Here is a 257605-nt window from a genome sequence, read left to right as displayed (position 1 = left end):
CGATTTTGAGCTTGTTTATTGAAGAAAAAACATAGAAGTTGCACTAAACCGAATTTTTTGCCGTAATTTTCAATACTGTATACTCAACTCGAAAAATTTTTTCGCATCAAAAATTGAAAATTTTCACAAAATTTTCAATTTTTTTTTGCTAAAAAAATGCAAAAAAAAATAAAATGTGAAATTTTAAGTAATTTTGTTTATTGTTCGAATCGTCTTCGAATTTCGAACTGCGGAATGCTAGAAAATTTTCGAAATTCGAAAAAATGAAGGAGTTACAGCGTTTTTGAGGTTGGAAACGACCTTGAATTTTTACGCCCAAAAAGTATTGGTTTTTGCGATGTTTTTCACAGAAAACTTTACAGTATTGCTTCATGTAGCACCACTACGGAAAGAGATTTTCCTCACGAATCCAACGGTGTCCTCAGAATTTTGAAATTCGCAAAACTAAATATGTTACAGCAATTTCAAACTCACATTGATTTTTTTTGCATTTTTCGGATATTAATTATGCGATTTTGAGCTTGTTTATTGAAGAAAAAACATAGGAGTTGCACTGAACCGAATTTTTTGCCGTAATTTTCAATACTGTATACTCAACTCGAAAAATTTTTTCGCATCAAAAATTGAAAATTTTCACAAGGGGTTGTTAGCCTTTGCTAAAAAAATGCAAAAAAAATAAAATGTGAAATTTTAAGTAATTTTGTTTATTGTTCGAATCGTCTTCGAATTTCGAACTGCGGAATGCTAGAAAATTTTCGAAATTCGAAAAAATGAAGGAGTTACAGCGTTTTTGAGGTTGGAAACGACCTTGAATTTTTACGCCCAAAAAGTATTGGTTTTTGCGATGTTTTTCAACTAAATATGTTACAGCAATTTCAAACTCACATTGATTTTTTTTGCATTTTTCGGATATTAATTATGCGATTTTGAGCTTGTTTATTGAAGAAAAAACATAGGAGTTGCACTAAACCGAATTTTTTGCAGTAATTTTCAATAATGTATACTCAATGGAAAAATTTTTTCGCATCAAAAATTGAAAATTTTCACAAGGGGTTAGCCTTTGCTAAAAAAATGCAAAAAAATAAAATGTGAAATTTTAAGTAATTTTGTTTATTGTTCGAATCGTCTTCGAATTTCGAACTGCGGAATGCTAGAAAATTTTCGAAATTCGAAAAAATGAAGGAGTTACAGCGTTTTTGAGGTTGGAAACGACCTTGAATTTTTACGCCCAAAAAATATTGGTTTTTGCGATGTTTTTCACAGAAAACTTTACAGTATTGCTTCATGTAGCATCACTACGGAAAGAGATTTTCCTCACGAATCCAACGGTGTCCTCAGAATTTTGAAATTCGCAAAACTAAATATGTTACAGCAATTTCAAACTCACATTGATTTTTTTTGCATTTTTCGGATATTAATTATGCGATTTTGAGCTTGTTTATTGAAGAAAAAACATAGGAGTTGCACTAAACCGAATTTTTTGCAGTAATTTTCAATACTGTATACTCAACTGGAAAAATTTTTTCGCATCAAAAATTGAAAATTTTCACAAGGGGTTAGCCTTTGCTAAAAAAATGCAAAAAAAATAAAATGTGAAATTTTAAGTAATTTTGTTTATTGTTCGAATCGTCTTCGAATTTCGAACTGCGGAATGCTAGAAAATTTTCGAAATTCGAAAAAATGAAGGAGTTACAGCGTTTTTGAGGTTGGAAACGACCTTGAATTTTTACGCCCAAAAAATATTGGTTTTTGCGATGTTTTTCACAGAAAACTTTACAGTATTGCTTCATGTAGCACCACTACGGAAAGAGATTTTCCTCACGAATCCAACGGTGTCCTCAGAATTTTGAAATTCGCAAAACTAAATATGTTACAGCAATTTCAAACTCACATTGATTTTTTTTGCATTTTTCGGATATTAATTATGCGATTTTGAGCTTGTTTATTGAAGAAAAAACATAGAAGTTGCACTAAACCGAATTTTTTGTCGTAATTTTCAATACTGTATACTCAACTCGAAAAATTTTTTCGCATCAAAAATTGAACATTTTCACAAGGGGTTGTTAGCCTTTGCTAAAAAAATGCAAAAAAAATAAAATGTGAAATTTTAAGTAATTTTGTTTATTGTTCGAATCGTCTTCGAATTTCGAACTGCGGAATGCTAGAAAATTTTCGAAATTCGAAAAAATGAAGGAGTTACAGCGTTTTTGAGGTTGGAAACGACCTTGAATTTTTACGCCCAAAAAATATTGGTTTTTGCGATGTTTTTCACAGAAAACTTTACAGTATTGCTTCATGTAGCACCACTACGGAAAGAGATTTTCCTCACGAATCCAACGGTGTCCTCAGAATTTTGAAATTCGCAAAACTAAATATGTTACAGCAATTTCAAACTCACATTGATTTTTTTTGCATTTTTCGGATATTAATTATGCGATTTTGAGCTTGTTTATTGAAGAAAAAACATAGAAGTTGCACTAAACCGAATTTTTTGTCGTAATTTTCAATACTGTATACTCAACTCGAAAAATTTTTTCGCATCAAAAATTGAACATTTTCACAAGGGGTTGTTAGCCTTTGCTAAAAAAATGCAAAAAAAATAAAATGTGAAATTTTAAGTAATTTTGTTTATTGTTCGAATCGTCTTCGAATTTCGAACTGCGGAATGCTAGAAAATTTTCGAAATTCGAAAAAATGAAGGAGTTACAGCGTTTTTGAGGTTGGAAACGACCTTGAATTTTTACGCCCAAAAAATATTGGTTTTTGCGATGTTTTTCACAGAAAACTTTACAGTATTGCTTCATGTAGCACCACTACGGAAAGAGATTTTCCTCACGAATCCAACGGTGTCCTCAGAATTTTGAAATTCGCAAAACTAAATATGTTACAGCAATTTCAAACTCACATTGATTTTTTTTGCATTTTTCGGATATTAATTATGCGATTTTGAGCTTGTTTATTGAAGAAAAAACATAGAAGTTGCACTAAACCGAATTTTTTGCCGTAATTTTCAATACTGTATACTCAACTCGAAAAATTTTTTCGCATCAAAAATTGAAAATTTTCACAAAATTTTCAATTTTTTTTTGCTAAAAAAATGCAAAAAAAAATAAAATGTGAAATTTTAAGTAATTTTGTTTATTGTTCGAATCGTCTTCGAATTTCGAACTGCGGAATGCTAGAAAATTTTCGAAATTCGAAAAAATGAAGGAGTTACAGCGTTTTTGAGGTTGGAAACGACCTTGAATTTTTACGCCCAAAAAGTATTGGTTTTTGCGATGTTTTTCACAGAAAACTTTACAGTATTGCTTCATGTAGCACCACTACGGAAAGAGATTTTCCTCACGAATCCAACGGTGTCCTCAGAATTTTGAAATTCGCAAAACTAAATATGTTACAGCAATTTCAAACTCACATTGATTTTTTTTGCATTTTTCGGATATTAATTATGCGATTTTGAGCTTGTTTATTGAAGAAAAAACATAGGAGTTGCACTGAACCGAATTTTTTGCCGTAATTTTCAATACTGTATACTCAACTCGAAAAATTTTTTCGCATCAAAAATTGAAAATTTTCACAAGGGGTTGTTAGCCTTTGCTAAAAAAATGCAAAAAAAATAAAATGTGAAATTTTAAGTAATTTTGTTTATTGTTCGAATCGTCTTCGAATTTCGAACTGCGGAATGCTAGAAAATTTTCGAAATTCGAAAAAATGAAGGAGTTACAGCGTTTTTGAGGTTGGAAACGACCTTGAATTTTTACGCCCAAAAAGTATTAGTTTTTGCGATGTTTTTCACAGAAAACTTTACAGTATTGCTTCATGTAGCATAACTACGGAAAGAGATTTTCCTCACGAATCCAACGGTGTCCTCAGAATTTTGAAATTCGCAAAACTAAATATGTTACAGCAATTTCAAACTCACATTGATTTTTTTTGCATTTTTCGGATATTAATTATGCGATTTTGAGCTTGTTTATTGAAGAAAAAACATAGGAGTTGCACTAAACCGAATTTTTTGCAGTAATTTTCAATAATGTATACTCAATGGAAAATTTTTTTCGCATCAAAAATTGAAAATTTTCACAAGGGGTTAGCCTTTGCTAAAAAAATGCAAAAAAATAAAATGTGAAATTTTAAGTAATTTTGTTTATTGTTCGAATCGTCTTCGAATTTCGAACTGCGGAATGCTAGAAAATTTTCGAAATTCGAAAAAATGAAGGAGTTACAGCGTTTTTGAGGTTGGAAACGACCTTGAATTTTTACGCCCAAAAAGTATTGGTTTTTGCGATGTTTTTCACAGAAAACTTTACAGTATTGCTTCATGTAGCATCACTACGGAAAGAGATTTTCCTCACGAATCCAACGGTGTCCTCAGAATTTTGAAATTCGCAAAACTAAATATGTTACAGCAATTTCAAACTCACATTGATTTTTTTTGCATTTTTCGGATATTAATTATGCGATTTTGAGCTTGTTTATTGAAGAAAAAACATAGGAGTTGCACTAAACCGAATTTTTTGCAGTAATTTTCAATACTGTATACTCAACTGGAAAAATTTTTTCGCATCAAAAATTGAAAATTTTCACAAGGGGTTAGCCTTTGCTAAAAAAATGCAAAAAAAATAAAATGTGAAATTTTAAGTAATTTTGTTTATTGTTCGAATCGTCTTCGAATTTCGAACTGCGGAATGCTAGAAAATTTTCGAAATTCGAAAAAATGAAGGAGTTACAGCGTTTTTGAGGTTGGAAACGACCTTGAATTTTTACGCCCAAAAAATATTGGTTTTTGCGATGTTTTTCACAGAAAACTTTACAGTATTGCTTCATGTAGCACCACTACGGAAAGAGATTTTCCTCACGAATCCAACGGTGTCCTCAGAATTTTGAAATTCGCAAAACTAAATATGTTACAGCAATTTCAAACTCACATTGATTTTTTTTGCATTTTTCGGATATTAATTATGCGATTTTGAGCTTGTTTATTGAAGAAAAAACATAGAAGTTGCACTAAACCGAATTTTTTGTCGTAATTTTCAATACTGTATACTCAACTCGAAAAATTTTTTCGCATCAAAAATTGAAAATTTTCACAAGGGGTTAGCCTTTGCTAAAAAAATGGAAAAAAATAAAATGTGAAATTTTAAGTAATTTTGTTTATTGTTCGAATCGTCTTCGAATTTCGAACTGCGGAATGCTAGAAAATTTTCGAAATTCGAAAAAATGAAGGAGATACAGCGTTTTTGAGGTTGGAAACGACCTTGAATTTTTTCGCCCAAAAAATATTGGTTTTTGCGATGTTTTTCACAGAAAACTTTACAGTATTGCTTCATGTAGCACCACTACAGAAAGAGATTTTCCTCACGAATCCAACGGTGTCCTCAGAATTTTGAAATTCGCTAAACTAAATATGTTACAGCAATTTCAAACTCACATTGATTTTTTTTGCATTTTTCGGATATTAATTATGCGATTTTGAGCTTGTTTATTGAAGAAAAAACATAGAAGTTGAAGGAGTTACAGCGTTTTTGAGGTTGGAAACGACCTTGAATTTTTACGCCCAAAAAGTATTGGTTTTTGCGATGTTTTTCACAGAAAACTTTACAGTATTGCTTCATGTAGCACCACTACGGAAAGAGATTTTCCTCACGAATCCAACGGTGTCCTCAGAATTTTGAAATTCGCAAAACTAAATATGTTACAGCAATTTCAAACTCACATTGATTTTTTTTGCATTTTTCGGATATTAATTATGCGATTTTGAGCTTGTTTATTGAAGAAAAAACATAGGAGTTGCACTAAACCGAATTTTTTGCAGTAATTTTCAATACTGTATACTCAACTGGAAAAATTTTTTCGCATCAAAAATTGAAAATTTTCACAAGGGGTTAGCCTTTGCTAAAAAAATGCAAAAAAATAAAATTTGAAATTTTAAGTAATTTTGTTTATTGTTCGAATCGTCTTCGAATTTCGAACTGCGGAATGCTAGAAAATTTTCGAAATTCGAAAAAATGAAGGAGTTACAGCGTTTTTGAGGTTGGAAACGACCTTGAATTTTTACGCCCAAAAAGTATTGGTTTTTGCGATGTTTTTAACAGAAAACTTTACAGTATTGCTTCATGTAGCACCACTGCGAAAGAGATTTTCCTCACGAATCCAACGGTGTCCTCAGAATTTTGAAATTCGCAAAACTAAATATGTTACAGCAATTTCAAACTCACATTGATTTGTTTTGCATTTTTCGGATATTAATTATGCGATTTTGAGCTTGTTTATTGAAGAAAAAACATAGGAGTTGCACTAAACCGAATTTTTTGCAGTAATTTTCAATACTGTATACTCAACTGGAAAAATTTTTTCGCATCAAAAATTGAAAATTTTCACAAGGGGTTAGCCTTTGCTAAAAAAATGCAAAAAAAATAAAATGTGAAATTTTAAGTAATTTTGTTGATTGTTCGAATCGTCTTCGAATTTCGTACTGCGGAATGCTAAAAAAATGCAAAAAAAATTCGAATCGTCTTCGAATTTCGAACTGCGGAATGCTAGAAAATTTTCGAAATTCGAAAAAATGAAGGAGTTACAGCGTTTTTGAGGTTGGAAACGACCTTGAATTTTTACGCCCAAAAAGTATTGGTTTTTGCGATGTTTTTCACAGAAAACTTTACAGTATTGCTTCATGTAGCACCACTACGGAAAGAGATTTTCCTCACGAATCCAACGGTGTCCTCAGAATTTTAAAATTCGCAAAACTAAATATGTTACAGCAATTTCAAACTCACATTGATTTGTTTTGCATTTTTCGGATATTAATTATGCGATTTTGAGCTTGTTTATTGAAGAAAAAACATAGGAGTTGCACTAAACCGAATTTTTTGCAGTAATTTTCAATACTGTATACTCAACTGGAAAAATTTTTTCGCATCAAAAATTGAAAATTTTCACAAGGGGTTAGCCTTTGCTAAAAAAATGCAAAAAAAATAAAATGTGAAATTTTAAGTAATTTTGTTTATTGTTCGAATCGTCTTCGAATTTCGAACTGCGGAATGCTAGAAAATTTTCGAAATTCGAAATGTAGGAGTTACAGCGTTTTTGAGGTTGGAAACGACTTTGAATTTTACGCCCAAAAAGTATTGGGTTTTGCGATGTTTTTAACAGAAAACTTTACAGTATTGCTTCATGTAGCACCACTACGGAAAGAGATTTTCCTCACGAATCCAATCCGTAATTTTCAATACTGTATACTCAACTCGAAAAATTTTTTCGCATCATACTTGAAAATTTTCACAAGGGGTTAGCCTTGCTAAAAAAATGCAAAAAAAATAAAATGTGAAATTTTAAGTAATTTTGTTTATTGTTTGATTGAATTTTGAAATTCGCAAAACTAAATATGTTACAGCAATTTCAAACTCACATTGATTTTTTTTGCATTTTTCGGATATTAATTATGCGATTTTGAGCTTGTTTATTGAAGAAAAAACATAGGAGTTGCACTAAACCGAATTTTTTGCAGTAATTTTCAATACTGTATACTCAACTGGAAAAATTTTTTCGCATCAAAAATTTAAAATTTTCACAAGGGGTTAGCCTTTGCTAAAAAAATGCAAAAAAAATAAAATGTGAAATTTTAAGTAATTTTGTTTATTGTTCGAATCGTCTTCGAATTTCGAACTGCGGAATGCTAGAAAATTTTCGAAATTCGAAAAAATGAAGGAGTTACAGCGTTTTTGAGGTTGGAAACGACCTTGAATTTTTGCGCCCAAAAAGTATTGGTTTTTGCGATGTTTTTCACAGAAAACTTTACAGTATTGCTTCATGTAGCACCACTACGGAAAGAGATTTTCCTCACGAATCCAACGGTGTCCTCAGAATTTTGAAATTCGCTAAACTAAATATGTTACAGCAATTTCAAACTCACATTGATTTTTTTTGCATTTTTCGGATATTAATTATGCGATTTTGAGCTTGTTTATTGAAGAAAAAACATAGGAGTTGCACTAAACCGAATTTTTTGCAGTAATTTTCAATACTGTATACTCAACTGGAAAAATTTTTTCGCATCAAAAATTGAAAATTTTCACAAGGGGTTAGCCTTTGCTAAAAAAATGCAAAAAAAATAAAATGTGAAATTTTAAGTAATTTTGTTTATTGTTCGAATCGTCTTCGAATTTCGAACTGCGGAATGCTAGAAAATTTTCGAAATTCGAAAAAATGAAGGAGTTACAGCGTTTTTGAGGTTGGAAACGACCTTGAATTTTTACGCCCAAAAAGTATTGGTTTTTGCGATGTTTTTCACAGAAAACTTTACAGTATTGCTTCATGTAGCACAACTACGGAAAGAGATTTTCCTCACGAATCCAACGGTGTCCTCAGAATTTTGAAATTCGCAAAACTAAATATGTTACAGCAATTTCAAACTCACATTGATTTTTTTTGCATTTTTCGGATATTAATTATGCGATTTTGAGCTTGTTTATTGAAGAAAAAACATAGGAGTTGCACTAAACCGAATTTTTTGCAGTAATTTTCAATACTGTATACTCAACTGGAAAAATTTTTTCGCATCAAAAATTGAAAATTTTCACAAGGGGTTAGCCTTTGCTAAAAAAATGGAAAAAAAAATAAAATGTGAAATTTTAAGTAATTTTTTTTATTGTTCGAATCGTCTTCGAATTTCGAACTGCGGAATGCTAGAAAATTTTCGAAATTCGAAAAAATGAAGGAGATACAGCGTTTTTGAGGTTGGAAACGACCTTGAATTTTTACGCCCAAAAAGTATTGGTTTTTGCGATGTTTTTCACAGAAAACTTTACAGTATTGCTTCATGTAGCACCACTACGGAAAGAGATTTTCCTCACGAATCCAACGGTGTCCTCAGAATTTTGAAATTCGCAAAACTAAATATGTTACAGCAATTTCAAACTCACATTGATTTTTTTTGCATTTTTCGGATATTAATTATGCGATTTTGAGCTTGTTTATTGAAGAAAAAACATAGGAGTTGCACTAAACCGAATTTTTTGCAGTAATTTTCAATACTGTATACTCAACTGGAAAAATTTTTTCGCATCAAAAATTGAAAATTTTCACAAGGGGTTAGCCTTTGCTAAAAAAATGCAAAAAAATAAAATTTGAAATTTTAAGTAATTTTGTTTATTGTTCGAATCGTCTTCGAATTTCGAACTGCGGAATGCTAGAAAATTTTCGAAATTCGAAAAAATGAAGGAGTTACAGCGTTTTTGAGGTTGGAAACGACCTTGAATTTTTACGCCCAAAAAGTATTGGTTTTTGCGATGTTTTTCACAGAAAACTTTACAGTATTGCTTCATGTAGCACCACTACGGAAAGAGATTTTCCTCACAAATCCAACGGTGTCCTCAGAATTTTGAAATTCGCAAAACTAAATATGTTACAGCAATTTCAAACTAACATTGATTTTTTTTTGCATTTTTCGTATATTAATTATGCGATTTTGAGCTTGTTTATTGAAGAAAAAACATAGGAGTTGCACTAAACCGAATTTTTTGCCGTAATTTTCAATACTGTATACTCAACTCGAACAATTTTTTCGCATCAAAAATTGAAAATTTTCACAAGGGGTTAGCCTTTGCTAAAAAAATGCAAAAAAAATAAAATGTGAAATTTTAAGTAATTTTGTTTATTGTTCGAATCGTCTTCGAATTTCGAACTGCGGAATGCTAGAAAATTTTCGAAATTCGAAAAAATGAAGGAGTTACAGCGTTTTTGAGGTTGGAAACGACCTTGAATTTTTATGCCCAAAAAGTATTGGTTTTTGCGATGTTTTTCACAGAAAACTTTACAGTATTGCTTCATGTAGCACCACTACGGAAAGAGATTTTCCTCACGAATCCAACGGTGTCCTCAGAATTTTGAAATTCGCAAAACTAAATATGTTACAGCAATTTCAAACTCACATTGATTTTTTTTGCATTTTTCGGATATTAATTATGCGATTTTGAGCTTGTTTATTGAAGAAAAAACATAGAAGTTGCACTAAACCGAATTTTTTGTCGTAATTTTCAATACTGTATACTCAACTCGAAAAATTTTTTCGCATCAAAAATTGAAAATTTTCACAAGGGGTTAGCCTTTGCTAAAAAAATGCAAAAAAAAATAAAATGTGAAATTTTAAGTAATTTTGTTTATTGTTCGAATCGTCTTCGAATTTCGAACTGCGGAATGCTAGAAAATTTTCGAAATTCGAAAAAATGAAGGAGTTACAGCGTTTTTGAGGTTGGAAACGACCTTGAATTTTTACGCCCAAAAAGTATTGGTTTTTGCGATGTTTTTAACAGAAAACTTTACAGTATTGCTTCATGTAGCACCACTACGGAAAGAGATTTTCCTCACGAATCCAACGGTGTCCTCAGAATTTTGAAATTCGCAAAACTAAATATGTTACAGCAATTTCAAACTCACATTGATTTTTTTTGCATTTTTCGGATATTAATTATGCGATTTTGAGCTTGTTTATTGAAGAAAAAACATAGAAGTTGCACTAAACCGAATTTTTTGTCGTAATTTTCAATACTGTATACTCAACTCGAACAATTTTTTCGCATCAAAAATTGAAAATTTTCACAAGGGGTTAGCCTTTGCTAAAAAAATGCAAAAAAAAATAAAATGTGAAATTTTAAGTAATTTTGTTTATTGTTCGAATCGTCTTCGAATTTCGAACTGCGGAATGCTAGAAAATTTTCGAAATTCGAAAAAATGAAGGAGTTACAGCGTTTTTGAGGTTGGAAACGACCTTGAATTTTTACGCCCAAAAAGTATTGGTTTTTGCGATGTTTTTCACAGAAAACTTTACAGTATTGCTTCATGTAGCACCACTACGGAAAGAGATTTTCCTCACGAATCCAACGGTGTCCTCAGAATTTTGAAATTCGCAAAACTAAATATGTTACAGCAATTTCAAACTAACATTGATTTTTTTTTGCATTTTTCGTATATTAATTATGCGATTTTGAGCTTGTTTATTGAAGAAAAAACATAGGAGTTGCACTAAACCGAATTTTTTGCCGTAATTTTCAATACTGTATACTCAACTCGAACAATTTTTTCGCATCAAAAATTGAAAATTTTCACAAGGGGTTAGCCTTTGCTAAAAAAATGCAAAAAAAATAAAATGTGAAATTTTAAGTAATTTTGTTTATTGTTCGAATCGTCTTCGAATTTCGAACTGCGGAATGCTAGAAAATTTTCGAAATTCGAAAAAATGAAGGAGTTACAGCGTTTTTGAGGTTGGAAACGACCTTGAATTTTTACGCCCAAAAAATATTGGTTTTTGCGATGTTTTTCACAGAAAACTTTACAGTATTGCTTCATGTAGCACCACTACGGAAAGAGATTTTCCTCACGAATCCAACGGTGTCCTCAGAATTTTGAAATTCGCAAAACTAAATATGTTACAGCAATTTCAAACTCACATTGATTTTTTTTGCATTTTTCGTATATTAATTATGCGATTTTGAGCTTGTTTATTGAAGAAAAAACATAGGAGTTGCACTAAACCGAATTTTTTGCCGTAATTTTCAATACTGTATACTCAACTCGAACAATTTTTTCGCATCAAAAATTGAAAATTTTCACAAGGGGTTAGCCTTTGCTAAAAAAATGCAAAAAAAATAAAATGTGAAATTTTAAGTAATTTTGTTTATTGTTCGAATCGTCTTCGAATTTCGAACTGCGGAATGCTAGAAAATTTTCGAAATTCGAAAAAATGAAGGAGTTACAGCGTTTTTGAGGTTGGAAACGACCTTGAATTTTTACGCCCAAAAAATATTGGTTTTTGCGATGTTTTTCACAGAAAACTTTACAGTATTGCTTCATGTAGCACCACTACGGAAAGAGATTTTCCTCACGAATCCAACGGTGTCCTCAGAATTTTGAAATTCGCAAAACTAAATATGTTACAGCAATTTCAAACTCACATTGATTTTTTTTGCATTTTTCGGATATTAATTATGCGATTTTGAGCTTGTTTATTGAAGAAAAAACATAGGAGTTGCACTAAACCGAATTTTTTGCAGTAATTTTCAATACTGTATACACAACTGGAAAAATTTTTTCGCATCAAAAATTGAAAATTTTCACAAGGGGTTAGCCTTTGCTAAAAAAATGGAAAAAAATAAAATGTGAAATTTTAAGTAATTTTGTTTATTGTTCGAATCGTCTTCGAATTTCGAACTGCGGAATGCTAGAAAATTTTCGAAATTCGAAAAAATGTAGGAGTTACAGCGTTTTTGAGGTTGGAAACGACCTTGAATTTTACGCCCAAAAAGTATTGGGTTTTGCGATGTTTTTAACAGAAAACTTTACACTATTGCTTCATGTAGCACCACTACGGAAAGAGATTTTCCTCACGAATCCAACGGTGTCCTCAGAATTTTGAAATTCGCAAAACTAAATATGTTACAGCAATTTCAAACTCACATTGATTTTTTTTGCATTTTTCGGATATTAATTATGCGATTTTGAGCTTGTTTATTGAAGAAAAAACATAGAAGTTGCACTAAACCGAATTTTTTGCAGTAATTTTCAATACTGTATACTCAACTCGAAAAATTTTTTCGCATCATACTTGAAAATTTTCACAAGGGGTTAGCCTTTGCTAAAAAAATGGAAAAAAATAAAATGTGAAATTTTAAGTAATTTTGTTTATTGTTCGAATCGTCTTCGAATTTCGAACTGCGGAATGCTAGAAAATTTTCGAAATTCGAAAAAATGTAGGAGTTACAGCGTTTTTGAGGTTGGAAACGACCTTGAATTTTACGCCCAAAAAGTATTGGGTTTTGCGATGTTTTTAACAGAAAACTTTACAGTATTGCTTCATGTAGCACCACTACGGAAAGAGATTTTCCTCACGAATCCAATCCGTAATTTTCAATACTGTATACTCAACTCGAAAAATTTTTTCGCATCATACTTGAAAATTTTCACAAGGGGTTAGCCTTGCTAAAAAAATGCAAAAAAAATAAAATGTGAAATTTTAAGTAATTTTGTTTATTGTTCGATTGAATTTTGAAATTCGCAAAACTAAATATGTTACAGCAATTTCAAACTCACATTGATTTTTTTTGCATTTTTCGGATATTAATTATGCGATTTTGAGCTTGTTTATTGAAGAAAAAACATAGGAGTTGCACTAAACCGAATTTTTTGCCGTAATTTTCAATACTGTATACTCAACTCGAAAAATTTTTTCGCATCAAAAATTGAAAATTTTCACAAGGGGTTAGCCTTGCTAAAAAAATGCAAAAAAAATAAAATGTGAAATTTTAAGTAATTTTGTTTATTGTTCGAATCGTCTTCGAATTTCGAACTGCGGAATGCTAGAAAATTTTCGAAATTCGAAAAAATGAAGGAGTTACAGCGTTTTTGAGGTTGGAAACGACCTTGAATTTTTACGCCCAAAAAGTATTGGGTTTTGCGATGTTTTTAACAGAAAACTTTACAGTATTGCTTCATGTAGCACCACTACGGAAAGAGATTTTCCTCACGAATCCAACGGTGTCCTCAGAATTTTGAAATTCGCAAAACTAAATATGTTACAGCAATTTCAAACTCACATTGATTTTTTTTGCATTTTTCGGATATTAATTATGCGATTTTGAGCTTGTTTATTGAAGAAAAAACATAGGAGTTGCACTAAACCGAATTTTTTGCAGTAATTTTCAATACTGTATACACAACTGGAAAAATTTTTTCGCATCAAAAATTGAAAATTTTCACAAGGGGTTAGCCTTTGCTAAAAAAATGGAAAAAAATAAAATGTGAAATTTTAAGTAATTTTGTTTATTGTTCGAATCGTCTTCGAATTTCGAACTGCGGAATGCTAGAAAATTTTCGAAATTCGAAAAAATGTAGGAGTTACAGCGTTTTTGAGGTTGGAAACGACCTTGAATTTTACGCCCAAAAAGTATTGGGTTTTGCGATGTTTTTAACAGAAAACTTTACACTATTGCTTCATGTAGCACCACTACGGAAAGAGATTTTCCTCACGAATCCAACGGTGTCCTCAGAATTTTGAAATTCGCAAAACTAAATATGTTACAGCAATTTCAAACTCACATTGATTTTTTTTGCATTTTTCGGATATTAATTATGCGATTTTGAGCTTGTTTATTGAAGAAAAAACATAGGAGTTGCACTAAACCGAATTTTTTGCCGTAATTTTCAATACTGTATACTCAACTCGAAAAATTTTTTCGCATCAAAAATTGAAAATTTTCACAAGGGGTTAGCCTTTGCTAAAAAAATGCAAAAAAAAAATAAAATGTGAAATTTTAAGTAATTTTGTTTATTGTTCGAATCGTCTTCGAATTTTGAACTGCAGAATGCTAGAAAATTTTCGAAATTCGAAAAAATGAAGGAGTTACAGCGTTTTTGAGGTTGGAAACGACCTTAAATTTTTACGCCCAAAAAGTATTGGTTTTTGCGATGTTTTTCACAGAAAACTTTACAGTATTGCTTCATGTAGCACCACTGCGGAATCCAACGGTGTGCTCACGAATCCAACGGTGTCCTCAGAATTTTGAAATTCGCAAAACTAAATATGTTACAGCAATTTCAAACTCACATTGATTTTTTTTGCATTTTTCGGATATTAATTATGCGATTTTGAGCTTGTTTATTGAAGAAAAAACATAGGAGTTGCACTAAACCGAATTTTTTGCCGTAATTTTCAATACTGTATACTCAACTCGAAAAATTTTTTCGCATCAAAAATTGAAAATTTTCGAATTTCGAACTGCGGAATGCTAGAAAATTTTCGAAATTCGAAAAAATGAAGGAGTTACAGCGTTTTTGAGCTTCGAAACGACCTTGAATTTTTACGCCCAAAAAATATTGGTTTTTGCGATGTTTTTCACAGAAAACTTTACAGTATTGCTTCATGTAGCACCACTACGGAAAGAGATTTTCTACGCGAATCCAAAGGTGTCTGAAAAATTGTGAAGTTCGCAAAACTTTGGAAGTTACAACATTTCAAACTCACGTTGATTTTTTTAAATTTTTTGGATATGAATTATGCGAGAGTATTGCTTCGCCCAGCACCATTACGGAAAGAGATTTTCTTCGCGAATTCAACGGTGTCTTCAGAATTTTTAAATTCGCAAAACTAAAGATGTTACAGTAATTGCGAACTCACCTTGATTTTTTTTAGCATTTTTCGAATAGTAAATATGAGATTTTGAGCTCGTTTATTGAAAAAAAAAAACATAGGAATTGCACTAAACCGAATTTTTTTTCCTATAATCTTCAATACTGAATACTCAACTAGAAAAATTTTTTCCCATCAAAAATTGTAAATTTTCGTAAGGGCCTTTGCTAAAAAAAATGCAAAAAAATAAAATGTGAAATACTGCGGAATACTAGAAAATTGTCGAAATTTCAAGCCTTGAAAACAATCTTGAATTTGTATGTCCCAAAATTGGTTTTTGCAATGTTTTTCATAGAAAATTTTACAGGATTCATTTATCCAGCACCACTACGGATATATATTTTCTTCACAAATCCAACGGTGTCGGAAAAATTTGGAAGTTCGCAAAACTACGAGAGTTATAGCAATTTTAAACTCACTTGGACTTCTTTTTGCATTTTTTGAATATCAATTATTCGATTTTAAGCTAGTTTTTTTTTAAAGAAAAAATATAGGAGTTGCACTAAACCGAATTTTTTGTCAATATCTTCAATACTGTATACACAACATGAAAAATTTTTTTTAATCAAAAATTTTAAATTTAAATGTTGCTTAAAAAATTAAAAAAAAAATAAGGCCGGGAGCCTCAACACTCATGTGGGTATGAGCAAAGCGATGGTAATGAACAAGAAAATCCAGCCACCTTTTGAAATGGAACGTATACCAGTGGTTGCTATGTCTATGTCCAGAGATCTCTTGATCAGGCAATTTCTTTTCAGTAACTTTTCAACTATCAAATCTTTTTGCTTAACAACATTAAGCTCGACTCCACTTTGGAGAAAAAAAAAAACAACTAAAGTAATCATATATATAAATAAGGGGCCAGTAATAGGGTTACATAAATTATAAATGATATCAAATATGCGATTTTGATATGATATGAGTTGCACTTAACCGAATTTTTTGCCATAATCTTCAATACTGTATACTCAACTCGGTTTAAATTGAAAATTTTCATTAGGGGGTAGCCTTTGCTTCAATAACTTCCGATTTCTCATGCAGTCAGCCGCATAGTGTGAAAACCACAAAATCTTCACACACTTGTAACACTTTGTGGAAGATGGTCTTTGTGGCGCGATCCAGCAGGCCGAAATCTGGGTCACGGAATGTGTGAGATGGTACAGTGCCAATACGAATCATTCGTTGAACATCTTACGGCAGTCATTGCCAATTTAGGCAATATCAACCACGAACGGCTTGTGAGCCCAGTTGGTGCGATTTGACGCTGTTAGACTATTTCCTGTGGGGCTACGTCAAGCCTATGATCTATGCAAGATATATTAATTTACAGGTAGTGGCAGTTGCCCAACACAAAATATTGTGTACACTATCTGCCAAAATGTGTGATTAGTGCAACTCTGATTTTGTGTATGATACTAGTTCGCGCTAATTTTTGTTGATTACGTGTTATGGTTCAGAAACTAAAATATAATACACACACACAACCAAAACTCGTTGACAGATAGTGCACCTCGCGATATAAAATTGTACTCAGCTGATTACGATACACGATCATGGATCTATGCATGACTATGCATAATTCACTGTGTGTGTTTGTGTGAAGTGTGCGTGTATTATAGTTAAGAACCATAACACACACAAACAACAAAAATGGCGCGAACTATAGTAATATATACAAAATCAGAGTTGCACTAATCAACTCAATATTTTATTGTTGGGCAACTACCTTCCAACAAGCAAGCGACAATTGATGAATAAAGAATTTCATTGACATCCACCGTTTTTGTTTTATCAAAAATAAACGTTTGTAGCACTGGATATATTATATCCTTTCTGGCCTCCCACATCATAGCGCAGTTGTAAGCATGTCGGCCTATGACGCTGATTGCGTGGGTTCGAATCCTGGCGAGAACTTCAGAAAAAATTTTCAGCGATGGTAAATGTCTGGAACATTTTGCAGTACTCAGATTAAAAGTTAAAAAGCTGTCGTCTTTTCCCCCTTTGTATAGGTTTTCGACCACTGTGCTGCATTTGACACTCTTATCAAAACGGATTTCTATAAGTTGCTGATCCCTATCTATCTTTTCTATGAAGTCAAAAAATCCTAGCACAAAACACTGTGCCTTGCTCTTTACAATTTATTTATTTAATGACACCATTTAGGAATTACTGTCAACTGCCGCCAAACCAAAATGTTGACAAAATGCAGCCTGCAAGGTGGCTGGCAAGGCGTTCATTCCTATGTAATTATGTCTGTGTGTGTGTGTGTGTTTGTGTTGGGGTCTGCTAGAGCAATTTCTTTCCTCAGCTTGGGATTTGGTGGTGGTGACAAAGAAAAATGCATTCATATTTCTGCCAGGCAAGCTAGCCGACTTTCGATTCGATCGATGGCTACGTAAAGTGGTGGCACTGACACCACTTAGGAAAACGACACTTTAAGAACACATGAGGTACATTGCTCTATAAAAACCGTCATTCTTAACAATTCCTTGCATTAATCTCATCGCACAGCAGCAAATCATTTATGAGTTTTCCCTTTTTTTGACACTTTGATGGTCACTACCGTCTTTGGGGGTCAAATGTGCAAAATATGTTTTCTGTGGTCTTTGTGGGCATTGCCCTCGTACTCACCATGCTTTGTGCTCCACTGTGCAGTTGTAGATAACAACTTGGTGTGTCGTTGAGAGATGATCCATCCATGTCATCATCACCACCATTTAACCCCAATGGTGAGGTTCCTTCGACAACTGCTTTCAATTGTTTTATATACATGGTGGCCAAACGTAGCGTGTCCAATTTGGATAATTTCGTATCAGAAGGAATATTGGGCAGTTTGGTTTTGAGACGTCCAAATGCACTTGAAAGAACCCTCATGCGCGCCCTTTCTCTGGCATTGGCAGCATTGCGTTGTATGGGAGGATTTTCATTACGAGAACCTTAAAAGTAAAAATAAAAGATAAAATAAAACAAGTAAAAATGTGCAAAATTCGGTCGGGCTGAATCTTGGGAACTCTTCACCGGGACTCTGGAAAAAATATCCACAAATGAAAGTACCAAGTTTGTGAAAATCAGGTGCAAATTGAAGTTTCTAGGGGCCGTAGAAGACTAATCGAGTGATCGGTTGACATGGGAGCTATATCAGGTTATAGACCGATTTGGACCGTCCTTGGCACAGTTGTTTAAAATCATAAAAAAACACACGGTGCAAAATTTCAGCCAAATCGGATAACAATTGCGGCTTGCAGTGGCTCAAGAAGTCAAATCAGGAGATCGGTTTATATGAGAGCTATATCAGGTGATAGACCGGTTTGATTCGTACTTAGCACAGTTGTTGAAAGTCATAAAAAAACACACCGTACAAATTTTCAGCCAAATTGAATGCAAATTGCATCTTGCAGAGGCTCAAGAAGTCAAATCAGGAGATCGGTTTATAAGGGAGCTATATCCAAATCTGAACCGATATGGCCCATTTGCAATCCTCAACCACCTACATCAATAAGAAGTCGATATGCAATTTGAAGCGGGTATTTTTATTTGTTCGACCGCTATCGTGATTTCGACAGAAGGAGGAACGTACGGACGGACATGACCGATTTCGACGGTACTTGGCAAATTTCGGCGGATCGATTTATATTGGAGCTATATCAGGATATAGAACGATTTAATCCGTACTTAGCACAGTTGTAGAAAGTCATAACAGAATAACTATCTGCAAAATTTCAGCCAAATCGGATGAAAATTGAGGCTTCCAGGGGCTCAAGAAGTCAAATCGGGAGATCGGTTTATAAGGGAGCTACAACAATATTAAGAATATGTGCAAAATTTCAAGCGGCTAGCTTTACGCGTTCGACCGCTGTCGTGATTTCGACTACATCGACTCAGGATGCCGAGACGATCAAGAATATAAGTACTTTATTGGGTCTTAGATCAATATTTCGAGGTATTACAAACGGACTGTCTAGGTTAGTATACCCCCCATCGAAATTTTGCATGCGGTGTTTTGTAACGACTTCCAACAACTGTGCCATGAACGGTCCAAATCAGTCTATAATCAGATATAGCTCCCATATAAACCGGTCTCTCGATTATCCTTGTTCTGTTCCTAGAAGCTTTCATTTTTGCTGGTTTAAAAGAAGTTTCAGCTAAATTTATTTTGTATAAATTTTTAGTAGAATCCATAGTGGTGGGTTCCCAAGATTCGGCCCGACCGAACCTACCACACGTTTACTTGTTTAAAAGAAGTTTAGGTGGTTTCAATGGGCATAATATCAGGTTATAGACCAGTTTAAATCTTGTCATGAATGTTGGGAATCATAACAATACACTACTTGCTAAACTTCAGCCATATCGATTTATAATTTCACTTTCTAGAGGTATTATAATTCAAATGGCGAGAACGGTTCTAATAAGATATTGCATTCTTTTGAAATCAGTTCCATAAGTACTGAAGTGCTGAATGTGGTCTTCCTGTGAAGATGGAAATAGTCCTGTTTAAACAGAAAATAATGATACATGAATGAGGACTAGATCAGCCAAAATTCTTTGTAAACCGTTCTATCCCAGATCATCCAAAATTCTTTTTAAACCTAGAGCCAAGTGTTTATGTCGCTATTAACTCGTGCAAAAAGATCAAAGTCAATAGGTGTCTACAACTTCAGTTTAAGTACTGACTTTACTCAGCGCTGGTAGATAAGGTTATATTGAAGGACACGCTTCTATCAGTTGCTATTGTTAGCTATTTCATTCGGGGATCTTAGGTCCATAGTGTTTGCCCTAGGATATTAATATTGTAACATAGTGAAGAAACCAATACATGCAACAAACTCTGAGGGCCAATAGGATTCCCCCTGAGCTGTTAGAAAAAGGACGGTACATTGCCAATACCGGCTTATATTATTTTATTCGCTTTATTTTAAATTTTTTAATACCATTTAGTATCAATTTAATACCAGACATAGAAGGCTAATAAGAATTAATGGCGTCACATATGTATTGTTGTCATCGCGACAAAAGTGTTGTTAAGCTCTGTACTTAAAATATTGACGCCATTTTAAAATAAAATAATTTTAATGTAATAAAATGTTTTAATACGATTTGTGTGCGTACACCCTGAGAAAATTTAATACCAAACGTGCTCATTTCAGTACCATGCGGTATTGATAGTAAAGCAGCAGCGCATGGGAATAAAGCAATACCGCATGGTATGGATGAACCAATCCCATGGCAGCCGGTTGTACGTACCGGATTGACCCGATGAAGTTCTTTATCGGCAAGGGCTGCCGCCTCGGTGTATAATACTGCTACAACAACAACAACATAAAATGATTAATACCGTTTGGTACTAGCCCCATTACCGAACTGGTATTGGTTTTAGCACCAGACCGTTATTGGTTTTTGTACCAAACCGTTATTGATTACTCCACCCCCTAATGAACTCAAAAAAAAACCAATAAAACTAATTTTAATCAAATTTTATTTCGATCATTATGTTAATTATTACAAAAAGGTAATGTATTCAGCAATTGATTCCATATCTATTGATTCCCAGAAGTGGTTTTATATATACCAACACAGCATCCTTTTCCACACAATGGACTATCGTGTTTTTGATGTATAATGTCCTAAGAGTTTGTACAATTTCCATTTTCACTACTTTTGAGAATTTGAGCAGGAATACAGACAAGATAAAAAATGCCTCCTTATTATTCTATGTCTGCTTTTCGACATTGTGGGGCAGGCCGATGTCAACCTATTCAATTTCTCTTCAAATTGCAAATATTGCCCATGAACATTCTACTTAGGAACAACAGCAAACTTCTCACATATCAATGAGTGCAGTCCGAGTCAAGTTTAAGCTCAATGATAAAGGGCCTCCTTTTTATAGTCGAGTCCGAACGGCGTGCCGCAGTGCGACACCTCTTTGGAGAGAAGTTAAACATGGTATACTACCTCACAAATAATGCCAGCATTAGAAGGGAAAAACTAGCGCTGACATTTTTTTCTGATGGTCTCGCCAGGCGTTCAGCGTCATAGGCGGACATGCTAACCTCTGCGCTACGGTGGCCTCCTCCTTGTCCTTCAATTTCTCTTCACCCCTACAAAATCCACCCATTCTCTTAGGAACTCCCTTAGGCACTAGAATTAGTTCTGATATTGAATCAACTACGTACACTGACCTGAGCTTCAAGAATAAGTTATGATGATCAACCGAGTCGAAGGCCTTTGATGATCTAGTAGGACGAGAAAAGTAACATTGCCAAAAGTTTCATTCAATTCATTTATATCACCGTGGTAATTAGAAATTGCCTTGGATTTTCCAATCCCGATATCGTTTATAACCCTCCACATGCCTTTCGTGTCTAACGCCGAATAATATTCGGATGATTAATATCATAACGTTTCCACCTGAAGTAGGCTAGGTCCCTGTAACGAATAAAATTCCTAATAATGGAATTAAAACAAGGCTTAGTATCCGATTTCTTCATCTTAGTCTGAATGGGGACTGTTGCATCATAGATACGTCCAATGTTATCTTGAAGAAAGCTACATTTCTCATTGATTGATATAGGATCATATATCCCATTCCAATAGACTTCCTGAATCCTTTCATCTAAGGCAGAATAGTCAAAATTTTTGAAGCCGCGGTACGAAAACTTCTCCATTGTCTTTGACATAGTGAAATTGTCCAATCATGTCTTGAGAAACAAGAAGCAGATATTCGGTCGTAGAGCGAAATATTGGATGTATTTTTCACAAAGAACATATCCAAAAGGGTATTAACAGTTGACGAAAAATGAGTGGGGTTTCTAGAATTGGTAGGGGAGAGACCCAGTGCTAACAAATTGTCCGTCAATTTGGAATCTATAAAAATATTGGAATTAAAGTCCACAGCTATAATAACATCATTATATCCCAATGTTAAGGTGCCTAAGACATTATGAATATGATTCAAATCTATTGCATTGTTTGGCCGGTAGATACAACCAATCAAGATTTTTTCAAGTTAGATAAAAGCTCCATGAATATATATTCCGTTTGATCCTCAGGATTAGATTTTAATCGGAATTTGGCTTTTAACGAGTTCCTGGTATTGCAGTGTGTAATATAGAAGTTTGAAGACATGTTTAATAGACTCTTCCACGCTATAAAGAAGAACTTTTCCTGCAAATAGGAAAACGCATACCCTACCCACGTAAAACTTTGACTGTAGCCTGCGTCTCAATTGTGGCTATAATGGAGTGTACGGTTTGATTTGGAAATTTTTTCCTGATTCAGCTTAGACATGTTCGACTCTCCGCATATTCTTTTCCTTTATTGGGTTAGGTTAGTTTGAAAAGAGGGTGCGGATATTATGGACATACATCTAACCTCGAACAAGTAAGAGCATGCTAAGTTCGGCCGGGTCGAATCTTATATACCCTCCGCTATGGATCGCATTTGTCGAGTTCTCTTTTTAGGTAAACAAAGACTAATGAATAAGAACTGTTATGCTATTGGAGCAATATCAAGTTATTGTCCGATACGGACCATAAATGAATCGTGATTATTGTAGAACTCATTGCGTAATATTTCAGTTCATTCGGATAAGAATTGCGCCTTGTAGGGGCTCAAGAAGCATAATCGGGAGATAGGTTTATATGGGAGCTGTATCAAGCTATTGATCGATTCAGACCATATTGGACACGTATGTTGAAGGTCATGAGAGAAGCCGTTGTACAAAATTTCTGAGAATTGCGCCCTCTGGAGCCTCAAGAAGTCAAGATCCCAGATCGGTTTATATGGCAGCTATATCAGGTTATGTACCGATTTGAATCATACTTAACACAGTGTTTGGAAGTTATACCAAAACACTACGTACAAAATTTCTGTCAAATCATCCTATGGTGGAGGGTATAAAAAGAAACCCAAAGTCAGCAATCCGTTTGTTTGTCTGGCATTCTTTTGTAAGATGATCAATATGAGTTTTGGTAGAAATCGGTTTGCCGGAAATTCGTTAAAGAATGTGGTTACAAAACTTTTTGAACCACCCTATACAAATTAGTAATAAGGTTTCCCTAATGTCGATCAAATTTTATAACTTGGTGGAAATATGTACTGATAGTCCATCTAGTGGTAGCGCAACTTTTTGTGGATCACACAATGTTCAGTAAATAAAGTTAGGGCTCCATAGTCTATCTGCTTATAAGTTTTTGAAGCTCACCTTGAGAACTGGCATCCTCGTCAAAATCGTCATCCATTAACTCAAAAGGACTTGCTGAACGCTTTTTTCGTGGCATGGTTTTAAAATTTTATATTAAATTGGTTTGCTTAGATCAAATTTGAACGTATTGACTATTATTTTAATAATTGTTGTATTAAATATTTATATATATACACTGCCCAATTAATTTAACAAAAAAAAAATTTTTTTTATCTGTGATTTTTAATAACACAAAATCACTTTTATTTATTTATTATTATTTTATAATTTTTTTAAAAATAATTATTCGTAATTATTATTTTTCTATTTTTCTCAATTTTTTTTTTTTTTTTGAAACTCTGAAAGCTTATTTTCGCTTTTGTTCTCTAAATCACTGTTTAGCCAACAACCTCGTGGGAAACCGTTTAATAAGGAACTAAAGTCATCACTTGCAGATCATCGATATTTACACTCTCCGAGTGATGCAAAGTGATCATCATTTTGCCTAATATTACATGCAGATGCGCTCGCAGACAAGCATAATATGTTTATTTTTCTTTTCCCTAAGGCAAAGAGAAAAGGAGAGTAATTATTTCTCTAGGACTCTATTTTTAGACCATAATCTTGTCCAACAATGTGGGTGGAGACACACTCAGTCCGACGAGTGGCTGTAGTTGAAAAAAAAATTGTAGAGGAACCACAAAAATTCGGCAATCCGTTTTTCTATTGGGCACAAGGGAAAAAGCAATGGCTGCCACCATCATCCAACCTCTTCCGCTAACGGAAGGAGATGCTAAAAGACGTTCTCTCACCATCTGGCATTGATTGTTTGTATAAGTGGAATGGTAAAATGTTATTACAAGAAAAGAGATCACTTTTGGAAACTGAGAGTCTCTCAATGAGGAGGGAGTGGGTGGGTGTTTTTCAGTTTCTAGGGAGAGCCAATCTCCGTACATATTGGCCCATTTGGTATTTGGGCCTATTGGCTACTATAGCCTGGCGCTGGGAGTAGCAAACACTTTGAATTTCGGTTGTTTATTGGAATAACAAATTGTAGTGATTGCAAACATTTGTTGTTTTGACACCCAATGTAAATATTTGATATGATTTATAGAAAATTCCCTTACACATCGTGGGCATAGAACCAAGAAGAGTTTTTCATACCGACAAAGCAAGAGGGTATTAAGTGGGTGTAAGTTTAGTAGATAGTTTCATATTTTGGAGATGTTTTATTGTAACTTTACCAAAAACCAGGAAAATAAAACAAATTTTATAATAAAAACCAGTAAGGAAAGGCAAAAGTCAGGTGGCGCCGACTATGTAATACGCTACACCTACCCTACAAATATAAATTCGGGCAATGTAAATACAAATATAAATGGGGGCATGGGTAGCTCCTATATATATATATATTTATATATATATATATATATATATATATATATATAAATATATTTCATCGATTTCGATGAAATTTTCCAGATATCTTAAGATCAGTAACAAAACCATTCGTGCCAAATTTTGTGCAGATCGATTGAAAATTGTACTTACTACGGCCATTTAAGTGCAAGTCGGGCGATACATATATGTGGGAGCTATATCGAAATCTGAACCCATTTTTATGAAATTTTGAAGAAGAGCACGCGGATAAATATCGTGCTTGAAGATCGCGAAGTGTTTCATTTGAACTTCGTTCTTTGAAATCAAATCGCTATTAACATACACAACCGCCGATCGGAAGCAATATGGAAGAAAAACCAATACGTCTTTACCATACTATGAAGCTATTTTTCATGCATACCGTATGCAATAGATTAGTGCACAAAAGTATGTTAAACCCACATTCTCTTCAAATTTTTTTTTGGAGGAATATTACTTTACAATATATTATAGTTTCATGCATACTTATTTAGCATTCCAAATGCGCATTAGTATGCTAGGATATTTTCGTATTGCTTCAAAGGCAGGTAAAATTTTTTGCTGGGTCCTCTAGCGGCTCAATAAGTAAAGATTCAAGATAGGTTTGTATGGCAGCTATACCAGATTATGGGGCGATTTCGACCATACTTAGCACAAATGATACCAAAACACCAAGTGCAAAATTACAGCCAAATCTGATAAGAATTGCGCCTTCGAAAACCTCAAGAAGTCAAGAACCAAGATCGGTTTATATGATAGCTATATCAAAACATTTGAACCATACTTAGCACAGTTATTGGAAGTGATATCAAACCACTACATGCAAAATTTCAGTCAAATCGGACGGGAATTGCGCCGTCTAGAGGCTCAAGAAGTCAAGACCCAAGATCGGTTTATATGGCAGCTATATCAAAACATGGAATAAAACGAAGGATAATATTGGTTAACAGATGCATCTTTGGATTGAGCAAGCAGCTGAGGAACAAAGGCACCTCCCGACAAGCGAAAATTCCACTATACACTGATACTACCTGCACTGTTGTATGGCTCCGAAGCATGGGTACTTGCGAAAGCAAATGAGTAAGTACTTAGAGTGTTTCAGAGAAAAATCCTTTGTAAAATATATGGACCAGTTTGGCGTAATGGAGAATATATGAGTCATATGAACCACGAGCTGTATAACGACGATAACTTAGTTTTAACGGTTGCGTTAGCTAGGTCATGTTGTCCAAACGGATGAAGAAGCCCCAGCAAAGAAGTTTTTTGAAGGTGATCACGGTGGTATACGCAAACCGGGGCGACCAAAAACAGACAGGCAGGCATCGGAACAGACATGCCTTAATCGAACTTTTTAGCGTCTTAGAAAAATATTTCGATGAATAACAAAACAGAAAGACGAAGTTAGAACCTCTTGGCCTTACAAAAATTACGAACTTTTAACATTGTCCAGTTCTACGAACTATTTGTCTAGTTCTAGTGTTATATTCAAATCCCTGTAGGTGCACTTTTGCTGGTTTGTGTCAATGTAATACTGGGACAGTATAGCGAAGTTTGCCTAGTGGAAATTTGCACCGCCATTCTAGCAGAATTGTGTCGTTGATTTGTATACCCTACATCACAACTTTGGTGCATGGTATTATAACTAATTGCATTTGTTTGTAACACTCAGAAAGAAGAGAGATAGTACACGGAACGACTCGAAACCACTTACTGATTCTATTTAGCTAAGTCCGTCTGGCTGTCCATATTAATTTGTGTATAAAGTGCAGGTCACAAATTTCATCCGATCGTATTTCAATGTGCCACAAGCATCTATTTTTTGGCTAAGACGAAGCTTATTAAAACTGGAAAATTCGGTTCAGATTGGGACATATATGTATCTCCGGATTTTCACTCTTCGGGCTCTTGTAAGCGCATTTATCCATCGATCAACTCAAAATTTAGCTAAGCAATTTCTTCAAAGACTCCCACAATATGTGCGGATATTGGTACAGACCATTCCAAATTTAAAAAAAATTTTAATTTCGACGTCTTAGCCTGCATACCCAATGTGGTGTAGGGTATCAAAAGGTGGGCTTTGCGGGATCTTTAGCCCATCCTTACTTGTTTGTTGTTGGCCTAGTGACTAGTGAATTTCTCAAATTCACCCATGAACATTCCATTATGGAACAGGGACAAACTTCCCACTTGTCAATGAGTGCTGTCCGATTCAAGTTTAAGATCAATGATGAAGAACCTCCTTTTCATCGTGGCCTAGTGACTTTACCTTATATAAATCTACTAAGATTAGTATGTAAACGAAAAAAAACGAACCTTAAATTCTAAGCCTATCTGTTTAAAAAGTTAAAAAGAAAACTTGTAATGCTTGGCCCAAAAATTTTGTTACACAAACATTTTTTTAGCGAATATATGGAAGTGTTGTTATGTTGGGTCAAGTGAAAATTCCGATTATAATATTTTTGATAATGGATTCGTATAAGAAATTAGAAATGGTTTCTTATCTTTAAAGGGTGATTTTTTTGAGGTTAGGATTTTCATGCATTAGTATTTGACAGATCACGTGGGATTTCAGACATGGTGTCAAAGAGAAAGATGCTCAGTATGCTTTGACATTTCATCATGAATAGACTTACTAACGAGCAACGCTTGCAAATCATTGAATTTTATTACCAAAATCAGTGTTCGGTTCGAAATGTGTTCATTCACCGTTCAGCGATGAGGCTCATTTCTGGTTGAATGGCTACGTAAATAAGCAAAATTGCCGCATTTGGAGTGAAGAGCAACCAGAAGCCGTTCAAGAACTGCCCATGCATCCCGAAAAATGCACTGTTTGGTGTGGTTTGTACGCTGGTGGAATCATTGGACCGTATTTTTTCAAAGATGCTGTTGGACGCAACGTTACGGTGAATGAACACATTTCGAACCGAACACTGATTTTGGTAATAAAATTCAATGATTTGCAAGCGTTGCTCGTTAGTAAGTCTATTCATGATGAAATGTCAAAGCATACTGAGCATCTTTCTCTTTGACACCATGTCTGAAATCCCACGTGATCTGTCAAATACTAATGCATGAAAATCCTAACCTCAAAAAAATCACCCTTTATAAGTGTGCTCACAAGTCATAACAACATATCGCTGTATGTTTTTATATAGATGGTCAAAACTTTCGATTAGCTGTTCAATTCGATATGACAAATGGCTTATAAAAGCTATTTGTTTTTGCTCCAAAAAATATTTCTCAATATACCTTGGGTGTATTTAAAAGAGCAGAAATATGACAGGAAAGAACCATGATTTTTGAAATGGCTCTTCCTTATCATGTTTCCTCTCTTTCTCTCTTAAATTACCAATTTGAATCTGTAATCATAACTATTGGGTTGCCCAAAAAGTAATTGCGGATTTTTCATATAGTCGGCGTTGACAAATTTTTTCACAGCTTGTGACTCTGTAATTGCATTCTTTCTTCTGTCAGTTATCAGCTGTGACTTTTAGCTTGCTTTAGAAAAAAAAGTGTAAAAAAAGTATATTTGATACAAGTTCATTCTAAGTTTTATTAAAAATGCATTTACTTTCTTTTAAAAAATCCGCAATTACTTTTTGCGCAACCCAATATATTCATAGGAAAAACGTGTAGTGCGGCCTATCTATCTACGAGTTGTGCGAACCATGTCTTATCGCGGTAAATGACCCCATTGGGTCATACAATAAAAATCAACAGTCTCACATTTCTAAAGCGCTCAGTCCGTTTCGTGTAGTCGTAGTGATCGTTTAAAAAAATCAATTCCTAAATGTGGAGAATAAGTCAGAAACTTGTTAATCGTGGAGGTCTAGCCGTAAAATCGGCTCCTCTGGCAGTAACAACGCGTTATAACTCCTCTGCATCAGCGCCACAAATACCCAATTCAGCAGATGTGGTGGTTATTGGAGGTGGCTCTGCCGGTTGTCACACCCTCTACCATTTGGCTAAGCGAGGTATCAAGGCCGTGCTATTGGAACGTGCTAAATTGACGGCCGGCACCACTTGGCATACAGCCGGCTTGGTATGGCGCCTCCGTCCCAATGATGTTGATATTCAATTGTTGGCGAATTCGCGCAATATGCTGATGCAATTGGAGAAGGAAACTGGACTGGATCCCGGCTGGATACAAAATGGTGGCGTATTTATAGCTCATTCTGATGTAGGTCATGTCGGTGTTAATATTTGTTTGCCAAATGAATGAAAGATAATTTCATTATAAGAGAGAGCGAGAGAGCTCTACTACTTTGTATTTTCAAGAGATAAGAATGGGGTGTTTTTTTCATTGTCAAAATTGACAAGTGAAAGTCATAAGTATTGAGTGAGGTATTGTTAGGGTTAAAAACCGCTTAATTGGTTATTGTGTTTGGAAAGTTGTTGATTTGATTGAATGTCGTAATTTGTTATGCAAATTTTTGATACTAATGCTAAAAAATGTTGAAAAAAAATAACAAAAATAGACCAACTATTAATTATTCTATTTCTAAAACACTAGCTGGTCAGGGCCCGCTCCGCTGCGCCTTATTTCACTCTCTTATTTTATCTGAGCCCTATACTGGCACGGTCAGGAAAAAAGTTCTGTTTGAGGATGCTGGCAAGGCCTTTCAGATATTTCGTCCCAATGTGGATATCATATTGGTACTCTACTACCAAATTTCTTTCATTTGAGTCCTATGTTGCTATGGTCGGTAAATATATCCGGTATGGGGGGGTTTTTGGGGGTGAGGTGGCACCCCATGTATCATTTTCGTGCTCTAGTCTCAAATACCTTTCATTTGAGACTAATAATGTCATTATTGGTTTACATTTCCATTTGGCAGGCTTTGGGGATGGGGCGGCCACCCTAGATATCCCACCTTGAATAAGTACTTCAAATTTCTGTTTTTGAGTTATTATAAACGTACTAAATTTGTCGTAAATAGTCCCATCCATCTCCGTGATCTGGCGCTTTATACCTTACCCCAAAAACACTAAATTGGTATAAAATTTTTACGTCAAATAACCTGGGGAGACGCCCCATCCCGAAACCCACCCGGACGGACATATTTACCGATTGGAACAATATGGGTATCAAATGAAAGGTATTTAAGAGAAGAGTAGGAAGTTGGTATACAAATTTCACCCAAAGTGTTTTGGGAGGTCCCTCGGGACACCATGCAATATATTTTTATGTCAGATTTGTATTCTACTTTTAAATGCCTTTCATTTGATAGCCATGTTTCCCAAAGCGATGAAAGAGTCCTGTTTGGAGGCTTTTTTTTTTGGGGGGGGGGTGGGGGACCTCCCCAAACACTTTGGGTGACATTTGTGTACCAACTTCCTACTCTATTCCTAAATACATTCATTTGATACCTATATTGTCCCAATCGGTAAACATGTCCGTCCGGGTGGGTTTTGGGATGGGGCGTGCCCCCCAGGATATTTGACCTAATAATTTTATACCAATTTCGTATTTCGTACCATAAGGTGGAATACAAAATTTCGGTTAAATCGATGCACGCATCTCCGAATTCTGGCGTTTTTGAAAATTGGGGTATGGGGGAGGGTCCGCCCCCCTTCGGATATCAAAAAAAAATGTAGTACCCTATTTTTTCCGGGGGCCAAAACTCTACCATCTGTGAAAATTTCATGAAAATCGGTTCGGCTGAATCTATACGGAACAGACAAATAAACTAACAAACAAAGCCCAACAATTTCATTTTTATATAATATTGTAGATTTTTAAGAAAAAAATATTTAATTAAAGTTATTTTAGAAATTCAGAAGAAATTTTCAATAATAAAAAAAATTTGGATGCATTTTTTAATGAAAATTAAATTTAAAATTTTTTTTTATAAAACCAAATTAGTAGATTTTTTTTACAAAAACTTTATCGAAACCAAATTTTAAATTTTTTATGAAACTAAAAAAATTGAGTAAAATCAAATTAAGACAACATTTTTTATGAAAAACAAAAATTCTAACAAATTTTCTCTGAAAAGCAAAATATAATTGAGACGTAAATCATGCATCTCCTCCCAAATAAACGTCCAACATTAGCAAATTTCAACAAAAATTTTCAAGAAAGTCAAGCAGCAATTAAATTTTCTCTAATAAAAAAATTTTGACAACATTTTTAATCAAGGCAGCAAATTTTTTGTACCTTTTAATGTGAAATTTTAGGCTGCGCTGAATCAGCCTTAGAGTACTTTATATGAAATGACAACTTATCTCTTAATAATTTATGGCAATATCCTTTATAAAACTCTTCTTTCTCCCCCACCAACAACAGACACGTTTAGATGAATACAGACGTTTGGCCACTGTGGGCAATGCCTTAGGTATTGAGAACCACATTCTATCGCCCGAGGAAACCCAAAAAGTCTTTCCCCTCTTGGATCCCAAAGCTTTTATAGGAGCCCTCTACTCACCCGGCGATGGTGTAGTGGACCCCGCCATGTTGTGTACCGCCTTGACCAGAGCGGCAACTAAAAATGGCGCCCGAGTTATTGAGAATTGCCCTGTGAATGAACTTGTAGTGGAGCAACAGGCCAGAGGTAAAAAGTTGGTGGGTGTAAAAACTCCCTATGGCACAATTAAGACTGAAAATGTTGTAAATGCCACCGGTGTTTGGGGTAGGGATTTGATAGAAAGACATGGCTCTTTTTTGCCTCTGATCCCCATGAAACATGCCTACATTGTATCGGAATCCATACCCGGTGTACGAGGATTGCCCAACATACGAGATCATGATTATTCCACCTACTTTAGAATACAGGGTGATGCCATCTGCATGGGTGGTTATGAGCCCAACCCCATACTTTTGGATCCCGTGGCCAAGGATTTCCATTTCGGTTTGTATGACTTGGATTGGTCTGTATTCGATACGCATTTAAGTGGGGCCGTCAAGCTATGTCCCACCTATGCCAATTACGGTGTTAAGAGTACTGTGTGTGGCCCCGAATCCTTTACGCCCGATCACAAACCCCTTATGGGTCCTGATACCGTGATTCAGGGTCTAGTCCATAACTGTGGCTTCAACTCGGCTGGCATGATGTTCGGTGGTGGTTGTGGCGAACAAACCGCTCTATGGATACTCAATGGAAAACCCGATTTGCCCATGTTCGGTTTTGATTTGCGCCGTTTTACGGACAAACAAAATCGGGCCGACCAATGGATCAGCGAAAAATCCCATGAAAGTTATGCCAAGAACTACAGCATGGTCTTTAAGTATGATCAGCCTTTGGCGGGGCGTGATTTCCAAAAAGACCCCTTGCACGAAGATATGTTGGCCCATAATGCCTTTATGGAGGAGAAACAGGGCTGGGAACGTCCAGGATTCTTTTTGCAAATGCCCGCCCCTGTACAGAGCTACGATTGGTATGGTAGCTATGGCAATGAGCGTCACAAGGATTGTCCTTATGAAGGTGTGCTGGAGGGTGACCTCAAATATGGCAGTTTCTCGGATCACCATGATTTGGTAAGTCAGTCCTAAGGGGTTACGGCAAATATTTTCTACTTTTTATGTTACTTTTTTTCTTCTTTCATGTGCCTGTGATCTTTGGCGTTTTGGTGGTACGTGCCACGCTTATTTCTCATCGAACGCACGTTTGTTATTTTTGTGCGAAATTTGGTGCGATATTTGATGATGGTGATGGTTGGTTGGTTGGTTTGTTAAATGCCTGAACGCGGATGTTTTTCTTGGATTGTTTGTTGTTCACTGATATAACACAACTGTTTGATGCCCACATGCCATGTGCCCATGTGCCTTGTGATGTACGATACCTCTCTCTGCCCCTTATTGCCTTTGCCGTTTTGTTTGATTTAACATTTGCATCGTTATCTGTATCCGCTGCCGGCACTCGGATCTCATTCAGATTGGTTCAGAAGCAATGGCCTGTCGCAATAATGCCGTTGTCTTCAATATGAGCTACTTCTGTAAATTATTTTTGGAAGGACCTGATGCCCAGAAAGCAGCCGACTGGATTTTCACCGGAAACACAAATCGTGATGCAAAAAAGTAAGTCTATGGTAATTAAATGAAATGTGACTTTTTTCAATTTCTTCGGGTGCATTTCATAGATATTTCGTCTAAATGTAATTTTCATTGAAATTTTCGTCAACATAAGATTTTTGTGGAATAGATTGCTAAATTTAAGAGTTAACATTTTTTTTCGGAAATTAGAATTTTATAGAAAATTTCGTTAAATTAAATTTTCGTGAAAAATACTAGTAAAAATTGATTAAAAACTTGTTAAAATTTTACTTTCATAAAAAATTTTGTGAAATTTACTTTTCATAGAAAATTTCATCAAAATTTGTTTATATAGAACCATCTAAAAATTTCATTTTATTTCGGAATTTTATTTTTGTATAAAAACTCGTCGAAATGATTTGAATTTTCATTGAAACCTTTGTTAAAATATCATTTTACAATTTTTGTTTGTTTCTCTTTCGAGACGAGCTCAATAGTCGGAGATGCAAATGGAAAAGGAAAGCCAAAGATAACAACACACACACCAACCACTATGGGACGCGTTTCGTCAAAAATCATGTGTAGTACGGAAGAAGTGTAATTTGTCACAGAAAGAATGTCTGTCATTAAACAAAAATACATGCATTGGGAAAAGTACAGCTAATAGACAGGGTTGTCGAGTGTGGTTAATGTGGTAATTGTATCATGGATGCGTTTTCGCACGGCCCGTGGAGCCATCACACCTAATATGGTTGACGAAATGCGTCCCATAGTGCAATGACGAAATGCATCCCATAGTGGTTGTTGTGTGTGTGTTGCTATCTTTGGTTTTCCTTTTCCATTTGCATCTCCGATCATTGAGCTCGTCTCGAAAGAGAAACATACAAAAATTGTAAAATTTAATGATCTTCCCCCAAAGGGCAAAAAACTTAAAAAATTAAAATATATAATTTTCATAAAAAAAATCTTGAAATTGGATTTACATTAAAATTTTCAAAAAGGACATTGAAATTTGATTTCTATAAGAAAAAATTGTCAATACTTGATGAATCTTATAGAAAAACTCGTCGAAATAAAATTTCCAGAAAAAAATCGTCCACATTTTATTTAGTAAATTTTTGATTTTCATGGAATATTTCCTTAAAATTTTAATTTTTATAAAAAATTTCGTCAAAATTTGATTTCCACAGAAAAACTTGCTAATGCTGATTTTTATTGAAATGTTAGTCGAAATTGGTCTTCATTGAAAAACTCGTAGAAATTTGTTTTTATAGAAAAACTTGTTTTTATAGAAAAATTTGGTTAACATTAAAAAAATTTCAAAAAACTCATCGAAATATTATTTTTATACAAATTTGTCAAGACCTGATTTGTATAGAAAAACTCATCATAATGTGATTCTTAAGGAAAAACCGCCAAAATTTGAGCTTAAAGAAAACTTGTCCACATTTTCATAGAAAATAATTTGGCATAATTTGTTTTACATATAAATGTTTGTCGGTAATTAATTTTCCAAGAAAAACTCGTCGAAATTTAAACTTTGAAGATTTTGAATTTTTATTTTTACAGAAAAACGCATCAAAATAAGATTTTATAGAAAAACTCGTCAAAAATTTATTTTCATTGAAAAAATTTTCAAAATTTATTATTTATATAAAAAATTCTCGAAAATAGATTTTCATGAAAAAACACGTCCAAATTTGATTTTAATAGAAAATAGTGGCATAATGTGATTTGTGGCATGTGTGATTCGGATTTTCATAGAAAATTTTGTTAAATTTAATATTTTATCGCAAATTTCGGAAAAATATGATTTTCGTAGAAAACGTCGTCGAAAGTTGATTTTTAGGACAAATTCGTCGAAATTTGAAATTTGATCATATAAATAAAACTCTTCGAAAAACTTGCAGAAAGTTGATTTTTAAAACAAACTCGTCGCAATTTGATTTTTAGTAAAAAAAACTCATCGAATTTTAATTTTCTTATCAACATTTGATTTTCATAGAAAACTATTCAAAATTTGATCTTAATAGAAAATTCGTCGAAAGTTTTCTGAAAAAACTCGTTGAAATTTGAAGAGAATATTGTGATATAATTTGATTTACATAAAAATTATTGTTCAGATTTGATTTTCAAAGAAAATCTCGTCGAAATATGTTTTCATAGAAAACACATTTTAGAAAATTTATAGAAAATTTCGGAAAAATATGATTTTTGCAGAAAAACTCGTTGAAATTAGATTTTTATAGAAAAGCTTGTCGAAGTTTGATTTTCAGAACAAACTCGTCGAAATTTGATTTTTTTTCAAAGAAAATCTAGTTGAAATATGATTTTCATGGAAAATTTTGTTAAATTTAAATTTTTATAGAAAATTTCGGAAGAATATGATTTTCGCAGAAAAACTCGTCGAAATTTGATTTTTATAGAAAAATTTGTCGAAAGTTGATTTTCATGGAAAAACTGATCGAAGTTTTAAAAGGGAAATTGTATCAAAATGTTATTTACATAAAAATTATTGTTTAAATTTTTTTTTCATAGAAAAATCCTCGGAATTTGATTTTTAAAGAAGAGTTTGTCAAAATTAGTTTTTTTTATCAAAATTAGATTTTAATAGGAAAACACTTCGAAATTTGATTGTCATAGAAAAACTCTTAGTAATTTGATTTTTATAATTTTTATAGAAAATCTCGTAAAAATCAAATTTTCACGGAAAAATTCGTCAAAATTTGATATTTGTAGAAAACTTTGTCGAAATTTTGATTTCACCGATCATATTTTGTCGCAATTTTCTATGAAAATCAAATTTTGAAAAATTTTCTTTGAAAATTTTGTTAGGTTATGTTGTTGGTTCATATCTGTTTTTGTCCCTACCTAAGTGCCGGTGTCTGTTAGCCACGAAAGCTGGGCAATGACATAGGAAATACTCCAATGTAGGAAATGCGACACGTGCTATCACTTGCCGCACCCATTTTGCATAAGTGAGCTCGTAGTCCTATGTGTCCCGTGAACTAAGAGATCACTTATGGAAAATATCTTTAAATTTTCTTCGGCAAAGTATGATTTTGACTGAAACACTCATCGAATTTCTCTGAAACATTCGTCGAAATTTATTTTTTATAAAAAAAATCGTTAAATTAGATTTTTTAAAAAATTTCGTTGAAGAACTCGTCAAAATTCCTCGGGACCTGCTCAAGTGCACACCCATCAATTTGTCAAGGGCATTTTTAATGAATTTTCAAATAAAGAAACCCACTGAGTCCACTTTGTTCCAAATTAAGATTTAAGATTTGTACTCTACTCCCAATTTTCTATGTTTTGGTTGTGGGCGTCTCACTTTCGACACTTGATGCCAGATTTCCTTATCAGATGCGTACTATTCTTCTCAAAGGTTTTTATTTGAGTAAAAAACAATAGTTTTAGTCGGTATAAATACTAATTTGGGAGGTTTTGGGTGTGGATACAGTCATGTAACACCTTGATGTAGATGTCAGATTCGTTGTTCTACTACCACAAGCCCCTAATTGTCCTAAACGGTAAATATCTAAACGAGTTGAAGTACGCGTACACACCACCATGGGGAATTGAGAATGATGGCATGATTAGATCCCGAATTTGGAAGTCAAATTCCGACTTTACTCCCAAAAAACCTTTATTTACCACAAGCCCGCTCGTGGGATATGAGAATGTGAGCCGCCTTTAAAAATCTTTCTTTGAGCTGCATGTTGTGGATAACACGCCCGCTTGACACAGTCACCTAACCTCTTGACCCTAATATGGATGTTAGATTCGTTCTCTACTCCCAAATTAATTACTATTAATGTTCATGTCGATTGGGATTGTAAATGGATTGAATAGGTCAATTTTTTGATATAGCTCCCATTAAACTGATATCCTGATTATACTTCTTGAGCCTCTAGAAGGCGTACTTATTATCCGATTGGGCTGAAAATTTGTATAATGACTTTTCTCATGACATCCAACATATGAGTCCATTATGGCTTGAATCGGTCTAAAACCTGATATGACACCGATCCCCCTATTATACATCTTGAGCCTCTGAAAATTTGCACATGAGGACATCATTATGACCTCAAACATATGTGCCAATTATGGCCTGAATCGGTTGTAAACCTGCTATAGCTCCCATATAAAAAGATTTTCCGATTAGCTTTCTCGATCCCCTAGAGGCCGGAATTCTTGTTTGATTTGGCGGTACAACGACTTCTGCTATGACATTCAACATACGTGTCATATATGTCCACTAGAGAGCGCAGTTCTTGTTTGATTTGGCTGCACAACGACTTCTACTATGACATTCAACATACGTGTCATATATGGTATCAATCGGTCTAAAATCTGATATAGCTCCCATATACACTGATTTCCCAATTTTACTTCTTATCCGATATGGCTAAAATTTGGAATAATGACATCTACAATGGTCTCCCACCTCCAAGCCAATTAAGACTCTAATCGGTACATAACCTGATATAGCTCCAATAGCATAGTTTGCCTATAAAGAGATACCAAGCAAGGAACTTGACACCCTCCACCATGGACTGCATCATGGTGAAGGGTCTATAAGATTCGGCCCGGCCGAACTTACCATGCTTTTACTTATTTTCCTTTAGTCAATAGAAAATTGTTTTAAAAAAAAATTCCAATTTTGTTTAAAATTTTGTTTTATTTTTGTCTTTTTTTCAGAACTGTCTACACTTGTGCCCTTAACAAAGATGGTGGGGTTGAAGCTGATGTCACTATATCCCGTCTAAATTCCGGCTCTGGGGCGGTGCATGATCCCAAATTCGAAGGTCAAGGCCATTACATAGTCGCCGGTGGTGCTTCGGCCTACTACACCTACACCATGATGGTGGATGAGATACGCCGCCAGGGATTCAATGCCAATGTTCGAGATGTTACCGCCGATTTGGGTGTAATCTCTATACAGGGTCCCAAGTCCAGGGAGATTCTTCAACGCATGGTACAATGCGAATTGAGTGATGAAAACATTCCTCCCAACAGTACAGTTCTGACCAATTGCAAAGACGCCTCTGGCAAAGAATATGGTGTGCGACTATTGCGTGTGAGTTTTGTGGGAGAATTGGGCTATGAATTGCATGTGCCCAAAGAGTATTGCTCCACAGTTTACAAATCCCTGATGAAGGCGGGAGAGAAAAATAATTTGCGCAATGCTGGCTATAGGGCATTGTACTCGCTGAGTAGTGAGAAAGGCTATCATTTATGGAGTTTCGATTTGCGTCCCGATGATACTCCCCTTGAAGCTGGCCTGGGCTTCACCTGTCGCAAGGAGGGTAGTTACAAAGGCAAGGAAGCCATTGATAAGCAACGCAAAGAGGGTATTAAAAAACGTTTGGTCTATCTGACGCTGGATGAGCAAGTGCCCATTTGGGGCTTGGAGGGAGTCTATCGCAATGGAGAACCAGTGGGTTTCCTCAGAAGAGCAGAATATGCCTATTATTTGGGAAAACCTTTGGGCCAGACTTATATACAGAAACCAGATGGATCTACCATCAATGTGGATTACATCAAATCGGGAGAATATGAAATTGACATCATGGGAAAACGCTATAAGGCCCAATGCCATTTGAGAAGTCCCTTCGATGTGGAGGGAAAAAGGGTTTTGGGTCAATACTAGGAGGACAACAATGGAATGGAAATGAAAATAAGACAGATTTTTTGTAATTGTAATAAAAAACTAATTTTAACTTTTATTAAATATAAATTTAACGTTTTTGGAATGTAAACAGGATTTTTGTCCAGGATGTCCGCAGACTTTTTAACGGAGCACATTGTTAAAGTGAAAGTTTATTGGAATGTGTGTTAAGTCACCCGGACCTGATGAAATATTTCCGGCGTTGCTACAGAAGGAGGCTGACTATCTGGAGATATTCGGCCTCCTTCTGGTGTGTATTTTCACAGCGTGCCTAGGACTTGCAAATATTCCGAACGCCTGGCAGGAGGCAAGGGTGGTATTTATACCCAAGCCCGGCAAGGCAATCAAAATCCGTGGTCTGTTAAGAAAGTTCATCGTGCGCTTTTTCCATTTTATGGAAGCTCATTTTTGGCTCAATGGGTACGTAAATAAGCAGAATTGTCAATTTTGGAGTGAAGATCGTCAGCCAGAAGCATTGCAAGAGCTACCAATGCATCCAAAAAAAGTGACAGTTTGGTGCGGTTTATGGGCTGGTGGCATTATTGGACCGTACTTCTACAAAGATTATGCGAATGGTAACGTAACTGCGAAAGGTAAGCGCTACCGTAAGATGATATCCAACTTTATTTGCCCAAATCGCAGGAGCATGACTTGCTTAACATGCGGTTTCAACGCAGCACGCGTGACTTATTGAAAGACGAGTTCGGCATTTTATTTCACGTTCAAGACCGGTCAATTGGCCTCCTAGATCGTGCGATTTAACGCCTTTAGACTATTTTTTGTGGGGTTATGTAAAAGCTTATGTCTATACAGACAAGCCCACTTGCTAAGGTGGATAGATGGATAAACTGTGGATCCCATGACATAAATATAAGGGAGAAAATAGCACAGCGCACGCCACAGGGTGACCACACTTATGGGTGACCACCATAAATAACCTTTTACGGATGCTGAATGGGGCAGAATTTGAATCAGGCTGCTACGCAGACGATACAAAAATACTTCTAAGGGGTAAGGATCTGAATCAGCTATGCAAAAGGGCGAAAGGGTCTTGCAGATGGCATACCACTGGGCTAGATCTAGATCATTGATACCCCAATGTAAACCCAGAGAAGACTGAAACAAGCCTGTCCACGAGGAAGACGAAGGTGGGCCAATTTAACGCACCACGTTTCCTCAATAGAACGATTTCGATATATTACAAGATCAAATACTTAGGAGTGATCTTGGACAGGAAACTGAAATGGAAGTGTCGTATTCAGGAACTTACAGAAAAGACTTGTGCACTATGTAGACGGGCCGACTATAGAAAGGAGGCCCCCTATCATTGAGCTTAAAAAAACTTCAATCGGACAGCACTCATTGATATGTGAAAAATTTGCCCCCGTTTCTTAATGGAATGTTCATGAGCAAATTTGCATTTGCAGTTTGGTGGACTACTATGGAGAAAAAGGTTTAGAGAACATATTGTCTTGGCATAGGCGGAGCGATGAGGACCACGCCCACTAGGGCACTGGAGGCTATTCTGGATATCCGACCCTTTGACATATTCTGGATATCCGACCTTTGACCACTAGGGCACTGGAGGCTATTCTGGATATCCGACCCTTTGACATAACAGAATAAGTGTGAGGCGACCACTGCGGCTATGAGACTTAAGGCGGTGAGTTAATGGATTGAGGATAGAAGCAGCTCATACCATCTCGGTATAATCGAGGCGACCTGGAAGGAAGGGAATAGGTTTCCGAGCGGATATCTGAGATGAACCTTGAGGTCGAGTGTGAGGCACTGCTGTCAGCGGTACAGTCATGTATTGCCATCTGGAAGATCATGTTACACGGTTGGATCAAAGCTAGAGAACAGAGTTGGCCTGGGGTCTACTTTGAGAACCCAGGGACTAAGATCTGTATTAGACTGCCTGAACATAAAACGATCCAGCAGGTGGAGATCCGGGCGATCACGGAATGCGTGAGGTGGTGCGGTGCTACCGCGAGGACGTCGAATGTAAATATCTTTACGGACAGTAAACTGGCCTTAAGGGCAATAACAACCAGGACGATAAATCACTAACAGTCTTAGAGTGTAAGAAGGAGACTAAAGCCTTCTGTGATGATGGCACGATCCGCAGTTCATGCCATCGCGGTACAATCGAGGCGACGATAGGAAACCTCCAAGGAAGGGAAGAGGTTTCCGATCGGATGCCTGTGATGAACCTTGAAGTCGAGTGCGAGACACTGCTGCCAGCGGCATAATCTTGGATTGACGAAACCCTAGTATTGCCATATGGAAGATCATGTTACACGGATGGATCGAAGCTAGAGAACATAGTGGGCTTGGGGGTCTACATTGAGAACCCAGTGACTGAGATCTGTTTTAGACTGCCTGACTATAAAAGGATCCAGCAGGCGGAGATCCGGGCGATCACGGAATGCGTGAGGTGGTGCGGTGCTAACGCGAGGACGTCGAATGTAAATATCTTTACGGACAGTAAACTGGCCTTAAGGGCAATAACAACCAGGACGATAAATCACTAACAGTCTTAGAGTGTAAGAAGGAGACTAAAGCCTTCTGTGATGATGGCACGATCCGCAGTTCATGCCATCGCGGTACAATCGAGGCGACGATAGGAAACCTCCAAGGAAGGGAAGAGGTTTCCGATCGGATGCCTGTGATGAACCTTGAAGTCGAGTGCGAGACACTGCTGCCAGCGGCATAATCTTGGATTGACGAAACCCTAGTATTGCCATATGGAAGATCACGTTACACGGATGGATCGAAGCTAGAGAACAGAGTGGGCCTGGGGGTCTACATTGAGAACCCAGGGACTGAGATCTGTTTTAGACTGTCTGACCATAAAACGATCCAGCAGGCGGAGATCCGGGCGATCACGGAATGCGTGAAGTGGTGTGGTGCTAACGCGAGGACGTCAAGTGTAAACATCTTTACGGACAGTAAACAGGCCATAAGGGCAATAACAACCAGGGCGATAAATCACTAACAGCCTTAGAGTGTAAGAAGGAGATTAAAGCCTTCTGTGAGGATGGCACGATCCGCATTGTTTGGCTGACGGGCCAAAGCAGAGTAAGGGGGAATGAAAGAGCAGACGATTTGCCAATAAACTTGGTTAACCCGAACCTTTCGACTCCACACGTTCCGAATTAAGGGCGTGGGCGACGAATGCACATGGAACACTGCAGAACAGCGAAACAGTTGGTAGAACGACGAATATCCTATGGGAAGATTTGGATCGTGAGGAGACGAGGCTATTACTAAAAGGAAGTAAGAAGATGGTCAGTGTGCCTTTCGGTATCCTAACGGGACACATAGGACTACGAGCTCACTTATGCAAAATCTGTACGGCAAGTGATACCATGTGTAGAGCATGTGGGAAAGATGACTAGTCGTTGGAACATATCCTATGTCGTTGCCCGGCTTTCGCGTCTAACAGATACTGGCACTTAGGTGACACAATACCAGACATGAACCAACTTAGGAGAGTGGTGAGAAAACAATAGGGATTTTGTAAGTAGTACGGTATTCCTGACTTAGATTTCTTCTTCTAGGTTACTTTTTAGTATTAAGAGGCCACAATTAGCCGATTACTAACTTAGTTGTATGTGTATAGTGACACGGGTCGGATTAATATACGCAACCTCTTTTTAACCTAACCTGCAAATTGCAAATAAGCCTATGAATATTCCATAAAAAACAGGGGCAAACTTCTTGCCAGGATTCGAATTCAGGCGTTCAGCGCCAAAGGCGAATATGCAAATGTCTGCGGTACGGTGGCCTCCCTAACCTAACCTAATTAATTACCCATGAACTGGATCACAAACAACTCTGTTTCTGTTTTGTTATGTGTCGTTGTATGACTTTTGTTTGTGTGATGTCGCCCAATAATATGTGACATATTTCGCAATCAATTTATAGACAATTTTCGTGCAAATGGACTTATTGCTATACTAGACTTAAGATATTTTTATTTGTCCCTATTTACACCAGCAAATTTAAGATGAGACAATTCCTAGTTTGTGGGTAAGAGAAATTTTTCTTGCCTATATTTTTTCACTCTCTCTCTCTCCTACGAATTACGCATTGCCGAATATAAAATTGCAAAGTCCGAATAGGGCATTGTTACTTCATTTGGTAGAGACTTGCCCTAAATCGTACATACTATGTTACTGTTAGTTCCATTTTTCGTACCAAAGCCTCTGTCATTTGAGAAGTTGTTTTGATCACCACAGCCACACTTTCAATGAAATATTATGATTTTTCATAATTTTTTATGGAGTCCTGGAAAATAGACCTATCAACAACATCACACTTAATGCTCAGTCTCTGAGTTCTAGGAAGGTCTTCTCTAACCACAAAAACTGAAGTAGTAATAACACCAAAGAGGTAGACCAAAGTGTTAAGTGTCATGGCAATTAATAATCACAATGGGTAGAGTGTCCTTCGCCCTAGGAAGCCACAACATGTGGTCTTTAGAAAACAACAACAACAATAAGAAAGGGGAAATATTAACAAACTCACACTCACTAACGAAATGGCAGGCAAACGTGCCCAGACATTATGTCTGGTTTTTTGTGGCTTCTTTGGCCAGTCTGTGTTCCCTACTCTTTTAGTCTAGGGTCGGTCCTTATATTAATTGGTTAATTAATAACACCAAGACCCTTCAGAGATGTTGTGATGTCTTTGTCAGCGTCTCTTTATTTTCTTCTAAGAAATGAGGTTTCTTATTGCATAGCCAGACATTAAGTCGCCTTTTTCTCAGTGCCAGGACGAAGTGTAATAAGTGCTGTGATTATTCTAATGGAGATTTTATTGAAGATATACCTAACAATAAATAGAACAAAAAAGACTAATATGTTTTTTTTTATCTAAAAAGTTAATTGTCTTAAATAAACAAAAAAAATAAGTATAAGTACAAAAAAGTAAAAACGTGCTAAGTTCGGCCGGGCTGAATCTTATATACCCTCCACCATGGATCGCATTTGTCAAGTTCTTTGGCCGATATCTCTTGTAGGCGAACAAAGGATAATTGATAAGAATTGTAATGCTATTTGACCTATACCAAAATATTACCGATTGGAGTCATAATAGAAGTCATGGGATGTTGGGGACCATAGTAGAAGTCATTGTACAAAATGTCAGCCAAATCTTTAAATCTCAAGAAATAATATCTGGAGATTGGTTTATATAAGAGCTATATCAGATTATAGACCGATTCAGACCATATTTGACACGCATGTTGAAGGTCATAGGAGAAGTCGTTGTACAAACTTTCAGCCAAATCGGTTCTGAATTGCGCCCTCTATAGGCTCAAGAAGCATACTCGGGAAATCGGTTTATATTGGAACTATATCAGGTTGTGAACCGATTTTTACCATACTTGGCTCAGTTGTTGAAAGTCAAAACAAAAGACTTCATACAAAATTTTAGCCAAATCGGTTAATAATTGCGCCCTCTAGCGGGTCAAAAAGTCAAGATCCGAGATCGGTTTAAGTTGGGAGCTATATCAGGTTATGAACCGATTTGGACGATACTTAGTACAGTTGTCGGAAGATTTCAGCCAAATCGGATAATAACTGCGCCCTCTAGAGGCTCAAGAAGTCAATATCCGAAACCGGTTTATGTAGGAGCTATATCAGGTTATGCAACGATTTAGACCATACTTGGCGCTGTTGTTGATGGTCAAACCAAAACTCTTGTTGCAAAAGTTCCGCCAAATCGGATTATAATTGCGCCCTCCAGTGGCTCAATAAGTCAAGATCCCAAATCGGTTTGTATGGGAGCTATATCAGGTTATGAACCGATTTGGACCGTACTTAGCACAGTTGTTGGAAGGCAAAATAAGGCACTTGGTGCAAAAGTTCAATCAAATCGGATAAGATTTGCGCCCCATAGAGGCTCAAGAAGTCAAGATCCGATATCGGTTTATATGGCAGCTATACCAAAGCATGGACCAATTTGACCCATTTAAAATCCCATCTGACCTGCACTAATAAGAGGTATTTGTACAAAATTTTAAGCACCTAGCTTTACGGCTAACTTCGAAAGTTAGCATGCTTTCGACAGACAGACGGCAGGACAGACGGTCAAGGCTAAAGCGACTAAGAATGTCAAGACGATCAAGAATAAATGTACTTAGTTTGGTCTCAGATCAATATTTTGATGTGTTGCAAATGGAATGAAGAAATTAGTATACCCCCATACATTTATGGCGATAAGCCTACTACTTTTGAAAGCAGGTGCGAACTTATGTCAACGTTATAAAAACAGTGGTTAAGGAATTAAAAAAAATAATTAAAAATTAATTTATAAAAAAGGGTAATACGTCAATATAAATGCTCTACAAAATAAAGATATGAAATTTCATAAAAATCGGACAGTAGAATCGATGTCAGATGTTAATGGGTTAATAAGGTGTTGTAATGCATTGACAAGGCAAAAGTTGGGCGGTGCCGACCTTATAATAACCTACACCAACTCAATAAGTACAAAGTGGGAGCTATATATTATTCTGAACCACTTTTGGACCTCGGCGGATGTTTTCATATGGGTTATTAAACAATCCATATCAAATTTCGAGCAAATATGTGGCTGACAAATGACAACATTATTGCAAATCAGGGACGATTCTATGAAATTCGCCATTAATACTAAGAGTCATAAGAAAATCCTACCTGCCAAATTTCGAGAGAATCGGTTAACAAATAAGCACTTTATTGCAATATTTCGCAAAATCGGACGACCATATATATGAGAGCTATATCTAAATATGAACCGATTTCTATGAAATATACAGCAGTAATGTCGTGAGTCAAGATAAAATCATTCCTGCCAAATTTCGATACAATCGGTTAACAAATAACCACATTAATACAATATTAGTCCAAATCGGACGAACATACATATGGAAGCTATATCCAAATCTGAACCGATTTTTTCCATTTTCAATAATCTTCGTCTCTTGACTAAACAAAATGGCTGTGCCAAATTTAAAGATGACCCAATGAAAATTACGACCTGTACTTTGTGCACAAATTAACATGGACAGACAGACAGACCGACATAGGTAAATCGAATCAGAAAGTGATTCTAAGTCAATCGGTATACTTATGAATGGGTCTAGCTTAAAGATGAGGTAAATACCCAACGCTTGGGTATTTATTGGGTAAATACCCAATAAATACCATTTTCAAGTATTTATAATTTTGCACATATCTTGGGTAAAACATTTTCCAAACAATTTTTGATGATTTCGTATTCTAAATATATATGCTCCTTTTACTGGCTCAATACACCATATCGGAAGATATGGCAGCTATATCGAAATATGGTCCGATCTGGACGATATTCAGCAAACAGGTGTAGAGGTCTATTAAAACGCACTGTTTCAAATGCCTCTTTTATGAGTTCAATGCTCTATATTAGGAGATCGGGGTATATGGCAGCTATATCCAAATATAATCCGATCTGGACGATATTCAACAAAAAGGTTTGGAGAGGTACCAGAACTCGCTGTGCCAAATTTCATCGAAATAAATAGGATGAAAAATGCTAAATAGGCTCATTATATTATATAGGCTACTAGCCGAACCCGGCCAGCTCCGCTGCGCCTTCTTTTACTCTCTAATATCTTTTTAGGGTGGGGAAACTTCGCCCTGAATGCGGATATCGAATTCGTGTCATTGTAGCCTATGACGCTGAACTCGTTCGAATCCTGGCGAGAACATCGGACAAAGCGCTGTTTATCCCCTCTTAATGTTGGCGACATTTGCGAGGTACAATGTCATGCATGGTCATTTAAAAACTTTTCCCCAAAGAGGTGTCGCACTGCGGGACGCCGTTCGGACTCGGCTATAAAAAAAATCCCTTATCATTGATTTTATACTTGAATCGGAAAGCACTCATTGATGTGTGAGAATTTGCCCCTTCTCGTTTCCTGGTGGTAATGTTCTCATTAGGAGAAGGATGGCACCTCAGACATTTCGACTCAAATATGGATATAAAATTCGTGCTGCACTTTTAAATCACTTTAATTTGAGCCCCATATTGCCATGGCCGGTAAAAATGAATCGTTTGGAGAGTGTTTTGGGGCTGGGCGGGGGGTATTTGTACTGAAAAAAACATATCAAATTCGTTCTTTATTCCCAACGGAAATGAAGTTCTGTTTAGGGGGTGCTTTATTGCGTACCCCAATACACTTGGCTCCAAAATTGGATATCAAATTCGTTTACTACTCTTAAACACCTTTAATTTGAGTCCCATATTGTCATAATGGGTCAAATGGGTCAAAGAAACCATTTGACATATCTGTCGCGTGCGCCTTAATGTCGCTCGAAGCGCCACCTGGCGGACAATAGCGAACTGCTTAGGCATGAGCCACGACCCCTGCCTGATTGACAGTAGGACAGTTGGTGTTGTGTTGTCATTTGGCCCATCAGAGGAAGTTCTGGCTGGGAAGAGCGCCATGATGGACCAAATGACAGCATATGCCTCTGCCCTAAGAAGGAAAAATCTTTCTTTTGGATTTTGACTGTGCAGCAAGCCGGAGGTGAGCCGAGAAGACAACTGGAAGTGAGCCTAACGAACATAAAAAGTATAGAAAAGTGCAGCTGCCGCCGTGTAGTGTTGGTGTTGTTGTGTTGTATTGCTACAATGACTGCATAGCAAGTGCATGATAACCCATAAGAAAAATACCATAGTGGGATAAAACCTCTAGAAGCCCAAAATTGAAAAGGGCACTTTTATTTTAAATTACAAACAAGAAAAATTAACTGAATTCCAAAAAAAAAGGAGAAACAAAAAAAAATAATAAAAAAAAAAACAAAGAGGAAAACCAATTTAGAAAATTTCGAATCCTTTATTACTGAAGAAAAAAGAAATTGCAACAGCTAAAAAAAAAAAAGCATCTTACAAACTGAATTACCAAATAACCTTAAAATTACCATAAAAACTATTCTTAAAACTACATTAATACCTAACTCTAAAGAGTGAAAAAAAAGGAACTGAATTAAAAACACTTATTGGAAAATAAATTTCAAACTAAAGAAAGAAACTTAATTATAAACTTAACAAAAAAAAGGAAAAAAAAGACTGAATAAATAACTAAAGCTTAAACTAAAATTTTGAATTAAAAGTAAATAAAAAAAAACGCTGCTCGCCAACGGCTCATCTCCTCTGCACCAGCGTGGGACCTCCTTCAAAAGCGCTCGCAGACCGCAGTGCTCCAGGTGACGGCTTACATAGACCCTTAACTCGTTATACTTAACACTAAACATTCGGACGGACGGACGTACAGATTATCTAAAAATAAAAAGAGAAAAAAAAGAAATTAGTTTTTGAAAAGGAAGGCATTTTTTTTTTCATCTAGGATACTTATTTTTTTTTTGTTATACCATCCACAGTATTATATGGTATTTACCCTTCCCCAATAGATAGAGCTCTCTCTAGGCAGGTAGGAAGTCTCCATAGGGATCTTTGTTCCAAGCTAGTACTTTGAAGATGCCGTCCTTTCGGGCGTGGTAAAGGCCTAAAAGAAGAAAAGAAAAAAAAATCAGATATGAAATAAGAAAACTAATTCCAAATACCCCTTTTATTTTTTTATAATACCCCTTTTACTTACCTTGAACTTTACAATATTCGGACGGACATAGACGGACAGACGGAGTAAGCTGCCATTGTGGGCACGGCCTAACTTACTCAGCGGCAGGAGCCCCGAAAGAAGAGATGGGATGCCATTAGATCTGTTTGAAGCTAGCCATACCCACCTAATGTTTCGAGTTTCCTTTTTTATTATGATTTTTGGATGATGCCTCTTGTTTTTCTGAATTTTTCATGTGGTCATCATAAATTAACCATCTTTTATAAATAAAGGAACTACCTGAAATGTTTGTAACGTTTACGAAAAGACGATGAATTTTATTGAAATCATGTAGATCTTGAGAAGAGGGAGATGGGAAGGGGGTGATAAGGTGAAGAGGTAGGTACGGGGCAACTGACTTGAAAGTTGCTATGGTGGAGCTCCGACTCCAGAGGGAGGGCATTATCCTCGCCAGAACACCAGGCGAGAAGGCTTCCAAAAGGTAGGTGTGGTGCTTCCTCATTTTTATTTAGACATCTTAGGTTAGTAGTTTCTTTTTCGGGCCAAACATCCCTTTTCTTTTACATAGTAAGCCTGGCATGTAAAACTTTTTTGTTCCTGCTCATGTGACACGCTTGCGCAAAGAACCACCCCATCCGGCGGGCACTAGCCGCGCATACGCCACCATGCCAGCACAGCGACAAGCGGTCAGGAAAATCTTGCATTTATTGGACCAGGACAGGACAAAATGGCGCCCAACGTGGGGCCCGAAAAAGAAACATAGCATTTACTTTAGCAGTACGATTTAGTTTTAGGTCACGTAGGGTTACGTTTAAGAGTCCTCTACGTTTGCCAAAGATCTGGATTGTGCCCCGAGAAGGCAAACAGATTCGGGACTAATCTGGGACTCAGTCAAGAATCTATAGATTAGGATTGATAGCCATAGGTTAGTTTAGAATTAATGTTTGTTACAATAGTTTATGTTAGATGAAATAGAGAGGGTTTGCTAGGAGAATTCCAGGCGAAGCATCAGGAGTTTTCGGTCCCGGCAAAGGTTCCAAGGAATTGGTCCGCGTAGCCGTCAACTTTCTTGGTATTTGAGCGGGAGACTCCTAGCTAACATTCCTTTTGTTAGTCTGCCCTAATTTATGATCTTAGTTTAGTTAGTAGCATACTATGTAACTAATAGCTTAGATTTAGGGTTAGTTAGCAAAACCATCCATCAGATTAGTTAGCAATAGACCAAGAATATCTTACCTAGGTGCGACTGAGGGGGTTGTGGGTGACCCTAGTCACCGGTCCCAGACCCCGGCTAGTGTCCACAGTCATCTCTTCGGTCAGGGTCTGCGTGAGATATTCCTTTCCATTAGTTTAGATTTCACACGAAGCACCCACAAACCTGTAAGGAAGCGAAAATACGTTCAATAGGGCTAACATAGTTAGTTTTATGGCAATATCTTCTCTTCATCTTATCGTCCCCTGAAAACCCTATCTCTAAATAGTTACACATTTCAAGGACGTTCTTATATCACGCTTTATACGATACGATTAAGTTCGATTTTAGCGTAATTACTTCTAGGATTAGGTGAATAGTTTGGGACCTGGATTTTGAATTTAGTTTACCGTCTGTTTCTCAGGGAGAGAGTTAGGTGACTGGTTTATTACAATTGGGTCTGAATTTATTCATTTACACACGCTTGAATTTATTTACCATTTTATTTAGATTTGTTTTTTTGAATTTTTATTTTTTTTATTTTTTTTTGTTTTATATTGAATTCTATACGCTTTATATATATACCTTGTTGTCACATTGTGTGCGACATATTTTATGGTGAGTGTTGTGTGTGTTAATTTACGCTTTCGTTTATTGGCAATTTGCTGCTTATATAGGCAATGGTATTAACCAGGCAAGGAAGTAGGCAACAGTCCGAAATGGAGAACGACATTCCAGTTTCCGCATCGGGAGCAGACACTCGTCCGATGGCAGAAAACACCGCTGTGACCACTTCGACCGCGATCCATAGCAGCGCCGCTCTAACCACCACGACAACATCGTCTGTAGCACCACATGTTTCAAGTGACGTATCATTTAATTCTGATGTTCTAAACAATACAGTGATTTCACCCGCCTTCGCTAGCCAGACAGCGCAAGACATACGCAGAGACTTCCGAAGAGAGAACATGGAGTTCCGGACGGAATCAGGATATGTTGATGGCATACACGAAATGGTCGCATCCGTTGGCTTAGCTCAAGCGCAATTAATGAGGAGCGTGGAGGAAATTAGGCAATTGGGGAGTGCATTAAACCAGCGAATTGATAATGTAAGGCACAGTATTCCACCCATAGCTGCACTTCAGCCTCCTCCGAGTATGCCTGGACTAGATGCTCACTCCAGAGCAGAGCACCAAGGTATGCCGCCACCACCAAGATTTGACCAAGCTAGGGAGTCCGGCCAATGGCCAGGTTTCCGCAATCCGCCACCTTTGACGGGGCCAGGAACAGCAAATAGGCCACCACCCAACAACAATGCTTATACACATGAGCGCTTCAATCGCTATGTAACGCAACCACCAGAAGGCTTTTGGCAGTCTTCACTAAATACGCCTTATTACCAGATGTCATCCCAAGGTCCAAGACTGGATCTGCAGAAATGGGGAATAAAGTTTGACGGCAGCGACAAGACGATGGATGCCGAAGACTTCGTGTTCCGAGTAGAATCAATGAGGCAAGATTATGCATATCCTTTCGAAGCATTGATTAAAAATTTTCCACAACTGCTAGATGGACCCGCTTTAGATTGGTACTGGCAGCAGCGAAGAATTGCGCCTTTCCAAAGCTGGGATGATCTGAAAAATGCCTTTTTGTGCCAATTTAGACGATTCGAGAGCGAATTTCAGATTCAGAAGAGAATTATGGACCGTCGTCAACAACCACATGAGTCTTTTGAAGATTTCTTCAATGCTGTGTTGAAACTTAGGAATCAGCAGAGGTTTCCGTATTCGGAACGTGACCTAGTGGAGATAATGAAGGGCAATTTGAAATCTAACTTGGCAGCTCTGATTTTTCCCATAAAACTCCAGGGCTTGAACCACTTCAGACAGGAAGTAAAGCGTGCAGAAAGCATGTTGGCTAACCAGCGGCAAGCCTACCAACAAAGACCATTCCAAGCTCCAAGAGTACATGAGCTCTACCTTGAAGAAGCAGATATGGAGACGGTGCATGAAGCGGTGGACCTAGAGGTGGACGCCTTGAAAGACACTACCAAGTACACCTGCTGGAATTGTCGGAAGTCGGGTCACAGCTACATAGAGTGTCCTGTTCCCATAGGTCGAGTTTTCTGTTTTCGATGTGGTAAAGAGGGAGTCGTAACGCCCAAGTGTCCGAAGTGTCAGGGAAACTTGACACGGAGCGCGTCTCGTACTGCGGAGGCGCGTTCGACACAAACGGAGACCCCACAGCAGTAGAGGATTCCAAGCAGATGACCAATATTTCGAATTCCACACCTGTCAAGATTCTGACCAATCCGTCGCCGAAACCTTCTAATCCTGAGGGTCGTATTAGGGAGATAAAGCCATTACATGTGCGTAAGAAGGAGTACGAGGAGGCGAGAGTTAGGATTTTTGGTCAGGTTTCTACGAAGGTGAAGAGAGCGCGAGAGCGTTACAAGCGCAGGAAGCAGATTCGCCATGCGATTGCTTCCGCGTCTTTATATGAAGGTGATGATGCGAGGCTCTATACGAAGATTCAAATCCAGGGCGCTGACATAGAAGGTTTGCTCGACAGTGGAGCCACGGTGTGCTGTCTAGGTGAGGATTGCATCGAATTTACGAAGAGAGTTGGCATTAAAGTCCAGAATTTCTATTCTCTCATTAGCACCGCTGATGCGACCCCGCACAAAATGGTTGGCAAATTCAAGGTTCCAATTGCCTTCAATAACAGAACCCGGGAAGTGACCTTCTACCTAGTACCCACTTTAAAGAAGAAGCTATTCCTCGGAGTAGACTTTATGAAGGCCTTCGGCTTGTTTGCATCGGTGGAAAGCCTCACCACCAATAATGTTAGCTTGTGTGATGAAGCCGATGATGGGGCTAGTGATGACAGAACTGCTCATAGCCTATCTGGTCTACAACGGCAACGTTTGGAGATGATAGTGGCAAAATTCCCTTGCTATACAAAAAAAGGCTTGGGACAGACTAAGTCTGAAGTCCATTCCATCGATACCGGCGACGCAGTACCAGTGAAAAGTAAACATTACCCAGTCTCACCAGCAGTGCAAAAGTTGATGTACGCGGAGCTGGATAGAATGTTGGGCATGGGAGTTATTGAGCCTAGCGAGAGCGCTTGGAGCCACCCGGTAACTCTTGTTCGCAAGGGCGAGAAGAACCGGCTGTGTCTAGACGCGCGGAAGCTCAATGCGCTGACAGTCAAAGATGCCTATCCGCTCCCGCACATCGAAGGTTTGCTTAGTCGACTGGGTGATACATACTTCATTTCGAGTGTCGACCTGAAGGACGCATTCTGGCAGATACCTTTAGATCATGCAAGTAGAGAGAAGACAGCGTTTACAGTGCCGGGGAGACCACTTTACCATTTTACGGTCATGCCTTTCGGGCTGTGTAATGCGGCTCAAAGGTTGTGCCGTTTAATGGACAAGGTGATCCCCTCAGCGATACGTGACCGTGTCTTTGTCTACTTGGATGATCTGCTGATAGTATCGCCAGACTTCGACACCCACCTGGTACTGCTGGAACGTGTGGCGGAATTGTTGGACGAAGCTGGGTTGACTATCAATGTAGCCAAGTCCAAATTCTGCTTCAAAGAGCTTCGTTATTTAGGCTACATTGTTGGTGGAGGAGAGCTCAAACCGGATCCGAGCAAAGTGGATACTATAACCCGGTTCTGTTACCCGAAGACGGCCAAGCAGGTGCGTAGTTTTACGGGCGCAACTGGGTGGTATAGGAGGTTTATACCAAATTATGCTACCATCGCCGCTCCTATTTTTGAGACCCTAAAGAAGGGCAGGCAGTTTGTTTTCACTAATGAGGCGAAAGTGGCTTTCGACAACCTGAAGAATGCCTTGGTTACCAGCCCTATCTTGACACATCCTGATTTCGATAGACACTTCTATGTGCAGTGTGATGCCTCAGACCTTGGAATTGGAGCGGTCCTTTTCCAAAAGGATGAAGAAGGCGGAGAGCATCCCATAGCTTATTTTTCCCAGAAGCTGACATCAGCCCAAAAGAATTATTCCGTGACGGAAAGGGAATGCTTGGCCGTGGTAATGGCGGTGAAGAAGTTTCGCCCCTATATTGAACTGATGCCGTTCACCATTATCACGGACCATGCCAGCTTGAAGTGGCTGATGTCGCACAGGGACCTGACCGGACGTTTGGCTAGGTGGAGTTTACATCTCCAGTCCTTTTCTTTTGAGGTGGAGCATAGGCAGGGGTCGAAGAACGTCGTACCAGACACGTTGTCCAGGTATAATATGGAGGAATTGTCCACGGACTTGGAGGCTTTAATTGATTTAGACTCGGACGCCTTTAGGTCAGGTGATTATATCGAGCTTATCACAATTATTTCGGCTAATGCGGAGAATTTGCCAGATGTGAAGGTTGTGGACGGGTATGTTTACAAGAGGACCCGACATTATGATGGCATACCCATCAACGAGGACTTTTCCTGGAAGCTATGGGTTCCCCAAGAGTTGACGGCGGACATAATTAGGAGATCTCACTGTCCACCGCAAGCTTCACATGGCGGTTTTCACAAAACCCTGAGAAGAGTGAGGGAATATTGCTATTGGCCGAACATGACCACTCAGGTTAGGGAATTTGTGCAGAGCTGCGAAGTGTGTAAGTCCACGAAACCAGCCAATACTACCCTTCGTCCTCCAATGGGAAGGGAGAGCCTGACAGAAAGACCATTCCAGAGAATCTATATAGATTTCCTAGGCCCATACCCTCGATCTAGGAATGGGAATGCTTTCATCTTTATCGTTCTAGACCATCTAAGCAAGTTTGTACTTTTGAAGGCGATGGCCAAGGCCAGTGCCAAAAATGTTATAAAATTTTTGATTTCTGAAGTCTTTCACAAATTTGGTACGCCCGAGACCGTTGTGTCAGACAATGGGCAACAGTTTGCCGCCAAAGAGTTCCAGGAGTTGATGAAGAACTTCGGGATCAGCCACCTAAGAACGGCTACGCACTCTCCTCAGGCTAATGCCTCGGAGAGGGTGAATCAGTCCATCCTGGCGGCTATACGTTCGTACTTGAAGGAAAGCCATCAGGATTGGGACAAGCATTTGTCTGAGATAGAGTGCTCGTTGCGTTCCTCAGTGCACTCTTCAATAGGGGTGACACCTTATTTTGCCTTGTTTGGCATGAACATGATAAATCATGGCAGTGTGTACGTCCTGGCGAAGAGGTTGCAGTTGTTGAATGATCCCGAAAGTGAGGTCATTCCGAAGTCGGTTAGGCTGGAGCTAATAAGGAAGACCGTCAGAGATAACCTACATAAGGCATATTTGGGCAACGAGAAGAGGTACAACATCCGCAGTAGAGTCGTCAAATTTATACCCGGTCAGGAGGTGTACCGAAGAAGTTTTCAACAAAGCGACTTCAAGAACCAATTTAATGCGAAATTAGGGCTGAAATTCCACAAATGCCGGATAGTCAAACCGGTTGGTAACTGCCTCTATGAGATAGAGGATTTGAAAGGCAAGCCTTTGGGAGTATACCACATGAAGGACTTAAAGCAGTAGGAGGTCTTAAAGGAAAACTCGATTTCATAGTTCCACAGTTTTTCACACAATTTGTGGTTACATGATATGTAACCCAGACTTTTTTGTTTGGCGGCGTTTAAGAGAAGTATAACCTAGTTTCGACTATGTTTTGGTATTCCTCATGATAAGGGCAAAGACCGTATACGATAGAGAGGTACGGTCTGCTTAGTCTTTCTAATATCGTGGAAGTGGCACGGTTTAGGCGCATGCAAGATCGCATTTCGAATGCAGCGTTTTTTTTTACCAATTCCTCTTTTTGTCCATTCGCAAATAGAAAATCAATTTGCAAATTATTACGAAACCCTCAATTGTTTTTGAGAAAGTTTGTAAAATATACAAATAGAAATCGGCTTTGTCTTTTGACACCGGTTGTTGCAGGTGTGAGTGACTAGTTTTATTTGATGGAGAAATTGCAGAATGTAAACATCATACCACCAGAAGGAGATGGCAGCATCACGCAATTGTAAACCTAATCTGTGAGACCTACTAGGGGACGAGACCAGGCATTCTGATGATCTTGCATAAATTCCAGAAATCTTTGGATATGGGTCTTAACCTGACTATTTCCAGCTAATATTTTTTTCTTTTCTCTTTCGCGGTGATAGAGGAGAGCATGGTTCGATTATTGGTGCAGGAGTGCTTTTTATCACGATTAGTTGGCGGATTATCTGCAGCTATTCTCTGTGGTTTGGGTCAGACGATTCCAAACCCAGATTTTTCGGTGGTGATGGAGAGGAGATACCATATACTTATATAGTATTGGTGAAACGACTTGTCTGTTTTCTTTAACAGAAGATTGAAGACCTTATCAGCTTCAGACATAGGCCTCCGGGTACAATACACTGCTACGACAACGACAACAATAACATAGGCTGGGATTACCCTTGGTCATTGTTTTGAGTTTTTCTTAACCCCTCCCAGGACGAAAAGATATGAACCTATTTCCTACGCTATATCTACCATATACAGGGATGAAACACTTACCGTTTTTGCCTTAGTTATCCTTTTTCGATGCGAGACAGGAGATTATGGCATTTGTGGGTGAAGAGGCGGTCTGGATCCTTTGAAGATAGCCTGTAATTAAGAAGAGGAAATAAGGTATTAATGTTTGCGAATGGAAGTAGGAGAGGAAGTATTTCATACCTTACTTTAGGTGAACTTACAAGCGTCTAATGTCTGATGCTGAAAATATAAGAGACAATAGTGCAAATAGGATATGGTTTGTTTGGCCTGGGGTGAGACAGACGGCTTCACATAGGGTTTCGGATTACTCATGCGCAAACGAACGGGATGTAGGTCTACCTAATTCTGATTATGTTCTATTTTTATGGTATTGCCACCAGATACAGAGGGCCCAGGCCAAACGTGACATTTTTCCTCCATATGTTACTTACAGACCAAGAGATCGGCGATGAACCATCTACACCAGGCATCGGAGATGAGCGCTAGAGCCTCGTAACCAGAGTACCGCAAAAGCTTTCCTCAAGTGGGGATTCCAACGTGGGCGGACGTTTCGGGGCTGCCAACTTGTGACTTGTCATAGACCTCCAGAGCCTGCCCCCTGTGCCCCACTGAAGCTATGACATTAGGCTGCACATCGTAGTAAGGGAGAAAGACGGTAAGGACTATGAGCTGCCCGAGGACGATTATGGCGGTTGGAATCCCAGTGTGAGGAAAGGCACGAGGCAAAGTCACCCAGGTGAATAGGCCGAAACCACAGTATCCGGTGACGATGACTCTGGCACACATTCCCGAAGTTGGTGGTCAAGAGCACCGCCAATGACTTTGAACTGGTAGACGATCTGGGAGAAGTTGTTGCCACAGGTGATTTGGGGCCCAGATATATATATACCGGTGGATAGTTGAATCAGGTTATGATTGCAAAGACCCAGGGGCTGGCGCTTTTCTTCTGGATATGCTTTTGGTTCTATGGCTCATTGATTTCGCGTAATAAACACGCGGCGGGTATAGTAGGTGTGACAACTTTCTGATCATGGCGGATTTTACACGATATTTAGGGCGGCACGGCCATATTCGCCAGACAAACAAACCAGTATGGAAAGGAGATAGAGAGGGGAAGCACTTACCTTATTGGTCAGATGGGGCTGGCAGGCGATTTTTGTTAGTACCTAGGGAATCAGAACGTTATCACTTTGTTAGACGATACATTTATTACCTACCTTGATCACCTGATTTCCAGTGGGAGTCTTCCAGCCTTTGGTGGTAAAGCCCTGGGTTTAGCTGTTGTTGTCCTCTAGTTTTTCCTTGGAATCTGGAAGGATAGAAGAAAAACGATAATTTTTGGCAAAGAAAAAAAGAAGATCAAGCAAAATAGAAAGAGGCTTTTAAAGTGGCGTATGTTTTGCTAATAGAGTTAAAATTCTGAACCGATTTCGGTGTGGTTATTCACTTTGGTTGATACTTTTTACGAAGGGAATTTTTGGAAATTTTGTAAAGTTTTTAATTTTAGTATTTTTTGTATTTCGTAGTTCCGTTGTGTTTGATTTGGACAATTAAATTGCGTTTGAATCCGTTTTTATCTAGTTGGTTACTGAGATCGGTATATTTATTTTAATTTTTTATTTTTCGGGTTTTTATTGATTGTTATTAATTTTCTTTGATTTTTAATAATTTATTTTGTTGTTTTACTCGGTTTGCAATATATTTTTCCTTTGTTTTTTTAAATTTTTGTTTTCACGAATTTTTAAACACTTACAATTTTGTTTCTAGTTTGGATTTTTAACTTTTGAGGAAATAATTTGAAAGATTTTTTTTTTCAATTTTTACTTTTCGTTAAAATTTGTTCAGTTTTTAATTTAATTGTACATAGCTAAAACGTCATAAATGTTCATTTTTTTTTTTGTTTTTGGCAAAATTTTGGTTCATTTTTACTTGTTTTTATTAATTTGTTGGAGTAATTACTTTATTTCACAAACATTTAGTACAATATTTTTGCTTTTCTTTGGTTTTTATTTTTCTTGTTCATTTACTTTTCTTAAAATTTCAAAGTTTTTATTAGTTTTGGCACAAATTGGGTTAAATTTTTGTTGGGTCTTGTTAGGATTTTTTTTTTTTTCTCTATTTCCAATTTAATTTTTCTTCAACACTTTCACCTTTAAGTTCATCGAACTTGCAGTCTATTCTATTCACAATAGCTCTTTCTCACATATTAATTTTTTTCGTTTATTTTGATCTTTTTGGGATCCACAGGAAGAAGAAGATTTTTGAGTTTTTCAATTTATTGTGCTCTTGATTCTACATTTGCTTTTACCATTCTCTCCACACACATAAATTCAGAATAATGGCGTTTCTTCTTTTTCTGTTCTCTTTTGACACTAGGTTCGTTTAGTACCCCCACCTCCATTCATAATGAGGTACCGCAACCTCACACGATAGTTCTTATACTATTACACTACGCACACTTATTGACACACAGTAACAGCCACCTACACATGTAATTGGAAGCTGGTTCTCATCATGAGGCTTCTAATTTTTGGATCTGTAGCGTCTTTTTCGCACACCATCAAAGGACATATGTGTCCATATATATATATATATATGTCAGGGCACAATTTTTTTAACCATTATATTTTTGGCTAGTGGGTTTTTTTGTTCTTGTCTGTCTTAAAGGTACAGTTTTCAATTTCCATATTGCAGAACCACATATGGACGTTTGAATTGGCACTTTTACACGCATACACGCACTCACAGGGAATATGTATCGGTATATATATATTTTTTGTTTCTAATTCGAAGCACACATGAATTTTGGATCTTTGCAATTATTAATCTTTTTTGGTATTCTGACTGATTTTTTTTTTTGTTTATTTGAATCAGGCCGACCTCATTTATGCGGCGGAGGCTGTGTTTTTTTTTGACAATTGTTTTAAGGCACAGATTTTCACACACAATTTAGGTATTTTGTTATTTACGTTATTACGCCTTTTTAGAAATTGGTTTGGTTGGACACAGGCGTGTTGAACATATTTATGGCGATCTTACAATCAATTATTTTCATTCATTTTTTTTTGCCATATACACACACACACACATAACTTTTTGGCACTGAATCTGTTCCTTTTTGCTAAATCGGAGAGAACTCAACACTAATAGTTAGCACGGCACATACATTATTTTTTTTTATGATTCACTTCCTATTTTCAAACCATTTTATTTAATTTTTTTTGTAAAATACTTACCATTGAATTTTCTCCAACATGGCCGGTCCGCTTGTTGCTGCTTTTATCACTTTAATTAGGAATGACAGTGTTCATTCTTTTGTTTTAACGCCGTTACGGGGTTGCGGCCGCTCATACGGGAGGCCTACCCTATTTCAATGAATAGACACGTACGGCTGTCATTGGTAACTGCTATCAATTTATCGTTCTTAAGGGGCGTATACACTATTAGATATGTTTTTTTTGCAGAAAAAATTGTAAATATGATGGGAACCAGAGTAGGTTTACATAGAAGATCCCATAATAAGTCAAGGCAGTGAGAACCGGAGTAGGATCGTACACAAATAGCCACAGACCAAAGCTTTTGGGCATAAGTCGGCTGAACGATAGGTCGTACAAACATTGTATTTTTGATGGTAGAACTATAGAAGGTAGTGCTCGAATAATGTAGGGATTGCAGTGCAGATACATTTTAGGAATTGCCGCTCGGATTTATACGATTATTGAACCAGAGATATCCTAGGAATTTGCACGTTTTTCCCTCCCGTCCTTTGACAGTGATGTTCAAAGGATGGTTGGGTTTGTCGCGTGCGCCTTAATGTCGCTCGAAGCGCCACCTGGCGGACAATAGCGAACTGCTTAGGCATGAGCCACGACCCCTGCCTGATTGACAGTAGGACAGTTGGTGTTGTGTTGTCATTTGGCCCATCAGAGGAAGTTCTGGCTGGGAAGAGCGCCATGATGGACCAAATGACAGCATATGCCTCTGCCCTAAGAAGGAAAAATCTTTCTTTTGGATTTTGACTGTGCAGCAAGCCGGAGGTGAGCCGAGAAGACAACTGGAAGTGAGCCTAACGAACATAAAAAGTATAGAAAAGTGCAGCTGCCGCCGTGTAGTGTTGGTGTTGTTGTGTTGTATTGCTACAATGACTGCATAGCAAGTGCATGATAACCCATAAGAAAAATACCATAGTGGGATAAAACCTCTAGAAGCCCAAAATTGAAAAGGGCACTTTTATTTTAAATTACAAACAAGAAAAATTAACTGAATTCCAAAAAAAAAGGAGAAACAAAAAAAAATAATAAAAAAAAAAACAAAGAGGAAAACCAATTTAGAAAATTTCGAATCCTTTATTACTGAAGAAAAAAGAAATTGCAACAGCTAAAAAAAAAAAAGCATCTTACAAACTGAATTACCAAATAACCTTAAAATTACCATAAAAACTATTCTTAAAACTACATTAATACCTAACTCTAAAGAGTGAAAAAAAAGGAACTGAATTAAAAACACTTATTGGAAAATAAATTTCAAACTAAAGAAAGAAACTTAATTATAAACTTAACAAAAAAAAGGAAAAAAAAGACTGAATAAATAACTAAAGCTTAAACTAAAATTTTGAATTAAAAGTAAATAAAAAAAAACGCTGCTCGCCAACGGCTCATCTCCTCTGCACCAGCGTGGGACCTCCTTCAAAAGCGCTCGCAGACCGCAGTGCTCCAGGTGACGGCTTACATAGACCCTTAACTCGTTATACTTAACACTAAACATTCGGACGGACGGACGTACAGATTATCTAAAAATAAAAAGAGAAAAAAAAGAAATTAGTTTTTGAAAAGGAAGGCATTTTTTTTTTCATCTAGGATACTTATTTTTTTTTTGTTATACCATCCACAGTATTATATGGTATTTACCCTTCCCCAATAGATAGAGCTCTCTCTAGGCAGGTAGGAAGTCTCCATAGGGATCTTTGTTCCAAGCTAGTACTTTGAAGATGCCGTCCTTTCGGGCGTGGTAAAGGCCTAAAAGAAGAAAAGAAAAAAAAATCAGATATGAAATAAGAAAACTAATTCCAAATACCCCTTTTATTTTTTTATAATACCCCTTTTACTTACCTTGAACTTTACAATATTCGGACGGACATAGACGGACAGACGGAGTAAGCTGCCATTGTGGGCACGGCCTAACTTACTCAGCGGCAGGAGCCCCGAAAGAAGAGATGGGATGCCATTAGATCTGTTTGAAGCTAGCCATACCCACCTAATGTTTCGAGTTTCCTTTTTTATTATGATTTTTGGATGATGCCTCTTGTTTTTCTGAATTTTTCATGTGGTCATCATAAATTAACCATCTTTTATAAATAAAGGAACTACCTGAAATGTTTGTAACGTTTACGAAAAGACGATGAATTTTATTGAAATCATGTAGATCTTGAGAAGAGGGAGATGGGAAGGGGGTGATAAGGTGAAGAGGTAGGTACGGGGCAACTGACTTGAAAGTTGCTATGGTGGAGCTCCGACTCCAGAGGGAGGGCATTATCCTCGCCAGAACACCAGGCGAGAAGGCTTCCAAAAGGTAGGTGTGGTGCTTCCTCATTTTTATTTAGACATCTTAGGTTAGTAGTTTCTTTTTCGGGCCAAACATCCCTTTTCTTTTACATAGTAAGCCTGGCATGTAAAACTTTTTTGTTCCTGCTCATGTGACACGCTTGCGCAAAGAACCACCCCATCCGGCGGGCACTAGCCGCGCATACGCCACCATGCCAGCACAGCGACAAGCGGTCAGGAAAATCTTGCATTTATTGGACCAGGACAGGACATATCTTTAGGAGGAAAAGCGCCACCTAGACTTGAACGCTGTGTACTTGGATTCAAATTTTAATAGCATATTCGTTTTCTGTTCTCCAATACCTTTTATTTGATACCCTTATTGTGCCCATCGGACCACTTTCGGACATGCGAAAATTTCGAGAAAATCGGTTCTGCCGTTTTTCAGTCCAAAAACAAACCGAATCCCATATATCCGTAATTAGCCGCTAGCTTAGGGTGACTCCCCTATACTTCGACATGAATTTGTATGCCTGATACGTTATCTACTCCCGCATACTTATCATTTGATACCCATATTGTCCTTATCGGTCCACTTTTGATTTTGGGTGGTGTTTTTGGGGTAAAGGTGGAGGGTCCGCCCCCTTCCGTTATCAATAAAATATAAAGCCTATTCCTACTTCCTGACCATATTCGTAATCTACTCCCGAATAGCTTTCATTTGAGTCCAAATAAACCTATTTTAAGGGGTTTTGGGGCTGGGGTGGCCCCCAGGTACTTGGACCCAACTTTTATAATGAAATTTTTATTCTACTCTTGAATACCTTTCATTTGAATACCATATTGTCCCGATCGATCTACTTTTATTTTTTGGTAGTACTTTTAGGGTAAGGGGGAGGGTCCGCCCCCTCCCGATATCAAAAGTCGGTTCAGCCGTTTTGAGCCTATACTGAATAAACAAACAAACGGACAAATAAACACAAATTGAATTTTATGTATAAGATATCCATATATGGTCCGATCTGGAACACATTTGAAGGAAATAGGTATGAGTCTACCAGAACACATTGTGCCAAACTTCATCGAATTCGGGTAATAAATGGATCTTTTATGGCCTCAATACCCTATATGGGGAGATCGGGTGGTCGGTCTATGGTCTGAACCACACTTCACAAAAATGGGTAGGGGTGTACCAGAACTGTTTGTGCCAAATTTCATCGAAATCGGATGGAAAATCACCAATTATTGCCTCAAGATTTTAAGTCTGGAGATCGGTTTATATAGCGGCTATATATAACTAAAATCCGATTTTATGAGTTCAGAAGGTCAGGTTTATATACAACGAATACGAAATCATGAAAAATTATTTGGAAAATGTTTCTATACCCAAGATATCTGCAAAATTATAAACACCCAGCTTTTGGGCATAAATGGGTAAATGCACAGGTATTTACTTAATTTACCAGGTAAATTCTATTTGGGTGGTATAATAATTTAGTGATTCCATTTGTAACACCTCGAAATATTGATCTGTGACCCCATAAAGTGTATATATTCTTGATGTTGTTGAGATTCTGAGTCGGTCTAGCCGAATCGACAAAGCAATTTTTCGTCGATTCGGCTAAAATTTTGCACCAAGCGTTTTGCTACAAGTTCCAACAAATGTGCCATGTACGGTTTAAATCGCTGTATAGCCTTTTATAGCTCGCACATAAACCGATCTCCCGATTTTAAATCCTAAGCCACCCGAAGACGCAATTTTTGCCCGATTTGGCAAAAATTTTGTACTTTGTGTTCTGTTACGACTTCCAACAACTGTGCCAACCAAGTGCCGTCCAATTCGGTCGATAACCTCAAATAGCTATCATATAAACCGATCTTTCGATTATTCTTGTTCGGTTCCTAGAAGCTGGTTTAGCAGAAATTTGGCACGTTGATTCAAATTATGCCCCTTAACTAAATTTATTTTGTGTAAATTTTTAACACAATCCATGGTGGTTGCTTCCCAAAAAGAATCGGCCCAGACGAACTTAACACGCTTTTACTTGTTTTATTTTGCTTTGTTTAAGTTTTATTTTATAAAATTATATACTTTTTAATGAATAAAATGATTGCATAGAGCATTCACTGATAAAATCACAATACATTCCATTAGCCTATGGAAAGACATTCAGAAAACTATTTTCTAAATTGAATTACAATAATTAATCACAACTAGTTTGTATTTTACATACATATGTATATTGTAAGTACATATAATAACATTTTGCGCTGGTGGCAGTAGGAACTTATGCTAAAGTGTACAAACTATTCTCAGATGAGGTATTGGAATGTGTCTGAAGATATTCATGGACAACTTCTTCCAAAGATTTTTCAAATCTAAACATATCGCGCATTTGATTGTCCAATCGACAGACCACACCCGCTGAGGACACATTCCAATTCCAGCAGATTAGATCACAGTTTAATATTTTCAAGTCTTCTCGAAGAGATATTAAATTCTATGGAAGAAAATTAAAAAAAAAAATTTGAAAAAAATTAAAAACAAGTAAAAAAGTGTTAAGTTCGGCCGTGCCGTATTTTGAATACCAACCACCATGGATATATTAATCATCCTTTTTTATTATAATTCCACTACCATACCCATAGTTATATCTAAACAGGAGCTGGTCTCGATCATATTTTATAAACTCAAGAACTCGAGAACTAATAAACAAGTAACAGTTTCAGCGATATCGGGCATTAAATCCGCTTTTTATGGTACTAAACCCCTAAATCGGAAGATCGGTCTATATGGTAGTTATATCTAAATATAGACCTATCTGAAACATATTTGGGTCGAAAGTTGTGGCTTTTCGTTACATGTCCTGAATGAATAAATAAATAAAATAAATCTCAGCGAAATTGGGTAATAAATAAAGGATTGATGGGCTTTAGACCCTTTATCGGCAGATCGGTCTATATGGCAACTATATCTTAATATAGTCCGATCTGGACCATATTTGGATTGAATGTCCGGAGTCTTAAAAGAACTTTACTTTAATTGGCTATGACAGAATATTTGTTCCACTAGCCGTACGTAGAATAGCGTTCCAAGCGCCTCGATCTTCTGCTTTCATTCTAAAATCTCTGACACCAAGTTTCAAGGTGTCTCCCACAACCTGATCTTTCCATCGGGCTTTTAGTCTTCCCGGTTTGCGTGTACCACCGTGTTTGCCTTCAAAAGACTTCTTTGCTGGAACCTATTGTTTTAAATTTCAGCAAAATCGGGTAATATGTAATGGTTTTCTGGGCTCCTGACACTTTATTGCCGGTTCGGTCTATATGGCAGCTATATCTAAATAAAGTCCTATCTGAACCATATTTTGGTCGGATGTCGAGAGGCTTAAAACTATTCACTGTTTAAAATTTCAGCGGATAATTGGATAATAAATGCAGATTTTATAGGTTTCAGACCCTAAATCGGGAGATCCATCTACATGACAGCTATATATAAATATCGTCTGATCAGAACCATATTTGGGTCGGATGTCGGGAGTATTAAAACAACTCAATTTTTTTTAAATTTCAGCGAAATCGGGTAATATATAAAGCTTTTATGGTCTTCAGACCCTTAACCTGCAGATCGATCTATATGGCAGCTATACCTAAATATAGTCCGATCGGAACCATATTTGGGTCGGATGTCGGGAGTCTTAAAACAATTCAATTTTTCAAATTTCAACGAAATCGGGTATTATATAAAGGTTTTATGGGCTTCAGACCCTTTATCGGCAGATCGGTCTATATGGCAGATATATCTCAATAAAGTCTGATCTGAACCATATTTGGATCCGATGTTGGGAGGCTTAAAAGAGTCATTATTTTAAATTTCAGCGAAATCGGGTAATAAATAAAGGTTTTATGGGCCTCAGACCCTTTATAGGCAGATCGGTCTATATGGCAACTACATCTAAATAAAGGCCGATTTGATTCATATTTGGACAGATGTCGGGAGACTTAAAAAAACTCACTGTTTTAAATTTCAACGAAATCGGGTAATAAATAAAGCTTTTATGGGCGTCAAAACTTTAAACGGCAGATCGTTTTATATGCCAGCTATATCTAAATATATTCCGATCTAAACCATATTTTGGTCGTATGTAGGGCGTCTTAAAACAAATCAATGGTTCAAATTTCAACGAATTCGTGTAATAAAGTTTTTATGAGCCACGGACCCTTTATCGGCAGATCGGTGCATATGACAGCTATATCCCAATATGGTCCGATTTGGCCCGTTCAAAAGCTTAACCTGCGTACAGCAAAAAAAACGTACCTGTGCCAAATTTCAACTCAATATTTAAATTTTTGAAGACTGTAGAGTTGTTGTTGTTGTAGCCACATATTCATGTGGAGGTGGCGATCCAAAGGACCGATCGCAGCGGGAACAGTGTGGTCACTGGTTATTTAAAAGCGCCATTAACTCACCTTGTCATATCGAGAATAATAGGCACTTAGTATTTGTGCGAAAGCCGGTACCGCTCGACATCTCACTGAGACTCTCAGTTCGATACCGCTAATTGTCCGCGACTGCCGTTGCAGCAACATTCCACTATCCACAACCTGTGGACGCGTTCTGTAAATCGCGGCTTAGGATTGCAATTCATAGTCGACCTATTAGATTTTTTACCCACCACCATATTATGGGGGTATACTAATCTAGTCATTCCGTTTGTAATACCTCGAAATATTGATCTAAGATCATGTCCGTCTGTCGAAATCACGATAGTGCTCGAACGCGTAAAGCTAGTTGCTTGAAATTTTGCTCAGATACTTACTATTGATGAAAAGTTATTGTTGTTGTTTTTGTAGCCAAATTTTCTTGTGGAGGTGGCGAACCTTGTCAAGCTCCTGTAGGTGAGCAAGCTCGTTCCGGTCCAAACTGGCCATTGGTTGTTTAAAGGCGCCAATAACTCGCCTTGTCATATCGAGCATTATAGGCACTCAGTATTTGGGCAAGAGCCGGTCCGCCCGACCTCTCACTGAGGCTCTCCGCTAGATACCACTGATTATGCTCGACTGCAGTTGCAGCTACTCCGTATGTAGCATTGCACATTGCTGTGTCGTCGCAGCAATGAATGCTACACAAATTGGAGCTAAATGTTCCAGCCTGTGTAATGCTCACAACTATCCTGTGGCGGGTTTGATGTTGGTCGTTGGGGATTGCAAATGGGTCATATCGGTTCGGATTAAGATATAGCTCCCATATAAACCGATTTTCCGATTTGACTTCTTGAGCCCTTATAAGCCGCAATTAGAGTCCAAAACAGTGTATAAACTGATATAGTTCGCATAAAAACCAGTTTCTCGATCATCCTTGTTCGGTTCCTAGAAGCTTTAATTTTTGTATAAATGTATAGCTGTATCCATGGTGGTGGGTTCCCAATATTCGGTCCGGACGAACTTAGCACGCTTTTAATTGTTATACCCTACTTTGGTACAGAGTATTACAACTTAGTGCATTTGTGTGTAACACGCAGAAGGAAGAGAGCTAGACCCATTGATAATTATACCGGTCGACTCAGAATCACTTTCGGATTAGATTTAGCTATATCCGTCTTTCTGTCTGTCTATTTGTGTGCCCGTCTGTCTGTCAATTTGTGTGTCCGCCTGTCTGTCCATGTTAATTTGTGTGCAAAGTACAGGTCGCAATTTTCGTCCGATCGCATATTTTTCGTCCCAGAGACGGTTCAGATTTGGATATAGCTCCCATATATATATTCGTCCGATTTGGACTAATATTGCAATAATGTGGTCATTTGTTAACCCTAAAATTTGGATGGGAGGATTATCTCTTCACTCCTAGAGCAAGCGCATTTAATGACCAATCTTCCCAAAATTTTGCACAACGCTTTCCTCGACGACTACCACAATATCAAAGACAGAGCTCACCTACAGGAGCTCGAAATCGGTTCAGATTTAGATAAAGCTCCCATACATACGTTCGTCTGATTTGAGAAATATTGCAATAAAGTGCTCATTTGTAAACCGATTGCCTTGAAATTTGGCAGGAGGGATTTTTTTTCGACTCTCGACATTACCGGTAAATTTCATAAAAATCGGTTCAGATTTAGATATAGCTCCCATATATATGTTCGTCAGATTTTGGGTAATTTGCAATAATGTTGTAATTTGTCAACCGTAGTTATTACAGTCTGAACATAATTGCTCGCAATTTGGTAAGGATTGTTTAATAACCCATCTGAAAGCATCCGCCGAGTACCATTAAAATTGGTTAAGAATTAGTTATGGCTCCCACTTTGTACTTATAGGCTAGGTATAGGGTATTTTAAAGCCGGCACTGTCCGACTGGTTTGATTTATCTTACCATAGCCACCGTATAGTCAATGGAATTAATTTCTTGACCTTTGATAACAACCAAATTCCTAGAGCCTCTGACATTAAGATTTACAAATTTCACAACTTTCTCCTTAAGATATTCGGCTGAAGCAAAATCCAGTTTTTGTTTTACATCGACCAAGCCAACCTCACGCTCTAAAATCTAAAAAAGAAAAACGCAAATTGGAAATCGTTATAAAATCAATACATTTATGGTATTTACTCAACCTTTTCATTATTCAACCAAATTTGAGGTTTGGCACTACTATAGAGGATATACGAGATATTGGCCATAATGCCACACAAAATACCATATTCCAAACTCCAGAACATGGCAGGTATCAAAGTGGCCACAAAGGGGAAGAGATCTTTTTCTAAAATTATTAACAATTTAAGTTTAATATGATTTCCACTTTTTTTAAATTATTTACTCACTTTTTGCTTTCCATGTATCCCTTACTTTATCCAATTCCACCAATGACACCATAGCCGCTATTATAATCGAGGCCAAAGTGCACTTGGGAATGAAGTAAAAAGTTTTAGTCAGAAATGCCAAAGCCATAAGAACCAAAGCTCCAGTGACCGCTCCACCTAAAGGGGTCTTCACACCGCTAGCATTATTGACTGCAGTCCGCGTAAACGATCCTGTGACGGGCATTGAAGAGACAAAACTTCCCATGATGTTGCACATACCCAATGCGATCATCTCCTGAGAGGCATTGACAATTTTACCTTTAGCTGAAACAAGAGTGAGATTTCGTTAAAATTTGATTTCCCTCCACAATTTAATCCTGCGTGATTGTATTATTCAAACTTAATCTTGTTGTACATATGTACTTACAAAATGCCTTTGCTATTGCCACCACTTCCAATATAGCCACCATTGGTATTGATGCCAAAGAGGCTCCCACAGTGTGTATCATTTCCGAGAAGCTCACATCGGTGCCATTAACATTTGTACTGAAAGGTGGTGGGCGGAAGGGAGGTAGACCAGCTGTTATGTTTCCTGTAACTCTAAACGGTTGTACACCATCTCGACTTAGACCAAATGCTAAGGACGTTCCAATTATCACAGTTAAGGCATTCCGAGAGAGTGATACATATTTCCACATTATGCGGTTTCCAAAAGGTATATCTTTGGTTTTCTAAAAACCAGAAGAAATATAAGGTCAAATCATAAAAGAATATCTAAAAAAGTAATTTACCTTCATAAGGAATAAAAATATTAAGGAAGATACTCCCAATGCTGCATCGTACCATCCTATAGCATTCAAATGTGTAAAGAAGTGTTTCCACGCAGGCACCAAGTCATTAGAGGGTGCTAAAAAAGGAAGAAGGATTCATGAATAAAAGAAGATCGAGTGAATAAGAACACAACATTAATCTCAATCCGAATCACTCTGAATTTTTAAGGTAAATTTCTTTTATAAACATTTTCGTTTTTGAGACGAAAATTGAATCATATCAGGGTACCTTTCTTCGAGCGCAGTAAGAAATGTAAACCACCAACCGACAATATCTCTAACTCAAAAAGGACATCTAGCATCAGCACCACAAACAAGGCCAAAAACCCCGCAATCTTCGTTTGCCAAAGAGTAACCTTTCAATGAGTGCATTGCAGCATACACATTTTCAGCATACCTCCCAGCATACCCCCAGCATCCCTCTTCTCTTTTGTTTATAATCTAAATGTTACCTAAAAACTTACTTTAATTGGCTATGACAGAATATTGGTTCCACTAGCCGAACGTTCGAATGCTCCACCCCCAAAATCCCATAAACGGCCATGTAGAACGATTATGGCTGTATGGAACACAAGTGAAAGGGATTTAGGGTTGGATACGAATCTTATAACCAAAATTAAGACCAGTGAACGAATTCGAATAGCATCAACTGCAACGCCGTCGTTTCCATCGGCTCGTGCGACTTAAATTGAGCAGCCGATTTCAGAAAAAAAAATTGGGAGAGCCAAGATATATTCATTTACAGGTAGAATAGTGCACTCATTTTTTGTTGTTGGACAACTGCAACAACAAAAAATGAGTGCACTATCTTCAAAATCGACTAGTGCAACTCTGAATTTGAGTATGTTACTACAATAGTTCGCGCAATTTTTCTTTGTATGTGTGTGTTATGTTTCTAACTGTAATGCACACACAACCAAATCTCAAAACTGAATACTTTTCGTCCAACAACATTGAACGATAAATTATAGAAAAATGGATTTATTGTTCTGCCAACTAGACACCGCGGATCAAGATTTTGGCCAAGCCGTGGATGAAAAACCCGTGAGCAATGGGTTGAGAACTTACCCAAGCAGAAAATAACAGATACCGATGTTCGCCGTAAGCGGTAAAAACGAAAACCAAAAATATAAATAAATGAAATGCAAGTTGGTTAGTTGGTTGTAAATTTCAAATGGAGGCAGCCGTAAGCTTTTTATAAAGGGGTTTCAATATTGGTAACAAGTATACCTTAAATCCAAATTACAACGATATGTAATTAATTGGGGGTGATCCAAGCGATCACGAAATCCAAGAACGAGTAATTACAAACTTCAAGATGGAGAAAGGTGGAGGCAACAACGAATAAAAAAGCACTAATCACTCGTTGAAATCTATGCAAAAAATCCGACAATGTTGACAAAGGAGCATAGATTTCACCGAGAATGCAGCGAACATTGAGTAGTTTTTTAACTTATGTTAGAAAAAGTACGTCTTATGCATAGTGTGATTATTTATAGGCCTGATGGCTTCGCATTGCATGAAATGAATAAATAAACAATTAGGGTTGCCGACATACAAAATAATCGAATTAATCGAATAAACGAATCGAAATTACAAATTGAACTTAAACCACCGGAGTTTAATCTCCGTAGCCGAACGAGGCAAAACACCTGGGAGTAGTCATCGATTTGAAATTTATTAGAAAAGGAATTCGAAGCGAAGAAGTAGTAAGGTCCATGTACTTTGTAGTCCAGCAAGAGGATGTTCGGTAGGAAGATTGTGCGACAAATGCTGAAATATGGGGTATAGTGGAAGGCAGGAAGATTTGTACCAGGAAGTTCGAGAGGGCCCAAAAAGTGGTATGCGATGGAAGAATTCCGGTTCTCATCGAATGCAGGTTTGAAAACGATGCACAATATGAGGAGACTGGCGGGGTGGGCTACAAGAAATAAGTTGAGAACGAACCAAAAGAAGATGGGCCTGGGGCTTTTCAATTGAAGACATAAGATTTCGGAATTTAGACTCACCCACTATGGACATACACAACAAACCGATTACTGGCCTAGGTGTATGCCCTCAGTGGCATGGGGCGGATTAATATCCCCACCCTCTTTTCAACCTAACCTAGACTCCCTTCTCCGGATAGGATAACTTTGCAGTCAATACCTGGACCTAATCCTCGATGCGAAATTGTTCTAGAAAAAGAATTTCGAGAAAGAAGAAGTAAGGCCGCACAGCGCCTCTACCCCTGCAGAAGGATGTGCGGTATGAAGAGGGGAGTTAACCCGAAGATGATTTACTGTGTGCATAGGGTCATTGCAGTTGAAGGCAGGAGTTTTGTACGAGGCGAAGCTTCAAAGAGTGGACTGCCTCAATTCCGACGCTGAATATGCAGTCTATTGATGTTGTCAGAAACATAACTGAGGATACAGAAGGCATAGGCTTCGAGGAATAAGTTGAGAACGATCTCAAAGAAGTTGGAACTGAAGCTTTTTACTGAAAAATACATAAATGTTGTCTTGTTTCTGCACATGATCACTCTGTAAATGTCGAAATACCTGAACATTGTCTTCGATTTTCGGATTCGGAGGAAATAAACCATAGGGAGTTAACACAACGATGAATTACTGGATGTATACGGGGGTTGTGAGGCATACAAATATGGGGAACTGGTACGATGGAAGGATCTGGATACGAGGACTCGTACTAGGGTGTTAAAGAAGATTTAAAGAGTGGTCTTTATGGGAATCACTAGACCTTTATGTCCACACAGCCGGCAGATTTGGAATATGTAGCCTACTGATGTGGAGAATACAGGTGCTGAGAATGGTTTCGACTATATGGCACTAAGACCGTTTGAAACTAGCAACTTCCGGATTCGTTTTCGCCTCAGAGCGGACTCGTCATATGCTATGTTTAACGATGATAAAAGCTCGATCTTCACTGATAACTCCAAGATGCAGACGGCTGCGGGAATTAGAGTCTACTTCAAAACATTTGTCATTGCTATATCGCTGAGACTATCATACGAATGACGATCTTTAAGGCAAAGATCTGCGTCATTAACATTAGAAGTTAATGGCGCTATGCTAACAGCAAGTGGCAGCATAGCGCCCCTTAAGTTTGGAAACAGTGAGGTGAAAATTCTTTAAATAGACTTAAAGCTCAAAGGACAGCCTTGCCTTGGGGTCGGCGGTTAGGTGGGAATCTATGTATACATGGATGATGGTTTACCAGAACTCAACCAGCACTATCCTCGAGAAGAGAATAACTAAAAAATTCCTTGCTTTCGACAATAGGTCAGTTAGATTTATGACAGAAATTATAACCGAGCACTGTGTGGTGCACTTGGGAATCCAGCATTAGGATCATCATCATCGAGCACTTGTTTTGTTTATATTCAGGTCTGAAGGGACACAAACTCTTCACATTGAGGAGGCAGTTGTTTTGCACTCTGGGATTTCTTGAAAACATATCTCTGAAAGATAAACTCAACGAACATTGTTTGTTTTCGTTTTGCTGTGTTAGCAAACTTTTCGCTCCGCTATTTTAACTAACAAAATCTGCCGTTTAAGCACAAATGAATGTGCTGAAGTACGCATACTGTTGCTTAACCGAAAAATCATACATTCAATGGTAGCAAACAAATGAATCTGCTATTAGAGCATACGTGACTTGTAGTTGTAATAAAATAGAGTAATTAATCTAATATGTCCATAAACTAGTGAAATCTGCGCAAATATGGCCCATAAATGGAGCAGAAGACATTTTCATCAAATAACAGACCTCCCAGCAAGCTGCCTGATATTTCGAAGTTTCAAATATTTAGCTAAAACAGCAGATCTAGTACTCAAATAGCAGCAAAACTATGAAAAGTCAGCTGTCATTGTTTGCTATAATCAGCAGACTTTTTTCTATCATTTTAGGCAAGACGTGATATTTCGAATGCTGGCGCTATAAGCATGGATGGCTATACACTTAGGAGGGTATATAAATATGGAAATACCGGCGCTTGATCCCTATCCTCTTCTTCACTTACTTTCCCTGATCTCTAGGTCTAATCTATGGACTTGCCCCTTTTTTACTTTCCAATCCGAACTTCTTCTCGCTTCTGAACTTTATGGTAGGCTACCAATTCAACTTTTACCTAAACTTCGACTATTGGATACTTACTAGCCATTCCAAAAAGATTATTAATCTGGGCACTACCAATAGTTGTAGCGGCAGCAATTGTAAAACCTAAACGGGAAAATGTGATACAAATTCAGCAATTTCTCAATTTGTTTAATAAATAATTCAACCAACCTGTTATAACTGGTATCGATATGAAACGCACAAGAACTCCAAGATTTAAAAGACCCATTAGGAGAATCAAGCAGCCAGCCAGGAAACAAATAAGAGCAGCATAGTCCGGACTTTGAATAGCATATGGATGGACCATAAGAGCCATAATGGCTGTTGTGGCTACAAGAATTTAATTTCATTTTCAACAAGATCAGCTGAAATCATCTATTAGGAATTTATGATCAACTTACCTATGGTAACATCTTTGCACGAACCAAATATAATGTAGGTAAAACATCCCATAAATGCTGAGTAAAGACCATATTGTGGCTCCAGACCAGCAACCACACCATAGGCAATTGCTTGAGGTATGGTGGTAAGGCCCACTGTAAATCCGGCTATAAAATCTTGCAAAAGATATGAGGTCTCATATTTCGGTAGCCATGTGATAATGGGAAATTTTTTTGTTATTGTTGTAAGTCGACAGCCATTATGAAGGCTATCCTTTATTGACCCCCCCAAATCGGGCCAATGTTCTTTGTACAGTTGACTATCTAAAAGAGCAAAAAAAAAATAAAATATATATAATGCGAATGACTTGTCAAAATGTGGTAATACCTGAGCGATAATAAAGTGTTTATTGACAAGAAAATTTATGACATTGATATAAACGATTTTTTTTATTGTGCTATATAAGCTGCAAAATCCCCTTGTTCTGTTTAATTTCAGTATAACTATGGACTGATGGGTGTGTGTGTGTATTTACATAGTGGAGATAGAGCCTACCCCAATGTATAATTTTTATAGAACGGTGGAAAAAATTTGCCTCCCTTTATTGCCGAGATAGATAATAAATTGGCTGACAACTATTAAAACTAATTATATCTTTTATTGGGTTGCCTAAAAAGTAATTGCGGATTTTTTAAAAGAAAGTAAATGCATTTTTAATAAAACTAAGAATGAACTTTAATCAAATATATAATTGCCATTTTGTTCGATAACCTTTTGCCATCTTCCTGGCAAATTTAGTATTCCACACTCATAGAACTTCTGGGCTTTATCTGCAAAAAACTGAACCAAGTGCGATTTTATAGCCTCATCATTGCCGAAAGTTTTACCATTTAAGGAGTTCTGCAAAGATCGAAATAAATGGGCTATATGGTGGATGCATCAAAAGTTCCCAGCCAAGCTCACTCAGTTTTTGGCGAGTAACCAAAGATGTGTGCGGTCTAGCGTTGTCCTGGTGGAATATGACACCTTTACGATTGACCAATTCTGGTCGCTTCTCCTTGATATCTGTATTCAATTTGTCCAGTTGTTGACAGTAAACATCCGAATTAATCGTTTGGTTCCTCGGAAGCAGCTCAAAATATACCACACCCTTCCAATCCCACCAAACAGACAGCATAACCTTCTTTTGGTGGATATCAGCCTTTGAAGTGGTTTGAGCTGGTTCACCATGCTTGGACCATGATCGTTTTCGACTAACGTTGTTGTAAACAATCCATTTTTCATCTCCAGTTATGATTCGTTTTAAAAACGGATCGAATTCATTGCGTTTAAGGTGCATATCATAAGCGTTGATTCGGTTTGCTAAATGAATTTCTTTCAATACTTGTGGTACCCATATTAAAATTGACGCCAAACAAACAAATGTAAACAAGATTTCGCGCACTTTTTTTCTAAAGCAAGCTAAAAGTAACAGCTGATAACTGACAGAAGAAAGAATGCAATTACAGAGTCACAAGCCGTTGAAAAAATTTGTCAACGCCGACTATATTACTACTATATTACCGACAATTACTTTTTGGGCAACCCAATATTTAACAACACAAAGTTAGTTTTCAAAAATGCGATGTGCTCTCAGACGACATGTATGTTACAAAGATTGGCTCACAGGTATAAAATCACATTACGACTACAAAGTTGTCCTTATGCACTAGGCCTTGAATCCGAGAAAGCAGTATGCTCCCAGCGGGTTAGCACGAGCGACACATTTTCAGCTAATGACACCGCATTCAAGAAACCGAAAATTGACCTGAAACCCAATGTCCACAATTATGGCCTTTGTAAATGAGTAGAAACCAGATAGGAGGCTTGCAAATTGCAAATTTTGCCCATGAGCAATCCACTAAGGGACAGGGGCAAACTTCTCACATATCAACTTTAACCTCAATGATAAGGAACCTCCTTTTTTTTAGCCCAGTTCGAACGGCGTGCCGCAGTGCGACACCTCTTTGTATAGAAGTTTTTCCATGGCATAGTACCTCTCAAATGTTGCCAGAATTAGGAGGGGATATTCTGATAGTCTCGCCAGGATTCGAGCGTTCAGCGTCATAGACAAGTCCTAGTGGTATACAATGCAGGCACCTGCCGCGTTGGCCTAATCCTGCAGGGCTCTTAACCCCGGGTGAATATATTGCGTCCACCAACGCCCCCACATATAGCCTAAGCTATGCATGGGTACCAGTTCGAGTTCACGTTGTCCGGACGTGTTCTCCCGCTTGGTAAGGGTCTATGGGTTACGGCACCCGGTTGCAATGCAATTTCACATCGAGCTGGCGTTCTACCCGCGATTTGGGTCCAAACCACAACCACCACGTTACTCCCCACTGGGGCCTCACCATAGTCGGGCTGGAATCGAAATTTCAGGGGCCCCCGACTCCCGTGGTACCAGATTAAGGACTCCGGTCAGACCTCGTAGCCGAAGATACAACCAGTTGAATCCCAAACGGTTCCGGACTGGTCACCTGAAAGGAAAACGGCCAAAGCCATTTCTCCAAAATCCCCCATCCCCCAAAACCCCCACCACCACCAAGATCAAAAACATAGTCGCCAACAAAACGGACTAAAACCAGAACGGACGTAAAAACGGGCAAAATACCCAAACACGTAAATACGGACGAGAACCCTATAGGGACAAAAGCAGACAATTCCCTTTACGGACATGACGGACAGAACGAACGGACAAAAACAGACATTTCCCACTACGGACGAGCACACAAAAGCGGACAAACATCAAGAGCCAAACCATCGGACGACCTCGCCAGAGGCCTATCAACGCCCACCTAACATCCTCCTCCTATCAAACACCGCCCTCGCAAAGGTGGCCAACCTCGCAAACGTCCCAGAGTCCAACAAGGCCCTGCTCAAATCCCACAACCGCTCTGCTTAGGATATACCCATGGCACCTAAGTCCCTGATGTCCGAATAGTACGGGCACTCAGTCAGTAAGTGCACCACGTCCTCAACCACACCCCCGCAGGCAAGACAACCTGCAGTCGTCGCCAGACCCCTCCTATGCATAAATGCATTGAGAGAGCCATGTCCCGTCAGTAAAAACCCAAGACTCAGGCCAAAGCCAAAATCGGGTTTGCCCAATACCAACGTCGTAACCCATCCATTGTCACTGTCAGTCCAACGTGTCCTCCACCTATCATAAAGGCACTCCAAAAGATGTGCCTTAAGCCGCCTAACATCCCCATTCGCCAGATCCGGATCAGGAAGCCAATCCCTTTCAGCAACCGGAAGACCCCTTCAGCGTCATAGACAGACATGCTAACTTCTACACTACGGTGGCCTCGATATGATGATTACCGAGGAATAATGGAAGATGGTGGAAAGCAAATTCGTATTCGCCGTATCAGAATGAGTGAGGAACGACGCTAAAGAGATGCCCTTTTTTTGGTAATATTGCCACAAGGAGCTTTTTTAAAATATTGGCCTGCACAACAGTGGATATCCTGGAGTGGCTTAGAGGCTGCGTGGCTGGCATGGGCGTACTGGATGGTGCTAAGCTAAGGTTTATGCCAGAAAAAGAGTTGCCAAGAGAGGCCAGAATAAGAGTTTTTATTACTGGCCCGATATTAAACGGCTGAAGGCAAGAACTAACCCTCATCAAAATGGCAGATTTTGCGAAAGGATCCCCGCCTCGAAAAACGGAAGGAGTGTAATTATTGCGGACAATGAAGATACTATGAAGAAACTGGAGTTAAATAGCTACCGCATAAACGTAGGGTTTACAAGCTCCTTCGCAAGGACCATTGCTGATATGGAGGATAGAAGTAGGACCACTAGTAAGTACCGGATAATTAATGTGATTCAGATAAATTTCCACCACTGTGTAGCGGCCACTTATAATCTTATCCTCCATTTGAACAGCAACGTGAAAGATGTGGCATTGATTCAAGAACCGTGGAACAATGGGGACAGAATCATGGGGCTCGAAGACACCAACTATGATAACATCAATAAGAAAGATAAGACAAGAACCTGAAATGTTTTTATTTTAACCAATTTGTTCCCTTCCTTTCCACATGATAATGAGCAGGCTCCTCCTCCTATGGTGGTTAGGTACCTCATTCGATACTGTAAGGATTTACTATTCGGATGCAACGCTAACGCTCATCGCAACCTTTGAGGGAGTACAGAGAGAAATGTGGCCGACGCCACATTTGAAGTTTTTAACAGAAGGGAGGTCCTAGATCTCCCTATGAGTAATATGCAGGGATTTGTTATCTCCGAACGAACAGTCTTGGAGTGTAAGAACAAGATTAACGCATTTTCTGAGGATGCCACAATCCGCATCCTTTGTGTGCTGGGGCATAGCGGAGTAAGGGAGAATAAAAGCAGACGATTTGACTGTGAAGGTCATAGGACTGCCGTCAATAAACTTGGTTACCCCAAAGCCTTTCGGCTCGACGCATTCCAAATTATGGGCGTGGATTACGAACGCGCCTGTAACACTGTGCAATAGCAAAACGGTCAGTAGGATGGCGAAAATCCTATGAGGCGATCCAGATTGTGAGAAGGCGAGGCTATTACTGGAAGGAAATAAGAAGGTCAGTTGTGCTTTCGGTATCATAACAGGACACATAGGACTGCGAGCTCACTTATGTGACAGCATGTGTAGGGCATGTGGGAAGGAAGATGAGGCGTTGGAGCATTTCATATGACATTGCCCGGCTTTCGTGGCTAAAAGGCACCGGTTCTTAGGTTGGGACATAAAACCAGACATGAACCAACTTAGGGTCGTGGTATGGAAAACAATTAAGGATTTTGTAAGTAGCACGGAATTCCTAATTTATAATTATTTTTTCCGAGGTTATTTTTTAGTTTTTAAAGCGCACAACAAGCCGATTATTGGGTTAGGTATATGTCCATAGTGGCATGTGGCGGATTAATATCCGCACCCTCTTTTCAACCTACTTCTACTATGGATAGCTTATCACAATGAAGCATACTGACTTCAGACTTAACTCGTCTTGATGGATTTTGACAATTGGAACGTTTATGGAGGTCTATCCAGATTTTGTTTTCCACAAGTAATGCTGCTTTCTATAAGGGGGCCACCATAGTTCAGAGGTTACCATGTCTGCCTCTGACGCTGAACGCCTGAGTACAAATCCCTGCTATAATATCAGAAAAAAATTTCAAAGGACGTTTCCGCTTCTAGTGCTGGCGACACTTGTGAGGTATTGGGTTGCCCAAAAAGTAATTGCGGATATTTTAAAAGAAAGTAAATGCATTTTTAATAAAACTTAGAATGAACTTTAATCAAATATACTTTTTTACACTTTTTTCTAAAGCAAGCTAAAAGTAACAGCTGATAACTGACAGAAGAAAAAATGCAATTACAGAGTCACAAGCTGTGAAAAAATTTGTCAACGCTGACTATATGAAAAAACCGCAATTACTTTTTGGGCAACCCAATATTTAGTTGTGCTATTGAGCCGTGTAAACTTCTCTAATAAGTGGTGTCGCTCTGCGGCAAGCTGTTCGGACTTTAAGCTTAAAATTGTATCGGACAACACTCATTGATATGAGAGAAGTATCCCCGCTGTTCCTTAATGGAATGTTCATGTGCTAATTTGCATTTTGCAATGCTGCTTTCTAGTAGTGTATCCTGTGAAATTGGACAAAAAGTACACAAGCATCATAGATTTTGTCTTGGTCAACTAAATAAAACCAACAAAGTGCCTAAAAATTAATCTATTTTATATATGTACATATCTCCTAATATATACAGTTCTTCACATTTGACGCACGCCACCTGCATATATACTCGCAGATGAGTAAACCAGCTGTCATATTAATCATCAAGGCTGGCTGTATGATTAATTAGTTAAACTAATAATATTCGGTTTAAAAGGTTTGAGCTAAACTAATTAAATCAAACAAAAAATAAGAAAAGAAATAATAAAACGTTATTTGTACATGTGACGTGTATGTGCATAAATTAGGTCAATGTGTTTTAGTTGCATCTGGTCGTCAGATGGTGGCTTGGCTAGCACACATTTTTTATTTATTTTTTTAATGATTTTATTTAAACCAGAAATAATAAAATAATCACAAGTAACAAGGCATTAAGTTCTGGCAATGACAAACTTCAGACACCTACCACCACATTTCGAAAAAATGGTCCGATTTGTGCCAAATCCAGCAAGGACGAGGATCGGTGTATATAGCAGCTATATCTAAATATGATCCGATCAGCACCATATTTAAAAAGGCTGTATAGAGGTCTAATACAATTCTATAACTAAACTTTCCATGAACATTCCTTTAAGTAACATGGGATACTTCTTTCGTATCAGTCAATGCAGTCCGTTTAAGTTTAAGCTCAATGATAAGGAGCCTTCTTCTTTTAATGCCGAAACCGAAAGGCGTGCGTAATAGCGACCTGCTTGGGAGAGAAGTTTTAACATGGCAGGATACCTCATAAATGAAGTCAGCATTAGTAACGCCGGGGTTTGAACCCAGCCGTTAGGCGTCATAGGCGGACATGCTAAGCTCTGCGCCACGTTGGCCACCAGTATATGTGTAAAATGTCAGGCGGATATCTTTCGTTCGATCGCTATCGTAATTTCGACAAACAGCCAGACGGACGGACATGGCTAGATCAACTTCAAATGTTAAGACGATCAAGAATATATACTGTCGGACAAAATAAAGTGCAGTTGTGTACCCTTGATCATTAATCCTCAATATTTTTTATTTGCGAGTACTATTTAAACTCGTTCGTTCAGTTTTTACACTCGTTCGTTCAAGTTTCTGATGTAAAAGTATTGTAGTGTAAAAAAGGTCGCAACCTAATAAAGTGCGTTATTTGCGATAAGTTATTAAAAAAGAATAAATTGTTGCATATTGCTTTTTTTGTTCAATATTGCTTAAATATATAGAAAATAAGCATGGACTATTATTTTTTCAAAAAGAAGCCATTAACCGAAACTTAAAAAGATATGTTGGTACAAGATCTCAAACATGGGATGAAATTGAAAGCTTTGAGTTCCAAGTGTAAAATATCAGAAACTGGGCTCAGAAAAATGATTGCTTTGTATAAAATAAGGAAGTCAAATAAAAGTTTGAAAAAATTATGTGGCAGAAAACGTAAGACGACGATGTCTTGAAGATTATCATATAGCAATTCTAGCAAAGAGAAATTCTTTAACGACAGCCAGAGATATAAAAGAGAAGCTAGAATTAAATATTTCGTCTCGAACTGTCCATGGAAGACTTAATGAAAGGGGTTTAAAAAGAGCCTTAGCCAAGAATAAAACATCTACAAACAGCCAATAGAAAACAAGTAAAAAGGCGTTAAGTTCGGCCGGGCCGAATTTTTGATACCCACCACCTCGGATATAAATGTGAACCACCTTTCGTCAAAATCCGGTGAAAATGCATACCTTATGCCCATAGCAGCTATATCGAAATATGTTCCGATTTGAACCTAATCTGGACCGATTATGAACCAAGTTGCAGAAAAATTTCGAAGAGCCTAACACAAATCACTGTCCTAAATTTCGGCGAAACGAGACAATAAATGCGCCCTTTATGGGCCCGAAGCCTTAAATTGAGAAATCGGTCTGTATGGCAGCTATATAAAATTCTGGACCGATCTGTGCCATATTGCAGAAATAAGTCGAGGGGCTTAACTTAACTCCCTGTCCCAGGTTTCGGCGACATCGGCCAATATATTTATATATATTTATTTTTCCTCTTCAGAAGTTGGTAGGCTCGTAAAAATTGACTCTAAAATGACTGCACAGCACTATGTAAATATTTTGGAAGAAAATCATAATAGCAGTGCGGAGAAAATGGGCTTAAAGGAGTTCATCTTTCAGCAAGACAACGACCCCAAGCACACGAGTAAGGTCGCTAAAGAATATATTGAAGAAAATAATGTTGAAAAATTAAATGGCCTGCTCAAAGCCCTGATCTAAACCCCATAGAGCGTCTTTGGGCAATCCTAGATGACAAAATCTCGATGGAATCCAGATCAAATCTTCAAACATTTTGGGGAACAATGCAAAGTGAATGGAGGGCAATTCCAACAAATACTTTGAAGAACCTTGCGTTAAGTATGCCGAAAAGATCGAGAGAAGTCATAAATAACTAAGGAGGAGCAACTTCGTACTAACATTTTGTTCAGTGTACAAAATGGCATTTACTTTTGCTAAAGAACTTTAAACTCTTTGTACTCCTAATTCAAGTACATAACTCACACTTGGATCAATTCTTTCTTTTTAAGACGTAAATATTGATTATGTTTGGATTTGTTATACACTTATTTAAATAAAAACATTATTAGCTTAATTAGCAGAAACGCGTCAAAATAACTGCAACGGAATTTAGAAACATATATTTAAAGAAAATCTGTACAAATATAATAAACTATTCTTGAAAATAATTAAACCGAAAGCCAGCTTGGACGACTTGTCGGCATGGGTTATCGTTAAACGATCGTCACATTATTTTATTTTTTTATCTTATTGGGATCAAAAGGAAAAAAATGGAGGGTACGCAGAAAAAATATTGACTTAAATTTTACCCAATCAAACATGGCATTGACTAATAAAAACATGTTTTAAAAAGTAATTAATTGCTTTAATATATATATATATATATATATATATATATATATATATATATATATATATATATATATATATATATATATATATATATATATATATATATATATATATATATATATATATATATATATATATATATATATATATATATATATATATATATATATATATATATATATATATATATATATATATATATATATATATATATATATATATATATATATATATATATATATATATATATATATATATATATATATATATATATATATATATATATATATATATATATATATATATATATATATATATATATATATTACCAATGTATATATATATATATATATATATATATATATATATACATTGGTAAAAAGACGTATGTTTAACAAATTTTTAATTGCACGAATTAAAAATGTTATTTCAAAGCATACACGGTATGTATCTATTTCTACAAAATGCAGGACGTCTCAGGTAGGGTGTAATCCACACAGCCTGGAACTTCGGATATTGTATCAAGGATAACACAGTGTCCGTGGCCGCCATATAACCAATGAGAAAGCTTCCTTAACCTCACGGGAGAGGTTGCTGCAATTTGGATACCCACAATGTTCAGAGACATAGGATGTAGCATTAAATTCTGTGCAATAGATGGTGTCGTCCTCAGTGCGGCTGTGATGCACAACATGCCATCCTTTGGATACGGTTTAGTATTGGGCAGTAGGTGGATTTTTGAAGTGCCGTCCACGAGACCACAACACCATATAGCATTATAGGTCTAACAACTGCAGTATATACATAATGTATGGCACGCGGTCTAAACCCCCAACTTTTACCAATGGCTCTCTTGCAGGTGTATAGGTTAAGAGTTGCCTTTCTTGCCCTTTCCAAAATGTTGAATTTGAAGTTCAATTTCCTGTCCAGCAAAACATCCAGGCATTTTACACTTTCTGTTAATGGAAAATTCTCTCCTCCCAAGGAGAAAGGTGCCACTGTAGGCAACTTGTATCTCCTGCTGGAAATAATTACTTCCATCTTGCACGGATTTACACCTAGAGCACTTTCGGCAGCCCACTTCACTGTTGAACGTAGAGCTTCCTGAAGTATATCTCTTAGAGTGCTGGGAAACTTTCCCCTAATCGCAATTGCCACGTTATCAGCACGTTTACACCTTTTTGTTCCAGAGACTATAATATATTGCTAATGGCTATATCCAATGTAGAGGAGATAGTAGTGTTCCTCTGCTGACCCATCTTTTGAGATCCACAGATCCCAAACATGCCGTAATGCATCTTTTAGTAAGTAAGTCATTAAAACACTTTCTTACGGTAGAGTTGATGCCTAGATACTCCAACTCTTTCAGGATTGACGTCGGTTTTACATTATTAAAAGCACCTTCTATGTCAAGAAATGCTACCATTGTATATTCCCCGACAGCGAGAGAACCCTCTATGTACCCGACTAGGTCGTGAAGGGCTGTTTCAGTGGATTTTCCTTTAATATATGCATGCTGCTGCCGCGACAGACGATCTCCAGGGATCTTTGCCCTAATATATTTTTATATCAACCTCTCAAGAGTCTTAAGAATGACAGATTAATAGAACGAAAATCTTTCGCCTTCGTGTAGCAAGATTTTCCTGCTTTCGGAATGAAAATGACGCGACGAAATCGTGTCACTCCATCCCATAGGTATATATGACATGCTGATACAAGCAAAGTAAATCTCCCTAAGCCAAGGAACCAGTCAATTAAACACAGGGCCTGGCGACTTAAAAGAGTCGAAACTTCTTATCACCTAAAGGATTTTCAGCTCAGACATAGCCTCCGACGAATGCATACCAGTGACAACCTCTTCTGGCGCTACGTTGTCCGTTGGAGAATTTCCGGGAAATGTGTATCAACGAGTAGTTCTAGTGTTTCCTTGCTAGACATTGTCCATACATTTTCTGACTTCTGAATATACGCCACCGTAAAAGGTCTCGAGGACCGTATCCTTAGCCTAGAGGCCTCAGATGTATCCTCCGCGAAGCTGCAGAATTCCACCCAGGATTTGTTATGAGCCTTTCTTAGCTCGTCCTTACATTTTCTTAGCACAGCCTTATAGATATCCCAATTGTGTGGTGCGCTTGTGGCTTTTGCTCTATACTTTATAGGTGGGAAAATGGATATTTCAATGTGTTGAAAAGGAAATGAAGAAATGATTATACCCTCATCCTTCTTCATATACTTTATATGTTCAGCGACAGATATTTGAAACTACTACAAACGGATTTACTAGACTAGTATACTCCATCCAATGGTGGGGTATGAACAATTTACCCTACAGGGATCCATAAAATAATTTTCTTTACTCTACCTTGATATACACGTACATACATACACATATTCAAATAAAATACTCTTGGTATGATCATTTAAAAATTTTATTTTTATATTTACCCACAAAACTCTATGCCGGTCATAAACAAATAAATCTACTTGGAATGCCTGAAAGTGTTACGAATTCAGTAGTAAATGCAATTTTTTTTTGCCGGTTTCAGGTAGCCAGCCGTTGTTGTAGCTGTTCTGGACAAACAGTTTTTTCAGCCATGTGAACCCCCGAGGATGAGTTATACAGTATTTGAAAGAATACATGTTTAAAGCCTCAATACAATTTTCAAGTTTTGAAAGTTAATAAAAAAGACGGTTTTAGCACTATTGAAGAATTTTTTTATTCATCAGAGACTTAAAAGACAACTAAGAAGTTTTTTTTACCTAAATTGGCAGTCATCTGGGATTATCATTCAGGGAGTTGTGAGTGTCGATTCTCACACCTGAAGCCTTGCATTGTAGCTACTGTCGTATCACAATTGAAAAAAATTGTCCAAGTGAGCCTAATTTTAGATAGGCACTATAAGCCAACCCTAGCTTAACCCCAAATGAGACGATTGGTGTTTTTTGTGTCCCTTTAAAAATTTTCAAAAATATTATGTGAATATGTATGGAAGATGGGTGTATAAAAGAAACACTGACTAAGGAAAACACTCTTTTTATAAAGGGTGATTTTTTTGAGGTTAGGATTTTCATGCATTAGTATTTGACAGATCACGTGGGATTTCAGACATGGTGTCAAAGAGAAAGATGCTCAGTATGCTTTGACATTTCATCATGAATAGACTTACTAACGAGCAACGCTTGCAAATCATTTTCAGTGAATGGGCCCTAGAAAAGTTGGCAGAAAATCCGCTTTTTTATCGACAAATTTTGTTCAGCGATGAGGCTCATTTCTGGTTGAATGGCTACGTAAATAAGCAAAATTGCCGCATTTGGAGTGAAGATCAACCAGAAGCCGTTCAAGAACTGCCCATGCATCCCGAAAAATGCACTGTTTGGTGTGGTTTGTACGCTGGTGGAATCATTGGACCGTATTTTTTCAAAGATGCTGTTGGACGCAACGTTACGGTGAATGAACACATTTCGAACCGAACACTGATTTTGGTAATAAAATTCAATGATTTGCAAGCGTTGCTCGTTAGTAAGTCTATTCATGATGAAATGTCAAAGCATACTGAGCATCTTTCTCTTTGACACCATGTCTGAAATCCCACGTGATCTGTCAAATACTAATGCATGAAAATCCTAACCTCAAAAAAATCACCCTTTAGGAAGTTATTTGTTTTGGTAAGTAAGTCTGAATTGGTATTGCCATTCACTAAGACCTGATTCATAAGAGCTTCTAAGTTGGGTGTCTTCTAGCTGCTGTTGAAACTTCTTAATAAGAATCTGGTAGAAAAATGCTTAGCCTAGTATATCCAGAATGTACACATAACTTCTTACTACGCAGCCTAGTTGTCAAACCTAGGCACGTTTTGGAGCAACAAAATGTTTTAACATCATCAAGTTTAGCTGCCGGGCAATAACATACATGCATTAATTTTTGATGACATATTCCAAAAAAACATATAAAAATTCCACATTATTAAAAAATATACCAAAAAAGGAACGTGAATTTAACAATAGTAACAGGTATACTTTTTTTGTTTAATATTCCAATTGAGCAGATGTATCAGACAACTTTTTTTTATAAATAGACACGTGTCAAGATAGGTGTTAGTGGGTAATAAGCGGGACGAGCCTTCTTTTTTATAGTTTAAAAGGGTGGGTCGTCTCTTTTCTCTCTCTTTAAATGATTTAAATAGGTCAATAAATGGGAAAAATTCCTTTTATAGGAAGCACCTCAACATTTTTCATTTTTTCTATCTTTCCTAATTTTGATCCAGGAGCACGAATCTGAAGTCTTTTTTTTGGGCAAAGGCCCATGGACCCCCCTTGAGAGAAGTGATCCAACCTAGGCAATATGGGTATCAAATGAAATGTATGAGCTTAGCTTAGGTTAGTACACCCCCATCCTATTGTGGTGGGTATAAAAATATGTCAGTACGGATGTGTTAAGTCATATATAAGCGAGTAGATTACGAATATGCAAAAACCTGTCTAAAAATTGACCCCGAAAGGACCTACGGGATCCAAAAACCTGTCTCAAGACCCCGTTGGTCCTTCCCGGATCAATTTTTAGATATGTTTTGGCACATTCGTAATGTACTCGCTTATATATGACTTAACACATCCGTACTGACATATTTTTATACCCACCACAATAGGATGGGGGTATACTAACCTAGTCATTCCGTTTGCAACACTTCGAAATATTGATCTACAACCCTAGAAAGTATATATATTCTGGATCGTCTCGGCATGTCCGTCCATCTGTCGATATCATGATAGCGATCGAACGAATAAAGATATCCGCTGAAAATTTTCAGCAGAGACTTCTTATTGATGTATGTCGTTGCGGATTGGAAGTGGGCCATATCAGTTCCGACTTGGATATAGCTCCCATATGAACCGATCGATTAATTTAAATTCTTGAGCCCCTGGAAGCCGCAATTTTTTTCCGTTTTGGTTGCAATTTTGTACGAAGTGTTTCATTATGATTTCCAGGAACTGCGCCAAGGATGATTGAAAACGGTCAATAGCCTGATATAGCTCCAATATAAACCCAGATCTCCAGATTTGACTCCTTGGGCCCCTGGAAGCTGCAATTATTATCCGATTTGACTAAAATTTTGCATGTCTCTGTATGGTCTAAATCGGTCAACAGCCTGATATAGCTCACATATAAATTAATCTTCTACGTCCCTTTTTTATTAATAATCTATTTCTGACGTGCAAATTCGATTACAGCAACGGATTTGTTTAACCGTTTTTGCAATGGAATTTTTTACGCTTGGCAACAGAAAATATTATGGCATTTTTGCATGTCCACCGAAATGGGGGTATACTAACGATATAATGCCCTTGCGTTGAAATATTCAAATGAATTATCTTGAGCCCATTAAAGGCGCATTTGTTATTCGCTTTTGCTTAAATCAAAAGGTGAGTTCTTCTAAGCGAAATCCCAACCAAACATGGTCCCAATCTGATTTAGATATAGCTGTCATATAGACCGATCTCACGGTGTGGGGTCTTTAGGACATATAAGCCGGATTTTACAACCCGATTTCGCAGAAATTTAGAACAGTGGGTTGTACTAGGTCTCTCTATATCCGTACCGAGTATGGTCCGCATACGACTGTATATACATAGATACCAGACGAAACAGTCCCACCAATGGAGAAAAAGTGCAACACCGGCACAGAAGTAAAGAGGCAGCAACAATAGCCACGACCCGACAATTTTATAAGAAATGGGGGTAAAAAAGGTTATTTAAATTCAAAAAGTAGATGGGTGGATGGAGAGTGATGAAACATTTTGCTTATTTCTCTTGTATTTCTATGTGAAACAAGGCATGGAAATGCGAACAAAACTCAAAATCTTGCATAGATTTACATAAATATGTGTATTAATTTATTCGTACGAGGGCTGCTATATGAGTTCCTGACCTAGGTGCAATCTGGCATTTTCATTGCAAAGTTTGACATTTTCTAGCATAGCCGTAATCAGAACGTTTTGACGTAGCACCATCGTTTACGTTGTTTACAGTGACTTGAAAAAATTAATTTGGCAAAAAATGGAATTAACTCGTTAACATTTTCGCGCGATCATTTTTCACAATTTTCGACGACAAGAGTGCGTTGATGAATTTAAATCTTTGTATGGCCAAGAAGCACCATACTATATCACTGTGAAAAACTACATTAATGAATTCAATCTTGGTCGACGCTTGATCAAAGACGAATTCCGCGATGGAATTCGTGCGTGAACTTATCATGAAAGCTCGTCATGTGTAGAGATTGGCGATGGGTAAATACCCAAAAGGTATTTACCCGGTAAATTGGGTAAATTCCCGGTTATTTACTCATCTATACCCAAACCATCTCTCGGTAGAAACCCATCTCTTGTCATGTGACATACCGTGAGCTAGAGACCTTGAGCATTTCTTTCACCGGCATACATTCGATATTGCATGAACATCTGGCCCTAAAAAAGGTTTATTCACGTTGGATCCCGCAGAATTTGACAATTCCTCAAAAAAAAATTATCGTGTCGATTGGTGCAGAAAAATGTTGATCACAGTTCTTCTAAAGACATTCAGAAGATCGTCACAGGTCACGAGGTCGTCTATGGGTATGAGACCAAAATAAAACAGCAATCGACCGTGTGGGTCTTTGAAGACGAGGCAAATCCAATGAAAGTTCTTCGTGGAAGAAGCACTTCGAAGCAAAGGGTCGCCTGTTTCTTCGGCAAAATTGGTCATGTGGCGAATGCTTCGCTTAAGCAATGTAGGGCGGTTAATTCTGAGTAGTACATCACAATTTGTTTGCCTGAAATCTTCGGAGAAATTCGAAAAAACAAACAACAGAAGACGAAAGATCATTCACCATGACAATGCGAGCTCTGACATATCAGCTCAAACCAGCGCCTTTTTGACCGGCCAAAATTTCGAATTGACGTATCATCCGCCGTACACTCCGGACTTGCCACCCAATGACTTCTTTTATATTAAAATCAAAATGTGATTTAAATAGGACATTTCAGCAAAATCCAGTTTTTCCTTTTCGTTGCACTTTTAACTTAATTCAAATTTTTTTTTTAATTCTGAAAGGGATAATTCTTAGCTTAACTGCCATTAATTATAATTTCTTAAAATTAATTATGTTATAACAGATGCCCCTGCTCCATAAAGGATAGTTTATGAGCAAATTTGCATTACTTTTTTTTAAAAAAATATATTTTTTAAACACTCTGAAACAATTTTTATTTCGACCCGCCCTAATGTACAAATATCCATAACTAATGTGTTTGTTGTGAAAACCAACGCATTCAATTTAAATATACAGCGTTTTAATTAGTGTGACACATCTCATAGATCACTGAATGGATTAGAAAAAAATTGATGAGCAAAATAATATTTTTTGAAAACTTTCCATAGGTTTATTGACAACATGTCTTAATCAAATAATTTTTTTTTTAATTTTATTGTAGTTCATAGTGTATCGTATTATGCATAAATCACAAACTCAAGCGAATAATAAATATTGTTATACGGATTTCTGGACTATGATAAAACAATTAATTGATATTTGTACATGTTTCTAAGTAGTAGCGTTGGATGGGACAATAAGTTTTGACAAAGTTTTCTCACACATTAACTTCCTGGCACATGCAATGGGAAATTTGATAAGAAAATTTCAATAAAGTTTATTCAAACGTATGTATATGTACATATATTAGAATTTTTCAGCAGATAAAACAAACAAATTATTGTCATAGTACAAACATTTCTGAGAAATCGCAAAAGAATTGTGCCCCTGGATCTAATATGTTAGGGCGATATATCCGGTTATGGGGTGATTTGGATCATACAAAATATGAATATAAGAAGTCCAAAACCAATGTGCAAAATTTCTTCCTAGTCGGATATACTTGCGCCCACTAGAGACTCAAGAAGTCCATCAGAAAAATTAGTATATATACACTGATAGAAAAAGGACGGTAAAAACGTGCGTAAACACGTGCTTAAATACTCGAAAGCTGTGAAAATGGAAATAGTAAAAACAACATGATAAAGTCTTTTGTGTGGTAAAGGATGCTATGTTGGTGTATTCATATGAAAACCACTTCTGGGAATCAATGGGTATGGAATCATTTGCTGAATACAAGGAATCCAGGCTGATAACGGTGTAAAATTATTTTTGTAATTATTTAATTATAATTGTTAACTTAAATAAACGAAATGAAAAATAACACATTTTCAATGGCTTTTTATTTTGGTTCATTAGGGGGTGGAATATTCAATAACGATTTGGTATAAAACCGATACCGGTTTGGTACTAAGACCAATAACAGTTTGGTATTAAAATCAATACCGGTTTGATACTAATACCAATAACAGTTTGGTATTAAAATCAATACCGGTTTGGCACTTAAACCAATAACAGTTTGGTATTAAAATCAATACCAATTTGGTAATAGGGCTAGTATGAAATGGTACTAATCATTTCATATTTCATCCATACCATGCGGTATTGACGTCCTACCATAAGGTGTTGCTTTACTATCAACACCGTATGGTACTGAAATAAGCACGTTTGGTATCAATCTTCTATGGGTCTAGGAGCTGTATGGTCGGATCTGGACCAGACTCGGCACGGAGGTAGAGGGATCTAACACACTTTTTACTTAGGTTAGGTTGAAAAGAGGGTGTAGATATTTATCCACCCCATGGCACTAGGGACATACACCTAAGCCAGTAATCGGGTTGTTGTGCGCTCTAAAAAATATAAAGTAACCTCTAAAAAGAAATTTTTAAGTTAGGAACTCCGTGCTACTTACAAAATCCTTGCTTTCCATACCACTCCCCAAACATGGTTCATGTCTTTTATTGTGTCTCCACCTAAGTACCGGTATCTGTTAGACGCGAAAGGCGGGCAATGACAAGGAAATGCTCCAACGTCTTATCATCTTCCCCGCATGCCCTACACATGCCATCACTTGCCACACCGATTTTACATAAATGAGCTCGTAGTCCTATGATACCAATAGCAATACTAACCCGCTATAATACCAATAGCAATACTAACATCTTTCTTACTTCCTTTCAGTAATAGCCTCGCCTTTTCACGATCTGGATCCCCCATAGGATTTTCGCCGTCCTACCGACCGTTTCGCTGTTCCACAATGTTGCATGCGCATTCGTCGCCCATTCCCTTAACTCGGACAGCGTCGACCCGAAAGGGTTCGGATTAACTAAGTTTATTGACGATCTGGATCCCCCCATAGGATTTTCGCCGTCCTACCGACCGTTTCGCTGTTCCACAATGTTGCATGCGCATTCGTCGCCCATTCCCTTAACTCGGACACCGTCGACCCGAAAGGCTTCGGATTAACTAAGTTTATTGAAGGCTGGCCTTCACCGCCAAATCGTCTGCCCTTTCATTTGTTATGGCCCGGCACCCAAACATAACGGAGTAAGGGGAAATGAAAGGGCAGATCAACATTGTGGGACAGCGAAACGGTCGATAGGATGGCGAAAATCCTTACTTAACTTTTGACTTTAATTGGCTATGACAGAAAATTTATCTTCTAGTCGAACATAGAATAGCTTTCCAAGCGCTTTGATCTACTATGCTCCTTGTTCTTTTGTTATGACTTCCAAGAACTGTGACAAGTACGTTCTAAATCGGTCAATAACCTAATATAGCTCTCCAATCTCCCGATTTGAATTGTTGAGCCCCTGAAAGTCGCAATGGATATCGGATTTGGTTGAAATTTTGCACGGAGTGTTTTGTTATAGCTTCCAAGAACTGTGACAAGTACTTTCTAAATCGGTCAATAACCTGATATAGCTCCCTTATAAACCAATATCCCGATTTGAATTTTTGACCCCCAGAAAGTCGCAATGGACATCCGATTTTGCTAAAATTTTGCACGGAGTGTTTTGTTACGAATTTCAAACATCTGTGCCAAGTACGGTGCAAATCTATCACTAGCTCGATATAGCCCCCATATATACCGAACACCCGATTTGAAATCTTACGACCTGGGAGCCGCAATTGTCATTCGATTAGGCTGAAATTTAGCACGGCGTGTTTTGTTATGATTTTCAACCGATCTCCCAATTAATCTTCTACGGCCCCAAAAATTTCAATTTGTGCTTGATTTTCAGAAATTTGATACATAAAATACATATGTATATGTCTTCAACTGAGTTCATCTGTGGAGATTTTTTGGCAGAATCTATGGTGGTGGCCTACCAAGATTCGGCCCCTTCGAACTAAGCACATTTTTACTTGTTTGGTCATTAACAAATCGATTTTTCGACTTTTTCGACAATTACGTATTCGATTTATAGAAGAATTGATTTTTCAACTTTTTTCATTATTGATAATCGATTTCTGAAGTGCAAATTCGATTAAAGCTAAGGATTTTATTATTCGTTTTCGCAATGGAATTTTTTAGCTCATTACGCTTGGCAACAGAAAATATGTGGAATTTTTGCATGTCCATCAAAAAAGGGGGGTATACTAACGGAATAAGGAACTTGCGTTGAAATTTTAAAAAGAATTGGGTCTTGAACCTATTAAAGACTCATTTATTATCCAATATTGTTGAAATATCAAAAAGTAAATTCTTCTAAGCTCTTGACATCCTAGACAAACATAGTCCTAACCTGATTTAGATTTAGCTGTCATATAGATCGATCTCACGGTGTGGGTTCTTCGGACATATAAGCCGGATTTTACAACCCGATTTCCCCGAAATTTTAAACAGTGGATTGCACTAGGTCTCTCTAACCGAACCGAGTATGGTTCGCATGCGACTATATTATGATACCAGCCGAGCCGGTCCCACACCGCTCCCCTTTCTTTAACTCTCGTACGAGGTCAGCTTTATGAGTTCCTGGCCTAGGTCACACAAATGTTGCCAGGTGCAATCTGAAATTTCCTTTAGAAAGTTTGACATTTTGTAGCCTAATGGTACTTAGAACCTTTTGATCTAGGACCATCCTTTGTGTTGTTACAGTGACTTCATTTGACAAAATAAATTTGTAAAAAAATAAGGAATTAACTCGTTCAAAACGTGCTATAATTTTTCACAACTTTCGACGTAAATTATCACGAAAAGGGTGCGTTGATAAACTTAAATCTTTGCATGGCCATGAAGCACCATCCTGTAGCACTGTGAATAACTGGTTTAATGAATTTAATCGTGGCCGAGCTCGCTTAAAGACGAATTCCGTAAAGGTCGTCCAAAGGTTGTTTTATCAGAGAACAAGATCACCATGTGACATACCGTGAGATAGACACCTTGAGCATTTCTCCCACCAGCATATATTCGATATTGCATGAACATCTGGCCGTAAAAATGAACATCATGAACATCTGGCCGGTTTGTTCCGTTGGATCCCACACAATTTGACTATCGCTCAAAAAAAAGAATCGTGTCGATTGGTGCAAAGAAATTTTGAAAAAATACGATCGTCGGCCTTCGAATGACATTTACGACCATAAGATTGTCACTATTGACGATCTATCCTTATGAGCCCAAAACAAAACAGCTATCGATCGTGTGGATCTTCGAAGACGAGGCAAATCCAATGAAAGTTGCTCGTAGAAGGAGCACTTCTGAGCAAATGGTCGACTGTTTCTTCGGTAAAATTGGTCATGTGGCGAATATTTCGCTTGAGCAATATAGGACGGTCAATTCTGAGCTGTACATCACAATTTTTTTGTCTGAGGTCTTGGGAGAAATTCGAAAAACGAACAACAGAATGTTTATTGTTCAATGTTTAATGTTTGCTTTGATTTGGCTGTTCTGTTGTTTTCTCAAAGTACGAGACAAGACACGTTGCTCTTGTTATGAATTTGTTTTGTTCAAAAATAATTGAATTAAAAACAATAAAGAAAACCTTCCAAAGACCGAAGACACAAAATACCACCTGCATATTGTTTTAATTAGAATCGTCACAATATATTTGAATTCTTCTGCATATAAAACAAACAAATTATTGTCACAGTACAAACATTTCTGAGAAATCGCAAATGAATTGTGCCCTCTAGAATCTTTAGGCTGAAGACGCCAAATCGGTTTATAAGGGCGCAATATCCGGTTATGGGGTGATTGGGTTCAAGCATAGCATCGATGTAAGAAGTCAAAACACAATATGCTAAATTTCTAGAGACTCAAGAAGTCAATCAAAACAAATTGTTTTTTATAGGAGCTATATGCTCGGAACTGGACCAAACTCTGCAGGGAGGTAGAGGGATCTAACACACTCTTTACTTAACTTTTAACATTAATTGGCTATAACAAAACATTTGTATTTTAATGCGTTTAACTATGTCATCAAACTCGTACCGTTCATGGTTCATACGACGCCGATACTCTCCATTAATGCAAACTGTTCGATGAATTGAACGAAGAATCTTTCTCTCAAACACTCCAAAACCATATAACAACACGGGTAGTATCAGTGTCTTGTATAGTGTGATCTTTGTCTGTTGAGAGGTGGCCTTATTTCTAAACTGCTTACTCAATCCAAAGTAGCATCTGTTTGCCAGTATTTTTCTTCGTTTTATTTCAAATCTGGTGTCATTCGGTTACGGCGATGCCGAGGTAGATAAAGTTGCTGACTATCTTAAAGTTGTGGTTCCCAACTTTCTCAATTTTCTTTATCTGATCTGATAGGATTTGATACTATCCATTTTGATTCCCTTTCAATTCTTTCAAAGACTGCAGTTACTACTTCCGGTGAACGACCCATGATATCGATGTCTATCAGAAAGTGTCATCTTGTGGAGTCTTATTAATTTAGCAGGGATACCAAACTAAGACATGACATGGCATTACCTTTGAACGTATAGGGCTATCGAAAGCGGCTATGTAGTCAACAAAGAGATGGTAGGTGCAGACTTGTCATTTTCGGGTCTTTTCCAGGATTTGGCGCAGTATGAATATCTGGTCTACGGTGGGTTTACCAGCGGCCGAAAATTGTTCAATCAATAATCCTTTTTCGTATTTGGAAATAATTTATGCAAAATAAATGGGGCTACAAAAGGTTGAAAAGGCTCAATTCATGGCCATCCGAATTTGGCAAAAAATTCCAAATTGTAGACAAGGGAAGGCAACAACTAAAGAACAAATGATGCCAAATCTTGGAGAAATGTAAGAAACCACCAATTGCAGCTTTGGAGGACCTCAGTGGACATGAGCCCTTTGAAGTTTAGCTCAAATCAAGTCAAATCAATAAAAGTAAATGCAATTTATTATCGTTAAAACTTTTCTTTGCTTTAATTGGCTATGACAGAATATTTTTTCCACAAGCCGAACTAAACTGCTTACTTAGTCCAAAGTAGCATCTGTTTGCCAGTATTATTCTTCACTTTTTTTATTATCATTAAGACATGTTGACAAATATTTCGGTCGCAAACCATGGACTTACCAACAAGACACGGCACCGTCACGGCATGACTCAGCACCGTCACAACAAGACTCGGCATCGTCACAACAAAACTCGGCACCGTGCTTAGCAAGTGTTAACCAAGAATGGCAAAAAATCACGTTCCGTACTTCATTTGCTCCACATAGTGGCTGTCCAATTCGCCACATGCCAATCGGACTTTACTGTTTTTTTTTAATCCGTGGTCTACAAGGCATTGTTCAATTTTGTAGAACAATATATTGTTTTTTTTTTGGTAGCTATATCCAAATATAGCCCCATCTGAACCATATACGACACGGATATCGAAAAGGCTAACATAAGTCGCTGTGTCAAATTTCAGCGAAACCGAATTATAAATTCACATTTTAGAAAGCCAAGTCTTTAAATCGAGAGATCGGTCTATATGGCAGCTATATCTAAATCTGGACCCATCCATCCAAATTCGAACCGATCTGAACCAAATTGACGAAGGATTTCGAAGGGCCTAAAAGAACTCACTGTCCCAAATATTGGCAAAAGCGGCCTTTTGTGGGCCTAAGACCTTAAATCGCCCGATCGGTCTATATGGCAGCTATATCCAAATCTAGACCGATCTGGCAAAATTGAAGAAGGATATGGAAGGCACTAACACAACTCACTGTCCCAAATTTTGGTAAAATCGGACAATAAATGTGGCTTTTATGAGCCTGGGAAGTTTGCCCCAGTTCCTTAATGAAATGTTAATGGGCAAGTTTGCAGTTTGCAGTAAGAACAAGAATATATAAAGGGTAATTTTTTTGAGGTTAGGATTTTCATGCATTAGTATTTGACAGATCACGTGGGATTTCAGACATGGTGTCAAAGAGAAAGATGCTCAGTATGCTTTGACATTTCATCATGAATAGACTTACTAACGAGCAACGCTTGCAAATCATTGAATTTTATTACCAAAATCAGTGTTCGGTTCGAAATGTGTTCAAATTTTGACAAATTTTGTTCAGATGAGGCTCATTTCTGGTTGAATGGCTACGTAAATAAGCAAAATTGCCGCATTTGGAGTGAAGAGCAACCAGAAGCCGTTCAAGAACTGCCCATGCATCCCGAAAAATGCACTGTTTGGTGTGGTTTGTACGCTGGTGGAATCATTGGACCGTATTTTTTCAAAGATGCTGTTGGACGCAACGTTACGGTGAATGAACACATTTCGAACCGAACACTGATTTTGGTAATAAAATTCAATGATTTGCAAGCGTTGCTCGTTAGTAAGTCTATTCATGATGAAATGTCAAAGCATACTGAGCATCTTTCTCTTTGACACCATGTCTGAAATCCCACGTGATCTGTCAAATACTAATGCATGAAAATCCTAACCTCAAAAAAATCACCCTTTATACACTTTATAGGGTCGGAAATGGATATTTCGATGTATTGTAAACGGAATGACAAAATGAATACACCCGCATCCTTCGGTGGTGGGTATAAAAATAGTTAAAGCTGGGCGCTTTGTGATTTTCTAAATATAAGGGTATAAGATTAATTTTTTGAGAAACAGTATTTTTAATGTGCCAATAAAATATATATTTATATATAAAGAAAATAAATTGAATTACCTTTAGCAGTACCAAATTTTGAAACTGTTTTCTTCGAAAGTTAAAAAAATATCAAATTTAGCAGTCCTTGTTTGCTGATAACAGCAACTTGTTGTTGTCATTGGATGTTGAGTTTGCAAAAAAAAAATCATTCACTCAGAATTTTCGTATTTCACCTATATTTGTATGTTGTTAAATTTACTATTAAGAAGTTTATTTTTTCGTCTGTACGAGTTTTTAACTAGTGCTTAGTAAAACTGTAGAACTAGAATGTTGTTGTTGTTGTTGTTGTAGCAGTGTGTTGTAGACTGAGGCGTCAGCCCTTGCCGATAAAGGATTCACCCGGGTCAATCCGGTACGTAAAACCGGCTGCCATGGGATTGAGAACTAGAAAGTATTATGGATTTGCTCAGGTTTACAAGCCTCATTTTCTGAGTACGTTGCAATAGAACAAATTTTAATTTGTTTTATTATTTTATTCTCACTAAACTAATTTGTTTGTCATGTTTTAATTAACTTTTACCGATTTTATTAACTCAATTCATTCGTTAACTTTACATGAGTTTTAATGGATATCGGAATAGCCAATCACAAAAAACATCAACAAATAACTTTAAATAAATTATCATGAAAGTTCACAACAACTACTCACACATACATATACAAAATCGATTCTCTTCCCTTTTGAGAGAAGGGTGGTTGCTGTGTTCTCTCCACCCAAGACATAAAGATGTATGTAAATCAACAGGTGGCTATTACACTGATTAGTTTTTTTTTTTTGCTTATAATAAACTTATCGGCTTGTTTCTCTTACATGCACACATACATATGTGAACAATTTCTTTTTTTTTAATAAATACATTTTTGTTGTAGATATTTTTTTTTGTTTTTTGTTTACAAACCATCAATATCAGATGCTGCTGCATTATTTCCCGATGCTGTTGCTCTTCTCTGCATTTTATCGACCAGCAAAACTTGGCAATACTAGTAATAGCACACAACGTATTGATAAAAAAAAATTATAACACAGCGATTTATACTACAAAGCGTTTATAAAGAATTTATTAATGTCAGGATCAATTTCACAAAAAAATAAACTCCCGAATATTTTCGGATACGTTAAGTTCTTTCACCTACGGCTAACTGCTAGTTACTGAAGACCGTAACTGTGAAGCATGTTAATATAAAGAAAGACCGGCAATGGCATTATTTGAACAATTCTCCAATTCAATTCGAACCATTGCACAGTGAATAGAAGTAGTTGAAATGTTGAAAGTGTATCAATTAAGGTGGACATTTCTGTAAAGGTACCCAAAAAGGAAAATAATTAGGGTTGGCGAGCACATGTAGATACAAAAAAAATTTAAAAATCATACAAGTATAATAAACCTTGTTTTGTTTTTTTGCTATACAAAAAGAACCCATTACTATACAATAGTGCAAGTTAAATATATATCGGGTTTTCCAATAAGGACTTTAACTTTTTTAATTACAATTCAAACCATTTGAAATATTTCAAAAACTTGATAATCGGCTTGAAGTACAATCAAAACAAATCGATTGTAACGTGTGCTGTGTACCTTGTATCATCGTCCTGTTGAAAGCACAACAAATCAGCATATTGAGAAATTATGGCAAGACGAGTGAGCGAGTGTTATTAAAACCAAAGGGCTTTGGGCAATATACTGAGATATTGAACGGAAAACATAAATTTTAATTTGTTTTTTTATTGCATGGCATGCATAATATTACGTTGCCAAAAATATTTTTTTATTTTCATAAATTTGTTTATCATTTTAAAATATTTTCAAAGAAAATTACTGCACTGTGCAATAAATTCAAATGATCACATTCATTGTTCAAACTATAAACACACCAACGTCCCAGCAGGCCGCGTCGTCAATATGTCTTAAAAGAAGGGTGCATGACCCTGTTAAATCGTTGAAGTTATATAGCCGGCATCCTATACAAATCGTTGATGACATTTTCATATAGTTGTCACGAAAATTATTCATGACATTTTAAGCGACATTGTGAACGAGCATATCATCAATGAATATATAGATGACGGTATCCCACATATATTCGTTATTAACTATATTCCAAAATGTCTGCAAGTTTGTGTTCGATGACAAACAAGAGAAAAGCATACACAAAATTGTTATTGACTAATTTATTAGGTCTGTTCGCGTACTTTTCCAGTGAACATTTGCAGGAGAGTATGAACAGCCTTTACTCTCATTTTGCTTTTCATTTGAGTTAAACAGCTGGATTTCATAAAACAGCTTTTTGATGCTGCAAATTTGTGCTGGAAAAGAAAAACCTCCAGTAGAAATTTGCAAGCTCTCAATCACCAAACACTCAAAGTTGTGCTCGCTATCACGCACTCTTCCGTTCTCTTCTGCTGGCAAATAAAGCACGCGGACGACTTTCAGTAACAATTTGTGCAAATTTGCAAAAATGTTTGAGTATGCATATTATTAAAAATAAATTTTTACACAAAAAATTATTACATTTAATTTTGGTTCTCCTTTTTCGGGAAATGGCTGGTGTTAGTTTTCCGAATTAATAAATGAAGTTTCGCAAATACTCCAAAGCCTCGTCATTTACGCCTCGTCATTTACTTACGGTTTACAATAAAAAATACAATATAAAAATTTGTGAGCATTTGTATACGCGTTATATAAAAAGTATATTTTTAATTTTTTTATTTTATTATTTGTTTTTTACTTTTTTAATTTAAAAACCTAATTTTTTGTAAGATGACGGTTTATACGACACGGTCTCCTAAGATGTGCCCTACAGAGTAAAGAGTTTAAATTTTTTATGAGAGAGTGCAAAAAGCAAAATTATCTTAAAGAAGAAGACAATGTCATGATAGACGTTTGGACTGCTGGGGTAGTATATTTGCAAGAATTTGCTGATCGTCAATATTAATAAATTCCCGAAGCCGGCAATGGTTGTGAGAGTATTAATTTATGCAACCCTAGATTCACTCAAAGAGACCAACCAAAATATGTTGGTATCACTCAGACTTGTGACGAACGAGACTTTTTATTTTACAAACTGACTTCGATTTAAACGAAATTGGCCGAGCGCCACATAGCTTTCGGCCACTTTTATATGGGCGATATATCAAAATCTGAAGATGTATTGCCCATTTGTAATCTCCAGCTACCTAACTACCTACCTATTCATTCGACCGCTATCAAATATTACCTTCCTTTTGAAGATAGGAAAGCTTCTCACACCAAACTGACCATAAATTCTTCCGACTTTTACTGAAATCTGGAGTATATGTCTGGCTAGAAAAAAGAACTCCCTAGATGGATGGAGTTCTCGAGCTGCATCGGTCATGAGGTTCCTCATGGAGACGTAAATTTTATGGATAGAGGAATAGGAATTACTTTCCAAAACAAACCAACCACCCAATGTATCAAAAAAAATTTGTTTTGTTTTGGTTATTAACTTCAATATATTCACCGGGATTTGATAACGCATCATGATCCATCCTATGTCTTCATCATTATGCGTTATCATTATCGGTGAATGAGATTTCACTTGTTAGCATGGGGTGTTTTCACTAATTAAACGATTCGATAAAAAAATTAACAATCGACGGATCCTCATAGAATTGTTCATGCAAAAAATCTTTTATGAACCTTAAATTTCAAAGAATATCTTATATAGAGGAAACGTACTATGAAATTTTAATATTTATTTCAAGGAAATTTTCTACTCAAATCACATTCTTACAAAAAATTGCCACATTTTCTATGAATATTAAATTTTTTCAAAATTTTTTTATCAGTTTCGAATTTTGTCAAAATTTTCTGTAAAAATCAAATCCGACATTATTTTCTATTTTTGACAAATTTTTCTATAAAAATCCAATCTTTAAAAATTTTTTATGAAATTTTCTGCGAATATAAAATTTTGACGAAATTATTTCAGTTTTTTGTGAAAATCAAATTATGAAGAATTTTTTGTATGAAATTAAATTTTAAAGAAATTTTCTATGATAATGAAATTTTGTCAAAGTTTTCTAGAAAACCAAAAAATGAAAATTAAGTTTCTACGAAATTTTCTTTGTAAAATCAAATTTCCAGAGAATTTTCTATGAAATCAAAATTCGATACAACTTTTGATGAAAAATTAACCACATTTTCTCTAAAAATCAACGGCTGTTACTGCCTGTATTAATAAAATTAATTATTCGGCATTGCTGATTCAATTTCTATAAATGAAAGAAACTACAATGTATGCTTTTCATTTATTTAGAAATTTGATATATTTTGTTTTAATGTTTTTTTTTTGTATCAAATAAACGCATCAACATGGAATGAAAATTAACTTAAAACCATTCATATTGAATGCTTAAGATCCAAAAAAGTAATAATTGGTGAAATTTAAACAGCAATCATGTACGGCGCAAAAAAACGAAAAGAAAATAACCCTTTACTCCATAAAGCAACTAAAATAGATATAAAAAAATGCTTGTAAATTACATACATACAACAGGGGTGTCGGAAAAGAGAATATAAACAACATGAACTCCTTCATTACGGGATTTCGGGACAAGTGCAAAAAATTTCAGATTGAGTATCCTTATGATACCACACAAAACAAAAAAATATAAACATGAGTGAATATTCGCTGCTTTTGTGGTTCTTACGGCCGATCTCTTGTGGAAATTGATTTTTGAGGTTATTGTGTTAAAACCCCGTAGGTTTGAGAAGGGGCGTCAATTAATATTTATAACGATACATTGCCACACCGGCGACACCAATCAAAATGGAACCCATGAGATAGCCCAATAGTTTTAACTGTAAGTAAACACAAAATATATTTTAATGGGCCTTTGAATTGAACAAGCGATTCATACAAACCTTAGAACTTTCAACAGTTTGTTGCTTTTGTGGTTGCTTATTTTTCTGCTCCAATTTGTTGGCCTGTCCCAACATTTTTTGGTACATCTTTTTCTCATTGTGTTCTTCGCGTCTTGCTTTAATGATTAATTTTGCCAAATCCTAGAAGAAACAATGAAAACGGATTTAAAGCAGCACTCATTGATATGTGAGAAGTTTGCCTCTGTTACTTAATAGAATGAAAGTTGATGGGCAAATTTGAATTTTTACTGAAGCTCAGCACATTGAAATACTCCCATAAGACTCGGAAAGGGTAGGGCCTCACGATCCCTACAGCAGACGAATTTGCATACTTGCCCGCGCCCTACGCAAATCTATGGCTGCAACAGCAACAACAAATTGATGCTGCGGATGAGTTTCATGACTTAGTCGACTGTCAATTGCGATGATCGTGATAGATTTTGGCACTATCACTCTTGGAATATTCACTAAATTAACGGTCGAATAAACTCACGCACATCTTGGGATGATTCTCCGCTGTTGTTGTTGTAGCCACATTTTCATGTGGAGGTGGCGATCCTCGTCAAGCTCCTATGGGTGAGCAAGCTCGTTCCGGTGGGAACAGGGTGGCCATTGGTAATTTGCAAATTGGAAATTTTGCCCATGAACATTCCACTAAGAAACAGGGGCAAACTTCTCACATATCAATGAGTGCAGTCCGATTTAAATTTAAGCTCAATGATAAGGGGCCTCCTTTTTATAGCCGAGTCCGAACGGCGTGCCGCATTGCGACAGCTCTTTGGAGAGAAGTTTTACATGGCATAGTACCTCACAAATGTTGCCAGCATTAGGAGGGGAAAACCACCGCTGAAAATTTTTTTTATGGTCTTGCCAGGATTTGAACCCAGGCGTTCGGCGTCATAGGCGGACATACCAACCTCTGCGCTACGGTGGCCTTGGTAATTTAAAGGCGCCAATAACCCGCCTTGTCATATGATTCTCCGCTATTTGGCAGTTACAGAATTGCTAGAACTACTTCTGCCGGGACTCGAGTACAACTTGAAATGAAGCTTTTTATGCCCTCCACCATAAGGCGGGGGGTACAAATTTCATCATTCCGTTCCTAATTTCGTCATTCCGTTTCAGGCCCTACAAAGTGTATATATTCTTGATCGTCTTTCTCCATTTTCTTTATCTACTCGGTTGCACAAGGTGTTTCGGGAGTTGAAACCATCCATTTCGTCTCTCCCAAACCAAATTTTATTTTTTATGCACTGCAACCCCGTTGGCACAGTATGTTAGGTTAGGTTGAGAGAGGATGCGGATATTAATTCACCTCTTGGCACTATGGGCATACACTTAAGCAAGTAATCGGCATGTTGTGTGTTTTAAATACTAAAAAGGAAACTCAAAACAAATGTAAGTGATGAAATCCTAGCCCCTAAATAGGTTCATGTCTGTTATTGTGTCTCCACCTTAATGTAGGTGTCTGTTAGCTACGAAAGCTGGGCAATGACATAGGAAATCGTCCAGCATCTCATCATCTTACGCGAAATAGATCGCACGTATTCTTCATAAGTGCGCTTGTAGTCCTGAAAGCTTTACTGGTCTTCATCTTACTTCATTTTAGTAATAGCCCCGTCTACACACCATCCGGAACACCCCATAGAATATTCGTTGTCCCACCGACCGTTACTGTTCAAAAGTGCTAGATGCGTGTTCGTCGCCGAAGCCCTTAACTCGGACAGCGTCGCCCCGATGACGACAGTGCTCTGGCCAAATTGTCTGCTCTATCAGCACCCCTTACAGAGTTGGCATAGAATAGTCAATTATATTATACCTAAGATAAGGAATAGTATAATCATACTGGGTCGAACTAAAGATACTTCTACCTATTCAGTTTTTACCTGTTGAATAGTTCGGCTTTCAGGTTCCAAAGTCGCGGCCTTTTGTAATAATGTAATGGCTCCTTTTGTATCGCCTTTTCCCTCCAGTATCTAAACAAATGTAATTCATATTTATTAACATGTTTAATCTTTAATATGGGCACAACTTACTCTTCCTTTCCTATATAAAGCTTTTGAGTTATTCGGCTGACAGCGTAAAACGTTTTCAACAGACTGTAAAGCCGCATCCAGAGCTGATATTTTGATTTGAGCCATAGCCAGATTATTGTAGACAATCAAGCGATCATTCAGTAAAGATTGCAACTCATTATTTGATAACTGCATATAAAATTGTATTTATAAATGAAAATAAATGTGTGTTTGTAAATCGAAATGTTTACCTCTAAGTCTTCTTTCTCAAATTCAGCCTCAGGGTCACCATCACGATCATCCAAGTAGTCCAATGCACGTCTATACAACTGAATGGCCGTGTTATAATCATTGCGGTTATACCAGAAATTGGCGCGTTCCTTTTTGCGAGTTCTAAAACAAATAGAACCATAATAATGAAAAAGTGAATAAATGGCATCATTCATAACGCTCTTGTATTTGAGTATTTGTATTTGAAGAGTGACAAAACTCAAAAATTGCTTTACCTTGTAGTAACATTACCTCTTTTTTTGTGTTATGTCTCTCTTCAACTACAAGAGCTATATATTTATGTATTTTAATGCCTACCCATATGTTTTGCGTACTTCATAAGATTTAAGAGCGGAAAAATCTTCATAAATTGCGTCTTTTAAATGCACTTCGTATGTTAACTATAATAAAAATCTGAAAATTCATCAACATTTTCTTTTGCACATTTTCTTCCGGTCTACCTTTGATTCTGGGGGAATGCTTAATTCGGGGTCTGTATCATTTTTCAAGCCCAATGAACCATAGGCAAATCTTGCATCAACTTGAACTTCAGCAACTTCACCGATATCCATTAAGGGAATAGTCATATCAAGACCTTGTATTACCTGAAAATGGAAAATTAAATTAAAGTGATAAACAAATCGCAATAATATTTCTTCAAATTTTACACAAGTACTTCTCATTGATGTTGGTCGGTTGGGATTATAAATGGACCAAACGGTCTATGTATAGATATAGCAAACATTTAAGCTAATCTTCCAATTTGACTTCTTAAGTCGTGATTGAAGTTTGACAAAGCTGAAACTTTGCATAAGGTCATCTCTTATGACTCTCATCATGTATGGTAAATTGGGTTTAAATCGGCCAATAATCGGATATAGATCCCATATAAACCGATCTATGGAATTTACCTCTTGAGTCTATAGAGGGCACAATTCTTAAGCGATTTGTTCGAAATTTTGCAAGATGACTTCTACTATGACTCCCAATGTCTTTGTCGAACATAGTCCAAATCGCTCAATAAGCTGATATAGCTTCCATTTTAACACCACTCACAAATTGGCTACATGAACACCTATATGGCCAAATTTGTATCCCATTTTACAAAAGTGAATACGTTAAAATGTTCAAAATATCATGCTTCTACTAAATTCTATATATTTTAATTCCTTTTTCAATAAATTGCGAAAATATCTTAATTATTCTAAACAAAAAACCCTTGCTTCAAAGGACACCTAGGGATTAATACGAAATATTTTGAGAATCCTAAATTTTCAAGTAATAAGCCTTGAATAAATCATTCAAAACTATTCAATAGAAAATTCAAAGTGATTCGGGTTAAACAGCTATCTTCCAGCAAACAAACGCAAATCGAAATGCTGAAGTATAAGGAATTTTTAACTGACTGATTTGGGACTATAGAAAGCATAATAACTTTTCCACTGTTTTAAAACAATCTGTAAAATGGGCAGAGTAATCATTTTTCTCAATCCAAAAAAAGGAGAATCGTACAGAACGATCACAATTCTCTCGCCATTAGTCAAGACACTTGAGGCGCCCCTCCCATTGTTGGCATCTGCAATAAGTTAAAGGTCTTGGCGCTAATTTCGCTGCCAGAGATTTAAAGATATCTGCCGCGAAATCTTCCGTCACATTGTTCACTACAAACACGCGTGAGGTGAAAAATGAGCTGAATGTGAAAGTCAATGGAGTACCGATTTCGACCATCAAGTGCTCCAAAGTACTTGGTTTCACATTTGACAGTTCTTACCACTTCTCCTCACATGCTACTTCAAGTCACTTGCCGGCGGCCCTTAGGGAGCTGACAAAGAAACCTTGTTAACCACGTACAAAGCAATTGGTCAGTTAGTGGTTAGTTATTCGCCGCCAGTGTGGTCTCGTCAGCTATGTGACACGCAGTGGAATTCTTCAGTTCTCACGTGAACCACCTTCAACGGGAGACAAAGACATAGCATGCTGTCTAAGTAATACCTTCTGAGCTGTTGTCGCAAGAACCATCCAAATCATCATCTTTTGGATATGTATCCACCGCCCAAAGGCCTTTATGTGGATCTATATGATCTAGAGCGAGAGATTCAGCTCTACAAGCAGTGTTGTCAGATTAGGGGAAATTTCCCCAAACAAGGGATTTTTTCGTGATTGGGGAAAAAGTTTTATCATTTGGGGTACGAGGATTTTAATGGTAAAAAAAAATTGGGGATTTTTCTAAGGGAAATTCAATAAGGATATCTTCAAAATTAATTTTCGTGGGTATTGGAATTTTCCTTATATTTAGTGCTGTCCAATACCCTTGGATTAGGTATGGTTTAATAGAAAAAGATATTCACCTACAATGGTGTTTCATTTAGAAACGTATCTCCCGAGATGAGAAATTGTAGGAATATAGACATGCGTTTTAGTCCTTAGGGAGGCATAGGATTTAATCCATCGTACTAAAACTAGAATTATTTCCAACAATATAACCCATATTCACCCAATGTTTGATTTTTCGAACAATAATTTTGGTAAGGTTGCGGCATCCGAAATACTAAGATAACTGTTTATACCCACCACCATAGGATGGGGGGTTGTTGTTGTTGTAGCCACATTTGCATGTTGAGGTGGCAATTGTTGTCGTCAATTTCTTATAGGAGAGCAAACTTGTTCCGGTCTATACGACCGATCACCGCGTAAACATGATGGCCATTGATTATTTAAGCCGCCAATAGCTCGCCTTGTCGTTTTGAATACCATAGGAACTCAGTATTTACGCAAGAGATCACATTTGTTCAGTGCCGGTGTCTTTTTTTAGGCAAACAAAAGAAAGGATAAAAGAAGAATTGCTATGCTATTGGAGTTATATCAAATCATGGTCCAATTCGGACCATAATGGAATGAATGTTAGACACCATAGTGGAAGTCATTGTGTAAAATTTCAGCGAAATCGAATAAGAATTGCGCCCTTTAGGGGCTCAAAAAGTAAAATAGGATATCGTTTTATAGGGGATCTGTGTTAGGTTATAGACCGATTCAGACCATATTTGACACGTACGCTGAAGGTCATGGGAGAAGCCGCTGTACAAAATTTCACCCAAATCAGACAATGATTGTAATGGTAATGGAGCGATTTAAAACATACTTGCACAGATGTTTAAAGTCATGGCGAAAAACCTCATGCAAAATTTCAGCGGAATCGGGTGGGATTTACGCCTTCTAAAGGCTCAAGAATTCAAGACACCCAGATCGATTTATATGACAGCTATATAAAGTTATGCACCGATTTCACCCATACTTGGCACAGTTGTTGGAAATCATAACAAAACACCTCACTCAGCCAAATCGGATAGGAATTGCGTCCTCTAGGGGCTCAAGAAGTCATGACCCCAGATCGGTTATATGACAGCTATATCAGGTTATGGACCATTTTCAAACACATTTAGCACAGTTATTGGAAATCATAGCAAAACACCTCATTCAAAATTTCAGCCAAATCGAATAAAAATTGCGCCTTGTAGTGCCTGAAGACGTCAAAATCCTAGATCGGTTTATATGGCAGCTATATCAAAACATGGACCGATATGGCCCATTTACAATCCCAACCAATTTCAAGCGGCTAGCTTTAGTCCTACGAAAGTTAGCATGACGATCAAAAATATATATACTTTATGGGATATAAGATACAAACGGAATGACGAAATTAGTATACCCCATCCTATGGTGGAGGTTATAAAAAAAACTTTAATAGTTTTTTTGGGAATTTTCTTAGGGGAAAACGTTTTAACTGGGTTTTTTTTTTGGGGAAATTGGTTTTGCATTTCCGTCTCAAAAAAATCTTTCAAACGTAGCTACAAAAGTGGCATATCAAGCGGGTCTAGACAACATTAATACAGACACGGTAGCAGATGAGGTGAATAGCTACTGGGTGAATGGGGTCCTTGGAGAACAACAACCTCCATTTGCACCTTAAGAAATTGACTTCTCCCGGCAAACCAGAGTAGTTCTGGCTCAATTACAATCCGACAGATGCAGCCGCCTCTACTACTAAAGAGCAAGGATCGATGTCAATGTGCAGGATGTGTCTCCCGATTGTGACCTGGGACCAAATAACACATGTCAACTGTTTAAATACCCAGCCAGACCCACTCGACAGACTCAGATTCCTCTAGACGCACCCCATCTTTGTCGCGGACTTCCTAGGTTTGAGTATTTAACAGAACCCAGCAGATGAATGAATGCAATACAATACACTGCTACAACAACAACACCCGGCACGGGATAACTATGAGCATCACACAGGCTGGAACTTTGAGTTCCGATCTGTGAGGTGTTCATTGATATCACGAGAAGTTTAGCTGTGAGCTACCGGGCGCGTCCAGATGTTGCGGATAGTGGAATGCTCCATACGGAGTAGCTGCAATTGCAGCAGCGGACAATCAACGGTATCGAGTGGAGAGTCTCAGTGAGAAGCCGGGCGGCACCGGCTCATGCATTAAAACTAAGAGCCTATAGACGTATTTAAATAACCAATGGCCATTATGTTCACGAGGCGGGCGGCCCTTTGGACCGAAACGAGTTTGCTCACGCAGGAGCATGGCGAGGATCGCCACCTCCACAAGAAAATGTGGCTACAACAACAACATCAAGGAGCCTATCAAATAGGTACGTTGTGAATGCCCACTCAAGTTTCAGTGTTCCTAGCTCTGGATATTGAATAGAACCTAGGAAGCAAATTATAGGGGCGCCATCGTAGTCAGAGGAAAGCATGTCCGCCTTTAACGCCGAACGATTGAGTTTAAATCCTGACGAAAAAATCAGAAAAAATTTCAGCAACTGTTACCCTTCCTAGTAAGGTGTTTACCTTTCCTAATCAGCCTTGTAAAGTTCTACACTAAAGTAAGAGGTGTCGCTCTGCGGCAATTCTTTCGGAGTCCGCAATAGAAAGTAGGTCCCTTATCATTAAAAAAATAACGTACATTTTGCAAGCAAATTAAAAAAAAACACAATTTTCAACGCTCTTGAATCATTGTTACATTATTCAATTTTAGATAATTCTATGAAATTCGATCACTTGTTTATATTTACGTTGTGCAAAATGCACTATAAACGAAAGCTAATGTGGCACAATGTTCGAAAACAGCTAAGATCTAAGCATTACATTTCGCGCAGGGTTTTTGGCCATCTCGTAGGAAGAGTGGAAAGACAAACCTTATTTAGGTTAAGAAACACAGAATTGCCACATATAAAGCACATCTTGACAATTTGGTAGGTTAAATCAACAACTGAAGTGACTAATGGCTATCCGAACATTCAACCCTAATGGTGTGAAATGACATTAACTTTGACCTGGTGACTCTTCATCTAACTTACCTCAAAATCACCAACATGAATTTCAAAATTCTCCTGTTTCTCCACAATCTTGCCATTCTCCAATTTGCCAGTAAAGCTCAATGTACACTTGTCGCCTCGCTGTGGTCGTTTGTTGCTGGTGGACTTCTTAAGAACTCTTTTAATCAATTGGCCATTGCCCAAAACATCGCAGATATCTTCTTCCTGTCCTGCTGTTTCCTTTTCACCACCCTCAGCATCTTGTTTTTCGTTGTCTATGAAAGCTTCTGCGGCAGCTTTCATGTCGGCCTCATTGAGATTTGAAAGATCCTCGAAGGAGCTATTGCTTGATTTCTCAGCATCCATGATGATTGGTGGTTATAATGCGTTCTACGTTCTTGTTGTTCTTTCGATATTCAAAAGAAATACAAAGAAAACGAGATTAGATACGAACAATGAGAGATCCAATGCAATATACAATTTATCAAAGGTCATGGAACTTTCTAAAGATTTCAATGAATTACGCACAATTGCAAAAGTAAGAATGAAAAGCGAATTATTGGATATTGGCACTTCTTGTACTGCGACTAGATGTGCCTGTCCCTTTTAATTCCTGGAGACAAGAATTCAAGTCTCTAGTCGAGTTTCCTGGGGTTTCTTACAAGAAAAAAAAAGACGAGCAAACAGGGGTTTAATAGGTTTGTTCTTTCAAATTTGGATAAGTAGTCAACTTGACATTTTGAGAATTTAGGGATCTAATGGGCAGTTTGCATGGCACATCAATATGCGTATTCATTGTAATTGTATGGGTATATATAAAAGAGTATGCTTTATGTTTGTATGAGGACAGTAATACCCGAACAATCAACCGAGTATAAAATAACACCATGATAGGTTAATAAACAGCGATGCGTCGTCCGAACAAAAACCCCGTTTACACTGCTTTTTAAATCCGTATTTAATGGCTTGATAATTTGTTTTCCCTTTATAAAATCAGCTAACGAGAGCCTTAAATCTGGATTTAATGAGCAGTGTAAACGGAGTTTAAAACCAAAAATTTTGAAAAGGGTGCATACTCAACTTTACCGTTTATTGTAATTGGTTGTGTGTGTATTATAGTTAGGAACTATAAAACACAACGAAACACACGAAAAATGATGCTCGAACTAGTAACATGCTCCAAATCAGAGTTGCACTTATCACTAATTTTGACAGATAGTGAACTCAATATTTTGTTGTTGGGCAACCATGGCGAAACAATTAAAGGTGGTCTCATTTGTACCACACACAAATCATATGGTTTAATCCACCATCTTGTCATCAAGCTGATCTACCTTTTGTCGACACACACAAAGAAATTTGTGTGAGTGTGTGTATAAGTGTGCGTGCATTAGCACAGAATATGCGAAAAAAAGACAACAACAAAGAGAATGAAACAAAAATCTGACATTATAATACCGTCATACCTGACCGGTCGTTAAAAGCTGTTCTCCTGAGACTACCTTATTAAATCGTTATATGAACGCAGAATTGTGCTCATAAAAAATTTCATGATATTATGTTTAAAAATATATCATTTTTCGCAATTATAGCTGATGCACCTTTAGAGAAATTTTCAGTTGCAGCCAAGGCATTTATGACACCGGTGAAAAATAATTATGTAAAATATAAGATGACGACAAACATCGATTTATAATTTTGGCCGAATTTTATTCATTTTTGGCCGACAATTTTTTAAATTTTTGGCAGTACTTGGCATTGGGGATGTCAATTTGATCTTGTAGCGTGTCACCCTATGTCTGATTAGAGAAGAGCGACATCTGGGTTTGAACCGTCTGTGTTTTTTATGGCAGCTGGTGAATGCAACCCTGCGTTACCAGCATATGTTACCTCCACATACAAATGTAACTACTACAATGAAAATCGAGGAAACCATATGTTATTTGTTTTTGCGATTTTGGAAAACAAAATTTTATGATGGTTCCTCGGTGGACATGATGGCTTGGGGGAACCATGATGGACAGTAAAGGGAAGATGACTAGTTCTTTTTGGATGGAGCCGTGCAAGGAGTAAGAGGTGGTGTACAGAAGAGTGTTGAAAGTGGTGTTTTCAAAAAGAAAGAAAGTCTTTTTGGTTTTGGATTCGGCAGAGAAAAGGAGGCGGAACTGGCTTTTACCCAACAACAAAGAAAAAGACCAAATTCAAAGTTTTAAAGTGATTTATTGAACTTTCAGCACATTTGCTGAAAGAGGAAAAAAATTAACTATAAATTATTGAGAAGTTTTAAAAGCTGTAACAAAATAAATGAAAATAAATACAAATTAAAAACTAAAGAGCTGAAAAAGAAGATTATGAAAAAAAGGTGATTAAAATAAATCGAACTGAAAGTTATTAAAAGCTGAAAAAGAAAATCTATGAAAACTCTGGAAAAAAAAAAGAAATGTTATCAAATTAAATAAAAAGGAACCTGAAAAGGGAAAAGTTTCGAAACAAAGCCAAAGAACCTGAAAAAAAAGGAAAATACCAATGTAATAATAAAAGACCTAAAAAAAAAAAAAAAAACTAAAAACTAAATCAAAGACAATAGTTAAAAATCCTAAACTTGAAAATCAAAGACAATAGACACCACTAAAGTTGATCACAAAAAGCCAAACGCGAAAACATAAAGCTACACCTCCACCTCCTCTGTCCATCGTGGGAAGCTCTATATCAAAAGCACTGGTCAGCCGACAGTGCTGCAGGTACCCTTTTCCTCACGAACACTATTGCGGGACGTATACGTGAACTCAGACGGACGGACAGGACCTTGACACACATATTTCCTACGAATAAAAAGAAAGGTTAATTGTTAATAAAGCGGCTAGGCAGGCAAACACCAGACACTTACCTTTCTATTAGTAACACAGCGCTAGAATAAATAGGCGCTGTCCTCAGCTGTTAGGTCGAGCTCAACCTAGGGCCAGGGGGTAAAGATTCTAGACCTTTTGGGCGGAAAGGAGCCCTTACTGCTGTTGGTGTTCGCTTTGCGAACTTAGGCCTTTAAAAAAAATAAACATATAAGACATAAAAAAAAAAGCCAAAGCTTTTATTTACGGGAAATACAATACAGCCGGAATACACATACTTACCACAACCAGACGGACGGACAGACAAGAGGAAAGCGTGGGCACTGCTCAGCCGCTCCAGCACTGACTCCAGTTAGGAGAGACGACCCTGAAGGAAGGCCAGACACCATGAGAAGACCCAATACACCTGTGGAGGAAGGAGAATTTTATTACTATTTTTCTCTTTGAAGGAGAGGAGTTTATATAAACGAAGTTTTTTAATTGCCACTATACAATTCCTTGTTTTGTTTTCTTTGCTTTTTTTTTCGTTTGATTGAACTTTGTCTGGCAATGAATTTTTGATTCGGCTTAATAAATACATACCGTTTATAACGTTTGAAATGAAATTCGCCTTTGCCTAGTTTTCATTTCACAATGGAGGAGTAGTTATCTAAGGTAAGAAGGGGGTAGTGCACCAAGCTGTAAGGGGGGATAAGGGAGACCGATTCTGGGGTATCCAAAACTGTTGGACAACGGATACCATGGTTGGGGTGGGCCGTCCAGGGCACTGTAGGATGTCTCAGTGCCCCCTGAAGAGCGAATCCATAGCGGAAGGTGCGAGTAAGAAGGCGAAAGACATGCCTGCCTTAACATAAGTGGGACCCTGTGTTTTTCATTTCCATCCAGAGCTGGTTTGAAATTTGAATTTTTTTTGTCACCTGTCTCTGGACATGGTGTGTTGGCAAGAACCGCGCCCCAGACTGAGCCACAGCCGGAGCTCTAACGCCAACAGCCAGCGCTCGCCAGCACACTATGTCCCCTTTCTCCGCTGAGACAGTTCGGACCCTCCGGGGACCACGACAAGAATGGCGCCCGCAACATGGGGCCCGAGTGATCGGGTTGACCGCATCATTTTATCGCCACAGCCAGCAACTGATCGGATTTCGGTTACCGGATTGAGTCCCGATCGTAAGTTTTCAAAAGCTTGGATCGCGTGCCAAACTGGTGGTGACTGGAAGCTGGTTAGATGCAGGATGTGGCACGGTGTTTTACTAATCTTTAACTCCCGTAAGTCACGAAGCTTAAGGATTTTGGTATCCGCATTTCGTTTGCGACGGGCCTGAGGAGAGAAGGAGATGCCATTATATACAATAGTTAACTGCAATAGCCCAAATTACTTTTGCTTACCTGTCCGTCCGCTTAATACAATCATACCCATGAGCCAAAGCACATGAGACGTTGTTGGGTTTATCTTTATGTGTTCAACAACAGCCGTGTGGTTATGTCCGTAGGTAGCAAACGTAATACCAATATACTACAGCATCTCAGGGTCATACAATACATTACGGCAGAGAAGGCAGTTTCCGGATACGTTTGGAGAAGTCCTATTTGGAAACTTAGAATGCTTCGCTTATCCGCTTGGATTTGCTCTTCTCTCACTTGTTCCCCACCTTATGTTAGGATATATGCACTACCCTTTCTACCTGGTTTGTGAATTTTGGATTTCATACCTGCAAGAAAGAAGAAAAAACGTAGAGTTAATATATTTTGAAGATTTGTTTGGCTGAAGTATTTTGTTCTTCTTATTTTTGAATTTTCAATAGATTAGTAAGGATTATAGGTTATAGTTAGATTTAATGGTTAATACAAGGGCAAATAGTTACTCTAGTGAAGTTTCTGGTCCAACCACATCGGCTATGGCAACGACAACAACAACCACAGTAACTAGCCTGGCGACAGCCATCGTCACCACAACAGCAACCACAGCAATATCTATGGCCACAACAACGGCAACAGTCACACCTATGATGGTCACGTCGGCGGTTTCCAGTCCGGCTTTGTCCGTATCGGACATGTCGGACGTACGTATAACCCCAGACACGCCGGAATTCAGCAGTTTGACAGCTCAGACGGTACAGAGAGAGCGAAGGGAGAACCGGGAGGCGAATAATATACGCCAAGCGCTTTACCAAGCTCCACGAGAAGGAGGTTCCCTAAATGCGGTAATAGATTCGGCGATTGGTGTGGGACAGTTGGAGCTAATCAGGTTGCTCGATGAGAAGTTGAGGCAACTGGTACCCCAGCTTGTGCAACAGAGCTTGAACAACTTAAATATTGCAAAGAACCCAACAGTCCCAGAGACAGCAAACACACAACCAGCTCCACCGCCCACGGCAGGAAGCCAGCTGATGCCGCCATCTGGTCCATATCCGAGAGGCCACGAATACCGAGAGCCAGCAATGAATCAGGACTCAAACTTTTCAGCCGAAGAAGCACCGCAGAGACCACAGAATGGGTTGCCATCCCCTCACCAACCGACGGAACAGTACCACCATCTAGGCAACCAGTACACCAATCTCCCGAACGCTACAAACGCATCAGCACCGCCTTATCAGCCAATGTACCCGCAGGCGAGGCTAACTCCAAATCGCCAGTATATGAGGAAGATAGACGTGGAGAAGTGGCGGGTTAAGTTCGATGGCACATCCAGGTCGATAAGCGCCGAAGACTTCATTTTTCGCTTAGAACAGCTTCGGGAGGATTACCAGTGTGAGTGGGATGAAGTTCTGGTGAAGTTCCCACAGCTCTTAGAGGGACCGGCGGAGGAGTGGTATTGGATGCAGAGAAGATTGGGGTACACGCGCAGCTATCCAGAGTTGAAGCAGGCATTCCTGGCCCAGTTTCGCAAGTTCGAGAGTGACTTCGACATCCAAAGGAAGATGATGGACCGAAGACAAGGGTCACATGAGTCATTCGAGGACTTTTGCAATGCCATGCTGCGCCTTCGGCATCAGCAACGCGAGCCCATGGACGAGCAGATGATGGTTGAGATGATGAAGGGCAATTTAAAACAGGCAATGGCAGCCTTAGTCTTCCCAATAAAGATGTATGGGCTGCAGCACTTCAGGGAAGAGTGCAAGAAAGCCGAGTTATTGCTGGTTAACCAACGGCAGTTCGCTCAAGCACACCGTCAGCAATTTGCTCCTAGGGTAAATGAGCTTGAGTATGAACAAGAAGAGCCGGAACTAGATGTAGAAGCCATCAGTAGACAGTCCAGTTGCGTCTGCTGGAACTGTCGCGAAAAAGGCCATGGTTTTATGGACTGCCCATCTACCACGAGGAAGCTGTTTTGCTATGGCTGCGGAAGGGAGAACGTGGTGAAACCAAAATGTCCGCGATGTCAGGGAAACCGACAAGCGGGCCCGACAGAGGGGGAAACGCGCCCGAAACCAATGCACCCCCAGTAGAGGCCGATCAGGTGGAGCAGGATTCCACTAGAATAACTATTTTAGAGAATAAGGTTAGGTTTAGTAATGAATTAAGGAATGGATTAGAAAATGAATTAAAGAATGAAATAAAATTAAAAAAGATAAGGCCTTGGCACATGCGAATGGAGGAGTATAATCAAGCTAGAGCTAGAATATTTAATGAAGTTAATGAAGTAGATGAATTGAACAAATATAATGGGAAAAATGAATTGTACGATAGAAGTGTATTACATAATGTTTTAGGTATAGGTAAGGTAAGTCCACTGATCTCTACGGAATCGGAACATGCCCTAAACAACCCAAAGAGACACTTACGAATCAAGAGAGCTAGAGAGCGGTATAAGTCTAGAAGGAAACTCAGGCAGGAGATAGCCTCATCTACCTTATATGAGGGAGAAGACACTCGTCTTTACTTGCGAGTGAAAATTGGAAATGAAGAGGTCGAGGGGTTATTAGACAGTGGCGCAACAGTCACCGTCTTAGGCAGAGGCTGTCTAGAGTTAGTTGAGAGGGCGCAGATACCGATTTTCAAGTTTTCAGCACAAGTCGGCACAGCGGACGAGACACCTCACAGGGTTGTAGGACGTATTCGAGCCCCGGTAAAACTTGGCAAGATAGAAAGTGAGGTAACCTTTTTCTTAGTCCCCACTTTAAGTAAAGCACTATACCTTGGGGTCGATTTCATGAAACGTTATAAATTGCTAGCCAGTGTTGAAAGTTTGTCGTTGGAGGACGAGGCAGAAGATGACCCTATTGACCCATCCCAGCACCGATTGGACAGTGATCAGAAGGGTAGATTAGACGAGGTCATATCTCAATTTCCGTCTTTCGAGATAAGGGGATTGGGCAAGACATCCTTACAGACACACACTATTGACACGGCAGATGCAATACCAGTAAAGCAACGACATTACCCTGTATCCCCAGCAGTGCAAAGCCTAATGTATGCAGAGCTGGATAGGATGCTTGACATGAAGGTCATTGAGCCCAGTGAGAGCCCTTGGAATAACCCAGTGACATTAGTCCGGAAAGGCACAAAAAATAGGTTATGCCTGGATGCTCGAAAGCTCAATGCCCTTACTGTCAAGGATGCTTATCCGCTCCCAAACATTGAGGGCCTTCTTAGCCGGCTAGGGGATACGCATTTCATCTCGAGTGTGGATCTGAAAGATGCTTTCTGGCAGATACCACTAGAGATGAAAAGCAGGGAGAAAACGGCCTTTACTGTACCAGGAAGACCCTTATACCAGTTCACCGTAATGCCCTTTGGGTTGTGCAACGCAGCCCAAAGAATGTGCCGGTTAATGGATAAGGTGATTCCTGCGCATCTCCGTGAAAGAGTGTTTGTTTATTTGGATGACTTGCTCATAGTGGCCCCAGATTTTGAGACACATCTCGACCTTTTGGGACAAGTGGCAAAGGCCTTGAAAGCGGCGGGTCTAACGATTAATGTGGCAAAGTCAAAGTTTTGTTTTAAAGAGCTGCGATACCTCGGGTATATAGTTGGCGAGGGAAAAGTAAAGCCTGATCCTAGCAAAGTTTCTGCGATAGTGGAATACGAATACCCAAAGAATGTCAAACAAGTTAGGCGTTTCACAGGTATGACAGGCTGGTATCGCCGTTTTATTGCCGATTATGCGACCATCGCGGCACCTATTTTTGCGACATTGAAGAAAGGCCGCGGCTTTGAGTTTGGTGAGGAAGCCAAAATTGGGTTCAAACGGCTAAAGGAGGCATTAACCCGTAGTCCAGTCTTAAGACACCCTGATTTCCGGAAACATTTTTACATCCAGTGTGATGCATCCGACGTTGGCATTGGGGGTGTTCTATTTCAAAAAGACGACGAAGGAGGCGAGCATCCCATAGCGTTCATGTCGCAGAAGTTGTCCCCAGCGCAGAAAAATTACTCCGTCACCGAAAGGGAATGCCTAGCCGTGGTGATGGCAATAAAAAAGTTTCGCCCTTATATAGAGTTGATGCCGTTTACGGTCATCACAGATCATTCATCACTCAAGTGGTTGATGGGCAACAAAGAGCTGAGCGGTCGTCTGGCAAGATGGAGTCTTTTACTGCAGGGACACAACTTCGAAATAGAACACCGCCGGGGTAGTCAAAACGTGGTACCAGACGCGCTTTCGCGATATAACCTTGATGAATTGGAATTGCCATCCTTTAGCTTAGTAGACCTCAATGCGGCTGAGTTCAAGGAAGAGGAGTACCTTGAGAAGATCAAAGCCGTGGAGGCTAACCAGAATGATTTGCCAGATTTGAGAGTCATAGATGGCTTTCTGTACAAACGAACGATACCAGTGACTGTCGATCTGCCTTGCGAGGATTCAGTGTGGAAGTTATGGGTACCGGCATCGCTCACCGCGTCTGCCATAGAAAGAGCGCATTGCCCTAGTACAGCGGCTCATGGTGGCTTCCACAAGACGCTTCGTAGATTAAAGGAATATTATTACTGGCCTCATATGAGTGCACAGGTTAGACTTTTCGTCCAGAAGTGCCAAGTTTGTAAAGAAGCTAAGCCGAACAATCAGCCAATGCGTCAGCCGATGGAGTCAATGGTAGAAATCAGTCGTCCTTTTCAAAAGCTATACATAGATTTTTTAGGTCCTTATGTACGCTCTAAGGCAGGAAACTGCTACATTTTTATTGTCTTAGACCACCTGACCAAATATGTGTTATTGAAACCAATGGGAAAGGCAACCGCTCGAAATGTTATTAGATTTCTTGAGCAAGAAGTTTTCCACAAATTTGGTGTGCCCGAAACTATTTTATCCGACAATGGAAAACAATTTACTGGGAAAGATTTCGCGGCGTTTATGGAGGCTTACGGCGTAAGCCATATGAAAACGGGACTCTATTCACCTCAAGCTAACGCATCAGAACGCGTTAATCAATCTATATTGGCGGCGATTCGCTCTTATTTACAGGAGGATCAAAGGGATTGGGACCAAAACTTGTCCGCAATTGAGTGCGCATTACGGTCATCGGTGCACTCTTCAGTAGGCATGACACCTTATTTCGCTCTTTTTGGCACCAATATGATTACTCACGGCAGCGTTTATAGGCTGGCTAGACAATTAGACTCTTTGAAAGACCCAGAGTTTAATGCTTTACCAAAGTCGAACCATTTGGAATTAGTGAGGGAAGAGGTCAGAAAAAGGTTACAGAAGAGTTACCGCGATAGGGCTAGCAAATACAACATTCGTGCCCGAAGAGTCAGGTTTTTCCCAGGTCAAGAGGTCTATCGACGTAACCATCAATTGAGCGATTTCGGAAAGAATGTAAACGCGAAGCTCAACAAGAAGTACATTAAGTGTCGGATCATTGGGCGTCTACCATGCTAAAGACCTAAAGCAGTAAATATCTTCTAGCTACAAATGTGTCCGAGAAAGCAAATTGCAAATTTTACCCATGGACATTCCACTAAGGAACGGGGGCAGACTTCTCACATATCAGTGAGTGTAGTCCGTTTCAAGTTTAAAACTCGATGATAAGAGGCCTTTTTTGTATAGTCGAGTCTGAACGGCGTGCCGCAGTGCGACACCCCTTTAAAGAGAAGTTTAACATAGCATAGTACCTTACAAATGTAGGCCGCGGCGCTCCGATAAAAAGTTAATAAAAATTGAAATCAGTGACTTACCGTTTTAGTTATAAGTTGGATTCCATCACATGGGTCCAAGGTCAATAGGTTTAAGCCATTAGTGTAGGAAGCTATAGGATAAACGAAAAATGAATTAGAATTTGAATTATCTTTTAATTTTAGATTTAAGGATACTTAGCTTTAGTTTTGGCAGGCACGCAGTTTCTGGATTAAACTTAGATTTTTTTTGTTCGCCTTGGGCGGCAGTTTAGGCGGAACCGTCTATAGATGGTCGTTTGAATTGCTTCCATAAAATTCCTTGCAAGTTACATCCCATGGTCAACAGGCGGTGAAGGACGTGTGTGTGGGTACGATGAGTAAATGGACCTAGAGAATTGGAACTTTATACTTACCTTATACTTACCTGAATTATCCGTCGGGGACTGAGAGCGACGAAACTCGTGGTCTTACGCAGTCGCGAGTGCGGGGCCGCCAGGAGTGTTCCAGTAGTGTAATGTGCACAGGGGTTAGAACGAGGTAGTGCCATTTCTCTCGGCCTATCTGGGGTGCCTCGACCGCCGGAGAGCTCGCTGTCAACCTCGCAGTGGGTGACCCGTCTTTCTATCACTATGGCATCTTGGACATGGAGCGCGAGTTGCGGCGGAAGGCGTTTTGTCCGGACGAGAGATTGTCATCTTTCGATGCCGGCCCCAGGAGATCACTCAACCACGGTAGAGCCTCTTGACGACCTCGGTGTATGTCGGGCCGACCCGTCTTTCTATCGCTATGGCATCTTGGACATGGAGCGAGGGATGCCGTGGTGAGTGCAAGTAGGGGGCTGAGAGGAGTAATAAAGAATACGCCGTGGCGTATTATTTATTTGACACTTACCAGTTCATCTGCCCTGGGCACATTATGTCGCTGGTCCACGTCTGGTATGGTCCGTGCTCTCAAGCTAGGCGGCCGATGTGAGTTTGGTGTCGCTGTGGCACCTGGAAAGAGAACCAAAAGGAGGTTGATTAGTCAAATTGCATTGTTTTTTTTTTTTTTTTGCTTAAGTTGTTATTATTTTAAGATTTTCTTTTGGTTTGAAATTTTCAATTTTATTCAAAAATTTTTTGTTTTATTTTTGAAATTTTTAATTTTGGGAATTTTTTTTTTTTTGCATAGAAATTTTTTTTTTTTTTTTTTTTTTCTTTTAACTTTGGAAATTTCATAATTTGTTTTAGATTTTTTTTTTTGTTATTTAAAATTTTTCTAAGTCATTTCACATTGACTTCATTTAAACATTGTAGCGTTGGATTCGACGATTTCCTTTGGTATATTTATTTTTATTGTTTTTATTTCATGAACTTTTAATTTTCCTTTTTCATTTCTTTTATTTTTTTTTTTTGGTATTAGCGCAATTTTTTTTTTTTATAAATTTTAGTTTTTCTCTTCAATGTTGAGTCCTTATTTTGATTTGACATTAACTTTCTCACAACACTTTCACTTTGCGTTCATTGAACTTATAAATCATTCACAATATTTCAGTTTTTTCGTTTTCACATTTTCATTTTGGGTTCTTTCGATCTTTTTTTTGAACCACAAGGAGAAGAGAGCTTCAACACTTGTTCTGTTTGCATTACATTCGTCACATGACACGCACACATTTTCCGCAATTACCTATGTTAGCTTCTCCTACTTCACTTTTTTGTGCAGAGTAACTTGTATTGGCACTCAGTTTGTTTTTAGCACCCCCCACCTCCATTCATGATTTGAGTGGTTTACACATTATGGTAGGGGTACCGTAAAGTCATACGATATCATACGCATTTAGAATCACAAACACTTGCACATCAAAATGAACCGTTTTTTTTTTTGAAACCACGTTGGTTTGAGTTTTTGGTAGGTTACGGTTTGCAGAACCGCACGTAATTGCACTTTACATGACTATTTAATTTCATTTATTTTTATTTTCTGCCAATTTTCACTTTTTTGTGTCGGAATTTCAGTTTTTCCCACCTTTTTTATTAATTCTTTGACCGGCATTATTTGCTAACCGGTGTCTGTAGTTTCATTCACACACATATAGCACCATGAAACAATTTTAATATTAAGGTTCACTTTTCGTTGGAATTTTTAATTTTCTGCAGGGCCAACACTTAATTTTATGTTAATTTTTTATTATTTGCATTGCAATTTTTTTTTTTTTTTTAAGTTTTGTTGGCAAATGGTTTTTACATTAATTATCATGGTAATTTGTCCATTCATTTTTTTTTATACACACACACACACGCACACACACCGAAATAGACCGCAACTTATAGAGATTTTGTTACACGCACTGTAAATTTTAATTACACACAGCACTTTCATTTTTTTTTTTTTTCATTTCCAATAATTTTTTACACTTTACTTACCTTTTATTTAAATATTTTTTTTTGCGTATTTTATTCCGTCCGTCCGCTTCATAAATATCCAGTTAGTTTAATCAAGGTATATTTAATGAAGGTATAACTGGTTAATCGAGTACCGGGTTGGTACTACTCGACTCAAGGTATACTTATAGGTCAAGGTACATTTATTGGAGAAGAATTACTTTTTTCTTAAGGGGGCTACACCCACTGAGATAGGTTTGACTAATGCTACGTTCACACGTTATGTTATTATATACATGACAAAAGGTTGTTTTTCCCTCCCATCCTATGACGGTGACGTCTAAAGGATGATTGGGTTTGTAGCGTGTCACCCTATGTCTGATTAGAGAAGAGCGACATCTGGGTTTGAACCGTCTGTGTTTTTTATGGCAGCTGGTGAATGCAACCCTGCGTTACCAGCATATGTTACCTCCACATACAAATGTAACTACTACAATGAAAATCGAGGAAACCATATGTTATTTGTTTTTGCGATTTTGGAAAACAAAATTTTATGATGGTTCCTCGGTGGACATGATGGCTTGGGGGAACCATGATGGACAGTAAAGGGAAGATGACTAGTTCTTTTTGGATGGAGCCGTGCAAGGAGTAAGAGGTGGTGTACAGAAGAGTGTTGAAAGTGGTGTTTTCAAAAAGAAAGAAAGTCTTTTTGGTTTTGGATTCGGCAGAGAAAAGGAGGCGGAACTGGCTTTTACCCAACAACAAAGAAAAAGACCAAATTCAAAGTTTTAAAGTGATTTATTGAACTTTCAGCACATTTGCTGAAAGAGGAAAAAAATTAACTATAAATTATTGAGAAGTTTTAAAAGCTGTAACAAAATAAATGAAAATAAATACAAATTAAAAACTAAAGAGCTGAAAAAGAAGATTATGAAAAAAAGGTGATTAAAATAAATCGAACTGAAAGTTATTAAAAGCTGAAAAAGAAAATCTATGAAAACTCTGGAAAAAAAAAAGAAATGTTATCAAATTAAATAAAAAGGAACCTGAAAAGGGAAAAGTTTCGAAACAAAGCCAAAGAACCTGAAAAAAAAGGAAAATACCAATGTAATAATAAAAGACCTAAAAAAAAAAAAAAAAACTAAAAACTAAATCAAAGACAATAGTTAAAAATCCTAAACTTGAAAATCAAAGACAATAGACACCACTAAAGTTGATCACAAAAAGCCAAACGCGAAAACATAAAGCTACACCTCCACCTCCTCTGTCCATCGTGGGAAGCTCTATATCAAAAGCACTGGTCAGCCGACAGTGCTGCAGGTACCCTTTTCCTCACGAACACTATTGCGGGACGTATACGTGAACTCAGACGGACGGACAGGACCTTGACACACATATTTCCTACGAATAAAAAGAAAGGTTAATTGTTAATAAAGCGGCTAGGCAGGCAAACACCAGACACTTACCTTTCTATTAGTAACACAGCGCTAGAATAAATAGGCGCTGTCCTCAGCTGTTAGGTCGAGCTCAACCTAGGGCCAGGGGGTAAAGATTCTAGACCTTTTGGGCGGAAAGGAGCCCTTACTGCTGTTGGTGTTCGCTTTGCGAACTTAGGCCTTTAAAAAAAATAAACATATAAGACATAAAAAAAAAAGCCAAAGCTTTTATTTACGGGAAATACAATACAGCCGGAATACACATACTTACCACAACCAGACGGACGGACAGACAAGAGGAAAGCGTGGGCACTGCTCAGCCGCTCCAGCACTGACTCCAGTTAGGAGAGACGACCCTGAAGGAAGGCCAGACACCATGAGAAGACCCAATACACCTGTGGAGGAAGGAGAATTTTATTACTATTTTTCTCTTTGAAGGAGAGGAGTTTATATAAACGAAGTTTTTTAATTGCCACTATACAATTCCTTGTTTTGTTTTCTTTGCTTTTTTTTTCGTTTGATTGAACTTTGTCTGGCAATGAATTTTTGATTCGGCTTAATAAATACATACCGTTTATAACGTTTGAAATGAAATTCGCCTTTGCCTAGTTTTCATTTCACAATGGAGGAGTAGTTATCTAAGGTAAGAAGGGGGTAGTGCACCAAGCTGTAAGGGGGGATAAGGGAGACCGATTCTGGGGTATCCAAAACTGTTGGACAACGGATACCATGGTTGGGGTGGGCCGTCCAGGGCACTGTAGGATGTCTCAGTGCCCCCTGAAGAGCGAATCCATAGCGGAAGGTGCGAGTAAGAAGGCGAAAGACATGCCTGCCTTAACATAAGTGGGACCCTGTGTTTTTCATTTCCATCCAGAGCTGGTTTGAAATTTGAATTTTTTTTGTCACCTGTCTCTGGACATGGTGTGTTGGCAAGAACCGCGCCCCAGACTGAGCCACAGCCGGAGCTCTAACGCCAACAGCCAGCGCTCGCCAGCACACTATGTCCCCTTTCTCCGCTGAGACAGTTCGGACCCTCCGGGGACCACGACAATCTCTTTTTATATTCATTATTTGTTTACGATTTCCCCTATTTGATGACATTTTCAATCGGCACATTTGACATTAATGATGTTCATGGGTTTATCCACTTTATGTTTTGCAAGTGACCTAACCTTCTATTAGTGAATCCCGGCTAACAAAGTACATGTGCTAAAATTAATCGTTATTATTTTCAAATAACTTAAATTCATGATGCAGGTGCAAAACATACATATCTATTCATAATTGCAAGAAAAAATTCTCCAATGCCTATCAAGCCACCCTAATGGGCAAAGAAAATTTAATTTGAGCTACGTACAAATTTCAAATTTCTTATGGTAACGAAAATTTTGCCAGGGAGGTATACCAAGATATATTCATTTACTGGTAGTAGCAGTTGCCCAACAACAAAATATTCAGTGCTATCTGTCAAAATCAGTGATAAGTACAACTCTGATTTTGAGTATGTTACTAGCTCGTGCAATTTTTCGTTGTTTGTGCATGTTATGTTTCTTAACTATAATACACACACACACAACCAAAACTCGATGACAGATAGTGTACTTCGCGAGAAAAAATTTTACTCAGCTGTTTACAATACACTACCTTGTAATTATGTCATGGGGTATACTGCCCTTATTCCGAAAACTGAACAAAATACTGTGTTTGAGCCATTGCCGATGATAGATTTCATCGGGACAATCTGGTAAGCAGAGTATTCGGTTCAGCTTTCAGAATTGTTGCGAAAAACAGTGCGACACCTCTTTCAGGAGAAGTTTTTGCATGGCTGCCATACCGAATGACATAGTAGCTCACAAATGTCGCCAACTTTTGGAGGCTATAACCACATCTTTTCTGATGTTCTCGTCAGGAATCGAATCCGGGCGTTCAGCGTCATAGGCGGATAAGCTCTGTGCTACGATGGCCTCCACAACACACTTCTACAACAACAAAAGCAATCCCATGGCAGACGGTTCTACGTACCGGATTGAACCGATGGAGTTCTTCATTGGCAAGGGCTGCTGATTCAGTGTACAACACACAGCTACAACAACAACAAAATCAAAGATGACATGGTTGCCAAGGCGGCGGCTTTAAAAAGGTGGTCTCACGCACACAGCTGTTAAGGTGGAGTTACATGCCTCGCGCAGCACTTATGTGTGCATGTCAAACAAAATTAAAATAATTTGGTTTGTATTGTGGGACCAACCAACTCTCAACTTTAAACGCGTTTCAGGGCGAAAAACACATGATTTGAACAAGTTTACTATTCAAAAATAGTTTGCAGTCTGTTAAATCGAGAAAATCTTTTATTAAAATCCATGTGGGAGCATTTGACTGCTTAAGCGCGCATAAATGCTGTGCCTGGTATGTAACTCCAGCTTAAGCTGCAATAAGTTTTGTGAACATGGGCATTATTGTGGGAAATCGTCAAACTTATCTTCATGTACAAAAAGTTTTATTGTTGTCACCATGTTATGTAGCAAATACAACCATGGTACTTCATGTGTGTAATCACGGCCATTATAGCAGTTTACTACAACAAACTGCTAGAATGCTAGAATTTTTAGCATAATGCATAATGGCGACGATTTCTTTTTGACAGTTGACTTTACTTTTGGCGCACGTGTTTTCTCACGAACCGTCCTCAAAAAATTAATAAAAATGTAATTAAAATACTTATAATTCATAAAATGTTTGGTAAAAAATGTGAAGCATAATATTTTTGTGTTTTGTGTTGTAGATGAATGTCGAGAAATTGAAGAAACTGCAAGCGCAAGTGCGTATCGGTGGTAAGGGTACTCCTCGCCGCAAGAAGAAGATCGTTCACTCCACCCCCGCTACAGATGATAAGAAATTGCAATCTTCATTAAAGAAGTTATCGGTCAACACCATACCCGGCATTGAGGAGGTCAACATTATTAAGAATGATGGTACTGTCATCCATTTCAACAATCCCAAGGCACAGGCTTCGCTGCCCACCAACACGTTTGCCATTACCGGTCATGGGGAAAACAAATCCATTTCGGATATGTTGCCAGGTATTTTAACACAATTGGGTCCCCAAGATATTACACAGTTGAAAAAAATTGCCAGTGAATTGGCCAACAAGAGTGGTGCCGCTGCTGGAGCTACTCCAGCGGCAAATGCGGGCGATGATGATGTGCCCGATTTAGTAGAGAACTTTGAAGAAGTCGCCATTGGTGGTGCCAAACAAGCTGAATCTTCTGAAGCTGCCAAGAAGCCCGAAGAAGTACCAGTAGCTTAAGAGAAAACCGCCACCAGCTCAGTGGATACCTTTTTATTTTTACTAGAAGGGTAGTTTAAAGGGATGATACACAACAAAACAATACCATTATTTTTTACAATAATTATTAAAGAAACAAAACATTTTTTTATTAACTTTCATCCGTTTACTTGGAAGTGTTGGAAGTTGTAAAAAATTTGAAAGGGGGTTTTTCCCAACCAGTGGACTCTAAACATACACACCATCCTCTGGCTAGGGGAAAAGCAAAACAAATATTATTGGGCATCGTAGTAATCGAGTTTTACTATATATATTTTTCATTAAACTTAACTATATATATGCTTATAAATAATAGTAAGAAATATTTGTTAACAAAAGTGTTGTAGTACAAACACACACAGAAACACTAATTATGATACGAAAAACAAGTTGTTTACTATTAAAGTTCAGGCATCTTTTGAAAAGTTTGTCTGGGAAACTACAAAACCAACATGTTTAACGGACTCTAATAGTAATCATACAAAATATTACATCATTAAATCACTCCCAAGAAATGACAGGCCCGGCCCCCATGAAAACATTTTCTAAAACACCAATATGGGGAACTAGCATCACACTGCACATTTCCTGGGACATACGACAGCTCGAAAATAACCTCCCCCTATTCATTACACTAGTTTCAATACTGTAACAGATTCCATTTTTACGTTGCTTGCATTGTACAAATATATACAACAGTGGCACACTCCAATGATACACATTGCCAGATAAGAGGATGGATGGAGGTCTCTCATTTTGTTTTTTCAAACAGTTATTATAAAACATTCTTATTTAATTTAAGGAAATGGAGCATAGTCTTAAATTTTTTATACTACTATGAGAAGAACATCAAACAGCTTATGTAATGGTAACACTTAACAATTCCAAAAGTCAGATAATTGATTGTAAGACTCCTCTCCACCACCACCACCTCCACGACAAATAACCTCCTACTCCTTTTATGCTAAGAGATGTTAGCTCTTATTTTTATTTGTTAATATTTTGGACCTATCGAATCATTGTTTTATATTCTCTTCCTCTTCGCCCAAGTTGTAACTACCTAAAAAGAATTATTTTTTACAAATCAGATCTTTACTAACAAAACCACAAAGTCATGTCCCAAACATTTCATACATGGAAAAATAAAATCTTTAACCAAAACTGTTGAAACAACGTAACGTTCTAAGTTTTCTTATTTAAAACTATAACTTTAGTAAACATTACAAATATTTAAAAAGAAACAAAAAATAAAGATAAATAAAAAACCTTAAGAAAACCAAAACCTCAAATGATTGCAGTAGTAATTAAATACGGAATACTAGATTTCTTATCAGAAAAGCAAAGTTCACACGAGTATACCTACAGCGAAAACGAGTCAACCATCAGCGGTCATAAGTTTTTTTTTTCTTCAAAAGTATAACCATAACAGGTCACACATTTCTAAATGTTATGCTGCTACCACACCATCACATGGAAACACATTTTGGAAAAAATCTATATTTAGTTACTGAACGAACATCATGCTGCTGCCATGGGGAAAATTTTCGGGTAGGGAAGGGTAGGGTATTTGGGGGGTTGGTTGTCAATGCATGCATGTTTTATACTTTGTACTAACGCATTCATACCTACATGAGTGGGTATGCATTAAGTAAAATGCGTTCTATTTAACAAAATGTATTAAGTAGCAAAAACAAATACGCAAATAACCTTGAACTGCACAAAAAACAAGAAGTGCTGCTAAGAAGCAAAAGTGAGTTTTGTTTTCAACATGACTCATCATTGTCGCTGAAAATCCATTGTTTATCAAGAGACACTGAAAAGTGGAGGTGTAGATACTTGATTCTAGTCTAAGTCAAAAATTTATTAGTATAAAGTAGTATTGGCATTCTCCGTCAGGTTACCTATATCTAACATATATAAAAGCAAGGCTTTGCCAATGAAAAATTAGTTAAAAGTAGTAAAACCATTATATAAAAAACATACAATTCGCATTATTCGATAGTTAATACAAGACAATGCATTCACAATCAAAAGTAATATGGTACCTATTTTGATTTTTTTTTTTTTTTTGGGGGGGGGGTGCTAATGGTGATACGGTATCTCTGTTGGCCCTCTCTCATAGACCCACTCATTTTGAATGAAACTCATTGTGAATGAATGCCTAAGCACAGAACAGCTGTTATTCAATCTGCCGTTAAATAACTGCAAAGCGAGGGCAAAATCAAAAGCGTCCCGCAGTACCTACATACATTATTTCATTCCTTATAATTTTATACTGAAATAAAAATGCCACCCCACATGAAAATGTGGCTACAACAACAACGTAGGCAGTAATTCGGCCCCTGATACCAATAAGCCTGTGCTTGACGCTAGTAACGTTTTTTAAAAATTATGCACTGCAAATGCAATGCCATACCCCATTGGACAATCAAATTCATTCACATCAACTACAACACGACACCAGCCATGTTTAATCGATTGAGTGTGTGTTGAATGTGTCAAGTCTGAAATTAAAGGAATACAGCTATAGAACGCTTTAAACCTGTGGTAGGATGTTGCGCTTGGGGTTATATAAGCCTAACATCAATCGACTATTGCCTTGTCCGACTATAATCCCATGGTACGAAAAGACTTCAATGTACACCACGAGTGCTAACATTTTATTCTAGGCAATAAGGAGAGGTGCATAGCTTTGGCAGTGTAAGAAGTTAGATTCTAAGGCCTACAAGCGAAGCATTATCTCATGCTTCGTCTTAAGACCATGGAGAGAGTTGTTGTAGCAGTTTGTTGTGTCTATCTTTCGTCTGCTGGATTCTGTTGAGTGTCAAGATTCAGGAACTCTGCGACTAAGATGGGATGCGTCCAGAGGTATCTGGGTCTGGGTCGAGTAGGTCTGGCTGGGCAGTTAAACAAGTGACGTGTATCGTTTGGTCCCTGGTCACAATCGGTACATACATCTTGCACGTCGGCATCAATCCTTGCTCTGTAGGAGTTGAGGCGATTGCATCTGCCGGAACGTAATTGAGCCAGAACTACTCTAGTATGCCGGGGGAGGTCAATTTCCAGTAGCTATTTACCGCATCTGTTACCGTTTCTGCATGAATGTCTTGACCATGCACTGCTATGTTCCTATTAGCACGCTTACACCAAATGTCGGTCGGTTTACAGTACTCTTCATGTTGTGGTCGGCTACATCGAAGGGAATTTGGGTGTAGGCGACTTATCTTTGGCGGCCTTCTTGAACATAGAAGGGACTTTTAATAACCACCAAGAGGATAACCGCGCTAAACTCACGTGGGGTGGTGCAGTGCGTTGCAGGTGGTGAAAGCAATGGGACCGAGTATTTTTTGAAACATGACATCTAGGATATCTAGGGGCAAGGATATCTATTGGAGCATTTCTTATGCTGATGCCGGGCTTACGCGACTAACCGACACCGGCGCTGAAGTGGGGACACAATATCAGACATGAACCAACTCAGAAGCGTGGTATGGAAAACAATAGGGTTTTTTTAAGTAGCACTGAATTTCTGACATATATTCTTTTTCGAGGTTACTTTTTTGTAATTGCAAATGCAAATTTTTCCCGATTACTGGCTTAGGTGTATTAACATAGTGGCATGGGGCGGATTAACATCCGCACACTGTTTTCAATCTAACCTAGTATTTAGGGAAGCCTCTTGTGAAGATAGTCAATGCTTGTCATCTGGTGGTAGCCTTAGATGGGATCTGTAGCATTCTGCAATGTATCTGGTACACTCCTACGGTCCACACTGGAACTACGTCAGCCAATCGCCTTATAGGTTGTCAATAGGATTATTATTTTCATTCTCCAAGTGCTACCGCCCAAAGATTTGAGGACCTTGTTATTTATTCTTGTCTTATTGCAGACCGCAGTAGGATGGACTGATATCAAAAAATGTTTGCCAAGGGAATCCCCCAGAATCAGTCGCCTATTGCATAAGACTTCAAGTAGTTTTTAAGACTTCAAGTAGTATTTAAGACTTCAAGTTGTTTTTATGAATTCAAGTGGTTTCATACCAGCTCGCCTTACGACTGAGATAAATAAGTGCTAAGAAACAGCAAGAATTTTCAAATTGCACAGCAGAGCGACTAATTTTCACGCCATTTCCGCACATCGAGATTTCATAACGTGCCATAGGAAGGTTTTTGTGGATCTTGACCCCCCGAAGTCATTCGATACTGTTAGCCATGCCATGACGTCAGCGAAATGGTCCTAGATTGCTGCTCTAGAAAATCTGCTAAAATTCACTTGATTTTACAGAGCGAAATAGGTGATTTCGAAGATTTAGCGAACGAATCGAGTAGCAAAATGTTAGTGATCTTGTCTGCTAATCGATAATTTTGCCAGTTATATGTTTTTCCATGCTCACTACAAATTTTAAACTTTTCAAGCAATCTTAAAATTTTAATGAAAACAGACCTATTGTTATGTTTGTATAATCAAAATGAAAATCGATTTTTGATCAATGAAACTACTTTATCGATAGTACCATCCTTAGTTTGACAACTCTATGCGACGTCAAATTGTCAGTGTAAACGACGATATACAAAAGAAAAAGGACAACATTTAGCTAAACAAATATTTTTCTTCAATTCAAAAGGGTTCCCTACATTCTCCTCAATTGGGTAGTACTTTCCGAGAAGGAATTCTAGGGAATTAATTTGCCAATATCGAGGTAAGTGGGATTGAAAATTGTGAGTATATTACGAGTGCACTTCGTTGCCCTCTTTCCATATATGTTAATGAAAGGGGAAAGGAGGTACGTACATAGACGTTGATTTGCACCTGGGATTCGAGTTTTCAACTAATTCAAAGAATAATAATATAGGGATACTATACTGCAACACCAGGGCCTCTAATGTTTCACTTTTTTCTTAGCAGGCAGGTATTTATGCCTTTCACTTTCCTTGGTGCACCCTACCTTTGTTAGTCCATAGTAGTATAATACTACATACTCTACGTATATATTTTTATATGTATGTACATACATGCACACTCTACTAGTATCTGCGCGTCTATTCCGATTCGTGGGGAATTTGTTTCTTCTGTTTTGTTTCATTTTCGTCTTCCGATGTTGTTGATGATTTTTTGTTTATTTTTACCAACAACAAATCTCCCGCACTAATTGAAATCGGTCGTTGTTGCTCATTTCTTTCTATTTCATAACATTTGTTTGGGACAGTGTTGGAAAGAAAGAATAAGGGGGGTAATTGGTGGGGGTCGAGTTTGGGATAATGGGACAAAAACGCTACACTGATCAAAAATCCCATTCAATACAAGCAATCAGTGGTGCAGTCTGACTTATGATAATGTTGATGTGTAACGCTTTTGGATTCAACGTCATTTACAGACGTGGCGTGGCAATCATTAACAGATAGAGAATGTAAACTGAACAGCGATATGACTACATATCAGAAGCTAAAATAAACGTTAAGAGTGTGATTATAAGCTCCAGCAAGAATTCGTAAAAAATGTACAACGGTTTTACAATATTTTTTCAGCTGAAGTTCATTGCATGGAAAACTGTTATTTTAAATTAAAGCTAACGTGAAAAAGCTTTTAATGGCCCAAATTATTGTGGGAGTATATGACTTGAAACTTGGATTTTCCGGAGTGCAGTAAAAGTAAAACAAATATAAATTTTCCTTCTAATTTGTCACAATTTGTGTACAACCGTAGGGCCTTAGCTTTTGAATTAATAGAATAGCCACATTGGTATGTGGAAGTATCGATCCTTGTCAAGCTCCATAGGTAAGCAAGCTCGTTTCTGTCTGATAGCCGCAGGAACATTAAGGCTTTTGGTTATAAATGGGCCCAATATCCCGCCCAGTTATATCGATCACAGGCACCCAGTATTTTAGCAAGAGCCGTTGCCGCCCGGCCTCTCACTGAGACTCTCCACTCGACATTGCTTATTATCCACGACTGGAATTCCAGCTACCGGTAGGTCTGAGCTTTTCGTGATGACGATGAGTTCCTACTCGTGTGATGCTCATAGTCATCCCTTGTCGGGCTGGGGTTGTAGGCTCGTACTTGCATATGGTAATAGTGATCTTTGGAAAGCTCCCTTTTGGGAACAAGCTTGTTCTGGTGCATAGCCTGGCCTGGAGGCCATTTTTACATGGCATAGCATGCGTGTAATAACTTCGTTCGGACTTGGCTAAAAAAGAAGGTCACATTTTCAGACAGCACTCATTCATATGTGGGAAGTTTTTCCCTGTTCCTTATTGGAATGTTCGTTGGAAAAGTTTCAAAATTGGGGGGCTGTCTCCTAACTTTTGGGTCTAAATTCAATCAAATTCCTACTGTATTCTCAATTATGCTGCATTTTGATTCTGGTTGAGGCACTCCGCCAGGCTAAACTTTCTCTAACCAGCAATTGATTTTGTGTTACCACAAGATTGTAAACAAAATTTCGCTTAATTTGTTTAACTAATCGCCCGGAATAAGGGAATTTGGAATAGTGAATTGTGTTAGTATCTTCTACAAAAGTTCCAGGTATAAAACACACATGTAGGCAGGGATGACAACTTAGTGCCCTGGCACGGGATAGCTTTGAGTACCGTACAGGCTGGAACATTGAGGTCCGATCTGTGTGGTGTTCATTGCTGTCACGAGATGCAGCTAAGCTTCTCGTGACAGCAATGAAGCTATCGGCGCGTCCGTCCACAGATTGCGAATAGTGGAGTTCCCTGTACGAAGTAGCTTCAATGGCAGTCGCGGACAATCAGCGGTATCGAGCGGAGAGTCTCAGGGCTCTGGCGGCACTAGCTCTTGCACAAATACTAAGTGCACATGATGCTCGATATGACAAGGCGAGTTGTTGGCGCCCTTAAATAACCAATGGTCACCTTGTTCCTAGGGTGAGCTTGCTCATCTCCATATGAAAATGTGGCTACAACAACAACTTAGTGCTTTTCGCACCAGAATTGGTGCCGAAATGGTATCACCTAGTGCCTAACGAGTGGACGCTTTTTGCATTTCTAGTTAGTACTTTTTACCCTTTTTGAGGATATTAGGTTCTTGCTGTCAAAGGGAACATTTTACTAGCCCTATTTCATTTAACATAAAATTTCACACAAATATTGCTTAAGGAATGAAGAAACTTCTCTCATGGCTTAAATGGCTGAGAAAACTCCAAAACTGTCGCCAGTATTAATGAGAGGAAAACCACTGCTGAACGTTCTTGAAGGTTCTACCCGCTATTTGAACCTAGGCGTTCTGAAGGTTAACTAGTACTAAAGTTCCCATGAACTTTCCATTAAGGAACAGGGGATACTTCTCTCATAACAATGGGTGCAGTCCGTTTAAAAATTTAAGCTCAATGATAAGGGGCCTCCTTTTTGATGCCTAGTCCACGGCACAGGATAGCTGTGAGCACCACAGAGGCGCGAAAACACTGAGGCTCGATCTATGCCATGTCCATTGCTGTGACGAGAGGCTTAGCTGCGAGCTACCGAGCTCGTCCACAAGTTGCGGATAGTGGAATGCTCCACGGAGTAGCTACAACGGCAGTCACGGACAATCAGCGGTATCGAGCGGAGATTCTCAGTGGGAGGTCGGGCGGCACCGGCTCTTGCACAAATACTGAGTGCCTATGATGCTCGGTATGACAAGTTATTGGTGCCTTTAAATAACCAATGGCCACCATGTTCCCGCGATGATCAGTCCTTTGGACCGGAACGAGCTTGCTCATCTGCAGGAGCTTGAGGATCGCCATCTCCACATAAAAATGTGGCTACAATAACAAATGTAGCAAGTATTAGTAAGCGGGTTAACCACCGCTGAAAATTTTGTTGATTTTCTCGCTGCGATTTGAACCCAAGCGCCCCGCGTCATAGGCAAACATGCTAACCTCTGCGCCACGGTGGCCTCCGTTCTGATGGGTTTACCAGGTTTAAGTGGCAGTCTGTCATCAGACTCACTTAGACGTTATCGTCCATTGCGAAACCACAAGAACAGGATAAGGAAGATGCCTTCTAGTTCCTACCGTTCAACCACCCAGATCGCTTTAAAAAGCTCAACAACTTGGGAATGTTCACATCCGCTACATCATACAAGTTCTCAAAGAAATGATAACCTAAAGTGGAACACCTTCTGACTGCCAGTGTGGGACACACACAGCAGACGTTCTATAGTCTCTTCTTCCTCGACGTCCTTTAAGCTTCTGAAAAATTCGTTACTTGCAACATTCTTCAGTCGGTCTGCATGTTTTCAGTGACCTGTCATGAAGGATACAATGACACTGAGAGGTCTGTTCTAACCAGCGACAGACAGACCATAGTAGAAGTCGTTGTGTAAAATTTCATCCAATTCGAATAAAATTGCGCCCTTAAGGGGCTCAAGAAGTAAAATAGGGAGGTCGGTTTATGTGGGAGCTGTATCAGGCTATCGACCGAATCAGACATGTATGTTGAAGTTCATGAGAGAAGTCGTACAAAATTTCAGCCAAATCGGAAAATAATTGCGACCTCTAGATGCTCAAGAAGCATCGGTTTATATGGCAGCTATATCAATTTACGGACCAATTAAAACAATACTTGGCACAGTTGTTGGAAGTCAGCACAAAACACCTCTTGCAACATTTCAGTCAAATCGGATAAGAATTGTGGCGTTCTCTAGTGGCTCAAGAAGTCAAGATTCAAGATCGGTTTATATGGCAGCTATACCAGGTTATGAACCGATTTGAACCGTACATAGCACAGTTGTTGGCAGCCATAACAAAACACCTCGAGCAAAATTTCAGTCAAATCGGATTAGAATTGCCCCCTATGGAGGCTGAAAAAGTCAAGACCCCAGATCGGTTTGTATGACAGCTATATAAGGTTATGAACCGATTTGAACCACACTTAACACAGTTGTTGAAAATCATAAAAAAATACCTCATGCAAATCGGATAAGAATTGCGCCCTCTAGTGACTCAAGAAGTCAAGATTCAAGATCGGTTTATAGGGCAGCTATATCAAAACATGGGCCGATATGGTCCATTTACAATCCCAACCGACCTAATAAGAAGTATTCGTGCAAAAATTCAAGCGGCTAGCTTTACTCCTTCGAAAGTAGGCGTGCTTTCGACAGACAGACGGACGGACAGATGGACGGACATGGCTAGATCGTCTTAAAATGACATGACGATCAAGAACATATATACTTTATGGGTTCTCAGAGGAATATTTCGAGGAGTTACAAACAGAATGACGAAATTAGTCCACCCCCCATCCTATGGTGGAGGGTATAAAAACAACTTCTCAACTTCATACATTCCACATTTGCGCTCATGAGTTATCGCACTCTTGTGGCAAAGGAAATTTCTCTTCCGTATAACTTGCAGCAAACCACCAAACCAATATACCAAAATATAAAGACTTTTATTGCATTTTTATACAAACAATTGCATCATCCAAACACAATTTCATCATATAAAGAAGCAATTGTGCTGGCAAGCTGGTTGCTAGTAGTGAGGGTTGTGAACAAGTCTATAAAAGCCCCATTCAACTTGTACAACATTTTCAGTTCAAAGATGACTTACAAAGCTTCTAAAACGGCCGCAACTAATTTTTACAAGCATTTCTTTAAAATAAGAATAAAATAAATTTACTTTTAGTTTGTAGCAAGGGAACAGCCACCTTATTTCTTTGTGCCCGTTTGCTGTGTGGTGTTTATTGGCATCGTATTCCTGGAAAATAGGAGATGTTTGACAGTGCACTGCAAGATCAGAAATTCTTTAGGCGAAAGTAAATCTCAATTGCAAGAAATTACTGCTACCTGATTACGTTGAAGTAGTGTGGCATCAGCATGAAACCGGCTATAGGAAATAGTATGAGCAGTGGTGGTGTAGGTGATGGTGGCGGCGGAGCTCTATCAGCTGCGACGGCCAATGTGTGTTTTCCGGATATCGAACAACCTCGCATCGATTACTCAAGCATAAGAGGCAAAAAGGTTTTGGTATCGCCCACCGAGGAACAATTTGAGCTGCTAAAGAAGCGTTTGGAGGAACGCACAGAAGATAGCCGTGGAGAAACCATATATGAAATTGGAGTGGGAGAAGGTTGGTTGGATCTAAGGATTACCTTATAAATGTGAATATACAATGCTCTAAATATTAGATGGTGGCGACAGTGGCTTGGACGAGGAGGAATATCAGGCAGCTGTAGCAACCCTACAATCATTGGCCACAACCATTGATGCTGATATGGTATTGTTGAGGCAACGCAAAGTTGAGAAGGGTATGACAGGGCAATATTTAATACGCAAGCGTGTGGATACTTCGGATTTTATGGAAATTAGGTATGCAAACAACATTTAAATATTCCTATCAATGTATGAGAGTGAAAGTGAAAAAATGTGATTTAAAAAAAAAATCCCATTTTAGAGTTGCTGTCGTTGGTAATGTAGATGCTGGTAAATCTACTTTGCTGGGCGTTTTAACACATGGAGATCTGGATAATGGTCGTGGTCATGCGCGCCAACGTTTATTTAGACATAAGCACGAAATGGAAAGCGGCCGTACCAGCTCGGTGGGAAATGACATATTAGGTAAGTGTGTGCTGAAAAAACCTTCGTTTTCTGTGAGCTGATGGGGCTACACTCCACCATTCACATAGTAAGGCGTACTAAAATTCTATTAAAATTGAAACCCCCCAATAACTTTTGTCTTTCATCAGGTTTTGATAGTGTTGGCAATGTTGTTAATAAACCAGATCATGGAACTTTGGATTGGGTTAAGATTTGTGAGAAGTCTGCCAAGGTGATAACATTCATTGATCTGGCGGGTCATGAGCGCTATTTGAAAACTACTGTTTTTGGTATGACTGGACATGCTCCTGATTTTGGCATGCTAATGGTAGGTATTGTTACTGAAAACAAAAATCAATTCATGATAAACATTCCATCACTTTTCAGATTGGAGCCAATGCCGGTATTGTTGGCATGACGAAAGAACATTTGGGCCTAGCTTTGGCTCTGTCGGTACCTGTGTTCGTGGTGGTTACCAAAATCGATATGTGTCCTCCGAATGTCCTACAAGACAATCTTAAATTACTGTTTAAAATTTTAAAATCCCAAGGTTGCCGAAAAGTCCCTGTAATGGTTAAGACGCCCGATGAGGTTGTGCTTAGTGCCACCAATTTTGTTTCTGAACGGTTGTGTCCCATCTTCCAAGTATCGAATGTTACTGGGGAAAATTTGAATTTACTTAAGATGTTTCTAAACCTACTAACAACACGCATGTCTGGCCAAGACACCTCTCCTGCCGAGTTTCAAATCGATGATACCTACTCGGTGCCGGGTAAGTTTTTGGAATGGAATACACATGTACATAGATGGCTAATAGGAATATGTTTTTTCTAAAACCCAAGGTGTCGGTACTGTGGTCTCTGGCACTTGCCTGCAAGGTCTCATAAAATTGAATGACACTCTCATGTTGGGACCAGATCCTTTGGGAAATTTCATGCCCATAGCAGTGAAAAGCATTCATCGCAAACGCATGAATGTGAAAGAAGTAAGGGGTGGTCAAACTGCTAGTTTTGCTTTGAAGAAAATCAAAAGATCTCAAATTCGTAAAGGCATGGTCATGGTAAGTCCCGAGTTGAAGCCACAAGCCTGCTGGGAGTTTGAAGGTGAAATTCTTGTTCTACATCATCCCACAACCATATCATCACGCTACCAAGTAAGTTGTGGGGAAAAAAGCAAAAATCAAATATGCTCAAACCTTTTATTTTTTCTCAGGCCATGGTGCATTGCGGCAGCATACGCCAGACAGCGTCCATTGTAAATATGTCCAAGGAATGTCTGCGGACAGGCGATAAGGCTCATGTTAAGTTTAGATTTATCAAACATCCGGAATATATTAGGCCAGGCCAAAGAATGGTATTCCGAGAGGGACGAACGAAAGCTGTTGGCAATGTGCTAAAGCCCATAACGAATTCGCAAGCGGCTCAAAATCGTCCTAAGCCAAATAAAATGCAATCTCGGACCCAAGGTCAGGGAAGTTCGCAACACAATACAACGCCGCAAAATCAAAACCAAAATCCAAATGTACAAGCGGCGATGACGGTGGCAGCACACACAGCTAATAAAACCGCCTCTGACGACTTGAAATCCCACAAATCTGAGGGCGTCCTAGAGGTGACAATGGATAAACGGGACACTCGTTTGAATACCAAACGCAACAACAAACGGGTCAATGGAACCTCAGCAGTAGCTACGTCCAATGAAGCAATGTCGTCACAAAACTCTGGCACCACTGCTAACCCCCAAATGGCTGGAAAAGTTCAGTAAAGCAAGAAAAAAAAATCTATCGTTTGCCAGCAATTTAGAGCAATAAGTCGCAAAAGCAAGAGGCAAAAAAATATCTTGAAAAAGTAATCCAAATTTTAACACGCAACTATGAATTGCTATGACGAATGTACAAATCAAACACTTACGTTTTAACCATCATCAAAGAATACTACTCTATTTTGCTACGTATTGTAATGGTAACTTTAACCCAGAAGTGAAACGAAGTGGAAAACCCGATGAGCCCGATTTACATGTAACATATTCGAATTGATTTTTAAGCCCAACGGTATAGTTATTACCTTCATCCTCCTTTAACTTCATTTCATGAAGCTCGAGAGCCATAAGAAATTGAATTTAATTTGGCTTATTTTATTTCTTTCAGCTGATACGTATATATAAATTTTTTTCGGTTTTCTTTGTTCAATATTGAGTTAGATTTTCTTTTTGTTTATTATTGCATTGATCTGAATTGGCGAAAGTTTAAGAATGTAATGATTTGGAGATGAGTTTAAAAGTTTTTGAAAAAAACCACAAATAAAAACCAATAATTAAAAAAAAAAATACATTGAAAAGTGTTGTGCTAGATTCGAAATCAAATGGAATCATGGGCATTTGGGAATTCTAATACGATTTTTTTTTGAAAATCAAATTTTGACGAAATTTCCTATGAAAATCAAATTTTGACGAAATTTCCTATGAAAATCAAATTTTGACGAAATTTCCTATGAAAATCAAATTTTGACGAAATTTTCCATAAAAACCAAATTTCGACGAAATTTTCCATGAAAATCAAATTTCGACGAAATTTTCTATGAAAATCAAATATCGACGAAATTTTTTATGAAAATCAAATTTTGACGAAATTAGCATGAAAATCAAATCTCGACGATTTTCTGTGGATATCAAATTTTGAAGTTTTCGATGAATATCAAATTTCGGCTAAATTTTCTTTGAAAATCAAATTTCGACGAAATTTTCCATAAAAATCTAATTGCGACGAAATTTTCTATAAAAATAAATTTTTAAGAAGTTTTCGATGATTATCAAATTTTGACGAAATTTTCGATGAATATCAAATCGACAAAATTTTCGATCAATATATCAAATTTCGACAAAATTTCTATGAAAATCAAGTTTGGACGAAATTTTCTATGAAAATCAAATTTCGGCGAAATTTTCTATGGATATCAAATTTCGGCGACATTTTCTATGAAAATCAAATTTCGACGAAATTTTTTATGAAAATCAAATTTTGGCGAAATTTTCTATGAAAATCAAATTTTAACGAAATTTTCTATGAAAATCAAATTTCGGCGAAATTTTCTATGGATATCAAATTTCGGCGAAATTTTCTATGAAAATTAAATTTCAACGAAATTTTCTATGAAAATAATATTTAAACGAAATTTTCTATGAAAATCAAATTTTGATGAAATTTTCCATGAAAATCAAATTTCGACAAAATTTTCTATGAAAATAAAATTTTGACAAAATTTTCCATGAAAATATAATTTCGACGAAATTTTCTTTGAAATCAAATTTCGACAAAATTTCTATGAAAATCAAGTTTTGACGGAAGATTCTATGAAAATAAAATTTTGACTAAATTTTCTATGGATATCAAATTTCGGCGACATTTTCTATGAAAATCAAATTTGGACGAAATTTTCCATGAAAATCAAATTTCGGTCAAATTTTCTATAAAAACTAAATTTCAGCGAAATTTTCTATAAAAATAAAATTTCAACGAAATTTTCTATGAAAATCAAAATTTGACGAAATTTTCCATGAAAATCAAATTTCGACGAAATTTTCTGTTAAAATCAAATTTCGACAAAATTTCTATGAAAATCAAGTTTGGACGAAATTTTCTATGAAAATTAAATATCAACGAAATTTTCTATGAAAATAAAATTTCAACGAAATTTTCTATGAAAATCAAATTTTGACGAAATATTCTATGAAAATCAAATTTTGACGAAATTTTCTGTTAATATCAAATTTTGACGAAATTTTATATAAAAATAAAATTTCGACGAAATTTTCTATGAATATTAAGTTTTAACGAAATTTTCAATGTAAATCGATTTTGACGAATTTTTCTAAGTAAATCAAATTTTGACAAAATTTTTTAAGAAAATAAAATGTTGACGAAATTTTTTATGAAAATCAAATTTTTACGAAATTTATTATAAAAATCATATTTTGACGAAAATTTCTAAAAAATAAAATATCGACGAAATTTTCTATGAAAATCAAATTTCAACAAAATTTTCTATGAAAATCAAATTTCGACAACATTTTCTATAAAAATTAAATTATTTCGAAATTTTCTATGAGTATTAAATTTCGGCGAAATTTTCTTTGAAAATTAAATTTTGAGGAAATTTTCTGTGAATATTAAATTTTAACAAAATGTTTATGAATATTAAATTTCAAGGAAACTTTCTATGTAAATCGATGTTGACGAATTTTTGTAAGTTAATGAAATTCTGACGAAATTTTCTGAGTAAATCAAATGTTGGCGAAACTTTCTTTTTTTTCTATGAAATTTTAACGAAATTTCGGCGAAAATTTCTATGAAAATCAAATTTCGACAAAAATTTCTGCGAAAATCCAATTTCGACAAAATTTGCTGTGAAAATAAAATTTCGACAAAATTTTCCATGAAATCAAATTTCGGCGAAATTTTCTATGGAAATCAAAATTTTGACGAAATTTTCGATAAATTTCAAATTTTGACGAAATTTTCGATAAACATCAAATCGACAAAATTTTCGATCTATATATAAAATTTCTATGCAAATCAAATTTTAACGAAATTTTCTATGAAATCAAATTACGACGAAATTTTCTATGGAAATCAAATTTTGGCGGAATTTTCTATGAAAGTAAAATTTCAACGAAATTTTCTATGATAATCAAATTTCGGCGAATTTTTCTATGAAAATCAAATTTTGACGAAATTTTATATGAATATTAAACTTTAACGAAATTTATTATGAAAATCGATTTTGACAAATTTTTCTAAGTATATCAAATTTTGAAAAAATTTTCCAAACAAATCAAATTTTGACGAAATTTTCCATCAAAATCAAATTTTAACGAATTTTTCTATAAAAATCAAATTTCGGCGGAATTTTCTATGAAAATCAAATTTCGGCGAATTTTTCTATGAAAAATCCATTTTGCCGAATTTTTCTAAGAAAATCAAATTTTATATTTTAATAAAGAATGTTGACAAAATTTTCTATGAAAATTTAATTTTGACAAAATTTTCTATGAAAATAAAATTTTGACGAAATTTTCTCCGACTTTTCTGTTAAAATCAAAGTTCGACGAAATTTTCTATAAAAATCAAAATTTTCCGCAATTTTCTATGAATATTAAATTTCGGAAAATTTTCATAGAGAAAATCAAATTTGCACAAAATTTTCTATGAAAATCAAATTTTGGCGAAATTTTCTATGGAAATCAAAATTTCGACGAACTATTTTAAATATCAAATTTTGACGAAATTTCAACGAAAAGCAAATTTCGGAAAATTTGCTAGAATCACATTTTGACGAAATTTTCTTTAAAAATCAAGTTTCAACGAAAAAAATAAAAATTAAATTTTTTCAAAATTTTGAAGTAATTTTCATAAAAATCAAGTTTTGACGAAAATCAGTCCACTCTAATACCACAGGAAAAAAGAAGGAAGGATATCTTCGAACCAATTAGATCGCATGGAAAGCTCAATAATTTGCGAATGCTTATATACACCAACTTAGACTAGACTTCAAAGAAATAAGTTCCAAAAAAATTAATGCTTCTGTATACCAGTGGTGGCTTCCCCGTATCCGCCCAAACATCTAGTGCGAAAATCGTTATTTGCAACATATACATAGTAATCAGAAAGCTTTCTCGATAGAATCATCTTCGGCAAGGGCTGCCGCCTCAGAGTACGTGTTCGTCTTTTTTCGTCATAGGAGAAGCACATCCCGGAGTATCTTCTTCTCACGCTTCTGGTGATTGCCGGGATTGAAAAGAAGCCCAGACCCTGGTTCTGGTCGGTTTGCCAGAACCGTCTCCATGATCGGTCGGTTTCGGTGAGGTGTAACCGGGTAGTGGGTACATTTCCGACCTTACACTGGCCTTACGTCAGTCCGGGAGTAAAGTCACACTGAATATTTCGCAAGGAGCTGTGCGAATGTAGAAAGCAGTGTGTCACAAGCGTCGTCGGACTATGTGGCCCCCCGACCTCTCCCATGCGTCAATATAAGCTACAGCAGCATCCCAACGTCCAGCGTTCAATTTAAACGGAAGATCGACGAGATAGTGGATTTTATGAGTCGGAAGAACATATTGGTTGCAGCGATCCATGATACAAAGCTGACCAACACCTGCAGCTTGCACAGTTGTCACAGATACAATGTGCTACGTAAGGATCGCTAAAGGAATGAAGGTGGGGAATGGCCTTTGTGATACACCATTCCGTGCAGTATAGACCCATCTCGCCTGCGACTGGCGCTAGTGACCCCAAGATGGAGTACATGGGGATAGCCGTCAGGTCCGGTACTGCCGAGATAGAGCCATACAACGTGTACATAGCGCCGGTTGGTAGCTGGGACCTAGTTAATGGCCAAGCTTACAAGCCCGACACAAGTGGGCTACTGTCTGCACATAATCGTCTAGTTCTAGGAGGCTTTAATGCGCACCACATTTCATGACATTCTTCCCTAGGTAACAACCAGCGGCATTGCTTTGGCAGAGTAGATTGAAGGCTCCACGTTTTGCACGGTGAATCAGGATGTCCTCACAAGGATTAGGAGGAGGTGTAGCAGCTGGTCAGATATTTCCAATGGATCCCCTGATGTCCTGAGTGACGTATCCTGGACAGCCACCGTCTCTCAGACCACCTCCTCATAATTCTCATCATCGATCAACCACCCGACTGGGTTTCCTGGATCTGGAAACTCAACAGAATCAAGCAGACGAAAGATAGAACATAACACCCTGCTACAACAAAAACCATAACAGCTTATTAGGAGAGAAATAACTATGATCTCGACACATAGACCGGACTTGTGGAATATTTGCCAGGATACTGTAGTCAATATAGGCCTTAGTACACTCTCACCATTCACTGCATATGATGAGAATGACTTTTCCAGGAAAATCTGAGTAACTTTGGCATGACTGCGCTCCCGATAATAAATCTACTGAGATTAGACAATACCAACCAATTCTGATGTCTGCACTGTATGCAACGCTGGGCTTAATCTTTTTACATGGCCTGCAAAATAGTCCGAAAAAGTTTCCAGATTCCTGAGCACAGAGCTAGAGAGTACAGGCGAGTTAGAACAAGTTTTTTTATGCTAAAAGCTATGGTGGCGAGACCATCAGGAAAAAATTTTCAGCGGTGGTTTTCCCCTCCTCATGCTGGCAACATTTGTGAGGTACTATGCCGTGTAAAACTTCTCTCTAAAGAGGTGTCGCACTGCGGCACGCCGTTCGGACTCGGCTATAAAAAGGAGGCCCTTTATCATTGAGCTTCAACTTGAATCGGACTGCACTCATTGATATGTGAGAAGTTTGCCCCTGTTCCTTAGGGCAAAATTTGCATTTGCATTTGGCTACAAGCCATACAGGTTTAGATTTAGACACGGTCTTGGGAATTTTCATGACCCTAATTTATGACCATACTGTCATTCTAGACTTTCAAGATTTATGGCATTAATTTAACTTCCATATAGAGGCTTACCCATAGATTCCAGTTCTCTTGAATTATTCTAAGTTGTTCATAGTCTTCTAAGCTCATCTGGTTTACAATTCCGTGGAATATTTTTTGGAAATTTGATTTTCTTGGCCATTTGGTTGGGAATCTGCGACAGTCAATGGAAGTTATTAATTTCATAGAAAGTTTTTGCAAAAATCCAACCAATTGGTAACAATTTTGTGCTTTGAGAATGTATTGGAACCGAATGTTATATGGTTGTCTGAAAAGATTATTAAAAACTATTAAAAACATTTTTGGTAGATTTTGAAAATTTAATTTTTTATATTAATATTAAACTATTTTTAATTTTCTAACCAAAATATCGGATTTTTTGTATAACTTAATGTTTAGAAAATATACACAACTACAATGTTAAATTTTCATTACATGTAAATCAAAATAGAAACACACTATTAAAACTTTTTCTTTTTTAGCTCCTCTTTAACGCCTTCAATCTCCTGTTTAACGTTACTCTTGAAAAGATTCATAAAAGATCTGTTGACAAAAGAAAAGAAATGTAAAGGTTACTAAAATATAAAAAATGGGTTATTTTCATTCTTACTTGAAACGCTCGGGCGACATTTCATGCAGTTTCGTCTCATATGCTATGTCCTTTGCCTTATACATTAATGATACTACAATTTGAGCTGCTCTTCGCATTGGATAACTTTCGGCCATGCGGTTTATTAATTGCTCATTATTGGCCAAATAACGCATTAGTATACGAAACACCATATTTGAAAGAGATTATTGTTGGAATGAGAGTTGGGTCCCTAAAATTGTATATCCTTATATTTTCGTATCAATTGTTGTTTGAGTTTCAATTGGTTTCGTAATAATTCTAATTGCTGAAGCTGTTCCTCTTTGTTGTACTCAATGCCAGGTAACAATTTTACTTGGGCTCGTGCCGCTTCGAAACGTTTTTGAAGTTCCAAAATCTGTAATGGAAAATTTGATTGAATTGAATCGAAGAAAGAATACATATTTTAAAACTATAAATGAAAAAATAAAATTTAAATAAATAAATGACAAAAACGAAGGTGTATGCATCATTTTTTGAATGTCTCGGTGACGGGAACAACCTACTACGGATTAAACCTTAACACGAATATCAATCGAACTGATAGTCCGGTACGAACAACCGGCTGCTATGGGATTCGAACTGATAGTATTTTAGCAAAGCAAGGGATGGGCTTAGATGTCTTAAAGAGGATTTACGAATATAAATATATCGACGTTTACAAACAAGTAAACAGTTTTCAAATATGAAGACTAATTTTACTATTTTTACAGTAGGTAAGGAGGCAGTCTTTTAAAAAGGTTCAATTGAACAATTGTTGTCCATTGTGACACCACAGTAGTGTAAGACTAAAGCCTTTACTGGCAATCGAATCCACGACGCCCGCAATGGTTGTTAGTGTAGCCACATTTTGCATGTGGAGTTGGCGATCCGCGTCATACTCCTGATGTGAGCAAGCTCGTTCCGGTCCAAAGGACCGATCGCCGCAGGATGATGGTGGCCATTGGTTATTTAAAGACGCCAATAACTCGCCTTGTCATATCGAGCATCTTAGGCACTCAGTATTTGTGCAAGAGCCGATGCCACCCGGCCTTTCACTGAGACTATCCGCTCGATACCGCTGCTTGTCCCCGGCTGCTGTTGCTGTTACTCCGTGTGGAGCATTCCACTATGCGCAACCTGGGGACGCGTCCGGTAGCTCTTAACTGAGCTGTTCAAGGTAACAATGAACCTCACATAGATCGGAGCTCAAAGTAAAGTTTTAATCACTGTTTCAATCCTTGCAACACGTGATTAGGAATAAAAACAATTGAATTAGATACAAACTTCATTTACAAGAATACATAATTACCTTTTGACTGCACTCCTGGGATTCACGTTGTTTCGCCGAATTGTCTTTGGGATCCTTTTCTACACTGCAAATGTAAAAGAAAGAATTTTAAAAAATTATATAATTTTGTGTGAAAAACCACAATTACTATGTGCAATTTAACGATTATTTGCTTCTAATAAAACTAAGACGTCAATCCCAGTGCGACGACGTATGTAAAAATATAAATCACAGTCATACGAATGTTGTGTGAACAGAAGACACCGTATTATTTATTTTTGTGTTTTGTTTTGACAACAAAGACTGGCCGTCGAACCTTACCAGCGAATAATATTATATATAGCAGGCAGAATCTCAATGTCAAGACTCGAAGCTGTCAACGTTTTGGCACTATTAGAGGCAGATGCCGGATTGTTATTTGCTGTTTGACTGGAATTTGTTGTGTTTTGGATTAGACCATCTGCAGTTAATATGGGCTTTTTATCGACTGGTTCACAGTTTGGTGATAAATCCATAATAATATTTACTTAATTTTATTGTTCTTTATTAATTACTATAATTTTATAAATTAAAGCACACTTTAATACTAACACTTTGTTCCGAGACCGTGTTTTGCGTACGCCGCAACACCTTTCTTCTTTAGTTAGTGGTATCACGCAAGATATCAGCTGATATGTGGGGTTCAATACTAATGGGTGTTTTACACGTATTGATAGCTCGTTCAAATTCAAGGGTGATTAATATAGGTGGCAGAATTCACTAATAGAAGGTTAGGTCACTTGCGAAAACATTAATGATGTCAAATCTGCCTATTAAAAATGTCATCAAATAGGAGAAAACGTAAACAAAGAAGGAATCTAAAAAGAGAGCAAATCGACGTTTTCAATGCAAAGTACTGCAAAAATTAAAAAAATTGTATGTCGGCTGATCGCTCGGCTTTACCACTTCTATAGGTGGTTTTACTGAAAATAGCCGGCCAGTTTGACGGTATTAAGATGTCAGTTCTGTGTTTAAAAACAGCAAACCACACCATTTTTTTGCAGGTTATCTTTGTTTGTGTTTCTCTTACGCCCATTTTACCTGTACACGTACACACACAAGCGCAAGTTTCTTTGGTTATGTTGAGAACAATGACATTTTTGAAATGACATCTTGATGACGAGTAGGCGGATTCTGCCATATGATTTGTGGTTGTTGTATAAATGGGACCACCGATAATTGCTTCGCCATGTGTTCGATGCTGCAAATTGTTGCTGAGAAAAAATCTTCTGCAAAAATTTGATAGCTTTCAATTACCAAGATTTTTGAACTCTCCCGCTCTCTTCTGCTGGCAAACAAAGTACGCGGGGCTGTTATCGCAGTTATCGCAGAGACCGTCCAAATTATCGTCTTGTGGATAGATATCCACCGCCCAGAAGCCTTAAGGTAGATCTACATGATCTAGAGCTTGAGGTTCAGCGCTACAAGAGAGAACCTCTAGATCAAGCGGTATATCAAGCAGGTCTAGACAACATTCATGCAGATACGGTAGCATATGCGGTAAATGGCTACCGAGTGAATGTAGTCCTTGGAGAACGACCGTCTCCCATTGCACCTTAAGAAATTGACCTCCCCCGGCAAACCAGAGTAGTTCTGGCTCAATCAACTCATACAGAGCAAGGATTGATGCCGACGTGCAAGATGTATGCCCCGATTGCAACCAGGGACCGCACGATACACGTCACCTGTTTAACAACCTAGCTAGTCCCATTCGACTCAGACCCAGATCCCTGTGGACGTACCCCAACTTAGTCGCAGAGTTCCTGAGTCGTGACACTCAACAGAATCAAGCAGACGAAAGATAGGACACAACAAACTTCTGCAACAACATCAACAACTAATAGAAGGTTAGGTCACTTGCAAAACATAAAGTGGATAGGCACCATGAACATCACTAAGGATGTCAAATCTGCCGATTAAAAATGTCATCAAATAGGAGAAATTGTAAACAAAGAATAAATGTAAAAAGAGAACAAGTTGACATCCTCAATGCAAAGTACTGCCAAAAATTAAAAAATGTATGTCAGCTGATCGCTTGGCTTAACCTTATTCAGTGAATCCACGATTTTATATATGATTATTATCAATCTCAAAAGTAGTAATCACAGTAGTATTTGAGCTACAAGGCATTTCACGCGATCTCGGCACCCGCCATCGTATTACCCAGTACCTGATATACTCGGAGTTGCTGACTCGACTGGTTTCTTTCGGTTACGTTCGTTCCCATTCTTATGTTTCTTTGACAACTGTGTATTCACCTCAACCTGCTTTCACAGTTGGCAACACTTATATTTTGGTTAATTTAAAATTTGTAACAAACTTTGTCGCTATCATGACATGATAGATCATTATTACTACCATTAATAAATATGCAAACATTTTGAAAATATCCATTTCACATTTTTAATTGTGGAATTTAGCATTACAATAAAATAAAAAAAATGTGTTAGATGTAGGTGCTTTAATGTATGTGATATATTAATGAGTTTTATTTTTTAGTTAGAGTGCTAATTAAAAGCTGCTAATATATCCTCCATAAAAATATAATATTTGTTCGCATAAAAAATATTTAGAAGAAACGACGAAACGTGAAAAATGTGATAATTTTTGGCCTCTGCACATATGTGTACACGGATACAAGAAACTCATAGTAATTCAATTTAATCTTATAAATCATGATAAATAAATTAGTTAATTAAACAGTAAACTTTTTGAACATCTAATGCGAATGTATGTTAAAGAAAACATGCTAATTATCATTAATTAGTATTCAATCAAGGATTAAAGAATTAAATTGTCAATCGGAAAGTTTGATAGTGTCGAATGTGGTTAAAAGAGAAAAATGTTCCACTGGCTTTATTTTATTAAATGCTTTTGATATGAGTTCAATTGCGTCTTCTTTCAAGCTTCAACTTTCTTTCAATTTTCGGAAATCATTGAAAGCATGCTGAGAACGAGGCATATAATTTATCTGAGCCCAAAGCTATAAAATGTGTTTGGTGCGACCTTTAGATTTAAATTTGCTTGGCGTGATTAGACGCCATCTCGTAGTTAGGAATATTCAAAGTTTGTAGTCACAAGGTATCCGACTATATTCAGACTTAGGCTTGCTGGAATTTTGTGTGCCTCAACGAGTTATAGACCTGTTTTTCCCTACATTCATGGGACCAAATATGAATAAAGATATACAAATTCGAAAAAAATCTCCCACTGTCCTCCGGGAGAAAATACGAGCATTGTGGAAGCTGATGGAATAAAACATTCCAGCCCACCGCAAAATTGCTGGACACAAATCTGGTCCAATTGATGCCTTTGTATGGTATGCGTGGAGCAGCAGCGACGTAATGTTCAACAGAGGCTTTTGAAAGAATGGAGTCTGTTGGCTGAATAAGAATACAACATTTCTTGGGTTGGGCAATTTAAAACGTTAAGTCCCTCTGGCCAAGCAAAAACTCAAGATTATTTCGAGTGGCGGGGAATGAGGTGGTCTAAGTGCCGGATTTAGTGATCCCTATTCTGTTTGAGCTTTTTGATAGGGTGGATTGTTTCAATGATATCCGCGCGAGTGAGGAGTAGACTAACGCCGTGCTACAGGACGTAATTTATCTTGATTTTTTTCTGTAGGAAGAAATCACTTAAAAGACTTGATACACGAAATCCAAGCTAGGAACTGTGAGCCGGCAGACGGTAGGCACAGTAAACGGATGCTTGGTTAGGGCTCCTTATCAACGCCATCGGACCATAACCAAGCAACCAAAACTTCCGCCAATGGTGTGTTTATCTGTGTCCATTCCGCCTGTATGTCTGGCAACTTCATTTTAGTTATTGATTACAGAATAAAAAAAACCTTTCATTCTAGTGACATTCAATCTTATAGTTAAACAGCTCTCTCCTATGGCAGCTTAATAAACAAAATAATTGTTTACGTTTTTCTATCAACTTTTTTTCTGTCAGTGTAACTAACTAACTAACCAGTAGTTATAAGGAATTGTATAGAACAAAAAAAAGCACTGTATAGAACTGTGTGAACAAACAAATGTACTGTATGGAACAAACCAATTATATTGCCAAATGGTGAATTTAATATATACCGTCATCTATTTTTTAGTTCTTGTCCAAAGATAGAACTTGTTGCGAACTGGCAAACTGGTTTTACACACATCGGTGGCTGGATGGTAGGGTATTCATTCAACTCATATGCGGCTTTGTGACAACAACAGGTTATCTTAACTTGTTTGTCGATTAAAAGTATTTAGTTGTCTCTGCCGGCATTGCCAACTCTGCTGAAGTTGGCAGCGCCGTAATGCGTACACGTACAGCATTGTACACTTGTCATATTAATTAAAGCAGCCAAGCAGCTAGCTAGCTGTGGAAGTTTGGAGTGCGGGAAGGTGTTTGGGGTCCACACATTCATTAGTTACTTGGGTGTTCGCTCTCATTTAATTTAGTGTAGCTGGAACATAACAAGATTTTCGAACAGAGAACTGGCGAACTGTATTTATTACTTATGTTATCACGGCACGTCGCGCCGCCGTAGACGCTGGCAGTGGCAGTAATTTGTTTTTTTTTACTTGTTTGTGTTTGGAAGTTATTTTATTTCATGTCGTCCGTCAGTCGTGGTAAATACGTCGTCGTGCTTGAAACATTATAACGTATGTTTTTTGCGTTTTTCTCTCTCCGTTGAGGAAAGAAAAATTAATCCAAAAAATCAATCCTGAATAACTCGCTACAAAAGTGAAAATCGTTAAATCGCTAGGTCATTGGTGTTATCTACAACGATATCAAAAACAAAGAGCAGAAAGTGAAGAAGAAAAAAACAAAAACAATAATAACGACAATAACGTCATAATTAACAGCTGTGCTGTGCTTTTTGCTGCCGAATTGATATTTGAAGCAGCATTAAAACATTTGAAACGTGCTTATCAATGCCCTGAAAATGCTAATTGTTGATGAATGGGATGATACCATATTTTAATTAAAAAAAATCTTAATTTTTTTTACAAAAAACTTCTTATGCCAAAGAAGGCAAAAGTTTAAAGTTATTTGAATTTTTTTTAATCATAAACAAAGAACGTATGTGCCCCTCCAATGAAATATATTGAACATGATCCCAATCTAGGCGTTTTGTCTGTGGTATTCTCTCATTGAACTATTGCCAACACCACTGTCACCACTAACACCAACAGTGAACAACATCAAATCAATTGATTGTTTTTCTTTCATTCAGTACTAATTGTTTGATTTGCTTGATTGCATTCCACAATCAATTTGATATATATTTGTATATTTGAAACTACATTGAGATTTTTAAACACCATACACGTAGAAACGATACAGACGATCAAGCGAATTAATGAGTGCTACCCCTGCTGCTACTTCAATCTACCATACTACAAATACATGGCAACATCATAGAGCGTTATACTCTCACAGTTACTGTTATCTCTCTTAGGCCAACAACCAAATAGAAAACCACACAAATACAACAACAGAAAGAACTGCCGCCCATCAAGCAACATCTCTCAACAACAAACCCCGGCCTTAAGTATCTTTATTATTTTATTATTATGGTTGTTGATGATATTGACTGAACAGCAAAAATTATAAAATAACACAACGAAACAAAATACAAGACCATACCGAGCCAGTGTGTGTGTGTGTGTGAGTTAGTGGTATGCGTGTAATAATATATGTACGTCATTTTTCATATCATACGTAAATAACGTAACAAACAAAATTTGCATTTCGCTTGTTTTGTTACTCGGCGGCTAGCTATCATTCGTGTGTCGCTGTATGTTCGATCTTGTCTGGCCGAGCGGATGACGGGAGGAGAAATTGACGAATGTTGATTGAGACTCGAGTCTTTAACTAACCACTTACTGCTGTGCTAGTAGTAGCAAGTGTTTTTGTTTTTTTTGGACCCCATTGTCATTGATGCTGGTCTCGCCGTGTTCTTACTCGATTTGAAGCTGTTGCTCGGTTCGTTTGTAGTTCGCACGCGCATGGTTGTAATCAACCAGGTTCTGCTACGATGCTGGTCTCCTTCTGCCATGCGAAGCACAGCTTCGTTGTGTTAAAATTGCTCCATTAAAAAGTGTGAAAATCCGCAACAACAATAAAAAAAAATCACACAAAAATCCAAAATCCATAAATTAATCAAGCAAGTCGTCTATCTGCATATCTGAGGACGGTATAAAAAAGAGGCAAATCTAAAGTTGAGTCTAAAAAAAAAATAACAAAAAGGTGTGATATTTTTTCCTTTTTGAAAAGAGAAAAAAACGAAACTATTAATTACTGGAAAGCACAAAAAAAGTGCTAAAAATTTTTTGTTCCACAAAAAAAAAAAAAAAACAAAAATACAACAATTATAAAAAAAAAAAAAAATAATCTGGCTTATCAAATCCATTCATGTGTATTTGTTTCAATGTACTCTCATACATCAATAACACAGAAAAAAATCGCATAAAAAAATTTACACAAAGAAATCGCCACAAGTAAACAGAAAATCAAAACCTTCATTAAAAACGTGAGTTAAACTCTCAGATTTATAAAAATCAATGTGTTAATACAAGAAACTTGTTCGAAATCTCTATATGAGTTTCTTGAAGAAAACAAGGCTAGCAGATTGTCTGAAGACGTCGAACTACCAACAACGGATAAAAAACCCTTAAACAAAAATCGCCACAAAAAATTTGAGAAATAATTAAATGATAAAATATTTAAAAAGTGTGAAATTTCTTAAATCACAGATATCTATTCTTAAAAGATTCTGAGTCTCTTTTAAAAACAAAGATTTAAATAAACATACTGAGGTACATAAAAGAAAAATTAAAGAAAATCGAGCTTCAAAAAAGTATTCGGAAAAAAAATCATAAAAAGCTAAGAAAAATTGAAAAAGGGATTTTCAAGAAAAAAATCCTATTTTTAAAGAAGAAACTGGAAAACTAGAAAAACCTCGAAGGAGTAAAATCAATTAATTGGGTGTAAAATATATAAAAAATTTAAAACGCCAGAAAAATTCTATAAAAAAATTCCTAAACTATTAAATACTCAAAGTAATTGGAAAAAGCAGTGACATTTTAAACATTCTAATACAAAAATCACAACTACAATTTTTATATATGAAAATATTTCTCAAAAACAATAATAATTTGTGTGTTAAAAACAAATAAAATGCATACCAACAATCAAAGTTTATGATATTAGAAAAAATAAAGAAATCAAAATAAAAAAGAAAGAAACCAGAAACCCAAGAGCAGCTTTTTAATCCTTAAAACATTTCACTAAAGATTCTAATTTAAATTCTGCTTATCCCAAGAGAATTCAAAAAACAATTGTCAAAACGGCTGTTTTAAAAGGCAAAGCCTGGCTTGCTGCTGCAGCATTCTCAATTCCAAAAAAAAAAAAAAATACAGAACTCAGTTTGTTGTCACATTACAAACGAAAGGAGAAATTTGATTTTCAACCATAAAGTTGCAATAAATGGAGAAAATTGAACGTCTTTATCAGAAGTTGTCATCCCTCAATGAGTATCCGGAGAGTTCTATGTGCCTGAAAAACAAGATGCTGTTAAAAATCGAAAATACTTTATTGCGTAGCCATCGTCAACGTGAGACCACCGGTATTAAGAAGCTCTACAATTCCTTTTTTGTATTGTTTTAATTTCACCGGCCATTGTCGTTACGTTTCGCTCACAATACAACATAACAACAACAACAACAACTCGAACAAGTATAAAACCCGCCTTTTTTAAAAAACAACAAATAAACAAACAAACAAAAAAGAGAGTACTTTAAAAACATAAAAAAAATATTTTTTTGAAATCAAACTTGAACTAAGAAGGTTTTTTTATAGAAAAATTAAGTAGTAGTTAGATCTACTATAGATTTGTAGTGCATTAGTGAAACGTAATACATACTAAACCATGCAAGGTTGTTAGTGAACCTCTCATACTTTGGGAAAATGTGAAATGTCTTCCCCGAAAAGTTAATGGTGAAAAAGAATTTCAAACAAAAAAATAAGCTTGATTTTGTTGATTCTCATCAAATTAACCAAAAACAAAAGGAAAGAAAAATAAAAAAACATCTAAATTAAAAACGCATCATAAGCCACACCGTGTTTCTTGGCGGCCTGCAGTAAACGCCGTCGTCTTCATTATCGTCTACGCTAATCGCCCAACGCTTTGTTTGTGTCCTCTAGAAGTAGAGTGTAATCCTGTTTGATACGAGCTTGCTTCCGTTTGTCGTTTTTTGTTTGTGTGTACGGTTTGATCTTGCGTGCGTGCGTGTGAGTGTGCGTTTTCGTTTCGGCAGCATTATTATTGGTTGCGTTTAAGAGGATACGGGGCTGTCGAAAGCTCTCGGCCGAATGGCTTTATCGGTTGTCGCCAACGCCACCCATCAACATCAGCCAAGTTTTTTCGATTTGCAATCTCTGTTTGATCCTTATTCGTTACAACAACACCATCAACAAGAATTCAAATTTGTTAATCAACACCACCACCAACAACAACAACAACAACAGCAGCAACAATTAGAACTGCAACAACAGCAGCTTCATAATAGTCATCACGAACAACAACAACACAACTTGCAACATTCAAAATCTGGCAGATTCCATTTTACGGATTCAATGGATTTAAATAGCAGTCATATTAATCATAACAACAATAACAACAGCAACAACGATAACGATAACATATTACAGGTAAGTGCAGATTGTTTTGTGATATAAAGCCTAGTGTGAAAATAAAACCATTCCGTAGTCACAATGTAGTGGCAGAGCAGAGTGTAGAAATTTTCGCGATTGTAGAAAATTTTTACAGAAATGAAACCAATCCAGTGCCATAATGTTCTGGCTAAATATCCATATAGTGAAAATCACGATTAATGGGTTATTATTATCTGTTATCGCATGATATCGAAAACTATCAACGTTGCGCTGATATTCAATGCAGAACATCTTACTTGCAATGTATACAACTAAAATAAAACATGGCAATTGTATATCTTCTATGACTGCTAAGACTACATCTTCTATGACTGCTAAGCTTGCAGATAGGTTTAAGGTACTTTTAAAGTTTTGCCATCTCATCTGAGAACATGTGAATTCGAAAATATGTTGTCGAGGCATTTAAAATAAATTGTAAAAGTTAGACAGGACAGCAAGCGATTTTGGCGAAGACACCGGGTTCGAGACTGAAGGATTTTAATTTGCTTGACCATCGGCCTTCTCTGGCAAACCAATACTCTCTTTATGATGTTGAAATGGTAAAAAAAGGTTTATTGAGAGATTTGGTGGGAATGATCCTAAGACTCTTAACGAGCTCCCCTAATTCGGCTCGGTGATTAGCTGTACTGGCTACCCTAAAGGCTATAAGTCTTGATTTTGAAACGGCACCGCAGTCAGCCAAATGGGTGCGATCACCTGGAGGGCATTCCATGCCCAAAAGAACTAAAGCGAACATAAGTAATTCAGGTCCAAGAATCTTTGTTAATGTCGCTAAGGACAGCTTGCTGTTGGTAGTTGTCGCAAGGCAGAAGAAAAGGGCTGCATACCTATTTTGGGATAATCCTATTTTGGGATGTCTGTATACTCCGACGGCCGACGTCAATTAAGAAACTAGGCCACTTCTCGACAGACGAAAATTAGACTATGCAAGACACTGATACTAACTGCGATTTTATATGGTTTCGAGGTATGAGTACTAGTGAAAGCAGACGAGTCAGTGCTTGGAGTGTTTGAGAGACACTGATACTAACTGCGTTGTTATATGGTTCCGAGGTATGAGTACTTGTGAAAGCAGACGAGGCAGTGCTTGGAGTGTTTGAGAGAAAGATTCTTCGTAAAATTTATGGAACAGTTGGCATTGATGGAGATTAGAAGATCGAAACGCTCGGAACGCTAATCTACGTTCAGCTAATGGGAAAAATGCTCTATCATAGTCAATTAAAGTAAAGTAAAGATGGTATTATTCGTACTAAACTCCTTCAGTCTCGCAGACCTCAACAAGTCTGAAGGGGTTGTATCCTACGTATTCAACCAGTTGAAGCTGAAGGTGTAAAGAAGCAGCGGAGACTGAAAATCCCCCTGCCATTAAAAAAAGAAGGGAAAGGCGTCGAGACGGGACCAGACAAGCCCTGTGGGAGTGGGTCATCTAGTTGGATTTGGTTCAACACGTGCGCCGGAGAAGGACGGAACTTAAAAGGTACTTCGACAGCTGCAGCTAGTGACGCAAATATGGAGAAATCATCCAAACCTCAAGCGTCCAGCGTCCTGAGGAAGAGTTGTTCCACTGCTTTCTCAACTGCCTCTGGATACGTAAGGAAACTCAACATGACAATATCGAACGAGTTTTGTGAGGATGAACCCTTGGAGGACTTAGAATATGAGGCTAACACAACAGTGGTGAAAATTCTGAATCTTGCCTATGGTGCGGTTTCCGCAGTTAAATCACCACTCTTGTAAGGCCGCTTAGGCAGACATAAAGCTTCTCTAATGCGAGGAGGATTTGACGTGATTCTTATTCAGGAACCATGGGAGTGCGGATTTAATCTACCCAAAGGTAGGGGGAATAGAAGACACGGAGCCGTCGCTAAGTACTTAAAATTCAGTAGTAGCCAGCCTTGAAATTAATAACTTTCATTACTGGCTGGCTTCCCTATATACGGCACACGCTTCAGAGATGCTTCAAGTCTTGCTGATTGATGTTGAAGTTGCTGGTCGTTGCCACTTCTGCAGGGAAGTAGAGCTTCATTGTAGGAAGTGATCCTAATGCACATCGAAAGTGATCGAAAGTGACCTATACAAAGGAACATGAAGGATATGTGACTGGGAAGGTTTGTATGACAAAATCTCCTCTAATCATCGTTGTATAAGTTTCAGCCTTGGAGAAAAGACCACAGAAGCGGTCGTTCGGCTAAACAGAAGAAAGACGGATTAGGATAAATTTCGGCACATACTCTGCACGACTTTCCCTTCTAGACCAGAAAAGGGAGTAGAAACTGCGGAAGACATAAACATGATGGTCAAGCGGATCACGAAGGCCGCGAATGACTCGCTTGTGACAGCATGTCATAGAACCAAGCCAAGGAGCAAACAGCGACCCCGTAGTGGACCTCAGACCTTGTTGGTCTTAGAACGGATTGCAGAAAACTTTCCAACAGATCGAAAACCACAAGGGTACCACTCGGCACATATTCCGCACTTCTATCCCTTATAGACCAGAAAAGGAAGTGGAAACTACGAAGGACATAAACAAAATGGTGAAGCGAATTACGAAGGACGTGAATGACTCGCATGTGTCGGCATGTCATAGAGCCAAGCCAAGGAGCAAACAGCGACCGCCGGGGTGGAACCCAGAACTGGTTGTTCTATGGAAGAGCTGTAGAAAACTTTCCAGCAGGGCAAAAACACACAAGGGTACCACACGATTGGGAAGTTTATAAAGTTGAGCTAAGAGAAAATATAAGGGCGAACTGAGAAAGGCTCAGAATAAATCCTGCTCCTTTGAGGATACATCTGAGATGTCTAGGCAAAGGTAGATCCTATCTTCGCAACCTATTACTGTGGGATATATTCAGAAGTCAGAGAATGTAAGGACAATGTATAGTGAGAAAACACTAAAACTTCTCATTGAAACACATTTCCCGGGAAACTCTTCAACGTGACAAAGAGGTTGTCACTGATATACATTCATCGGATGTTATTGGGGATGTATTGGTCTGAGTCGTCATGCCCTGACGATGTATCACCGATTGAATTACAAGCCAGTAGACAGACTCCTTGGCTTGGAGGGACACAAAGGTCGTTTTCATTTCCAAAAGCAGGAAAATCTTACCACACGAAGGCGAGAGATTTTCGTCCTTAAAATCTGTCATCCTTTATACTGAAGACTCTAGGCCCGAAGGGGAACGAATGGCAGATGGTTTTAAAGGAGGGGGTTGTGAAAATTCCAAAACTATGTGGCTTAATGTAGACTTTAAGAGGTCTACCGCTCTGCTATCGCTGGCTAGAACAGATGTCTCAGTAAAGTGTCCGTCATGACAGGTCACTGTCTGATCGGAAAACATGTTATCAGACTGAAGATTGCAAGTAATCCCTTCTGCAGAAGCTGTGAGGACGTCGAGGAAGAAGAGACTATAGAACATTTGCTGGGTATGTATCCCAAGCTGGCGGTCAGAAGGAGTTCCACTTTAGGTTCTCATTTCTTTAAGAATTTGTCTGATTTAGCGCATGTGAACATTCGCAAGCTGTTGGGCTTTTTAGAACAATCTGGATGGCTCAACGGTAGGAACTAGAAGCCATCTCCCTTCTCCTGTTCCTGTGGTATCACAATGGATGAAAACGTCTGAGTGAGTCCGATGGCAGACTGACACTCAAACTAACTGAATGAAAAGTTTCAGAGGCAACAAATCCTAGCAAGCAGGTAGAACTCCAAAATTTGAACCAGCGACTGTGAGGGCAAGAAAGAGATGCTGTCGAAAATGGAAGAAGAATTGTGCTGTTTATGGGCTGAAGAAGTATAATAGCGAGATCGGTTCATATGGGAGTCTGTGTTCAAAATTTTAGCCAATTTGGATAATAATTACGATCTTCAGGGGCTCAAGAAATCAACTTGGAGATTGTTAATATGAGAGCTTCATCTGAACATTGACCTATTTTTCCTAGTTAGGATTGATTCAGGCACCTTAATCTGGAAGTGATTCTAAGCCGATCAGTATACTTATCTCCTTCTAAGCGTTGCAAACAAATGAACAAAGTTATAATACCCTGTACCACAGTGGTGGTAGATATATTCTTGATCGTCATGATATTTTATGTCGATCTAGCCTTGTCCATGCGACCGTCTGTCTGTCGGCAATCATATAAACCGATCTGGGGTCTTGACTTCTTGAGCCTCTAGAGGCCGCAATTCCTATCCGATTTGAAATTTTGCTGAAATTTTGCATGACGTGTTTTGTCATGAATTTCAACAACTGTATTAAGTATGGTTGAATCGATCCATAACCTGATATAGCTGCCATATGAACCGATTTTGGATCTTGACTTCTTGAGCCTCTAGAGGGCGCCATTATTATCCGATTCGGCTGTAATTTTTCATGACGTGTTTCGTTATGACTTTCAACCACTGTGCCAAGTATGGTTCAAATCGGTTTATAACCTGATATAGCTGCCATATAAACCGATCTTGGAACTTGAGCCTCTAGAGGGCGCAATTATTACCCGATTTGGTTGAAATTTTTATACAATGGCTTTTTTCACGAGCTTCAACATGGTTCAAATCGGTCTATACCCTGATACAGCTCGTATACAAAACGATCTCCCTATTTTACTTCTTGAACCCCTAAAGGGAGCAATTCTTATTCGAATTGTAAATTGAAATTTTACACAATGACTTGTACTATGGTCTCCAACATTCAGTTCATTTATGGTCCGAATCGGACCATGACTTGACATAACTTCAATAGCATAGCAATTCTTTTCTTTTATCCTTTGTTTGTCTAAAAGGAGAAACCGGCAAAAGAACTCGACAAATGCGATCCATGGTGGAGGGTATATAAGATTCGGCACGGCGAACTTATCCAGCTTTTACTTGTTATTTTTTAAATTGCATACCTGTGGGAGCAGTATACATATGTATATATAAACCTAATACACTATTATCTTTTTTTGAGGCACTCAAATGTTTGTTTTTCATAATTTAGTTTAGACACCAAACAATTAAACACAACAACTAACGGCAACTTTACCAGATCATTTCTAAATGCAGAGTTGCCACCTGGGTGCAATATTTTTTTTTTGGGTATCCCAAACTCATTGGCATATAACTTCTGTATTACTTTTGTAATACCTTGACGAGGATTGCTACCGCACATGCAATGTGGCTACAACAACTAGTTTAGCTACATAGTTCATTAAATCAGTACGTTCACTAGCTCAGTTAGTTCAGTTGGCGCACTAGTTCAATTAGTTCGCCACTTCAGTTAGTTCACCAGTTCAATTGATTCAATACTTCAGATAGTATATCAGTTCAGTTGGTTCATTAGTTCACTAGTTCAGTAAGCTCACTAGTTCAGTGAGCTGTTTTTGTCTCTTTCCTTTCACTGGACAGTTTTTTCCCTTTTACGAACTATTGGGTTGCCTAAAAACTAATTGCGGATTTTTTAAAAGAAAGTAAATGCATTTTTAATAAAACTTAGAAAGAACATTAATCAAATATATAATTGCTATTTTGTTCGATAACCTTTTGCCATCTTCCTGGCAAATCTAGTATTCCACGCTCATAGAACTTCTGGCTTTTATCTGCAAAAAACTGAACCAAGTGCGATTTAATAGCCTCATCATTGCCGAAAGTTTTACCATTTAAGGAGTTCTGCAAAGATCGAAATAAAAGGTACTCTGATGGTGCAAGGTCAGGGCTATATGGTGGATGCATCAAAAGTTCCCTGCCAAGCTCACTCAGTTTTTGGCGAGTGACCAAAGATGTGTGCGGTCTAGCGTTGTCCTGGTTTACTATCAACAATTTGTCCAATTGTTGACAGTAAACATCCGAATTAATCATTTGGTTCCTTGGAAGCAGCTCAAAATATACCACACCCTTCCAATCCCACCAAACAGACAGCATAACCTTTTTTTGGTGGATATCAGCCTTTGAAGTGGTTTGAGCTGGTTCACCATGCTTGGACCATGATCGTTTTCGACTAACGTTGTTGTAAACAATCCATTTTTCATCTCCAGGCTTTATCACCATACACATCTCGTAACTTTTTAGCAACCTGCTCCGCGTTTTTTCCTTTACGGAAATAATAAAGTAAAATATGACGAAAATGCTCCTTTGTGGGCTCCATATTAAAATGACGCCAAACAAACAAATGTAAAAAAATTTCGCGCACTTTTTTTCTAAAGCAAGCTAAAAGTAACAGCTGATAACTGACAGAAGAAAGAATTCAATTACAGAGTCACAAGCCGTTGAAAAAATTTGTCAACGCCGACTATATGAAAAATCCGCAATTACTTTTTAGGCAACCCAATATATACAACTCTACCATTCTACCACCTCATAGACATAGGTACTGTAACAAGAAGTTGTAAAACTCTATATGAGGCGCAATAATCCCCATAATGGACCAATTGCTAAGTTAAGCAATGGGCCCATCGTGCCATGGTCGGAAATGATTACTTTGATGTGTTACAAATGGAAGGGGAAATTGAGTTGCCTTCTTTTGGTATACACCCATGTATAACATCTGAGGATAGCTAACTGATATCGAAGCACGTAAAACAAATGGCTTTGAAATAAGTGTTGAAATCGAATATAGGGCTATATCTCTAGTGTTTACTATATGAACCTTTTTGAGTGCATCAAGTGTATCTAAATAGGCTGAAACCAATAAAAAAAATCACATCGCTATCACTGAGTGCATTTCTTCTCCATTCTCTATCTTCTTGCGTTTGTGTATGAGTACAGACTAAAGTGATAAGAAAACCTTCTCTACAGCCGCAAAGTTTTACGAGATAGAGATGTTCCAACAACACCGCCATCGTAGACTAACAAAACAGACTCAAATGTCAATGTGTTAAAGGCATTGGCTGGTATTTTATTTATTGTGGGGTCTTTTTGAAACAACAACGGACAGACAGACGGACAGAATGTTTTCGTTTTCTTTCGAATATGACTTCTCAGTCACTCAATTCCCGGCCCAAGGAGAGGAAACACCAACCATAGAATTATCACAGTGCTTGCTGGCTGTCTGGCTCACTTAGTTCAGAGCTAGAGTTGAGTAGATTTTAACGCGACCACCCCAATGCGACCTTATTGATAATGTTTTCGTTTGAGTTGGTCTCAGTAGAATTTTTATTTATATAAATAATTTAGTGTCTCGGACATGTAGTTGGGAAAAATTTCAAAACATTTCAAATGTTTATAAAATTTTTTGTCAAATAAATGCAATGCAGATATATTCGAATAGTTATCGATAGCAAGACAGCAGCACCTAGCAACTTATGATATATTGTGGTCTTTCCTTCAGTGGTGCTTTAGGATCGGCAAAATGTAAAAAATTAAAGCAGCCATAGACGTTGTTGGATCAAACGCATGTTCGAAAGTATGTATAATGATAATAATTGTCTTTTTTTTTTGTTTTGCTGTCTATTCGATAACTTGGAAGTGCAAAATACTATGGGAATTAGTGCAAATTAAAGTGTTAATTAACATCAGTTTTTATATATATTTTTTTAAAAAAGCCTGTTTTAATGTAATCAAAACAATAGTTAATTAAATTTTTAATGATGCACTGTGGGCTGTGTTAGAAACAAAGTGGAAATGAGTATGAGTATTTGATTTCGAAATGGATAGAGATATCTTTATTAATTGTAAAATTGACCACATCTTAAACACAATAAGTAAAACTGTGCTAAGTTCAGCCGGGCCGAATCTTATGTTAGAGCTGGCAAACTATTGATAACGCAACATTCGATATTTCTAATAATAAATATCGATAGCATCGATATAATCATTAATTTTCCATCACCAATATTTTAAACGGAAATCAGAAGCAATATTAATGCACAGACCGAATAAAACCAAATTACGAAACGCGTTCCCTAGTGGTTGGTGTGTGTTGCGATCTCTGGCCTTTTCCGTTTGCAAGGAAATATCTCCGATCATTGAGCTCGTCTCGAAAGAGAAACAAACAAAAATTGTAAAAGTTAATGATTTTTGCCCCAACAGGCAAAAACCTTGAAAATGAAAAAATTTGGACGAGGTCGGCCGGGATTCGAACCTGGGCACATGGAGCAACAGCGAGAGCCATTATCGTTGTCTAGCGTCCGAAGCCATCAATACAACTTCCAACAGATGCAAAGAATCATGTATATACCATGGGAGTAGTGTAATAGTGTAGACAAAAAGTCTGCCAACATATGCATTGGGGAAAAGTACAGCTAATAGACCGGGTTGTCGAGCGTGGTTAATGTGGTATTTGTATCATGGAGGCGTTTTTGTAATAAATTCGGTATAAGTACAACATATCAATGTATGACCCTTAAAGCCCTCACACCTTATATGGCTGATGAGTAATTCTAAACTAAATAACGAAACGCATCCCATATTGGTTGTTGTGTGCTGCGATTTCTGGGTTTCCTTTTGCGTTTGCAAAGAAAAATCTCCGATCATTGAGTTCGTCTCAAAAGAGAAACAAACAAAAATATAATAAAGTCAGTGGGAAGTAATGAGAGAATTCATTGTACAAAATTTTAACACAATTAGATGAAAATTGAGCCCCCTATAGGCACAATGTGTCTTTTAGGATAAATTCAGTGTCGGATGGCATATTTTTGATCAATTGTGCAAACAAATTTTGCTTTACCGACAGTATCTATAGGAAATAAATCAAATGATATTCAGACAAAAAGTAAAATATTGATAGTGTCATCGTTCTTTTGCCCAGCTCTATCTTATATACCCTCTAACATGGATTGCTTTTGTCAAGTTCTTTGCCCGGTATCTCTTTGGTAGCGAAACACCAGATGAAGGAAAGGTATCGGGAGAAAAGGATAGAGAAGAAACGTCTATTTCGCAGAAAGAAAAAGGAAATGGAAAGACGTGAGCTTAAGCGAATGGAGATATACAGGATTAATAACCTCGGGAAATGTTACCAAAGAATTAAACATTAAAACGAAGGCTTTGGTGCAGGCATATCCTCCTGCAGAACAAATAAGGAAATCTTATAACTGATACATATAGTATGCTTGTGACCAGTGTTGCCACACAGGAAAATTATTTCCTACCAAAATTTAAGAAAAATCCTACCAAACAAGACCAATACCTACCAAATGTTCTACAAGCCAAAAATTAGGTATATGTTTTTTATAACCACTACCGAAGAGTTGACCATTTTACCATTCCATTTGCCACACCGCAAATAATGTTTTAAACATTACAAAGTACTAGATTGTCGTCATTCATAGAGAATCTAGACATTTCTGACCGTCTGTTTGCTGAAATAACTCCACAGCATAAATCATACATGACGTACATCTTAATGTAGAAACCTTTATACCCATCTCCCGAAAATAAATCTTGTAATCTCGTATTTTGGCCCGATTTCAATGTCAAACCCTGCCGGATTTGGATAAAGCCATCTACCGATTTAAGTGTTTGATCATAGAAACCGATTTTCGCCATCACAGTGAGTTGCATGGACCCCTCAACAAATGAGTATGAACCAGATCTGAGCATATTTGTACACAGCTGCCACATAGCCCTGTTTTTCGATTAAAGGCGTTGAATGCACAAAAGTCACATTCCCTACCTAGAATTTACGAAATGTAGAAGAAAACGGCAACAGCAGCTAGTGTCCGACGATGGCGGCGAAGAGGATCCCGCAAAAGCAATCCGAACAATGTCCAAGTAGCAGTGCCCCGACTACAAGGCAGCAGAAGCCGATGAGTTGCCCGCTGAACTATTTAAGACCGAAGGCGATACGCTGATAAGGCGTATACATCAGCTCTTCGGCACGATCTGGCTAGAGGAACGCATAGCCGCTGATTGGAACCTTAGCATACACAAGAATGGAGACTAGACGGACGGCGTACTATGTGAAAGATTAAAACGTACATTTAATGAGATAATTGAGCCCTATCAATGTGGCTTTAGACCTGGTAAATCCACCTTAGACCAGATATTTACACTGCGCCAAATCCTGAAAAAGACCCGAGAAGGACAAATCAACACCTACCATCTTTTCGTTGACTACAGAGCCACTTTCGACAGCCTTATCTGTACAAAGGTATTTCAAGGTATTTCACGAGAAGTGTGCTACTCGCGTATGAAAACATATGCAACTCGCCTATGCCGACGATATCGACATCATGGGTCGGTCACAGGAAGTGCTAACTGCAGCCTTTGAAAGGCAGCAAATCCAAAATTGCAAAGAAACAGGGCAAACTTCGCACATATCAACGACCGCTGTCCGATGCAAGTTTAAGCTCAATTATAAGAGGTCTACTTAAAATTGATTCTGAAAGGCGTACCGCAGTGCGACATCTTTTTGTGGAAAAGTTGTTATCACCACTGAAAATGTTTTCTGATATTCCCGCCTGATATTCATTATATTTATATTCGTTTGCGTTAATGGACAATAAAGGCGTCGTATGAACCACGAGCTGTATGACGACGATAGCATAGTTACACGTATCGAAATACAAAGGCTGTGTTGGCTAGGTTATGTTGTCAGAATGGATGAAGAAGCTCCAGCAAAGAAGTCTTTTGAAGGCAAATATGGTGGTACACACAAACCGGGACGACCAAAAGGCCGTAACTTGGTGTCTTGGAGGTGGCTAAGCCCCCTAGCTACACCAATGTTTGGCATCTATGACATTTTAAGTCGATCTCGTCATGTCCGCCCATTCTGTTCTCTTTGATCCATCTGAGTAACATGATCTTCCAGACGGCAATACTAGGGTTCTGTCAATCTAAGACTGCGCCGCTGGCAGCCGTGCCTTGCACTTGACCTTAAGAGTCGTCTCAGGTAATCGGTAGGAAACCTCTTCCAGGTTTCCTCGCCTCGATTATGCCGCGATGGTATGACCTGACCCTATCCTCTATCCATTCTCCCATCGCCTTATATCTCTTAGTTGCGATGGCTGCCTCACACTTAATCTGTATGTCTATGGGTCGCATATCTAGATTAGTCTAGTGCCCTAGTGGGTATAGTCCTGATCGTTCCGCCCATGCCAAGACAACATGTTCTCTGAACCTGTTGTATAATCCTTATATCGTTTCTCCATCGTAGTTCACCAAACTACTGAGGCGTAAGTAAGTATTGGTCTAATCACATCCCGCCTCAGTCTGCATAGTGCCCGACATCTGTGAGTCTTCTCGGTACGCTCCTGAATATAATACCTCCATTTCAGTTTCCTGTCTAAGATCACTCCTTCGAAATCGTTCTATTGAGGAAACGTGGTGCGTTATTTGAGCCCACATATTTGAGCAGATTTCAGTCTTTTCTTGGTTAACATTGAGACCCCTAGGTCTAGGTTAGTCGTATGACATCTGCAAGACCTTCCTCAGTCAGCATCCGCAATAAGTTATTGTATTTATGGTGTTCACCCATAAGAGTGGCGATAAAATGCCCCCCGTGGCGTGCCCTGCGCCACTTTCTTGTATGTCATGGGATCCACAATTTATCCATTTGTTCCAAAGCATATGGTTTATCCAGCCTCTAAGGACCGTGTCCACCCAGTACTGGTCTAAGGATTGGATCAGTGTGTCGGTTTGCACATTGTTTAAAGCCCCCTCGATGTCAATGCATACCGCCAGGGTGTACGTTTTGGCATCGAAGGATTCGTGCAGGGCAGTCTCCACCAACCTTCCCTTAACAAAGGCATGCTGTTTGCATCTGAGCAGTTCGCTGGATGTCCTACTCTTTATCATGGTGTCTCTAAAGATCTAGAACTGGTCATATCGAAAAGGTTACCCGACCACTGCAGTGTGTATCAAGCAGATATCCTTGCAATTAAGGAAGTGGTGGAATGGCTAAGATATAATGCCATAACGACGATTGGCATAAATATCTTCTCAGGCAGCCATTAAATCCCTGGAGGAGCCGTATTTCTGAACACAAAAACCGCCCTCGACTGTCGCAGATCTCTCAACGAGATAGCTGAACAATTCAAAATTTACCTGTTCTGGGTGCCGGGCCACAGAGATATCCCAGGGAATTGTAAAGCGGATGAGCTTGCGAGATTAGAAACTACCCTACATATTCCAGGGATACTTGTATCTGTGGATATGCCACTAGCAACATGTAAGCTAAGTTTTCAGGACCAGGCCCGAAAACAACGGAAGATAGATGGTCACAAAGAGGGGGCTGTGAGCATTCCAAAACTATGTGGCATAATCTAGACTTGAAGAGGTCTACTGCTTTGCTGTCATTGGCTAGAACTGAGGTCTCAGTCATTGTATCCGTTCTACTCTTCAAGGTCAATGTCTTATCGGGTCAAGGTCAATGTCGAGAAAGGAGAGACTATAGAACACCTTCTGTGTGTGTGTCCCGAACTAGAAGGAGTTCCACTTTAGGTTCTCATTTCTTTTTCTGTCAGCCTAAACGCAGGGGATGTCCCCTATGAACGCAGTGCATTGCGTTGGCGAGAGGAATTTAGGAATTGGAGGGTGGAAAAGGATGTAGTGCTTATTGACATTTGTCTTAAATCCTTGGATGTCAAAGTGGGTGGGAAAAACATTAGCCGGAAGTCGATTCCACATACGAACGGTTCGGGTGAAATAAGAATTCTCTCTATAATGCATTGTGCGGTCCGCTGGCCAATCAATTACAAACGGGTGTGAGTTCCTGGAATGCCTAGTATCCCTGACATACATCCTTACATCAGAAATAAGAAGACGAATTTCAGACGAACACAAACCATAAAAGTACCAATAGAACAGCGCCAAACAACCCACATTGCGACGATGATGAAGGGAGGCAATAGAGTTGGATACCCCACTATCCCCAATCAACGCCATCGCTCTTCTCTGTACACGGTCCAGTAGATCCAGGGATGGTTTTGAAGCTCCAGGCCATACATGTGAGTTTTACTCCATTTTCGGCCTTATGAAACTGGTGTAGATGTTAAGAAGATCAGACGATGTGAAGTAATTCTTACACCTTTTAAGGAAGCCACTTGAATGCTTATTTCGACACCTCAAATACTTGTTTAGCTCAACGGGCATCTCTTTGTATTTTCATGCCCAGAACATCAAGAGCTTCTGATTGCTCAACATCTACACCGTTGATAGACAAAGATGATCGTAATGGGTCAGCGAATTGTTTGTGTGACAACAAGCAGCACTGAGTCTTCCGTGCATTAAAATCTACTCGATTCATTTGACCCCACTCAGAAATGGCCAGCAAATCCTGGCAGAGTGTATTGACCATAAGCCGCCTCTTGTCTTCAATCTCTCGTAGACTAGGGCTATTGTCGAATGAGTACGAATGACAGAGATTAATGTCAACCTGTCTGATGTAGCGATCTGGATGTTTCAACGGTAGGAACTAGAAGGCATTTTTCTTCTTCTGTTCCTGTGGTATCACAATGGACGAAAACGTCTAAGTGAGTCTGATGGCAGACTGCCACTTAAACCTAACCTAACCTATTAGGGTGTCCACAATACGTTCCATGGTTTTGAGAAGAAAGGACGTACGGCTTGTGGGTCTGTAGGCTTTTGGTGTCGCATAACTTGCTTTGCCGGGCTAGTGTATAAATACCACCCTTGCCTCCTCCAAGGCTTTCGGAGTTTATGCAAGTTCGAGGCACGCTGTGAAAATATACCAGATGAGGCGCCAGATAGTCGGTGACTTAAATGGTTTGAAGCTCTTTAAGGCTTCCTTTAGCATAAATTCTGTAATCCCATTATTCTCAGATTCAATTATTCTCTTCTTTCTTTTGTTTTGTTTTCAGCAAACACAAATCAATCGTAATTTAATGAGTGGATTTCTTCATCAACATTTCGGAGCTGAATATGAACCTGTTATAACATTTGTTGATTCACCACCCAATTCTGAAGAATCTTGGCCGGGTAAGTGTACAGTTTCTCCTGTGGCTAACAAGTTCTAAAGGTATGATGGTGAATAATAATAATAATCACTCTACTCAATAGAGGATCAGTCGAAAGGATCACCAGGACCACAAATAATAGACGTTCAGACTATCTACTCGAACGGGGGAGCACGTAAAAGACGAATGGATTGGGATCCATTGGATTTAGGTCAAAGCGAAAGCAATGCTTCTCCACCCAATGGCGAATTACCAGCCAAGCTATCAGCCCATCAATTAGCCGATCTAAAGGATAAAGGATATAAAAAGGAGAAATTAAGCAGTGGTAAGTTGTTAATCGTCTTAAACAAACAAAACGCAAAAATTATCTCGTTTTACTTTATATTTAGTTAAATATTTTATGCATTTAAAAGTGAACATTTATTGTAGTTTTTTTTTTTTTTTCTTTTTTTTGCTCTTCAATTGTTATCACTCTATGGCTAATGCCTGTGTTTACTGTTTTTAAATTGTATTTCACGTTGCGATAACCGTTTGTCTAAATGCCCCTTTGGGTCTTTGGTTGGTGGCCGAGGGAGCGGCGGTTGAGAAAAGTCTTAGCCGAGTCATTCTGTTTTGAGATTATCAGCCACTTATCACGGCACAATCGTGGCCACCAAACAAACGAAATTAAATTTCTAATTTTATTCTTTCAAAAAAAAAGAAAAAAAAAAGGAAAAGCCAAATAGCAATACATTTATTCATATGTTATAATATTTGGCATATAATGTAGACCAAGGTTGCCGACATGCATGAAAAAAAGTTTGCTACTGATAATGGCTAATTTAGTTTTGCACTTCTAATCGCCACAGAATCATGCTAAGGAAACAAACTAGCGATTTTTTAAACTGTCAATTGTTTAAATCAACACAAATACATGTGCAATTGGTGTGAAAAATGTTAATTTCACTATTCTATAGCAATCAAAAGGTGTTAACTGACCGATCAGCTTTGTTTAGTCCAGAGCCGGGTCTTCACAAAATTCATACCTAAGGAAAATTTTGAACTTTTATGGAAAACATGGGCACTGGACGAGATTGGGAAGAGTTGGAGACGGTCAAGCATCTACTCTATAAATGCCCCGTGATGGCGGGGCGGACGTGTAGAATTATGGCTGAACATCTCTTTTCTTCTCTAAGCTCAATATAGTCTTTCGATCCTCTAGTCATTCTGGACTTCTGTAGGGGCCCGAGGTGGCTGACGGGGTAGATTTCAAGTCGGTGAGACTTTTTTCGGTCTCTACGGTGGATTTTCTTTCTCTCTCTCTCTCTCTCCCTCTCCTCTCGTCTATCTCTCTCTTTTTCTTTTTCTTCGGACCAGGGTTGCCACATTAATTTGGATGAAAATCAGCACTTTTCAAGAAAAAATCGGCATTTTGGGCCCTTCAAAGTTAAAAATCGGCAAAAATCGAAACATTTGTTTCAATAATAAAACGTATAGTTTAAATAGAAACAATAAGTAAAAGGGTCTTAAGTTTGGCTGAAGGTGGGTATGAATACACCATAATGGATATGTCTTAACCCGGGTAAAAAATACACCTTATGTGATCTCTAACTATGATCACATTTATCAGAGAGGTCCAAGAGGTTTTTTTTTGACGAAATCAAATAATAATGCGTCATTCATGGGAGACCGAGATTTGGTACGATTTAAACCGGATTTGGGCCTGCGTCTGTTTGTGAGGATGCAGGCTGGTATCGGGGCCGATACAAACGTATTGTTTTCGGTGGAGTATTCGTACTTACTCTGGCCGTCTCGCAGACCTTAACAAGTCTAAAGGAGTTGTATCCTACGGATTGAACTTGTTGAGACTCAAGCGGTAGGGTTGGGGAATCAGAAGACGACTTAGCCGTTGTTGCTGAACACTTGTCTGAGGAACTATCAATCATACCTCAAAAACCGGATTGCAGGAGACCGAAAATCCTCCTGCCACGATCGTTTAAAGCAGAAGGGGAAGGCATCGAGATGTACTCGACAAGCCCTGTGTGGGTGGCCCATCTGGTTGAATTGGGCTCAAGGTATGTGCCAGCGGGGAAGGACGAAACTCAAAAGTTAGTTCGACAACAGCAGTTAGGACAGCATCTATGGAGGAATCTCCCACACTGCAAGTGTCCAGCGACCTGAGGAAGAGAGACCCCACTGCTTTCTCAACTGCCTCTGGATGGGTAAGAAAACACATTGTGACAAGACGAACGAGTCTTGTGAGAATGAACTCCTGGCGGACTCAGAAGAAAAAGGTAAAGCAACAGTGGTGGAAATTCTGAATCCTGACTATGGTGCGATTTCTGCAGATAAATCTCCACCATTGTAAGCGGCATTTAAGGTCATTCCGATAGCAGGAGGATTTAACGTGGTTCATATCCAGTAACCATGGGTATGCGAAGAAAATGGTTCGTGAACTAAGAATTCCTGGATATAAACTACTCAAGGGCACGGGGAATGGGAGACACAGAGCTTGTATTATTGCAAAGAGTAATCAAAATGTTTTTCCTCTTCCGTCGCTAAGCACTGAAGATTCAGTAGCAGCCAGTCTTGAAAGTAATAAGTCTCATTAATGACTGGCGTAGGCCACCGTGGCGCAGAGGTTAGCATTTCCGCCTATGACGAATCCTGGCGGAACCATCAGAAAAAAAATCAACTGTAGTTTTCCCCTCCTAATGCTGGCAACATTTGTGAGGTACTATGCCATGTAAAAACTTCTCTTCAAAGGAAGGCCCCTTATCATTGAGCTTAAGCTTGAATTGGACTGCACTCATTGGTATGTGAGAAGTTTGGTCCTGCTCCATAGTGGAATGTTCATGGGCAAAATTTGCATTACTGGCTGGCTTTCCCATATATATAGCACACGATTCAGGGATGCCGCATTTAGGTTGTTGCCCACGCGGACGACGTCGTCATCATGGTGGGTGACAGTTTCCTCTCTACTATTACAGACCTCGTTCAGGGAGCTTTGCGGAAGCCGGCCGGATGGGCGACGGCCAACGTGCTTGCCATAAATTCCATAAAGACTGAACTGGTCCTTTTCACCAGGAGGAGGAAGCTGGGTGTTTTTAGGGGACCTGTCCTGGATGGGGTGGAGCTTCCGCTCTCTTCAGAGGCCAATTATTTGGGCGTGATTCTTGACCAGAAACTAAGTTGCAGAAGAATCATCGCACTCTACTCCTGTCTTAACTCAATAGGGAGGAGTTGGGGCCTAAGGCGGGGTTAGTGCACTGGATGTTTATATGGTTTTCCCCTCCTAATGATGTCAATATTTGTGAAGTACTATGCCATGTAAAACTTCTCAGCAAAGAGGTGTCGCACTGCGGCACGCCGTTCGGAGTCGGCTATAAAAAGGAGGCCCCTTATCATTGAGCTTAAATAAACATACTTTATGGGATCTTAGACCAATATTTCGAAGTATGTATAAATGAATGACGAAGTTGGTATATATATTCCCGCCTGTGGTGGAGGTTATAAAAACTGTTATCGAATACACGTAACCCGAGAAAAATTTACCTTTTCTTTTGAACATACCTCGCACATAGAAAATTTTCCTATTGCAAGTTTACAATATCTACACAGCCATAAATTTTGGTGGCATCTGCTTATCACTTTTATTATTTGCACTCTACTGTTCTTTCTTCCACTTTCAATGCACACACACACACACTAAAAATAAATGGTTTCAACACACCCTTTTTATGGCAAAGTGATAATATTAAATGTATATATTTTTTTTAATATTTATTTATACTCATAATACATTTAACCTTTTAATAAACAATAAACGTGCTACGTGTTAAATGCTGGCGACTTTTAAACAGTTTTTTTATCTGCCTGCCAAAATGTTGGCCACTAGGGGCCAGTTAAAGGGCAAGCGAATGCATGCTTAAACGAGATTGAATTAAATGCGTTACATGGTTAATATTTATACAGTTACAACGACGTAAAGCGACGTTTGTTTCATATTTATACAGTGAGCAGCAAAATGCATGGTACCCCAAACAACAAAGTATTTACGTAACGAATTTTTCGAAAATGTTAAACAATTAATACGGAATTTTTATTTAAATTATGTATAAACTTGTATATATATCTTCGTTTAAGAAATTTTATACATATTGGGTTGACCAAAAAGTAATTGCGGATTTTTCATATAGTCGGCGTTGACAAATTTTATTTACCGCTTGTGACTCTATAATTGCATTCTTTCTTCTATCACTTATCAGCTGTTACTTTTAGCTTGCTTTAGAAAAAAAGTATATTTGATTAAAGTTCATTCTAAGTTTTATTAAAAATGCATTTACTTTCTTTTAAAAAATCCGCAATTACTTTTTGGGCAACCCAATATATTCGATTATTAAAAATATAAAATGTAGTTATCAATATGTACTCGAATTTTGGAGTCGCATATATCATGGTACCCCAGCCGAAAATGGTATTGCCCATGGTACCTTTGTCACAATGCATGTCAGATTTGTAATGGTGCTTTCCATATTTCTCGAAAGGATTTATAAATTGCAATAAGTGAAAAAATAGTTTTTGAAATGTCTAGAAAAGAATTAACTGTAGAAGAACGAACAAGTAAAAAGGCGTTAGATACCCACCACCTCGGGTATATATGTAAACCACCTTTCATACCTTGTGTCCCATATAACGAAATATTTTCCGATTTGGACCAACTACTAATAAGTACAAGTCATTGTTCAATTGTGTATAACAAAATATTGGTCTTTTTAGTAGCTATATATGGCAGCTATATTCAAATCTGGACCGATCTGTGCCATATTGTAGAAGTATGTCAAGGGGCCTAACACAACTCTCTGTCCCAAATTTCGGCGACATCCGATAATAAATGCGCCTTTTATGGGCCCAAAACCTTAAATCGAGGGATCGGTCTATATGGCAGCTATATCCAAATCTGATCCGATCTGATTTCAACAGACAGACGGGCGGACATGGCTAGATCGTCTTAGATTTTTACGTTGATCAAGAATATATATACTTTATAGGGTCGGAAATGAATATTTCGATGTGTTGCAAACGGAATGACAAAATGAATATACCCCCATCCTTTGGTGGTGGGTATAAAAAAGATTACAGATAACCACGAAATGGGGAAGTCGTATTCCCAAATAGCTACAATAGTAAGCCGAACTAAATCCACTCACAGGTAGCCAGCCCAAGCTTACCGGAAAATTGAAGCCATTATTAAGAAAGGTCCATTTACCAGCGCCTCCAAAATTGCCTCGGAATTAATGGAGCCGTTAGGGAAAAAGGTTTCTCCAAATACGGCGCGTAGATCAAACAAAAAAGCGGGATATGATGCATGAACTGCCCGCAAGAGACCACATGTAAGCGACTCAACAAGAAAAAGCGTATGGACTTTTAAACAAGACGAACGAATTTTCGGAAAAAGTTATATTCTCGTATGAATCAGAATTCAACATTTTTGGTTCAGTTGGGTGGACCTTGGTGTGGCGAAAATCAAATGAAGAACTCAATCCCAAAAATCAAAGAAAACTGTTAAACATGGCGTGGCGGTGGAGTTGGGGTTACATGTCAGCAGGCGGTGTTGTCAATTTGATATTTATTGGGGAAACAATGACTAAATGTGTTTTTATGACTATATTGAAACAAAACTTAACGCAAAGTGCTGAAAAGCTTACGTATCTTGACGATTATTACTTCCAGCAGGACAATGATCCTTAGCACACCGCTGCAGTCGTAAAGATGTAGATTGCTTTTAATACACAAATACACATGTTAAAACCCCCTCCATAGAGCCCCGATTTATATCAAAGCCTTGCACAAAACCATTCTTTGGTGACTGTTTTTGCTGAACTCGTGAACACTGAACCCACATGATGTTGTATTTCAAGACTACTGAAGGGCGAGACACTGAAGATCGAGTAAAACGAACAAGTTGCTGTTGAGTAGATAATCTTGAAATCGTTGTTCTTGGTATTTTTCTTGTTGTACACACAACCAGTCAAATGACCTTTTTTTTTAACTGATGAAATGACCAATATTTCAAACCGGTAAAGGGACCAGTCCAAAATTATTGACCACTTCCGGCGACATGAAATGAAACGCTTCTATATACAGCGAGAACAGCGAGTTATTTCTCATAACTCACTGTAGCGGCTATAAATTCGAGATAAAAATTCTTCGAAGTACTGAATGGTGATTCGTTGTTTTTGGTATTGTTCTTGGTCCCCAACATAGATAAATGTATCGAACTGTCCCCAACATAGATACATTTAAGGTGGTATATTCACCGGTTCATTCTGTGAAAAGTGAAAACGCAAAAGTAGCCAGGCAATGCACTAAAATGACTGGTGATAAGACCGATAATTTGAGTAAATAGACACGTTTAAGCGGGTGTATTCACCTGTTTATTCTGTGAAAAGAAATATAAGCCTAAGCAGCCAAGCAATGGACTAGAATGACTGGTGATATGACTGGTAATTTGTGTTAATAGGGGTTAATTTTCCCCAAACTTATTGCAGGGTCATACAATGTTGTATTTTTAAATGAAGAGTTCAGTTCTTGAAATACTCTATGATTGTTAGTGTGTCTTGAATGCAGAAATGGTCTTGCACAGACCTTTGATTTAAATCCCATTGAGTATAAAATGATGAAATGAATGATGAATGAATGGGGTACAATACTAGATGACTACACCGAAAACCTTGTTCACTCAATGCTCGATCGATTGAGCGAAGTTTTATGACTTTAGGTAAAAAAAGTTCTTCGAAAAATTTCACAATTTTGTTAAAATCTTCACTTTTTTCAGAGTAACAACACTTATGCTGTTTTATTATATTCTTTAAAAAAGGGAATGATATATTAATTTGTTTCATAATAGTTTATAAATAACTGACTTAAATAAATAGCAAAAATTACCAATTCTGCAAAGCAGATTTTGAAAAACTATTCAAAAATCTTTAATTTGCATAAGGTACCATGACTTTTGCTGCTTACTGTATATATTATTTAATGAATTGTATGCAGTAAGTAATACGAGTACCCCATATTACCTTAATAAAGAGCTGTTATTGGGATTAAATGAAGTAATTCACATTATTACTTTTGCGTATTTATTTATTAGGGTGTGATTCGTTGATTCCCTTCAATAAGTCAGTTACTGTGAAGGCAGCCATATAAAAAAAATGCCAAACCTTTCCTAACCTTAGTCAAAATTTAATTTCTATACAAAATGTGCTCAATGGAAAATTTCTTCAAAACTTCCCCCTTCTCTTTGTGAAACTTCATTAGGACTGTAAGAAATTTAACTTCTAAATTATAGAGATTACATCATATACTAATATGTGTAAGCATATTGTGTTTTCAAAAACTTGTTTCCATTTTTTAAGTAAAGTCTTAAGAGAAAAGCAAAGAAATTGCGTGATTATTGTTGATATATAGTTGATATGATATGCCTGACGTCTTCAAAACACATCTATCAAATTTTTTTATACAATAAAAAAACAAGTCAAGCCGGATTCTTTTATTCATCGTCTTTTAAGTCTCTTCAAAAATTATTGTAACATAAAGCACCATATACCCACATGTCTGGTTGTATGTGTTTATCTTAAAAATTAGTGCATTTTTCCATAAGATAATTTCTCTTCTTTCATCTCAGACAATTTAGAATCGATTATTTATTAACATCCATCTGCTAAGTGTATGACTGTTAATATTTCATAGAGCAGACATGGTAACCGTCTTAAGGTTCCAACGGACTAACTGACTGACTGACTGCCTCTGTTGGAGCCCTAGCTGTATGATAAGTTGTCAATTATTACAAATGCTGTTAATTATTGATTTAGACAGTGTTCACGTTTTCAGGCTTTTACTCTTTTGATTGACAACATAAACATTTGATGTTGTTTTTTGTTTTATATCAAAAGTAAGATAATATAATTAATATAAATAATAAAGAGGTAAATAAAATATTATTTCTATATTAGCAAAACAAATTGTACCGTATGAAAGAAGTTAAATAAATAAGCAAACAAAGAAGAAATAGTGCTTATTTAATTGAATAATTAAAGTTGAATAAAATAACAATGTAATGTGATTCAGGTTAGTTTGCTTGGGTTTCTCTGTATTGTCGTAGTTGGTTCAAAACATGCTTAAGGGTGAACGGGGTTTGGCTTTTTGTTAACTCTAGAGAAGAACAAGTAAAAATGTGTTAAGTTCGGCCGGGCCAAACTTTGGGTGTATATGTAAACCACCTTTCGTCATAGTACGGTGAAAAATGAATAATTTATGCCCCCATAGCAGTTATATCGAAATAGGATCCGATTTGTACGAAATCCGACGCGGACATTGAGTGGTCTAATAAGTACAAGTCATTGTTCAATTTTGTAAAACAAAATATTGTTCTTTTTGGTAGCCATATCCAAATATAGACCGATCTGAACCATATACAACACGGAAGTCGAAAAGCCTAACATAAGTCATTGTATCAAATTTCAGCGAAATCGGATTATAGATGTGCCTTTTATGGGGCCAAGACTTTAAATCGAGAGATTTGTCTATAAGGCAGCTATATCCAAATCTGGACAAATGTGGACCAAATTGAAGAAGGATGTCGAAAGGCTTAACACAATTCACTGTCCCAAATTGCGGCTGCATTGGACAATAAATGCGCCTTTTATGGACCCAAGACCTTAAATCGAGAGAACGATCTATGTGGCAGCTATATCCAAATCTGGATCAAATTTAAGAAGGATGTCGAAATGCTTACCACAATTCACTGTCCCAAATTTTGGTGAAATCGGACAATAAATGCGCCTTTTATGGGTCCAAGACCTTAAATCAAATGATCGGTCTATATTGTATCTATATCCAAATCTGGACCGATCTGCGCCAAATTGAGGAAGGATGTCGAAAGTCCTAATACAATTCATTGTCCCAAATTTCAACAAAATCGAATAATAAATGTGGCTTTTATGGGCCCAAGACCTTAAATCGAGAGATCTGTCTATATGGCAGCTATATCCAAATCTGGAGCAATCGGGGCCATATCGCAGAAAGATGTCGAGGCGCCTAACCTTACTCACTGTCGCAAATTTCGGCGACATCGGACAATAAACGCGCCTTTTATGGTCCCAAGACCTTAAATCGAGTGATCGGTCTATATGGCAGCTATATCCAAATCTATTCGGATCGGGGCCAAATTAAAAAATAAAGTCGACGGGTCTAACACAACTCACTGTCCCAAATTTTAGCAAAATCGGATAATAAATGTGGCTTTTATGGGCCTAAGACCCTAAATCGGCGGATCGGTCTATATGGGGGCTATATCAAGATATAGTCCGATATAGCCCATCTTCGCACTTAACCTGCTTATGGACAAAAAAAGAATCTGTGAAAAGTTTCAGCTCAATATCACTATTTTTAAAGACTGAATCGTGATTTCAACAGACATACGGAAGGACATGGCAAAATCGTCTTAGATATTTGCGACGATCAAGAATATATATACTTTATAGTGTCGGAAATGGAAATTTCGATGTGTTGCAAACGGAATGCCAAAATGAATATACCCCCATCCTTCGGTGGTGGGTATAAAACAGAGGGGAGAGATCAAATAAAAGTGCGTGGGGCTGTGTTATCTCTCCCACCTCCCACCTGCCCCGTCTCTTATACAGCTTCCTTTCTCTTTTTTTCGGGGGTTTGAGGCTCGAGGTATAGAGCTTGGTCCGCTCTAGAATCTGTGGCATTAATGCCATGACGAGGGCTATGGGTTTCCTCACTATCTTAGGGGATGGCATTACACGCCGTTCTCTGTATCGAGCGCAGAAAACTCGTTACGCATTTGATCTACAATTTCTGGTCCCATATTTCGTTTTGATATAAGAGAATGTTATAACATGTCTCTAGTAAGAGTCTGTGCCTGCTTGAGAGATGTTCATCTATGTTTGAGGCTCATGGTATAGAGCTCACTATCTTGGGGAATGGTATTACACGCCGTTCTCTGTATCGAGCGCAGAAAACTCGTTACGCATTTGGTCTACAATTTCTGGTCCCATATTTCGTTTTGATATAAGAGAATGTTATAACATGTCTCTAGTAAGAGTCTGAGCCTGCTTGAGAGATGTCCATCTATGTTTGAGATGAGCTGCGCCCTTATAACGGCGCAACTTCGCGGATATCTTCGGGGTCCTAGTTAGTATCTAGTTGGAATCCTATATTTTCTAGGTGCATGCCACTGTACGCATAGGTTAACATGTCCGCCTATGACGCTGAACGCTTGGGTTCGAATCATGACGAGAGCATCATAAAAAATTTTCAGCCTTGGTTATTCCCTCCTAATGCTGGCGACATTTGTGAGGTACTGTACCATTTGGTATGACAGCTATGGAATAACTAATTAGGCATAATGAATTGCGTTAGACCCCTAAATTTGAATATAACTGCCATATGTACCGAAATTCGCTAAATATAGCTGCTATGGGTTCATAAATTATGCATTTTTCACTGTATTATGACGCAAAGGCTTTTATACCCTCCACCATAGAATGGGGGTATATTAATTTCGTCATTCCGTTTGTAATACCTAGAAATATGCGTCTAAGACCCCATAACGTATATATATATTCTAATCATGACGTTTAAGGTCGATCTAACAACGTTCGTTCGTCTGTCTGTCGAAATCACGCTATCTTTCGAAGGAGTAAAGGTAGGCGCTTGAAATTTTGCACAAATACTTTTTATTAGTGTAGGTTGGTTGGGGATGTAAACAGGCCTTAACGGTATATGTTTTAATATTGCTGCCATATAAACCAATCTTGGGTATTGACTTCTCGAGCTTCTAGAGAGCGCAGTTCTTATTCTTTTTGGCTGAAATTTTGCACATATCCATTTGGTATGACTTCCAACAACTGTGACTGAAATAGCCGCCATATAAACCGATTAGACCCATGTAGTCCCAATTAGACTTCTTAGGCTTCTAGAGAGCGCAATTCCTGTCGTTTTTGTATAACTTCCAACAACTGTTCCAAGAATGGTCTAAATCGGTAGATAACCAGATATAGCTGCCCATATAAACCGATCTCCCAATTTGACTTTCTGAGCCTCTAGAGGGCGGAATTATTACTCGAGTTGCCAGAAATTTGGCGGTGGTGTTTTCTATGACTTCTAACAACCATGACAAGTATGGTCCATATCGGTCAATAACTTGATATAGCTTATACATATATGTTTGAAAAAGTCATTCAAAGAATTTGACAAATGTAATCCATGGTGGAGGGTATACAAGATTCCGGTCGGCCGAACTAAGAACGCTTTTACTTGTTAATACATATATTGGGTTGCCCAAAAAGTAATTGCGGATTTTTCATATAGTCGGCGTTGACCAATTTTTTTCACAGCTTGTGACTCTGTAATTGCATTCTTTCTTCTGTCAGTTATCAGCTGTTACTTTTAGCTTGCTTTAGAAATAAAGTGTAAAAAAAGTATATTTGATTAAAGCTCATTCTAAGTGTTATTAAAAATGCATTTCCTTTTTTTTTTAAAAATCCGCAATTACTTTTTGGGCAACCCAATATATATCCGAGGTGGTGGGTATCCACAGTTCGGCACGGCCGAACTTTTTATTTGTTATGTTAAATTATTATTGTGTTTTAATCCAATATTCAAGCTCAAAATAACACCAATAAATACTCAAAGATGGTAAATAATCTTGTTCATGAATATTAAATTATTGTTTTCGTTTAAAGTCTTAATTCAGAGACGTAAATCGCGTTTCTTCAGAAGCTATACTTACATACATACATATATGTGTAAAACTAATGAACGTCAACATGCTCATATCTAGTAGATATGAACGTGGTGACGTTCATTAGATATTATCTCAGTGTAAGAAGAGCATAGATAACTAATTGGAAAGAGCGGAGAGTATTTACTGTAAAGAGAGTAACGGACAAAGTTTAACCATTATTTTTCAAAATAAAAGAACAAGTGATAAAGCTGCAATTGTCGACTTTGGATTGATTGATGAAGGCACAAAGCTACTCCGTCCAAAAAAAATCCAAAAAAGGTATTACTTGTGTATCAGAAGATATCAGTTAAAACATATGTTGATCATCTCTGATCGTCGTTATAATACTTCTAATCTATATACAAAAGAATTGAGTGACTGACTGATTGCTGACTGACCGACTGCTAAACGACCGACGGCTAAAGCTACTAACATGAAATTTTGCATGAATGTTGGTCTTAGGTCATAGACACGGGATAAGGCTGGATTTGGTTATACTCGTATGTTTAGCTACTAAAAAGTACCAAAAGTACGAAATGGTATATATTTGCCCAGCGCGAACGGAAATGGTTAGAATTATGATCTTGGGCTCAAATTAAAGAGTGTCTCCAAAAATAAGGTTTGCAAATTTTTTTTTTCGAAAATCGTACTCGATGTGGGAGAAATGGTACCACAATTGGTACTATTTGCTATTTTCTTTATAAATTGACTAGAGCTCTGAATTTTTGAAACTAGGCACACCAATTGTATATTTAGATACTAAAAAAACCTACCAAAAAGGTACGAAATAGGTAAACTTTGTACAGGGCGAATGGATAGAGATAGAATTTTGAAATCTGGTGCAAAAATATAAGAGTGAATGAAGAGTGAAATGAAAAATTGGAAAATTTTACTGGTAACTTGAAAAAATTTACGTTTAGTATCGCAATTGGTACCATTTGGTACTTTCTTTATTCCCATCATTCCCATAAAGAAATAAAAAATAGAGGACTGATATTTGGCACAACTAGGAAATATATGCTGGGTGACTTAATGATCTGTTAAAAATTCGTACATTTTGGTACGAAAATTGGGACCATTTGGTACTTTCTTTACAGATGGAGCTAGAGATATGAAATTTGGCCAGCAGGTACAACTAAGAAATAAATGATGGATGACTATTCAAAATTACACATTAGGTTACACTGGTACTTTCTGTGTAGATGGAGATAGAGGTCTGAAAATTAGCTTGTAGGTTCAACTAAGCAATATGTGATGGGTTACTAAATGTTCGTTTAAAAATTGGTACCATTTGATACTTTCTGTTCATATGGAGCTAGAGGTCTGAAATTTGGTATGTAGGTATAACTAAAAAGTATATGATGGGTCACTAAATGATTTATTCAAAATTTGTACATTTTGGTACAAAAATTTTTACCATTTTGTATTTTCTGTTAAGATGGAGCTTGAGGTCTGCAATTTGGCTTGTAGGTTCAACTAAGAAATAAATGATGGGTGACTAAATGTTCTTTTTTTCTTTATTTGTACATTTTGGTACCATTTATGTTCAAATGGAAATGGAACTTTGGCATGTAGGTATAACAAAGAAATATATGATGGGTGGCTAAAAGATCTATTCACCGTTCGCATATTTTGGTACCAAAATTGGTATCATGTTGTACTTTCTTCTAGATGGATATAGAGGTCTCGAATTTGGCATACAGTTACAACTAAGAAATTTATGATTGGTAACTAAATGATATATTGAAAATTCGTACATTTTGGTACCATTTGGTACTTTCTTAACATATGGAGCTAGAGGTCTGAAATTTTGTATGCAGATACAACTAGGAAAAATATTATGGGTGACTAAATAATCCATTCACAACTCGTACATTTTGGTACCATTTGATACTTTCTTTACAGATGAATGGAATTTTGCTTAGATGTACAAGAAGGAAACATATGATGGGGACTAAACGATCCATCGAAATTCTTACATTTTGGTACCAAAAAGTACAAAATAGTACGAACTACGACGATATGTGGAAAGTAAACTTTAACTAATTGGCGCGTAATCGGTACCTTTTTTATTCGTATATTTATGTACTCAAACGTACAGAATGGTACTTTCTTAACGAAGTGAGGAAAAGCTTTAAAATTTGAGATCCAAATGGTACTTAAAAATACAAATTGGTACTTTCTTCACGAATTTAACTAAAGCGGTTAAAATTGGGATTCATTTATATATTGACAATATGCCTTGGACGACTTATGTATTGTTATTCTTGGAACTTTCCTATGTATTGTTATTCTTGGAACTTTTTTTTACAAAAAGGGGACAGATTTCTGAAAATTTATGCGTAATTATTACAAACTTCATAATCTTATAAACTGAGCGATTAACTAGGTTTTCCTGTCTAGTCCTGAACTAAAAATGGGGGTATCAAAAACGGGACTAACGAAGCGGACCACCGGGATGCAAGTTCAGCATAAGTAAGAATACTGTAGATACAGATGTTAGCAGAGAAATTGCTTTTGAGTAGGGCTAGGACCTAGTAGACCTATTTGATGTACTGATAAAGCGAATGACGAACGGCCACAATGATTTGTCTAAGAAGGGCTTGGCTGGCCTGAGAAGACTCTTTAATATGGCAAAAGCTACAAGTGCAGCATACAGGAATGGATATCTACAAAAACAATTAAAAAATGCTGGGAAAAAATCCTGGCTGTGAAAGATTCAAACCTTCACATCCGGTAACAATGTGGCAGTGTCTAGTATCAAATGCCTAGAAATATTTTAGAAAATACTGGAATGGAAAACATGGCACCAGAAGAGGTGCACCAAAGTTGAAGTGATGACCTATCAAAAATTTATAGTAAACGTATTGTTATGAAGATTAAGAGAAATTACAAAATTGCATTAAAGTTCAAGCACATCATCACTGCATTTCAAAACCATAGCAAGGGAAATGGGCATGAATGTTGTAGACTGCATAAAAATTAGTTGGAAGTTTATACACATTAGTGAGACTTAGGCCGCCTACCTGTCGCCATCCATATCCATCAAAAAACAAAGGCATACTGGATTTTTCCAGAATAAACCGCACTGTCAAACATTCCCAACTAACTTGAATTTGAAATGGAAAATTTCCAACTGAAGGTGCTTGCACATGCTGTGTTTAACATATGTGTTGTCACTTTCTGTGTCCACAAAACTTTCCTTATGTACTTCAAATATGAATAGAGTGCGCTTTGATCGAAGAGCTTGCTTTATCCAAAGAAATACATATTTATTCCAAAATCCATTTTTCATATTAAATTTTCCGTACGTATAGCACGATCTGTACAATTTTTGGGAGTTGCCACATTTGGAAAAATATATGAGAATACATACTTAACACATAGCAATGACTTCTGGCTTTCCTATGTAACCGAATTAAAATTCACATTTGTTTGTGTGAGTATGTTTGTTTTTTTCGGGCAAATATTTAAATTTCAGATTATTACATGAAACATTACCAATAGAGTCCAATATGCATTTCTTTATAATCAATGAGTTCGTTTTATGACTTTTTTGGTACTCAAGAGCATAGGGTAGGAGAGGGTTAAAGGTATGGAAAAAAGCAAAAGCGTGCTATGTTCGGCTGGGCCGAATCTTGGGAAACCACCACCATGGATTCTGCTAACAATCTTAATCAAATTTTCACTATGGATGGGGGTATACTAATTTAGCCATCCCGTTTGTAACACTTCGAAATATTGATTTGCGATCCCATAAAGTATATTTATTCTGGAGCGTCTCGACGTTCTGAGTCGATCTAGACATGTCCGTCCACCCGTCCGTCCGTCCACCAGTCCGTCCGTCCACCCGTCCGCCCGTCCCTCCGTCTGTCCCTCCGTCCGTCCCTCCGTCCGTCCCTCCGTTCGTCCCTCCGTTCGTCCCTCCGTTCGTCCCTCCGTTCGTCCCTCCGTTCGTCCCTCCGTTCGTCCCTCCGTTCGTCCCTCCGTTCGTCCCTCCGTTCGTCCCTCCGTTCGTCCCTCCGTTCGTCCCTCCGTTCGTCCCTCCGTTCGTCCCTCCGTTCGTCCCTCCGTTCGTCCCTCCGTTCGTCCCTCCGTTCGTCCCTCCGTTCGTCCCTCCGTTCGTCCCTCCGTTCGTCCCTCCGTCCGTCCCTCCGTCCGTCCCTCCGTCCGTCCCTCCGTCCGTCCCTCCGTCCGTCCCTCCGTCCGTCCCTCCGTCCGTCCCTCCGTCCGTCCGTCCCTCCGTCCGTCCCTCCGTCCGTCCCTCCGTCCGTCCCTCCGTCCGTCCCTCCGTCCGTCCCTCCGTCCGTCCGTCCCTCCGTCCGTCCCTCCGTCCGTCCCTCCGTCCGTCCCTCCGTCCGTCCGTCCCTCCGTCCGTCCCTCCGTCCGTCCCTCCGTCCGTCCCTCCGTCCGTCCCTCCGTCCGTCCCTCCGTCCGTCCCTCCGTCCGTCCCTCCGTCCGTCCCTCCGTCCGTCCCTCCGTCCGTCCCTCCGTCCGTCCCCCCGTCCGTCCCTCCGTCCGTCCGTCCATCCGTCCACCCGTCCTTCCGTCTGCCGAAATTACGGTAGTGGTCGAAGCTTGAAATTTTGCACAAATAATTAATATTGATGTAGGTCCTTGGGGATTGCAAATGGGCCATATCGGTTCAGATTTAGAGCCATTGGCAAAAATTGGGGGTTTAGACCGCGCGTCATGCACTAGGTATATACTACAGTTGTCAGACCCATAATGCCATATGGTGGTCGGCGCTTGAAAAGTCCACCTACTGCTCAATCGGACCCAAAGGATGGCTTGTTTATGCATCACAGCCGCAATGAGGACGACACCATATGATGCACTGAACTCAATGCTTCATCTAATGCCCCTGGACATTTTGGCTAGACAAATTGCTGCAACCACTGCCGTGAGGCTAAGGGAGCTTTCTCTTTGGTCGTGTGGCGGCTACCGACGTTTTGTTATCCTTGATACAATACCCGATGTTCCAGGTAAAGTGGATTACACCCTGCCTGAGTAGCTTTTTGATAGAAAGTACTGTACCACTATTCCCGATAGAACCGACTTGAAATACGATATCCCTGGTAATAGATGTTACATAGACTTCTATTCGGATGGTTCCAAACTAGACGTCCAGGTGGGCTTTGGGTGTACTCTAAAGATCTAGAATTGGTCATATCGAAAAGGTTACCCGACCACTGCAGTGTGTATCAAGCGGAGATTCTTGCAATTAAGGAAGCGGTGGAATGGCTAAGATATAATGTCATACGAACGATTGGCATAAATATCTTCTCAGACAGTCAGGCAGCCATTAAATCCAAAAACCCCCGACTGTCGCAGATTTCTCAACGAGATGGCTGAACAGTTCAAAATTCACCTGTTCTGGGTGCCGGGCCCAGGGAATTGTAAAGCGGACGAGCGAAACTAGGAACTACCTTACACATTCCAGGGTAGGTAAACTAGTAAGCTAGATTTTCAGGTCCCGAAGAGCAAGAATTATAGATGGTCACAAAAAGGGGCAGTGAGCATTAAAAAACTATGTGGCCTAATCTAGACTTGAAGAGGTCTACCGCTTTGCAGTCGCTGGCTAGAAAAGAAGTCATTGTGTCCGTCATGACAGGTCACTGTCTAATCGGAAAACATGCTTACAGACTGAAGGTTGCCCGTAACGACTTGCAGTGGGTGTCCTGCACTTGCAGTCAGAAGGAGTTCCACTTTAGGTTCTAAGTTCTTTGAGAACCTATCTGAACCTATAATCCGGCACGTACAACCGGCTGTAATGGGATTGTTCTTTTCCTGTGGTATTACAGACACCCACTTTAATTTAACCTAACCTAAGTTTCTACGAAATAACCTCTAAACACAAAATTTTCAACGAAATGTTCTCTAAGTTCAAAATTTCTTTTAAATTTTCTCTATAATCAGCATGAATACAAAACAAATATTCATTGATTACAAGTCCCCTCTAGAAAAACTGCATTCCTACGCCCATGTGTTTGCGGGTTACATTTCAAAGTTCTCCAAGTTCAAAATTTCCTTTACACCTACTGTACGACTATAATCAGCATGAACACCAAAAAGAATATAAATTGATTACATAAGTCCCCACCAGAAAAACTTCATTTCTACGCCAATGTGTTTGCAGTTTACTGTAAGTCCTATCTGACATTTTTTGTATATCTGTCTCTTCAGATGTATGTATGTGTGTGTGTGCGTTTTTTTTACAGTTTTTCACCCCATTATCAATTTCTTCGAACCCCACATTGAGAATCAGTCGTAGATTGTTAGCCTTTCGGTGTGGGAAATTTCTTTTTTCTACTATTTGGACTTTTTTTTGAATTTATTTAATGAAGATCATTAAGTCTTTGTCGTGCTATCATTTTAACTGTGATGAGCCAATGAAGCTGACACACAAACACAACAACACACACACACACACTTAGTTGTTTTGATGAGAATTAAAAATAATCCAAAATCAAGATTTCAATGCAAATGAAACGGAAAGACATATGATGGTCAGAATGAACATGAATAATTTAATAAACACTGATAAAACAAATCGAAAATATAATGGTTACCAACATATCTATGCAACGCCTTCGCTGCCTCCTTCTCAGCTGCTGCCAGGGCAGCAACATATGGTGTCGTCGACGCCAACGTCGTTATTTATGTCTCTCAGTAAGTCAGTCATTGAATTGGCATTAGCATGCGTGTGAGTTTGAAAATATAGGGGGTTCACATTTAACTTGAGTGTGTGTATGTGTATGCGTTTATTTTGTTTGTTGACAAACTGTCTTCGTTGTCGGTGAACTAAAAAAGAATCCAAAACTTGACAGAGAGCAATGAAGCAAAACCGGAAAGTGATTAACCCTATCGCTAAAGATTTATGAAGCGGTAGAGGATTCGTTTAAATAAAATTTAACAAAACAAGAAACAAAGAATTGCACAAAACTTAAAATTAGGTCATGCTAATTTCAACCATAATACAATTTTTGTATCTGGAAGCTGTCGAACAATGATTGACGTTAGTATTATCTCGCTCTCCTATTGAGAGAGAGCGAGAGAGTGCGGCGATCAGAACAAAATAAATAAATCGCTGTTAGTTTTAAAATGAGTGAAAAAATCGTGCAAAAGTGTTGGTGAAAACAATGCATTTTGTTAGTTATTTTGTTGATTTAAATTATAAGCCATTTTATTTTTGATATACAAAAAAATTAATTAAATTTAGTTTTCTATATAAGTGGTCAGTCTCCATTTTTTTTTGCTGCACGGAGAAAGTTTCCTTTTAAGATGGAATAGAACTTTGTTGATTATGGCAACAGGTGTAAAAAATCAATTAAATCTAAGATAGTGTTGGCAAAACTGAATGGGCTGCCCCAGTTAAATTTTTGACATCGCGTCATATCCTGAACACAAACAGAACAAGTAAAAGCGTTCTAAGTTCGGCCGTGCCGAAACTTGGGAACCCACCACTATGGATTCTGCTAAAAATGTATATAAAATTTAGTTGAAGGGCATAATTGTAGTCTACATACCAAACTTCTGTTAAACCAGCCAAAAATTAAAGCTTCTAGGAACCGAATAAGGATAATCTAGAGACTGATTCGGGCCGTACTTGGCACAGTTTTTGAAAGTCATAACAAAACACTATGTGCAAAATTGTAGCTAAATTGAACAAAAATTGCGGCTTGTAAGGGCTTAAGAAGTCAAATCGGGAGATCGCTTTATATGAGAGCTATACCAGGTTACAGAACAATTTGGACCGTACTTAAAACAGTTGTTGTAAGTCGTAAGGGAACACTATGTGCAAAATTTTAGCCAAATCGGACAAAATTTGTGGTTTCCAAGGGCTCAAGAAATCAATTCGAGAGATCAGTTTATATGGGAGCTATGCCAGGTTATAGACCGATTTGAACCGTACTTGGCACTCTTGTTGAAGGTCATGACATAACCCTATATGCAAAATTTCAGCCAAATCGAACGAAATTTGCGGCTTCCAGGGGCTCAATAAGTTAAACCGGGAGAACGGTTTATATGAGAGCTTTATCAGGTTATAGACCGATTTGGACCGTACTTGGCACTATTGTTGATAATGGAACACCACATAAAAATTTCAGCCAAATCGGACAAAAAATTGCGGCTTCCAGGAGCTCAAGAAGTCAAACCGCAAAATTGCAAATTTTGCCCACGAACATTCCACTAAGGAACTGGGGAAAACTTCGCACATATCAATGAGTGCAGTCCGATTCAAGTTTAAGCTCAATGATAAGGGGCCTCCTTTTTATAGCCGAGTCCGGACGGCGTGCCGCAGTGCGACACCTCTTTGGAGAGAAGTTTTACATGGCATAGTACCTCACAAATGTTGTCAGCATGAGGAGGGGAAAGCCACCGCTTAAAATTTTTTCTGATGGTCTCGCCAGGATTCGAGCCCAGGCGTTCAGCGTCATAGGCGGACATGCTAACCTCTGCGCTACGGTGGCCTCCGGTTTATATGGGAGCTATATCCAAATCTGTAACGATATGGTCCATTTGCAATCCCCAACGACCTACATCAATATTAAGTATCTGTGCAAAATTTCAAGCGACTAATGTTACGCGTCCGACTGCTATCGTGATTTCGACAGACGGACGGACGGACATGGCTAAATCGACTCAGAATATCAAGAGGATCAAGAATATATATACTTTGGTGGGCCTCAGATGAATATTTCGATGTTTTAAAAACGGAATGACGAAATTAGTATACCCCATTCTATGTGAAGGCTATAAAAAGATTGCTCACAAGTCAAAGCGTACTGAGTTCGGCCGGGCCGAATCTTATATACTCTCCACCATGGATAGCATTTGTCAAGTTCTGTGCTCGGTATCTCTTTATAAGTAAACAAAGGATAATGGATAAGAATTGCTATGCTATCGGAGCTATATAAAGTTATGGACTGATTAGTGCAACATTTCAAGTACCTAGCTTTACTCCTTTAGCGTGCTTTCCATAGACTGACGACCGCCAGACGAACGGACATGGCTAAATAGACTTTGTTGGTTCTCAGATCATTATTTCGATGAATTACAAACGGAATGACGATGTTGGTATACCCCAATCCAATGGTGAAGGGTATATCCTGATCCCAGGATTTTGGGTGATAATTTTTAGTCAAAGAAGTGCCGGAGGCATACTTTGTGCAAAATTGTTTCCAGGTTTTCTTCTTCCTCGCAAAGTCTACAGAAATCTGCAGTATCATTTTGCACATTAGAGATTTGGGTGATCACTTTGTCATTGTTCACCAAGCCGTCAAAATCTGTTTATTACATTGCTTTAAAACAATGGAAGAAACCAGTAAGGAAGGGTTCGGGCGGTGCCGACTGTATAATACCCTACACCTACCCAATAGTGCAATGTGGGAGCTATATCCAATTCTGCAACAATTTTTATGGAACTCGGCGGATGTTTTCAGATGGGTTTTTAAACAATCCTTATCAAATTTGGAGCAAATATGTTCAATATGTAAAAGCTACGGTTGACAAATGACATATGTATGGGAGCTATATCTAAATCTGAATCGATTTCAAGCAAACTCTGATATTGTGTTAGTCGTCGAGGAAAGCGTTGTACAAAATGTTGGCAAGATCGGTCAATAAATGCGCTTGCAGTTGGCTCTAGGAGTGAAAATCGGGCGATGTATATATGAAAGCTATATATATATATCTGAACCGATTTCTATGAAATTCACCAGTATAGTCAAAAGTCAAGAGAAAATTCTTCTTACCAAATTTCAAGAGAATCGGTTAACAAATGTCCATAGCATTGCAATAATTACTGCATATCGGACGAACATATATATGGGAGCTATATCTAAATCTGAACCGATTTTGAGCAAACATTATAGATATTGTTAAAGTTGTCAAGGAAAACGTACAAAATTTTGGGAAGATTGGACAATAAATGCGCTTGCACTCCTAGAGTGAAAATCGGGTGATATATGTATGTGAGAGCTATATCTAAATCTGAACCGATTTCTATGAATTTCATCAGTAATGTGGAAAGTAATAAAGAAATCCTCCGATTTCGAGAGAATCGTTTAACAAATGAGCACTTTATTGCAATATTTCTCAAAATCGGTCGAACATATATATGGGAGCTATATCTAAATCTGAACCGATTTCGAGCAAACCTCTCAGGTATTGTGGTAGTTGTTGTTGGAGAAAGCGTAGAATAAAATTTTGGCAAGATTGGACAATAAATGCACTTGTTGTGACTCTAGAAGTAAAAATCGGGCGATACATATATATGAGAGCTGTAGCTATATCTGAACCGATTTCTATGAAAATTACCAGTAAAGTCGAGAGTCAGAGGGAAATCCTTCCTGCCAAATTTTAAGAGAATTGGTAAACAAATGACCATTTTATTGCAATATTTCTCAAAATCGGACAAAAATATATATGGGAGCTATATCTAAATTTGAACCGATTTCGAGCAAAATTTATAGGTATTGTTAAAGTCGCCAAGAAAAGCGTTGTACAAAATCTTGGCAAGATTGGTCAATAAATGCGCTTGTTGTGACTCTAGAAGTTAAAATCGAGCGATATGTATATGTGAGAGCTATATCTAAATCTGAACCGATTTCTATGAAATTTACCAGTTAAGTCGAGAGTCATAATTTCGAGAGAATTTGTTAACAAATGACCATTTTATTGCATTATTACTGCAAATCGAACGAACATATATATGGGAGCTATATCTAAATCTGAACCGATTTTTTCCAATTTCAAAAGGCTTCGTCTCTAAGCCGAAAAACATGCCTATACCAAATTTGAAGACGATCGGATGAAAATTGCGACCTGTAGTTTGTACACAAATTAACATGGACAGACAGACGGACGGACAGAAAGGCGGACGGACAGACAGTCGGACGGACATAGCTAAATCGAATCAGAAAGTGATTCCGAGCCGATCGGTATGGGTCTATCTTTCTTCCTTCTGGATGTTATAATACCCTGTACCATTGTAGTGGTTTAGGGTATTATCACCCTTTATAATGCCATTTAACATGTGAAAACAGCAGAAAATGTTTGCCGTTTTTGCAAAAAATTATTGCTTTCCCATTTCCAACAGACTATCTTTTGTTACTCCAATTTTTTTTTTTTTTGATTTTACTAAAAAAAAATTCTCTAAGTGTAACTTTTTTGCAGCGGAGCGTGCCTGGGTGGGCTAGTAAAGATTTATTTTTATCAACTTCTGATTATTTGAATATTTTGCAAATCATGAAGCCATAGATTTTTGTTAGTACCCTGTTAACAAACCTAATGCTATCTTTCTGATTTTCCCCATCGTCTTAAATCAATGAATTCAAAACACAAAATATGAGTCAATTGTCTTGACGTCAAAGGCCAAATTTAGCCGACACTTCAGCAAAATGCTACGATTACCAGGTAGCAATGACGTGCATGATTAGACTCAACATCTGGTCGCAAATTAATAATTAAAATCTATAGCCATGACAAATTTAATAACAATTATGAATGTTCACTAAAAAAACGAATCATTGACAACTACACATAAAAGTATCAAAAGATTATAAGCAAATAAAATTAAGTGATTTTCAAATAGTTTTAATTTAATGATATTTGTTTTCGTTTTTCTTTTGTGGTTACAGGTCGTACCAATTGGACTGACGATATAGGATTTGATTTAAATGCCGAATTTAATAGTAATTCTTATTTGAACAAGTAAGTAGATAGTATGGATGAAGGAAAAAAGAGTTATATTATTATGAAAAGAAAAATGTGGCACACCATTCTGGAAAGGCTTAATAAAGCAGGTCCCTTATTAATTGCTTGATAAGAGAAGTCCCCTTCATGGTATGTTTGTGGGAGAAATGCAAGTGCATTTTTGCCCAAACAACTCTGATTAAATTTTTTGCACTTGCAGTCCCTTCCCCATTTCCAGGGAAATCTCACTGCAATTCCTTATATAAGCCTATGTCCGCATGCCCCGCTAAGATTTTAATGAAAAGTATCTAGCAAAGAAATTTTGTGCTCGCTTTCCTGTCCCTCACAATTCTAATTTTTCCTTGTTATGTCTTTCCTTTTTGTTTTTCCTTGCAGTGAATCTTTCATGTCATTCTCATCGAGCTTACAACCAGTTCTCAAACAAGAACCGCAGACAGAGCAATTGAAGATTAACAATAAAACTACGCTACACAATATTCCAAGTCCTGTGAGTAGCGTTAGCATTCCAAAACATGATAAGCCATCGAATACGGTCAACAATAGTGTTCTCATCGATCCAACACCGTCTTCGGGCTCAACAGTAGCTTCATCGGTGACGTCCGAGAAACATAAGAGCGGTGTCGATTTAATTGATAATCATTGTGCATGTGGTTCCCCACAGGCTAACAATCATCAGCAGGTGGTGGAACAGAGCTCCGCAACGATCAAGGGAAACAATGCCAATAGCGAACAAGGTTAGTGCACCAGAAAATACAAGTACCAAGTGTCTCAGCAAAAAATGATTTACTCACATGAGAATGACTAATTGATAAATTCATATTTGAAGCTGTCATTCACAAGAGTTTGAAAAGTTCAAAAACAATGTTTGGTGTTTGAAGTATACCAAAGGTAAAAAATCGCTTTTTATACCCACCACCATAGGATAGGGGGAATATTAATTTAGTCATTGCGTTTGCAACACATGGAAAAATTTATTTCCGACCCTACAAAGTATATATTCTTCATGGTCGTCAAATTCTTAGACGATTTATAGATGTCCATGTGTCTGTCCGTCCCTCCGTCTGTTGTAATCACGCTACAAACTTCATAAATTAGTGGATATTTCGATTTAAAAACCAGTAAGGAAAGGCAAAAGTCGGGCGGTGCTGACTGTATAATACCCTACACCTACCCTATAAGTACAACGTGGGAGCTATATCTAAATCTGAGTCAATTTTGAGCAAAATTCTCAGGAATTGTGGTAGTTGTCGAGGAAAACGTTGTGCAAAATTTTGACAACATTGGTCAATAAATGCGTTTGCAGTGGCTCTTGGAGTTGATAATCGGGCGATATACATATATGACAGCTATATCTAAATCTGAACCGATTTCCATGAAATTCAACAGTAGTCTCGAGAGTAATAAGAAAATCCTTCGTGCCAAATCGGTTAACATATGACCACTTTATTGCAAATTACCCAAAAACTGACGAACATATATATGAGGGCTACATCTAAATCTGAACCGATTTCGAGCAAACTCCTCAGATACTGTGGTAGTCGTCGAGAAAAGCTTTGTGCAAATTTTTTGGAAAGATTAGTTAATAAATGCGCTAGCAGTGGCTCTAGAAGTGAAAATCGGGCGATATACATATATGGCAGCTATATCTAAATCTGAAGCGTTTTCCATGAAATTCATCAGTAATGTCGAGGGTGAAGATAAAATCCTTACTGCTAAAATCGCGAATCGGTTGACAAATGACCATTTTATTGCATTATTTTAATGCAAATTGGACGAACATATATATGGGGGCTATATCTGAATCTGAACCGATTTTTTCCAATTTCAATAGGCGTCGTGTCTAGGCCGAAAAACATACCGGTACCAAATTTTAAGACGATCGGATGAAAACTGCGTAAAGTACGCAAATTAACACGGACAGACATGGCATGGCTGACCGTGTCGAATGCCTTCGATAGGTCCTGTGACACGAGGACCGTCCTATCACATGCCCTGGGCTGATTGAATCCACGGCAAATGTGTGTGATGATGGAATGCAAATCAGTTGTTGTACTATGCAGTCTTCGAAAACCATGTTGATGCTTGGCGAATGGAAATTCTACAACGAGGCTCGGGAGCAGTAGTGCCTCAAGCGTCTTGGCTACTGGTTAGAGAAGGGAGAACGGTATGTACGACTCCCTCAAACTCGGGTCCTTTCAAGGCTTCAGTAGCAGGATCACTCTGCCCATCTTCCGGACATCGGGAAGATGTAAGAGTGGCCAAGGACAGGTTGAGGACAGTTGTAAGGGTTGAGTACCAGGTAGATCCAGATTCTTCAGCTTCAGTTTCGAGATATCTGGTAATATCTGCCTTGTGCTTCTCCAATACATCCGCCAATGCGTATAAAGAGTGCGGACATTCCGGGTGCAGATCTGCTAGTCATGGCCCCTTTTTCATTGGCGTGGGTCGTCAACGAAAGGGGGGTCCGTTTTTACTATTCTTTTGTTTCTCAGAGTGGTTCTTATAGTTTCCCGGCGGCGGGTTACTGGCCCAGCGCTCCAACCGCATGGGTTTTGTGGAATCGCACATGTATCCCTTTATGTCGCGAGGCGCTTGCTCCAAGATCCGACGCTCGCCTACAGCCGCCCCTAACCTGGGAACAGACGCCAATAAGTCGCCTTGTCATCTCGAGTATCATTGGCACTCAGTATTTAATTAAGAGCCAGTGCCACCTGACCCCTGACTGAGACTCTGCTTTCGAAATCGCTGACTGCCCGCGGCCGCATTTGCAGCTACTCCGCATAAAACCAAAGCTTTGCATTATCGGCAACCTATGGACGCGCCCGGTAGCTTTCAGCTTAGCTTTCCGTGATAACGATGGACACCACACAAGAAGACGCTCAAAGTTTCAGCCTGTGTGGTGCTCATAGTTATCCCGTGTAGGCCGGGCCATAACCATATAAACAGTTCTCCCGATTTTATTTCTTCAGCAACTATAGGGCGCAATTCTCATCTGATTTGGCTGAAATTTTCCACAATTAATTCTACTTTGGTCTCCAACAACCAAGTATGGTCAGAATCGGTTTATTACATAGCTCAAATGACATAGCTCAAATAGCAGCACATTTTTAAACCCACTACGGAAGGATGGGGGTATACTCATTTTGTCATTCTGTTTTCAACACATCGAAATATCCATTTCCGATCCTACAAAGTATACATATTCTTGATCATAAAAACCTAAGACGATCTAGCCATGGGACAGTGAGTTGTGTTCCCAGATCGGTTCAGATTTGGATATAGCTGGCATATAGACCGATCTCTCGATTTAAGGTTTCGGGCCCAGTTAAGACGCATTTATGGTCCGATGTCGCCGAAATTTGGGACAGTGAGTTGTGTTAGGCCTTTCGACATCCTCCTTTAATTTGGCCAAGATCGGTGCTGATTTGGATATAGCTGCCATTTAGACCGATCCCCGATTTAAGGTTTTGGCCCCATAACAGCCACATTAATTATCCGATTTTGCTGAAATTTGAGACAGTGACTTGTGTTAGCCCACTAGACATCTTTCGGCAATTTGGCCCAGATCGGTTCAGGTTTGGATATAGCTGCCATATAGACCGATCTCTCGATTTAAGGTCTTGGGCGCATAAAAGGCCCATTTATTATCTGATTTTGCTGAAATTTGGAACGGTGAGTTTTGTTAGGCCTTTTGACATCTCCCTCTTCAATTTGGCCCAGATCGGTTCAGGTTTGGATATAGCTGCCATATAGACCGATCTCTCTATTTAAGGTCTTGGGTCCATAAAAGGCCCATTTATTATCCGATTTTGCTGAAATTTGAAACGGTGAGTTGTGTTAGGCCTTTTGACATCCCTCTTCAATTTGGGCCAAATCGGTGCAGATTTGAATATAGCTGCCATATAGACCGATCTCTCGATTTAAGGTCTTGGGCCCATTAAAGGCGCATTTTTTGTCCGATTTCGCCGAAACTCGGGACAGTGAGTTGTGTTAGGCCGTTCGATGTCTGTCTGCAATTTGGCCCAGATCGGTGCAGATTTGGATATAACTGCGATTTAGACAGATCGCTCGATTGAAGGTCTTGGGCCCATAAAAGGAGCATTTATTGACTGATTTTGCTGAAAATTTGGACAGTGACTTTTGTAAGGCTTAACCCATCCGTGTCGTATATGGTTCAGATCGGTCTATATTTGAATATAGCTACCAAAAAGACCAATATTTTGTTCTACAAAATTGAACAATGACTTACACTTATTATATCACTCAATGTCCGTGTCGAATTTGGTCCAAATCGGGTCATATTTCGATATAGCTGCTATGGGGGCATAAATTACGAATATTTCACCTCATTACGACGAAATACAATTTACATATATACCCGAGGTGGTGGATATGCAAAGTTCTATCTGACCAAACTTAACGCCTTTTTACTTGTTATACATTATCCTTTGCTGGCCTATAAAGAGTTCTTGGCGAAAGAACTTGACAAATGCGATCCAAGGTGGAGGGTATATAAAATTCGGCCCGACCGAATTTTAGTTGTTTATGCTACTATAAGGCTGAAAAAAAATTTAGCTGTAATCCGTTTCTTCGAAATTTCATTAAACTAAACAAGTAAAAGCGTGCGAGGTTCGGCCGGGAAGAATAATGGGAACTCACCACCATGGATTCTGCTAAAAATTTATACAAAATAAATTAAGTTGTAGGTCATAATTTTATTCTACATAACAAACTTCTGTCAAACCAGCAAAAATTAAAGCTTTTAGCAACCAAACAAGGATGATGGAGAGAACGGTTTATATGAGAGCTCTTTCAGGTTATAGACTGATTTTGGCCGTACTTGACACAGTTGTTGGAAGTCATAACAGAACAAAATTTCAGTCAAATCGGGTAAAAATTACGGCTTCCAGGGGCTCAAGGAGTCAAATCGGGAGATCGGTTTATATGGGAGCTATATCAGGCTAAGACCGATTCGGACCGTTCTTGGCACAGTTGTTAGATGTCGTAAAGGAACATCAAATGCAAAATTTCAGCCAAATTGGATAAAAATTGTAGCTTCCAGGTGCTCAAGAAGTCAAATCGGGAAATTGGGAAATCGGTTTATATGGGAGCTATATCTAAATTTGAACCGATATGGCCCAATTGCAATCCCCAACGATCTACATCCATATTAAGTATTTGTGCAAAATTTCAAGCGGCAAGCTTTACGCGTTCGACCTCTATCGTGATTGCGACAGACGGACGGACGGACATGGCTATATCGATTCAGAACGACGATACGATCAAGAATGTATATACTTTATGGGGTCTTAGACGAATATTTCGAGGTGTTACAAACGGAATGACTAGATAAGTATATACCCATCCTATGGTGGTGGTGATCAAAATTTCGTATTTTTTTTTAAATTTTATTTGGTTCTTTTTTTTTGAAAATTTATCAAAAAATGTTTTATAGAAAATATGGTCGATATTTTATTTTCTAAAAATTTATTTGATAGAAAAACTTTTTCAAATATTATGCTAACCTTATTTTTGTCATTTTTTTTTTTTTTTTCCGCCCACAGCACGCCAACTGCTAACCGTAGTTGATGCCAGTAAAATAGAACAAAATCCTCTTGGACGTGCTGGATCTTCAACACCCATAGCAACAACAAATGCAGCCGTTGTCAATTCAGACGATTACAAGTGAGTCGAATGAAACTAGAATAGCATAAGATAACGGAAATACCAACAATTAAACCCTAACTTTGTCTTGCTGGACTCTTTTGTCTTTATTCAGATTCCAATACATTTTGGCAGCTGCCACATCCATTGCTACAAAAAATAATGAGGACACCCTAACATATCTCAATCAGGGTCAGAGTTATGAAATTAAATTGAAGAAAATCGGTGACTTATCCATGTATAGGGATAAAATTCTTAAGGTATGTATGTAGTGCCACCACCATGTGGTGTGGTTGCTATGGTCACTTTCGATTTGTCATGCACTGACACGCAGAGAGCAGAGCATGTGTGAAGAACATGCAAAAATTATTTAAACGTTAATAAAAAAGCTATTACTTGTATTTAGAGGCTTACAATGTGAAGTAAATTTTGTTTTGCCATTTTCTCATGTTGTTGCTGTTGTTTTCTTTTAACATTTAGTCAATTGTCTTAATTGCTTTTAATATATTTTAATTAGAAACAATTGCCAGACTTTAAACAAAAACAATGGCCACTAACAAATTGCAAAGGAGGCAAAGACTTAAGGGGCAAAAGAGGATTTACTTACTGATGTGAGCGGAAAAATTTCGCACTAGATGATTTTACACTCAAAAAATAGTTAAGCATAGAAGGCTATCAGCTCTATAGGCGGGCATAGAAACATTTTTACACCCACCACTGTAGGATAGGGGGTATATTCATTTAGTCACTCCGTATGCAACACATCGAAATATCAATTTGCGACTCTACAAAGTATGTAAATTTCGGATTTTCGTAAAATTCTAAGACGATTTAACGATGTTCGTTTGTCTTTCCGTCTGTCCGTCCATCTGTGGCAATCACCCTACAGCTTAAAAAATTAAGATATTGAGCTGAAATTTGGCACAGATACGTCTTTTAGATGCACGCTGGTTCAGTTCTTGAACGGACAATATTTGGATATAGCTGCTATATAGACCGATCTGCCGACAATGGGTCTAATGGCCAAAAATGCTTTATTTTTTATCCGATTTCGCTGAAATTTGAAACTGTGAGTAGATTAAGGGTTTCCGACTTCTGATCCAAATATGGTTCAAATCGGACAATCTGCCGATAAAGGGTCTGAAACCCATAAAAGCTTTATTTATTACCCAATTTACCTGAAATTTGAAACGGTCGGTTATTTTAAGCCTCCCGAACAGCTGACGTAAATATGGATCAAATCGGACTATATTTGGATATAGCTGCCATATAGACCGATGTGCCGATAAAGAGTCTAAAGCTCTATTTATTACCCGATTTCGCTGAAATTTGAAACAGTCGGTTATTCTAAGCGTGCCGAAATCTGACCTAAATATGGATAAAATCGGACAATATTTGTATATAGATGCCATATAGACCGATCTGCCGATAAAGGTTCTGAAGCCCATAAAAGCTTTATTTTTTAACCGATTTCGCTGAAATTTGAAACTGTGAGTAATTTTGGGCTTTCCAACATCCGACTCAAATATGGTTCAGGTCGGACTACATTTAGATATAGCTCCCATATAGACCGATCTGCCGATAAAGAGTCTGAAGCGCTTAAAAGTTTTATTTATTGTCCGATTTTGCTGAAATTTGGATCAGCGAGTTGCTTTAAGCTCCCCGACATCCGTTCCAAATATGGTGCGGATCGGACTATATTTAGATATAGCTGGCATATAGACCGATCTCCCGATAAAGGGTCTGAAGCCCATAAAAGCTTTATTTTTTAACCGATTTCGCTGAAATTTGAAACAGTGAGTAGTTTTACGCTTCCCAACATCCGACTTAAATATGGTTCAGATCGCACTGTATTTAGATATAGCAGTCATATAGACCGAAATACCGGTTAAGGGTCTGAAACTCATAAAAGCTTTATGTATTACCCGATTTTGTTGAAATTTTAAATACAAAATTCAACAGTGACTTTTATTTATAAGACCAATCAATGTCCGTGACGAATTTGGGACAAGGGGGTTTACATATATATAACCGAGGTGATGAGTATCCAAAGTTCAGCCCGGCCGAAATTAATGGCTTTTTGCTTGTTGGCTGTTATATTGAATATTTTCAACTTTTTAAGAAAACATTTACTTTGGCATACGATTTTATATCCACCACCATAGGATGGGGGTATACTAATCTAGTCATTCTGTCGTAGACCCCATAAATTATATGTATTCTTGATCGTCTCGAAGTTCTGAGTCGATCTAGCCATGTCCGTCCGTCCGTCTGTCGAAATCACGATAGCGATCGAACGCGCAAAGCTAGCCGCTTGAAAGTTTGCACAGATACTTAAAATTGATGTAGATCATTGGGGATTGCGAATGGGCCATATCGATTCAGATTTAGATATAGCTCCCATATAAACCGATCTCTCGATTTGACTTCTTGAGCCCCTGAAAGCCGAAAGTTTTGTCGGATTTGGCTAAAAATTTGCATGTAGTGTTTTGTTATGACTTCCAACAACTGTGCCGAGTACGGTCCACATCGGTTTATAATCTGAAATAGCTCCCATATAAACCGATATCCCGATTTGATTTCCTGAGTCCCTACATGCTGCAATTTTTGTCCGATTTGGCTGAAATTTTGCATAAAGTGTTCTGTTATGACTTCCAACAACTATGTTGAATACGGTCCAAATCGATCTATAACCTGATATAGCTCCCATATAAACCGATCTCCAGATTTGACTTCTTGAGCCTCTGGATGCCGCATTTTTTGTCCGATTTGCTTGAAATTTGGCATGTAGTGTTCTGCTATAACTTCCAACAACCGTGCTAAGTACGGTTTATAATCTGATATAGTTCCCATATAAACCGACATCCCGATTTGACTTCTTGAGTCGTTACAAGCCGCCTTTTTTGTCGGATTTGGGTAAAATTTTGTCTGTTTTGACTTTCAATAACTGTGCAAAGTACGGTTCAAATCAGTCTTTAATCTGATATAGGTCCCATATAAACCGATTTCCCGATTTGACTTTTTGAACCCTTGCAAGCTGCCATTTTTGTTCGATTTGCCTGAAATTTTGGGTGTAGTGTTCTGTTAAGACTTCTAACAACTGTGCCAAGTACGGTTCAAATCGGTCTATAACCTGATACAGCTCCCATATAAATCGATCTCCCGATTTTAATTCTTGAGCCCCTGGAAGCTGCAATTTTTTTCGATATGGATGAAATTTTGCTTGCGGTGTTTTGGTATGACTTCTAATACAGTCCAAATCAGTCTATAACCTGATGTTATTCCTATGTAAACCGGTCTTTCGATCATTCTTGTTCGGTTCCTGCTGGTTTGACAGAAATAATGCCCTTCAACTAAATTTATTTTGTATACATTTTTGGCAGAATCCATGGTGGTGGGTTCCCAAGATTCGCCCGGTCGAACTTAGCATGCTTTTACTTGTTTTTTGGTAAGTCCTATTGCTAAGTACAAAAATTTATTTGCAACATTTTTTTGTTCGAGTGTTTACTATATGCCACTTTCGGTGTTTTTGTGCCACACTTTTTGTCTGAATCACTTTGCTCATATGATCATGATGATGACGATGATGATGATGGCACATGACAGCGATCAACAGTTACAGTCATCGTCAACCAGCCAATTGTTTAAGGCTCTTTTGATTAAAGAGGTCATTTCGATATAGATATCAATTATTTTGTTTTGATTGTTCAAACAAAAACTACAAACTCAACAAACATATTGAACTCAATTGCATATGAAATCATAGTTTTTCCATATACATATATATGTATACATATACATAATACCTACATACATATGGCTATCTGAATATGTAAATGTATTGAAATGAAATTGTATCTAAACTTTTGTTGCAGAGTGTTATCAAGATATGCTTCCACGAGCGTCGTCTGCAGTACATGGAACGTGAACAAATGCAACAATGGCAGGCCTCACGTCCCGGCGAGCGTATTATTGAAGTTGACTTACCACTCTCCTATGGCCTGTGTCATGTATCTCAGCCATTAAATCCAAACTATTTGAATACGGTGGAGATCTTTTGGGATCCCATGAAGGAGGTCGGCGTTTACATAAAGGTTAACTGTATATCCACAGAGTTTACGCCAAAGAAACACGGTGGCGAAAAAGGTGTACCATTTCGTTTACAAATCGAGACATACTTAGAGAATAACAATCCAAATAGCAATAGTGCTAACGGTGGCAGCGGCGTTACAGGCGTTGGCGGCGCCGGCTCTGGCACCAAAACCCCACCCACAACAGTGGTGGCCCCATCCTCACCTTTGGGAGGTGCAGGCGGAGTTGTGGCCATAGGCTCACCTCATAGCCAAACGGGAAATTTGACTCCCAATAATTTGCTAAATTCAGCTGTCAAACAGCCCATACATGCTGCAGCCTGCCAAGTTAAGGTGAGTGTCGGACACACACAAAAATACATTTTGAACTTTTAACAAAAAATTAAAAAATAAAATTTTTTAGTTTTTTATTAATATGAAATTTTCTTTTTCTTTGTCTTTGAAGGTTTTTAAATTAAAAGGAGCTGACCGCAAACATAAACAAGATCGTGAAAAAATACAAAAACGTCCTCAATCGGAACAGGATAAATTTCAACCCAGCTACGAATGCACCATTATGACGGACATACCGCTTGATTTGATAACATCGACGCCAACCACCACAGCTGGTTGTTTCAGCCCCGAATAGTAAGTCTTAATCGTTATATTTTAAAAGTAAATTAAAAAAAAAAAAAACTTTTTTAGAAAGAAAAACATTAGGTTTTTGGTATTTTAAAGTTAATTTAAACTAAAAAAAAACTTTTATAGAAAGAAAAGATCCTTGGCTCCATAGGTCTATCAACATTAGGCAATTTTATTTGCCATTCCTTCCTCAGCCTTTTGTAAAAAGTGGCAAGAAATATGGAAATGGAATTCGTAGGTCTTTTTTCTAAAAAGACTCATATCCCATTTCCTCCCATGACCCTCGCACTAGTAAGTTGAACACGCTATCAACTCGGCTACGGGGGCGACCAAGGGAAACCATAACTCCTATCTCGCTCTACTATAAATAGAGAATTTCGGCAAGCAAAATAATTAAATGTGACTTGGGACTAGGTTAGGTTAGGTTGAAAAGAGGGTGCAGACATTAATCCGCCCCATGCCACTATGGACATACACCTAAGCCTGTAATCGACTTGTTGTGCGCTCTAAAAACTATAAAGTTACCTCTAAAAAGAAAATTTTAAGTTAAGAATTCCGTGCTACTTACAAAATCCTTAATTGTTTTCAATACCACTCCCCTAAGTTGGTTGATGTCTGATATTGTGTCTCCACCTAAGTACCGGTATCTGTTGGACGCGAAAGCCGGGCAATGACAAAGGAAATGCTCCAACGTCTCATCATCTTCCCCGCATGGGACTAAGAAACATAAAATTTTTTTCTGAAAAAATTATTAGATATGAATCACAGCAAAAAGAATTTTCCAAAAGGGATTACCAGCTTATTGTTGTTAACAGTTATTTAATTGAGTTTACAGTTATTTTATTTACATTAGAATAACAAAAAATGCATACAATAGCCTTAATTTTGGTTTTTTTTTACCGATAACATTTTGAAAACGATAACTTTGTTTCTGAAGAGAAGAATAAATCAAAGATATCAATTATCGAATCATCGAATTTGCTCTCTCTCTCTGTACATATGCTGACTCTCCTCAGCAGGCGTATAAAATACTCACGCAACTATCAATACTTATGTACAAATACAACTTACTAAACAAATCTAGCCAAGATTATAGTTTAAACAAAATGTGCCACAAAAGGTGGCAATGCACTATGGGGCCAATGACAGGTTTTCAAAGCAACAATTTAATTTTTCAACTTAAAAATTTGAACAAAATAATAACGGAATTCTATTATCTACACTCTTGAAATACAAAAAAAAACAGTAAGGGAGGGCAAAAGTCGGGCTGTGCCGACTGTATAATACCATACACCTACCCTATAAGTACAATATGGGACCTATATCCAATTCTGAATCAATTTTGATAAACCTCGGCGAGCAAATGTGTTCTAACTATAAAAACTACGGTTGACAAATGACAACATTATGGCAAATTACCCAAAATCTGACGACCATATATATGGGAGCTATATTTAATTCTAAACCGATTTCGGGCAAACTTTTCAGATAATGTGGTAATCGTCGAGAAAAGCGTTTTGCAAAATTTTGGAAAGATTGGTCAAACAATGCGCTTGCAGTGGCTCTTGGGGTGAAAATCTGGCGATATACATATATGACTGCTATATCTAAATCTGGGCCGATTTCTATGAAATTCACCAGTAATATTGAGAGTCATAAGAAAATCCTTCCTGCAAAATTTCGACAGAATCGGTTAACAAATCAGGACTTTTTTGGAATATTTCTCCGAAATCGGACGAACATATATATAAGAGCTAGACCTAAATCTCAACCGATTTCGAGCAAATTCCTCAGATACTGTGGCAGTCGTCGAGGAAAGCGTTTTGCAAAATTTTGGCAAGATGGGTCAATAAATGCGCTTGCTGTGACTCTAGAAGTTAAAATCAGGCGATATATATATGAGAGCTATATCTAAATCTGAACCGATTTCCATGAAATTCACCAGTAATATTGAGAGTCAAGAGAAAATCCCTACTGCCAAATTTAGAGAAAATCGGTTAACAAAAGACCATTTTATTGCAAAATTTCTAGAAATCGGACGAACATATATATGGGAGCTATATCTAAATCTGAACCTATTTTGACCAAACTCTATGTATATTGTGATAGTCGTCGAAGAAAGCGTTGTGCAATATTTTGACAAGATGGATCAATAAATGCGCTTGCTGTGACTCTAAAAGTTAAAATCAGACGATATATATATGAGAGCTATATCTAAATCTGAACCGATTTCTATGAAATTCACCAGTAATATTGAGAGTCAAGAGAAAATCGCTTCTGCCAAATTTCGAGAAAATCGGTTAACAAAAGACCATTTTATTGCAAAATTTCTGGAAATCGGACGAACATATATATGGGAGCTATATTTAAATCTGAACCTATTTTGACCAAACTCTATGTATATTGTGCTAGTCGTCGAAGAAAGCGTTGTGCAATATTTTGACAAGATTGGTAAATAAATGTGCTTGCAGTGGCTCTAGATGCAAAAATCTGACTTTTGGGTTGCCCAAAAAGTAATTGCGGATTTTTCATATAGTCGGCGTTGACAAATTTTTTCACAGCTTGTGACTCTGTAATTGCATTCTTTCTTCTGTCAGTTATCAGCTGTTACTTTTAGCTTGCTTTAGAAAAAAAGTGTAAAAAAAGTATATTTGATTAAAGTTCATTCTAAGTTTTATTAAAAATGCATTTACTTTCTTGGATTGCCCAATTACTTTTTGGGCAATCCAATATATACATATATATATATATTTCCATGAAATTCACCAGTAATGTCGAGAGTCATAAGAAAATCCTTCCTGCCAAATTTCGAGAGAATCAGTTAACAATTAACTATTTTATTGAATTGTTACTGAAAATCTGACGAACATATATGGGAGCTATACCCAGATCTGAACCGGTTTTTTCCAATTTCAATAGGCTTCGTCTCTAGGCCGAAAAACATGACTGTACCAAATTTGAAGACGATCGGATGAAATCTCCGACCTGTAGTTTGTACACAAATTAACATGGACAGACGGACAGACAGACAGACGGACAGACGGACATAGCTAAATCGTTTTAGAAAGTGATTCTGAGTCGATCGGTGTACTAATCAATGGGTTTATCTCTCTTCCTTTTGGGTGTTACAAACAAATTCACTAAGTTATAATACCCTGTACCACAGTAGTGGTGTAGGGTATAAAAAATCGAATCAATCTGGTAACACTTCACTTTACTTCACACTTCAGCTTTCAAAGGTGACATATTTTCTTATGCATCTTCATCTTTTTCTGACATTCAACATAAATAAACTGTGAAAGTATTTTAGGCGCTTTACAGTAAATATAAATATTTCAATTATTGTTTTGAATCGAAATTCCTTCTTTTGGCATGTAAAATAAGATAGTTTAATCAAGTAATAACAAGTAAAAGCGTGCTAAGCTCGGCCGGGCCGAATTAATGGGAACCCACCACCATGGATTCTGTCAAAAATATATACAAAATAAATTTAGTTGAAGGGCATACTTAAACTCTACCGAACCGAACAAGGCTAATCGAGATACCGGTTTATATGGGAGCTATATCATGTTATAGACCGTTTTGGACTGTACATGCTACAGTTGTTGGAAGTCGTAACAGAACACCGCATGCAAAACTTCATCTAAGTAGAACAAAAATTTCGGCTTGTAAGGGTTCAAAAAGTCAAATCGGAAGATCGGTTTATATGGGAGCTAAATCAGGCTATAGACTGATTTGTACAAAACTTGGCAAAATTTTTGGATGTCCTAACAGAACACTACATGCAAAATTTCAGCCAAATCGGACAAAAATTGCAGTTTGTAAGGATTCAAGAAGTCAAATCGGAAGATTGGTTTAAATGGGAGCTATATCAGGTTATAAAACGATTTGAACCGAACTTTGCACAGTTGTTGAAAGTCATAACAAAACACTACATGCAAAATTTCAGCCAAATCGTACAAAAATTGCGGCTTGCAAGAGTTCAAGAAATCAAATCGGAAGATGGGGATATATGGGAGCTATATCAGGTTATAGACCGATTTGGACCGACTTGCCACAGTTGTTGAAAGTCTTAGTATAATATACGCGCAAAATTTCAACCAAGTCGGACAAAAATTAAGGCTTGTATGAGCTCAAGAAGTCAAATCGAAAGATCGGTTATAGACCGAGACCGGGGGTGGTAGTCTTCCAATAAGATTTAAACAAACGGAATGTGTAGGATAACGACAATGATGATGTTGGAATTGGAAGGATCCCGCTGTGAGTGGACTGTATGATGTATGAGTATGCTTGTTATTCCTCCGGATTGTAGAATAACAAGCGTATACAAAGAAAACACAGCACCGAAAGAAATACACCTGCATTCATTTATTTGAAACTCTTTCGTTCTCCCTGTAGGCGTATGTAGGTGTGCTTGCCACCACCCTTCCTTTTGAATTTTTTCATAGACCACTTAGACCATGTGTTACAAATGCAAGTTACTATGCCTCTACCCCCCCTGTTATGTAGGTATAGGCTAAAATAATCTAATTCACGGCTATCTAGTCCAATTAATTAAAAAAAATACACTAAGTTATGCAATTTATTTTGATATCAACTATATATTATAGATAATTAACTTTAATTATTGATTTATGACAACGGTCATGTTATTACAATATAGCCATTCAGTTAGAATGCAAAGTAGAATGACATTTTATTGCGCAAACCTGCATTTGTTTGTCATGCATGCATAGTATGTTCCATCTGTGTCATACGAAAGAAAACTTGTTTTCAATAAAAAATGGTTTAAAAAAACTAAAGCACGTAGTATCAAATATTAAGACACGCAAATAGAGAACTTGACATTGTTTAGAAACTGAGCTACACACACATGGCTAAAAAAAATGCAATGGAATAACAACAAAAACGGATAAATCGATAATTTTTAATTATTATAATTAAGAGTCTATTAAACAGTGGATGTGTAATGCATATATCAATCACATAGGGTATTGATGTCAGATGAAATTTAAAAAAAAAAAAATTAAAAATATTTTACAAAACAAAATATTTTCAGTGAATGAATATTTGCTTTAGACTAAATGCCCATGAATTTCCAATAATATTTTATTAAAATTAATTTAGTCCACATTTGAGAAGAAAAACACGATATGCATGAACATCAATATTAAAAAAATGTGTCAATAATCTCAATAAACATGTAAGCGATATTTAGAAACTAATATGTCATTGCTTTCATTCTTGTTTGACATGCGTAATATGATCCCCTTCTTCATCTCGCTAACATCGTAAAGCATGCAGTATGAGTGTGTGTATGTGTGTGTGCAGCTGCTAGTTGCATAGTATGTGTTGTTGTGTAAAACATACTTAGTTTTAACCAGAAAATACAAGAATAACTGTTTGTCGTAATAGCAGCAGAGAGAAACAGATGTAATACATTACTTGTTATTGTAGAAGCATCTCCATTTCTTCACTCCCAATTTATTGTTTTTTTTTTATCATAACCTTACGTGTACATGTAACGTATAAGTGTTGATATAAGTTAATGTTGATCATACGCTATGGGGTACAACATACACCAGTTGGTGTGTGATTTTTTTATTTTCAAATTAAAATTGATCATACGCAACGGAAGAAGGTGCAAGTTGGTTACAGTAAGGGAGTCACTCATTCATTGCATATTATATTTTATGTGAATTTGTTTGTAATACCAAAAAAGAGAGGGAATCCAGGGGAGATCGGCTTGCATGGGTGCTATATTCGGTATAATATGTATACAGATCGACTCAGAATCGTTTCCTGATTGTATTTAGGCATTTCTGTCTGTCAGTCTATCCATATTTACATGAGTACAAAATACCCATGGCTTTAAGGGATAACGATAACACCTATTTGACATGAAAATCAGTTCAGATATAGATATAGCTTCCATATACAGCGGTATGTTTAAAATACTGTTACAAGGTGTCTCAATGCTTTAAATTTCAGGAAAAGGGGTGTAAGATCTGATATTGACTGAAACTGGTGCGAGTGTTAGGGAATCTCTTCCAAATTTCGTATATTCTGGGTAAATTACAAAATAAAATGCGGCTTTGTTCGTTCAATGCTTTCATCGAAAAACAGGCCTTTAAAGCAGCTGCAAACAATGTTGGTCACATCTGATCCATACTCATTCTAAAGTCGAAAATGGCTAGTAAAAGCGCATTTCTGAGCTCAAATCCTTAAATCGTGAGATCGCTTTATCCAAACTCGGCACGGTTGTTCATCGAAATCGGGAAAAATATGACTTTTTTACCGCGAGAAACGTATAAATAGGCTATATCAAGATATTGGTTCTATCTTTCAAGAAACAGACGGAAATGTCCAGATCGTCTATGAAAATAACCGTGATCTCGTATATATACGATGTATGGTTGAAAATGTATGATTTGATGTGTTGCATCACTTTTTTATGGGTTTTGGTAGGATTTATCTCAAATTCTGGTAGGAAATAATTTTCTTGAGTGGCAATACTGGCTATAAGAGCTATATCAGGTTAGAAACCAATTCGGGCCATACTTGGCTTGGATGTTAAATACAATAGTAGATACCATTGTGCAAATTTCAACGAAATCGGATAAGAATTGCGCTCTAGAGGAACTTTAGAAGTAAAATGGGGAGATTGGTTTACAAGGGAGCTATATTAGTATAGTAAATATATTAGAGAGCATAGAAGAAGTCACTGTGCAGAATTTCAGCTAAATCGAATAAGAAGTACGCCCTCTAGAGGCTAAAGAAGTATAATCGGTTTATATGGGAGCTACATCAGGTTATGGACTGATTCAGACCATGTTTAGAACGCTTTTTAGAGGTCATAGATATAGTGACTGTGCCAAATTTCAGCAAAATCGGATAAGAATTGCACCCTCTAGACCTCCGTGTTGAATACGGTCCAAATCGATCTTTATCTTAATATTGCCCCCATATAGAACGATCTTCCGATTTAGGGTCGGGACTCAAGGTCGGCACTTCTAGAGACTCAAGGAGTCGAGTCGAAGGACCACTTTATATGGGAGCTATATCTCAATCTAAAATTTGGCACAATGACTAGTGTTAAGATCACCGACCTCCCTGTTGAAGATGATCAAAATCGGTCTATATCTTAATATTGCCCCATATAAACCAATCTCCCGATTTAGGGCCTAAGGCTCCTAAAAGCTACATTTATTACCCGCTTTGTCTGATATTTGGAACAATGACTTCTGTTAAGATCCCAAAACTCAGTGCTGAATATGGTTTAAATCCGTCTATATCTTATTATACCCCCCATATAGACCGATCTCCCAATATAAAGTCTAAGGTTAAAAAAAAACCGCATTTATTTATTCGCTGAAAAATAACAAAATGAGCAGTTTTCAGCCTTTCCACGTCCGTGTCGAGTATGGTTTAAATAGGGCCATTTTTGGGCATAGCCCCCATATAGGCCGATCTTCCGACTGAAGGTCTTTCAATTTATTTTGCTGAAATTAAGTGGAGTAATTCCCCGATTTTGCTGAAATAAAGTGGAGTAAGCTATGTTAAACCCCTACACATCCTCCCAGAATAAGGTGCAGATCGTATCATATTTGGTGTAGCTGCTATATACATATATCGATGTCCTGATTTGTGGTCTTGAACCCATATAAGAATGTTTTATTACCAGATTTTGCTGAAATTTTCAACAGTAAATTGTGGCGAATTTGGTCCAGATACCGGTTCACATGGGAGCTATATCAGGTTATAGACCAATTTGGACCGTACTTAGCACAATTGTTGGAAGTCATAACAGAATACTATGTGAAAAATCTCTACCTAATCGGACAAAAATTGCGACTTTTAAGGACACAAGAAGTCAAATCGGGAGATCGGTTTATATGGTTATAGACCGATTTGAACCATACTTGACATTGTTGTTGAAAGTCATACCAAAACACTTTGTACAAAATTGCAGCTAAATTGAACAAAAATTGCGGCTTTCAGGTGCACAAGAAGTCAAATCAGGATATCGGTTCACATGGGAGCTATATCAGCTTATAAACTGATTTGGACCGTACTTGGCACATTTGATATAAGTCGTCACAGAAATTTCTGGGGTCTCAATAAGTCAAATCGCGAGATCGGTTTATATAAGAGCTATATCCAAATCTGATCCGATATCGCCCATTTGCAATCCCCAACGACCTTAGAAGTATCTGTGCAAATTTCAAGCGGCTAGCTTTACGCATTCGACCGCTATCGTGATTTCGACAGACAGACGGACGGACATGGCTAGATCGAATCAGAATGTCGAGAGGATCCAAAATATGTATACTTCATGGGGTCGCAGATCAATATTTCGAGGTGTTACAAACGGAATGACCGGATTAATATAACCCCATCCTATGGTGGTTGGTATAAAAAATCTGCCATTACACAAACACATGCATTGGGAAAAGAGCGGCTAATAGACAAGGCTGTCGAGCGTGGTTAATGTGGTATTTTATGTCATGGAGGCGTTTTCGCAATATATTGGGACATAAGTACAACATACCAAAGTACGGCCCTTGAAGCCTTCACACTTAATACGGCCGATGAGTTATTCTAACCAAATGACGAAACGTGTCCCATAGTGGTTGGTGTGTGTTGCGATCTCTGGCAAAAATCTACGATCATTGAGCTCGTCTCGAAAGAGAAACATACTTCGTTTTCTTTGTCAGTGTACTAAAATGTTTCTTTCAGTGTATATCTTGAATTAAATTCCATTGCAAAAACCTCCGATCATTGAACTCGTCTCGAAAGAGAAACATACTTCGTTTTCTTTTTCAGTGTACTGAAATATTTCTTTCAGTTTATATCTTGAATTCTACTACTTTTGCAACGTATTAAAAATCAATTAGAACTGGCTAAGCTGAATACACAAATTATTTTCTACCAAATCTTAACTTAGAGAGAGATACACTCTCGTATGAAAGAGGTGGCTTATAACTCTCCGAAAGTATGTTCTCTTGTTATTGAAAGTATTGTTATTTTGTTGTTATGCTTTTTTGAACAATTGCAAGTAACCGGTTTCGCAGCAGCAGAAATACAATTCTCATAGATGTTGTTACTGCTGCTGCTGCTGCTGTGGTGTGCTGTGCCGTTGCAGTTTAAGTTCTTCTGCCAACAGCGACAGAGACTGCATTCCTATGAGAGTCATAACAAACACACACAACACCATCGATGACGATGGTGTTCATGATGATGATGATGATGTTGATGATGATGAGTGTGTTTATTTTTAGAGAGCTTCTTAAATGTGTTTTATGGAGAAACTTTTGTGTAGTGCACCACACAAACAAGCTAAGAGTATTTCAATTTTATTGGCGCTTGAAAGGAGTTCCAATGAAGACATTGTTGTCTTCGTAGTCGTCATCGTCATAATTTATTTATAATTAAATGCTAACGATACAATAACATAAATTGCCAAGGCTTTTAAAAATGTTTTGCAAAGTAAAATTATTTATGTACATGCATACTGAATTCGATAATAAATTTATTGTTTTGTTTTTTCTTTTTGTTGCTGTTCTTTCAGTATGAAAATCTGGCCAAATTCACCAGTTCATATACCAAAATATGATGGCATTTTATCGTATGCAAGTGCTTCGCCAAATGCCAATGCCAGCCCCATAGCCATTAACAGTGTCTCCTCAACAAATTCTCCAAATTTGAAAATCATGGATGCCAATATGGTGGCCGCACCGGTTATGGCCACCGATACCGATGACTATGTAAGTTATGGAAGCATTGAGATCTAGAAAACTGAGTATAATTTGTGTGTGCTTTTATTTTCTATTTGCAGAATTCAATAAACATAATGCCCGAATCAACACCGGTGCAAGTAACCCAATGGTTAACATATCATCGCCTAACGGCTTATTTATCAACATTTGCCCAATTTTCAGGTGCCGACATAATGAGGTATGTATACGAAATTTAAAATTTTTTTGAAACAATAGGTCTGTTCGCGTACTTTTCCAATAAAAAGTTACCAGACAAAATTTTCAGAAGTGTAAGAACAACAAAAAAATCACCTGTTCGATGTTGCAAATTGCTGCTGGAAAAAAAACTTCCAGCAGAAATTTGCAATCTCTCAATTACCATATTCACAATCCCATGGCAGTCGGTTGTACGTACCAGATTGACCCGATGGAGTTCTTCACCGGCTACAACAACAACACCATATTCTCAAAATTTTGTTTGGTCTAACGCAAACGTCTAGGTCAGGAAAATATTAGTACCGCAAAAATTAATTACATGCAAGTGGTCCAGATTCAAAATCAGATAGTCTCCTCTACTTTGAAATATAATCATTAGCAATATATTTTTGTCTCTGGAAGAAAATGGTGTTAAAGTGGTCATGTATGCTAATGGACAGGAAATTGAACTTCAAATCCAACATTTTGAAAAGTCAAGAAAGGCAACTCTTGCCGTATACACCTGCAAGAGAGCAAATTGAAAATGGTGTAAAAGTGGTCACGGATGCTAATGGACAGGAAATTGAACTTCAAATCCAACATTTTGGAAAGTCAAGAAAGGCAACTCTTGCCCTATACACCTGCAAGAGAGCAAATTGGGGATTTAGACCGCGCATCGTGCATTGGGTATATACTGTACTTGTCAGACCTATAATGCTATATGGTATTGTGGTCTGGTGGACGGGGTTTCAAAAGTTCACCTACTGTTCAATACTCAATCAGATCCAAAGCATGGCTTGTTTGTGCGTCACAGCCGCACTGAGAACGACACCTTCTGAAGCACTGAGTTTAATGCTACATCTAATGCCTCTGTACATTATGGCTAGAAAAATTGGCGCGACCACTGCCGAGAGGCTAAGGGAGCTTTCTCTTTGGTCATGCGGCGGCTACGGACACTGTGTTATCCTTGATACAATGGCCGAAGTTCCAGGCAGAGTGGATTACACATTGCCTGAGGCGCTTCTTGATAAAAATAAAAGTCTGGTACTACTATTCCTGATAGAACTGTTTGAAACTACGATATCCCTGGAAATATAATTTACATAGACTTCTAAACGGATGCTTCCAAACTCGACGACCAGGTGGGCTTTGGTGTATACTCTGAAGAACTTGTACTGTTCATGTCAAGAAGATTACCCGACCACTGAAGTGTATATCAAGCGGAGATTCTTGCAATGAAGGAAGTGGTGAAATGGCTAAGATATAATCTCATAACGACGATTGGATAAATATCTTCTCAGACTACCAAGCAGCCATTAAATCCCTGAAGAACGTATTTCCGAACACAAAAACTTCCCTCAACTATCGCAGATCGCTCAACGAAATGGCTGAACAGTTCAAAATTCAACTGTTCTGGGTGCCGGGCCACAGAGATACCCCCGGGGACTTGTAGAGCGGACAAGCTTGCAGGAAAACTGGAATCTGGGGGTATGCCTCTAGCGACATGTAAGCTAAGTTTTGTCAACCAGGCCCGAAGGGCAACCAATGATAGATGGTCACCAAAAAGGCGCTGTGAGCATTCCAAAACTAATCTACACTTAAAGAGGTCTACCGCTCTGATGTCATAGGCTAGAACAGACGTATAAGTCATTATGTCCGTCATGACAGGTCTCTGTCTAAACGGTCGCTTTTGCAGAAGCTGTGAGGGCATCGAAGAAGAAGAAGAAGATATAGCGGATGTGAACATTCGCAAGTTGTTGTGATTTTTAAAGCGATCTGGATGGTTCAACGGTAGGAACTAGAAGGCATATTCATTCTTCTGTTACTGTGGTATCACAATGGACGAAAACGTCTGAGCCTGATTGCAGACTGCCACTTAAACCTAACCTAAACCTAAGCTAAACCTAAACCTAAACCTAACCTAAACCTAAGCTAAACCTAAACCTAATCTAAACCTAACCTAATCCCTGAATAAACGGTTTCCCGCTGCAAATGGTATTAAGATTTTTTTCTGAATTACGTGATAATCCTTATCACAAACAAATAAAAGCGTGCTAAGTTAGCCCGGGCCGAATCTTGGGAACCCACCACCATGAATTCTGCTAAATATATATATAAATTAAATTTAGTTGAAGCAAAATTAAAGATTCTAGGAACCGAACAAGGATAATTGAGAGACCGGTTTATATGGGAGCAATATCAGGTTAAATACCGATTTGGACCGTACTTGGCACAGTTGTTAAAAGTCAAAACAGAACACCGCATGCAGAATTTAAGCCAAATCGGATGAAAATTGAGGTTTCCAGGGGCTCAAGAAGTCAAATCGGGAGATCGGTTTATATGGGAGCTATACCAGGTTATAGACCGATTTGAAACGCACTTAACACAATTGTTGAAAGACATAACAGAATACTACTTGCGAAATTTTAGCCAAATCGGATGAAAATTGAGGCTTCCAGGGTCTCAAGAAATCAATTTGGGAGATCGGTTTATATGGAAGCTATATCTGAATCGATATGGTCTATTTGCAATCCCCAACGACCTACATCAATATGAAGTATCTGTGCAAAATTTTATTTCGACATACGGACGGACGGACATGGCTAGATCGAATCAGAATGTCAGATGTCGGAGGATCCAGAATATATATTTTTTATGGTGTCGCAGATCTATATTTTGAGGTGTTACAAACGGTATGACTAGATTAGTATAGCCTATGCCTATAGCCTCCCATGGTGGTAGGTATAAAAGAAACAGATGAGGGTTTCTCCTTATACTACATTATGACGTTGTTGTTGTTCTAGCTTTGTGTTGTACACTGAGGCGGCAGCCCTTGCCGTTGAGAGGCTCCGTCCGTTACGTACAATCGGCTGCCATGATGAGGTGATGTGAGTGAGCGACTACAGCATGAAAGAAGAAAAGACCCTGCCATAACATCCAATTCGGAAAAGAATGCACCTAATGTCCGTGCCAAATTTGTTCCAAATCGGACCATAGGTGGTTTACATATATACCCGAGGTGTTGGTTATCTAAAGTTTGGCCGGGCCAACCTTAATGGATTTTTACTTGTTTTGGTTAAGATCAAAAAATAAAACTTGAACACTCATCTATGAAGTAAAGTAATGGCCAATCAGTAATCAAAATTCGAAATGAATGGTCATGTCTGTTAGTAAATAAGAAATTTAGTTTAAAGATAGCATCCTTATTTTAAAGTTTTGGTTCTTTTGCTTCATTGCTAAAATTCTACAAATAAGGAAAAATCCTAAATTTTGGGTCAACTTTTTTTTCAGCGTAACTGGAGTCGATAATGTTTCCTAAAGTTGCAACCAAGATGCCTTCCTTTTCACATTTTCTATTTCGATTTTCTAGTGCAGAGGTTAGCATGTCCGCCTATGACGCACAGTGGAAGAAAACGAAAAAAAAAACTATTAAAAAATATGTCGTGTGAAAAATTTAAAATGGTTCGAATTTCTCACATTGTGTGACGCTGAACGCCTGTGTTCGAACTCTGCGAGAACATCAGCAAACATTTTCAGTCGTGGTTATCCCCTTCTAATGCTGACGACATTTGTGAGGTATTATGTCATGTTAAAGTTCTCCCCAAAGAGGTGTCGCACTGCGGCACGCCGTTCGGACTCGGCTATAAAAAGGAGGGCCCTTATCATTGTGCTTAAAAGTGATATGTAAGAGGTTTGCCCCAATTTCTTAGCGAAATGTTTTGTGGGCAAATTTGCATTACAATGTGGTGATGGTTGTTAAATCGATAGTATATTCCTCTCTAGGCGCTTGTAGAATATTTGTATTGTTGTTCTGTTCGTCCATATCTTTGGATGCGAGATGGGGCACAGATGTGACTAATTTTTAAATAAATGTCTTATGAATTTACCACCCTTATTCATTTTTGTTTTTATTTTTTTTTACAGAATGTCTAAAGAGGACTTAATACAAATTTGTGGCCTTGCCGATGGTATACGAATGTTTAACATTTTAAGAGCAAAGTGAGTTTTATATTTCTAACTGTGTTCCTAAAAAAAACGGACATAATCTCTTTATTGTTTTACTTTCAGGGCCATAACACCCCGTTTAACGCTCTATGTTAGCTTGGATGGCAGCAGTTACAATGCCATTTATCTCATATCCAATACTGCTAAGGAGTTATTGCAAAAACTTTTCAAATTACCTGGCTTCTATGAATGCGTAGCCAAAAATTCCAATTCTTTGAATGGTAGTGCAGGTGGTGGAGGAGGTCTCATGGATAATTCATCACCCTACCATAGTTGGGGTATGCATTCCAAATACTCGGGTTCCGGTTCCAGCATTTTCAATGATGTCAATAACAAAAGTTTAATTTATATAACTGGGCCATCGGGTATTCATGTTGCCATAACCGATGAGGTTCTAACAAATGAAATCAAGGATGGTAGTCTATATGGTCTGGAAGTACAAAATGGAAAAGTCATTATGAAATTGATGAACAAAAATGAAAACTGAAACAAAAAAAAACGTTAAGACATATATAACAGAATTAGATACAAAGTTAAAAAAGGAGGTTATAACTACAATAGTAATTAAATAAGAAAAATATGTATATATAAAATATTCAAAAATAAGTTTATAACTACAAAAGTTGAGACCACTCATAGGTTATCTAATTGTGACTCTTCAATATTCCATATTGTAAACTGAAATCTGTTACAAGATAGGGAAGAAATGAAGAAAAGTTTCTAGTTTCCCATCATTTTAAATTTTTAGAGCTATAAATAGGTAGGATTGATATGTTTTCGTAAATGCACATTTTATAAAATTCTTGGAAATGTCTTTAATAGAACTTTGAGTAGGTAGAGTTGATATATTCGAGCTCAGAGAAAATTATCGACTCACCAAAATTTTAAGAAATTCCATAAATATTCCTTTAAGAAGATAGAGTGGATATGCTCTAGCTCAAAGAATAATCGACTCAGCGATAATTCTGAAATGCCGTTAATAAAATTATGAGGGCCATGAGTAGGTAGAGTAGGTATGTTCTAACTCAATGGAAAATGTAGACTCACTAAATTTTCAGGAAACACCGTTCGTTGATATTTTCTAACATAATAAAATGTCTATATAGCGAAATTCCTGAAAATTCAGTAAATAAAATAATGAGTAGGTAGAGTTGATATGTTCTAGCTCAAAGAATAATCGACTCAGCGAAATTTCAGAAATACCGTTAATAGAATTACGAGGAACATCAATTCATTAAAATTTGTAAAATGCCTTTAATAGAGCCATGAGTAGGTAAAGTTGGTATGTTCTAACTAAATGGAAAATTTAGACTCACTAAATTTTCAGGAAACACCGTTCGTAGATCTATGAGAAGGAAGAGTTGATTTTTCTTACTCAATAATATGCCGATTTAGCGTAATATCAGAAAATTCAGTAAAGAATGAGTGGATAATATCCACAATGAATTATTTTCTCATTCAAAATAAAATCTCGACTCAACGCAAATTAAGGAAATAGGCCATATAATACTATGAGTAGTTAGAGTTGGTATGTTCTAATTCAAAGGAAATTTTCGACTCGGCAACATTGTTTTCATATAATGTTGTATAAAAAACTATAAGTAGGAAGAGTTGGTATTTTCTAAGTCAGAAAAATATTGACTAATCGAAATTCCAGGGAATATTGTAAAACATTTCAAGCCAACCAAGGATATCAATTCATATATACCCAATTCCGAGCTTATTTTTTTTCAAATTTATTTTATTTGGTAAATTTTTCATATCGATTTATTAAGTGTTAAACAATATATTTTTTAAAATATTTTCTTGAAATGTTTTCATTTCAAACCAACAAAGGATGAACATACATATATGCCTAATTCCGACCTTAATTTTTATTCAAAATTTATTTAATTTGGTAAATTTTTTCATTTTTTTATTGTTAAACAATGTATTTTTTAAAATAAAGACATAAAAATAAAATAAAAAAAGAAAAAAAAAGTTTTTGCATAAACAAGTTTCAACTACATAAAAAAGCAAAAATATATGTTTGTGGCCATAGGATTTCAATAACTTTTATGTCTTAAGATTTTTCTAGTTAAAGTTTTCAAGCGAAAAAAATGTCTTTTCCACCCTACCATCCCCAAAAAACAACAAGTGCAAAATATTTTATTTTTCTTTTATTAATATCATTATTTTCTTGTTATCTAAGTATGCACATATATGTTTTTTTTACATTTATATTTATATAAGTCTCGTTTTGTTTTATTTTTGTCTTTTTGTAAACTAAATTTAAGAAAAAAAGAAATATTTTGATGAGAAAATTAAAACCGAAAAAACTAGAAAAAACAAAGTCAGGCCCTCCCAAAAAAAAAAAAAAAAAAAACAAACAAACGCAAGAATTGAACATCTATTAAACCACCATCAATGAAGAAGAATCTTCAACTAACAACCCTTTTAAAAAAGAGAATGCTCTGTATTATGTTTCACTAATTGCACGTCCTCATTATTTTACTTTATTATTATAGCAACTAAGTTTTATAGCAATTGTAGAGAACCCATATAGAGGCGTTGTACATAATACTGCAATAAAAAATGTTACACAAAAATGTGAGTGGAGTGGTTGGTCTGCTGAAAAAAAACACCAGTGATATTTGTTTTTATTTTTGTTGTTGATATGTCAATAAAAGACATCTGGTTAGGTATACATGTTATTAGAGCAACGTAATCCTTCTCATTTTCGCATACATAATGAGAATTATTGTAAGGAAAGGGATTTGATCATTTTATATTCATATTGATGTTAAGAAACTTAAGTTTTTATACTAAAGAAAGAAAAAACAACAGTGGTTTGAAAACGCTTTTACCAGCAACATGCCTTTAAGAAATAGAGTGGCGAATTCTTTCATATTAATGAGCTTTATGCGGATATATCAACTCCATCATTCGAAATGTTGGTTTTAGAACCCATAATGCGTATATGTATATGAGATTATATCACGCTATAATGGAGAAACGCATACCAATTTTTATCCTCATGATCACAATAACCAATATATAAATAAGATATCATGACAATCGGTCAATGATAACACATGCCAACACAACGTCCAAAGATGTCTTAGACACTGCCGCAGTGGTATTCGAACAGTATATGCGCATCACACAGGCTGGAACTTTGAGCTTTATTCTGTGTGGTGTTCTTTTTTATCACGAAAAGTTTAGCTGAGAGCTACCGGGCGCGTCCACAGGTTGCGGATAGTGGAATTCTCTATATGGAGTAGCTGCAACTGCAGTCGCGGACAATCAGCGGTATCGTGTGGAGAGTCTCAGTCAAAGAACGGGTGGCACCGGCTCTTGATTAAATACTGAGTGCTTGTGATGCTCGATACGACAAAGCGAGATATTGGCGCCTCTAAACAACCAATGGCCATCATGTGCTCGCGGCGATCGGTCGTATAGACCGGAACGAGTTTAAGTCTCCTCCTCATCCTCATGTGCGGTATCCCCATGCGCGCCGCCCACCTAGGGACTCCAAACAATCCGCCACGCATCTCGAACTCACCATCCTCGATCCTAAGGCCATGAGTGCAGCCATACTGCAAATTTTTGCCCATGAACATTCCACTAAAAAACAGGGGCAAACTTCTCACCAATCAATGAGTGCAGTTCGATTCAAGTTTAAGCTCAATGATAAGGGGCCTCCTTTTTATAGCCGAGTCCGAACAGCGTGCCGCAGTGCGACACCTCTTTGGAGAGAAGTTTTACATGGCATAGTACCTCACAAATGTTGCCAGCATTAGGAGGGGAAAGCCACTTCTGGTGGTCTCGCCAGGATTCCAACCCAGGCGTTCAGCGTCATAGGCGGACATGCTAACCTCTGCGTTACGGTGGCCTCCTGGGCCGCAATACGGTCCACATAAATGCTGAGTTTCGAGGGCGGTAAGTCTTGCGGCCACTGCAATGGCACAGACCTCTGCCTGAAAGACCGTGCACTCGTCCGGCAGTCTCAGAGACATGCTGATATTAAGTGCATCAGAATAGACCCCTAATCCAGTCTCTGACTCCATCTTGGAGCCATCTATGTAGATCGAGGTCTCACCCTCCTCAAGTACAGCATTCGCCTTCCATTCATCCCTCTCAGGAAATCGAACAGTTTCCAGGACAGTTTCGAATCGAGGGCTATGCCTAGGTACTTAACCTCCTTCGACAGCCACAGGGTGAGCCCGTCCAAGGACGGTAGTCTAAACTCCGGAATCTTATATCTACGCGTGAAGAGCACCAGCTCTGTCTTCCCTGGGTTGGTCCTAAACCCATTTCTGGTAGTCCATCGCGACAACCTCCTCAGTGACCCTTCCATGATCTCGCTGAAAGTAACCTGCCTCGGACCAGCAGCACGACGTCGTCCGCATAAGCGATAATCCTCGTGCCGTCCCCACCGAGATCCATCAGGATTTCATTAATCACGAGGTTCCATTGAATCGGCGAGAACAACCCTCTTTGGGGCGTTCCTCTGGTCACCCGCCTCCTAGCCATACTATCTCCCAGTACGCCAGTACCTCCCTCGTCTTTCTTCGGTCGATGACAGGCCAGAGTGCCCTAGCTGGCCAGCAGCCCATCTCGCCACTCTGGCCATCTCTTCTACTGTGTTCAATAGCTCGACAAATGGAACGCAGGCATGGAATGCAGGCAAGACCGGCACCTGGTTCATCCGCCGCAGATGTACCCCTTCTAATGGATTCGTCCGCCACTCACTTCCTTGCGATATCTTGATCGCCGACTTCTTCCTGGTCGTCCAGGAAGTTCCACCGTCTCCTTACTATTCTCGATGTAAGTCCCGTCCTCCCTCATCAGGGAGCTAGGCATGCTAGGGTCCTTCAAGAGCACTTTGCGCAACCTAGTTACCTCGCTAGCGCTGTCCAATTCTCCACTTAATTTTGCCCAGGATCTCCTCTTCGCCTTCCTCATCTCCTTTTTGAACTTGTCAAAGGCTTCGCAAAGTTCGTCCCAACTCTCAGCCGTGTTCTCTCTGTTGCCCTTATTAAGAAGCCTTCTACTCCTCTATGAGCACCTTTAGCTCCGATGATCACTATGACTGTGGTTTTACGCGACGGTACTCGTTGGGGATATGCCTTCAAAAACGACTCGTTCGCATGCCTCGGTCGTGACAAGATCCAATGCGGCCTCCTGTTCCCTTGCGTCCACCAGAAGCCCCCGCTTCTGCATCTGTTCCCTGGACTTCTTCCACTGGGAGAACTCGTTCGGGACATGTCTTCAAAAAGGCCAAGACATGCCGTGACAAGATCCACTGCGGCCTAATGTTTCCTTGTTTCCACCAGAGGCCCCCTAGGGGACCCCAGCTTCTGCCTCTGTTCCCTGAACTTCTCTTAGTTGCTCCTTCTCGGGTTTCTGTATGATCTAATCTTAGTCGATTTGAAAACATATCCTATAGTGATCCGAAAAGCAGCACATACGACAGTGCGTATAGCGTTCGAATAATACAGGTGCAGCTTCGAAAATCATGGCCCTTAAATCATTTGTAGGGGCCGTCAACCTGAGGGGGGTTCTTTGTCTACCATCAGAATGTATATACTAAGGACAGCTGGGCTAGAAACCTGTATGGATGGGCGAGATCCAAAGGGCTGGGAATAAACCCTGAAAGAAAGAGGAGGCCTAGTATCTGGCCGTGATTCTGGGGACTAAGCTGGAGAAGAAACATCGGGGACGTGCCAAATACGACCGAATACACTCTACTATTGCCACCGCTCGATAGGAAGGAGGTTGGACTAGGCCAGAGTTAAAATAATGGATTTACGGCAGTGATTCGTCTGTTATCATCTAGAGGTGTTTAATATGGTATCGGGCCACGAACAACTGTGTTCCCCGCTGGATGGTGAAGAGTGCAGTTTACCGCAGCGCTGCTGATCTTTAGAACATGGAGGAGTGTGCCGAGAGAGGTGCGGAATGTCAGACTCGATGTTAGGCGTTTGAACAATAATGTTGGGAATGTGGCAACAAAGTTCGCCCTTAGACTAAGAGAATTAGGATCCTGGGAGAAGTGAGTCGTGACGGACGGATTTATTATGCTGCAGGACGGATTTATTTAATAGGGCAGTCCTTTCTTGTTGTAGGCCTCTGGGCTGCGAGTACCCCGCCCAGGACACTGTCTGGAGACTCCATTGCGGGAGCGCTGGCTTAGTCTTCCCAGAATACTTGAAAGCGACGAGTTATTTTGCTTTTTTATTTTACCGCTTTAGCAGTGTTTTGCTTTGCGGGAGATCTGATTCTTCTTCCAGCTTCCGTAGAAGTGCTTGGAATGTCAGTTCTATCCCATCCAATTCTATAGCATCCTGCACCTTCGGCCGATTACACTATCGGTGCATAATCCTCAGTTTTCTTCGTCATGCCTCGAATTGCTTTCTCGATCTGCTTGTGAGCTTAGCAAAGTCCATGCTCAATATAGCCGTCATCCCGCTTTCCCCACCTCTCTATTCGGCTGCGATGACTGTTTCATTGACTCTGTCGCTGTCTAAATTTGAGTCGGAAACACCACCTTTAAAGTCTGGGGACAAACTGCGCATTCCTCTGGGTTTTCCGTGCCTTCCTCATTTGTTAACCTGACGACTGGTTGTAAGCCAATTTAAGTTTTCGAATTGTTGTCCAAATACACAATGACCTTTCATGATGCACACAATAAGTGAAACTTAGTTCTAGCCATCGACAGGAAAGCGGTAGACCGGTGGTTTAGATAATTTCAACGAAAATTTCATTCAATTCCCAATTTTATCGAAAATTTTTTGAAATGTGATTGATTTTCACGGAATATATGTTGACTAAATTTGATTTTATTGAAAATTTTCTGTGAAACTTAATGCAAACAAATTTTCTTACAAAAAGGGAGCAGGAGATATGGTATTTAGACCTTCTGCTAATGGGCTAAATTTTTCCCAAGGCGATTATTTACTACTATTCCCTCAAATGACTTTATCCTATTTTGTCTGTTGTTGTGTCCTTGTTGAACATTTTTAATTACTAAACGTTAATTAAATGTTAGCTCATTAAATAAAAGTTAAAGCTTACTTTGATGTAAGCATATGCATAACAACGTTCATAAATACCAAAGCAAACAAAATTTCAAATGCACTCTGGTGAAGATTGGTCAAAGTTTCGCTTGATTTTTTCGTCTTGGCGGAGGAAAACCTCAAAATAAATATGAAATCCGATTATCAAGAACTTGTGAAACTTTTCTACATTGGCCAATATAATCTGCTGAAATGTTTTGCTTTGTGGGATTTGGGTGAAGAGATCTCACCATTCATGCGGCGGCTATACCGCTTTTATTTTTGGACCATCCTAACCTCTTGGACATTGCCATTCAGCTGTGGCATGCTTATCCAATTGATTCTCAACATAGGCGATGTTTTTGAAGTTATCAAGGTGTCCATATTTTTTGCCACCTCTACAGCGGCCTTGATCAAATACATCAGCATTAAAATGGGCACCAGAGACTATGAAAATATATTCCAAATGTTGCATCAACAGGAGTTTTTACCCCAAAACCTTAGGGAGTGGAAGGAATATCGCAAAGCCATTGATTTAAGTCGGCAAGTGTGGAAGGTTTATGCAACGCTTTCGATATCCTCTATAAGTTCTCTATTCCTTATACAATTTTTCAATACCGAAAGGGAGTTCAATGTCTCACTGTATAATCCTCTTAATATGGAATCGGATGTGCAATACTTTATGATGGGCGTCTATCAGCTACTCTCACTGACTGCAGTGTGCTTTGTTAATTTGTGCTTTGATTCTTTGGCTGCATCCTTCTTCATCAACATCAAGGGTCAATTGGATGTTTTGGGTTGTCGCTTGGAAAATATAGGTCAAGGTGTTCGTTGCTCTCAAGAGGAAGTATTGCGGCAGTTGAAGGATTGCATCATTTACTATCAGCGTCTATTGGATTTAACCCATACAATGGAGGAACTTTTGCGAGTTCCAATGTCAACCCAAATTGCCTGTTCGGTAATGGTTTTAATTGCCAACTTTTATTCAATGTCTTTGGTAAGTGCGAATAGAAAAACATTCTAACTTGACTTCATATACCAACTGGACCCTATTATTAAATTTTTTATGTCTTTTTGTTATTTAAGCTCTCAGGCTTCGAGGATTTGGTCGTGTTCATCAAGCTCGTCTTGTATCAAATGTGCATGCTAACACAAATCTTCATACTGTGTTACTTTGCCAATGAAATTTCAATGAAAAGTTCAGATATATCGTTTAATTTATACAAATCGAATTGGTACGATTGGAACAAGGAAAATCGCAAATTGGTATTGCTAATGATGATACGCTTTGAGCAGCCCATACGTATAAAATCCATCAATAGATGTTATTCCTTCAATTTGCCAGCATTTACCTCGGTGAGTAAGATGTTGCGGTTATTTCTTCAAAGGTGTGTCTTAGAGCTCTACAGGGGAGCGATTAGACCTCAGTAGTTTGGTGGACTGCTATGGAGAAGAAGTGCAACATAAGCACCATACAACAGGTTCAGAGAACATGTTGTGTTGGCATAGGCGGATCGATGAGGACCACGCCCACTAGGCCACTGGAGACTATTCTAGATATACGACCCATTGACATACAGATTAAGTGTGAGGCAGCCACTGCGGCTATGAGACTTAAGGCGATGGGAGAATGGATTGAGGATGGGAGCAGCTCATAACATCGCGGTGTAATCGAGGCGACGATAGAAAACCTGGAAGGAAGGGAAGAGATTTTCAATCGGATACTTGAGATTAACCTTGAGGTCGAGTGCGAGGCACTGCTGCCAGCGGCACAGTCGGAACCGTAGTATTGCCATCTGGAAGATCATGTTACACGGATGGATTAATGCTAGAGAACAGAATGGGCCTGGGGCCCTACATTGAGGACTGAGGGACTTAGATCTGTTTTAGACTGCCTGACCATAATACGGTCCTGCAGGCGGAGATCCGGGCGATCATGGAATGCGTGAAGTGGTATGGTGTCGAGTGTGAACATCTTTGCAAATTGCAAATTTTGCCCATTAACACTCCACTAAGGAACAGGGGCAAACTTCTCACATATCAATGAGTGCAGTCCGATTCAAGTTTCAGCTCAATGATAAGGGGCCTCCTTTTTATAGCCGAATCTGAACGGCGTGCCGCATTGCGACACCTCTTTGGAAAGAAGTTTTACATGACATAGTACCTCACAAATGTTGCCAGCATTAGGAGGGGAAAAAGACCGTTGAAATTTTTTCTGATGGTCTCGCCAGGATTCGAACCCAGTCGTTCAGCGTCATAGGCGGACGGTGGCCTCCAGAACATTTTACCGACAGTAAAATTGTCATAAGGGCAATAACAACCAGGTAAGGTCACGAACAGACTTGAAGTGTAAGAAGGAGATTAACGCCTTCTCTGAAGATGGAAAAATCCGCATCGTTTGGGTGCCGGGCCATAACGGAGTAAGGGGTAATGAAAGAGCAGATGATTTGGCGGTGAAGGCCAGAGGTCTGCCGTCTAAATTGGCATATCGGTCTATATGGCAGCATTATGTAAATATGGTCCGATATACACCATATTCGTGCAACTCACTGTTTAAAATGTCTGCAAAATCGCAGAATAAATGCGCCTTTTATGGTCTTTAGACCCCAAAGCAGAAGATCGATCTTTATGGCAGCTATATCTGAATATAACCCGATATGGACCATGTTCGGGACTGATGTTGGGAGTCTTAATAAAACTTACTGTTCCAAATTTCACCGAAGTCGGTTAATAAATGCGTCTGTTATAGGCCTAAGACCCAAAATAGGCAGATTGGTCTATATGACAGCTATATCCCAATATAGTCCGATCTGATTCGCATATCGGTGGGCCTAATAAAACTCACTATGCCAAATTTCAGCGCAATCGGGTAATAAATACGCCTGATATAGGCTTAAGACCCTAAATCGGCATTTCGATCTATATGGCAGCTATATGTAAATATGGTCCGATATACACCATATTCGGATCGGATGTCGTGGCCTCTAGTGCAACTCACCGTTTAAAATTTCGGCAAAATCGGAGAATAAATGCGTCTTTTATGGTCTTGAGACCCTACAGCAGAAGATGGTCTGGACCATATTCGGCACAAATGTTGGGAGTCTTGATACAACTCACTGTTCCAAATTTCAGCGAAGTCGGGTAATAAATGGGCCTGTTATAGGCCTAAGCCCAAAATCGGCAGATCGAACTATATGGCAGCTATATCCAAATATGTTTCGATCTGGACTATTTTGGATTTGGATGTCAACGGGCCTAATAAAACTCACTATGCCAAATTTCAGTGAAATCGGGCAATAAATAGGCTTGTTATAGGTTTAAGATCCTAAATTCCCAGATCGGACTATATGGTAATCATATCCAAATATAGTCCGATGTGGCCTATTCAAGAACTTAACCTGCGTATAGAGGAAATACGAGTCTGTGCAAAATTTCAACTCAATGTCTTAATTTTTAAAAATTGTAGAGTGATTACAACTTTCGGACGAACGGACAGACACACGGACATCATTAAATCGTGTTAGGATTTTACAACGATCCGAAATATATATACCTTGTAGGATCGGAAATGAATATTTCGATGTGTTACAAACGGAATGACCAAATGAATATGCTCCCTACTCTATGGTGGCAGGTGTTAATATAATTCTATGATTAGCCATATATGTTGACATGAAATTGGAGTGACCAAGGTGGCGTATGATTTATTGAGAATGTGGGCATAATTATTGCATAGTGATCATTCGCACCCATGTTCAATAGACTGTCTCGCACCTGCCTGGTGCGAGCGACCCCTACATGGAATGTATGTTGTGACCCAAATAATGGCCATCTGAAAAGGGTCCCATGGCCAACAGTCTGGCCATAATCACCTGGTTCTAGGAGGCTTAAATGCGCACCGCATTTCATGGCATTCTCCCCTAGGTAACAATAAGCGGGGCATGGAAGCTGCAATTTTTGTCCGATTTGGCTCAAATTTTGCAGATATGCCAAGTACGCTGCCAAGTACGCTCGGAATCGGTCTATAACCTGATATAGCTCCTACATAAACCAATCGCCCGATTTGACTTCTTGAGCCCCTGGAAGCCACAATTTTTGTCCGATTTGGCTCAGACAATGTTCTGTTATGACTTCCAACTACTATGCCAAGTACGGTCCAAATCAGTCTTTAACCTGATATATCTCCCATATAAACCGATCTCCCGATTTGATTTCCTGAATCCTTACAAGCCGCAATTTTTGTCCGATTAGGCTGAAAATTTGCATGCGATGTTCTGTTACGGCTTCCTACAACTGTTCCAAAAATCAGTCTATTACCTAATATAGCCCCTATTTCAACCGGTCTCTCGATCATCCTTGTTCGGTTCCTAGACTCTTTAATTTTTGCTGGTTTGGCAGAAGTTTGGTATGTAGATAAAAATTATGCCCTACAACTAATTTTGTATAAATTGTTAGTAGAATCCATGGTGGCGGGTTCCCAAGATTCAGCCCGGCCGAACTTAGCACGCTTCTATTTGTTAATTTTATTTTTGATATTAAATATAGTGTCTGACCTACCTTTTTGCCAACACCGATTTCTCGGGAACAATACTACATTCAAACATCCATCCCGTCCTCAACCTGTCTTTGAACACTTTTATAGCAACCCATGTCTGAAAGATGGGCAAAGTGGGGCCACTACTAAAGCCTGTAAAGGATCCAAGTAAAGGCGAATCGTACAGACCGATCTCCCTTCAGAAGACTGCTTAACACAACATCTGATTTGCATGCCATTACCGCACACATTCGTCGTGGCTTCAATCAGCCCAGGTCATGGGAGGGGGCAGTCATCGTGGCACTGGACCTATCGAAAGCATTCGACACGGTCAACCATGCCAAACTATTTGAGGACATCGCCAACGCATCCTTCAAGTCAGGCCTGAAACACTGGGTTGCCTTTCAGACTTGGTCATTTGTGCAATTTTGATACAAGAAATCGAAACACCGTAGAGTGTCATTAACCTTGAGAAAGCTCTGCTACTTGTTTAGTTTCGACATCATCTTTTTGTTTAAGATTGGTTGTTGTTGCTATAGCGCCTCTTTAAAAATATCGTAGTATCGTCATACACACCATCTCTGACTATAACCGTAGACTTGCCACGCATTTCTAACATAAAACAAGTAAAAAGGCCTTAAGTTCGACCGGGCCGAACTTGGGATACCCACCACCTCGGGTATATATGTAAACCACCTTTCCTCATAGTCCGGTGAAAAATGCACAATTAATGCCCCCATAGCAGCTATTTCGAAATATGGTCCAATTTGGACTTTATGGTATATCCAAATATAGACCGATCTGTACCATATACAACACAGATTAACATCTTCTCTGTGGATGGCACGATTCACATTGTTTGGGTGCCGGCCATAGCGGAGTAAGAGGGAATGAAAGAGTAGGCGATTAGGCAGTAAAAACCAAAGGACGGCAGTTAACAAAGTTAAGTGCGTGGTCAGATTGTAAACCCAACATCTTAAAAACACTCTTTACGTCCGCCAGCGTGTATTAGACAGCTTCACACTGCATAGAAGATATTTTTAGCAAATGGAGAAAAGCATTCCATTTATTTTTTGTTCCCCTTTAATCCCAATAAACCATAACCCATGTTGGCACCACGCTGTTATGCGACATCGGACAATAAGTGCGCCTGTTTTGGGTCCAATCCCTTAAATCGGGAGATCGGTCTATATGGAAGCTATATCCAAATCTGGACTGATCTGAGCCAAATTGTAGAAAGATATCGAAGAACTTTAAATCGAGAGATCGATCCATATGACAGCTATAGCCCAATCTGGACCGATCTGGGCCAAATTGCAGAAAGATGTCGAGGGGGTCTAACACAACTCAGTGTTCCAAAATCCGGCGACATCGGACAATATATGTGTCATTTATTAGCCAAAAATCTTAAATCGAGAGATCGGTCTATATGGCAGCTATATGCAAATCTGTACCGATCTGGGCCAAATTGAAGAGGGATGTCGAGTAGCATAACTCACTGTCCCAAATTTCACCAAAATCGGAAAATAAATCTGGCTTTTATGGGTCTAAGACCTTAAATCGGCGGATCGGTCTATATAGGGGCTATATCAAGATATAGTCCGATATAGCCCATCTTCGAACTTAACCTGCCTATGGACAAAAAAAAGAATCTGTGCAAAGTTTCAGCTCAATATCTCTATTTTTAAAGACTGTAGCGTGATTTCAACAGACGGACGGGCAGACGGAAGGTCAAACGGACGGACATGGCTACATCGTCTTAAATTTTTATGACGATCAAGAATATATCTACTTTCTAGGGTCGGAAATGGATATTTCGATGTGTTGCAAACAAAATGACAACTTGAATATACCCCCATCCTTCGGTGGTGGGTATAGTTAGGCTCGTCCTGGCGTTTGAATTAGTTGGGGAAGATGACTTGGTACATTTTACTTTAGTTAAAGAAACAGTTAAAGAAACACCTTACAACGCCAAATATAAGTAATTTCCAACTTTTTTTCCATTTACAGATCGTCAATTCATCTTACAGCTATTTTGCTCTTCTGAAACGCATCAATAGTTAAGCACCGTGAAAAGGAAGCGGAAATTTATGTTCATGAAATGTTATGTATCTAACGCATTGACACACACACATACACACAAGCTTACACGTCTATATGGCGGAAATGGTTAAATGTTAAATTAGTTGTTGTTGTTGTTGTAGCAGTGTGTTATACAACTCCATCGGGTCAATCCGGTACGTACAACCGGCTGCCATGGGATTGCGTTAAATTAGTTGCATAAGCTTGCGTTAAATTAGTTGCATAAGCTTAATAATATCAATTATCAAATGCTAGGAAATATTCAAAAATTATCCTTAATAATTGGCTTCTGTAAGAGGGTATAAGTAGCCTTATTATCATAAGCACTTGAAAATTGTTAACAATCAAAAAATTATCCTTAATAATTGGTTTTTCTAAGAGGTACACATTAGCCTTATTATCATAAACAGTAGAAAAATATTAGCAATGTTATGTGCAATGCTATGTGTTGCCAATAGGGTAGCCAGTTTTGGTTTAAAAATGTTTATGTAGTGTTTAATAAAGAAACGAATGAAAACAAGTACAAACGAGTTAAGTTCGGCCTTGCCTATTTCTATTTTATTATAACACCATTACCATATCCTTAGTTATATCTAAACAAGGGCTGGTCTGGATCATTCATGTCCCGAAAACTCTTACACAAGTCACAGTTTCAGCGAAATCAGCCATTAAATTCGCTTTTTATACACAGAAAAAAATTAAGAGTTATTTTTTTTCTTAAAATCCAACTACCAAATTTGTGTGTGAAACTTTAAATTCTTAACGAATTTTAGCATTGAATTGAAGCCATTATTTGTTGTTATAGTACGTTAGTAAGTCTCTACAAGAGACTGGATAGACAAAATTATTGAAATTTTGTTGACTTACAACAAATTCTTTAGTTGAGTTATAAAAATAGGCGTACTACCAGGTAGAGCACAAAACTCCCATGCCATTCTTGACTTGCAGATCCAAGATTCGAGTCCCCCTGTCGGCCAAATTTTTAATTTTTTTTTATAAAACTTTGTTTTAGAAAATTCAGCTTAATTAAATATGAATTTCGTATTCAGAAAAAAATTTTTAGAGTGATTTTTACCTTGTTTTAAATTTACCACCACCCGAAGCAAATCACATGCATTGACTGGTTAGATGGTTTTTTGCCTTGCTTATGGATATATTGTTGTTTTATGTATAAGAGTGCCTTTCAATAACAAATTTGTATTTTGGGTCATTGAGATTCAAAAAAAATTGTTGCAGGAAAATTAACAACTTTCGTAGTTGTCATTTCGACCAAAGTTGTTGTTTTAAAATTATTTTTATCTGTGTAGCATTAAGACCCTAAATTTGAATATCGGTCTACATGACAGCTGATCTGGATCATATTCTGGACGAATGACGGAAGGCTTAATACAAGTTACTGTGTCAAATTCCGGATCCGAAATATCCGAAATCGGATAATAAATGCATATTTTAAGGGATCTAGACATTATGACGGCAGATCGATCGATCTGAACCATATTTGAGTCGAGTGCCAGTTGGCTTATAGCAACTCGCTGATTCAAATTTCAGCGAAATCGGATAATAAATAAAGCTTTTATGGGTTTCAGACCCATGATCTATATGGCAGCTATTTCTAAAAAAATTCCGATCTGAACCATATTTGGGTCGGATGACGGGAGTTTTAATAAAAATCACTATTTCAAATTTCAGCGAAATCGGGTAATAAATGCAGCTTTTGTGGGTTTCAAACCATAAATCGGCAGATCGGTCTATAGGGCAACTATATCTAAATATAGTCCGATCTGGTACTATATGTGGGTCGTATATCTGGAGGCTTACAAAACTCACTGCTCACTCACTGTAATAAATAAAGCTTTTATGGGCTTCAGACCCATAACCGGCAGATAGGGTCTATATGGCAGCTATATCCAAATATGGTCCGATTTGGCCCGTTCAAGAGCTTAACCTGCATGCAGCAAAAAGACGTATCTGGGCTAAATTTCAACTCAATAGCGCAATTTTTGAAAGCTGTAGCGTGATTATAACAAACGGATGGACAGACACACGGACATCGTTAAATCGCATTAAAATTTTACGACGATCTGAAATTTATATACTTTGTAGAGTCGGAAATGGATATTTCGATGTGTGACTAAATGAATATATCCCCTATCCTATATAGTATAATAAACATACAAAGGTCTTAATGACAATTTTTGGTAGATAAAATCCCTAGAATGTTGAGTGGAAACTTTCTGTCTAAATAAAACTTTGTCTGATCGAAAACGACAGGACATTTAATTTACCAAAAGATGTGCAATTTGGCAGTAAAATCCAAAGGACAACCGTTAATAAAGTTAAGTGCGTGGGGGGCGAACACGCATGCAACACAATTGAACAGTGAAACGGTCGGTAGGACGCCGAATAGCTTCTGTTAGTAGGACAGATTTCATGAAATTCCTAGAAATCATTAACGCAGCAGGCGGTCGCTTTATACCAGCCGGTCGAATACCCCAAATGCGGCCCATATTCCCGGCACAGGCAGTGGTACTCGCAGACGAGCGTGATGGGATTCGCTCTATGAACCCCACTAAACCCAGAATCAGCGAGCTGAATCTCGAAATAAACAGGGTTGTCAACGAACATAAGCGGAATTTGTGGCTGGAACACTTGGAGCAATGTAACTTAGGCACCGGTTTAGGCAAGTTGTGATCTACTGTTAAATCACTCTCGAACCCCGGTATATGCGATGGCAGAACCTCCGACACTTTTGGCAAAGTAACCGTGACTGATCTGAAGAGATGCGCCAGGTTGTTCAACCGTCAATTAATTGTGCATACCGAACGTGACAGGACAAGGTGGAGGACCATTCGCCGTATCCGTGGCCTCCGGGCCGATGGACAGCCATCACAATTTACCGTGGGCGAAGTTACGAATGTCATCCGTGGCGCCAAATCTTCCAAGGCGTTGGGCCCCGAAGGAATATCTACATTGATGTTGAAGAATCTGGATTTACCTGGAGTTGAGTACTTTACTACTGTCCTCAAATTGTCTTTGAACACTCTTATAGTTTCCGATGTCTGGAAAATGGACAGAGTGTCCATCCACTGAAGCCTGGAAAGGACCCGAGTTTGGGTAAGTCGTACAGACCTTAAAGATAGCTAACCAGGTTCCGAGGTCATGATTGATCTGGACATGGGCATGTTAAAGCCTCTATGTCACATGGAAATTTCTCTATTGTTATCTTTCTCTTAATAATCTTTCATTATATATAAACCTAAATGTTAATTCTCTTTAAAATCCCTACATTCCAAAGTGGGTCACCCTATAACAAGGAAATATTTTATATTAACAATTTTCTTATAAATACCCTGGTATTCATCGCTATGGCCAATAAGTCTTTGGGAAACATTTATTCAGGAGATTCGCATATTCGGTCGAAATGAATTCTCGTGAGCATCGTGAACTCTTGGAGACCTTTTACAAAAAGCAATCTTGGGTATTTCGTATATTGGCCTTATGGAAACTACCAGACACTTGTTCGAAACGTTTCACAATGCTGCATAAGATCTACTTTTATTTCATACTCATTTTTTGGGTTTTATCCTTCGATGCCAGTTGTCTGATACAATTCATAGCCAACATCACTGACTTGAATGAGGTCATTAAAGTATTTTTCATTTTCGCCACCTCATTGGCGGTGTTTGCTAAATTCTCAACCATAAAACTGAAGAATCATTTATATGCTGAATTGGTGGAGACCATTCATGGTCACAAATATCGCCCGGTCAACACCAGAGAGGTGAAAATATTTCTTCAAACCCATCGCCTTTGCCGTAGGGTGCGTAATTTCTATTTGGTCATATCTTTGTGTGCGCTAAATGTGGTCATGCTGACGCAATACATTTTTGATAATTCCGAATTGCCCTTGTCGCTATATAATCCGATTAATATCGATACCAAACTACGTTATCGTTTGATGTATTTGTATCAGTACATAGCCGTCTCGATTTGCTGTTACATGAACATTGCCTTTGATTCGCTTTCGGCATCGTTTATGATACACATCAAGGGGCAATTGGATATTTTGTGTGATCGTTTGGAGAATTTGGGCTTAGACTATGGCAGCGATGACCATGAGATAACTTGGCAGCTCAAGGATTGTGTCAGATATTATGCCGATATATTGCATATCACAAGGATTGCCGAGAATCTCATCAGTTTTCCTATATCCATACAAATTGCTTGCTCTGTACTGGTGTTGGTGGCCAACTTCTATGCCATGTCTTTTGTAAGTATGAGGAAAGAGCTATTAAAGGTTGTTTACATTTGAAGATTTTCGGTGGGTGCATAGGTGGACCGAACATGTCAGGGTTTTATTTGGTGTACATAGAAGAAATTTTTGTTGTAACTTGTGCTGTCGTATGGTTCCGAAGCATGGGTACTTGCGAAAGCAGATGAGTTGTACTTGGAGTTTTAGGGGGAAAGATTTTTCGTAAAATGCATGGAAATAAAACGAAGAATAATATTGGCTAACAGATGCTGCTTTGGATTAAGCAAGCAGATGAGGAGCAAAACTCTCAACAGACGAATGTTACACGGTACTAGATACTGATACTACCTTCGATCATGATACTACTTCGGATCATGGGTAGATGAGGTGTACTTGGAGGTTTAGATAGAAAGATTCTTCGTAAAATGTATGTGCCAGTTTGCATTAAGGGAGAGTATCGGCGTCGTATGAACCTATGAGCTGTGTGACGACATTAGCATAGTTAAACGTATCAAAATACAACAGTTGTGTTGGCTAGGTCATGTCAGAATGAATAAAGAAACTCCATCGAATAAGTCTTTTGTCTGAAACCTCGTTTGGTATTGAACGATGCGGAGTTTCTTTCCTATTATTACTGAGGATACCAAACTCAGACATGGCTTGAAATACCTTCGAACGTATAGGGCTGTCGCAATCGGCTTTGTCTGAGTTTGGTATCCATCCATGTCTGAGTTTGGTACCCTTGTCAGGTCTTTTCCAGCATTTAACGTAATGTGAACATCTCTTTAGCAGGTCTAAAACCGCATTGGCTGGGCCCAATTATTTCATTGTCTTTAGGTGGCACGGAGCTTTCTTGTATGCGATGGGAGAAGACTTATTCCTCTGATGTTGGCACATTCCGTCTTGTCTCCTTTCTTGTGTACAAGACATAGTATCCTGAGGTTCCAATCATCGGGTATGCTTTCTTTTAGCTAGATCACGCGGACAAGCTAATGCATACGCCTTATCAGCGTGTCGCCACCGGTCTTGAATAGTTCAGCGGTTAACCCGTCGGCTCCCGCTGCCTTGTTGTGCTTCAGTCGGGTCACTGCTACTTCGACTGACTAGGAGGTAAACATTCTACACCATCATCCGGGATTGGTTCTGCAGTATCCTCTTTGCCGCCATCGTCGAACACTAGAAGCTGGATAAAATGTTCTTTCCTCAGCACACTCTCTGTGTCAGTTACCAGATTTCCTTCTTTGTCTCTGCAGGAGGATGTGTCTGCACCAAAGCCATCGGTTTGATGTTTAATTCTTTGGTAGAATTTCCGGACTTCATTCTGCCTCCTGTACATCTCAATTTACTGAAGTTGGCACATTCCGTCTTGTCTCTTTTCTTGTGTACGGCACATAGTATGCTGAGGTTCCAATCATTGGGTATGCGTTCTTCTAGCCAGATCGCGCAGACAAGCTGAAACATACGCCTTAACAGCGAGTCGCCTCCGGTCTTAAATAGTTCAGTGGGCAAGCCATCGGATCCTGCTGCCTTGTTGTTCTTTAGTCGGGCCACTGTTATTTGTACATTATTCTATATCATCATCAGGAATTGGTTCTGGGCTATCCTCTTCGCCACCATCGTCGGGAGCTAGCAGCTGGGTAAAATGTTATTTCCATATCCTCACACACTCTCTGTGTCAGTTACATTTCCTTCTTTGTCTCTGCAGGAGGATTTGGCTGCACCAAAGCCATCGGTTTGATGTTTAATTCATTGGTAGAAATTTCGGACTTCATTCTGCCTCCTGTGCATCTCAATTTGCTCACACTCACGTCTTTCCTCTTTCTTTCTGCGGAATAGACGTTTCTCCTCTCTCCTTTTCTCCCGATACCTCTCCTTTATCCGGCGCGTTGCTACCGATTGCAGGGTTGCTCTATATGCCGCATTCTTGGCTTCAGTAGCATCTCGACACTCTTGGTCGTAACATGGGTTTGTTGGGGGAGACTTCCGGTACCCAAGTATGGATTTCTTGGTATTTTCTTTGGAGTGGGCAATGGTTTGCCACTGCACCATTATATCATCGGAACATGAAGTGCTTTCATAAAGCAGTTGGGTCAGTTGAGTATGCCGTTGGCATCTGTTGTGTTTGCAGCTTTTTAATATCCAGCTTCCGTGCAGTGTCAGATTGTACTATCCTCGCCTTGGTCAAATGTGTGTGAATCTTTGCTGCAACAAGGTAATGAACCGTATCTTTATTCGCTCCACGATGAATGCCTTCCATTTATCACAACGTGATCAATTTGGTTCCTCATGTTTCGATCGGTTGACAGCCATGTGGCTTTGTGAACATTTTTATGTTGAAATCTGATGCTGCTAACTACCACGTTTGCGCCGGCGAAATCTATAAGCCTCACCCCATTACTGGACATTATCTCGTGGAGGCTAAACTTTTCGACTGTTGGACCAAAAATGTCTTCCTTCCATATCTTCGCATTAAAATCTCCTAGAAGCATGGGCGGGACAGCATCATGTTCTCTCTAGACGCTTTTAGAAAATATCCTTGGTCTGTTCGTCCTTTTCTTCGTTCGGGGCATGGACACAAATAAGGCTGATGTTGAAGAATTTGGCTTTTATGCGGATTGTGGCTAGCTTTCCATCCACCGGAGTAAACCTGGAGACAAGGTGTTTTAGTCTCCGACTTACCACAAATCCACAGCCAAATTCGTGCCTCGCGTTAAGGCAGCTATAGTATAGTTCGTCACCGTTTGACGTTGTTGTGACGCTATTCCCGGTCCATTGTATTTCCTGTAAGGCGGTAATATCTGCCTTGAATTATTCCGCCAACGCATATACTGCAACTTTTCTATAAAAAGTGCGGACATTCCAAGTGCAGATCCGCAAATCATGGTCCTTCCTTTTTCAACGATAGGAGGTCCGTTTATACTATTCTTTTGTTTTTCATAGTGTTTTTTTGGTTTTCCGGGGCGGGTTACTGGCCCAGCGTTCCAACCGCATGGGTTTTGTGGGATCGCACATGTATCCTTCGATGTCCTTCGCACGCCTCCAGCCGCCCTAACCTGGAAACAGACGCTGATGTTGGCCATTGGTTATTTGAAAGCGCCAATAACTCGCCTTGTCATCTCAAGTATCATTGTATCAGTATTTTTTTAAGAGCCAGTGCCATCTGACCCCTTTTTGAGAATCTCCTCTCGAGATATGACGACTTCATTTGTAAAATCCCAGATATTGACCTAAGAACCTATCGCTATGACATTCTAAGACGATCTAGCACTGTCTGTCTTTCTAGTAAGGATATCGGCTCGAAAATTTGCACAAGCTTTTCTTGGAAGTCTGGGTTTTAATTCTGTCCAATACTTTAAAACAATCCGTGGTTCTCAGCCATGTTCAACTTCACTAAATAAGGTCAGACTTGACTTTAAAAATAGGGTCCCTTGACCTTGAATCACTTATTTATATGTGAAAAGACAGATAAGCATATCTGTGAAATCAGATAAAAATTTTTAGCGGTGATTATCCCCTTACTTATGCTGCCTATATTGCCATGTCAAAGCTCTCTTATCACTGAGCTTAAAATTTAATCGGACTGCACTCGGAGGCCACCGTAGTGCAGAGGTTAGCATGTCCAGCTATAACACTGAACTATTGGGTTCGAATCCTGACGAGACCATCAGAAAAAATTGTTAGAGGTGTCGCTCTGCGGCATGCCGTTCGGACTCGGCTATAAAAAGGAGGCCCCTATCATTGAGCATAAACTTGAATCGTACTGCACTCATTGATATGTGAGAAGTTTGCCCATGTTCCTTAGTGGAATGTTCATGGGCAAAATTTGTAAAAAAATTTGCAATTTTGCACTCATTGTTATGAGAGAAGCATCTCTTGCTCCTAAATGGAATGTTCATGGAAAATTTAGTAGTATTAAATCAGATGATACATCTTCAAATGTAAACAACCGACTTTTAAGGAAGGATAACTTCATTTATTTCCTTATTTGTTCTGTTTTAGCTTTCTGATCCTGGAGATTATGCAAATTTTATGAAATTCTTAATCTATCAACTGTGCATGCTATCGCAAATTTACATTCTATGCTATTTTCCCAGTGAGGTCACGACGAAAAGCCAAGAAGTACCCTATTATTTGTATTGTTCCAATTGGGTTGATTGGAATAGATTCAATAGAAAACTAACATTGCTGATAATGACTCGATTTGATATACCAATACGTATCAGGTCAATTAATCCCACTTATACATTTAATTTGGCTGCTTTTACATCGGTAAGTATAATTAATGATTGATTTCCATTGGACTTCAGGGTACAGTAATAAAAGGTAGCGAAAAGCAATCAACCAACTTACAGTGTTTGCGGCACTACGTTCACATTCAGCGATTAAAAGATAGGGCCGCGTATCATTGAACTAAAATTTGATTCCGACGAGACATATAGGATATTTCTTAATGGAAATATCTACAAAAAAATTTGCAATTCGGTCACAGTGGTAATTAGAATGTCTTTTGAGCTACGCTCTTCTCCCCAATCTTCAACACCAATTTTTGAAATTCTAATTCGAACTAGCCACGTACGTCCGTCTGTCGAAATCACGATAGCGGTCGAACGCGTAGAGCTACCTGCTTGAAATTGATACTTTTTACTGCTGTAGGTCGTTGGGGATTGCAAATGGGCCATATCGGTTCAGATTTGAATATAGCTCCCATATAAACCGATCTCCCGATTTAACTTCTTGAGCCCTTACAAACCACAATTTTTGTCCGAAATTTTGCATGTGGTGTTCTGTTATGACTTTCAACAAATGTGCCTAGTACGGTCCAAATCGATCTATAACCTGATATAGCTCCCATATTAACCGATCTCTTGATTTGACTTCTTGAGCCCCTGGAAGCCGCAATTTTTGTCCGATTTGGCTGAAATTTTGCACATAGTGTTCTATTTTGAGTTCCAACAACTGTGCCAAGTATGGTTTAAATCTGTGTATAACCTGATATAGCTCCAATATAAACCGATCTCCCGATTTGACTTCTTGAGCCCTTCCAAGCTGCCATTTTTATCCGATTTGGCTGAAATTTTGCAAATAGTGTTCTGTTATGACTCTCAACTACTGCGCCAAGTACGATCCAATTCGGTCTATACCTAAATATAGCTCCCATATTTTTGCAGAATCTAGAAGTTCTAATGGAAAAATGCCTTTTTATTTTCAGATCGTGAACTCATCTTACAGCTACTTTGCACTACTCAAAAGGATTAATAGTTAATTACTTAATATGGGTTATTGGAATCACCATACACATCATTTCTTGGTTATATATAGGCGAACGAAAGATATTTTTTTCTGAGAAGCGACGAATATATGCGAACATTTATTTTCCTTAAATAAAAGCCATGAAAATGAAGAATTAATTTTCAGTAAAAGAAGAAGAAGCATAGACACAACAAATTGTTGTTACCTTTTTCTAAAGCATTCGTATGGGTGTGAATGCATAGGTGGGAGAATTAGTGGTGAGAGTAAGAGAAACAAATGGTGTGAGAGAAAGAGTATCACTATTTAGGTGCAGGCGTTATGGGGGTGTGGGGTGTGTGTGCCCTGCTTGGCATGTAGGTTAGCCAATTTGGCGTGCATTTAAATTTTTGTTGGTGTTGTTTGAATATGTTTGGCGAGGCTGCATAACAATACAAAAAATTATAGCCATAGGTTATATGCAGTAGATGAGTTTTATAAAAGCGTGTTTGTGGTAAATATTACGTCCAAACTGCTGAATGGATTTTAATGAAATTGGCATCAATCGAAAGATATTTTTCCAGAGATGTGCTGAATATATATGAAAATTCATTTTCCGAAAAGAAAATCCATGAAAATGAGGAATTATTTTAAAATAAAAGAAGAAAGAACAGAAACACAGCAAATTGTTGCTTAAGCTTTTTTACTTAAGCAACCGTATTTGTGTGAATGCAAAGCCATAGGTGTGAGTATACGTGTGAGAATACTAGGTGACTAGTATGTGCAAGAGAAAGAGTATGCTAAAAGAGGTCACTATTGGGGTGCGGGTATGCGGTGGTGTGATGCGTGTGGCTCTACTTGGTGTTCTTTGGCATGGAGGCTAGTCAGTAGCTTAAGCTGCGGCTATGTACAAAGACGTTTGCTGTTTAATATGTTGGCAACGGCTTAATTCAACTTTGGCAACACACTTATTTATACATTGAAGTAAACATTAAAAAAGAGTCAAAGTAATTGTGTGATCACACTATGCACCTAATGAATGAAATAGTTAGCGCAAAGTTTAAAGAAGTAAAGGAAAGAGGTTGCAGAATTTTTTCTTATATTATATGATGGGTCCCATATATTTAAAGGTAAAAAATCAATATCTTTTTGTATGTATCTATGTTTGTATAGACTTAGATTTACTCGCAATATTCAGATAGTTTAAAATAAGCATGGGATGAAAATAATGCACTTATATTTCAATATCAGAAGGGGGATCTGTGAGGAAACAACCCAAAGCGGAATGGAAGAAAGAACGAATCTGAAATACAAATATGACTTTAAGTGTGTAGGGGTCATCCTTTTTCCTTAAACCACCTATCATGACAATGAAAGTTTAACAAGTGAAGTACGAACCTTACTATGAAATATGGATTCAACATTAAGAGAGTTTTACCCCAAGAAGGCACCAACGGACATGTAGCCCTCCTATGACAATATGGGGCTCAAATTCAAGGTATTTGAGAATAGAGTAGGAATTTGACATTGAATTTTGGGCCAACAATCTAAAGGGCCTCCAAACCAGCCCGAAATGACATGTTGCAGACTTAAATATAAGGGCTGGCAGCACTGACACCACATCTGAAATAATAATACAACAATAAAATGTAATTTTAATTTTAAACAAATGTTTCTCGTAGTTCATAAATTTGATTTTATTAAAATCTTAAGCATTTTCATTACTTCAGAACGTTTAATCAGTGAATAAAAATTTTGGGTTCTTCCTCTTTTAGTTTTGTCATTCAAATTGAATGATAACACAATATCTTTTACGGCGATAGTAAGCGGCGATAAGATTAGGCGCTTGGCTAAACGGAGATGGCATTTTTCTCCGTACAATCGCTTTGTCCGCTTAATGGGTAAATAAATCACACCTAATATAGGGAAAAAAGGGAAAAAAAGTTAAGAAGGTACAAAGCCTACAAATAATAAATGAATGTAAAAAAGAAAAAAAAACAGCACAATGCTAACAATGGGGAGTATATTTGAAGGCAGGATTCATCCATGAGAACTAAAAGTTTACATTATAAATTTAAGTAAATTTTTATTGTGTATTGTAGAAGGCACAGCAGAGCGTGCTTGGGTGGGCTAGTTAAAATAAAACTTTTCACTTTTATAACCATAAAACAACATTTCATCCTTAAAAAAAAATTTCATTCAGCTTATGTGTAGACCAATCCGGTCCATTTTTAACGCTTTTCGTACTTTTGTATTTTATACGCTATGCTTATAATGGCTAAGCTGCATGGGACATTAAATTGCAACAATATTCTTAATAAAATATTTAATACCTTAAAAATCCGTATCGTCATCTTCACATTCGCCATCCAATTCATCAGCAATTCCGCATTCATCGTCCATATTAATATCTTCTATTTCATATTCATTATCACTGTCCGGCTCTTCTTCGACCGAATCACCTAAAAGGTATTCCACCTCACTAGTGTCATCTTCTTCTTCATTATATAATATAACCCTTTGTTGGGTGGACTTTTTGAGTAGACTTCTTCCATTCGATGTTGAGGGATGTTGAGTGTCTATGTGTTCCTTCATAAGAAAATAGGTTACAAACGAAGCATTGCATCCATTATTTAAATATTCCTTGCAAATGAAACTGGAAAGTATAGGAAAAAACAAATTACAAATTTTATTAGTAACATTTCATTATCGAATATTTTATGGAAATTTAGTTTTGAGAAAAATTATTGAAAGCTTGTCTTTAGGGCAAATTTATTAAAATTATTAAATTTTAAAAATATTTCATTGAAATTCTATCTTAGAAGAATTTTCATTGAAATTTTGTCACAGAAATTTTTTATCGAAATTTTCTCTTAGGGCAAATTTATTAAAATTATTAAATTTTAAAAATGTTTCATTGAAATTTTATCTTAGAAGAATTTTCATTGAAATTTTGTCACAGAAATTTTTTATCGAAATTTTCTCTTAAATAAATTTATCGAAATTTTAGAAAAATAATTATTCAAAATTTCGTCTTAAGAAAAATTTTCATAGCAATTTTGTCTTTGAAAAAAATGCATCGAAACTTTGTGTTTAGAACAAAGTTAATTGATTTTAGAAAAATTTTCATCGAACAAAGTTTAATCGAAATTTTGCTTGAAAAAATTCATCGAAATTTTCTCTTAAGTAAATTTATCGAAATTTTAATCGACAGTTTGCTTAAGTAAATCGCCGAAATTTTCTCTTAAATAAATTTATTTCCAAAATTTGTCTTTGGAAATAAATTTATCGAAATTTTGTCTTAAAAAAAAAATTCATTGATCTTAGAAAAAATGTCATCGAACAGAATTTAATCGAAATTTTGTTAACAAAATTTATCGAAATTTTCTCTTAAATAAATTTATCGAAATTTTTCCTAAAAAAAATCTTGGAAAACTTTCTCTTTTGAGAAAAAGTGTCATCGAACAAAATTTAATCGAAATTTTGTTAACAAAATTCATCGAAATTTTCTCTTAAATAAATTTATCGAAATTTTTCCTAAAAAAAATCTTGGAAAACTTTCTCTTTTCAACAAATCTCATCAAAGCTTTGTCTTTAGAAAGAATTTTATCAACATTTTGTTTTAAAGTTTTTCATCGAAATTTTGTCTTAAGAAAATGTTTTATCGAAATTTGGTTTCTGGAAAATATTTCGTAGAAGTTTTTTTAGAACAACATTTATCGAAATCGATAACTTTTTATCCAATTTTTATTGGGAAAATGTTATCTTTAGAAAAAATTTGTCTCCAGAAAAAATTTTAATTTAATCGGTATTTTGTTTTTAAAAGAATTTATCGAAATTTTGTTTTTGAAAAAATTTATCGAAAATTTGCTTAAAGAAATACTAGCTGAACAAGGCCCGCTCCGCTGCACCTTAATTCACTCTCTATTTTATCTGAGCCCTATACTGGCACGGTCAGGAAAAAAATCCTGTTTGGGGGTGCTGGTACGGTCTTTCAGATATTTCGCCCCAATGTGGATATAATACCTTTGCTTTGAGTCTTATATTGTTATGGTCGGGAAATATGTCCGGTATGGTGGCATTTTTGGGGGTGAGGTGGACCCCATATACCAGATTCGTGCTCTAGTCTCAAATACCTTACATTTGAACCCCATACTGTCATTATTGGTTTATATTTCCATTTGGCGGGCTTTGGAGGTGAAGCGGTCCCCTGGATATCCCAGCCTAAATAAGGATACCAAATTTTTGTTTTTGAGTTATTATAAACAAACTAAATTTCGCTTAAATCGCCCCCAAGCATCTCCAAGGCCTGGTGTTCTTAAAAATAGGGTAAGGGGAGGGTCCGCCCCATAAAGTTTGGATGCTAGATATATTTCATTCTCTTGCTTTGGTGGTGAATTGGAGTAGCCAAACAATTTGCCCCGAAAGTGGATATCAGATTCATATTCTACTCCCATAAACCACTTTTGAGCTTCACATTGCTATAGTCGGTATATATGAGCGGTTAAGGTTACTTACTCCTTATCTTCTTTATGTCTTTTCATATGAGTAACCAGCAACTGTTTGCGCGCAAAACCTTTGGAACATTGTGAGCACTTGAAAGGTAGTGTGTGCTCATGTTTTGCCATATGATGTATATCCAAAGATTTTGGATAGGTGGTTTTAAAATTACAAAGTTTACATTGGTACAAAACATCGGGATGAGCCTGAAACATGACAACAAATTATGCATTAGTGGCATTTCAAGGTGTAAGCAGTGAATAACTAACATTCCTCTCGTGAGCATTCAACTCACTCTTATAGTAGTATCCCTTGGAGCAATGACTGCAATAAAAACGTTTGGCATTTTTATGCACCAGTTGTTCATGCGAAATTAGATTTCGTTGATTTTTAAACATCTTGGAGCATTGGGAACATTCAACCTCTAGATGCATATACTCAATGTGTAGTTTTAAATCCAGGTCACTTTTGTACATCTTTTTGCAATGCGGACACTTAATATGATCTAAAACAAGAAAGAAAATTGAAACTTTACAAACCATGAAAAAATCCTAAGGACAATTGTAAGCTTTATTATGTTCCAAGGTACTTTTCTAATCATATGCGGGGTTTTCAATAAATTCCGACTTACTACTATTATGAGATCGAGCCACATGTATTGCCAGCGACATCTTTGTGGGACACTTTTTCTTACAAAATTGACAATTCAAGGAAGCAGGAGCAGCAGCAGCAGTATCATTAGAACTCTTATGTCTCTTCTTATGGTAATACAAGGAAGTCCACAATGGATAAGCATCCAGACAATTGCCAATGTCACACATATACATTCGATCAATGGGAAACTCTTGAAACCATTCATCATAGTCCCGGTGGCAGGATAAGTGATTTCGCATATGTTTAAAGGTTTTAAAATCCTTGCGACATATTGGACAGTAAAATAGTTTCCCATCATGTTTGGGTGATCGTCGATGATTTCTCAAATGTTTCGTAGACTCAAAATCCAGCGAACAATGTTCACAGGTAAACACTATAGAGAGTACCTTTTTAACAACATTACCATCGGTTTCCTCCGAGCCGACATGTTCCTGAAAGTAGAGAAAAACATTGGTAAGAATATATTTTGTTAAGATAAAGATTAGAATATTTTCAGCCTCTCCATCCTGGTTTTCTTCTTATGTGGCAGAAATGCATTTAAATAAAATATTACCGATGAGATTTTTTGGCTGGTTTGAGGCTTGGGCTAGTGCTATGGGTTGCACGGCTTATGATAGGAATTTAAAGTAAAATTGAAAAGTCGACTTTTTCGACTTTTCGACTTCCATTCTTAAAATACTTTATTTCAGACCGATATGTCTGATTTTGGGGTGTTTTCGGGGGTGAGGTGGTCCTCCCGACACCTCGAGCTCCACTGTCTTGAAGACCCAAATTGTCTTGGTCAGCAAATACGTCCTAGTTGGGGGTTGTTATAGTGGTGGGACGTCCCCTAGACAGTTGGTCCCGAATGTTAATATCAGATTCATGGTCTACTCCCAAATACCTTTCATTTGAGCTCTATTTTTTCATAGTAGGTAAACATGGCTGGTTTGGGGGATGGGGCTGCCACTCAGTGACTTGGCTTTGAAAATATATATCAGATCCAAGTTCTATTCTAAAAATCTCTTATTTGAGCCTCATATTGCAATGGTCAGCAAATACTTCCTATTTGGGTGGTGTTATGAGGGTGGGGTGGCCCCATAGACACTTTTCCCCAATATTGATATCAGATTCGTTCTTTACTTCCTAAGACCTTTCATTTGAGCCCTATTTTGCTATGGTCATAAATTAGTCCGATTTTGGGGTGTATTGGGGGTTCGGTGGTCCCCCAAACACTTGGTCCGACAATTTGACAATACCTTTCAGAAACTTGGTCCCACATTTGGATATCAGATTCGTATTTTAATCGCAAATACCTTTCATGTGAGTCCCATATAGCCATGGTCGGTAAATATGTCCCATTTTGGGGTGTATTTGGGGTTGGGGTGGTCCCCCAAACACTTGGTCCGACAATTGGATATCAGATTCGTTTTCTAATCTTAAATACCTTTCATTTGAGTCCGATATTGTCGTGATTGGTGTATATAAATATATGGTAGGTTTTGGGGGTGGGGCGACCCCCCCCCCCCCCCTAGGTATCCCATCCGAAATTTGAATACCAAATTTCTTATCCCTAAATTCTACAAATTATCGGCGACCACACACATAATTTGCGACCCAGCATTTCAGGTCTGGCTGGAGGGACGTGTTGGCGATGTCCTCAAATAGTTTGGCATGGCTGACCGTGTCGAATGCCTTCGATAGGACCAGTACCACGAGGACCGTCCTATCACATGGCCTGGGCTGATTAAAGCCACGGCAAATGTGTGCGGCGATGGCATGCAAAGCAGTTGTTATGCTATGCAGTCTTCGAAATCCATGTTGATGCTCGGCGAATGGAAATTCTCCTACGAGACTCGGTAGGAGTAATGCCCCAAGCGTCTTAGCTACTGGATAGAGAAGTAGATCGGTCTGTCTTTAGCAGAATCAATGGTGGTGGGTTCCCAAGATTCGGCCCGGCCGAACTTCGCAAGCTGTTACTTGTTAGTATTGTTAGTCAATTACTGGCTTAGGTGTATGTCCATAGTGGCATGGGATGGATTAATATCTGCACCCTCTTTTCAACCTAATTTAAAAAGAAATCTAAGCTATCAAGCTGTTTGCCAACGCCAATGCCACTCTGGTCGTTATCAAGATTGGATATTGAAGTCCCCTAGTAGCAAAAGCGATATAATCGGACAATAGGCAACTGATGTCAGACTTATAACCTGATGCACAACTACAAACTTGCGATATACCTCGGTACATACTTGACTGCTTCATCCATACATTCGAGGTAGGGGCCAATAACGTCAAGGGCAGGTGTTTTAGGCTTCTATATCACGAAATGGTGGATCAAGAAAGCCAATACCTCGCCTTCAGGTAAGAAGCGGCATCAAATAGACTAGAGCTGGCAAACGTCCCATTACAAATTCGGTCAATCCCATGGCAGTCGGTTGTACGTACCGGATTGACCCGGAGTCCTTCATCGGCAAGGGCTGCCCCTTACTGTACAACACACTGCTACAACTACAACAAATTCGGTACAGATGAATCCATAAATATATATAAAATATCAATAAAATGAGCTCTTGCTAGACTAATAGACTCTTATGACCATATTCGCAAAACTTAAATTAGGCTTATTAAACTGATTTCCTTTAAAGAACTGTCCAATAAACCTACTATAAAACTGTTTTATGTTTTGTGTTGAATACGGTTGTTACTATTTACCAGACTTTTAAGTAAAATTTTTAAAATTAAGTAATGACTATACAGAAATACCTCAATTAAGTTCTTGTTATGCGACACAAGTCCACATTCCGTGCAAATAAATGCGGTTGCTTTCCCTTCAGGCAAATGGAATTTCATGTGATTGCGATAAGTAGTTTGGTTTATAAATTCCTTATAACAATATTCACATTGTAGGGCCTTCATTTTATGATTGTGGTAAATATCCTGTTGAAGAAATAAAAAAAAAAAACAAATAAATCACTTTAAAATTAGTCCTTTTTTGAGTTCTTGCCCTGCTCACCATATGATTGGTTAAACCACTCTTATTGGTATACCTCTTGGGGCATTGGGTGCACTCAAATATACTTTTCGATTCATGGCTAGCCATGTGTTGCTCAAAAACAGTTTTGTCCTGGAAAAATCGATCACACCTGCAAAAAAAACCAAATTTAAAAAACCCTAACCTAACCTAAATTCTTTGCAAGACTCTTACATTCTACAAGCCAAATTCGTAACTGTGTGAGAATAGTGCACGTGTTCGAAAAAATCATTTGGACTATGGAACATGGCACCACATAATAGACAAATCTTGGGTCGATGTTTGATCAAATGAAATTGCATATGGAAAATAAATCTAAAATGAAAAAAGACACATACACAAACACACTATTAAATAAAAGTCAAAGTTGGTTGCAAGTTTTATGGTACCTTCTGAAGGACTGAAAGTCTAAATCACAAGTCGGACAATAATTTCTAGTTCCAGGTGTACGCTTTAGGTTACAGCAGGAATGTTTATTGAAATCAATGAGATTTGAAAATGTTTTCTGGCATTCAGGGCAACGTCCATAAACAGCAAGACTGAAATCCAGAAAGAAAGTTTAAAATAAGATAAATGTTTTAGGTATACATACTACTTTTCTCGTACCTATCCACTTTCTCATAGTGTTGAATAATCAAATGCCTGGCCAGTGTTTTTAAATTGTTCACAACATCATTGCAGTCTTGTATAATACAACACGACTGCTGATCCCCTACCAATTCATTAACACATGGATGTTTTATTAACTCCTGAAATGAGTAGTGCTTGTAGAGACATAACTGCAAATGAAAACAAAAAAAGAATTATTAATCTACATTCAATATAAGGTTTTATGGTATTCACTTACTTTACACTCGACTGTCCATTTCAGTTGCAGGTCCTCAAACTTAGTAATAATGGCCTTGTCAAGATAATCATTGAGATTGACGTTGTCATACTCCTGGGAGCAAATGGTTTCTGAAAAATGTGAAATATATATAAAAACAAGTAAGAACGGGCTAAGTTCTCCCGGGTATCACTTTTTAGGGAAACAAAGAAAAATGCTATTGGAGCCATATCAACTTATAGTCCGATTCGGACTATAAATGAATTGAATGTTGAAGACCATAGTAGAAGACATTGGGAAATATTTCAGTCCATTCGGATAAGAATTGCGCCTTGTGGGCTCAAAAAGCATATTCGGGAGATTGATTTATATGGGAGCTGTATAAAGTTATAGATCGATTGAAAGTCATTGGAGAAGCCGTTGTACAAAATTTCAGCAACATCGGATAAGAATAGCGGCCTCTTGAGGCTTAAGAAGTCAAGATACCAGAACGGTTTATATGACAGCTATATCATGTTATAAACTGATTTTAATCATACTGGCCACAGTTGTTCGAAGTAATAAAAAACAACTTGATGCAAAATTTCAGCCAAATCGGATGTGAATTGCGCCCTCTATTGGTTCAAAAGTCAAGACCCAAGATCGGTATAAATGGCAGCTATATCAGGTTATCGACCGATTTGAACAATACATAGCAGAGTTGTAGGAAGTCATAACAAATCACTTCATGCACAATTTTAGCCAAATCGGGTAAGAATTGAGCCCTCTAGCGGCTCAAGAAGTCAAGATCCAAGTTAGGTTTATATGGCAGCTATATCAGGTTATGTATCGATTTGAACAATACATAGCACAATTGTTGGAAGTCGTAACAAATCACTTCATGCACAATTTCAGCGAAATCGGATAAGAATTGCGCCCTCTAGTGGGCTCAAGAAGTCAAGACCCAAGATCGGTATATATGGCAGCTATATCATGTCATCGACCGATTTGAGCTAAACTTGGCACAGTTGTTGGAAGTCATAAGAAATCACTTCATGCACAATTTCAGCCAAATAGGATTAGAATTGCGCCCTTTATCGGTTTAAGAAGTCAAGATCCAAGATCAGCAGCTACATCAGGTTTTCGACCGATTTGAATCATAAATAGCACAGTTGTTCGAAGTCATAACAAATCACTTCATGCACAATTTCACCCAAATCGGATAAGGATTGGGCCCTCTGGTGGCTCAAAATGTCAAGACCCAAGATCGGTATATATGGCAGCTATATCATGTTATCGACCGATTTGAACCATGCATAGCACAGTTGTTGGAAGTCATAACAAACAACTTCACGCGCAATTTCAGCCAAGTCGGATAAGAGTTGCGCCCTCTAGAGGCTTAAGAAGTCAAGACCCAAGATCGGTTTATATGGCAGCTATATTAAAACATGGACCGATTTGATGGACCATTTACAATCCCAACCGAACTACATATGTGTAGAGGCATGACATATTTACTACAATAGGTAGTATTGGGTTGCCCAAAAAGTAATTGCGGATTTTTCATAAAGTCGGCGTTGACAAATTTTTTCACAGCTTGTGAGTCTATAATTGCATTCTTTCTTCTGTCAGTTATCAGCTTTTACTTTTAGCTTGCTTTAGAAAAAAAGTGTAAAAAAGTATACTTGATTAAAGTTCATTCTAAGTTTTATTAAAAATGCATTTACTTTCTTTTTAAAAATCCGCAATAACTTTTTGGGCAACCCAATATGTCGTAAACAGCTGAGTACAATTTTTTCTCACGAAATTGACTATCTGTCAACTAGTAACACACACAAACAAAGTTAAATGGCGCGAACTTGTAACGTACACAAAGTCAGAGTTGCGCTAATCACTCATCATGACAGATCATCAAGGTTCAACCAAGACATATTCATTTACAGGTAGTGGCAGTTGCCCAACAACAAAATATTGAGTGCACTTTCTGCCAAAATAAGTGATTAGTGCAACTCTGATTTTGAGTTGGTTACTAGTTCGCGCAATTTTTCGTTGTTTGTGTGTCATATGGTTCTTAACTATTGTATAATACACACACACACAACCAAAACTCGTTCATAGATAGCGTACTTCGCGAGAAAAATTGTAATCAGCTGTTTACGGTACACTACCTGATAAATCTGTCATGGGTTCAACTGTAGTTTAAAACGCGCTCGGTTTATTAAAAGCTCCGGTATGGGTTCCGTTTGAAAAAATCTACACTTTGGGAAAAGTTATGAAAATAATTTTAAACAAATTAAATCCATGAAGCTTCTGGAGACTCGGGAAGTGCATTCAATTTGCTTGGTTGATAAGCATTACGGCTCATAATTGTAATTTACGCACAAAATCGAGGCAAGATTGAGACATACTGTAGCTCATTAGGAATAGCTGTGAGCACCACACAAGCTGGAATATTGAGGTCCAATCTGTGTGGTGTTCTTTGGAGTCACGAGAAGCTTAGCTGTGAGCTACCGGGCGCGTCCATAGATTGCGTATAGTGGAATGCCCCATCCGGAGTAGCTGTAACTACAGTCGCGGACTATCGGCGGTATCGAGCAGAGAGTCTCAGTGAGAGGTCAGGTGGCACCAGCTCCTGCACAAATACAGAGTCTCTAACGCTCGATATGACAAGGCGAATTATTGGCGCCTTTAAATAACCAGTGACTTCCCTGTTCCCGCAGCGATCACCTACAAGAGCTTGACGAGGATCGCCACCTCCACATGAAAATGTGGTTACAACAACAACAATAGGGATTTCTTTATATTAAAGAGAAATGGCATGAAAATTAAGGGAATTAAAAGTTCAAGGAATAGAACAGGGAGGTCGCTTTCCTCCTTAAATACCGAATTTCAGCCAGATCGGATGAAAACTGAATCGTCGCAGTAGCTAAGTTCAATATTACGGGTAGAAGATTTTAACTTCTGTCATGAATTCCAACATCTACTTCAAGTATGGTCTAACTCCGTCTATAAGCTCACATTGCTCACCGGGAAACCGGTTTATACAGGCGGTTTGATAATTCCGGTTTGATAATTCTACTGAAACTTTTCGAGATTACCTCAATTACAATATAAACCAAGAATGGTAAAATTTGGCAAATAACGTAACAAAGCTCCCATATAAAACTATTTTAACCTAAAATAAAAAACAAAAACAAGTTATAGTATAGCAATTACCTTCTATTAGATGTTCCTCCTCTACGCTGTCATGCATACTCCTAATATCGGCCGAAAAATATTCCTCATCTTCTTCTATGAAATCATCATTTAAAGAGGTACTGCTTGGCAACTCCAGGTCTTCATACGCTTCATTATCCTCGACAATGTCCACTGGATTAACTTCTTCCTCGAAATCCAAATTTGTATCTTCTATGGTTTGAATTTCAATGTCATCCTTAAAAGTTATTAGCTCTACGTACTCTTCTTTATTGGAATGTTCTATGCTTTTCGTTTCTAATACATAATCAGTTGCAATATTTTGCTCAAAGTCTGCAACAGACTGTAGATTGTCGTTTAGGTCACAACTGTTAGCTTCTACATCTTCGTGGCTATAAATCAGTTCAGATGTCTCTTCTTCACCATCCGCACAAAAGTAAATCTCAGTACTTTCCATATATTCATTGTAGGCAGTTTCATCTTCTGCCTCGCCAGAGCACTCATCATTATCATCTCTATAGGAAGAAGCCGAGTCAAGGTATTTAACTTCATCGTTTTTAATTTGGTTTGACACTCCATCGATTACTATTTGTTTTTCTGTTTCTATTTCAATTTCAATATTGTCCGCTGTGCCGTTGTCGTCGTCTTCCCTTTCCAATTGGACTTCCTTGTTGTGCTCTTCCAAATCATATAGTTCTATAAGATGATTAACACAATCAACACACAAATATTGTTTCGTTTTTCTATCAGCATTCTCTGTTACAACTAATCCAAAATACTTTTTAATTAAATTTGGCAACTGCAATTCGGCATCTTCAAAAACATCGTGAAAATCATTCACACCGCCAACTGATGTACAATATAAGCAAACACTGCGATTTACGAAATCAATAACCGACATTTTCGTAATAAATAGCGGAATTTATTCAACATAGGTTTTTTGATATGGGTATGTTTATTTTTTTTTAGAGGAAACCAATGTTAGCACTTGATAAATATAAGTTATTGTTTAATTTTTATGTCGAAAAAATATTGATTGCTCTGAAAACAGTCATATGCTCAATGCCCCGTTAAATAGTACCACGCAAACAATGTTACACGTGACGTAACGTAGGGTCACACAACTCACATCATTATAGATAGCATTCTAAATTAAATAGGTGCAAAGTGTGCATTTTAGTTTAGTACAGTATTGGTTATTCTTTTATCATATAAAGCCTAGTACTGACTTCATTCACAGCGAAAACACGTATTAAATTATTGCGAAATCCGACGAACTCTTCTTTGTCAGAACACAAACAAAAGTCAATGAACAACACACAACAAAGACAACAGGGGCCAAATTAACGCATACGTGAACGAGTTTTGCCATCAAGCTGATTGACGTTTTGCCACCACACACAAAGAAATTTGTGTGAGTGTGTTTATACGTGTGCGTACATGAGCAGAGAATATGCGAGAATGTTATGCACTTTGTAATTGGAGTCCAATGTTAACCATATACGTCATAAATGTAGTATTATAAAACAACAATCATAAAGGCAAATGTAAACGTGACATCATACATATGTCGTATCCTATAGCAGAGTTTACATGGCACATCATGATCGTACTGGCACATCGTGTGTACGTGCTGATTACAGCCTTTGCCAAAAACGGTACATCTATTTTTTATTTGATTTTACTTAATTTTTCATTTTTTACTTCTCATTTCTTAACCTTATTTGTCGCAGAACATGTTTTTCAATATCTGTCAATTAATGATTACACATTTCTATGTAAACGGTAATCGATAGACGTCATTCATCGAAAAAATCAAATGATTTCGATTTTTCAGTCATGATTGATGGTTATGTGTAAATGTGACGAAACACATTTGTTTTCACCAAACTATTACAATGACCATACATCAGATAACAGTGAAGCAATGAAGCCATGTAAGCTCAGCATAAGATTTGTTGGGAAAATTATCCAAAAAAAATCGATAAGAACATTAGAAATCGATTCTCGGCACTCTCATCTTCTCATATTGTGACGTGTTATTTGTCGGCCTTTGTATTGTTTCTATTCTGCATACAATGGGGGGAACAAGTGGAAGTGCGTGTTTGAGTGGTTCCAGAACCACTTTTGGAATAATATTTGTTTGTGCTTTATTAGTTTCGGCGACATACAGCCACCTTCATGCCCATGAAAATCCCAGTTTTAAATATTCCCGCGAAGCCAATGAGCATCATCATGGTAAACATGGGGAATCTGCGTCCCATACACACCGTCATCACCATGAGGAAAAACCTCAAATAGGTATAACGTCATGTTTTCTTAAATACTATTGGTTTTTTTAATGCTTTGTGTCCCACATAGATATGAACGATGTATGGCTGTATTCCATGGGATCCACTTTACTCATCAGTGCTGCGCCTTTCTTGTTACTGTTTGTTATACCCTTAGATAACAGTGAAGCAATGAAGCCCCGGCTAAAAGTTATATTGGCTTTTGCATCGGGTGGACTATTGGGTGATGCCTTTCTTCACCTCATACCACATGCTTTACATCCACACGATCATCATGGGCATGATCACGATCACGCTCATCATGGTCACGACCACGCACACGACCACGATCATCACGATGAAAACCATCATGAAGAACATAAACATGATCACAGTCACGACATTACTACCGGTCTTTGGGTACTTGCGGGAATTATTGTTTTCCTGACTGTTGAAAAGATGGTGCGTCTCCTTAAGGGTGGTGCTGGACATGGTCATTCCCATTCCCATGGCAAAGATAAAGCCGACAAAGAGAAAAAGGACAAGAATAAAAAGAACAACAAAGTAGTTGAGGAAAAAGAGGTGGCCATATCGGGATACTTAAATCTAGCAGCGGATTTTGCTCATAACTTTACCGATGGGCTTGCTATTGGTGCATCATATTTGGCTGGCAATGAAATTGGAATTATTACCACAGTAACCATACTCTTACATGAAGTTCCTCATGAAATTGGTGACTTTGCTATTCTCATAAAATCCGGTTGCTCAAGAAAGAAAGCAATTGGCCTACAATTGGTTACGGCTCTTGGAGCTCTGACCGGAAATGCTTTGGCCTTAATTGGAATTGGTGCCGATGCCGAGGCAGCCCCTTGGATTCTTCCATTTACAGCAGGTGGCTTCATTTATATTGCAGCAGTGAGTGTGCTGCCCGAATTACTTGAAGAATCAACAAAGTTGGGACAGTCGCTGAAGGAAATTGCAGCGTTATTATTAGGTGTAGCGATAATGGTTTTTATAGCTAAGTTTGAATAAAACAAAAATTGTAAATAAGTCTAAAATTTGGTATATGTCCGCACTGTCTACAAACTTGAACGAAAATCTTAATGGCATTGCGTAATTGTGTTTAATTTAATCGCATTTTGTTAACGATTATAAAATTTGATAAGAGGATCAGACACAATCATAAATATTGAATGTGATTTTTTTGCCCCAATGACGGTTATCGCAATATAAGCTCAATCATACAACGTTATAATGAGTTGTGAACTTGGATGTTTCCAGCGAGGATGAGATAACTTATATTTTTTTCGAGACCAAGTGCCAAAGTCATCTCTTGTCAGTCTGTGGGAGGGCTTGTTAGAGGTGTTGGAAACCACTAAAAAAACCACTCCAATGAAAGTGTCAGATTCCTCGAACTGAATCTAGAAGCGGTAGCCGGGTTAGAATAATCTCAGAATGAAAAAAATTGTATACTATCAGCGAATGTCGCTACAACTACAACATAACGTTGGCTATGCCATTATGTCAGAATGATTGAAAAAGCTCCAGCTAAAAAGTCATTTGAATATGAATCTAATGGTGCACACAGAAGGCGAAGTCCAAAATCCGATTGCAGAAAAATAAACACAAGATCTAAGGGCTGATGTGTCATGGGCAAATTTGCCCAGGTGCCCAAATCCATATAGGATACAATCGGTGTAAACAGAGGGACCTGCAGCCCAAATTTCCATCTCCTGGAAAAGAATCCTCGTCTCGTAACCAATGCCAGGTAGCAGTCAACTCTCTAATTCCTAGGAACCCAACAAACACCCCAGGTGCCCAAATCCAGATAAGACACAATCGGTGTAAAAAGAGGGACCCGCAGCCCAAAATTCCCTCTCCTGAAAGACATGGAATAAGAAACCGCGTAGCCAATGCCAGGTAGCAGTTCCACGTCATCGTCCTTGGTTAATCAGATGAATGTCCGGAATCCGATGAGTGACATGTTCCCGATTCCCTTAGTCTGTGCAAATGTCTCAGTTCAGATCAAATTCAGTGCAACTACGAGCACTCCTTCTTGCGATATAATCATACCTTCGCGGTATGATGGAGAAGTTACAGATTCAGCTCGCTGAGTCTGGAAATAAATAGGGTAGTCAACGAACATAAGCGGAATTTGTGGCTGGAACACTTGGAGCAATGTAACTTAGGCACCGGTGCAGGCAAGCTGTGGTCTACTGTTGAGTCACTCTCGAACCCCGGTAGATGGGATGGCAGGACCTCAGTCACTTTTGGCGACGTAACCGTGACTGAGCCAAAGAGATGCGCCAGGTTGTTCAACCGTCAATTTATTTTGCATCCCGAGAGTGACAGGGCAAGGAGGAGAGCCATTCGCGTTATCCGTGGTCTCCTAGCCGATGGACAGCCATCACAATTTACCGTGTGCGAAGACGAGGCACCATAGAGTGAAACAGGGTGCACTGTTCAACCTCCGGCACTGTTCAACCTCAGCCTATCCTGCATTCCACACCCTCCAGACGCCATAGAGATCGTATCATATGCGGGCGATTGTACTACATGGCATCAGGTCCCCCACCCATTGTTGACATCTGCGATAGGTTGAATGTCTACCTCAACGAATCTAAGGATATCTGCCACCAAATCTTCAGCCACATTGTTCACTACAAATACGCTTAAAGTGAATGCTGAGCTGACTGTGTGTGTCAATGGAGAAATGATTCCGACCATCAAGTGTCCCAAAATACTTAGCGTCACATTTGACAGCTCTTACATATTTTTCGCACATGCCACATAAATTTACGATAAAGTCAAAAGTAGAAACAAGGTCCTCAAGCCACTTGCTGGCAGCACTTGGGGTGCAGGTGCAAAGCTTGTTGACCACGTACAAAGCAATTGGCCGGGCTGTGTTAAGTTATGCAGCGCCAATGTGGTCTCGTCAACTTTGTGACACGCAGTGTAATAATATTCAGATCTGTCAGAATGCCGCCGGGCTCAGTTCTCATGTGGACCACTTCCATCAGGAGACAAAGATCCTACCAGTGCGAAGACATAACTACATGCTGTCTAAACAATACCTTTTGGGTTGTTTGCGCAGAGACT

General features: G+C 38.1%; 14 protein-coding genes and 3 long non-coding RNA genes across 22 annotated transcripts; 9 read left to right on the top strand and 8 right to left on the bottom strand.

Annotated features, from left to right (window-relative positions):
• Positions 1–17951: 17951 nt before the first annotated feature.
• LOC106091694 (sodium-independent sulfate anion transporter) lies at positions 17952–98271 on the bottom strand. Of its 2 annotated transcripts, none has more exons than XM_013258316.2 (10): positions 97960–98271; positions 73439–73741; positions 73209–73367; positions 73077–73142; positions 68883–68998; positions 68519–68822; positions 68113–68415; positions 67906–68051; positions 67667–67840; positions 17952–18114 (listed from the first exon to the last, which is right to left on the bottom strand). In XM_013258316.2, exons 1-10 carry the CDS (start codon positions 98012–98014, stop codon positions 18049–18051), a joined length of 1692 nt encoding a protein of 563 aa, XP_013113770.1. In that variant the 5' UTR covers positions 98015–98271; the 3' UTR covers positions 17952–18048. The 2 variants fall into 2 exon arrangements, with proteins under 2 accessions (XP_013113770.1, XP_013113761.2); XM_013258307.2 differs by lacking the exon at positions 17952–18114 and adding an exon at positions 63518–63800 and having other exon boundaries at positions 97960–98270.
• On the top strand, positions 28523–38491 carry LOC106091682 (sarcosine dehydrogenase, mitochondrial). The gene is made up of 4 exons (XM_013258296.2): positions 28523–28956; positions 31066–32253; positions 32651–32793; positions 37453–38491. Exons 1-4 carry the CDS (start codon positions 28567–28569, stop codon positions 38402–38404), a joined length of 2673 nt encoding a protein of 890 aa, XP_013113750.2. The 5' UTR covers positions 28523–28566; the 3' UTR covers positions 38405–38491.
• Positions 47492–59093, bottom strand: LOC131998167 (uncharacterized). Of its 2 annotated transcripts, XR_009398625.1 has the most exons (8): positions 58996–59093; positions 56977–57068; positions 56884–56925; positions 55940–55978; positions 55781–55870; positions 49269–49410; positions 47853–47960; positions 47492–47734 (listed from the first exon to the last, which is right to left on the bottom strand). It is a non-coding gene; the product is annotated as an uncharacterized LOC131998167 (long non-coding RNA). The 2 variants fall into 2 exon arrangements; XR_009398624.1 differs by having other exon boundaries at positions 47492–47960.
• Positions 60306–61530, bottom strand: LOC131998168 (uncharacterized). The gene is made up of 2 exons (XR_009398626.1): positions 60868–61530; positions 60306–60774 (listed from the first exon to the last, which is right to left on the bottom strand). It is a non-coding gene; the product is annotated as an uncharacterized LOC131998168 (long non-coding RNA).
• Positions 98272–101318: 3047 nt separating the features above from the next.
• Positions 101319–110251, bottom strand: LOC106091287 (peptidyl-prolyl cis-trans isomerase FKBP8). 2 transcript variants are annotated; one of them, XM_013257776.2, is made up of 9 exons: positions 110035–110251; positions 109599–109962; positions 104693–104836; positions 104550–104632; positions 104213–104354; positions 103983–104150; positions 103833–103922; positions 101947–102087; positions 101319–101883 (listed from the first exon to the last, which is right to left on the bottom strand). In XM_013257776.2, exons 2-9 carry the CDS (start codon positions 109920–109922, stop codon positions 101806–101808), a joined length of 1170 nt encoding a protein of 389 aa, XP_013113230.2. In that variant the 5' UTR covers positions 109923–109962; positions 110035–110251; the 3' UTR covers positions 101319–101805. The 2 variants fall into 2 exon arrangements, with proteins under 2 accessions (XP_013113230.2, XP_013113222.2); XM_013257768.2 differs by having other exon boundaries at positions 110085–110251.
• Positions 110252–123044: 12793 nt separating this feature from the next.
• LOC131997704 (uncharacterized) lies at positions 123045–124291 on the bottom strand. The gene is made up of 3 exons (XR_009398345.1): positions 123526–124291; positions 123285–123434; positions 123045–123219 (listed from the first exon to the last, which is right to left on the bottom strand). It is a non-coding gene; the product is annotated as an uncharacterized LOC131997704 (long non-coding RNA).
• Positions 124292–125850: 1559 nt separating this feature from the next.
• Positions 125851–127757, top strand: LOC106091840 (transcription factor BTF3 homolog 4). Its single transcript, XM_013258525.2, has 2 exons — positions 125851–125959; positions 126037–127757. Exon 2 carries the CDS (start codon positions 126037–126039, stop codon positions 126559–126561), a length of 525 nt encoding a protein of 174 aa, XP_013113979.1. The 5' UTR covers positions 125851–125959; the 3' UTR covers positions 126562–127757.
• Positions 127758–131111: 3354 nt separating this feature from the next.
• On the top strand, positions 131112–138965 carry LOC106095474 (GTP-binding protein 1). Its single transcript, XM_059369514.1, has 8 exons — positions 131112–131278; positions 136208–136651; positions 136710–136890; positions 136976–137139; positions 137268–137446; positions 137506–137890; positions 137961–138271; positions 138331–138965. The coding sequence occupies exons 2-8, from the start codon at positions 136399–136401 to the stop codon at positions 138880–138882; spliced, it is 2025 nt and encodes a 674-aa protein (XP_059225497.1). The 5' UTR covers positions 131112–131278; positions 136208–136398; the 3' UTR covers positions 138883–138965.
• Positions 138966–144947: 5982 nt separating this feature from the next.
• Positions 144948–145378, bottom strand: LOC106091343 (protein NCBP2AS2 homolog). Its single transcript, XM_013257838.2, has 2 exons — positions 145206–145378; positions 144948–145138 (listed from the first exon to the last, which is right to left on the bottom strand). The coding sequence occupies exons 1-2, from the start codon at positions 145376–145378 to the stop codon at positions 145057–145059; spliced, it is 255 nt and encodes an 84-aa protein (XP_013113292.1). The 3' UTR covers positions 144948–145056.
• On the bottom strand, positions 145292–147078 carry LOC106091335 (mediator of RNA polymerase II transcription subunit 9). Its single transcript, XM_013257827.2, has 3 exons — positions 146815–147078; positions 146515–146578; positions 145292–145581 (listed from the first exon to the last, which is right to left on the bottom strand). Exons 1-3 carry the CDS (start codon positions 147006–147008, stop codon positions 145417–145419), a joined length of 423 nt encoding a protein of 140 aa, XP_013113281.1. The 5' UTR covers positions 147009–147078; the 3' UTR covers positions 145292–145416.
• Positions 147079–152875: 5797 nt separating this feature from the next.
• Positions 152876–154200, top strand: LOC131997625 (uncharacterized). The gene has a single exon (XM_059368683.1). The coding sequence runs from the start codon at positions 154015–154017 to the stop codon at positions 154192–154194; it is 180 nt and encodes a 59-aa protein (XP_059224666.1). The 5' UTR covers positions 152876–154014; the 3' UTR covers positions 154195–154200.
• Positions 154201–154899: 699 nt separating this feature from the next.
• On the top strand, positions 154900–219526 carry LOC106091612 (upstream-binding protein 1). Of its 2 annotated transcripts, none has more exons than XM_013258185.2 (13): positions 154900–155238; positions 168994–169111; positions 169193–169414; positions 192529–192601; positions 192980–193338; positions 198169–198289; positions 198384–198528; positions 202144–202692; positions 202805–202986; positions 212552–212747; positions 212819–212937; positions 216858–216932; positions 217002–219526. In XM_013258185.2, the coding sequence occupies exons 1-13, from the start codon at positions 154900–154902 to the stop codon at positions 217423–217425; spliced, it is 2922 nt and encodes a 973-aa protein (XP_013113639.2). In that variant the 3' UTR covers positions 217426–219526. The 2 variants fall into 2 exon arrangements, with proteins under 2 accessions (XP_013113639.2, XP_059224664.1); XM_059368681.1 differs by lacking the exon at positions 154900–155238 and adding an exon at positions 162405–162638.
• A 4603-nt stretch (positions 219527–224129) lies between these two features.
• LOC106091251 (uncharacterized) lies at positions 224130–224909 on the top strand (the record flags this gene model as incomplete). Its single annotated transcript, XM_013257724.2, has 1 exon — positions 224130–224909. A coding segment is annotated over exon 1 (780 nt), but the record flags the coding sequence as incomplete, so codon positions are not given.
• LOC131993988 (odorant receptor 46a-like) lies at positions 224893–230637 on the top strand. The gene is made up of 3 exons (XM_059370156.1): positions 224893–224975; positions 225065–225334; positions 230523–230637. Exons 1-3 carry the CDS (start codon positions 224913–224915, stop codon positions 230574–230576), a joined length of 387 nt encoding a protein of 128 aa, XP_059226139.1. The 5' UTR covers positions 224893–224912; the 3' UTR covers positions 230577–230637.
• A 3359-nt stretch (positions 230638–233996) lies between these two features.
• Positions 233997–240204, top strand: LOC106091368 (odorant receptor 46a). The gene is made up of 3 exons (XM_013257869.2): positions 233997–234864; positions 238846–239115; positions 240056–240204. The coding sequence occupies exons 1-3, from the start codon at positions 234016–234018 to the stop codon at positions 240107–240109; spliced, it is 1173 nt and encodes a 390-aa protein (XP_013113323.1). The 5' UTR covers positions 233997–234015; the 3' UTR covers positions 240110–240204.
• A 993-nt stretch (positions 240205–241197) lies between these two features.
• On the bottom strand, positions 241198–253275 carry LOC106091316 (zinc finger protein 208). Of its 2 annotated transcripts, XR_009398605.1 has the most exons (13): positions 252258–253275; positions 249084–249193; positions 248843–249015; positions 248626–248775; positions 248411–248551; positions 248219–248348; positions 247969–248142; positions 245204–245657; positions 244842–245077; positions 244591–244778; positions 242406–242728; positions 241471–241695; positions 241198–241375 (listed from the first exon to the last, which is right to left on the bottom strand). XR_009398605.1 is itself a non-coding variant. In XM_013257803.2 (12 exons), the coding sequence occupies exons 1-11, from the start codon at positions 253135–253137 to the stop codon at positions 242407–242409; spliced, it is 2958 nt and encodes a 985-aa protein (XP_013113257.2). In that variant the 5' UTR covers positions 253138–253275; the 3' UTR covers positions 241791–241988; position 242406. The 2 variants fall into 2 exon arrangements, 1 of the variants encoding a protein (XP_013113257.2); XM_013257803.2 differs by lacking the exons at positions 241198–241375; positions 241471–241695 and adding an exon at positions 241791–241988.
• Positions 253276–254265: 990 nt separating this feature from the next.
• LOC106091834 (protein catecholamines up) lies at positions 254266–255610 on the top strand. The gene is made up of 2 exons (XM_013258512.2): positions 254266–254537; positions 254598–255610. The coding sequence occupies exons 1-2, from the start codon at positions 254315–254317 to the stop codon at positions 255536–255538; spliced, it is 1164 nt and encodes a 387-aa protein (XP_013113966.2). The 5' UTR covers positions 254266–254314; the 3' UTR covers positions 255539–255610.
• Positions 255611–257605: the final 1995 nt, after the last annotated feature.

Source organism: Stomoxys calcitrans, chromosome 5, assembly GCF_963082655.1.
Source record: "Stomoxys calcitrans chromosome 5, idStoCalc2.1, whole genome shotgun sequence".
In the NCBI taxonomy this organism is placed as follows: domain Eukaryota; kingdom Metazoa; phylum Arthropoda; class Insecta; order Diptera; family Muscidae; genus Stomoxys; species Stomoxys calcitrans.
Note: the sequence above shows the minus strand (reverse complement) of the source record. Positions and strands in the feature narration are given on the sequence as shown.

Coding starts and splice junctions, on each gene's coding strand:
- LOC106091682 (XM_013258296.2), top strand. CDS start 28,567: ATGTGGAGAATAAGTCAGAAACTTGTTAATCGTGGAGGTCTAGCCGTA. Junction 28,957..31,065: donor TATTTATAGCTCATTCTGAT/GTAGGTCATGTC, acceptor CACCAACAACAG/ACACGTTTAGATGAATACAG. Junction 32,794..37,452: donor ACAAATCGTGATGCAAAAAA/GTAAGTCTATGG, acceptor TCTTTTTTTCAG/AACTGTCTACACTTGTGCCC.
- LOC106091694 (XM_013258307.2), bottom strand. CDS start 98,014: ATGCAGAGAAGAGCAACAGCATCGGGAAATAATGCAGCAGCATCTGAT. Junction 73,742..97,959: donor AGCAGCATCTGATATTGATG/GTTTGTAAACAA, acceptor TTGCTCTTTTAG/ATAGTCAACTGTACAAAGAA. Junction 68,823..68,882: donor TATTTTTATTCCTTATGAAG/GTAAATTACTTT, acceptor TCTGGTTTTTAG/AAAACCAAAGATATACCTTT.
- LOC106091287 (XM_013257776.2), bottom strand. CDS start 109,922: ATGGATGCTGAGAAATCAAGCAATAGCTCCTTCGAGGATCTTTCAAAT. Junction 103,923..103,982: donor CTTTATATAGGAAAGGAAGA/GTAAGTTGTGCC, acceptor ACATTTGTTTAG/ATACTGGAGGGAAAAGGCGA. Junction 101,884..101,946: donor AAACTGTTGAAAGTTCTAAG/GTTTGTATGAAT, acceptor GTTTACTTACAG/TTAAAACTATTGGGCTATCT.
- LOC106091840 (XM_013258525.2), top strand. CDS start 126,037: ATGAATGTCGAGAAATTGAAGAAACTGCAAGCGCAAGTGCGTATCGGT.
- LOC106095474 (XM_059369514.1), top strand. CDS start 136,399: ATGAAACCGGCTATAGGAAATAGTATGAGCAGTGGTGGTGTAGGTGAT. Junction 136,891..136,975: donor TCGGATTTTATGGAAATTAG/GTATGCAAACAA, acceptor ATCCCATTTTAG/AGTTGCTGTCGTTGGTAATG. Junction 137,140..137,267: donor GGTGGGAAATGACATATTAG/GTAAGTGTGTGC, acceptor GTCTTTCATCAG/GTTTTGATAGTGTTGGCAAT.
- LOC106091343 (XM_013257838.2), bottom strand. CDS start 145,378: ATGGTGTTTCGTATACTAATGCGTTATTTGGCCAATAATGAGCAATTA. Junction 145,139..145,205: donor ATGTCGCCCGAGCGTTTCAA/GTAAGAATGAAA, acceptor TTTTGTCAACAG/ATCTTTTATGAATCTTTTCA.
- LOC106091335 (XM_013257827.2), bottom strand. CDS start 147,008: ATGGATTTATCACCAAACTGTGAACCAGTCGATAAAAAGCCCATATTA. Junction 146,579..146,814: donor ATATATAATATTATTCGCTG/GTAAGGTTCGAC, acceptor TTACATTTGCAG/TGTAGAAAAGGATCCCAAAG. Junction 145,582..146,514: donor CCCAGGAGTGCAGTCAAAAG/GTAATTATGTAT, acceptor TTTCCATTACAG/ATTTTGGAACTTCAAAAACG.
- LOC131997625 (XM_059368683.1), top strand. CDS start 154,015: ATGGAGAAAATTGAACGTCTTTATCAGAAGTTGTCATCCCTCAATGAG.
- LOC106091612 (XM_013258185.2), top strand. CDS start 154,900: ATGGCTTTATCGGTTGTCGCCAACGCCACCCATCAACATCAGCCAAGT. Junction 202,693..202,804: donor CTGCAGCCTGCCAAGTTAAG/GTGAGTGTCGGA, acceptor TTGTCTTTGAAG/GTTTTTAAATTAAAAGGAGC. Junction 216,933..217,001: donor TTTAACATTTTAAGAGCAAA/GTGAGTTTTATA, acceptor TTTTACTTTCAG/GGCCATAACACCCCGTTTAA.
- LOC131993988 (XM_059370156.1), top strand. CDS start 224,913: ATGTCAACCCAAATTGCCTGTTCGGTAATGGTTTTAATTGCCAACTTT. Junction 224,976..225,064: donor ACTTTTATTCAATGTCTTTG/GTAAGTGCGAAT, acceptor TTGTTATTTAAG/CTCTCAGGCTTCGAGGATTT. Junction 225,335..230,522: donor ATTTGCCAGCATTTACCTCG/GTGAGTAAGATG, acceptor TTCCATTTACAG/ATCGTCAATTCATCTTACAG.
- LOC106091368 (XM_013257869.2), top strand. CDS start 234,016: ATGAATTCTCGTGAGCATCGTGAACTCTTGGAGACCTTTTACAAAAAG. Junction 234,865..238,845: donor ACTTCTATGCCATGTCTTTT/GTAAGTATGAGG, acceptor GTTCTGTTTTAG/CTTTCTGATCCTGGAGATTA. Junction 239,116..240,055: donor ATTTGGCTGCTTTTACATCG/GTAAGTATAATT, acceptor TTTTATTTTCAG/ATCGTGAACTCATCTTACAG.
- LOC106091316 (XM_013257803.2), bottom strand. CDS start 253,137: ATGTCGGTTATTGATTTCGTAAATCGCAGTGTTTGCTTATATTGTACA. Junction 248,349..248,410: donor ACGAATTTGGCTTGTAGAAT/GTAAGAGTCTTG, acceptor TTTTTTTTGCAG/GTGTGATCGATTTTTCCAGG. Junction 242,729..244,590: donor AGACATAAAGAAGATAAGGA/GTAAGTAACCTT, acceptor TATACTTTCCAG/TTTCATTTGCAAGGAATATT.
- LOC106091834 (XM_013258512.2), top strand. CDS start 254,315: ATGGGGGGAACAAGTGGAAGTGCGTGTTTGAGTGGTTCCAGAACCACT. Junction 254,538..254,597: donor TGAGGAAAAACCTCAAATAG/GTATAACGTCAT, acceptor TGTCCCACATAG/ATATGAACGATGTATGGCTG.